This window comes from Sinohyriopsis cumingii, chromosome 9, assembly GCF_028554795.1.
Source record: "Sinohyriopsis cumingii isolate HCF-2022 chromosome 9, ASM2855479v2, whole genome shotgun sequence".
Lineage (NCBI taxonomy): Eukaryota > Metazoa > Mollusca > Bivalvia > Unionida > Unionidae > Sinohyriopsis > Sinohyriopsis cumingii.
Window position 1 is genome coordinate 4,697,661 of NC_142969.1, and position 229,841 is coordinate 4,927,501.

The following is a 229,841-nucleotide window of genomic DNA, read 5'->3' on the forward strand; positions in this document are numbered from 1 at the left end:
TTTGGACATTTAAGTTGGGTCATAGGGGCACTATTTTCCACCCCATTTTAGATATTTGGATATGTATGTTGGGGCGTAGAGGTCCTACTTCCCACCCGATTTTAGATATTTTAACATTTATGTTGGGGCTTAGGGGCCCTTCTTCCTACCCCATTTTAGATATTTTGAGATTTATGTTGAGGCGTATGGGCCCTACTTCCCACACCATTTTATATATTTTGACAGTTAAGTTGGGTCGTGGGGGCCCTACTTCCCACCCCATTTTAGACCGTATGACATTTATGTTGGAGCGTAGGGGCACTATTTCGCACCCAATTTTAGATATTTGGACATTTATGTTGAGCGTAGGGGCCCTACTTCCCATCCCATTTCAGATATTTTGGGAATTATGTTGTGTTGTATGGATACCCCACCAAAAACGTCAAAATATAAAAAATGGGGTGAAGAGGGCCAGAGGAAACTCAGACTATTATTTTACATACCTTAGCGAGAAACTCCAAACTCCAACCGTTATCCCATCTATCTCTATCTTCCAAACTTGGACACCTTTAATGGATTATAATCCTCTCTGGATCTGCCCTTCAAGAGTTGTGTATATAGCTTCTAAAGTTGTAACAGAACTTGAAATTTTTTTCAGTTGCATTTCGGTAAAAGTGGATCTTTTTATACCTGTTTTATATATCCTTCAAGGGTAAAAGATTATTAGGAACCTTACGATGACAGAATAAACTATCTCAATTTTTATTTCCAAGAACATCAAAACTATATGTAGTTACTTACAGCCACGTTCTCAAAGAAATAAAACCCCTCCTCATTCAGAATAAAATAAAATTTATTTCCGCCACCAGTCTGCAAAGTGACTTCAAATTTTTCACTTTGCAGAAAATATACATGGAGATTGTCAGTCTCTATATGGGTGACTGTCCTCGTAACGTATCGGTCCATTCGTTGCATGTGCCGAAAGTAATGTAAAATTACACTACAGTGAACAAAGCAATCACAATTCAGTCAAAATTTAGAGACCGGTGAAGATGGCGCGCAAAAGATATGGTCTGTTTCAAGATACTATTTTGCTGATCTCAAAAACCATCATAAAATACAAAGAATCATACTCTTTTCAATTTAAGCATAAAGATGTCACTGTATTATCTAGTAGTTGCGCTGGCGTACCGAATAGGGGGCAATGGGCGGCACTTATATAGGGGCGGCAAAAGGGAAAAACGAAAGGAAAAGAAAAGGAAAAATAAAGAGGGGGGTAAAGGAGGGTAATATTTTGCAAATTTGGTGATGCCGTCCTTGATAACTAACAAGGTTATAGCTAAATAAAATAAGCGTCAGAGGGGGGCATCTCGGTCCATCGCCCCGGGCGTCATTTTAGCTCCGTTCCCCTGAGAGTATTTGCCATTATTCACTGCAATTTTATATAAATGGTATATAAACAGACTGTATCGTCTAAGACGTCAAATCAAGAAATGCCAACCTCGTTCTTTGTCTACATAATTGACCTGACCACGGAAAATATTTGTTTCTTTCTAATTCATTAACATTTGTTTTTGTTGCAATGTTTGTTAATTACATTTTTAAGTATGATATTGCTGAGGACGTTGAGCTTAAACTGGGGTCTGTAACACTTTTTCTTTAGATATTATTCTTTGATATATTATCTGGCTGAACTTCAAACGATGTCAGTTATTAAAAAATATAACAGAGAGAAGTGGTCTGTAGTTTATTAATGAGGGTCGTAATGTGTACGACTGGGGGTCATAAGGGACTAAACATTACGTAGCAATTTACATGTGAGGGCAATTTGGTCATACGGGAAATCGTATTTGAAAACTGTCCATAGGTTGACACGAGAAGTTACCATGAGAACGGTTTTTTTTATAGGTCAAACGGGAATTTAACAGAAAATTGTATGTGATAAACTGTACTATCCAACACTCTACTTTGTGATTATTATCCAACATCCATTGTTCTAGCACTATCCAGTACCTATTTTTTGAATACTATCGAAGTCCCATTATTTCAGCACTAAGCAATTCACCTATTTTATTACTATCCAGCACCCAGTTTTTTATATACTGTTCAACACACCAACCTTTTTGCTACCGTTCGCACCCCGTACATATTATCCAACATGTAGTGACAAAAAAAGTCCTACACTTACTATTGAACAAAAAGGTTAGGAGTGCTCACACACATTACCCTTACATACACACAAACATTCTGTCATGCAAATGGGGGCTAGGGTGTAAAGATGGGGGTTGGGGTCGAAATACACATGCAATATCACACACAAGCAATCAAAGGTAGGAGAGTTTGTAGACACACCATGCCCACAAACATACTATCATACCTAACGGGAATTGTGGAGTTTTAGTTTGGTTGTGAGCACAGACACTGACTTAGATATACACAAAAATATAACAAAACATATTTTTGTCAATAATTCTGAGTTATATCTTTCTTGCTTAGATATATTGGTAGTCCAAGTGTACGTTCATCCAGGTCCTAGGTCCGCATGCATCATATCTTCTCCATATATCCCTATCCAAGACATGTTCTCCATATATCTCTATCCAAGGGAGTGATGGAGACAGGAAGAGTTAGAAAAAATTGCCTCTCTTTTTTTATCCTCTACTCCACTACCAATGGCTGGGCGTCTCTCTGGTTGTGGTTGTTGTTGCTGATGCAGCCCTGTATCCCAATCTTATTCAGTGCCTCAGTGTCTGTGTGTGTGTGTGTGTGTGTTGCTCCTTCGTTGCTGTTCTGTTTCCATATCCCAGTCTTGAGTCTGGGAGGCCATACTTCTCTTCCACTTTTGCAATGGTCGTGGAGCCCTCACCACTGGTCTCACGACGCAGTAAGACTGCATTTGTGGCACTCTAAGATGAGTGTCATTGGATGTCTTTGTTATTTGAACAAAACGTCTTCTCTGTTGTTTCCTCTTTATTTGTTACCACTTCAGCTTGTTTCCTACATCTTCATCCTACAGCATTGAGATGAAAATTGTTTAGAGAATTTAAAATAGGTTAAGTTCCTCATGAACAATATCCTGTCTGTCTGAAGTTCCTTGACTTGATCCAAGAGGCGTCCAGCATACTCTAAGTGCGCTAAAGTCCGTCTTTGTTTTCCGATCCTATTTCCGCTCGTTCTGGTTTTCTTTGTCGAGTCGACGATGCGTGGCAAGATTGGTGAACGTACCGCTCTTTATGTGAGAAGCACGAACCTGAAAAATAATATCCCTCACATTTGAGACGTGGAAGTCAAAGAAAATATTACAAATGAAAAGATTGACAGAGAGAATGTGAAAGAGCATGTTCATATTTCTATTTTAGCATCGTTTTTATAGAGTACTCGAGATCTAAACAAGTCACTAAATTTTATAAAGAAAATCCAAGACTGTGTTAATGAAGAAAATGCATACAATATTACCTGCACACAATGGAATATGATCCTTGTACGTTCACATTACTGAATTGAATGCATACTTCTCTTCTCCTAATGTCAGAAGAGGTAATCCATTAAAATCAAATCTTTCCACTATGTGATCTTTGGGAAAGTTGACGGCAACCTAATGGGTTGCTGGGTGATGACATAGGCCTGCATGTCTTTAGGTTTTCGATGAGGAAGTTCATCTTTAGCACACACTATTGGATTCCAAGAATCTGTGTACGAACTGAATGAAGTTTCCGGGTAGTCATTCTTTTGACAGGTACTGTTAAGTCGTTAGTTCTCACTTGATTTTTCCTTGAAAATATCTGTCAAGTAAGTCGACGAAGGAGGAGTCTAGGTACTCTGTTAACATCCATAAAATATCATATGGCTAGGCTGTAAGTCTTTCTTTTTTTTATTTTGTTCAGCCAAGTGAAGAGCAAAAGAGGAGACTAAATGTTGTTGTTGTTGTTGTTAAGACCAGCTTGACAACGTGACAGCATTCGTATATTGTTTACTTGTGGTTTATGACTGCTGTTGTTGTTCTGGATATAAGACAGCTTTTCACCTATTTATTTAGGTTCACTTGCCATTCGGTTTTTGTTTTTCTTTCTTCTTCTTCTAATAATGTGAGAAGCACGAACATGAAAGAAACAAGATGGCCGCTATAGCTTAACCGGCTTGAAGCAGCTGTTCCGTTTTTTATAGCCGTTTTCATGATATTTGTGCTTGTTGCCTGTTTTCATCTACGTTATTGTGTTCATTATGTATTGGCTGTTAAATTCGTATGTGTTTCTTCATCTCCTTGTTTTGGAAATGAGAACAATTAGACTTTTTCTCAGCTGTCTTGTTCCAAGGTTTTTGAACAAACCGCCATCACATGATACTCGCCAGTCAACCTGTTTATGGTACGATGGACCCTCATTAATTGCTTTAAATGATCACTCTTTGGCTCTCCACACTACATTGTACTCTAGACTAAACGAACTGGGACTACATTCATCATTACCTAAATGTAAACAGAAGCGAAAAAAGAAACGTTGTTTCAAAGCTGGCCGGTGTAGAACAGGAAGAAGAATTCCAATTATCTCCCTTATTTCGGCTCAACAATTTAAAAAGAAATCGACCGTTAATTTAGATAACTTAATTCAAATCCCTATTAATTCGTCAACCTTTGTGTAAACTATCCAGGAGATACCTCTGCGTATTGCATTATTCAATGCCCAGTCAGTAGGACCACCGGAAAAGCGCACAGAAATAGTTAATTTTATCAACGACCAGAATATTGACCTCTTTTTCCTGACAGAAACATGGCTAAAAACATCAGGCGATGAGCCCAAGTGTGCGGATCTAACACTCACTGGTTACTCCATCAAGTCGTTCCCCCGTAATTCTCGCGTAGGTGGAATTGCTGTCATCACAAAGAACTCCATGATAAAACGTCTTAACCACACCACAACATTTAATTTCGACCACACATCGTTTGAACTAGTCCAAACCACACTCACACTGGAGCAAAGGTCAGTCCATTTTTTCTGCCTATATCCCCCTCCTCCTAGTAGAAAAAACAAGCTGGCTGAATCTCTCTTTTTGGAGCAGTTTCCGAATGTACTGGACTATAGAAATTCGATAGGTGGCAACCTGGTTATTCTTGGAGATTTCAACTTTCACTCTGACTATCCCGGAAACCCAAATACATCAAAACTCATAGATTCCATTAATGTTTTCAGCCGGAAACAGTTAACCAACCCACCCATAAACACGGTCACATTTTAGACTGGATTCTTTATAGACCTGATGATAACATTCTACTGTCCTTCCTGGTATCCCATGACCTTGCATCAGATCACCTCTGCATTATATGCCATATTGACGTATCAGGCCCTAATCCTCCACCTTTATCTGCTACTAAGAGAAACCTCAGTAGTATATAGGGATACTAGGGCGACAATGGGAATTAGCATTACAGACCCACCCCCCGGGAACATATAGCGACAATGGAAATTTAACATGGAGAAAAATCGTGGGAACATATAGCGACAAGGGAAATTAACATGGAGAAAAATCGTGGGACTGTTTAGCGACAAGGGAAATTAACATGGAGAAAAATCGTGGGACAATCTGGCGACAATGGGAAATCAATATGGAGCAAAATCGTGGGACTGTTGAGCGTCAAGGGGAATTGAACATGGGAATAGAGTGTGGGTCTGTCTAGGGACTAGGGGAATTTAACATATGGAAATTGAACATGGTGGGTCTGTATAGCGTCAAGGGGAATTGAACATGGTGGGATTGTCTAGGGACAATGATGGTAGAGGGTCAAACACAACAGAGACAGAAACATACATACACTAGTACAAGCGTGAGATTTATATATAAAGCATTACCAAGACCTGAAATCTTGCTGGGGTGTTCAAAAATTTGCATAATTGTAATCATGCTATAAATAGCTATAATCAAGGAAATGCTCAACGACAAAATGGATGTGACTAAAAGTAACGCTAAAATGAAGAAATTGTCCCAGAATTTAAAGGAAAATAAACATATCCCCGAAAATTAAGTTACAATGGTTTAGACTAAAATGGATAAAATTAGTAACTACTTACAATATCAACTTGTGTGACGATCGTGGATAAACACCTATGTATCTATAATCAGCTGAAATTCCTATGAAATCCCACTATCTATTTATACTACAACTTGTGGGTTATTCCTTTGGAAAATCCCACTATCTTTTTATAGCCTCAGCTTGAGTGACGTTCCTGTTTATGAACTCTAGTATATATGTATAGCTACAAAATGTGGAAATCCCCAAGTCCATATTTATAGTCTCAAAATTTCCAGCGTCAGTGACGTCACTGTACTGAACACTAGGGGATAAATGGCAACAATGTTGCAAGTGGCTGACCTGAATACGCGCTACTGTAGGTAGGTAGGTAGAGTGTATCTGATAGTGATAAAGTGAGTTTTATAGGGACAAACAGAGACCAATACACACACACACAACATACGCGCGCAGACACACGCACACACACACACGCAGACACACACACACACACACACAGAAGGAAGAGGAAAAAAGCAAACCCCAAATATACTATCAACACAGAAGGGAGATAATACAAACCCCAAATCTACTATCAACACAGAGGGGAGATAATACAAACCCCAAATAAACTATCCACACAAACATACGCGAACGCATACAAACCCCAAATATACTATCCATACAAACGTACGCGAACGCATACAAACCCCAAATATACTATCGACACAAACGTACGCACACGCATAAAACCCCCAAATATACTATCTACACTCGGGAGGAAGAAGAAAAAAACAACCAAATATACCATCTACACAACGTACGCGAACACACACACACACACACACACACACACGCACACCACAGAGGGAAGAAGAAAACCATTATACACTATCCACACGGAGTGAAGAAAGAACCCTTTATATATACTATCAACAGAGAGTGAAGAAAATAACGCATTATATTCCATCAACACAGAGTGAAGAAGAAAAAGTTTTTTGAAAGCACCTAAGCCCTCACCTGCAATGACCAACTCTGCCAAACACCTACACCCCACCCCCCACTCCCAACACTACAAAACCCATTTAACCCGTTATTTTATGGCATCAGTGTGTGATTTAGGAAACATCAAGACACAAAATGATGGATGAATAGACTGACTATTGTTTACGGACTTGCATGCCTAAAGAGCGTGCGTGAAGGAAAACATCCTTCCATTTCAATTCTAACTAAAACATGATCCAGAAGGATAGAGAGAGGTGAAAGAGCACAATTTCATAAAGTGTGAGTAAAAACAAAACATGCCATCCTTACTATACAATGTCAAGACCAAGAGACACTTACGTTTTCTTTCTGGTCTATTCTCTTTTAGAAGGTAGTATGAAATTTCACATCAGGGCCAACGCATCGGCTCACATTGTCAATTTTTCCATTTCCATTTCTTTACTGGCACAAGTTCTTCATCATCTTCAATTTCTTCTTCTTCTTCTGAATCACTCTTCTCTGTTTCGTCTTGTTTCTGTTTCTTCTCTTTTCTCGTAGGGCACTCTGAATTCCAGTGTCCTTTCTCCTGACAACGATATTAGGTATCTTGACTTTTGTCTCTCTTTCTTAGACGAAGCAGGTATTCTGGAGACAAGTACCCATTTACCTTTGCAGATATAGCAAACTTCATTAGCACACACTTTCGTATGACTCTCATCAAATCAACGACCAAAAGAGTAAGTTTTGTTGCCACTTTTGCCTGTGAATTATGCTTTCGTATGACTTTTAGCAAATATTTGACCAGCAGGTCGATCTGTGCTGACTCTTCCATCTTCATGATCGTTTGAGAGTGGAATAAATACTCTGACGCTAAGACATTCTCCTTATATACAGGGACCTGCTGCATATGAAACCTAGTCAAATGTAATTTTGCAATAAGATGAAACGATTTCATTGAGGAAGTAAAAGGCAATGATGTACCGTATCGCCTCACACAAAACCTGAAGTGTTAGCTCAGATCCGTGTTAGCGATTTCGAAGACGACATAACTGAGCTTTCATCAATGCTCTCCATTTATGCCACAAAACCACGAGTCCTGATTCACGTCAAAAGAAATTTCGTTCGGTCCATAAAAAATAGTATCACATCTGAGAAACGCAAAAACGAACTTCCAGAAAACTGAGAACGACGGCTTACACCTACAACGTGAAATGTATGAGTTCAAGATCTCTTTTCGAAGAAGAAAGCAGACACCAAGCGACAATGGCGATCCGTGTCACACAACACTTTTCAAAATGTATGTGATCAGAGGTTTGTTCTAGCGATCTGCACGGTTAAATTAAATGTTGATGTATTTTGCAATAAGACGGACACAATTTCATTGGGATCGCCCATGGAACCATTGTTCGTGCATTAGTTTAATTTTTTCAAAATATTTTTTTATATAAATCGCCTATAGGATAGACCCAGTAAAGCATGGCCATTCTCGTCACTGTGTGAATAGCTACTCAAGTCAATTCGAAGTGAACGCGGTAAGAAAATAAGTATAGCCAATGAAATGGCTTACAACGGGTGATGCATTGTTTTGTTCTAGGACTGTGTGGCATAATAATCCCTATTTTCTTGCGTTGTTACCATTACAGTGCAGACAAGCCCTCTTTGTGTGTGTTGTACCATTTCTTCTTACCACATCAAAATACTGAGCGTCACAGTATTGGTTCGCGTTTTCAAGCTGACCATTTTTTTATATCTCACTTAAACATTTTAACATAAACACTCACACTCACATCGGTAGAGTCAGAACAGACGTGTTACAGTATTGAGGGGCATGTTATCTTTTTTTTTTTTTTTTTTTTTTCAAACTAATAAATTTGGGGTTTGTATGAAGTAAAGAACCGAAAGTACAGTGAAACTCAAGGATGATGACCCAATCTGTCTGTCTATTGATGCGTGTATTTACTTAAGAAGAAATATGACCTCTAAAACACAAAGAGATACGGCAAGCATGATTAGAATGAACATAACGATGTTTTCCTTCACGCCCGTGTAATTTAGAGTTTCAATCCTCTTTGAAGACAAACTTGGTTTCCTTTTGTAGGGCTTGAAATAATAAAAAAACTGAAAAAATCTTAAGCACTTTGCTATAGATAATTTCATCAACAGACTAAACAACATAAATACCGTTACAACACTAGAAAGCCTTAAATCTTCTATCAAAAAGAAATGCATCAAAAAATTAAAGATTAACGATAACTAACCAATGAAACCGAATTTAACAAAGGCAGTGACATGTGAAGAAATGTCTCTCACTTTGGAAAGGTAGGCGAATGTATTCTGTCATGCACCATCAACTTGAAAATAAATTATAAACAGAGAGAAACCTGAATTCAAAATTCAGTTGTTTTTTTTTCTTCAAAATTGTTTCGTTTCTTTTTTCTTTTTTTGGAACAAATCTAAGCACTAATATAGAGTGGAAAAGGGAAAATGCACTTACAAGCTTTGATATTTCTGAAAAAATGAGGGGATATTCCTAACGTTCATAACCACCTATGGACTTGGACTTGTCTGTGACTTATCCACAAAACAAGATGTACATATTTCTGGTCAAGCTGCAAGTGTGTGCGTGTTTTTGAAAATGGTAAAAATTGGATATACAATTTTCTCGTGACACTTATAAAGTGAAGAATCTGTGCAAGTGTCAAAAGCCAAAGTCATATAAGTTTTGTATTTTGTACGGCTTGTAAAGATTTCCACTTTAGAAAATGTGAAGTATCACGAGTTATTATCACAAACAGAAGTGGAACATAGGGGCTTGCAAGAAAGAAAATAACCCAGACAGTTGGTGTCATCAAGAGTGCTAGAGACGGTACCCGAACTTGCTTGCTTGCTTACTTGAATTAAAGTGATTTTCGCTCTAATTGAGCATATATCTGGTTTAATAACGCACCGCGTGATTTTTAATTACTCCTGGGGAAGGAAAGAGAGCCTCATCTCCCAGGCTTTTATGTACTCACAGACTACTTTTAAATTTAGCCACTCAGGTGTAGGACTAACTAGTCCTTAACAACCTGACTGAAAGGCTTTAAACATGAGTGGGAATAGTCTCACCACACACTCATTTTTCTGTCCGAGCGTGGTAAAGGAGGAAAAAGGTGCTCAAAAAGACAGCCATGGGTGTTAAGTACTCAACAAAACGCTAGCCCGTACTTATTTCAAATCAAGTCCCGTTTTTTGCTAATGGACAGTAAAAAGTACCAATAATGTGTTAACCACTTGTGCAATTAGTTCAAATCTGTCCACGAGTCTGTTAAATTTCCTACTTCCTAACATATCTATCTAATATTATTACTTAGTGTACATAAAAATAGCCATACTGATCTTATTTAAATTATTATGTCTAAGAGACATATACCAGTTTGGTCACTGTTAGGTTTAAAAAGTTAAGTTTGTTGTGGTGTTCCAATGGGTCAAGTTTGTTTCGAGAATAGTTTAGTCAAGGAGGGATACCAAGCCAAATATGGTTCCCTAGTTAATAAAAAGCAATCTTTTGGAGCCCTAAAAAAGGCTGTTTTTTCTGTTAGAAGGTAACACGTCTCTCTTTTGCTTTCACGTTCTTTCCCGCACTCCTAGTCTCATGATTCTTGATATCAGGAAATGCGTAGCCATGATGGGCGGCAATGTAAGCAGCGGCTTCTACCAGTTGACTGAGGGGGTATCCAGTGTAGGGTTGTCTGTAGAATTGGGGAAGAACTCTGACCCTAATCCCCACTGAGAAGGTCTTGGTTTAAAGGTGTCTAGAGATTTGTAGGCAACGTATTGTATGGCTCTAATAAACTACCCTGCTTTGTTGACGTCATACGGGTCCCATTTCGGTGTACTTCTCAACGAGGGTCAGCGTCCCCCTCCTCCTCCTCCTCAACCGCCTCAATTTCCTCTTCTGGTTCTGATACTAATTCTTTAGTTGAGGTAGATAGTTTCAAATCCGCTGCTATGGTGTCTGTCGCTGTTATTGTTGTTGTGGTCGTTCTTTCAGCTGAGATTGCCTGTAGTATCTGAGTGAGAAAAGAACGTTGTTGTTGTTGTAGGGTTTAACGCCATTTTTCAGCACGCGATAGGCTATACATGGCGGCCAGTATTAATGGTGGAGGAAGAACCCGGGAAAAACCCGGAAAGAACCACCGACCCACGAGAAGCTACTGGCAAGCTTTCTCACATACCCACATTAGCCGAATCCGAGACTCGAACCCACGCAAACAAAGGTGAGATGACAGTGATCCGTAACGGAGAGCGCTTTAGACCACTCGGCCACTCGGGGCCCCAGAAAAGAACGTAGTGCCTCCGCTAATTACATTTGAGTTTGCCATACTGTTTGTCTAACATAATTGGCCCTTTGTTTTGCCACCACTCTTTCCGGGGCAGGTTGTTTGTTAGGTATAATCGGTTGTTGACTAGATGTTATTTGTGTTCTCGTGGTGGGTGTAGTGCTAACTGGCTAGGTCTACATTTCTTGCTCCCGCTACTGTTGCGTATATTTATTCCCTCCACACCGAGTTCTGGGCCTAATTCTTTTAATTTCGTTGTACCCGAACTTACATTATCCATATTATCACCAAAAAAACAAAAAAAAAAAAGCACAAACCTAAAAGAAACACTCAATCACTTTTTTACAGAACATTACTATTTTTAAAATTTTGATAAGCGACGGAAACGAAGGACTTAGAGTCGCACTTTCTAACCAAGATAAAGAAATCATGTGCTGATAGACTCACTTCTGTATTTTTTCTTCTAACTGACTAACATATCATAGGCAATGGAATGTTATTTCTTTTCGAGAGTATGGGGTAGCCCTGAAATTTTTTTTTTGGAACTTGAAGCTATGGCGATCGCTTAGGTTATAAGATGGCGGCCTCCTCTGACGACAGGCTTTCTCACAGGATAAGGTCTGCTTCTTCGGAAAAGGGAAAGAAGAACTCTTTGGTGTCGATACAACTGTTGAAAAAGCCTCTGTCAGGTTCATGCTGCTGTTGTTGCTGCTCTCTCTGCTGTTTATGAAGTCTGTACTTCTCCATCCATTCTTCTTTCTCCTTCTTGAATTCCTCCTTGTAGAGCTCTTCTTTCAGGTCTTCAGTGACTTTCAACATTATGATATTGTCTATCTCTTCAGGTCTCGGTATCAGAGTTGTCATGACCCTATGCAAATTCACATAGGCTTCGTTCAACTTGGCTAATCTTGAGCACATCTTCGTAGGAAGATGAGTTAACAATGGATGGGCAGACTGGAGATTGCCCCGTTTTTATGGTCAAAGCGCGGACGTGAAGGAAAACATTACTACACGGTTTTCGAGCCGGAACGTTCAAATAGTGTTATGGGAGGGATAGAGAGAAGTCAAAGAGCATGAATCAAGATTCCTATAGCCAAACAAACCACAAAGGCATTTTTTTCTTCAAAACACAACATTTTTTTTATTCATACTAACAAACAACTCTAACATTTTTTTTAACAATAATCCAACACTATAACATCAAACATTTCTTTCAAATACCAAACATTTTTTTTCAATTCACACTCTACTTTAAACAGGGCTGACAACGTTGTGAATGAAATTGTGATTTCCACTGTTGGAAGTCATTAGGCCATTGATGGACACTACGTTTCCTAGTTAGATACAAAGATAAGCATACTGGTCACAAAACCATCGATCTACTTTCACATCGTTTCTAGAAGAATGACGAGGATCAAAATGAGTCACTAAATGTTCTAAAGAATAGCCCAGGCTGCAATGATGCAGAAAATACACATAGTACTGTCCACACACCAAGGAATATGTGCCTTGTTATTTCACATTATTGAATCGTGTGGTCTGAGCATTTCTTCTCATAAAGTCAATGATATCGTCTTCCAAAGGGGGCAGTCCATAGGAATCAAAATATTCCACACATCCTTCTTGAAGAAAGTAGACGGCTACCAGTGGGTTCCTGGGAGATGACTGTCGTCCGTGTTGATCACATAAGCTTGATGGTTTTGAGGTGTGCAATGAGGGAGTTCATCTTTAGCACAGACGACAGGATTCCAAGAAGCAGTGTACAAACTGTGGTTCAAAAGGTAATAAAGTTCTCAGGTATCCATTTTTTGTTATTTTCTTCTTCACAGGTAATGATAAGTGGTCAATTCGATCCTGACTTTTTGCTTGAAAATGTCTGACAAGTAACCGTTTCTTCGCCTTGTCTCCCAACTCTGATCCAACAGAGCTTCGATGCGATGGATCTCTTGAGTTGTTAATGGAGGACAATAATGTTCACGCAAGCCTTTATACCACTGTTGTAACACGTCTTCTTCCGAGATGAGACTCCAAGCTTCGTCCAGATATTCGTCCAATTTTTCTTCTTGACTCAGCATCAGGCATTTATCGTGTTGAATTTGACTGGGATAATCTTTATGACATCCATAGCAATCTTTCTTGATCAATTCCTTAATTTTTTTCTGTCAAGACTATAGCATAACAGGAAACTAAATGTGATTCTTGTTCTGGCCATCTAGACTTCATCATGATGACTTCTTCGTCTTTGTCTTGGGGTTCTCCTTCCTCAGGATCTTCACATTTCATGTCCAAAGAATCCCTACTATACAAACATTGATAAAAGTATTCCATGACTTCTAATAGTCTAGAATTACTTCTCTTAAACTGTTGGTTTATATCGTATTGTCAAATTCAGCATACAGGATGACGTTCACCGTATTATCTGCGCGTAGATTTTCTGCAAACTGAAATTCCACACGCATCTGGCCGGATTTTATAGGGTGAAAATGTTCCTCCTCGCTGTCTTGACTTACAATTCGTTAGAGAACCGTTTTCGAAAATGGAGTTTCACTGTAACTTTCCCTTTGGAGAATGGAATATTTTGTCCCAGATCTCCTTTTATAGCAATGTCGACAGTGTCTAAATACGACTTACTGACGGGCAAATAGTGAGGATGTACAAATTCACGGTGTACGTGATAGGTGTTTGCACCTTCCTGGTCATTGTTTGTGGCACTATCCACTTTGAAAGGAATGACACGCAGTAACGGAACAGAGGTGTGTCCCACCACGTTGTACTCCACCACATCGGAATACACAAAGATCAAATTAAGTCCTTGGTTCAGTTCTACCGGGTTTCCAAAAGCTCTGTAAAAATCCATATTACTTTTGATCTTGGGGCTCATATTGTTTGCGACCATTTCTGCATGTCCACCCAAAATTTCAAACAAACTACCATTGAACCTGAGGGACAATGTGTCCGTATCTTGAAATTTGATCACGAGACGATGAGCCACTTTATGGTACTCAATCTTCACACTTTTTTTGGCTCTGTTCAGTGCTTTGCCAAAGGCTAAGTTGAACCTGTCCGCAATAGTGTCCACCAAATGTTCACCACTAAAATAATAACCTGAAGGAATTTTCAAGGTGTAGATAATGAAGGCTGGATTGCTGGCTGGTCTTGTGTCCCCTAAAAACCCGATTTTGTTGATTTCTTCCTCCAATTGGGCATTCAGGATTTCCACCTCGAAAGTGTTTTGCTTTTCGGTGATGTTTTTGATTTGTGTTGGGTGAATGATTTCCACTAAAGCCACTTCCCAATGGGCTTCGTGATCTAACTGGATGGTCTGAGGTAATTTGACCGTGTAACAGCACAACGTGTTCTTGGGAAACACCTCCATGGAACTGTCACTGAGTAAAGTTAAGTAAAATTGGTTGTTATTGCTCATAATTCCAGAGTTTTGTGGCTGTCCGAGGTGTTACTGGAAATCAGAGGAGTGTCTCCGCCCAAAATGGGGTTGTTGTTGGAGTGGTGTCTGGCACTGACACTGGACACAAGGTTCCCGTTGTTCCCGTTCGAGGAGAATTTCAGGGAGGGATTAGGAAGCAGGTAACCGATGTAACTGCTCAATACAATGGTCCACAATTGTTTGTCTCCTTGTTGCAAACTCAAATTGGCAATGGCTGCACCGATGACACAATACACCACGAAGGTTTGGCAGAAAAAGACGATTTGCGTTTCAGGCACACGTTTTCCATACCACACCCAGAAGGGTTGTGTTTGTAAATCTTGCAGAGAAGAATTGGGTGAAGGAGTGATCGCAGTAGCTGAATCTGTGTGAAAGGGCATGATGGTCACTTCTTTTTATAGTGCGAAGCGTCGATGCAAGAATGAAAACTGGGTGGATATCCTTTCCAACGTACTTTGACTTCTTTGACACGTCGTTTGCCCACTTTACGGTTTCTGCGTTTGACAATGACTTTGATGTCGTACACGTCGTCCTTTTTGGTGACACGACTTGATTTGAAATAAGTACGGGCTAGCGTTTTGTTGAGTACTTAACACCCATGGCTGCCTTTTTGAGCACCTTTTTCCTCCTTTACCACGCTCGGACAAAAAAATGAGTGTGTGGTGAGACTATTCCCACTCATGTTTAAAGCCTTTCAGTCAGGTTGTTAAGGACTAGTTAGTCCTACACCTGAGTGGCTAAATTTAAAAGTAGTCTGTGAGTACATAAAAGCCTGGGAGATGAGGCTCTCTTTCCTTCCCCAGGAGTAATTAAAAATCACGCGGTGCGTTATTAAACCAGATATATGCTCAATTAGAGCGAAAATCACTTTAATTCAAGTAAGCAAGCAAGCAAGTTCGGGTACCGTCTCTAGCACTCTTGATGACACCAACTGTCTGGGTTATTTTCTTTCTTGCAAGCCCCTATGTTCCACTTCTGTTTGTGATAATAACTCGTGATACTTCACATTTTCTAAAGTGGAAATCTTTACAAGCCGTACAAAATACAAAACTTATATGACTTTGGCTTTTGACACTTGCACAGATTCTTCACTTTATAAGTGTCACGAGAAAATTGTATATCCAATTTTTACCATTTTCAAAAACACGCACACACTTGCAGCTTGACCAGAAATATGTACATCTTGTTTTGTGGATAAGTCACAGACAAGTCCAAGTCCATAGGTGGTTATGAACGTTAGGAATATCCCCTCATTTTTTCAGAAATATCAAAGCTTGTAAGTGCATTTTCCCTTTTCCACTCTATATTAGTGCTTAGATTTGTTCCAAAAAAAGAAAAAAGAAACGAAACAATTTTGAAGAAAAAAAAAAACAACTGAATTTTGAATTCAGGTTTCTCTCTGTTTATAATTTATTTTCAAGTTGATGGTGCATGACAGAATACATTCGCCTACCTTTCCAAAGTGAGAGACATTTCTTCACATGTCACTGCCTTTGTTAAATTCGGTTTCATTGGTTAGTTATCGTTAATCTTTAATTTTTTGATGCATTTCTTTTTGATAGAAGATTTAAGGCTTTCTAGTGTTGTAACGGTATTTATGTTGTTTAGTCTGTTGATGAAATTATCTATAGCAAAGTGCTTAAGATTTTTTCAGTTTTTTTATTATTTCAAGCCCTACAAAAGGAAACCAAGTTTGTCTTCAAAGAGGATTGAAACTCTAAATTACACGGGCGTGAAGGAAAACATCGTTATGTTCATTCTAATCATGCTTGCCGTATCTCTTTGTGTTTTAGAGGTCATATTTCTTCTTAAGTAAATACACGCATCAATAGACAGACAGATTGGGTCATCATCCTTGAGTTTCACTGTACTTTCGGTTCTTTACTTCATACAAACCCCAAATTTATTAGTTTGAAAAAAAAAAAAAAAAAAAAAGATAACATGCCCCTCAATACTGTAACACGTCTGTTCTGACTCTACCGATGTGAGTGTGAGTGTTTATGTTAAAATATTTAAGTGAGATATAAAAAAATGGTCAGCTTGAAAACGCGAACCAATACTGTGACGCTCAGTATTTTGATGTGGTAAGAAGAAATGGTACAACACACACAAAGAGGGCTTGTAAGTTCACATTTCAGTCTGTCTGCACTGTAATGGTAACAACGCAAGAACATAGGGATTATTATGCCACACAGTCCTAGAACAAAACAATGCATCACCCGTTGTAAGCCATTTCATTGGCTATACTTATTTTCTTACCGCGTTCACTTCGAATTGACTTGAGTAGCTATTCACACAGTGACGAGAATGGCCATGCTTTACTGGGTCTATCCTATAGGCGATTTATATAAAAAAAATATTTTAAAAAATTAAACTAATGCACGAACAATGGTTCCATGGGCGATCCCAATGAAATTGTGTCCGTCTTATTGCAAAATACATCAACATTTAATTTAACCGTGCAGATCGCTAGAACAAACCTCTGATCATATACATTTTGAAAAGTGTTGTGTGACACGGATCGCCATTGTCGCTTGGTGTCTGCTTTCTTCTTCGAAAAGAGATCGTTTCGTCTTGACTATAAAAATTTAATTTGACTAAGTTTTACGCACTATTTGAACTCATACATTTCACGTTGTAGGTGTAAGCCGTCGTTCTCAGTTTTCTGGAAGTTCGTTTTTGCGTTTCTCAGATGTGATACTATTTTTTATGGACCGAACGAAATTTCTTTTGACGTGAATCAGGACTCGTGGTTTTGTGGCATAAATGGAGAGCATTGATGAAAGCTCAGTTATGTCGTCTTCGAAATCGCTAACACGGATCTGAGCTAACACTTCAGGTTTTGTGTGAGGCGATACGGTACATCATTGCCTTTTACTTCCTCAATGAAATCGTTTCATCTTATTGCAAAATTACATTTGACTAGGTTTCATATGCAGCAGGTCCCTGTATATAAGGAGAATGTCTTAGCGTCAGAGTATTTATTCCACTCTCAAACGATCAAGAAGATGGAAGAGTCAGCACAGATCGACCTGCTGGTCAAATATTTGCTAAAAGTCATACGAAAGCATAATTCACAGGCAAAAGTGGCAACAAAACTTACTCTTTTGGTCGTTGATTTGATGAGAGTCATACGAAAGTGTGTGCTAATGAAGTTTGCTATATCTGCAAAGGTAAATGGGTACTTGTCTTCAGAATACTTGCTTCGTCTAAGAAAGAGAGACAAAAGTCAAGATACCTAATATCGTTGTCAGGAGAAAGGACACTGGAATTCAGAGTGCCCTACGAGAAAAGAGAAGAAACAGAAACAAGACGAAACAGAGAAGAGGGATTCAGAAGAAGAAGAAGAAATTGAAGATGATGAAGAACTTGTGCCAGTAAAGACATGGAAATAGAAAAATTGACAATGTGAGCCGATGCGTTGGCCCTGATGTGAAATTTCATACTACCTTCTAAAAGAGAATAGACCAGAAAGAAAACGTAAGTGTCTCTTGGTCTTGACATTGTATAATAAGGATGGCGTGTTTTGTTTTTACTCACACTTTATGCAATTGTGCTCTTTCACCTCTCTCTATCCCTCTGGATCATGTTTCAGTTAGAATTGAAATGGAAGGATGTTTTCCTTCACGCACGCTCTTTAGGCATGCAAGTCCGTAAACAATAGCCAGTCTATTCATCCATCATTTTGTGTCTTGATGTTTCCTAAATCACACACTGATGCCATAAAATAACGGGTTAAATGGGTTTTGTAGTGTTGGGAGTGGGGGGTGGGGTGTAGGTGTTTGGCAGAGTTGGTCATTGCAGGTGAGGGCTTAGGTGCTTTCAAAAAACTTTTTCTTCTTCACTCTGTGTTGATGGAATATAATGCGTTATTTTCTTCACTCTCTGTTGATAGTATATATAAAGGGTTCTTTCTTCACTCCGTGTGGATAGTGTATAATGGTTTTCTTCTTCCCTCTGTGGTGCGTGTGTATGCGTGTGTGTGTGTGTGTGTGTGTGTGTGTGTGTGTTCGCGTACGTTGTGTAAATGGTATATTTGGTTGTTTTTTTCTTCTTCCTCCCGAGTGTGGATAGTATATTTGGGGTTTTTATGCGTGTGCGTACGTTTGTGTCGATAGTATATTTGGGGTTTGTATGCGTTCGCGTACGTTTGTATGGATAGTATATTTGGGGTTTGTATGCGTTCGCGTACGTTTGTGTGGATAGTTTATTTGGGGTTTGTATTATCTCCCCTCTGTGTTGATAGTATATTTGGGGTTTGTATTATCTCCCTTCTGTGTTGATAGTATATTTGGGGTTTGTTTTTTTCCTCTTCTTTCTGTGTGTGTGTGTGTGTGTCTGCGTGTGTGTGTGTGCGTGTGTCTGCGCGCGTATGTTGTGTGTGTGTGTATTGGTCTCTGTTTGTCCCTATAAAACTCACTTTATCACTATCAGATACACTCTACCTACCTACCTACAGTAGCGCGTATTCAGGTCAGCCACTTGCAACACTGTTTCCATTATCCCCTAGTGTTCAGTACAGTGACGTCACTGACGCTGGAAATTTTGAGACTATAAATATGGACTTGGGGATTTCCACATTTTGTAGCTATACATATATACTAGAGTTCATAAACAGGAACGTCACTCAAGCTGAGGCTATAAAAAGATAGTGGGATTTTCCAAAGGAATAACCCACAAGTTGTAGTATAAATAGATAGTGGGATTTCATAGGAATTTCAGCTGATTATAGATACATAGGTGTTTATCCACGATCGTCACACAAGTTGATATTGTAAGTAGTTACTAATTTTATCCATTTTAGTCTAAACCATTGTAACTTAATTTTCGGGGATATGTTTATTTTCCTTTAAATTCTGGGACAATTTCTTCATTTTAGCGTTACTTTTAGTCACATCCATTTTGTCGTTGAGCATTTCCTTGATTATAGCTATTTATAGCATGATTACAATTATACAAATTTTTGAACACCCCAGCAAGATTTCAGGTCTTGGTAATGCTTTATATATAAATCTCACGCTTGTACTAGTGTATGTATGTTTCTGTCTCTGTTGTGTTTGACCCTCTACCATCATTGTCCCTAGACAATCCCACCATGTTCAATTCCCCTTGACGCTATACAGACCCACCATGTTCAATTTCCGTATGTTAAATTCCCCTAGTCCCTAGACAGACCCACACTCTATTCCCATGTTCAATTCCCCTTGACGCTCAACAGTCCCACGATTTTGCTCCATATTGATTTCCCATTGTCGCCAGATTGTCCCACGATTTTTCTCCATGTTAATTTCCCTTGTCGCTAAACAGTCCCACGATTTTTCTCCATGTTAATTTCCCTTGTCGCTATATGTTCCCACGATTTTTCTCCATGTTAAATTTCCATTGTCGCTATATGTTCCGGGGGGGGGGGGGGTCTGTAATGCTAATTCCCATTGTCGCCCTAGTATCCCTATATACTACTAACCTCCGTATAATAAATAGAACCAAACTAATGCACGACAGCCAAGCTAACTTAACAACCTGCTTACCTCCTATCGTAGAACAACTCAATAACTGCCTGCGTCCAATGCTTGACAAACATGCACCAGCTACCAAGTGCAGAGTATCAATTCAAAAGTGTTCTCTATGGTATAGCAGTGTTAGGGACCAGCTTCGCACTGCTAAAAGAGACCGCCGTAAAGCTGAGAGGCTTTGGCTTTCCACCAGACTCACTATTCATAAGCAGATATATGAAGCCGCTAAGAAGAATGTCACAAATATATTCCATGCAGCGAAATCAGCCCACTACAGTACTAAGATCATGGAAAGTTCAGCTACAAAGAGCTCTTTGAGATTACTAACAAGTTAATGTCAAGGAACAAATCTACATCACTTCCAACTATCTTCTCTCCAGTCGACCTTCCGGACATGTTTGCAAATGTCTTCCGTGACAAAGTACGAACCATTATAGATAAGCTTGACACCACAATTTCAATTGACTCGTCGTCACCATACAGTTGGGATACAGAATTTGAGCGGCAACCATTAGCAGCACTTGAACCTGTCTCTATAGATTTCGTACGTACAATCGTGATGAAGAGTGTACCAAAGTCATGTTAACTTGATCCAGTTCCAACATCACTGCTGCTTGAGTGCTTAGATCCATTATTACCTTCACTAACTGATGTTATTAATACCTCTCTCTCATCCGGGGAATTCCCGTCGTTTTTCAAAAGTGCCATTGTAAAGCCTCTGCTGAAGAAACCAACACTAGACCATAACGATTTAAAGAACTACAGCCCAGTTTCTAATCTCCCATTCATACAAAAAATCTTAGAAAAGGTTGTTCTATCCCAACTTGTATCTCATCTAAATTCAAACAGTCTTTTTAGCAATGTACAATCTGCATATCGCCCTTGCCACAGTACTGAAACTACTCTTCTAAAAGTAGTTAATGACATTCTCTCTGCGTTGGATAGCGGAAAGATTACAGTCCTCACCCTCCTTGATTTGTCTGCAGTATTTGACACAATAGACCATGATATATTACTTCACCGTCTCCAGCATGTATTTGAAATTCATGATACAGCCTTACTGTGGTTCAAGTCCTACTTGATAAACAGGACACACATTGTATCTGCAAATGGAATACACTCCAGCCCAGTTGATCTATGTTGTGGTGTTCCACAGTGGTCTGTTCTCAAGTGTCATAGATCATCAACCAGTGTCTCACCAACTGTACGCTGATGACACCCAACTATACAAATCTAGCCACCCAACTGAAGTTGATGCTACCATCCAATGTGTAGAGAGGTGCATTTCTGATGTGAAATCATGGATGACATGTAACAAGTTGCAGATGAATGATGATAAAACTGAGACCATTCTGATCACAACACAAAGACTTTCTCATTCACTTCCATTACCTCAAACAATAAATATCAGCAGCACCAACAATAAATTCACACAAACAGTACTAAACCTAGGTGTTACCCTGGACAGTACTCTCACACTGCACCAACATGTCATGAACATATGCAAGGCTGCATATCTTGAGCTGAGACGCATCAGCTCAGTTCGCAAATATCTTTCAGTTGATGCCACTAAAACACTTGTGTGTTCATTAGTACTTTCAAGACTGGACTATTGTAACTCAATTCTGTCTGGTTCATCTCAATATCTGCTCCAGAAACTTCAGAAAGTTCAAAACACAGCTGCTCGGATCATACTTAGAGTACCACGATCAGAGCACACCTCCCCGCTGCTCTGTACCCTACACTGGCTATCCATTCGATCCAGAATGAAACACAAAATGTGTTCTCTGTGCTACGTTTCACTGTCGGACCCTAGTCCAACATACTTATCCGACCTCACCCATGTGTATACACCAGCAAGATACTTACGCTCCTCTTCTGACAATCGTATACTCATTATTCCCACTATGAAAACAAAGTCAAATGGACAGCGTTCTTTTGCATACCAGGGCCCAGCAACGTGGAATCAATTGACCACTGAACTTAGACACAAAGACACAGTGATCACATTCAAGAGGGCTCTCAAAACTCACTTATTTCGACTGCAAGAACAAACTTAAAGACCTAATAATGTTTCCTGCCTTAAATATTCTCAGCATGTTTTTTTAATGTTTTCTAATTTCATGGTGTTTGTTTGTAATCATATCATTATATGTTTTTTATCTTATCGGTGTTGTCTAATATTGTAGGGCGCTCAGAGCTTCTAAAGATTAGGCGCTATACAAAGTCCTCATTATTATTATTATTTTATTATTATTATTATTATTATTATTAATAGTCTAGGATCACTTCTCTCAGAATAATGATTGTCACAACATTGCAAAATTCGGCACATAAGACGACGTTGACTGAAGTCCAATGTATTTGTCAGAATTATTACAAACTGAAGCTCGACACGAAGTTGGCCCGATTTGACAGGATGAACCTATCTTTCATCACTGCGTTGGTTTGCAGTAAAATCAACACCCCAAAAGGTATATTCTCCTGCATACTGGTTGTTCTAAATGTCGTAGGTGCCATTGGTTCCTTTGTTTGCCACTTGGCTTCAAACAGTCAATTAAGGTCGAGAGTAAATTTTCTGGAAAAAGTTAGGTTCAAATGATACGGTACACAATGTCTGGCGTTTTCAGGTGATTTTTGTCTTGGACATGTTGAAATGCTGGAACTTGAAAGGATTTTGATCGATAGCAACGTTGATGCCCGCATTACTGGTGATGCTGATGTGGAAATGTTTTGGTAGCTGACGGTGGAATAAATGGTAGTATTCTGTCCTGGATCGGAGTCCAGGGGCAACGATGAGAGTTTAACATGCACTAGTGGTAGAGAATGCTTTACTGTCATTCTGCTCATAGTTGGATTGATGAACGTTTCACATTTTAGGTAAGCAGTAATAGGGGTACTGTAGGGTCATTGGGAAATTGACAGTGTGGACCACTTTAAAGTCAATGGGAATTTGACGTGGGTGACGTCATGGTACTGGACACGGGGGGGGGGGGGAATGGCAACAATGTTGCAAGTGTCTGACCTCAGTCGGGTGGCTACCAAGTAACAGTGTTGCAAGTGGCTGACATGAATACGCACTACTGTAGGTAGGTCGGTGAAACGAATTTGATAGGGACAAAGGGGTTTGATAGAGACAAACAAAACAGACATATACATTCACATACATACATATACGCACACATAACCAACGTCATGTGTTAGCTTAGAGTGTAAGAGAGGAGATAAAATCTCACAAAATGTAATATCTCTTACACCAGAAAAAATACTATGCGTCACATCAACTGTACCATCCAACACCCCATGATCCATTACACCAGTTATACCACCCATCACCGTAAACACTGTTCATGTTCAAAAAAGGTCCTGTGTTGAAGTGTAAGACAATGAGATGACAGCAAACAAAACATACTCTCACATACCTTATATACCATTCAACACTATCCAAAAAACGTCTTGTGCTAGCTTAAATTGAAAGAGAAGATGAAATCAGAAACATACTCTCACACACCTTATATACGATCCAGCACCCCATACAATTATATCCATTACACCATCTATACCATCCATTACCCCACACACTATTCAAAAAACCTCCTGTGTTAGCTTAGAGTGTAAAAGAAGATGACAGCAAACAAAGCATACTCTCTCATACGTTACATACCATCCAACACTCCATAAAAATACCATCAATCACCTCACACACGCTATACAAAAAATACTATCCATCAAACCACTATACCTTTCAGCATATCATAGTCACTATCCAAAATGTTCGCTTAGAATGTAACAGAAGGAGATGAAATCTCACAAAATCTACTATCTCTTACATTACAAAAAAATACTATCAATCACACCAACTATACCATTCAACACCCCTTAAACACAAAAAAACGTCCTGTGTTAGCTTAGAGTGTAGGACAAGCATGTGAAATCTCACAAAACAGACTATCACTTACATCACACAGTCTGCGTTTGTGAGTATTTGTATAAAGTTTAAAAAGTCAAGACAACAATGTTAGATGAACAGACTGACAAAAAATTTCCCACTTTCAAGACTCAAGCGCGTACGTGAAGGAAACTTTCACACACACACACACACACACACACACGTGTTACTGCATTGGGTGATAGTAGAACGGGCGGTACTTTCTAGTGTTTTGAGCTATGGATAGACAGGGAATTAACGTTACAGTGCAGAGAGAAAGAATGGAAAAGAGGAAACGTTGGACACCATTGTTTGTTTCTGTTACTTTTTGCGATATTATAGGAAAAAGATAATTAAGACAACCATACACTAGATATGACTTGTGTCTTTAATTCTTGGATTTTTTGGGATTTAATTTCCAATATCGTAAGTTCTTTCTCCTCGTTTTTCACTTTGTATTCTAGGGAAATAGATTATTTGTTAAATTTTACAAAGTTTGTTGTATCTCACTCTTTTCTTTTACTTATTAAAGAGTATAGACTCGTATCAACAGAGCTACGATACCTGAAGTGTACAAGCTCAAGTCAACTGCTAATGAACAAATATTGTCATATTCCTGTATGTGTATACTCATGTTTTCCAGTGGAGAATACCTGTGGAGAATATCACTTTCTTTCACCGTCTGACTGTTGTCTTACATCACATGACTTGTCTTACATCACATGCCTTGTCTTACATGACTGTTGTATTATATCACATGACTTTGTCTTACATCACATGACTTGTCTTACATAACATGACTGTTGTATTACATCACATGACTGTTGACTTACATCTCATTACTGTTGTCTTACATCACATGATGTCAAAATAATGTTTTTGATTGGCACACTTTCATTTTTCTAGTTGGTATGACATCATCATATACGACATGTCACTATTATCTGCTATTATTTTGTGCTAGGCCGTGAAATACTGGATTTTCCGAGAGAAATAATTTTGAGAATTCACTGGAGTAAACTACGGTATTTTTTCAATAGACATAATGAGCAGTCGAGCACACAAAATTTAAGCTGTTTAGACGCTTCAAATATCACAATATTCAATATACATATTTCGTTTTATTGATGTGCTGTTTAACTTTGAATTTGGAAGGGGGCTTATTTTACTACTTATATTTCCTGTGCAAATGTACACAAAATACAGCAAAATATAAAGATAAACCAGCATTATATAATCTATTTGCGTTTGAACCTCATTTCCATGTTTACACCAAATTCTTCATTGTAAACCATAAAGGAATACCTTCTGTCCTCGCTGGATGTCTTTATTAGCACGCGACTAATCCAGCCAGATGACAAGCCAGCTATGCCTTGGTAATGCAGACTTCTACACACGCGTCTGATAGTCTCCACTGTAGAAATATCGGAAAATCTCACACACAGTGTGTGTGTGTGTGTGTGTGTGTGTTTGATAAGTGCAAACCTACTTATTGCATTTACGACGGTTTGGTTCTTGGATCTATACTGAAAACGCAATCACCATGCATGCGTACTTACAGTAAAATCAAGTCTTTCCACATATAATGACCTATTTTTCTAGTAACGTACTCACTTAGTAAAAAAAGTGATTTTAAGAAATGAAGAATAACTGTGAAACGCAGAGTGATGAAACTGCAATGTAGATTTCATGCCTGATCAACAGCTTGAGCAGGATCTAAATATACTCGTTCACCTTTCAAATACATATAATTGACAATACGCCAAAACCTTCCTCAGTTACGTACATAACCCTAACATCCGGGTACACTGGATTCTATTATTTTAACCAACGACCAAGAAAACCGGAATGATAACCGTAAAAACGATTTTTCATTTTCTTTTAAGATTTGTTATTTAAATTTTTTTAATTAAAAGAAACATTAAATGAGGAATAATTAAAACGTGGCAGGAAGCTAACGACTAGCGGAAAGACAGACATATTTACAGTGTGTGTGTGTGTGTGTGTGTGTGTGTGTGTGTGTGTGTGTGACTTGGATTTTTAACGTAGCTTTAACAATTTTTCAGTCATATCGCTACGATGTCTGCAGTGTGGCAGTTTATAGTGATGTCTAGCACTGGGGAATCATACTGCAGACATGTAGCATGATGTCCCACCCAGTCACATTATCCTGACACCAGGCCGACCAGACCTAACACTAACCTCTTAATGCTGAGCGCCTAGCGAGGCAGCTGCTAGTACCATTTTTGTAAGTCTTTGGTATCACTCGGCCGGGAATCGAACCCATGACCTGACATATTTACAGAATGTTACATCCATCTGGATGACTGGATGAAAACTAGAATCAAAAGGCTGTGATTTATTCATTCCTCCTTCCCTGATTGTTTGGTTAAGTCATTGCTTGATTGGTCAGGTGATTGATTTAGGATAAAAGCCCCGTGTGTAATAATTGTGTCCTAAATAAAATTAACGAGACAGGCATGGCTGTGATTAAAGTGGGTTTGGTTGAACGTTGGGGTAAATTCTGTGTCATTGTGCGGGAAGGACACACATTTATGCTGTCTGTGTTGTTATCGAATCAGATTTCAGAACACTGGGGAAGGACACAGGTCTCTCCCACCACCACGAGCCCCCCTCCTCCCCCCCCCCCTCGTCAAATTGTCTATCTACCCATCTTTATATTATCACATTATTTAGGATTACTACAGTGTTGGGGGAAAATCTACAAGGCAGATTCAGTGAGGTGACTAAGACGACCGTAGCGCCTTCTTTCATCCCCCTCCTCGAATCCATATGTAATACAATACTTTGCAATCCACACCAGAGAATCCCTCACCCCATTCATTTCTCCCTTGCAAGCTTGGACACCAGCACCTGAATACAACCTTCTCTGGTTCTGCCCCTTCAGAATTACGCATATCGCTTCCATCCGAAGTTGAAAAAGAATTTGAGTCCTTTTCATTTAAATTTCTGTCGAATGTTGATCTTTGTGTTACGTATATTATAAGTCTTTCAAAATATGTGCATGAACCTCAAGGTTACGCAATACATTTATCATTTTATTTCCAAGAATTGCAAAATATGCTTTTTAGTTATACTCACAGTCGCTAAAAACGTGTCATTGTCCACACCCTTGATTTTTCGAAAACAGACTTAATGTTCCGCAGTTTGCAGAAAACAATTTGTGGATGTGGTCAGTCCCTATTTGGGTGTCCTGACGTATCGCCCACCCATTTCGTGAACCGAAAGAAATGTACAGTTGCAATACAGAGAACAAAACAATTCAGGATACAGTCAAAATTTCGAGACACAGGAAGGATGGTGTGCAAAAGATATGGTCTGTTTCAAAATATAATTTGCGGATCTTCCAAACCATCATTAATCACAAAAGGATCTTATTCATTTCAATATAAACATAAAGATATCACCGTAATCTTTAATATTTGCGATTGTCAACTGCAGTTTTTCCGTTATTGTGATATGAGAAGACTAGATCGTCTAAATATCAGATCAAGGATTGCCAACCTCATTATTTGCCTCATCATTGACCTCACTATAGAAGGTATTTAGTTCCTCCTCCTTCATATTAATTTTTGTAGCAATGTTTTGTAATGAAATTTTAAAGTATGATGCTGATGATGAATGTGGATCCTTACATTTCGTTAGATATAGATGTTACAGGTTTTTTTTTTTTTTTTTTTTTTTAATAAAACTTAACATGCTGACTGTTATTAGAAACTAATATAGGTAGCCAGTGGTGGTCTGTGTTTTATCATCGGGCAAACGTTTGTACTTGTGATACCAAGTTGACCTCTTTCAAATTTTAAATTAGTTTATATTTATGGATTAATATTTGCCTACATTTTTTATGTTAGGGTGAGAATAACCATTATTAAAAATCTCGTCTGTGACTGTGACATTGTTTCTTATTTTCGTTCCTATTTTCTTTTTCCTTGGGGGGGGGGGAGGGTATCATACTTATTGTCCAAAACAGCATGTGACCTCTAAGTATTGATTTTAAGGTGACCTTGGGTCAATCTGACTAAAATCTTCGACATAATTTTTTGTAGATTTAAATTTTAACGGGCCTTGGGGTTGGGTTCTTCATCCCAATGGTCAATCCATTAAAGGTAAAAACAAAATAAAAATGCACAAAAAAATATAATATACGATCAGTTGTCTTATCAGAAATCGAAATACGGTTAGTTGTCTTATCAGCAATCGATGCTGTGATGTGATTGTTTTTAGTTGTGATCCCCGACCGCTCCGGTGGCCTAGTGGTTAGAGCGTCCGCCCTGGATGCAGGAGGTCGTGGGTTCGAACCTCGGCCGAGTCGTACCAAAAACTTCTAAAAATGGTACTAACAGCTGCCTCGCTAGGCGCTCAGCATTAAGAGCTAAATGTCAGGACTGGTTGGCCTGGTGTCAGGATAGTGTGACTGGGTGGGACATCATGCTACATGTCTGCGGCTTGATGCCCCAGTGCTAGACATCACATTAAACTGCCACACTGCAGACATCGTAGCGATATGACTGGAAAATTGTTAAAGCTACCTTAAAAATCTAACTCACACAGTTGTGATCCCCAGGTAGATGGAGTGGCGATAAGGTTAAGTTTATTGCATCCAAAATGTTTGTACGCGGTAAAATGACTTTAACTTTGAAGTCAGATGCCCAAAAGAAAACCTCTTTCTTTTATTCGCAATTCAAAACGTTTGTCTCTGACCGACCGGTTTAGCTTGCTTGAGACCAGACCAAGCCATCAAAACAACCATGATTGTAAAAGACCTATCTGGTGCCTAGTCAAAAGTTTGTTGACTATAAACACCAAAAGAGAAAATTATATCGGTGTACTTCTTGTAACAACCAAAGAGAAAGTTATATCAGTTTATTTACTCAAAGCTCTTTCTTTAACGAAATAGTATTTAAGTGAATGAAATGAGGATACAGATAGTACATAATAATAATAATAATAATAATGATAATAATAAATATACTCGTCAATTGAATCGTGATATGTTGCCGTAATCCATCCAATATACTATAATAATTTCAATAAAGAAAATTATTATTATTATTATTATTATTATTATATGTAGAAATCATAAAGTAAAGCTAATTTAGATCATGACAATAATATATACACTTAAGCATTATTTGTCTGTATGTCCGCAACTATATGGCTAGAAAATGTCCTTTCTAACGGTTAGCCAGGGTTCATAAATATGCCCAGCTCTACTATCCTCGTTTTCGTGTTCTCCGTCTGCCTATGTTTTTGTCCTTCCCTTCTGCCTGGGAAAGAAACGTTTCTTTACCTCTAAAGTCGGATAGATTCGACATACTAATTGTTGTGAACGATTTTGATCACATGCCTGATATCATACAACTTGGTAACTATACCTTGTCTTTTGTCAACAAATAGTGTATTAATGTATTAAGGATCTTGTTTTGTCGCATTTGGTCGGTCTGTTCTGTTAAGTATCAATATTGATCAAATGTATTTTATGACATGCAAAATAAAACACATACCGTAAATCAGCACATAGTAGTTATGCTGTAACACGGTAAACGTTGTTTCATCGGCAACATTGGTTCTTCGTCAGATGTTTCATCGGCAACATTGGTTCCTCGTCAGATCATTCCTCGATATTACGAACTCTCTAATATAACGATCAACACAATTTGGACCCTGCTCAAATCTGACCGTAATAACGAACTCTTTGTTAATATGAACACTTCAAATGCACCAATATCGTTCTTTGAACGGGGGACTACTGTAGTAATGGCACCATCTTGTGTATGGCTGGACTAGGAATTGTTTGGATAAATGGAGGAAAAAAACTGCCAAGCCAAAACAAATGCAAGAAGGGAAGAAAACTAGTAAAATGCAGAAATAGAGAACAGTCAATATAAAAAATGAGAGGGAAGAACAAAAAAGTTGGCGAACTTGAAGAGTTACAAATGAATGTATGAGTCCCAGCACTAATGCAAGTGAACGAAAAACATCTAAAATTGTCTTTCGAGTACCACAAGGGTAAACAATTTTCATGTCAAGAAAAATAAATGCAAAAATATGTTTAAACCATTTCATGTACATGTGTGTCACTGAGAGAGAGAGAGAGAGAGAGAGTCATACTTGCCTCAGAAATTTTGACTTCTCGATAGGTGTTGTCACATTGTAAGTTTTCTGTACAATTGCAGTGTCCCTTTTCAGTATTCAGTTTCTTTTAGAAGAAAGAATTATTTTACGTTTTCTGAAGACTTTAAGAGTTTGCAACAGTCATCAAAACTTACTTTGTTTATTGTTATTTTGTCCATTTTATTAATTTAAGAGGTTTGTGGTATTTTTTCACCCATTAATGACATAAGCTAAACAAGCTACAGCTTAGGGTCTTACAGTCTAACGGGGCCTCTCAAAATGTCAGAATTATTTTTTTTATACAGTTTTATTATAATTTATATATAAGTCATAATTTAACCTGTGATTTTTTTGCATATTATATTCACTTTTATTAGCTATGCAATATATTTTGCATAAATTACTTAAATTACGATGTAATAATTAGCAAAAAATTGCCAAGTTCAGTTGATCAACAACCTTATTCTCTTTTACCACTTACCAAATAGGGCCTCTACAGCTTCCCATAGCTTAGGGCCTTACCATGTCTAAACCAGGTCCTGATGTTATGAAATGGGCTTACGGTAAATAGAAAAGGCCGTCCTGATAAAGGTAATGAAATGGGATTACGGTAAGTAAAGGCCGTCCTGATAAAGGTAGTGTGATTACCTTTACTGGTTTGTAGGTACGTTGTGTTAATAATTTACAGGTGTCAACACGATTTGTATTGAGTATGGTTGTAATGCGCACCTGGTTTAGTGTGTCCAGTCTGTGAAATGAATCTTGTTGTATAAAATGAAGCATCCGGAACAAAGAATACTAGACGAATTTAGGATACGTATAGCATGGGAATAACTATCGGCTCAAAAGTGGGAGTACACGAACAAAATGAAAACGGTATGAAAATATCTCTCTCTCTCTCTCTCTCCCTCTCTCTCTCCGGCTGCCACTTTCAACAAAACATTTCCACTCGCATCTAAGGCAGTTTTAAGAATACAGACTAATGGTATTAATGATCCATTCTACTTTATGAGGTTGAAAAGGGCCATTCTACTATATGTGCTTAAAAAGGGCCAAAGGTAGTAGATAAAGTGCTTATGGGTTAGTTGGTGGCGACAACGAAGACGACGACGATGATGATAATAATTGTGTAATGATGATTGCATATGATTCCTTTTTAAGACCTTAGATCAGATTCTCAGAAGAAGGATAGTATAATGACGTGAGGGGTCAAAAATGCCTGGAAATTAATACATTGAATTTTCCTCTTTTTTTCATCGAAAACGGAAGAGGATCTGCTGTTTATTGATTGATATTGATATGTATTGATAATAGTATTGATATTGATATGTATAGATTGATATCGGTATGTATAGATAATAGTATTGATACACCAGCAATATATAGATAATATTATTGCTATGTATGGATAATATTATTGCTATGTTTAGATAACAGTATTGCTATGTATAGATAATGGTATTGATATACCAGCTATGTATACACACCAGCTATGTATAGATAATATTATTGATACACAAGCTATGCATAGATAATAGTATTGATACACCAGCTATGCATAGATAATATTATTGATACACCAGCTATGTATATATGATATTATTGGTACACTAGCTATGTATAGATAATAGTATTACTATGTATAGATAATATTATTGATACACAAGCTATGTATATATAATATTATTGATACACTAGCTATGTATAGATAATAGTATTACTATGTATAGATAATATTATTGATACACAAGCTATGTATATATAATATTATTGATACACTAGCTATGTATAGATAATAGTATTGCTATGTATAGATAATATTATTGATACACCAACTATGTATAGATAATATTATTGATACACCAACTATGTATAGATAATATTATTGATACACCAACTATGTATAGATAATATTATTGATACACCAACTATGTATAGATAATATTATTGATACACAAGCTATGTATAGATAATATTATTGATACACCAGCTATGTATAGATAATAGTATTGATACACCAGCTATGTTAAGATAATATTATTGATACACTAGCTATGTATAGATAATAGTATTGCTATGTATAGATAATGGTATTGCTATGTATAGATAATAGCATTGCTATGTATAGATAATAGTATTGCTATGTATAGATAATAGTATTGATACACCAGCTATGTTAAGATAATATTATTGATACACTAGCTATGTATAGATAATAGTATTGCTATGTATAGATAATGGTATTGCTATGTATAGATAATAGCATTGCTATGTATAGATAATAGTATTGCTATGTATAGATAATAGTATTGATACACCAGCTATGTTAAGATAATATTATTGATACACTAGCTATGTATAGATAATAGTATTGCTATGTATGGATAATATTATTGATACACCAACTATGTATAGATAATATTATTGATACACCAACTATGTATAGATAATATTATTGATACACCAACTATGTATAGATAATATTATTGATACACCAACTATGTATAGATAATATTATTGATACACCAACTATGTATAGATAATATTATTGATACACCAACTATGTATAGATAATATTATTGATACACAAGCTATGTATATATAATATTATTGATACACTAGCTATGTATAGATAATATTATTGATACACCAGCTATGTATAGATAATAGTATTGATACACCAGCTATGTTAAGATAATATTATTGATACACTAGCTATGTATAGATAATGGTATTGCTATGTATAGATAATGGTATTGCTATGTATAGATAATGGCATTGCTATGTATAGATAATGGTATTGCTATGTATAGATAATGGTATTGCTATGTATAGATAATAGTATTGCTATGTATAGATAATAGCATTGCTATGTATAGATAATGGGATTGCTATGTATAGATAATAGCATTGCTATGTATAGATAATAGTATTGCTATGTATAGATAATGGCATTGCTATGTATAGATAATGGTATTGCTATGTATAGATAATGGTATTGCTATGCATAGATAATGGGATTGCTATGTATAGATAATAGCATTGCTATGTATAGATAATGGGATTGCTATGTATAGATAATGGCATTGCTATGTATAGATAATGGTATTGCTATGTATAGATAATGGTATTGCTATGTATAGATAATAGTATTGCTATGTATAGATAATAGCATTGCTATGTATAGATAATGGGATTGCTATGTATAGATAATAGCATTGCTATGTATAGATAATAGTATTGCTATGTATAGATAATGGCATTGCTATGTATAGATAATGGTATTGCTATGTATAGATAATGGTATTGCTATGCATAGATAATGGGATTGCTATGTATAGATAATAGCATTGCTATGTATAGATAATAGTATTGCTATGTATAGATAATGGGATTGCTATGTATAGATAATAGCATTGCTATGTATAGATAATGGGATTGCTATGTATAGATAATGGTATTGCTATGTATAGATAATAGCATTGCTATGTATAGATAATAGTATTGCTATGTATAGATAATGGTATTGCTATGTATAGATAATGGCATTGCTATGTATAGATAATGGTATTGCTATGTATAGATAATAGCATTGCTATGCATAGATAATGGGATTGCTATGTATAGATAATAGCATTGCTATGTATAGATAATAGTATTGCTATGTATAGATAATGGGATTGCTATGTATAGATAATAGCATTGCTATGTATAGATAATGGGATTGCTATGTATAGATAATGGGATTGCTATGTATAGATAATAGTATTGCTATGTATAGATAATGGTATTGCTATGTATAGATAATGGTATTGCTATGCATAGATAATGGGATTGCTATGTATAGATAATAGCATTGCTATGTATAGATAATAGTATTGCTATGTATAGATAATGGGATTGCTATGTATAGATAATGGTATTGCTATGTATAGATAATAGTATTGCTATGTATAGATAATGGCATTGCTATGTATAGATAATGGTATTGCTATGTATAGATAATAGTATTGCTATGTATAGATAATAGTATTGCTATGTATAGATAATGGTATTGCTATGTATAGATAATAGTATTGCTATGTATAGATAATGGTATTGCTATGTATAGATAATAGTATTGCTATGTATAGATAATAGTATTGCTATGTATAGATAATGGTATTGCTATGTATAGATAATGGTATTGCTATGTATAGATAATAGTATTGCTATGTATAGATAATGGTATTGCTATGTATAGATAATAGTATTGCTATGTATAGATAATGGTATTGCTATGTATAGATAATAGTATTGCTATGTATAGATAATAGCATTGCTATGTATAGATAATGGGATTGCTATGTATAGATAATAGCATTGCTATGTATAGATAATAGTAAATATCACAGTTGCTTCATATTATGGCCCATCCGTAGATAGTTCTACCATGCACACACCCCAACAAACAAAGGTCTAATACCAACAAGACACGGGTCAAGCGGTTTCTGAAACTGAAAACAAGTATTCAGCTAAAGAACAGTCGTACAGCGTGCAACGGAAAGGGGGAGGGGCAAATAATCATAAGTGTCATGAAAATTGACACAGGAAATATATACATGCATATAAAATTGCTTTCCTAATTCGTTCGCTTAGATTGTACGAAGTAATCGTGCTGAAATTTTAACTGTTTATTTTTTAAAAAAAATAAATGTAAAGCAAAACATCCCCATGTACACAACCAGCAAAAAGCAAACTTTGAAGCATGAAAACCTAATCTGTTCTTCTACATATGTTTAAAAATGTGCCTACTGAATTCAATTCGTCTTCTTCACTTGGTTTCGGTGCATTTGTCTTCTTCACTTATTTTCTGTGCAGTCATCTTTTGATTTAGTTTCTCTGTAGTCGAGCTGTATTTTTTCCGAAACGTAAATACGGACAGACAAAAACTACATAATATATATAATATTGTTGCGGTTTGACCTTAAGAATTCGATTAAAGAATGCATTTCAAAGAAAGTCAAACAGTAATCTTTGATAATTTCGAGAAATTATATATCACCCGAGGTACTTACCGGTATTTCATTTAGTCCGAGGTTTTTTCTTTACACAAGCTTTCTTTTGTGTAGTTTTAAATTAGTCTTACACCTATGGAAACTCTGCACAATATAGTGGGGGGGGACAGAGATTTGCCTGATAAGTGCATTTACACAATAGTCCATGTACGTAGGTAAACATAACAGGCGTTGTGTTTACATTGTAATATAAGGTATAACTGTCGTTCCTAATGTGTTATATTGTGAAGAGTTATATCTATTCACCCACCCGTCCGCGATATATTTTTTTTAGCGGTGAGGTTGTGTTGGAGATGAATAAACTTTCAATTACACGAACACGGGCAGAGTTAAACATATTTTACGATTTTCGCATTCCAACGAGAAGTTAATGTAAAAGTAGTACCTGACCGATGATATCGGATTGTTTGATTTAACTGATGATGGTACGTCAACGGACTTTTAACTGACGATTCGGTCCGACGCAGACTAGCCACGTATGGTCATCGGTCGAATTTTCTGGAAATTTTCTGTTCATGGATTGGGCATAGTGTCAAATACAGAGTGGAATCTTGGAGTGGAGTCTGGAGTCTGGAGTGAAGATATAGCAGAAGCGTGTGTGAGTGTGTGTGTGTGTGTGTGTGTTTTAACATGCGTCTGTATGCATGTGTGTATGTGTGTGTGGTTTTTAAAATGTACTTTAGATCTAAATCACTGCTGTCGTGTATCAATATGCAGTCTGGAATGCACGTTTTTATCAACGATATGATTAGACTGTCAAGCTATCTAAATAATTTGTTTTGTCTTCCCTAAGACGCATAAACAAGACACGTGTATCACACTTCCAATCGTTACGACTTCATGGTGTTAAACAAAGAAACAGAGTGATATTTAAGAGGAACTTACAGTATCGTGAATTAAATCCCAAATAAGCCCAAAGGTTTAGACTAATTTGCATGAATTCCAATTATCTTGAATGTGTTGATGTACCAATAGTCATAAATGAGAGCATGTATCACAATGCTATAATCCAGAATATCCTTGACTGAATTCACATTAATGCCAAAGTGTTTATGTTGAAAATGTCAATGAGCACTTTGCAATTCCAATGAATAATTCAAATAAACGGTTTCTCTCAAATTATATCTGACCACAGCTAAAAGCTTTGATCAGAGATTCTTAAAGACCGATATTAATAACAGGAATGAACAATTTTGTCGAACAGAGGGTATACTGGGATTCGAATTTGGAACCTGCGGTGTCAAAGGTTAGTATGCTAATCACTACATCCCTTCCTCCTTAACAATCCCCATCCGCATCCCCAGGGTTTTTCACCTACTCGGAGTGCGGCTCAGCTTCTTTTCAGGGATGACAGGATCAAAGGTCAAGGTTAGTGTTGAGTACAGTTCAAAGTCAGTGTTGGTAGCCTGGCCATTTTGGTATCGAAAAGTATGTTTGCGCCATTTCTCATCAAAATCGATGCTATGGCTGCCACAGATTCGGAACAGCTCAGTTCATTGCATCTTCGCTAGCCAAGGTTACGATATGTTAACCCTATCTACATCTTAGCGGATCGAACAGATATTGTTGTGCTTTGTCCTAACGACATCTGTTGGATTTCATAAGCTGCTTTCCTTAGTATGTAAAGCCAACTAACCAATATCGTGTAGCAGCGGTGCATTGCACATCGGCCGAAAATGGATGAGGCAACTGACTTCAAAAGGATACTTTGTATGCTTAACATCGAATGTATGAATACGTACCAGATATAAACCATTACATGTTTGAGTAAGAGGTATTTGTTCAAACACGGACCGACAGTAAAAAATTGCTTATATATGAGTCCATTCAAGTTGTGTGCTCCCCTTGTCTCGATTATGTAGGAACAGTGTTCAAATTTGAACAACTAAATTTTGATTGGATGCGGTGGCTTGCCGCCGCATCCAGTGAAATTTATAGACCCTAAGCACAGAAATATCTGCTCGATACGCCAAGGTGTAGATAGGGATATGATATCGGAAACTTAGCTAGCGAAGATGAGTTCATCGAGGGGGTCAACAATGGCATGTCCATGTCTCTGAGCGGAACATGTATTGCTCAGTTTTCCTCAAGCCAGTAATATTACGAAACCCAGTAGGGAAGATTAACTTTGACAGAGACAGTTCCACATGTTTATATGGGTATCAAATGGGTCGGAAATGATGCTATTTTGGGCAACACTTTTTCAAATTATCTGTACGACTATATACACTTTCTGTTAACCATGGTTAGATACGAGAAGCAATCGGGAAGCCATCCACTTGGAGGTCGGGGTCCCTTTACGTGGTATTACCAGCAGATTTTATAATAAAGAGACATGAGATTTGAGAATTAACTACTCTACTGATTTAGCTCATAAATTATTTAGGTTACTTCGGGATGGGCCAGTTTGCCCCCTACTGGACCTACACGGTGATGACACGGACCAATTACTGGACACACGGGTTCACGGAGTTTTCTGACGGTATCAAGCTTATCAATCAGAACACCTTAGTGCGCCATGGTGACCAAACTACCCACACAGATGGAGCCCGATGGGGCCAGGAGATTACTTCCGGAAGACATGTGTTTGAGATAATTTTTCCTACTCATTTTAGAAAACCGCATGCTTCGGTTGGTATAGCGACAAAAGAGGTTCCACTATATATTCGGAATGCAACTAATTTAATCGGTGGAAGCAAAGGGTCGTGGGGTATTGATCTCCAGACGAGAATAGTGTCCAGCAATGGCAACTCAAAGAAGGGTTTATTTCCCGTATCTAAGGTATGTAGATTAGCTCTACCTAACGAAAAACAAGCTAGATTATTGTATGGGTTTGGTAGATGAAGGTTGTTGTTGTTGTTGTTGTAGGACTTAACACCATTTTTCAGCACACGATAGATGAAGGTAAAGATAATTAACTTAAAACGAAATCCCGAATACAGAACAGGATAAATCAACATAATTTAAAACATGAAGGTTTACGTAAGCGAAAGTAACAAAAAAGCATTAATATAAAGAAATCCTAAATAGAGGGCGGGATAAATAACAAAGTAATTTCATAGCATATGTATGGTTTCCATAGCATAGCTATAACTTTGAATAAATATTATTATGGAGAAAAACAATAAGGTGAAAATGATAGGGTTTTTATTGACGTCACATACACATCTTTATATCCATGAATGGGGTCTGAAGTATGGATATAATTTCCATGTGCGAAAACAAAGTATATAGTTTCATCAGCTAATTCGTCGCTGCAATTCCAACTTGCCTGTAGAAAGACGAAACTCGCAGTGTGAATACATGTTAGCTCGAGGTGAGATGAAAACCAAAACTACGTCAGTGTGACTTACATAGCCAGAATTATTTAGTGCCACACACGCAGGGAAATTTTATAGCTCTTGGTCACCAATAACTTCATCTTGACCACCCCTACTATTTCAGCGAGATAAAAATATGCTACGGATGTATGTAGGCGTAGTAATTTTCAGAAAACCCATATAGTGAGTTCGCCGAATGTTGTTTTCGCCAAAACGGAACCATAATCGATTCTGGTCACCTTTCCTATTTGTACGATGAAAATTGACAGTGAGGTTGCAAATGAAAAAAAAAAAAAATTAATAGTTCGATCCGTTAGCAACTTTTTTGTGAATCCTTGTCTCGTAAATAACTAAGGTGGTCCGAGTGGTTGTTATCGGCATCATTCAGAACATCCTCGTTTCTTACTGATGCAAGTCGAATAACGTCAACCCTCTAAAAAAAAAGGGGGGGGGAGGGCGGGGTATTTATTGTGATAGTCCCCCGAATTTGTATTTTGACTGACGAACATCTGTCTAGATAAGTGAAAATCAGATTCTTCCAAAATGATATGTGTTGAAAATAACACTGGACGACGTTCCAACAATCATTGATATGCCTACAGTACAGTTTTGACTTTTAATGTTGTTCTTGTAGCTTTCATTAGGTTTAAACAGCTTTTAAAAAAATGATTACTTTGCTGTTACTTATAACTAATCATTGCGGAGTTATTGAAATTATGACGTAATAACCACGGGCTTGAGGGCAGTTCAAAAGGACCACTGTTTTACATCCGCAATTTTTTTTAATAGCATGAAAAAGGTTGACCATGCTCTGACTGCATTCGGTTAATATTCCAGGACTGAACTAGAACTTTCGAATGATACCACTTTCGACTTATTTTGGCACCTTCTGATCAAACATCGAATGTGTGCAGATATTGTCACGCCAAAGTTTTCACACTAACCTTTGAATTGTCTTTATAATTCATAACTTCTCAGTCAGTTCTACTGTCGTATAATAGTCCGAATCGATTGCGGTTTCTGTTTCTGGGAAGAAATTTCCGGCAACATTATGTAGGAATTTTCTGCAAATTGTTACGCCGTCATACATCCTCATTTTGTTTTTGCTTCGCAGAAATAACAGAAGCGGTACGAATGCTACTTTTACTTTGACTTCGTTTGCCACTTTTCATTGTCCGTTTTTCTTGCTTAAAAATGTTACTCTTAACGGGCTCGTGAACCGCTGAGAGTTAGAAACCTTCATCTTAGCAACACCACTGAGTGTAAACTTGTATCGCATTGATGCACTGCATCCGTTAGTCTGGTTCCCTGCTTCATATAAACTCTACCTCATGCTCCATTACATCGATAACTAATCGGGAGATAGATATTACCACATGGGCTAGGTTACTTAGAAAATTAAGAGACCACCAATGGATTGAGGGAGTGGGGTATGAGTGGGGGTAGTCTCTAACCTGTAATATTGTTACAGGTTTGAACCCACCCACCCCCAATCCATTTATTATTATTTTATTTTTAACGAGCCCCTGTGAATATTACTAGTTTATAATTGCTACCCAGTTTAGTCCGGGCACTAGCAAGGTGAATGAAAAGTAGGTACTCGAAATGCTCTCCTGTACTTTGAACAGCATATTGTTTTTAAAATATACATGGACAGCAATATAAAAAAAGTGTATTATTTCAATAACATTTTGTCATTGATTTTATTAATTTTTATTATTATTATTATTATTATTATTATTATGTTTGCTGATTTTGTTTATGATACAATCGGTTTTGTGCATTTGATTAAAAAAGACTTGGGTGAATAATGGTGATCAGCTTGTGTTGGAATACTTTGAAGGGCGAACCTGGGCCGAAGACAAACCCAGCTGTTGCGGATTATCATGTTAAGTGTAAAGCTTACGACACGGACTTGTAAAAAATAATGTAAAACATTTGTGCCTTTAAAGAGCAAAATTATCGTGAATGCTAGGCGGAATACTGCATCATATTAAACGCAAAATGAGAATTGCGTATCACATAAGGATCACTTACCGTATCCAACATAGCTTTGTGTTGGGTTTTTATGTTTACAATGGTGACATCATCAAATAGTGTGTTCCAACTTTCGACTGAAATCGGTTGACCCACGAATGTAGCTGATCAACACTGGATTAGATTCATTCATACACGTGAAAAATGGCTGGGTTTTTCAGTTCAAGGGAGAAACTATATGGCTCATAATAGGATGAGTCATCAATATTGTATTGTTTTAATGGAACCCAATGATGTTTAGGACCAGAATATTTCAATATTCGGTATATATTCATTTGATTTGACACACATAATTTTTTGAGCGTAAATGCGGTACTGAGGCTTTAAGTTAATCTCGGAAGAATAATGGCCAAGTCTGTCACCTTTTTATAATAATTTTCTTGCATGGAATCAAAAATATGTTTAGAACAACTACTACTTTATTATTATTATTATTATTATTATTATTATTATTATTACTATTATTATTATTATAGTCCCTTCCTGGCCAGTTCTTCATGTGCGTGGATCTAGACCTAGGTTGTCTCGAATTCTGGTCAGCGGAGGAATCTTTTGGCGAGGCCCTTTCTTCGATCCCACCAGATGTGAGACCCTTGTATCCTTCAGTTTCTGTTTGCCACCCAGGAGCCGCTGTTGGAATGGTCTACAGAGGGAAAGGCAGGTTTAACTAGATTCTGGACATAAAATACTTAACTTGTATCTATAGTTCCGCTTCGAGGAGCGGGCGATATTAAAATTTACTTTGTCCGTCCGATCACACGTCCATCCGTCCACATTTTTGTGGCCTACCCTCTTTTTCAACTAAGGTCTACACTTATTGTAACCAAAGATGTAGGTACGTAATCAAGGAAGGTTTGTCCACACGAAATCTACGTAGTTGTGACCTACATTCTATGGCCTCACAGTCGACCATTTCATTTTCCATGACGGAGGGGATTTAATTGAATAAAAACATTCTGGCCTCAAAATCGCTCGCAATAAAAAATACTCTTGCTGTTTTGTACGAAAGAGCTAATTCTATCCATTATATGTTTGAAGAAAAAATATCTAGAAAATCTCAGACCCTTGTCCGAGTTTCCTCTAGCCTTTCCGGCCTCATTTTAGATAGCATAAATGTTAACGTAGATAAAATGGGATGGAGAAGATCAGAGAAAACTCAGACTATCCATGTCCACGTCCAATCTTACGCTAAAATTAAATGGTCGATCTCTGATTTAATAATGTTTCTTCAAAATCATCTGAGGGCTATAATTCCCAACCTTTCCACCTTTCATTACGAATGTGGCCATGTACCTTGTGATTAATGAGTATCAGACAGCAAAACTGGGTCACTTTGACATACTTTCTAGGTCGATTCAGGTTCTAGGTTGCTTTCATGGGTCCTCCCTGTTTGAGCTGTACCATTTATTTCAGGACATCTGTCGAGACCAGACTTTCATTATACTCTTGCTATATTTACATACGAAGGCGTACACGTGACAGATTAGGTCAGTGTGACCTACATGATCAGTGCTATATCATAATGACATCAATGCAAAAAATTGTTTCATAAACAAACTGGCTGTACTAAATCTGAAAAGGAATCAATTTTGTTTTCCTACTGTTCAGTTGCGAGAAACAGTAGTGGTCTGATAATCCAAACTATGTAGTAATCGGTTCAAGCATAAGACATTTGGAAGGTGTGATCATTATGATTTGTGCCAGTTCATTTCAGTTTTATCAAACAATAGCAGATTTATATAATTTTGTAGAAAAGTATTAATCAGTTTTCCAATGGGGGGTGGGGGGTGGGTGGGCTCTAGAATAGCTGCCAGCAACTAGCGCCCTAGGCGAACTATGCAATACCCCCACCCGCCGATAATTTAAAAAAAAAATTGCCCCCCCCCCCCCTTTAACTTTGCACTCAGGGCAAGAGTCTAGTTAGCCTTTATGGACAGGCCGCCCCCGATATGTTTCCAATCTATAGCTATAGAGCAGTGGTTGTGACTTAGAATAGGTTTGTTATGTAAGCCTTGAAATCCACTGAATGCTAAAAATCACTTGGTTTGCAAATTTCAAATTAATAAGATTCATCTCGGAGACCCTCTCAAGACAGCTTGGTGTCCCAGTCTTGATCGTGACCCATGCGTTACGAACCACGACTCCAGAGACTTTCACAATTCCGAATAAGAATACTCCCAAATATTTGGATGATTTAATATGTTTTAAAGACAATAAATGTATTTTTTGATAAACAAATGTTTTAGATGTCCCAAACAATAAAACCTCAACATTTAGCAAAAGATCGTAGAGATGCAGCTTCCATTATATGGATTGAGCTCCCGAATCACTTCAGCTTCCAACAAATTTTAAATCATTTAGCTCTTTAAATCTATTCTGGAATGGTAAAGACTGTAAATGTAATATCTGTAAATACCCCTACCCCAGCCCGGATGACAACAGCAAATGATTGTGTTTTTTGTCCATTTGTCCATGTCTTATGTGCCATTAAGTGCCATACTATTAGCTCCTTTCTTCTTAAGTAAGGCATAAGTTGCATCACAGCGTTTGTATTCCTAATTGCTTTTTATTCCTAATTGGTGTTTCTGCATTTAAACTTTAAATTTTGATAATCACTTTTTTGCAATGAAATTGTCCTAAATTATGATTTTAATTTATCCAGATACTAAATTCAGTTTTAATCACTACCTTTTAAAAATGCATTGCTTGATCATATTTCAAGTTATGGGTTGTGTGTTTTGTACCATTGTATCTACGTATTATGTGTATCATTGTATCTACGTATTATGTGTACCATTGTATCTATGTATTATTTGTACCATTGTATCTATGCATTATCTGTACCTTTGTATCTATGTATTATTTGTACCATTGTATCTATGTATTATTTGTACCACTGTATCTATGTATTATTTGTATCTATGTATTATTCGGTATTTGAATGTCTTGTAAATCATGCTTATTACAATGGCTTACTTGTTTTATGTAATGTCAGTAAAATGTTCGTCAGACCTTATGTGTGAATTATTTTTAAATCACGCTGACGTAAAATAATCATATATCATCTATGTTGGTTTACGGAATGTAGTTATCAGTGTAATATTTCTGGCTGTTCGCTTGTGGATTTTTCTTAAAGATTTATCCAGTATAATAACACTTAGAACTGACTCTTCAAACTATACAAGCATATTCTAAAATACGTCTGAGAGATTTTACGGGAAGGATACATTACATCATAACAGGTGTAATGTACCTTTTTACCTTCATGTACATTTCTTCAACAGGATGGTCTCTGATCAACATTAGTTTATTCGATCCATCTTTTCTAAACAAGTTCCAATCATGGAATGACATAATTTGTATTTTATTTTCTCTGTAAATGGGGGTGGGTGGGAGTGTAGGCTTGTGGATAGAAGTATATGCCCCATTTTCAAGCACTGTCCTAGGTTATTGTTGCCATTTTCTAGGATTTTAGTGTCATGTGTGGCTGGATATTGTTTGAAGCATCTGCGTGAAGGCGATTTCTGAATCAATTCCACGGTTTACAAATTATTTAAAAATGTCTGCAGTCTCTAATTCCATACTCCCTGCCACCATTACAAATGTATGACAGATATGTATTCCTGATCAAATTTTACGACTTGGAGAAGACGGGTGGCATTCGTTTTGAAATATGTATGCTTTCGTATGGGTATGAATCAATAATTCCAATGCTGTATGTGCTGAGTGGTCTAAGGCACTCGCCTTTACTGATCACATCCTTCTATACGGGTTCGAGCCTCGACTCGGCCAATATGGGTATGCGAGGAAGGTTGTCAGAAGCTCCGTGGGCCAGTAGTTCTTCCCAGGCCAGGGCCGCGTAGGACAACTAGGACAAAATTCCGGGGGCCCATAACGGACAGAAGGCCCACCGCCAACAAAAAGATTAATTGTTTTTGTAATTTGTAAGGGCCGATTGGCTAATTTTTCCTAGGGCCCACAAATCCTGTCCCCAGCCCTGTCCCAAGTTCTTCCTCCACATATATACTGGCCGAGCAGCAGGCAGGGTGAACAGACCACTTGCTTGAAAGTTCACTTATGAAATATAAAACTTCATACGAAAAAAATGAAAAATTCAAGGTCAATAAGGTCAAACCGAAGCCTCTAACTAAAACCAAGAGTTTATCTAATTGGGTTAGTTTATTTTGTTACTTTATCTTTGTCGTCAAAATTTTATGCGTTTTTGTTTACCTTTCGGACACTCATTTTTGGTCGCACCCTCCCTGCTGCTGTTTAGATAAAGAATTTGAATTAAGAATTATTATAATGTCTCTTAATCCCGAACATGAAACAGAAAATGAATTTTTTTTTAAAATTGTAGATGAAGCAAAAGAAAATCGTATAAATGAAATAATACGAGTCCAAAATGATTCTAAATCAGTTAGATAGACCTAATCAACTTATAAAGATGCTGATGAGAAATCTAAAAATAATGAAACATTAATGTCTTTTTTAACCAAAGATTTTATCAAGACCTATACGATATCGCGATCGAGGATTATGTAAATTTATCGTGATAAATCCGTGTGGAGAAGATTGTGCTTTTGAAAAGAAGTTTTTGAACTTAATCATGTCCATATCCCCTGAACACCAAGCCTGATGAATATTTCGCAGAGTATGTGTAGCGACTACATTAAACACAACTAAAATATAGCAGTTATCTCTAATTACTGTAGGTATTTTTGTATATTGCTGAGTAACATAAATCACGTCTGTGTTTTTGTGTCTGCCTCGAGAAAATATCCCAGCTGGATTTGATTGTTTGTTCAGCATCACATCATCGTATACTACGAGATTATTAATAAATCCATCGAGGTCATCCACAGATGGGGCTTCATCAATATCGGTGATAAAATTAATAATATCATTGCTATCCTCGTCCAACAATCTTGCATATTCATTAAAATCTGTAAGCACGTAGTAGCATCGCTGATCATCTACGGATGGTGCCACTAAATGTAACTTATTCCAGGCGCTGTCAAAATTTGGATCACTTTACTCAGGAGGTAATGCCCATAAAAACAACAAATACGGAAATAATCTGCCTAAATATACAAAGGAGATAAATTATAAAATTCGAATCCAAAAAAGAGATGGTCAAAAAACTAAATCTGTCATATAATATCTTTTATCGTAATTATTTTTATATGCTGGATGGGTCGTTCTGGACTGTTCTTCACAATAACGAAAAGCTCGAAGATTGGATGTCTGATCCTTTCACTAATATATTTGAGTATGTGGCAAGAAATCTAAAAATATTATTGTTACAGCATTTATTTTATAATTTTGATGCTTCTATCGTCGGACAGGAAAGTGTACAATTACTATAATAATTATTAATTTTGTGCACTTTCATCAGTCATGAAATACATATGTACGTCCCGGCAAAATGTTATGATAGAACAATTATTTTATCATTATGAGATTTCTATCGTCGATGGTACAAGTGCGCAAATTACTATATAATTGTTAATTCTGCATACTTGTACTAGTCATGAAATATATGTGTATGTTTAAGTAAGATGTTATGATACAGCAATTTATTTGTCATTCTGATGCTCCGGCGTGTTTAAAACCATACGCGTAAAAAAATTCATATCTGAAGAGTCTATTTCAATGTAACGTTGGAAAATTACCACCAGATGAAATTGAAAAATTATTTTAAAAAATCCAAGCAATTAAGATCATTGAAAAATTTAATAACGGCCGTGTGATAGTTAATAAAATGTTTCTATCAGATAAAATCAACCCACGCGAAGAGATCAACACGATAAGAGATTTCCTGACAATGTTGAATCTGCCCGATATAGTTCAGGATATAAATCTCACTGAAAATTCAGTTAGACTCCAGAGAAGACCTTAAAAATTGTATAGAAGTAATGACACACGATAAAGATCAATTAGCAAAATATAACAATCTGTTCAATAACTGGCTAAACATATTTCCTGAGACCAGAATTCAGTCAATGAAATTAACAACCAAGAGCATCATAGAACAAATCAAGATGATTTACAAGGGATTCGGAGCAACTTTAACGTCAGATGATAATAATAATACTGATCAAAGTGATTATACTCTAACATATCCCGTCTGGCCGAAGTCTAGACTTTATTAATGATGAAACATGGAGAAATATGAAAAACGACTGTCAAGGATTTGACGGTGGAAATGATATCACGATATTGGATAAACACTCGGAAATATTAAAATTTCATGTCTGGAGTGTCAACAGATTGTTTAGTGTGTGTGTGTGTGTGATTATGATTTTTAACGTAGCTATAACAATTTTTCAGTCATATCGCTACGATGTCAGCAGTGTGGCAGTTTATAGGGATGTCTAGCACTGGGGCATCATGCCGCAGACACGTAGCATGATGTCCCACCCAGTCACATTATCCTGACACCAGGCCGACCAGTCCTAACACTAACCTCTTAATGCTGAGTGCCAAGCGAGGCAGCTGTTAGTACCATTTTTAGAAGTCTTTGGTACGACTCGGCCGGGGATCGAACCCACGACGTCCCGCTTCCGAAGCGGACGCTCTAACCACTAGGGCACCGGAGCGGTGTAGATGGTTTAGTATGTTCGATGAACAAATATGACATAATACATATACCTATATTATTAAATTATCATGACAGAGCAGTTATTTTATCATTTCTAAGGCTTCTATCGTCAATGTTGAAGTATTCAAATCATGTAATTTTGTATCCTTTCCACAATCATAAATATTGTAATACATTTTTGTGTTATAATACAACGATAGAATATCAAGATGCAACATTTATTTTTATCATTTTGAGATTTCTATCGTCGGTGGGAAATTACAATTATTAATTTTGTATACTTTCCTCAGTCATGAAATGTGTCAGGTATTTTTGTGTATAATGTCCAGGCAAAATGTTATAATATAACAGTTATCTTCAGAAATGAAATTTTCCTTGCTGTGGCTTCTATCGTCAGTGAACAAACAAGATAAAATGATTCATGTTGTTCTTTGTTAAATATTCTCGGCATAGCAAGATAATTCATGTTATTCCTTGTTAAGTACTTTCCGCATAACAAGATAATTCATGTTATTCCTTGTTAAGTACTTTCCGCATAACAAGATAATTCATGTTATTCCTTGTTAAGTACTTTCCGCATAACAAGATAATTCATGTTATTCCTTGTTAGGTACTTTCCGCATAACAAGATAATTCATGTTATTCCTCTTTAAGTACCTTCCACATAACAAGATAAGTCATGTTATTCCTGTTAAGTACTTTCCACATAACAAGATAATTCATGTTATTCCTTGTTAAATATTTTTCGCGTAACAAGATAATTCATGTTATTCCTTGCTAAATATTCTCCGAGTAAATAAACAAGATAAAATGATTCATGTTATTCAAAAACAAACAATGCTGCAACAAGAAACCAGCGATGTGAAGCAACCAGGACCATTCCCGAACTCTCCTTCCCACTAATGACAGCCAACCATTCAACTGTAAGGGACCTTTATGAACCCACAGATTGAGGCCAAACTATCAGAATTCCTTGACCCCATAAAAGCCTGGGGGAGGTGGCACCATTCCCTTCCCCAGGAACAACTAGCAGGCTGCGGTGCAGCCAGAAAAACGTGGCACATGCACAATTGTGCGCACGCCACTATAATTAAACTCGACAACAAATGCTGCAATTATGTGGACCAGTCTGATAGTGAGAAACGTTTTACTATTTGCATCATTTATAATGCAAGGAATAATACAAGGGGAATTCCCTTGGTAATCCCACATAATATTTTCTCAAACCAAGACTGGCACCTAATTCCAGGAGAGGTAACTCTGGAAAATTCAACTGTCTACATATTATTATTATTATTATTATTATTAATTATTATTATTATTGCATTTTCAGGGAAAAATAATTTGGAGCCAATACGAAAGAAACGCTGAATTCTACAAATTGTCTGGACACACATCAGATTACTCTGGAATAAAACCATTTAGTGTAAAGAAGTTTAGTGTAAAGAAGTGTGTGTGTATGTATTTATGTATGTATGTATGTATGCATGCATGCATGTATGTATGTATGTATGTATGTATGTATGTATGTATGCATTATGGTTTAATGGCACATTAACACAATAAAGGTTATACGGTACCGATTAAACGTAAACTTCTTAAAATGTGAATAGAAAGATTTGCAAAGAAGCCAAGACTCTTCCAAATAAATACAAACTTATTAATCACAAAAGTTAGTATAAACATATATATAGTACAGGTCTTAAACTTATTTGTGTTGCCATAAAGAAATGAATGTTTTCACTTGTCTAGTCCGTAGAATCCAAGCATTTAAATTATATATATAAATTCCTATTCCTTGATGCGTATAATCATGCTTTTCCTGTGAAGAATATTCTCTATCATCATCACATGGTTGTTGTCCTACATCAGAACTCTTACCCTAGGTCACGACTGTTACCCTAGGTCACGACTGTTACCCTACATCAAGACTGTTACCCTAGGTCACGACTGTTACCCTACATCACGACTGTGCCATGTCACAACTACTGTCTTACATCACATGTCAAAATAACAGTTTGATTCGCACACTTGCAATTTAACTAGTTTTGTATGACAAAGGATATCTTCGTTTTGTTTTTAGTCGATATAAGGAAACCAAAATTTGTGTCCTCTCTACACATAGAAAATATATTTTCCTTTCTGTGATTTACCTGAATGGGTGCCACTTTGTCTAGTTTTGTAGCCACGAATGTAATAAAAAATATCCTTCCTTATGCATCGTTGTTTGATCGGAAAATTCCATCATCTGGATCTGAATTTTGCATCAGTAACTTGACACCTTATGCAGAATTCTGACCATCATGTACAAGTTTCCTATCCTGCATCGCTGTATACAAAGGATTCTGTGAAGTCTGTTATTTTCACAGCGTTACATTCACAAGAGTGAATTCATGGCTTTAACAGGTTGTGCAAAGTGAAGAGGGCTAGGCCTTTCAGTGTCCACTGTGATGCATTTTGCATACATGTGCCTTGGCAATAATACCACTCACTGTATAGTACAACCCAAGTTGAAATCATGTGAACAATCTGTGTACCACATAATAAAACTATTTAAGTGCAGGCACACAACATCATCTATTCAGCTTGTGTTCACACCATGTTGGCCCAGTGTTGCATTTGATATAGAGTGCAGGCAAGCAATAGTATTGATTCAGCAGGTGTCAATGTGAGATGGATGATCATTGTATGTTGGAGATCTGCTGAGACTAATTATGATGTAATGTGTGATGTGAGATGGATGATCATTGTATGTTGTAGATCTGCTTGTACTAATCATGATGGAATGGGTGATGTGAGATGGATGATCAGTGTATGTTTGAGATCTGCTTGTACTAGTCATGATGGAATGTGTGATGTGAGATGGATGATCAGTGTATGTTTTAGATCTGCTTGGACTAATCATGATGGAATGTGTGATGTGAGATGGATGATCAGTGTATGTTTTAGATCTGCTTGGACTAATCATGATGGAATGTGTGATGTGAGATGGATGATCAGTGTATGTTTGAGATCTGCTTGGACTAATCATGATGGAATGTGTGATTTGAGATGGATGATCAATGTATGTTGGAGATCTGCTTGGACTAGCCAATGAAGGAATTTGTGATGTTGTGAACACAAGTGTCAAAGGACTTTGAAGTGAACTTGCAAACAGATTCTACTTACAAATGTCCTGCTATATGATTACCTTTCATCACCGGGTAAACAAGCCAATGATTGTGGATTGACAGTTATTTACTCAGGCTTGGATGACAGAATGCCTTAATCACACATTTACGAGTCCTTGTTTAGTCTTGGATTTTGTATGACAAATAACACATCAGCACAGGGGCACTGCAAAAATCAGATTTAAGAAAAACTCCCTTCTTTCCTAATCACACATTTCTTAAAAGTGATAATTTAGTTATTCATAGTACTATTGTAATTATAATTCTCTGAGATTCTATTTGATTGTGTTTCTGTACCTCTGTTCTATGTTGACATCTGGGTGGGAAATTAGTTTCATGTCTATAAAGACATGTACATTGTAATAAGTGAAACATTTTGGGGGACAGTATCACTATCCGTATAAGTGAATAATCCAGATAAATGCAATCTGGATAATCAAAATTTTACTATAATTGATACAGTATATATCCTATAGTCTACCCAGGTACAGAAATCTAATCAAGTGCAAGTAAAGGCAGGCACAGAGGTCAATCCAATTCTGCAATGCAAGAAAACCAGGTCAGAGAAACTAGTATAGTTCAGTGATGCAAGAAAGCTAAGTTATAGCTGCCACCTGAACTTGTACCTCACACAAATGTCACAACAGTATAGAAATAACAAGGGAGATAAGTCTAGTTGTCACAGTCATAATGGAATTGTAAAAGTTCAGGACCATCTAATCATCCAAAATCAAAGATCTTCAACCAATTGGAAAAAAAGTCAACAAGTAGCTCTAATGGCCACCAAGAAAAGGTCATATTCTGCTTAAAATAATTAGGTCTGATGGCCGCCGAGATAAGGTCATATTCTGCTTAAAATAAATAGGTCTGACGGCCACCGAGATAAGGTCTGACGGCCAACAAGATAAGGTCCGACAGCCACCGAGATAAGGTTATATGCTACAGACCTTGTGATTCAGCAATCAAATCACAGATGTTATAGTCTGACAAAGTGACATTCAGAATATATCATTATCAATGATAACTTTCTTATAAACAATGCATGGCTTGATAGACTATTATAAATAAACAAAGGCCACCAGACCATGAATTATTATGGTAACAAGGATCATCAGGCCATGAACTTTTATGGTGTCTGTCAGCTCTCGATTGTGTTGCCTGTAGAACTTTATTTCAATTGGATTTGATCTCCCTCTTGCGTTCATGTAGATGTAAATGAAAAAATATAAATATAATATAAGCTTACATAAAGGAACAATTTATTTTCTCTTCTCAAACATGTCTAATCATCAGATAACCTGTCCTATTTTACATAATCTATTGAGTATACATTGAGCTTCTAGATGTAAAAAATATACCATTGTTTTTTCATTCAATAATATATTTTCAAAAAAGCAATATTATTACATTGGGTGATAAACAACATCCTTATGAAATGTGCTAAGAAAAGGGTTATAATAAATTTGTCATTGAAAATTATCATAAATTCCAAGTAAAATTTATTGCAAAAATGTATGTGTCCTCCTCTCTTAAATGTGAGTCATGGCACCTCCACTGGAAGTGTCAGATTGGTAATCCAAAGGTACTGAGTTAAATACCCCGGCCATCTGCCATGTGAATGGCACTTAGCTCTGATTTCCTTGGCATGATATCACCCTTTAATGTGCTTAGTGTGTCCATGTGAATGGCACTTAGCTCTGATTTCCTTGGCATGATATCACCTTTTAATGTGCTTAAATTGCATCCCCATCTTATGAGACAACCACTTTTACAAAACAAAGTTGTCCTTACAAAAGGGTTGGTTTCTTATTATGGCAAAAATTAGCAAAATACATACATCAAAATCTGGCAGGACTGTAAACCATGAATACTGTGTAAATTCCTTTTTATGTATGGGACAACAAAACTTTCTGGTTTTTTAGCTTCCATTGAACTAGACCGACACAGCTAAATACCATTTTATGCGACTCAACCAGCAACGGTGTCTGATGAAATTATGTAACTGCAAACCTTAACTGAGTGAAATTGAGTTTAATGTTCAGATAAGGATATATGATATAGGTCCAAGTGATTCCACATCATTCAATGACATCAAACGACTCCTTAAGCACTAGTCTCAGAAAATAAGCTAGACACCATGGGTAACCAAATCCATAGGATTGAAAAATACAGGTCACAGTGACTAAATTTCACTGAAAGGTGCAGTACTTAACAGGATTCATCTAAGTTCCAACTTGTGTGACTTAGGTGTAATCATGCCTGAGAAAATGACCTGAACACAAACCCTTTTCCAAGATAATCTGAGCTCATTACAAAGGTTACCCAAAATCACTGGACTGTGAAATACAGGTCACAATAACCTATTTTTTCAGTAACAGCTGAAGTATTCTTCAAGATGAAATTACAAAGTCATGCGACTTCAAAGGTGATATTTTTGCTGAAAGGTGTAGCACTCCACATGACGCATATAAATATCAAACCCATGAGACTCAAAGAGAAAGCTTTTGCAAAATGAGTTACACAGTTAACCAAAATGGACCATGCAATATATGTCACAGTGACCTTTTTTCACCATGCACCTTAGTACTCCTTAATATGCAAGCTATGAGACTCGATAGGCAGCAATGCCTGAGAAAATGACCTGAACTCTGATGCCTGATGGATGGATAGACATTAATCCATGAGCAAGGATTGCTTTGCAATCCGACCAAAATGATCAGCAAAGCTATAGGTCTGTTATGTGTCATGATCCTACTGCAACTAAGGAACTCTACCATCTGTTGAGAGTGTAACCCCCATGGTGAGATTGTAACCCACATGATTAGACCACAACTCAGTTCTGCCACATGATCTGACTGTAACTGAGGTATTTGGCTACATGATCGTATTGCAGCTGAGGTACTCAATTAGATTGTAACAGCGTTACTCTGCCACATGTTCTGAACATAAATATAGTACAGATATGTTGATTCTTGTCAAAAATATCGTACAGACATGTTGATTCTTGTCAAAAATATAGTACAGACATGTTGATTCTTGTCATGGATATAGAACAGACATGTTGATTCTTGTCAAAAATATAGTACAGACATGACTTAATTTCTGACTTGGCTTCACACTGTTTTACAGCTGGGTGCATGTTTTACACATTGGCAAAACTATATCTGTTGTATTTTGTGTCAGCAGAAAGAACAAATTAAAATAAGTACATGGTTAAGATGGAGCATTCTAGAGAAGATCAGATGACATACCCCTCCCCCAGGTTTTCCAAATATTTGTGTTATGTAGTGTGAATGAATTCAAAAGAAATGGGTAATGATAAAGGTATGATCTGGCACATTTACAAGCTGTATGGACAGTAGTGATAATAAATAAAGAATATTGCATGGGCGTGTGATAGGAAGTAGGGACTGAACATCCATACTGAATGCTATATCAACCATGTTAGATTTAATGGGCATATATAAAAAGGAAATATGGGTATCAGGACGTTTAAAAAAGGAAATATGGGTATCAGGATGTTTAATAAAGGAAATATGGGTATCAGGATGTTTAATAAAGGAAATATGGGTATCAGGATGTTTAATAAAGGACTAATAAGATGAAAATATAAGTCAAAGCAAATATGAAAAGAAATATGAACAAGTATTTAAAAACACATCTATGATGTTTTTCACATCTTCTGACTAAAATCTAAGTGACTGACAACAAAATTAATAAAAGCAGAGGGAAAAGTTTAATGAGGTATCATAACTGACACATAGTAAAACAGTTTAACAAGGTGTAACAAGCTAGGTTAACTGGTACATAATATTTTATACAGACATTCAACTTGATTATTTTACAGTAATTTAACATGCACAGTCGGAATACTACATGTATAAAACTTCATCCCAACCTACACAGGCTTAAATATCATATGAACATTGGCTGTCAATATGTGTGATAGGTATTATGACAAAGTCATAGTAACAGATACCATATGCTATCAATACATTTACCATTTCATATAGTATCAGTTGCAAACTAATATAATTTGGCAGGAAAGAAATTGCATTCTCCAAAATTGTTATGTGTCTGCCTTCTTTTCACCATGTCACTACATTTTCTCTGTAGACATTATTATGAAAATTTCCTCTTAAGAGACTGACTACATTATTATTCATAGGGTAAATATTTTTTTGGTCAACACTGTGTTCCATACTGACCAAAGATCTCAGACTGAAAATGTCTTTGTCGTAATCAAATTTAACTTTCATAAAACCACCAAAAAAGATGTCCATGAAATAAAGAATATTTTTCTTTAACCCCCCCACCCCCAAACAGACCAAAGGTTTCCATAACTCATTGTGTACTTGTATTGACATGGAAATACAGTTGTTCAACATGAAGCAAATATTTCTTCTTCTAACCAATGCACAAATCTAAACAAAAACTGAAGAACAATGGCTCAATTGCTTTTGATGCCTATACAAACAAAACATCTTAAACAGCTAAAGCTTGTAATAAATTACTGAACACATTTCGTTTTTTTAGAGTTACTCAAATACAAAATAGACTAAACCTTTTGGTAAAACAAATACATTAAAATGCAAAAATTAACCTGCCCTAGTTGCAAGCCAATAATACACATGATGATGGTCACATGATTTCCATGTATACAGTAAATCTGAAGAAAACTCTGAAATCGTGACATACGAAATTAAGAACTTTTAGCCTGAATTAAAATCTATTATTATTTCCATTGTTTTAATGGGTGGTCTTTTCATCAGATATCTTTTGTAAAATCAGCAGTGATTATTGAAAATGTTCTATACATGTTCACAACGAGATGAATACCACTTGTACCCAATTAAAAGTAGAGTCTAAATGCAAATGACATAGACCACCTATAATCAATTATAAGTCGAGTCCAAATGCAAGCAACATTAGACTTTAATCTGCTGTCACACAATGCATTGGTAGATCTGTGCAATTTGCATTTGGATTTTTAAGTGAATATATACTGTACATCTAATAATGTAAAATAATATCCATACATAACGCTGTTCCCTTTCATCACCTTAATATGATTCCTGTTTAATATCATATAATACTGACTAAAGTCTTTTATCAATACTTTAAGTTACAAGGCAGTAATGAACATTTTCAAGCGGAAATTAGTTTATAATATTGGAAACAAGAATTCAACAGAAGTGATTGCAAAACAAAAAAAAAAATAACAAAGAGAGTATCGATCATAAATAGTACAGATAAATTAGCTAATAAAAACTGTCTCTTTTATCTTAGAACATGAAACGGTTACATCATGTATGCAGAGTGGATACAGTGTCTCCCTTAACAAGTCAACATATATGTGATAATCTAATGCTTCAAACGTAGCTATATAATTATAACAATAATAAGCGGTTATATTCAAATACAACTTCTATTTCAATGTACTTAAAATAAATGATTATCAACTGAATTTTGCTTTTCTGCTACATGCATTTCTTGTAAGTAAAGAATGCATCTTTTTGAAAGTCAGAAAAATTGCGTAGTTACTTTTTTTTTGAATTACAAAATACATTTGTAAATAACTTTAATTGTTCTAAAAGCATGTTAGGAATGCGCCATTCCCAATCTGGCACCAAATTATATTTCAAAAAAGCATTATGCTTTCAATTCACCCGCTCGACGTAATTTGAGGGCAGCATACCTCGCTGACCAGTACGTTCTACTGTCCCTTCCATCCAACCCTGATCAATTGGCTGACAGAAAACAATGGTATCGCCCTCTGCGAAACTGACTTCATCCTCATCAGCTGCACTGTAGTCATACAGCGCTTGACAAACCAACTGAAATATACAAGGCAACATTCAATGAGATGCGATCAACAAGCTGACTTTATCAGATAAATGTATGGGGTGATAATGAATAATGAGATGTGGTCAACAAGAGGATTCCACATACAACAAGAAACTGTGATCAGTAAAATGATTCCACATTGAATAATGAGATGTGGTCAACAAGAGGATTCCACATTCAACAAAAAACTGTGATCCGTAAAATGATTCCACATTGAATAATGAGATGTGGTCAACAAGAGGATTCCACATTCAACAAAAAACTGTGATCAGTAAAATGATTCCACATTGAATAATGAAATGTGGTCAACAAGAGGATTCCACATTCAACAAAAAACTGTGATCAGTAAAATGATTCCACATTGAATAATGAGATGTGGTCAACAAGAGGATTCCACATTCAACAAAAAACTGTGATCAGTAAAATGATTCCACATTGAATAATGAGATGTGGTCAATAAGACAATTCCACTGGATATAAAATGTTCTTAGTAGCTTACTGCAAAAATAGGTTGGACTATTTATGCAACATCTTTTGTAACCACAAACAATGAATTCAATATTCCTTAGGTCACCCTGTGTAACTATAAAATACAGTGTCACAGGTCACCCTATCTAACAATAGAATGCAGTGTCATATCTTAGGTATACATTACAGTTTTGGATACTGTAAATGTGACCAAAATGCTTGCAAGCCCCACATACTTCCAGAAAAACCACAATATGGACACTATACTGTATTTATTGTGTAACAGTGGGCAATAATAAATGGTCAAATGCTTTCTAGAAAATGAACAAGAACATTATTATTCTTATTATCTTCATCACTGGATAGTACATAAATAGATTCTATGACATACCCTGTTTTCACATGCTGTTGCATCATGATCAATGTACTACAGTATTGTATCAAAAATCAATATACTGAATGGGTCCTCTGTGTGTTTGACAACATCTTGTACGATATATACTCGCTTATAAGATGAGTCCAACTGCAAACTGCGCAGACCCAGATCTCACAATGTGCTGGCATATCTGGGTCTGTGCAATTTATTAGGAGTAATCAGTAGAACAAACAAATTAGGCTAGAGCAGATCAGGATCTATGTTGTTTGCAGTCTGACTTGACTTACAAGCGAGTATGAATGTAATTAGAAAATATCCCAATTCTTTTATGCATGCATTTGAATAGTAAATTATACAGTCAAGGGGTTTACAAACTTGCTCAATTACTTCTGTGTACATGCCAAACTCTGTTTACCAAATGAAAAACAGAACCGACTGTAAAAGGCATTGACACAAATATGTCATTGCATGACGTGCCAGTGAATCTGAGTCCATAGTGTTCACAGCTATATTACCCCTTTTCTAAAGATATCACTGCAACAGAGTGATAAGAGAAAGCTTCAGTGAACTAGAAACATAGTTATGAATGAGTTCCAAAAGTATGTACCAAATAGTACGGAATGAATCAATCACAATATATACTGTATTTGCCATCCTACAAGTCGGTCCTTTTCTACCAGGAAGTCTGGGCTTCATCTTATACTCTGAATTGACTTGTACATGGATTATGTCAATCAAATTCCTTTATCTCTTATGTAATGAGATTTATTTTAAACTATTTACATGCTTATTAAATTACCATGCATCATATGTTATTGCACCAGAACAGCATGTACTAGCTATTAAATTTGATTACCTATATGTGTATTGGAACAGACCAGTTTGAAAACGAATAACCCTGACAAAGAGATATATATTCCATCACATTTTTCTTTGCGCACCTCAAGATTAAAATAAAATATAACACAATATGAGGGGTGGGGGGAGGGAGGGAAAGGTTTCAGGATGATTGTAATCTCTTTTGTTCAGTAACATGACAATTGTGATCTTACTTATGTACAAAGTCGGTACTATATTTCATCATCAATTAATACCTCTGAATAAACAATATCTTCTAGTCTTAATTATGATATCTATTGTCCCAAGAGGTACATGGCTTTGCAGTGTTATTTACATGCTAATTAAACATACTACAGCTCTGGCCAGGTCAGACCAGCTGGAACCTGTTTGAAGGCCAGATTCTTCAGACCAGATCACATTGTGAATACAGTACCATATAATGCCAGGTGCTTACTCATGTAACTTTCTCAAACTGCGACATTTTTTCTTATTGCTGACTGAAGTATCACAGTAATTCAAAGTAACAACTAGCATGAGTAAAGATCAAACCATATGACAACTACAGGAAGAGTAAATGAACTTACTGATAAAGAGTAATCTTATTTGTTGGCGGTGTACTTGCAAAGAAAATAACCCAGCTCACTTAATCATTCTTGGGATTTAACGTAAATCGAGTCTATATGAATATAAATACTGTGAACATAAAAATATAAATTATATATCTTTGAAACTGAAGGAGTACGATATGTATTTTGATAGTTTTCATTTAATATTTTATTACTGCTTTCTGTCTTTGTCAAAAGCTTCTGCTAGATAGAGGCAGTAAGGTAGAAATTAGCACCAAGAAGGACTGAAATAGCACCAAGAAGGACTGAAATAGCACCAAGAAGGACTGAAATAGCACCAAGAAAGGCTGAAATAGCACAAAGGGCTGAAACAGCACCGAGAAGGACTGAAATAGCACCAAGGGCTGAAAAAGCACCAAGAAGGGCTGAAACAGCACCAAGAAGGGCTGAAATCTGCATATCAGTCATATTTTGATCATCAGGTGCAGTAAGATAAATGCGATGCAATGCCTCTCTCTCAAAACTAAACTGTAAAAAAAAGCATTTTAACATTGGTGATGCAATTTTCCCATTGCCGATAATGTGGAATAGCGTACAGAGATACATTTAATATTCATGAAACTGGAAGTTACTAGTGAAAAAGGCAAAGCCAAGGTATTGATCTGGCCTTACCTTATACTCTGCATCGATTTATCTATGGAATTAATGTGGCAGATGTACAAAATTAGAGAATTCAGTCTACACTCTGCATCATTTTTTTGGCTGGCAAATACAGTAACCAAAACAAGATTTTCAATGAATTCACATTATTTCTGATACAGCTATAAATCCAAATATCCTTAAATGAATTCACAGTAATTCTGTAATAACTTTAAATCCAAATGTCCATCAATATTTTGAGCACTGTAATTCCAACAAATGATTAAACTAACAAATGAATTCCATGCAATATAACTGTTCCAAGACTGGTGATACTCATAAGAATTATAAGTTACTGCATTTGTATGGGAAAATATGAATGCCTTTTCTGGATGGTATACTGCACGACCTTTTTATTTTATGCTCATTTTCTTATTCTACCTAATGCTTAATTATATAAACAAAATACATAAGAAACAACGTAAATGAATGTATGCCATATTTCACACTAAATATACAAGCACAGATTCATCATTGCACAACAACACTATTAATGCGCACATAACTCTGCCCAGATAAATTTGAACTTGTCATGCGCTAGACATAAGTTTCAAAAGAAAATGGCATTTTTGTCTACTTAAATTTGAAATATGGAGTCATATTGTGTGTGAATGCACATTGCAACACGTTTTCCATTTGAAACCTGGAATGAATAGATTTTGGTACTTTTGTTGATTTTAGAAAATTTCGTGATTATGGACTTGATTCATCTGTGCAAATTGTACATGAAATACATCAGATTGAAGCAGCGCGGGAGAAACATGTTTACATCTGTAAGTGTGTTTGTTCTGTCACTGACTATTTTGAATCATAATGTGGGAAAAAAAATGAAGTGTTTCAATTAAAATTATAAAAAAGATGCTATTGAATTTAATCTTTATTTCATTTTGAGAGCAGTAAGGAGGATGTAATTGCACTTGGAATATAGTCGAAATTACAGTACAATTTCTAAATGTGTAATTAAGCTTGAGAACTCAATATATGGCTCATGCAATTCAGATTTGCAGAACTAAGAACGTACATTTTAAGGAAATTCAGAATGTAAAACTAAGTATATTTTTTGCCAGTCTTATTACCAGCTAAAGGAGACAGTTTATGCCTTTATAATATGCATGTTATTTGTGGGTACATGTACCAAGCAATTTTATGAAATCTGGCAGTTATCGCCAAAATCCGAAACACTATCAAAAAAGTTAACATGGAATGTAGCAAAGCAGCTGGTATGTGGCAGTCCAAGAAACATCTGCTTTAGTTCATTCAGAAACAAATTTAATCAACCAAAATGTAAAATGCCTGCTACATGACAGTACATGATTTGTTTACAAAGTAGTTCCTAATACACTATTGGGCACACGTGTCCTGCGCGTGAGTACAATATGAAGGTGTGCAATATCTTAAAATACTGAACGATTTTGACAATGTAAAGTTAACGGAGAAAAAAATGAGCATATAATAATGCCTAATTATAAGTATTAATTTCCTTATATTTAATGCTAAAATGCAACAGAGAAAATGCAATATGAGGATCTGAATGAATCATCTTGGCATTTCAAAGCCAAGTAATGTGTGTGTGTGTGTGTGTGATTTGGATTTACAACAACTTCAATGTAAATCATCTTGGCATTTCAAAGTAAAGTAAACAGTCATGTGATTCAAATAGCTAATCCAGAATTAGGTCAGCTTGGCCTCTCAATAGAACTCATTCATGTAGGTGTCAGATCATGTGATGTACGCTTGTTCTTGTAGCAAAACTTAACCTTGGAACTTTATGAATGAATCAACAAACTTGATACATGGCTCCTCTTTAAAGTGTTAACTATGACCATAGGATATTAGCAATAAAATGTCATTAAATAGATGACCCATACAAAACTATTAATATGAAAATAATACACATAATACAGATAAATATACGTAACACTGTACCTGTCACACTGGCACAAAGGAAACTTCCATTTCTGCTATGATAACATGGCTACTTTTCCCACCATCCAGCAAATGATATGCTTTGGCCCTCTACCCTAAAAACTGTCTTGCTTTTGAATTTAGCATATTGTCACCTCTGTGATACACTGACAATGTGAGTGGAGTACAGTGAATACAAATAATAAATGTTTCAACATTAATTCACAATTTATTTCTTAATCTAAACAATGCCATCAACATGAAAGTAAAGTTTGCACTACTAAGTAATCACTGTATATATGCTCCATTTGATGCTTATGGTAGGGAGAAATCACTTTGGTTAAAAAAGCCTGGTTGATGACTGCAGATAGCAGGTGACCATTAAACACAACATTTATGTAGGAAATTTGCTTGGGGATTGGGGGGATTAGAAAGGCTGTCGTCACCAGGTTATCTTTATGTAAAAGTGACATTAGAACAGGTTTGACCATCTTGCTTAACATCAATGTATAATTTGCTGTATACTATTAAAATTGTTCCTTTGTTGTGCTCGTTTATTTGCCAACCTACATGTCTGCATGCTTGTTAACTGTATATGGGTAGATACTGGCCGACAGCACATTTTGTTAGCATTCACTCTCAGCAGAGTGATCACTGGTAAAAACAAATTGATTTCTTAGGCTCACATCAGTTCAGCTTTTGGAAAGAAGTTCATATCTTCAACTCCAAGTCTTACTGGCTGAAATTCAAAGTTTTTTCTTCATAGAAAAATATATAAAACTGACAATGAAATTTCATAAAATACTTAAAATATAAAGAAGTTGGATATCTGGTCTCCTTTCCAGGACAGCAGGAGTTTTAATGATTTAACAGAAGACTTCGGAAAATTTGGTACAGCTCATACATATGCTTGATAACAAACTTTAGGCTTGATTTGGTTTGGTATGGTACTAAACTGTACATCAACACATGAAAGGTTATACCATGCTGTGGGAATTGAGCAAACTGCCTTGCACAGTGACACACCATAGTGGTTGATCTAGGCTTAAGAAGTATTTTAATATGCTGCTTTTTGCATGCCAACTGTCAAGCCTGGCATGCTAACTGCCAAGACTGACATGCTAATTGGCAATTTTGGCATGCCAACTGCCAAGACTGGCATGCTAACTGTCAAGTCTGGTATGCTAATTGGCAATTTTGGCATGCTGTCAACTCTAGCATGCCAATTGACAATTTTGGCATGCTGACAAGTTTAACCTGCTAACTGCCAAGCCATCATGATTGCAAATTGTAGGAATGTCAATACTGCCTATTTAACTTTGCTAGAACAATCACTAAATTTCACGGTTTCTTTATTATAAAGAATTTAACCCCAACTTGTTTCCACTGCTCACAACTCTTTTTGTAATACAATACATTAGTGACTGTTTAATTTTGTAAATTTTTGACTGCCTCTGAACTATGCTGAAGTAAATAATTGAAACAGGTAAAACACATTGATAACAGTAGTTCAGGCAAATGAACCTATTCTAATCAATCAATATATTGCAAATAAATCATATTTTCTGAACTAGTTATACATACCAAGATTTTATAAATAAATGATACCGCTTCTACTTACTCCTTTTCCTGAACCTCTCGGTGACTGGGGGGGTGGGGGCTGATACTGCTGGGGTGGTGGATGGTGTGGAGGCTGATATGGCTGGGGTGCCGAATGTGATGGCAGAGGAGCTGAAAAAAAGAAATCAGTCCAGATTGTTTAAATGTAGGTTTCAGTTTATACCATATTACACTTTGGATAAAGATAAAATTGTATATTAATAAAGAAAAATATTTTTAAAACTTGAAATAAATTGGAGGGATTAAAATATGAATAACACACAAAAAACTAGCATGCAAATGACCAAGAAAAGCAGGAAGCAAATGCTATCTCATGTCCAATTATAGAAAGCTTTTCATGCAATGAAAGACAATGCAGTGACCTATATTTCCCTGCTAAGTTATAGAAACAAATGTAAGCATGTTAATGAAGACAGAATTGTCAAGCTTAAGGCATATTAATAAAGACAGTATTATATCAAGCTTAAGAAACCTGCATCTAATGTAAAAACATAAAGGTCCAGCCCCCAAAAGATATAGACACTACCCTATTGTGTCATATATAGTGGTCACTCAGTATAAAGCACCACAGTACAACAGAGTTATGGCCCTGGATCAAATTAAAATGGTTTCCATGGTAACTCAGTGCATGGTGATCTTGCTTTTATGACAGTACATTGTTTTTTGCTTCAATGAAGAATGATAGAGAAATTACTGCAAAATGTACACACCGATATACCTGCCTAACAGTAGTACCGTGAGAGATTATGCAGAATGTATGCCAAACTGGGAACAGTGTACACTCCAATGAACCGACAGATTAGGGTCTATGCTGCTTGATTTCTTGTGAACAGCACCAACTCTGGTCTGTAGGCTCAGCAAAGATCCAGATCTGCTGGCTCATTATGCTACACTAGATCTGGATTTAAGCTCTTTACAGTTAGATACATGATCTACCTAAGAAAATTCATTACATAAAGCTGACCTCTGAAATATTGCCAAGGTAAGCATATATACTGGTCAGCTGTGTAATACATCACAACGAGGTATTGTGTTGGCGAAGTCATTTTATTTCTGGATTGGTAAGGACAGGTTATTATTATGATATATTAAAAAGAGGATTATGTATTGTTCCTCCGCTATATAAATTTTTTAGTAACAAAGCTAAAGAATAGGAACAGTTCTGAACTTGACACACTTACCATTTATTTTTACTAAATGTTATAACTGACGTTTAAGAGAGTACGACCAGAGCAGATCAATCTAAGTTATGGTACATTTGTTCACACTTATATAACAGGATATTCAAAGAGTGTGCTGATCAGTGGACTGAACAAAATTAAGTCATCCACGGTTCCTACCTGGTGGTTCTTTTCTTGGATCAGGATTATACTGCCCAACAATGGAACCATAACGGTCATTCACGGGATCATAGTCAGAGATTGAGCCAACTCTACGCGTCTGTGATGTTTCCACTGAAAAAGATGGGTGGGACACACTGATAACCCTACTGGACTTCAGTTACTGGCAGGGAGTTATGTGCAAAACTTTTCCGTTCAGAAACTTTAGATCTGTTGAAATCATTCCCTTTAAGCTAGTGTTTTCTCAAATTGTATTCACACTGTAACTAAATCAAATATCAGATCTGAAAATAATTCTAAACATGAAGTTAAAATGAACATTGATGGAGTTCAAAAGAATGGCGTTGCTTTTTCATTATGCTTGATGATGAATTTCCTGGAGACATGAATTGTCTCCCTTGATTTAAAAAAAAAAACTGAAAAGCCAAACTACATGCTATTATGTTATTTCATTTTTAATCTCAACATGTAAAATATTTACATGTGATATAATGGAATAAATTTAATATTTCTGTGTTTAAATATTTATTTAACCAACAAACGAGTAATGGAGGCTAGATTAGTTCATGAATTTCTTATATAGTTGCCAAATTTTGAAAAACTGTTTGATATTCTGTGTCTGAATAGGATTGTATTACATAAGTATCCATTTCAGACCTAACTCAATTGACACGAGTTTCCACCCATTTCTTCTTGGGGTTTTTAAAACTAATAATTTCAGTCTTTCTCTTATAAAGTTTATTATTATAAACAAGACTGGATTTATAGCAAACAATTGTGGGATTTGTTTTGCTCATTAACTGAGACCCTTTTACAGTTTTTAAGTGTTATACTAACAGTCAGGAGTGATTTTTAAGGCAAAACTCTGCAAGAATTGGACAAACCTGAAAATGTTCAAGTATCAAATTTATTGTTATAGTTGAAATGAAGTACAATCTGAAATCTGTGATCGCCTTTTTTGATTCTGGCAAGAGCAAGTGTCAACAGAGATGACCATCATAATTGGCCTCAAGCATTTAGAAAAGGAATACAAAAAATGGGCGAAATTATTGTAATCCAATCTCATTCTTATTCAAGTTACTCCATATGTTATAGATAAATTGAAATTATATGGTATTCCCTGTCACTGTTAGATTCAGAAAGCAGTGAATATACCAAAGCTGAAGACAGGTTATAATGTGTGCATTGTTAGGATATCAACTTTATTACATGTACTACTGACAAAATAAAAGGAATATAAATTAAATGTTTAATTTAATATAAACTGTCTCAGTTCATACACAACACAAAGTTTGTCAAAAAACTTTAATTCAGTGAAGACATTACCCTACACAGGTGCTCTCTGTTTTGTTTTTAAACTCTTGACTATATAATGAAGGAAGGAAAAACTTGTTTATTTCAGATCCTAAGACCAGAATTCTGTCCTGAACTTTATTAAGAAATGAAATGGAAAATGATATACAAATCAATGATGTATATTAGATTCTGCATGCATAATCTCAAACAAGTTTCCAATTGCATTATACAGATGACGGCTATGCATGGCAAACTACATATTAAAAATGAATGCAACCAAAACCTCTGAACATGCAATACACGGCAACCAAAGCAACTCCTCCGACAGACTCCGAGTCTGATTACATGCACTTATTAATCAAATTACATCAACACTCGTGTTTATAAAATATGAATGCACCGAAAGCAACCCCATCTCCAAAGACAAAGTGAAACCTAAAACAGGTTATAAAATTTGCGAAATAATTAAAACAGTACAAAAATTGAATCATCATCTATGCATGCAAAGGAACATGCCAAGCAAACTTGATTTGCAAATTTGTTCTTTTTGCATAATTATTAACATGCTAAGAGGGTGAACATCAGACGGGTTGACAAAGAACTTCTTCATTTTATCCATTCTAAGAATCCGTTTAATAATTCATGTTGATACATCCATAGCCAAAGACTAATCAATAGGAGTAAACAAAACTGAGTCAAATAAACTGAGTCAAATAAAAGGAGTCAAATAAAATGTCAAACAAAAGGAATCAAATAAAAGATTAAAATAAAAAAGAAAAGCAGAATGCTCCCTCTCTGATGTCAATTTTGCATGCCATAAAACTACAGAACAGTATCAACATGTCATACCATGTATACCTGGTTACAAGTCCAACAGCAAATAACACAGACCCTGATCTGCAATTGCATAATGCATTGGCAGATCACAGTCCAAGATGTTTCTTCTACTGATTACTTTACTCGAACTTCACTTACAAGTGAGAACATAAGGTATTTAAGACAGTGTTATAAGTGAACTCCATATTTCTGATAAATCAGCCTTGCATAGACATTGTGTTATTTACCAAGTTACATAAAAGTATTGTATAATATTATAAGTAGTTGTTTAGATCTTGCCAAGTAGATTTTCTCTTCTATGCCAAGGAGATACTCTGAGCTCAGAAATACCTCTAAATATGTTGTGCCTTACAAATAAAGCAATATTCCATTTGCCATTTGGTGTCCCCTGAATGGGCACATATTTCAATTTTCTTCAAGCTGTTAAATTTTCAGATTATGAATCAAATGCATTGTTAGGCTGACCTGTTCCCTTTGGATGTCAATATAATTTTCAAGGAATGATTTTACATTTATACCATTACTGAGTTCAAAATAAAATAATCTGAAACAATTAGTAGAAGCTAAGTTTTTTTTACCAACCTGCCAGGCAAAGCTTAATTGGTTTCTACCCTGGATTAACCTGCAATGGGACCATTGTGCTGGCCCTAACCTGCCATGATGTGCATGGGACCATTGTGCTGGCCCTAACCTGCCATGATGTGCATGGGACCATTGTGCTGGCCCTAACCTGCCATGATGTGTATGGGACCATTGTGCTGGCCCTAACCTGCCATGATGTGCATGAGACCACTGTGCTAGCCCTAACCTGCCATGATGTGTATGGGACCATTGTGCTGGCCCTAACCTGCCATGATGTACATGGGACCATTGTGCTGGCCCTAACCTGCCATGATGTGTATGGGACCATTGTGCTGGCCCTAACCTGCCATGATGTACATGGGACCATTGTGCTGGCCCTAACCTGCCATGATGTGTATGGGACCATTGTGCTGGCCCTAACCCTTGCACTGATTCACATACACTGAGCAGCTGGAATAAACTCAAACACTTGTATTGGGTCTGAAAGTAACTGTGAGCAATTAACATCTGCCATATTCAGAACTATTTATAGGAAAGATAACTTTCTCATACCGGCTGTCATGGCTACAAGATGTGCCATTTCTTTTACAGAAGGCACCCTTACCTTCTGTAAATATTTACAATATTTGATCTAAATCATTTTGCCAAACAGGTACATGAAAATTGACGAGCAATTTTCTAAACATGGTTACCATTGTAAGAATGGGTAATCCATATTATTGGCTATTTCTCATGTACAGACAACCAGTTGTGCTTGAAGCATGAAACAAGAAAATCACAAACAACAAAAGCTGATAAAACTTACCATTCAATGCAAATTGGCATAAACTATTTTAAACTTTTCATGAAGTTTTTGTAATTTTAAAATGTTATGGTCCATTGATATGCATCAAAGTGACTATATAAAGAGATTATGCATTGCAGTCTCAGTACTATATACCTGTACAAAACTTCTAGTACAATACAGATGCACAAAACTTTCAGCACAATATGGATATACAACACTTACAATGTAATATGGCTGTACAACACTAACAATCAATATGGCTGTACAACACTTTCAGTAAAATAGACTTTTTATCTTTAATGACACAAAACATTTTGACATATTTGGAAAACACTTCTATTATCTCAATTCAGCACAGAAAATTTCACACATATGAAAACATTTTTCACTGCTAGAAATAATAATAATAAATATAATAGTCACTAGCCCATATTAAAATATATCCCTGTAGTTGTCATGGTAATAACTTAATGAGTTTGACGACGGAATGTACATTTGTTGGTTTCATAAATTAATCAGCAAAGACTGCCAACAGATCAACTGAATTATAGGACATTCTCAACCCTGTTATATGTGACAGAATTTGCAGATAAAATGAATATGCAGTCTCTATACAACTATTTAATTTCTCCAGATTTAACGTGGTGATGAAAAACATGGAGGAAATTTACACTGCATACAACAAATCACATTACAAAGATGAATTTTAAGAATAAATAGTCCTGAATTTCACCAACGAAACTTGAGCCTACACTTAAATTTAAGTTTTAAACCCAGTAATCTGATTGGCTGAAATGTTATGCCCAACTTAAAAGTTGACCAATCAAATGTCTTAAGCCTTTGCCTAACTTGTGAACCTTTGTTGGTGAAATTGAGGTCACTGGACATAGAAAACCAGCATCAATAGCGGCAGAAGCAAGCTACCCAGAAAAAGCAAAAAGTGAGAAGTCATTTATTTTGTGGATATCCTTTTTCATGGGCAAGTAAGCAAGGTAGATTAGTTCTGTAATTGAGTTACCTTCTCTAAATAAAGTCTTTATTATTATTATTATTATTATTATTATTATTATTATTATCATCATTATTATTATTATTATTATTATTATCATTATTATTATTATTATCATTATTATTATTACTATGAATAAATGGGATAAATGTTTCCATCCCAATTTAATGACAATCACTATTGCTCAGAAGAGGAAATGATTTTGTGTAGCTGCTTCAATTGTCATGTGACTAAAGATCCAGTATCGTTTAGTGAAAGAAAATGAACTTGAAACAAGAGTATAGTTAATGGTACTTTATACGCCTACCATATATTTTACATTTCTGTATGCAGGTAACAATACTGTATGATCTGACTCGGGAATTTATTAGTCAATGGGTCTCAATAATATGGACATTTGGTTAAAGTATGTAGTCTTTAACAAAACTTACAATGCAGAAATATTTTTTTTATTTATTAGACTTATTATGACCTATGACCTTTGACCATTAGAGTCCAGAATATAAGCATTTCTTCGTCATCGCAGATGCAAGCAATCCACAGGTATGATCAAAGAACTTTGCCTGAACAAAAGTTTTGATGAGCCACATGACCCAGACCTTTGACCTTTTGATCCTTAAATCAATATGCCTCCTCCATGCCTTTAGTACAATCACTGCAGAAGCTTTGGTCGATGCACATGCTCTTGAATTATGCAAAAGGTATTATGCAAAACACACTTTTCTTCTCTCAAGCACATTGTTCCAAGAGTTTTTAATTTTGAGACCAAAATAATTTTCTTTCTTACCCACTGTGTTAGTCACCCATAGTTTGCTAAGGAAACATGGCCAGAACTTGAACTTTGTATTTAAGTTATTTTTCTTCTTTCAATCAGACTGACCTTGACCTTAGCCTTTCTGACCCAAAACTGACAGGTTTCTCCTTACCCAAGTACAAGCCATACACCAAGATTTGTCAAGGTTGGTGATGTAAAATTAATGTTAGTATTGGGAGACAACATCTTCTAGTCAGTGACCTTGATCTTTGACCCAAAAATCAATACACTTCTTCCTCAACCCATTCACAAACCATCCACAAAGTCTGGTAAATGTAGATGGTAGGAGTTATTGTGCCCAAATAAACCTGGTAAATGTATATGGTGGGAGATATTGTGCCCAAATAAAACTGGTAACAGGTGCACATAATGGTCGACTGACAACATCATAACATAGAATGATCATACATTGTATGGTACCTTACTATAACTCCTTGGGAACAAAACTGCCCACTTTACACTGCCCATGTTCCTTAAACATTCTGCCATTGGCCCAAAACATGTCCCAAATTTTCTTATCTAAATCATTTGTAATGGGAACTAGGTACTAGATAACCAATGTTCCCAATTAGCTTGGACTGGGTAGAAGACTGAATATAAATTTCACTGAAAAGTTGAATGGTTTACAGTGTTTATGCAACACAGAGTTAGTTCACTGATAACTGTATCAAAAGTTCTGATTCCATGTTTAATTAATACGTGAAGTTAAGAGTGTAAAGATAGAGTATGACTGTGCAATGAAAATGTTGAAGTTGAAGTGACAGACTCGGCATGCAAGAGCAGTCAACTTTTCCCTGAGTTTTGAGGGTTCTGTTACAAACAATAAGGTAATTGGCAATTATAAAGCATTTGACAGTGTAAGATACACTGGCCTTACAGCTATCTATTTACATGTTAGTCTGGTTTTTTATTTTTAAATTTCTTGCTTCCAGAAACTCTTCTTGTAAAAAAACATCTATGATGACCTACCAAGAAGAGCTAATAGCTAAACCAATGCATATTTTAATTAGGGCTGGGTATTATTAGCTCATTTCCAATAAGATACGTATCAAAATATGCTAGTCCCAATAAACAATGTGTACTATGGAAAGTGATTTACTGTTATTCATGTTTATTTACCAGTATATTGTTATTGTATTTTACATATCTATATTCTTAAGTCAAATTCCAACCAAATTTTTCCATTTATTAAGGATACAAAAACAGTGGTTCCAAAATTAGTTCTCTTGACAGGTGTGAAACTAAGGCTGATACAGTTAATTTTGTGTCCTTCCTGTAACATGCGATTGATAGATTAATAAGGAAAACAGTGGTTCTAAAATCAAGACAAGCATCATATTATCATATCAGTGTGCAATACCAATATATACTGGTTTTATCATTATACTATTATATCAGTGTGCAATACCAATATATACTGGTTTATCGTTATACTAAACCATGCGTACTATCACTTGTGTACATAAATTAATTTTATTTTTCAATTAGATTTTGGATAATTTAATTATTTACATGGAAAATTTAAAAAATAAGAAACATTTCATCCATATCTGTTTGCGTCACAAACACATAAATCTTCATAAGACATATTTTGCTTTAAATTTAACAGTTGAAGTGGGAGAGCCAATCAAAAATCAGTTTTTCAGCCAGATCTGAGAAAACGGAAAACGGTCAAATGACTGTAAATGGGCAAGCCTCAAAATCAGAATGAGATCTTGGAAGATTTACTTTCTTTTCTACTTTCATCATAGTCTTTTCTACTTACATCACAGCCTTTGTCAGTTTCTTTTACCCTTGTTCAGCTGAGCCATTACCTGTTCAGTTGTTTTGATCAATTTCCTGAATGTGACAGTTGGGTAAAGAAACTGGTTAGAAGTCATTTAACAACTACCTCATTATAAACTTTCACTGCATTTACAAATGCAAATGGCACTACATCAAAGCTATGTCGTGATTGGAAGTGTACAGCAAAAAATGCACAGAGAACAATTTTGGTTCTTTCAGTAAAATATTAATACAGCATGAGTAGAAATTACCTAAGTACTTTAGTTGAATTGGTTTCTTATTTTCATTAAAGCTTTTACAATTCAGTATTACATCAGGCATATCCTCAGCCTAGAATTATTATGGGATATACTGATAACATGATTTTTTTTCCAACACTCCTGACATAATGATTTCCAGACAATCCCAATTTTGCAAAGAATTGAAAAATTGGCTGAGCACAAAGACCGTATCAGTCAAAAGACATTTACAACAGAAATTATAGCTTGATGGACTTTCAATAATTGATTAGAACACCTGTATCAGATTCAATGTACAAAAACAAAAAAGTGCCTTGCTCATTTCATTTGGGGCTACTTGGGCACATCTCCTTTTTACTGGACACTGTGTCATGTTCGTACAAATCCCACTTCGGTGCTTCCTTCTTAAAAACATTGAAGGAAGTACCTTCTAAATGTTGCCATTCCTTGGACCAGATCTCAAATCAATTAAAGAAAGCAGTCAACAGATACGAGGCAGAATTTTCAAGAAGAAAAGAATCATCTGCACAGTCAACATTAGCATGAGCATGTATATACAAGTGCAGATAAAAGCAGAACAGAGGATCTAAACATCTAAACTTACGCTGGTCCTCATCTCCTGATGACGAAAACCTCTGAACACGATCTGGATAAAATACCAAATGTTTTATACCATTTTCATAAACCATACTACGTCTGTTAAAAAATGAAGTTTGTCTTCCAAAATTCTTGAAATCTGTTTGCTGTTTGGAAATTTTCTATCTGAACTATTTTCATACGATAAAAATGATTACAGTGCAAATCTTGTTCCGTAGATGTTCACAATTTCATGCAGAGCTCTAGACAAGAATTTAATAACGATGACTCTCGTTTTAAACTAACTGTTTGAAATCTGATGGGGTATTTTTTGTGAACACCGCAACCAAAACCTTATGCTACAAAAATGTTAGTTATGCCTTTCAAGTTCATCAAGTGGCTTTATGGTCAATACTTATTCAGGGTACATTTTGTTATATGGCTGTAGGGGACATTTGATCATATGGCTGTAGGGTACATTTGATTATATGGCTGTAGGGTACATTTGATTATATGGCCATATGGTACATTTTGTTACATGGCCGTAGGGTACATTTGATTATATGGCTGTTGGGTACATTTAATTATATGGCTGTAGGGTACATTTAATTATATGGCTGTAGGGTACATTTGATTATATGGCTGTAGGGTACATTTAATTATATGGCTGTAGGGTACATTTAATTATATGGCTGTAGGGTACATTTAATCATATGGCTGTAGGGTACATTTGATTATATGACTGTAGGGTTCATTTAATAATATGGCTGTCAGGTACATTTAATTATATGGCTGTAAACAAGTGAAAGTTCTCATAACGAACAGGTACCATCATTTCAAATGTGCCTGGCACATCTGGAACTTGAACTAATAGCACAAGTCATGCTGCCATCATGCAAAATGGACTGTCTTTATTGCAGGATTCATAAAAGACAGAATACTTAAAATAAAATTTTCTGCATATGTGTGTGTGATTTTGATTTTTTAAGTAGTTTTAAAAAAGTTTCTGTTTTACTGCTACAATGTCTGCAGTAAGGCAGTTGATAGTCATGTCTAGCACTGGGGCATCATGCCAGAGACATATAACATCATGTTCCACCCAGTCACATTATCCTAACACCAGGTCGACCAGTCCAAACAATAACCTCTTAATGCTGAGCGCCAAGTGAGATGGCTGTTAGTATCATTTTTACATCTTGGGTTTGACTCAGCCACGGTTTGAGCCCATGACCTCCTGCATCTGAGGCAGATGCTCTAACCACTTAGGCCACCAGAGTGGTCTGTTCAGCATAACTTGAACACCTTACAAAATGGAGGGGGGTGGCAAATTATTTGTCAAATACATAAATATATTTCTTACTTATCTAGAGCTTTTCATGTTAAGTTTATTCAGTAATGATAAAATGGCCAACAAGAAAATACATTTAATTGCCAAAACAAAACAACTCTAGACACAGAATTATTGTAAAACTTTAAAAATAAGTTGAAAATATATTATTTCAGAAGTTCATAATTAATATCATTACACAATTGACTTAAATTAGTATGTATAAACTTAATGCTTGTTTAATAAAGTCTTTTATCTACCCTATAATTCTAAATAATAAAATTGTTTTACACTGTAAAATAGTAATGAATTTCCCTGAAAATTCAATTATACTGGAGTATAGTCAGACAATTTTAATATGACTGTTATGTGGTAAGCATTATCTCACTACAGATGACTACTGCTATTAAAGATGATTACATATTTGTACTGCAAACTGGTACATAATTGATGTGAAGCATTAGATTACATATTTGTACTTCAATCTGGTAAATAACTGCACATTAAGCATTACAGTTAATTACCATACATATTTGTACTTCAATCTTGTAAATAACTGCACATAAAGCATTACAGTAAATTACCATAAATATTTGTACTTCAATCTGGTAAATAAGTGCATATTAAGCATTACAGTTGATTACCATAAATATTTGTACAGTACTTCAATCTGGTAAATAACTGCACATTAAGCATTACAACTGATTACCATACATATTTGTACAGTACTTCAATCTGGTAAATAACTGCACATTAAGCATTACAGTTGATTACCATACATATCTGTACTTCAATCTGGTAAATAACTGCACATTAAGCATTACAGTTGATTACCATACATATTTGTACTTCAATCTGGTAAATAAGTGCACATTAAGCATTACAGTTGATTACCATAAATATTTGTACTTCAATCTGGTAAATAAGTGCACATTAAGCATTACAGTTGATTACCATACATATCTGTACTTCAATCTGGTAAATAAGTGCACATTAAGCATTACAGTTGATTACCATACATATTTGTACTTCAGTCAGGTAAATAAGTGCACATTAAGCATTACAGTTGATTACCATAAATATTTGTACGGTACTTCAATCTGGTAAATAACTGCACATTAAGCATTACAGTTGATTACCATACATATTTGTACTTCAATCTGGTAAATAAGTGCACATTAAGCATTACAGTAAATTACCATACATATTTGTACTTCAATCTGTTAAATAACTGCACATTAAGCATTACAGTTGATTACCATAAATATTTGTACTTCAATCTGGTAAATAAGTGCACATTAAGCATTACAGTTGATTACCATACATATTTGTACTTCAATCTGGTAAATAAGTGCACATAAAGCATTACAGTTAATTACCATACATATTTGTACTTCAATCTGGTAAATAACTGCACATTAAGCATTACAGTTGATTACCATAAATATTTGTACTTCAATCTGGTAAATAAGTGCACATTAAGCATTACAGTTGATTACCATAAATATTTGTACTTCAATCTGGTAAATAACTGCACATTAAGCATTACAGTTGATTACTATACATATCTGTACTTCAATCTGGTAAATAACTGCACATTAAGCATTACAGTTGATTACCATACATATTTGTACTTCAATCTGGTAAATAAGTGCACATTAAGCATTACAGTAAATTACCATAAATATTTGTACTTCAATCTGGTAAATAAGTGCACATTAAGCATTACAGTTGATTACCATACATATTTGTACTTCAATCTGGTAAATAACTGCACATAAAGCATTACAGTTGATTACCATACATATTTGTAGTTCAATCTGGTAAATAACTGCACATTAAGCATTACAGTTAATTACCATACATATTTGTACTTCAATCTGGTAAATAACTGCACATTAAGCATTACAGTTGATTACCATACATATTTGTACTTCAATCTGGTAATAACTGCACATTAAGCATTACAGTTGATTACTATACATATCTGTACTTCAATCTGGTAAATAACTGCACATTAAGCATTACAGTTGATTACCATACATATTTGTACTTCAATCTGGTAAATAACTGCACATTAAGCATTACAGTTGATTACCATACATATTTGTACTTCAATCTGGTAAATAACTGCACATTAAGCATTACAGTTGATTACTATACATATCTGTACTTAATCTGGTAAATAAGTGCACATTAAGCATTACAGTTGATTACCATACATAATTGTACTTCAATCTGGTAAATAAGTGCACATTAAGCATTACAGTTGATTACCATACATATTTGTACTTCAATCTGGTAAATAACTGCACATTAAGCATTACAGTTGATTACCATACATAACTGTACTTCAATCTGGTAAATAACTGCACATTAAGCATTACAGTTGATTACCATACATAATTGTACTTCAATCTGGTAAATAACTGCACATTAAGCATTACAGTTGATTACCACACATATCTGTACTTCAATCTGGTAAATAAGTGCACATTAAGCATTACAGTAAATTACAATACATATTTGTACTTCAATCTGGTAAATAACTGCACATTAAGCATTACAGTTGATTACTATACATATCTGTACTTAATCTGGTAAATAAGTGCACATTAAGCATTACAGTTGATTACCATACATAATTGTACTTCAATCTGGTAAATAAGTGCACATTAAGCATTACAGTTGATTACCATACATATTTGTACTTCAATCTGGTAAATAACTGCACATTAAGCATTACAGTTGATTACCATACATAACTGTACTTCAATCTGGTAAATAACTGCACATTAAGCATTACAGTTGATTACCATACATAACTGTACTTCAATCTGGTAAATAACTGCACATTAAGCATTACAGTTGATTACCATACATAATTGTACTTCAATCTGGTAAATAACTGCACATTAAGCATTACAGTTGATTACCACACATATCTGTACTTCAATCTGGTAAATAAGTGCACATTAAGCATTACAGTAAATTACAATACATATTTGTACTTCAATCTGGTAAATAACTGCACATTAAGCATTACAGTTGATTACTATACATATCTGTACTTAATCTGGTAAATAAGTGCACATTAAGCATTACAGTTGATTACCATACATATCTGTACTTCAATCTGGTAAATAAGTGCACATTAAGCATTACAGTTGATTACCATACATATTTGTACTTCAATCTGGTAAATAACTGCACATTAAGCATTACAGTTGATTACCATACATAACTGTACTTCAATCTGGTAAATAACTGCACATTAAGCATTACAGTTGATTACCATACATAACTGTACTTCAATCTGGTAAATAACTGCACATTAAGCATTACAGTTGATTACCATACATAATTGTACTTCAATCTGGTAAATAACTGCACATTAAGCATTACAGTTGATTACCACACATATCTGTACTTCAATCTGGTAAATAAGTGCACATTAAGCATTACAATAAATTACAATACATATTTGTACTTCAATCTGGTAAATAACTGCACATTAAGCATTACAGTAAATTACCATATATATTTGTACTTCAATCTGGTAAATAACTGCACATTAAGCATTACAGTTGATTACCAAAAATATTTGTACTTCAATCTGGTAAATAACTGCACATTAAGCATTACAGTTGATTACCATAAATATTTGTACTTCAATCTGGTAAATAACTGCACATTATGCATTACAGTTGATTACCATACATATTTGTACTTCAATCTGGTAAATAACTGCACATTAAGCATTACAGTTAATTACCATACATATTTGTACTTCAGTCTGGTAAATAACTGCACATTAAGCGTTAACCTTAGGCTCCACTACCATTGCATATCACTAAGCTTTGCAAGTCATAGCCTAAAGACCCCAACCTGCAAACTCGAAAACATCTGCCTATCATCCTGGAAGCTTTTAACCACTACTGATTTTAAAAATGAAGGCATCAAGGATATATAAAATTCTGAAAAAACTTAATCAATTCATTCGGCAATTTATAATCTCTAAGCTGATTACTGCAAGGGGGTCTGTCACACTTTCATTTTGTTTGCATTTCAAATCAAACTGAGTTTCCACTGTTAAAACAAAACCAGCCTGCTCAATGTTCTTTTCAGTGAAGAGGCAAGGTTCCTTGGTCTATACATACACAGAAGGTGAACAAAATCCCCTATAAGATGTATCCAATATTTGCAATATTTACTTTTAATATTCTTAAAATAAACAAAACAAAATAAAACAGGCAAGTGTTAAAAAGGAAGCAACTCCCAAATCTACAGAATTATTCAGAGCATATTGACGATGATGAACTAAATTTTTCCTTTTGTCAGAAAAATAGACTCGCCCATGCAAATATGGCAGTTTTCTCGGTCAAGAATCTCTCATCTGGATTGCAATGCCAAGGAGAGGACAGTAGTAGAGGCGCTGTGGTAGAAATTATAAACTGATGAATGAAATGACCAAGTCTTTTGCATTTTTTTTATCACTGTTGCTTTTAGTTTTTAAAATAATGACATAAATATCATACTTTATTCTTTAAATCCTGAAACTAAATATTTAATGAGTACTTCCAGTATATAGCCAGGATTGTGTGAGTCAACATATACTGTACTAAATACAAACATGTATACATACATTAGACACATTTGCCCTTTGACCCTATCCCAAGTTTAACATGTACTGTACTAAATACAAACATGTATAGATAAATTAGACACATTTGCCCTTTGACCCTATCCCAAGTTTAACATATACTGTACTAAATACAAACATGTATACATACACCAGTCACATTTGCCCTTTGACCCTATCCAAAGTTTAACATATACTGTACTAAATACAAACATGTATACGTACATTAGACACATTTGCCCTTTGACCCTATCCCAAATATCTTCGTGCCCCCTTGCAATGGATAATGACCCTCCCACAGCTGTGCAGGCACCACATGAGCAACATAACTACAAAGTTTCCTGAAACTCCACTCAACTGTTTAGTATGTAACAAATGTCAATCAATGTACACACTACTTACGTAACACTAGATTTCAATAACATTAAAAGTAGTTGAATACACAAAATTCCAAGTATGAAAAGATACATAAACTTGAATGACATGTACAAAGTTTGACGAGAAAAATCCAAACATACTGATCATATTTAATAGTTAAGAGAAAAATGCTATGAAATGAAAATTTGTACAGTAACTCACCCCAACTTATGAGATAGCTATGTTCCAAAGAGTTGTCATGAAACTTGAAATTATTGGTTTCACTGCCTTAAATTGTAATTTAAGAATATGTAAAGTATATACTCATGTATAAGCCAAATAATTTAGGGGAAGAAAAAAAACCTGAAAGAAGGGAATTCAGCTTATTCATTGGACAAGGTCCAAATTTATTTTTATTTTAAGTTCACATTCCTAACCTGAACCAGATGAGCTTTTCTACTGAAACCCCATGTAAATATGACCATCCACGATGAGCCGTTCTATTGAAACCCCCATGTAAATGTGACCATCCACGATGAGCCCTTCTACTGAAACCCCATGTAAATATGACCATCCACGATGAGCCCTTCTACTGAAACCCCATGTAAATATGACCATCCACGATGAGCCGTTCTATTGAAACCCCATGTAAATATGACCATCCACGATGAGCCCTTCTACTGAAACCCTATGTAAATATGACCATCCACGACGAACCCTTCTACTGAAACCCCATGTAAATATGACCATCCACGATGAGCCGTTCTACTGAAACCCCATGTAAATATGACCATCCATGATGAGCAGTTCTAGTGAAACCCCATGTAAATATGACCATCCACGATGAGCCCTTCTACTGAAACCCCATGTAAATATGACCATCCACGATGAGCCCTTCTAGTAAAACCCCATGTAAATATGACCATCCACGATGAGCTGTTCTATTGAAACCCCATGTAAATATGACCATCCACGATGAGCCCTTCTATTGAAACCCCATGTAAATATGACCATCCACGATGAGCCCTTCTACTGAAACCCCATGTAAATATGACCATCCACGATGAGCTGTTCTATTGAAACCCCATGTAAATATGACCATCCATGATGAGCCGTTCTATTGAAACCCCATGTAAATATGACCACCCACGATGAGCCGTTCTATTGAAACCCCATGTAAATATGACCATCCACGATGAGCTGTTCTATTGAAACCCCATGTAAATATGACCATCCATGATAAGCCGTTCTATTGAAACCCCATGTAAATATGACCATCCACGATGAGCCCTTCTACTGAAACCCATGTAAATATGACCATCCACAATGAGCCCTTCTATTGAAACCCCATGTAAATATGACCATCCACGATGAGCCCTTCTATTGAAACCCCATGTAAATATGACCATCCACGATAAGCCCTTCTACTGAAACCCCATGTAAATATGACCATCCACGATGAGCCCTTCTACTGAAACCCCATGTAAATATGACCATCCACGATGAGCCCTTCTATGGAAACCCCATGTAAATATGACCATCCATTCAGAATGAGTAGCAATAAATAAGATTTACCATGTTAGGCCTATTACTATGGCATTTAAACATTTTTGTTCTGAGATGTCACCATGCATAACATCTGAAAAATCCATATATAAAATGTAATGTCAGGAAGTTTACATAGCTGTGAAATAATAGAAGAATAACTCTACTGTGGGTAAACAAACTATAGATTTTCTTCATACATGTACAAGTTTAAGAAAGTGATTAAACCCCATTCATAACATATCCAGTTCTGATCCTTTATTTGTACTTAATCCTAAAATCTTGTCAAGCACAATTTCAAGAATCATCAGCTTCAGAATTTAAACAATACATACTGAATTGGTGTTATGACTGACACTCTGATAAAAATTGCTAATGTGAGAGAGAGGCATTAAGGTCGTAGTATCAAAGTCCTGAGTTTTGTTTCAGTGTGGGTTCTTAGATCAGTAGCATAAAGGCAAGTTAACCAACCTTGCAATCCCTTCAAATTCATAAATGGTGTATTCCAGACATGGGGCATGCAATTAATTTAGAGTGGTTGGGGTTATGGTAACTATCAACATGCCATGTAATATAAAATAAGAATATCAAAAATCATAATTATTTAAAGGATTTATTATATCTCAGGCACATAAAGATCCCGATTAAATGTATGAATTAAAGTTGAAATTTTGTTATTAAATATGTTGTTTCAGCATAATACTTACCTCATAATAACCAGCATTGTGGCAATCCCACTGATTGGAAATGACAAATGTACCACACACTCAATACTGATGCAATAGGATAAAAATGAAAAGTATAATGAAAATTTTTGGGGATATGTTTTCTAGTTAGTAACACTGTAATAGGACCAGTTCGACACGTTAGATTATCTTCTGCTGGGGAAAGTATGTTAATTTCACATAAGACTGCTTAGTCTTGTATCTAATAACTATAGGACATCGAGGGCACTGTAAATGCTTAGTCTTGTATCTAATAGCCATCGAGAATTGAGGACATTGTAAATGCTTAGTCTTGTATCTAATAACTATAGGACATCGAGGACATTGTGAATGCTTAGTCTTGTATCTAATAAATATAGGACATCGAGGACATTGTAAATGCTTAGTCTTGTATCTAATAACTATAGGACATCGAGGACATTCTAAATGCTTAGTCTTGTATCTAATAACTATAGGACATCGAGGACATTGTGAATGCTTAATCTTGTATCTAATAACTATAGGACATCGAGGACATTCTAAATGCTTAGTCTTGTATCTAATAACTATAGGACATCGAGGACATTCTAAATGCTTAATCTTGTATCTAATAACTATAGGACATCGAGGACATTGTAAATGCTTAGTCTTGTATCTAATAACCATCAAGAATTGAGGACATTGTAAATGCTTAGTCTTGTATCTAATAGCCATCGAGAATTGAGGACATTATAAATGCTTAGTCTTGTATCTAATAACTATAGGACATAGAGGACACTGTAAATGCTTAGTCTTGTATCTAATAGCCATCGAGAATTGAGGACATTGTAAATGCTTAGTCTTGTATCTAATAACTATAGGACATCGAGGACATTGTGAATGCTTAGTCTTGTATCTAATAACTATAGGACATCGAGGACATTCTAAATGCTTAGTCTTGTATCTAATAACTATAGGACATCGAGGACATTGTAAATGCTTAGTCTTGTATCTAATAACTATAGGACATCGAGGACATTGTAAATGCTTAGTCTTGTATCTAATAACTATAGGACATCGAGGACATTCTAAATGCTTAGTCTTGTATCTAATAACTATAGGACATCGAGGACATTCTAAATGCTTAATCTTGTATCTAATAACTATAGGACATCGAGGACATTGTAAATGCTTAGTCTTGTATCTAATAACCATCAAGAATTGAGGACATTGTAAATGCTTAGTCTTGTATCTAATAGCCATCGAGAATTGAGGACATTATAAATGCTTAGTCTTGTATCTAATAACTATAGGACATAGAGGACACTGTAAATGCTTAGTCTTGTATCTAATAGCCATCGAGAATTGAGGACATTGTAAATGCTTAGTCTTGTATCTAATAACTATAGGACATCGAGGACATTGTGAATGCTTAGTCTTGTATCTAATAACTATAGGACATCGAGGACATTCTAAATGCTTAGTCTTGTATCTAATAACTATAGGACATCGAGGACATTGTAAATGCTTAGTCTTGTATCTAATAACTATAGGACATCGAGGACATTGTAAATGCTTAGTCTTGTATCTAATAACTATAGGACATCGAGGACATTCTAAATGCTTAATCTTGTATCTAATAACCATCAAGAATCAAGGACATTGTAAATGCTTAGTCTTTTATCTAATAAACCTAGTGCTTCAAGGACATTTTAAGATCCCCAAATATTTGAAAAAGCATTTGCAATACCTTGCTATGATGATTTGATGACACAAGCTAATTAACCAACTGTCTTTGGACAATTACAAAAATAAAAAAGGTGCCAACATCATAGTAACATCTGCGTGTAGGTCAGCCTAACTTCTTGGGGAAACCACCCACCACAGGAAACTTGTTATATTTTTTTATGAAAAATCAATGAATTTATTGTTCAAATTTCGTAGCTATCATATTCAAAAGTAACTTCAATATCTACTAAAATGCACATATTTTGTTGTTTCTGTCTGTTTGGTTCATTCTTTCCTGATCCCTCTGAGACCCACACTCAATGTTAGCAGGGTGAATTGATCCCTCGGAGACCCACACTCAATGTTAGCAGGGTGAATTGATCCCTCTGAGACCCACACTCAATGTTAGCAGGGTGAATTGATCCCTCTGAGACCCACACTCAATGTTAGCAGGGTGAATTGATCCCTCTGAGACCCACACTCAATGTTAGCAAGGTTAATTGATCCCTCTGAGACCCACACTCAATGTTAGCAGGGTGAATTGATCCCTCTGAGACCCACACTCAATGTTAGCATGGTGAATTGATCCCTCTGAGACCCACACTCAATGTTAGCCGGGTGAATTGATCCCTCTGAGACCCACACTCAATGTTAGCAGGGTGAATTGATCATTCTGAGACCCACACTCAATGTTAGCAAGGTTAATTGATCCCTCTGAGACCCACACTCAATGTTAGCAGGGTGAATTGATCCCTCTGAGACCCACACTCAATGTCAGCAAGGTGAATTGATCCCTCTGAGACCCACACTCAATGTTAGCAGGGTGAATTGATCCCTCTGAGACCCACACTCAATGTTAGCAAGTTGAATTGATCCCTCTGAGACCCACACTCAATGTTAGCAAGTTGAATTGATCCCTTTGAGACCCACACTCAATGTTAGCAAGGCGAATTGATCCCTCTGAGACCCACACTCAATGTTAGCAAGGCGAATTGATCCCTTTGAAGCCCATACTCAGTGTTTCCAGGGTAAATTGAATCTTGTTTGATGTTTAACAGCACAACAACATGTTAATAGTTATATCCTGTAAAGCCAGGCTGGATGCAAACCTGCTTGCTGTCAATCTGGCAAATTAACTACCTTTGACCTTTGAGTGTGTTGACAGGTCACCTAAAATGATGTCCCCATCTCTGAGATCAATATTAAAATGATTTTCATTCACAAGTTGCACAACTGCTCAACTAGTTCTTATAAGGGAAATTATGTGTCTCCACTTTGTTTATATATAAAAACCAGGTTAAATCATCTTTCCGGTTAAAGGAGGTGCAAACAGAAGTCGGCGTCAAAAAAAAGCATTCACACAACTTAACACACTACATGGTTTTGACTAAGCCAGGCTCTATCCATGATTTCGGTCACAGATATAACTACTGGCATTTAAAATGCAAGTATTCATCAGAGTATTAGACCTGCCAACCCTGACAAGTCCCTGTCAGTAAGGCAGTTGATTTTTTTCCGCAAGACTGACCAGTTTTCAGTAAGGTGCAACAAAATATCAATAACTGTTATGATAATGCTGGAAAACGTAATTAAAAGTTCGATGGATTGACGATAAACATTATGTTCAACTGAAAAATGTGTAAAGTACATGCTGACTTTATTTACCAAAAGTAAAACTGTACAAACTCAAGTTCCAGACCCTATGCAGCTCAATGGTTTGTTGCTATATCTCAACTTGACATAATTCTTGGAAATTCTTTTCCATTTCACATGACAACGGCAGTCATATGTCCCGCCATGGGACATACACAAATTGGCACACGATGTCCAATAAATGTAATTGTGTCTTTTTAAGCTTTTATTCACAAGAAATCAGAATATTCCTTTTTATTTTTCTGATTTGATTATTAACACTTTTCTAGAAGGTTATTTTCCGTTTCGTCTTTAACATGCATCGCTTTCTGGATGCCATTTTTAAAAATTCTAAAATCAACAGTCTGATCATGCAGAGGCTTCGCCTGAACAAATAGGTGCAGTTTAAAGCAACTGGGGTGCTGCCGTAAAGTTAATCTGGTTCCTTGACTAATTTCACTAATTCTAAGATGAAACCTGGATCCAAATAAAACACAAATGAACCAATTATCTGGATTTTTTTGGCAACGATCGTTTTTCGTAATTTTTGCTAGTATGCCTAAGTCTGTATCTAAAGGGTAATTTTCGCAAGACTTATAGCAAAATTGTAAGAGTTGGCAGGTCTGTTATCTACAGTATATATATATATATATATATATATATATATATATATATATATATATATATATATATATATATATATATATATATATATAAAGATTTAATGCCACATCAGGACAATCCTAAGCAATTTATGGTTTCTCAAACAATGACTAAGGTGAAAATGGCTAAAATTCTTAATATATAAAGTCATTATTTTCCATTAACTAAACTCATAAAAAACTACATGACCTTCTCAGCTGGAAGGTCAGCATGAGATATATCCGGGGAAGGATGGTGAACTAGTCTATTCAAACAAGCCCACAAGGGGTGCTATATCAAGCAGAACCTAAAGTAATTTAGTATCTGAGCTAGTTCAAGCTTCTGAAAATCTCAAAACAATCATTTAAGTTTCTGAATAGGTACTGATATATGTAATAACACACCCTAATCAATCAACTTTTTTACTGGACACAATTATGACAAAGCTAGTGAAAAGTGTAAAGTAACAGTGGATAGTGAAAAGCTGAAGATTACAATGCTGATGTTACCTCTAATACATAGTAAACAAGATGAATAATTTAACTGGAACATCACTCAAACTTTTCCAATAACATTTTTCAGATACTTTGGTGGGATGAATGCAACAGAAATAAGAAAACTGGAAATGCTGAGAACAAAAACTGGTCGAGACTAAAGTTCAAAACTATCCAGAAAGTAATAGAATGAATTCATGGTAAGAAATGTTGTACTGGAAGGCATATTTTCCTCACGTTTAAGCTAATACACATGATCTATTTACAAGAGATCAGTGAACAAGTTGCTATAGTCTAAGTTTAATTTGGTTATACTGACGTGTCATCTAAACAATTAAGGAAAAGACAGAGCATGTTCCAATTAACTCTTAATGCCCCCAAAATGGTGCATAATGCTCAACTAATGTCTGAAATGCTTCAACATGGCGGTGTCAAAGAAGCAAGTATATATATGTAACAGAGATGGCTACTTACTCTTCACTGAGAAGCGTTTGACTGGTGCTCTATCCTCATTATCTGAGGTCAGTAAAGCAGACATAAGGTTAGAGACACAGTCCAACTTTTGAATGAGTCAACTTTTTTTGTTGTTGTGGCATGGACATGATAGATTTTGTCCAAGTATAAAGTAGAATATTAAAAAAGGACTAAACACACAGATATTACAAAAGAAGCAATGAGCGGAGAAGACAGTATTGCATCTATTTAGACAATATCTTTAAAAACATCATTTTAAAACATCCTGTAGTATAATTATGGACTATTAAATCAGAACAAAGTTGCAAAAAAATTTTTATAACTGACAGTTCCAACTCAATTTGGAATAATAATCTCCATGAATTACATCAAATTGGAATAATAATCAACGTGAATTACATCAAATTGGAATAATAATCACCATGAATTACATCAAATTGGAATAATAATCAACATGAATTACATCAAATTGGAATAATAATCACCATGAATTACATCAAATTGGAATAATAATCAACATGAATTACATCAAAAATTGGAATAATAATCAACAAGAATTACATCAAATTGGAATAATAATCACCATGAATTACATCAAATTGGAATAATAATCACCATGAATTACATCAAATTGGAATAATAATCACCATGAATTACATCAAATTGGAATAATAATCACCATGAATTACATCAAATTGGAATAATAATCACCATGAATTACATCAAATTGGAATAATAATCAACATGAATTACATCAAATTGGAATAATAATCAACATGAATTACATCAAAAATTGGAATAATAATCAACAAGAATTACATCAAATTGGAATAATAATCACCATGAATTACATCAAATTGGAATAATAATCACCATGAATTACATCAAATTGGAATAATAATCACCATGAATTACATCAAATTGGAATAATAATCACCATGAATTACATCAAATTGGAATAATAATCACCATGAATTACATCAAATTGGAATAATAATCACCAAGAATTACATCAAATTGGAATAATAATCACCATGAATTACATCAAATTGGAATAATAATCAACATGAATTACATCAAATTGGAATAATAATCACCATGAATTACATCAAATTGGAATAATAATCAACGTGAATTACATCAAATTGGAATAATAATCACCATGAATTACATCAAATTGGAATAATAATCAACATGAATTACATCAAATTGGAATAATAATCACCATGAATTACATCAAATTGGAATAATAATCAACATGAATTACATCAAAAATTGGAATAATAATCAACAAGAATTACATCAAATTGGAATAATAATCACCATGAATTACATCAAATTGGAATAATAATCAACATGAATTACATCAAATTGGAATAATAATCAACATGAATTACATCAAATTGGAATAATAATCACCATGAATTACATCAAATTGGAATAATAATCAACGTGAATTACATCAAATTGGAATAATAATCACCATGAATTACATCAAATTGGAATAATAATCAACATGAATTACATCAAATTGGAATAATAATCACCATGAATTACATCAAATTGGAATAATAATCAACATGAATTACATCAAAAATTGGAATAATAATCAACAAGAATTACATCAAATTGGAATAATAATCACCATGAATTACATCAAATTGGAATAATAATCACCATGAATTACTTCAATCTGGAATAATAATTATGAAGTACTTCAATTTAGAATGATAATTATGATGAATTACATCAAACTGGAATAATTATGTGAATTTCTTCAATTTGGAATAATGATCAATATGAATTACTTCAATTTGGAATAATAATCATGATGAATTACTTAAATTTGAATAATAATGATGATGAATTACTTCAATTTGGAATAATAATCACGATGAATTACTTCAATCTGGAATAATAATTATATTGAATTACTTCAATCTGGAATAATAATCATCACCATGAGTGTCTTAAATTTTTAAAAGACAAAATCATTATGCCTCAATTCATCGCTGTAGACATCCAGTGAGTGCTGCAAAATATATTCTGTTAACTTTCAAAATTCAATGAACACGAAATCAAGATCAGCAAGTTCTACCTCAATAGTACTGTTCAAGAATTAGTTGAGGCCACCGTAACTCTACAAGCCCGAACAGGGTCCACAAAATAATAATAGCTCTGGCCGATATACAAGTACAAAATAATAAACAAGAAAAGACTCAAAATGATAGGTTTCCTGCTCCAAACAAGTTGAAACAATGCTGTAGAAACACAATATAAATGGAAGGGGGGAGGGACACTATATTAAATGAAGAAAATACTGTCAAACTGGCTCCAATGGCAGATCACCTGGATATGGCAGCAACCATACCTATCTACCTGACCTTAGCTCTAAAGACCCCACCACCAGCATAAGTATGAAGCTGCAGAGCTAAGGTAACCTCAAACAAGATTGCCATAGAAACCAGGCATCCCATCTACACAGTCCTTTTGTTGATGCATCACTTTGTAACTGACTCACAAAACTTCATCACATAATTTAAACGCTCATACTGCTCTCAATGCTCAAAACATGAAACCTATGTTTAAGCAGGTCTATGTCGATGGGATGTGATATCTATGTTTAAGCAGGTCTATGTCGATGGGACGTGATACCTATGTTTAAGCAGATCTAGATCGATGGGACAATAAGCAGCCAGTCAAAAATCACTTGATGTTTACCGAAACTCAATCTATGCAAAATTGTATGTGACAAATAGATCTACACTGACAGGCATATTTAATATATATGTTTAATATAAATATAAATCAAACTAACAGGACCCAGAGTAGTAAAAAAAGAGAAAAAAACAGTTCACAGTTTGGAATTGTGGAGATTTATATAAACAAAATTTTCAATATTAACAAGTCACCACATACTGGATACTTATATACAGATTATTCAAACTTAAATCATTCAAAATGACTTCAGGGTTCTCCCCAGCGCAACACAGCGGCTCATTGTAGAGAAATGTTTACTGAGTGCATACTCTAACTGCATTGTCTTATGCTGAGTACATTGACCTTCCATGAATGTCTTATGGTGAGTACTTTTACCTTCCATGAATGTCTTATGGTGAGTACTTTGACATTCCATGAATGTCTTATGGTGAGTACTTTTACCTTCCATGAATGTCTTATGCTGAGTACTTTGACCTTCCATGAATGTCTTATGCTGAGTACTTTGGCTTCCATGAAGTCTTATGTTGAGTACTTTGACCTTCCATGAATGTCTTATGCTGAGTACTTTGACCTTCCATGAATGTCTTATGCTGAGTACTTTGACCTTCCATGAATGTATTATGGTGAGTACTTCGACCTTCCATGAATGTCTTATGCTGAGTACTTTGACCTTCCATGAAGTCTTATGTTGAGTACTTTGACCTTCCATGAATGTATTATGCTGAGTACTTTTACCTTCCATGACATGGCAGTATGATGCATGGTAAATCTCCAAATCTACTTGACAGATTATTTCTAAATATTGCAAATTAATTAATATTAATTAATTAATATATCACAATAAAACTTTCCATTTCTGACTAACTTCAATGATTCAATTAAGTCAGATTGCCCAGGTTTTCAACTGCTCAGGAGCAGTTACATTTCCAAAATTTGATGCACAAATTTTTCTCCCACATTTGTATAATTTGATCACATTTCAATAAATGATTTATTCATTATATCAGAGTAAAATGGAGAGTTTAACAAACTGTGATTAAGGTTATTATTTATTTTTACTATGTTCAAAATCTGTACAAGTTAAATCACTACCATCTTAACAAGAAATAAAAAATGTTAAAAATACCAAACTTTGGAGCAAAATGAAAATATCTGTATCTAAGAATTTTTCAAAATTAATAGGATATTTTCTTTATGTTAATACTCGATGTATTTCATCATGTGGTACAAAAAAGTGACATTTTAAATTATTTGAATAAAATATCGATCAATAATGTTGATTTATTTTGTGTCTAAATTCTGTGACTTCATTAGGACCAATATATTTATATTAATAAATATTTCTACTTTATAAGTTCATTCAAGAGGAACATCTAACATCTGGACTACTAACTCTTTTCAATGCATGTTATAACGTCTCTGGGGAGAACCCTGTTCAAAAAGGAAAAACAAGAAAATGATCCCAAAAATACATGTGACTAAAATATAACCATTATGAATTTAAATGTCTTGTTAAAATTAATGCAATGGGAGAAGAAGTAAGAAGGATTAGTAAGTATCTTATAGTCTTTTGGTACGAGAAAATCCCAAATCCCTTTACAAACCAATCTGTACTTACTTTGTTCCCTATAGTTCCGTGGATCCTGAGAGTCTAGAGGAAGGAATATTATCTAAGAACTGGTACATTTTATGACCTCCAATAGATGTGTACAGTATGAATAGCATTCTTACAAATATTTCTTCAATATTTCTAGAAAGAATTATTACACATGTCCACATCATTGGTATACACATTGTTAGCTTGATCAAAATCTTGTAAGAACATATTTTTCTCTGAAACTAAGGCATACACCTCTTTGACTGGATTAACATGAATGTTATTAATTCACTCCAATTTTTAAGGTACCTACGATTTATCCCTGTCATGAAAAAAGTGATATCAAAAGTTGCGAACTGTGCTACACTACCACTGCTTATCCCCCTTTGGAAGGTGTGGTATTCCAAACCAAGATGTTAACACTCCTAACCAGTCTTTCTCTCCAATGATACAAAAACATGGAATCAGTCTAGCTTCAGCCAATGTGAAGAAGTCAATTTGATTACTGCTTTTATTTTTGTGCATCACCAAAATAAGCACTGCATCCTGAATTGTCCCTGCTACAAGGCTTTATGCTTAACATGCAACAATCAAGAAGCAAGGCGCTTTAAATCTAAGCATTAAACAATTTATTGTCTGTCAGCCTTAGAGAGCATTTATTACTGAATACAGGTGCCCCAAATCTCCTTCCTGCACAAGATTGCAAGCACAATTAAGCATAATACATATAAAATGGGAATAATAAATTAAGAAATGACTCATGAATCGCATGAATATGATGGAACTGTAAATAGAACAACATACCATTAAAATTTCAAACTTTGTGCACTGCTATAAAAATGTGCAAAACAAACTAAAATTCTACCATGCCTTTTCAATCCCACAGTCAACATGCATCAAGTGATTTACTTTTGACAAAATAAATGTAACAAAACGATGTGTAACTCCATATAATAAACCATAACAAATATTTTCAATAGAAAAGATAATCTACTATTCTAAGTAAATTTCATTTTAAGAACATTTTAAATTATAACAAAGCATGCACTTAACACATCCTGGTGGTTACTCCTACTTTATCAAAAATGGACGAAAAATGTGAATCACAAATTTATTTAAGATGTAAAGCAAGTTTTTCTTTTCTTTCTTTACATTTTCCTTCACATAACAGAAAGAGTATTTCTGATACTAGGGACAATAGTTATTTCTTCTATTAACTTGAACTTTCTAGCATTATCAGGCAACACCGGTAAGACATTAAGAAAAAACACTGTTCAAACATATTCATGACATTTCTCATGCAACTATTGTCAAGTCTCGTTAAACCAAGTAAGACTGATCAACTATTTTAGTTAAATAAAACATTACCTGTCTTATAATTTCAGCTGATACTGTAACTCACAATATGAAAATCGAGTGTTTTTTCAAATTATTCCTGAACAAAAATCCTCCGATGAATTACAATGCATTCATACACAAATATCTAGTAGAAAACGTAACATTGTTTTGTAAAACATCTGCCTTTTGTGACTGCGAAAAATGTGGAAAAATACAATACAGTATCTTACCTCGTCCTGATTTTGAGTCATACACCATATTGGCTGAGCTACGACTGGAGTAAGGAGTCCCTCCACCAGTGTTAGGTGCTTGTTCGGGATCGTAGTCTGCAATTCTACCAGGATCCCGCCTAACTTTTACCTGTCCAGCTGTTTCAAGGAGAGTTACGAAATATTTATTACTTCTGTGAATGGCATATTGTGCACATTAATAACCTTTTTAGTACTTCTTAAAAAAATGAATGCACCTACAGAAAATCATGCGGGTTTAAAATTATGGCATGCAAAAGTGGGTTCTTTAGTCATGACTAATGATTGTCCTGAAATTAAAATGAAACTCAAGTGAACAAATGTGGCAGTTACTATGTATAATGAAATAAACATTATCAACTGAATAACTTATTCAAACCACTGAAAACCTGAAAGCATGTTATGATCTACAAAATTTAAGTAAATTAATCTGTGCAGGTGAAAATTTACACAATTAAAGCAAATGATCAAACCAATTTAATACAAACTGAATCTTTGCTTGGATAAACCAAAACTAGAGCTAGCTGTAAAAGGTGACGCTAACAAGTACCAGATGGACTGAATACTGACCCATCTTTACTTGGTTTTATAGACCCAATAATAAAAAAATTTCAAACTAATACTCGGCTTTTTCAAACTTACAATATTGCCTGAAACAATGAAAGTTTTCTGATTACAATATGTATCCAGTGGACAAAAAAGGTAATAAAATTATAATGTTCAATGGTGAATTTTCAGATGAGAACATGTTTTCATGAATAATTTATCTGCTGTCATTAGTAACTCTTCATGGTACTATGATTTGTACATGACCATCATAAAACTAGTGACAATGCACAACTAAATTAGCTCCCATTTGTAAATAGTTTGGTTTATACTGTACAACTAATTTTGTTCATTTTAAAAAAAAAAATTTGTAAAGATTTGAGCTGAGTTTGGAATAATTTCTTATCAGCCTTAAACATATTTCGCAGCTTTTTCAAAGTGAATTAGGTTAAAGTTTGATGGAAGTTCAATTATTAGTCTCTCCTGCAAATATATTACATAATTTAATCTAACATAATTGACTGGATGTTCGATATGGATGCTTCCATACTGCATGCTGAGACCGAAACTATGTGTATTTACATTAATCTCTATATCAACATAATTCGTTGTTATGATTTAGTTATATCTTATTTAATACGATTTCATTATTTCAATTTAATTGTTTGACAGTTTTAAATATTTTTATTTTTCATTACATGATATTGTAATGAAAATGTATTCACTATAGATGATACTTTTTCAGAAAATAGTTTGACCTTGACCATCTGTTTTATAAACACTAGGTGTTTATCTAAATCCTGACCTTGTTTCAAAATTTCTAGCAGCCAGTAAGCAAGTTCTATCTTTATTTTAAAAGGATTGGTTGTTGTCGAGGTCATGATGGGACTTTTTGTTTAAGATGTAAAGAATTGTTTTTATTTTTGATTTCTTAGAATAAAATGATTGGTTTTCATCAGGGTCACACTGGGTGTACGTGGCTTTTAACAAGTATTTAGCTTCTATAAACTTCCAGAAGATGATCACATGACCCATTGTCTACGTTTTACAAGACCAAATAACCTCTGTTTTGGAGAATTATTCTCAATAGAAGCTGGGCTCTTAAACTGGAAGCTGTATGTTGTGCTGTTTGGAGTTATTTCAAGTTACATGGATTCAAAAGGATTAATTCTTTTAATTTTCTGGAAAATATGTGTGCTCATGTAATATTGTGGAACAAGACGTTCTTTATAAAAATTTATTCAGCTATCAGAAACTGGAGTGATAATTCTTGTTTCTACAAGGAACTGTAGACTTCAACACGACAGATTGCAGCATACATCATCGCCTTCCGTCCTGGATTCTTAGTCGGGATTCGAACTTGAAATCAGTAGAACATTTTGTTATTAGGACTATCAAAATTTTATTTGTGGATTATTCTTGGGATTATTTTTGGATTTGATTCCATAAAACCGTAAGTTCATATTTTTTCATTTTTACAGAATTTTTCCAGGGAAATAAATTATTGTATTTTTTCAAAGCTTGTTGTTTTCACTCTTTCTTGTGTTACTGTTTATTCAAGCCTAAACACGTGACATAAGAACCATTTAAAAAATTTATAAAGCCCTATTAGTTTTGAAGTTCTAGTCATAGTCTACTTGAATATCCACAAGTGCAATACATGGGGTATGTAACAAATACAAAACCTCATTCATGCTTTCTCTGAGTCAGGAAAAGAACTCATTCTGCTGATTCAGAACAAAACATATGTACAGAACACGTGATGTCATAAGGCCAGTGATTTTTAGTCTAACCTTATATGTTCTGCACTACATTTTTAGTCTAACCTTGTCCTGCACTACATTTGTGGAATTACCTTTTAAAATGGAGAATAATTATTAAATATCATTTTAAAAAAGCTTTTTATCCAAGGATAGCATATTATCTTTAGAAGTCAATTTGCATGCATGTTGACTCCTCCCCTTTAACAAATACATCAATTTCTCTATGACCCTTTTATAAACCAGGGTTTCTTTTATAATCCAAGATGTCATTAGCCTTGACAGCTGCCAGGCAATCTGGACTATTACAATATTACAATATTTATATTATATGTCATTAGTTGAATAATATATAAGTTGTATATCATATAGGTCATTTGTTGTAAATTATATAGGTCATTAGTTGTATATTACATAGGTCATTTGTTGTATATTATATAGGTCATTAGTTGTATATTATATAGGTAATTTGTAATATATTTTAGGTCATTTGTTGTAAATTATATAGGTCATTTGTTGTATATTATATAGGGGTATACTATATAGGTCAATAGTTGAATAATATATAGGTCATTAGTTGTATATTATATAGGTGAATTGTAATATATTATAGGTCATTAGTTGTATATTATATATTAGGTCATTAGTTGTATATTACATAGGTCATTAGTTGTATATTACATAGGTCATTAGTTGAATAATATATAGGTCATTTGTAATATATTATAGGTCATAAGTTGTATATTATATAGATCATTTGTAATATATTATATAGGTCATTAGTTGTATATCATATAGGTGATTTGTAATATATTATATAGGTCATAAGTTGCATAATATATAGGTCATTAGTTGTATATTATATATGTAATTTGTAATATATTTTAGGTCATTAGTTGTATATTATATAGGTCATTAATTGTATATTACATAGGTCATTTGTTGTATATTATATAGGTCATTAGTTGAATAATATATAGGTCGTTTGTAATATATTATAGGTCATAAGTTGTATATTATATAGATCATTTGTAATATATTCTTATAAATTTCAAAGTTTCTAATATATTTACTAATCTGGCAAGAAATAACAGCATACTCAGTCATCAGTAACTTAATTGGTGGACCAAACTGACACGATATTGGGAAACAATTATCCTGAGAACTGAACATTACATGCCCTGACCCATGTGTATTACTTGTTTATATAGGCATTAACAGTCCTGAGAACTGCACATTACATGCCCTGACCCATGTGTATTACTTGTCTATATAGGCACTAACAGAGTCCTGTGAACTGTACATTACATGCCATGACCCATGTGTATTACTTGTCTATATAGGCATTAACAGTCCTGTGAACTGTACATTACATGCCATGACCCATGTGTATTATTTGTCTATATAGGCACTAACAGAGTCCCGTGAACTGTACATTATATGCCATGACCCATGTGTATTACTTGTCTATATAAGCACTAACAGAGTCCTGTGAACTGAACATGCCGTGACCCAAGTGTGATACTTGTCTATATAGGCACTAACATAGTCCTGTGAACTGAACATTACATGCCCTGACCCATGTGTAATACTTGTCTATAAAGACATTAACAGAGTCCTGTGAACTGTACATTATATGCCATGACCCATATGTATTACCTGTCTATGTAGGCACTAATAGAGTCCTGTGAACTGAACATGCCGTGACCCAAGTGTGATACTTGTCTATATAGGCACTAACATAGTCCTGTGAACTGAACATTACATGCCCTGACCCATGTGTAATACTTGTCTATAAAGACATTAACAGAGTCCTGTGAACTGTACATTATATGCCATGACCCATATGTATTACCTGTCTATGTAGGCACTAATAGAGTCCTGTGAACTGTACATGCCCTGACCCATACTTGTCTATGAAGGCACTAATAAAGTCCTATGAACTGAACATTACATGACCTGACCCATGTCTAAGACTCGTCTATGTAGGAATTAATAGAGTCCTGTGAACTGAAATTTACATGCCCTGACCTGTGTGTGTGTGTCATTTAGATTTTTGACGTAGCTTTAACAATTTTCCAGTCATATTGCTACGATGTCTGCATTGTGGTAGTTTAAAGTGATGCCTAGCACTGGGGCATCATGCCGCAGACATGTAGCATGATGTCCCACCCAATCACATTATCCTGACACCAGGCCGACCAGTCCTAACACTTACCACTTAATGCTGAGCGCCTAGCGAGGCAGCTGTTAGTACCATTTTTGTAAGTCTTTTGTATGACTCAGCCAGGGTTCGAACCCATGACCTCCCGCATCCAGGGCGGATGCTATAACCACTAGGCCACCTGAGCGGTCTGACCCATATGTAACACTCTTCTAAGTAGGCACCAACAGAGTCCTGTGAACTGAACATTACAATCCCTGACCCATGTGTAATACTCCTCTATGTAGGCACTAACAGAGTCCTGTGAAGCAAAGTGTAATGAATTACAGTAATAATAAGTCAGCTTTTGATGATAACAATCTTTATTCAATTAACAAGCTCATAACCTCTCTCAGTGGTAATATTGTTCCAGCCAGGCAGATACAAAAGAGCACAGTGATCTGCCCCAACAATGCGTGCACTGACACTGTCTGACCTACAATTTTGTGCCTACCCATATATCATCTGTTATCATTTTGTGCCCCAAGATTGATGACCATCTTTTCAGTCCAGTACAGTATGAGTATGGATTGGCATGTTATCTCTGCATGGTTTTACTCGCAATTTGCCTATGGACTGGCGTGTTATCTCTGTATGGTTTTACTCGCAATTTGCCTATGGACTGGTGCGTTATCTCTGTATGGTTTTACTCACAATATGCCAATGGACTGGCATGTTATCTCTGTATGGTTTTACTCGCAATATGCCAATGGACTGGCGTGTTATCTCTGTATGGTTTTACTTGCAATTTGCCTATGGACTGGCGTGTTATCTCTGTATGGTTTTACTCACAATATGCCTATGAATTGGCGTGTTATCTCTGTATGGTTTTACTCACAATATGCCTATGAATTGGCGTGTTATCTCTGTATGGTTTTACTAACAATATGCCTATGAATTGGCGTGTTATCTCTGTATGGTTTTACTCACAATATGCCTATGAACTGGCATGTTATCTCTGTATGGTTTTACTCACAATATGCCTATGAATTGGCATGTTATCTCTGTATGGTTTTACTCACAATATGCCTATGAATTGGCATGTTATCTCTGTATGGTTTTACTCACAATATGCCTATGAATTGGCATGTTATCTCTGTATGGTTTTACTCACAATATGCCTATGAATTGGCGTGTTATCTCTGTATGGTTTTACTCACAATATGCCTATGAATTGGCATGTTATCTCTGTATGGTTTTACTCACAATATGCCTATTGACTGGCATGTTATCTCTGTATGGTTTTACTCACAATATGCCTATGAACTGGCATGTTATCTCTGTATGGTTTTACTCACAATATGCCCATGAACTGGCATGTTATCTCTGTATGGTTTTACTTACAATATGCCTATTGACTGGTGTGTTATCTCTGTATGGTTTTACTCACAATATGCCTATGGACTGGCATGTTATCTCTGTACGGTGTTACTTACAATGTGACAATGGATTGGCATGTTATCTTTACAGTGTTATTCACAATATGCTTATCGGTTGGCATGTTATCTCTGTATAGTGTTATTCATAGTATGCAGTCCTGAACCAGCTTTTAGTATGTGCCAGTATGATGTAATAAATTTCCTACTAGCCAAGAGTCAACAAAGAAATGTTTACAGATGCAAAAATGACACACACACAAATACATACATATATAAAAATAAGTTAGGTGAGACATGCAAATAAATAAGTGGCATGATTGGGTCAGAACTTTTTCAAACCTAGTGGTAATAAACAAGATCAGCAAACAATGGGTTTCATGCATATTAAAAATAGTAGGTCTCTAGTCAGAACGTGTGCATTTAATTAGGTTTTATCAGCAATCACTTCTATCATGGGATTAGTCAGTTCTTAATGGCGGAAGAAGGGTGGGTGAAGTTGAAGCCAATCCCCACCCACATATATATATATATATATATATATATATATATATATATATATATATATATATATATATATATATATATATATATATATATATGAGTATACTTTTCAGTGAAGAAAATATTAATTCAAATGTCTGATAACTCATGCCTACACTGACTTGTATGCCAGTATGTAATACTGGCCAACACAGGTATCTTTTATTTGCCAGTAGATAATTCAGGCCAATATAGTTGTTGTTTAGATGCCAGTTGACAACTCAGGCCAACATAGCTGTTTACATGCCAGGCAACAACTCAGGCCAATGTAGTTGTTGCTTAGATGCCAGTTGACAACTCAGGCCAACATAGCTGTTTACATGCCAGGCAACAACTCAGGCCAATGTAGTTGTTGTTTAGATACAAATAGACAACTCAGACCAACAAAGTAGTTTAGATGCCCTTAAACAACCCAGGCCAATATAGTTGTTTTTATGCCAGTAGACAACTCAGGCCAACATAATTGTTTTTGATGCCAGTAGACAACCCAGGCCAATATAACTGTTGCTTTGATGCCAGTAGACAACCAAGGCCTACACAGATGTTACTGAGATACCAGTAAATAAAATAGACATATATAGGTGTCATTAAGATGCCAGCAGACAACTCAGTGTTACTGAGTTGACAGTTGATAAGCCAGGCTTATATAGGTGTTGGTTAGATGCCAGTGGACAACCCAGGACTACAGAGGTGTCGCTGAGATGCCAGTAGATAAGTCAGGCCTATATAGGTGTCGCCAAGATGACAGTTGATAAATGTGGTTTATATAGGTGTCGTTTAGATGCCAGTAGACAAACCCAGGACTACAGAGGTGTCACTGCGATGCCAGTAGATAAGTCAGGCCTATATAGGTGCACATGTGATGCTTGTACACATAGCACTCCACCTTAATAAAGTTTACAGCTTTTTAAAAATTCCTTTCACCTGTGGACCATCATAATTGCCAAATAATTTCTTCCTGATTTGATATTTCTATTGGTAGTCTTGACCTTATAATGTCTTCCTGATTTGATATTTCTATTGGAAGTCTTGACCATATAATGTCTTCCTGATTTGATATTTATATTGGAAGTCTTGACCATATAATGTCTTCCTGATTTGATATTTCTATTGGAAGTCTTGACCATATGTCTTCCTGATTTGACATTTCTATTGGAAGTCTTGACCATATAATGTCTTCCTGATTTGATATTTCTATTGGAAGTCTTGACCATATAATGTCTTCCTGATTTGATATTTCTATTGGAAGTCTTGACCATATAATGTCTTCCTGATTTGATATTTCTATTGGTAGTCTTGACCATATAATTTCTTCCTGATTTGATATTTCTATTGGTAGTCTTGACCATATAATGTCTTCCTGATTTGATATTTCTATTGGAAGTCTTGACCATATGATGTCTTCCTGATTTGATATTTCTATTGGAAGTCTTGACCATATGATGTCTTCCTCATTTGATATTTCTATTGGAAGTCTTGACCATATAATGTCTTCCTCATTTGATATTTCTACTGGAAGTCTTGACCATATAATGTCTTCCTCATTTAATATTTCTATTGGAAGTCTTGACCATATAATGTCTTCCTCATTTGATATTTCTATTGGAAGTCTTGACCATATAATGTCTTCCTCATTTGACATTTCTATTGGAAGTCTTGACCATATAAAGTCTTCCTCATTTGACATTTCTATTGGAAGTCTTGACCATATAATGTCTTCCTCATTTGACATTTCTATCGGAAGTCTTGACCATATAATGTCTTCCTCATTTGACATTTCTATCGGAAGTCTTGACCATATAATGTCTTCCTCATTTGACATTTCTATTGGAAGTCTTGACCATATAATGTCTTCCTCATTTGACATTTCTATTGGAAGTCTTGACCATATAATGTCTTCCTGATTTGATATTTCTATTGGAAGTCTTGACCATATAATGTCTTTCTGATTTGACATTTCTATTGGTAGTCTTGACCATATAATGTCTTCCTGATTTGACATTTCTATTGGTAGTCTTGACCATATAATGTCTTCCTGATTTGATATTTCTATTGGAAGTCTTGACCATATAATTTCTTCCTCATTTGATATTTCTATTGGAAGTCTTGACCATATAATGTCTTCCTCATTTGATATTTCTATTGGAAGTCTTGACCATATAATTTCTTCCTGGTTTGACATTTCTATTGGAAGTCTTGACCATATAATGTCTTCCTGATTTGATATTTCTATTGGAAGTCTTGACCATATAATGTCTTCCTGATTTGATATTTCTATTGGAAGTCTTGACCATATAATGTCTTCCTCATTTGATATTTATATTGGAAATCTTGACCATATAATTTCTTCCTGATTTGATATTACTATTGGTAACCATGGCAACTTATGTTTTCTTCCTGATTTGGTATTTTTATTGGTGACCTTGACCATGTAATTCCTTCTGATTTGGTATTTCTCTTGGTAACTTTTACCATGTATGGTTCTTCCTGAAACTGATATTTCTATTGTTAATCTTGACCATGTATTTTTCTTCCTGGTTTGATACTGGTAACCTTGACCAGCACTAAATGTTAGTATGTAGCAAGGTGTTAGTATAAGAATGGTTAGTTTTGTACAGAAAGAGTGATATAAATATTCTATATAGCTGAAATGCTAATGAAAAGGTGAATGATTATCGATACAGCTGAAATATAGATGAAAAGTCCGCCTGATCATTGTGACTGCATAAAATACTCTACATGTGTACAACAGGTAAAACATTTCAGGTATGAAATCACAAGGTATAATTTTTTAATAAATAAGACAGAGAATCGGATTGCAATTTTGATGAAACTGTCCCTACTTCTGTGCTAGTAAGCAAATTATCTTGACATAGTTATTTTTACAAAATTCCCTCACATTCGTTAATTCTAAAATAATGTTCTTATACTTACGATCTTTTATACTTGGATATCTTGTATACTTACAATCTTGTATACTTGGATATCTTGTATACTTACAATCTTGTATACTTGGATATCTTGTATACTTACAATCTTGTATACTTGGATATCTTGTATACTTGGATATCTTGTATACTTACAATCTTGTATACTGGATATCTTGTATACTTACAATCTTGTATACTTGGATATCTTGTATACTTACAATCTTGTATACTTGGATATCTTGTATACTTACAATCTTGTATACTTGGATATCTTGTATACTTACAATCTTGTATACTTGGATATCTTGTATACTTACAATCTTGTATACTTGGATATCTTGTATACTTACAATCTTGTATACTTGGATATCTTGTATACTTGGATATCTTGTATACTGGATATCTTGTATACTTTTGGAGATATAGGGAATATCATCGTTGAAATTTAAATCTGGTTTCCCTATTTTTCTTATTTATAACTGAATTGTTACCTGCAAGCTCTCCAATTCAGTGTTTATACACACAGCTCGCTGTTGTTGTTGTGGGGTTTAATGCCATTTTTCAGCACATGATAGGCTATGCATGGCGGCCAGTATTAATGGTGGAGGAAGAACCTGGGAAAACCCCAGGAAGAACCACCTACTGAAAGTCAAAGCTAATCCACATTTGCCAGATATATTCCATCTGTGTCTGTAGAGTTGAGTGTAATTTACACTTGGTGAGTGTAGTCCAATCAGTGCTAGTATATAATACTAGAAAAAGTAATTATACAACATTTACAACACACAAGTATAACATAATCAAGTCACTGTGAGTACTGTAAGTAGGATGAACAGTTTACAACCATACCTGCCTTTACATAATGATGCAGATTTTTCACACCTACACATTTTTCTATAAACTTTAAGTTGACTGAATAGTGTACACCCTGATACGGTGGAGATTATCTAATGGGAGATCTGGGTATATGCTGTTTGATTGTACTGATAGAAATGAGAATGAAACTTTTACAGCTTTTCTCTCCATATTAAGTTTTACAACCTTTCTCTGCATTTCAAGCATTTTTAGTTTATCCATGGTCTCCAAAACAACATTCATCCAATTTTAGATTGTTTGATAGATTATATCACTACTGACTAATCTTCATTATAACTAATTTCACCCAGTATCCATCCCCCACCCCTATCACTCTACTCTGCAACATATTATACAGTGACTTATAAATTCTAAAAAAATTACTGTTTTCAATTTTTTTAAAAAGAAGATGCATCAATTCTGTATGTTATTACTAAGAAATTGCTGTTAAAGCAATAAGTTCATAAAACATGCTGTACTGTTTTATGTCATATTTAATCTACAATCATACCTTGTTTATTTATCTCTATTAATCCAGTTATTATTTCATGCCAAGGAACAACATTTTCAAACAGTTAAATTAAAATGAACTTCATTAATTTAAATCAAATTCCAAAGTTACATTTTTGAAGCAGATGATTTACGGTGCATTAACAGTACTAGCTTATGCCACGAATTCATTTTTTTGTCATCCTTTTATTGCGACTGTGAACAGAAATGCATATTTTGGCCTTAATTTAAATTACTATATCTATTCATATAAGTCAGGTAAAACTGCCAACAACCATGATCTTTATCTGCTATCACATAACGTGCTGGAAAATCAACATCTATGTTGTTGGTTCAACTGATTACTTTAACAATCTGCAATGACTCAGATCTATTGGTGCATTTTGCAACAGCGTATCTGGGTCAATGCAGGCTACAGTTGAATCCGACTTATGCACATGTATATACAGCGGTGTTTATGACTGGGACTAGAATGATATTCACACTTATAATGAAGAACATTTAATTGGGGCCTTGAATATTGATAGTTTGAGACAAAGAAGACATCCATACAAATTTTTTCTCTTGAAATAAAAGTGAATTCATAGCATATTTGTGCAGTCACAAGGATTGGTAGATTTGAGACTCAGTCACAAGGATGAGTAGATTACATAACAAGATTATAAAATTAAAAGACCCTGTCTGCAGTATAGAATTAGCTGCTGGAAAACAAAAGAACATACTTCCTGATGCCACATCTGACGGGCGACGTTCCATAGGAGCCATTGTTACTTGAGATTTGAATTCTGGGAATGATATTACACAAGTCATAACAGGCAAACTAAAAAAACACTCAGAATATTTATCATGCATGGAAGCCATTTACAACAGATTCTTCAGAATGTCTAAATATTATATTGTTTGTGAATATAAACATGATCAATTTTGTTTTAAAAAATGGGATTTTCATTTTGGCTACTTATATTTTAGCAACATGGCTCTAAATAAATTATAATATTTAAGATGGTAAATTCTGATATTTACTTTTGCAGCCTCAATAGCAGACCACTCAATCACTAAAATATACCAAAGTCCCAAAAACTGCCTCTATACTGTGTAAAATTTTTTATAAAAATTACGATTTCCTGATAACACTCGGCTTGTGATACACTGCTTGGCTGTTCCTTACAAGTTGAAAATGGGATTTTCACCTGCCTGCTAAGAAACCCACATCACTGCTAAGAGTTACCCCATATCCGATTATGACAGCATATACCAAGAAATATCCAGTCTGATCGAAAACTGTCTAAGCTCTTGTGAAGCTTTCCATCTCGTTGCTATGGATACCACACCATTGCCAGGCAAGCAAGATAAAATCTGTATCACTCTTAACAAGATTGTTCAAAACTGGCACTGCTCTCTTGGAGAATAAGTTGAAAACAGATTTTCCGTAAAGGTGCTATGGAAGCCACAGAATTGCACAAAAGACCATTATGAATGCAAATTTGATAAATCATGCCCTAAGAAAAACTATCAAGTTTAAGAAACATTTGTTAAACCATTCTAGTGAGCAGATATTAAGTTTTCAACAGAGTTGCTATGGGAACCATCCTGTAAAACATTTTGATAGTGCATGTCCTACAAAAAATTCCAACCTGTAGTTTATTCCACACAGCATTGTGAATGATATCCTCGTCTGTACCTCAGTGAATTTTCAGGACAGCGTCTTGAAATATACATAAAATTACTAGATATGTTTCGTACACAAACTATTTCAATAGCATTTGTATCAACAAACAGTGTAAACTTGCCACTCATTACATGCTGAAACAGGGTGATTTGTTTATGTCAAATTCTTCTATGCTATCATATCATGTGGAAAAGTCAATTTTGTTTATTAAGGGGTGATCAGCTTTCCTATTTGACCCTGATGTAGTTGCCTCCCTTTGATTTCTTTGCATTATTAAAAACTGACTCTTCCAGAGCTCAAGACAAACATGGCAGATTACATGATTACAGACCAGTCTTTTTCAGCATGTATGAATGATGTTTAAATCAATAATGCACTAAACAGATTCAGTAATTTTAGAGATGATGTGAAAATTCAATGAGAAACAGCTGAGGTATCATTCGCAGTTCCGTGTGGAAGGAACTATAGTTTAAGCAAAATTGGTTCATTCCTTGTAAAGAAGTCAAGAATAGTATTCCATCTGGTTGCTATGGAAGCCACACCATTGGTAGCACAACCGTGGTAGCCATAACTGTAACGTAACATGCCATAAAGATAAATATTCCGGCGTATCTGATAAAATTGTCTCAGCCCATCTAGAGAAGCTGAAATTGGTATCCATATCATTGCAACAGAAAACACACCACTACTAGAGATTCAATCCTGAACAAAATTATGGCAGAGCAGATCCCATGAAACACACCTACCATTTCAATCCAAACTGGTCCAGCAGATTTTTTGGGAAGGAGGGGATTTTTTTTAATAGATAAAAGTTGAAAACAGCAAATGCGAATGGACAGACTGATGGATGAATGCATTTTTGGATGCAGTATCATGCCATAAGATACATGGCTTTTGGCTACATGGACTAAAAGTTTACCTCAAAACAACTCTGGTATGTTAATTTTTTTATGATATAGATGACAGTTTCCTAGTTTCATTACAAATGGCTTCCATTGTAGTTCATCCAATTACCTTGAATAATGAAAGATAAAAACTCTCACTCAATTTAAGTTATTTTCCATGCATGTTACATTCCCTGGCTAGATCTTTTTTTTATGACATTTCTTCTACTGTAAATCTGATCCTTTTAAAAATCAACTAGCTAAATTGCTGAAATGAAAAAGACACTGAAGATTACAAATAAGCATTACAAAATTAAATGGACATTTTAAAATTTACAGCAGTGAAAATCGGATCAAAATCTGACAAGCAGCTTTAAACCCATGAGAAGTTAAATCAGAAGAGACAACCCATCACAGTGTATTACCTTTTCCTGTTTGATGAGATCACAGATGAGAAAAACTAATGTACAATAATTTCACTTTTCTTTAACATTATTGATGATCCTTTCTTTATCTTTCATTCTGAGAAACCCCAAACAACTAAACTGAAATTCATATAAACATAAACACAAATTTAAATGAGAATACAAATTACTTATATTATAATATACTTATATTATAATAATCAAGTTGGTGTTTGAACAGTCTCCATTTGATTTTCTGTCAAAATTAACCAGAAAAATCTCCACTTTCAACATATTCAGTTCATTGAAATACAAGTAATGTCCTCTAGATATAATGTTCAATTAGGAAATTTAAATTTTATTTATGCCATTAAATTTCAAACATAACTGCTAAAAAATTATCCAGACAGCTATCTCATCTTCCACAACTTCACATTTATTTTTTCATTTACCTATAACATGAATATTATTGCATTACCAGAGTTATCTCCCTTGACATTCTTCACCCTTAAATTTCTCAAAAACTAATTCTGTTAGACTTTTCAGTCATTTATGTTAAGATGTCCTCTTCATTTCAATTATATTTCTAAACTTCAGTGTCATTTTATAGGTTCAAAAATAAAGAAAAATAAACAAAAGCTCTGAATAAAGACAAGTTCACAAGAAAATCAACAGATCCGCACATACATAAGATGCCATCAATAACTGTATTGATCAGTTTATTTTTATTATTATTTCATAATTGTTAACAGTGAAGTCACTAATGTGGTAGACTATGGTATAAATAATTTTGCAAAAGGCATACTGATTGTATTTTGTCTCAATGAATTCCTACACTGAAACTCAATAAAAAGTTATTTTGTCTGGTTTTTTTTTTAATTCTTCAGGTTTCTGTAACATATTTTACACATGCCCTGCATAAAAAAATATAGTGAATTTGTCATATTTCTTGGGGTAGCAGTTTCATGGATGACTCAGCATACAATGATCATTTTGTGGAAATGAACAATAATCATTTTGTGGAAACGAACAATGATCATTTTGTGGAAACAAACAATAATCATTTTGTAGAAACGAATGGACCATTTATCCAAAACACGAATTTTAAATACTGCAAAAACTGTCAGTTGGAGCAAAACCATGTAAATATATCAATTCACAGTAATAATACAAATATTTCCTTGCAATGGCATCTTATGTACAGGGAGAGAAAACAACTTGAAATACAACCTGGTATAAAGGCATTATTGTTTCTGCTGCCTGCTGGGAAGACTAGAAATTGGGAATGATATAAGATATACCTTTATAAACATTGCTGACATTTTGTAATTACACATTATCTGGATAAAATCTTAAACTAGAAATGCCAAAGAGAAATTTACACACATTCATGCAGTATACATATGCATTCTAGTAAAACTTGGCAATGCACTCTATGAACATTTCCTCCAATAGTGTGTATGCAAAATAATGTACCCTGAATTCATCTATTTTCCAGTATATCAACTGGTGTGGCTTTAGGAAAATTGACATTTTTGTCTGTACTTAAACTCATTGATTTTGAAAGATATCTATTTGTGGGCATCAATTTTATAGGAAGATTCTACAATGGGATGGTAAATTCTACGATTGGATGTTAAAATTGTTATTTGTAACAACCACAAAATACATGAAAGCCACACAAAAAATAGTGAATTCACAGCACATTATGTCACTGGAGAAAATCTGAACACCTACACAAGAAAAAAAAAAAAACAAGAACCCCCCCCACTTTCGTGCAAATTCATGCAATATCCATCCTCACTGAACCTACTTACCAATACGTGTATTATTACTGCCTATTTACCAATACATGTTTTATTACTGCCTATTTACCAATACATGTTTTATTACTGCCTATTTACCAATACATGTTTTATTACTGCCTATTCACCAATACATGTTTTATTACTGCCTATTTAGCAATACATGTTTTATTACTGCCTATTCACCAATACATGTTTTATTACTGCCTATTTACCAATACATGTTTTATTACTGCCCATTTACCAATACATGTTTTATTACTGCCTATTTCTACTACACAAAATAATGTTTTCATGTCTAAGTCACACAGATTGATGGGCTTCAAATTTAATGCATTGAACATGTTATCTGAAGCAATAAGATCAATGTGTCTTGCCCACAGAAACACCACAGCAGCTGACCTGGGCTGATCCCATTCTGGGAATTGAACACATAACTGTCTGGTCACAAATCCAGTATCTTAACCACTCAATCAACATGCTTCCAAGTCTAACAATATAGAAGCTGCCTACAGTTTCTCATGTATCACACTGCCCCAAGTAGGAAAAGCAACTGGGAGATCAGAATCTGAATTTTAGACTTATGCAGGTAACTGATATTTGTTTTGGAGTACAACTTTAGCAAAGGGAAATAACCCCTGTAACCCAGTACATGCCTTCTGGGGATGAAAGGACAAATGCACATACCAAAGTTATTTTTGCCCTGGGACAGTCCTTACACTTGGAAACCAAGCCAAACAGCTCAAACTTTCAGTTGGGGGTTAAAATGAGGAAGCACACATATAATCCTTTTGCAAACACAGAGTTCTAGCCAAATTGAAATGCAATTTTTGGCAACAATATGTGATGTTTTAAGTGCATTCCTAAGGTCAAGGCTATGAGGAAATTATGATTAATTTCGTTCAAGTAAATGCTGTACAGCAAGTGAAGACGTCCGACTCTAACTGTCCCAACACAAGCTCTTGTTCCAAAAAAGGAATGCATTATCCCACTCTGGTATTAAATATATATCATCACAATATTTAGGTCACAGTGTCTCTGACATAAAGAAATGTGTTCATGGAACAAAAATGCCCAATGACAGTGACCTAAATGAAAAATTAAATCCTACACATACATAAAAGGAGAACACTATATGCCCCCACTACTTGATAAATCCCGGTGCCTATTATATTTTATTTATACCTGTAACTTGCTCAGCAGGTCTTCTCATCTCCTGGCTCTCACGGCGCTCACGGACCTGATGATATTCAACATTACTAATAGTCTGCATTGTCTGTTTTGCCCGCAGGGTCACAGGGTCATCCGTTACCAGATGGTACTTCCCCTTCTCCTTCTCAAAGTCTTCATGATACTTAATCTGGGAAACAGAAGATGTTCAACAATAAACCACCATACAAATGAGAAACAGGTGTTCAATGATAAACAACCATACAACTAGGAAACAGGTTCTATGATATAAAAAAAAACTGTCATTTTTGAACATTGTGTTTCTTTAACAGTCAAACCTCCCTTAATGGACCATTATCAAGCAACCAACTCTTTTAGCCACATTCTCAAGGTCTGTTGCACCATATTCTTGTAAAAACAAACGTCTATTTTGGGACCAATAGACCTATTCCCCTACGATGTCATGCATGTAATAAAGCACTACATACAAACCGCACTGTGGTTTTGAAAGGAGTATTTCTTCCCTCTGTGATTTCAACTGATTAAATAACTGATGACAGAGATTGTTCTTAATGTAAATTTTGAACTGAAGATCTAAATGTCTGATTTGTTTTTCTTTACTACTCAGTATAATTTGCAATGAAATTCCACTTAACAGTAGCTTGTTGTTCGTGCCGAGAAACTCATAAAAAAGGAAATAATCTTGTAAATTCTGAAGCCCCATGCCAAGAGTCAATATTTTGCCATATGCAATGGTATCTTCATAGTAAATCTGCCATATACTTAAGTAGTATTAATCAACTTGTGTAGTTTTAACATGATGTTCCTAAACAGTCAATTTTATATTAATAGCCAACCAACTTAGTACAAACAACAAGTATGGTCTGTCACAACACTGTCCAGTGGTATTTCTCATCATCAATGACACCAGTTTCGAGTTATATTTTTGATGGTCAGTAACAGCAGTTTACAGTTGTAAAACTTGTAAAAGCTTCCAGAGATAAATGTAATGAATATGCTAAATATTACTTTTGTTTATTCAGTACACAGAAAAAAAATGGACAAAGTTAAATATAAGTCTTTTATGGCATTCATTCCAAACTTCATAAAACTTTAGCAACAAAAATTCAAACATTTAAAACATTATTACAAAAATGTAAATAAAAATCCAGTAATGTTTACTATCTTCCCTTCACTGGCTTTCAAGCATTCAGACATTTATAAGAAGCTACAAAATATATATTGAATATGTAATCATTTTCTGTGATACCGAGTTTTCATTGAAAATTTTTAAAAGTTATAAATACTCTAAATAACTCTAAATGGTATGGGACATTATGAGACTAGTGGACATTGGTAACTCTACATGGAATGGGACATTATGAGACTGGACAGTGATAACTCTAATTGGGATAGGACATGATGAGACTAGTGGACATTGGTAACTCTAGATGAGATGGGGCATGATGGGGTGTGTGTGTGAGATTAGGACTTTTAACATAGCTTTTTAAAAAATTCAGTCATATCGCTACGATGTCTGCAATGTGGCAGTTTATAGTGATGTCTAGCACTGGGGCATCATGTCGCAGACATGTAGCATGATGTCCACCTCAGTCACATTATCCTGACACCAGGCCAACCAGTCCTAACACTAACCTCTTAATGCTGAGCACCAAGTGAGGCAGCTGTTATACCATTTTTTTAAAGTTTTTGGTATGACCAAGGTAAACGCTCTAAACACTGGGCCACTGGAGTGGTCGGGGGCATGATGGGACTAGTGGACACTGGTAACACTAAATAGGATGGGACATGATGAGACTAGTGGACACTGGTAACTCTTGATGGGATGGGACATTATGAGACTAGTGGACATTGGTAACTCTAGACGGAATGGGGCATGATGAGACTAGTGGACATTGGTAACTCTAGATGGAATGGGGCATGATGGGACAAGTGGACATTGGTAACTCTAGATGGGATGGGACATTATAAGACTAGTGGACATTGGTAACTCTAGGTGGGATGGGACATTATAAGACTAGTGGACATTGTAACTCAAGATGGGATGGGACATGATGAGACTAGTGGACACAGGTAACTATAGATGGAATGTGACAAAATGGAATGACATAAGTAACACTAAGTAGGAAGTGGCATTATCGAATAAGATGGACTAACATGAAACACTAGATGGGATGAAATACAATGAGACAAGATGACAAGGGGAATGGACATGGTAACACTAGGCAGGAAATGGCATTATGGGACAAGATGAATGGACATGGCAACACTAGGCAGGAAATGGCATTATGGGACATGATAGACTAACATGAAACTAGATGAGATGCAATATGATGAGACAAGATGAATGGACATGGTAACACTTGATGTCCTCTTCATAGAAATGGCAGTGGCATAAAAAGATGTATTATGTGCTAATTGTTTTGTTTCTTAACAATCACATGGCTTCAGGTCTTTTTTTAATGCACAAGTGCATACACATGAAAAATCTCTGACCATCAGAAAGATTCCCCATTTCAGACTCTAAAATGAAAATGAGAAAAACTGGAAAAATCCCCCTGATGTTAATCAAGAATATATATATATATATATATATATATATATATGAACAAATGAGAAAAAAAATCTTCCTGAAGGCTGTTCTAGACGTATCACAACATGTATGCAAGCAGCAGCACCAGGCATACAAAGATAACATTGAAAATATCTATGGAATATTTTTTAAATAACAATGATATAGCATAGCACATGATTTGCAAATTATGACATTTTTTATATTAGTATATGTTATGGATTCATGCCAATGACAAATTTTTGATGATAGAATCTGTTACTGAAATAAATGAAAATATGTTAATTAATATGACACTGTAATACAGATGAAATTGTCTAAAGGTAAGGCTTATCTGTTTACAAAACCACCGCCTTAAGATTACCATAGTTGTACAGTGCAATGTTCAAGTATGAAAGGTAATGTCATCTTCTCTCCCTCCCCCCCACCCAATTCTGCACAGACACATGATGTGAAAATGGTTTTAAAAAATTTCACTGTTGCATTTGTTTCTAGTTAAAAAGCTTACCAATGTATCAAACACTGAATTGTCCCAAGGCAATCAGAATATTGTGTCTTTCCCAGAAGCAAATGCCAGTCATTGATCTGGCAGGAATCTGAACCAGCACTTGTCTGGTCATGTGACTAGCTTATTTGAGCACTGGGCCACCATGGCTCCTTCACAGTGCTTGAATTTGTAAAAATAAAAATTGTTATAAATAGTCCACCTGACCTTTCTTTTCCTCATTCTGGGTTTATAAAGTTTTCAATGTTTTTTCCCCCGTCAATCCTCCATAACATTAATTTTAGAAAACCTCTAATGGCCATCATGTATAGCCTATTAAATGGCATTAAACCTACAAACAAAAATTTAATAAATCCTCTCCAGATCTGGTACTGTACAGAATTATTTTTGCATCTTTGACTTTGTATCATATTTGCAACCTATCAGAATTCCATAACAAAAAAATGTCATTTTATATTTTTGTATTTGTTCTTGGTTTTAATGGCTCTTTTAGCACGTTATAATTATTACGCTGATGCAATGGGAGCCAAGTGCCTTCCTAAGGACACACCACAGCTGGTTACCTGGTCTAGCCCATGCTGATATCAATCCTGTGACCCATAGATTATAGTGTGTGTGCTTCAGAAACTAAAGTTCTTCATGTCTTCAAATGTATAGATGGCAAGTGGACCATGTCTGCAACCTGATGAGAATAGTCATGTCTACTTCAAACTCCCTGTCATATTCAAACTCCTCCCTGTCTTATTCAAACTCTCTGTCATATTCAAACTCTGTCATATTCAAACTCCCTGTCATATTCAAACTCCCTGTCAGATTAAAACTCCCTTGCCATATTCAAACTCCATCATATTCAAACTCCCTGTCATATTCAAACTCCCTGTCAGATTCAAACTCCCTGTCTTATTCAAACTCCCTGTCAGATTCAAACTCCATGTCATATTGAAACTCCCTGTCATATTCACCTGTCATCACACAGTCTAGGTTTGTTAGTCATGCATAAATAAATTCATTTCACAACATACATTTTAAAACAAGCTCAAGCAAACTTGAGGTGAATCTAACTCCACCGTCATTAACTCAGTAACTCATTTTGAAGCTCTACATTTCTAACTGAAATTATTCTTGAAAAAAACAAAAGTTTTGTCAAATGGATCTTCTTTACAAAAGTTCACAATTCTGCTGTAGCATTTTGCAAGTCATCTCTTGTATGTATTAAAAACTTGAAAACCTAAACTTGACACCGGTTATCTAGATAATACACTTGCTATTTGTGTTATTATTTTGTATTATTTATTATTTTGTATTATTATTTGAAATTGATTTTTCAAACTTTAAGATGATGGACTTTATTGGGCATAAACTAGAATGAGTGACAGTACCCTGTATTTAAAAAAAACTGGAGGAAAAAAGTTACAACTCGTTCCAAAATGAATGAGACAATGCCCAATAAAGGCACATTTAGGTCTATGAAAGAATGTTCATATCAAACCGCATCCAAATATATTAAATGGTTACTGAGCTACAATTAAATTTACTTATACTGCATCAAGTACGCAAGTTTCATTTTTAGATGTAAATGTAATAAAAAATATTGATAACACTATCTCTACAAATATTCATATCAAAGAAACTAATATCCACCAATATGTAGAATATTCTTCATGTCATCCCATGTCATGTAAAAATGGCATACCATATAGCCAGGCCAAAAGATACTGACGCATTATTTCAGATGATTGTCAATTACAAAATTCTTTGAATAAATTACGAACTTATTTCCAAAATAGAAATTATCCTACATACATAATTGATTCTGCACTGAACAAAGCCCTTAATCTTACTCAACATGAGGCTTTAAACACAGCAGAATGTAAAATAGAGAGAGATGTAATTCCTTTCACAATACAATATAATCCTTCATTACCTAATATAGGTCATATAATTAATAAATATTATAGTCTCCTAAATTTATCCAATAAAACTAGCGTCAAATCACTTTACAAAATTAAACCAGTTCTCGCTTATAGAAGACCCAAGAATTTGCAAGATTTTTTAATCAGAACTAAACAGACAGAAAATAAAAAAAATACACTTTTCATCATCTAAATGTAACAGACACCTGTGCTCTCAATGTGCAAACATAAGAGAAAGTACTTCTTTCAGTAGTGCTAATACAAAAGAGGTATTTTCTCTATGCGATAACACTAACTGCATATCAACTGATGTGATTTATTTAATAACCTGTAAAAAATGTAGCATGCAATATGTTGGACAAACACTACAACAAGTCTCTAAGAGAATGAATAATCATCACTTTCATATAAAAAATTATAGAGATCTTCAGTTTTCCTCTAATGTTTCAACACACTTTAACACCAATAATCACTCTCTACTTGATTTTTCTTTCATGCCAATAGATATTGTGCATGGTGACATGAATAGACTCATAAAAGAAACTTATTGGATTCATAAGTTAGATACTCTGTATCCTAATGGACTTAATGCTAATGCACTATATAAAATTGTATAATTTACATTGATATATTGTATATCCTTTATAACAATATAATTATATGTATGACTGTTTGTCTCTAATTTATTTTATTATTTTAATTAAATTACAGACACGTGTATGATGATAAAGGTAATTGCTATGGTTGATATTATCCCTAATTAAATTACAGACAGGTGTTTGAATGGAAAAGGTAATTACTACGGTTGCTAGTATCCCTAATTAAATTACAGACACATGTATGACAGAAAAGGTAATTGCTATGGTTGCTATTATCCCTAATTAAATTACAGACGTGTATGAATGGAAAAGGTAATTACTATGGTTGCTAGTATCCCTAATTAAATTACAGATGTGTATGAATGGAAAAGATAATTATCATGATTGCTAGCATCCCTAATTAAATTACAGACACAAGTCTGAATGGAAAAGATAATTACCACAATTGCTAGCATCCCAAATTAAATTACAGACATGTGTTTGAATGGAAAAGGTAATTACTACGGTTGCTAGCTTCCCTAATAAAATTTCAGACAAGTATATGAATGGAAAGGGTAATTACTATGATTGCTAACATCCCTAATTAAATTAGAGACATGTGTATGAATGGAAAAGATAATTACCACAATTGCTAGCATCCCTAAATAACAGACACGTGTTTGAATGGAAAAGATAATTACCACAATTGCTAGCATCCCTAATTAAATTACAGAAATGTGTTTTAATGGAAAAGGTAATTACTATGGTTGCTAGCATCCCTAATTAAATTACAGACAGTGTATGAATGGAAAAGGTAATTACCACAATTGCTAGCATCCCTAATTAAACTACAGACACGTGTTTGAATGGAAAAGGTAATTACTATGGTTGCTAGCATCCCTAATTAAATTACTGTTCATTGCATTCTTACCATGATTTGTTAGATTCCTATGCTACAAACCATTCATGGATACAAAACAAGACTGCATGCCAAAACTGGAATGACTGATATTGAAAATGGGGACTGAAGCTGCATGATGACAATGAATGTTGCCACAAAATATCAAAGTTAACACTAAGCAAAAGACCATTAGATTGGACTTTCCACTGACTGAAAGTTGTAAAAACGATTCTCCAAGCTGGCAATTAAGACCGCATTAATAAAAACAGAATATGTCAGGACCTGACTGATTAAAAAAATTAAAGCAAAGTGCAATGTTAAGTCAGGCAAATTTTTTTTTCCTTTCAAAAATAAATTAACAAGTCATGTAAATAATCGTTCTGTGAGAGATAAGAAAACTTGTTACCTTAACCAAAGTATAATTCTTACAACTATTACAAGTAACTTGTGGCAGGTCAGCAGAATAATATTGGCTGGAGATACTTATACCTTTGCTATCAAAAACATGGATTTATGTACAACTACAGTCGCTTGTCTATTTGGGTCGGAACACTTGAAACATGATGTCCAAGTGGGAATGAGATTTATCAGCTAGCAGGCAGTGGTAAAAACATCAATTTAATGATGTTTCAACTGTGAAATTTGATCAAGCACTTGTTGGGGATATGTTCCTATTTTAGTAACACTGATTATAACAGTGCTTTCTCCAGGCTGCACACATGCACCTTTTTTATATATAGAAAAGCCTAATTTGAAATGGCTCAGCAACAAATCACAAAAATCAAGTGAGATATAACCTAGCTTGTGCTCTGTGTCCCGACTATTGGGCAAGTCCGTTAAAGGACCCGACTATTGGGCAAGTCCGTTAAAGGATCAGGACACCCGACTTTATTATTCATGCCAAGCATGCAGGGTTCCCAATGATCAAGATGACCTTGTGCTTCAATAAAGCTTGAAACAAGCGAATCACACCGAATGAAAGACCATCCTACTTTTATTCCTAAATACTTCTTAAAAGATTAATGTTCTGATAAAAATGCAAGTGCTATGCATTCAAACGACATACTGAAATAATGAACCGTAAAACAAAGTGTAATAATGAACTGGAATAATTATAATAATGAATTGTAATAATGAAGATTACAATGGGGGCATTGCCCCAACATTTAACACAATAACCAGGAATGGCAGTCTGGATAAACATGCATACTTAATGCACACACAGCTGAATAATCACACACCAACAGTGATCCTAAATAAAAACATACAATTCAAAATGACCAAAATAATTTTTTTAAAAAATAAATGTAGAAATATAAAATATGCAAAGGTACTCTGTTACTTTGCTTATTGTCTGCTGACATTACTATGATGAATAAGAACATATAAAAATTATTTATCAGTAATTCAGTATCAAGAAAAAGTTCTTGTTGAAAGTTACTGCAGTTATTTTAAGGAATTTAATTCTTACAACTGTGGTTATGTAATAAAGGAAGCAGTAAGTTCCTTCCAGATAAGGAAATGAGAGGCAGAGCATCCTGAATATCATAAGGCCCCAACCTGGGGCTTTTTTCCATGGAAAAGGAGAGAAAACAATGCTTTACATAATGTCAGAGCAATCAGACTAATTTAAGGTTCAAATAAGAACTAAAGCTACCTCATTAATGTGTGTAGCTGGTTATTATGTGGTCCTTTTATAAAGCTACAATTAAGTTTCATCCAAATCTAGCGATGAATAAACCCTTTACTGAATTCCCAAGGTCAGGAAGTCAGACCCCAGATAATCTCTTTGGTATGTACAGATTTTAATCTATTGATGAATAAACCCTCTACTGAATTCCCAAGGTCAGGAAGTCAGACCACAGATAATCTCTTTGGTATGTACAGATTTTAATCTATTGATGAATAAACCCTCTACTGAATTCCCAAGGTCAGGAAGTCAGACCACAGATAATCTCTTTGGTATGTACAGATTTTAATCTATTGATGAATAAACCCTCTACTGAATTCCCAAGGTCAGGAAGTCAGACCACAGATAATCTCTTTGGTATGTACAGATTTTAATCTATTGATGAATAAACCCTCTACTGAATTCCCAAGGTCAGGAAGTCAGACCACAGATAATCTCTTTGGTATGTACAGATTTTAATATGTTGATGAATAAACCCTCTACTGAATTCCCATGGTCAGGAAGTCAGACCCCAGATAATCTCTTTGGTATGTACAGATTTTAATCTATTGATGAATAAACCCTTTACTGAATTCCCAAGGTCAGGAAGTCAGACCCCAGATAATCTCTTTAATATGTACAGATTTTAATCTGTTGATGAATAAACCCTAGATCTACATGATACAAGGGTGAAAACAATGTTTCATCCCAATTTTATCATCAGCAAAAGTGTGCCATCTTCATCAGCCAATCAGACCCCAGATCACCACGTTATTATGCATGGTCTTTGCTAGTTACTATTCTTAGAACTTGTTCTTGTAAACCTGCATTGGCAGCTTAATCCAACTCTAATCATTATTAAGGCCTCTAGTGGGTCCACAATATCAAAGCCATCTGTGCAACACTGTACTGCCATATTATAAAAAATAAATAAACATAAAATATGCTTTGCCTAAATCTTAAAAGTCCATCAAAAGCCTTTTAAAAGTCCATCAAAAGCCTTGCTGTTAGTATAAATTTTTTGCACTTCTAAACAACATCCACAACTTTGTTAGTATAATATCTTCAGAAACAAAATGCTTAATGCACAGACTGCAGGATATGCCATGCTGAGAGGACAAGCAGTCACTACCAGACTGGTATTCTTTGTATTCTGTAGATTTCTTTGCATATCCAGCGTGTCTGCAATTTGAACACACTGGCCCTTAGATTTCTCAAAGTCACTGTGATAGAGAACCTGTTGAGAGAGAAAGAAGTGGCAAAGCAGAGCTGATCTACATGGAGAAAAAATTAAGTCAAACTTAGAGACACAAAGAAACAAGGTTAATATCTTCATTACAAGGCAATCCATATTGTCAATAATGACCATACTGCCTGAAATACAATTATGTCATCAATAATTCTTATCATAGGTTTCTCAATTTTAGAAAATAAGAACAATCCATTAATGATTCATTTAGCATGTTTCTATTATGACTTATTATTTTGTATAGCATGTTTCCGTTTGGACTTATTTTGTATAACATTCTTCTATTAGGACTTGTTCTTATTTATACATACTTTTATTAGGACTTGTTTGTACTTTTTTAAATACATGTTTCTATTAGGACTTGTTATTATTTTTATAGCAGGTTTCTTTTGGGATTTTTTTTATATAACATTTTTCTATTAGGACTTGTTGCTATTTTTTATATTTTTCTATTAGGACTTGATGCTATTTTTTTCATGTTTCTATTAGGATTTGTTCTTATTTATACATACTTTTATTAGGACTTGTTCCTACCTTTTTTTTTACATGTTTCTATTAGGACTTGTTATTACTTTATATAATGTTTAACTTTCTGAAGACTACAACAACTGTTAACTATGATGCATTGTATGAGAACCAAGTGTTGTTGTCACTATTGTTGGTGTTAATGTTGTAAATCTTGAGATTCTGTTTTACTACAGTAAAGGACTTGCATCAAATTTGAAAGGGTTTGAACCTAAACCTGCTGCATTGAGACCTAATCCAGTGTTTATTTTAGAATGTGTGATTGCCAACAAAATGTATCTATCAATCAAAAGAATGCTCACACAGTCAATCTCTTTTTGTATGCCTTCATTGTATCCCTCCTATACTGATACTCCTAGACCAAGACTGTGATTACACTTTAGACCACTCTGCCTCACAGCTCTACAAAATCTGAGGATATTTTTGTACATTTACTTGGATGCACACAATTTGAGCCTATTTAAAAATAGTTTAAAATGTTAACTTGTGTTTAAAATGAAGGCTGATATACGATTTTTATATTATCATCCCTAATTATATAATTGCAGTTCCTACTGATCCACTTCATCGGTTATCATTCTATTACTGTAAAAATACAATAAATGCAAACAGCTACACATTTTAGTTGCATAATTTATCACCATATGTAACTGCAAATAGCTTGATTGAAACAAAAATTCTGGAGACTTGCTCTACAGAGGAATTATACAAATAGATACCAATAACGGAATTGCTGAAGCAGGAAACTTCATCATGGCAATCTCCCTTTGTGATATGCAGTTATCTTCCATGATAAATGCAATGTAGTTTCTTGTTGTACAACCATCAATGTCAGTCAATGAGATCAACTGTACAACCATCAATGTCAGTCAATGAGATCAACTGTACAACCATCAATGTCAGTCAATGAGATCAACTTGAAAACTTCACATTGAGGCCAAGGCCAATTATTCTCTAAGATTCTTCAAGGCAAGAAAAGTCTGCTTTAGCATTCCAAGAAAAGTAAGGGATGACTCAGAACCACACAACCCCCACGCTGTGTTATAGTTATCTGTAATGTTCCTCGGAACCACACAACCCCCACGCTGTGTTATAGTTATCTGTAATGTTCCTCGGAACCACACAACCCCCACGCTGTGTTATAGTTATCTGTAACGTTCCTCAGAACCACAACAACCCCCACGCTGTGTTATAGTTATCTGTAATGTTCCTCGGAACCACAACAACCCCCATGCTGTGTTATAGTTATCTGTAATGTTCCTCGTAACCACAACAACCCCCACGCTGTGTTATAGTTATCTGTAATGTTCCTCAGAACCACACAACCCCCACGCTATGTTATAGTTATCTGTAATGTTCCTCGGAACCACAACAACCCCCATGCTGTGTTATAGTTATATGTAATGTTCCTCGTAACCACAACAACCCCTACGCTGTGTTATAGTTATCTGTAATGTTCCTCAGAACCACACAACCCCCATGCTATGTTATAGTTATCTGTAATGTTCCTCGGAACCACAACAACCCCCACACTGTGTTATAGTTATCTGTAATGTTCCTCGGAACCTGGTGTCTCACTTGCATCTGTGGCTTGATGTATCTCTGCTGTATGTATCACTTATAAAACAGATAGGGTCTATTCAACAATACAATGGTGGGACTCATTCCAAGTATCTAAACAATACTGCCCCAACATTGACCAATATTTGCAAAGTTATATATAGCATTGACATGCTCAACCTTCATTTACTTCACTATGTCCCCTTCCTTTCAAAAGTAACATCTCCCTTTTTCCCCCCTTCTTCCCTCCCTTATGTTCAGTTCTAGAACAGAACCTAATCTATAAAACAAAACTTCAACAAACTTAAAAATTGTTGATGCCGTCATTCCCAAAAATGACGCCCATGTCTCATAATGCTAAGGTTAAATTCCTTTACTAACTTGCCATATATTAGACAGAGGTATTGCCTTGTAATGGTGACAGAGTGAAAGAGCTACAAAGTTTAGGAAAAGAAATTCCTTATAAGCAAAGCAAATAATTAAAAAAACACAATTCTAGTGATGAATTCTACTGTGAACAAATAAAGAGCATCTCAACACTTGCAGCAATTCAGTGACAAAAAAAACTTTGCTTACTACACTAACATGTGTTATATTCATTTGCTAAAACATTTTGTCAGACATTTTCAATGTACTTGAGTCTTTTTTTCTAATTCCAGGTGAATATCAGGTACCTGCAATAGAGTAATTAACAACTCTAACTTTGAATCAAAAGATGAAAAGAAAAAAATTTATACAAATCATTTCATTGAACTTTAAGACGCTACCATACAGTATATTTACTTTGATAGTCAAACGTTAATTGCATGCATTCACAGGTTTTAAATATCTTTTTTTCTTAATCAGATAATCACTTTACAAAATGTACTTGTAAATTCATACGTAACCACATGCAAGTAAAAATACCAATTTCATGTCCTTCATAAGTGGTTGCAAACAGAATGCAAAACTAATTACATAAGCCAAGTACTTTGTGTAAACACTATACACGCTCCTTCCCATTATAAAAATAGAGTAATTACAAGTTCCTTGTGTAAACACTATGCAAGCTCCTTCCCATTATGAAAATATAGTAATTACAAGTTATTTGTGTAAACCCTATGCAAGCTCCTTCATATTATAAAAATATAGTAATTACAAGTTCCTTGTGTAAACACTATGCAAGCTCCTTCATATTATAAAAATACAGTAATTACAAGTTATTTGTGTAAACACTATGCAAGCTCCTTCCCATTATACAAATATAGTAATTACAAGTTCCTTGTGTAAACACTATGCAAGCTCCTTCCCATTATACAAATATAGTAATTACAAGTTCCTTGTGTAAACACTATGCAAGCTCCTTCCCATTATAAAAATACAGTAATTACAAGTTCCTTGTGTAAACACTATGCAAGCTCCTTCCCATTATAAAAATATAGTAATTACAAGTTCCTTGTGTAAACACTATGCAAACTCCTTCATATTATAAAAATATAGTAATTACAAGCTATTTGTGTAAACACCATGCAAGCTCCTTCCCATTATACAAATATAGTAATTACAAGTTCCTTGTGTAAACACTATGCAAGCTCCTTCCCATTATACAAATATAGTAATTACAAGTTCCTTGTGTAAACACTATGCAAGCTCCTTCCCATTATAAAAATATAGTAATTACAAGTTCCTTGTGTAAACACTATGCAAGCTCCTTCCCATTATAAAAATATAGTAATTACAAGTTCCTTGTGTAAACACTATGCAAGCTCCTTCATATTATAAAAATATAGTAATTACAAGTTATTTGTGTAAACCCTATGCAAGCTCCTTCATATTATAAAAATATAGTAATTACAAGTTACTTGTGTAAACACTATGCAAGCTCCTTCCCATTATAAAAATATAGTAATTACAAGTTATTTGTGTAAACCCTATGCAAGATCCTTCATATTATAAAAATATAGTAATTACAAGTTATTTGTGTAAACCCTATGCAAGCTCCTTCATATTATAAAAATATAGTAATTACAAGTTATTTGTGTAAACCCTATGCAAGCTCCTTCATATTATAAAAATATAGTAATTACAAGTTATTTGTGTAAACGCTATGCAAGCTCCTTCCCATTATAAAATATAGGAATTACAAGTGGTTGTAACAAAATGCAAAACTGTACCTAATTACACAAGCCCAGACGTAACTTCTTTCCCATTATGAAAACAGTAAATGTAAAGAAATATGATATATGATTATCAACATTATTATTATGTGTAAAAAAATATGAAAGCAAAGACAAGGTATTATTCTGAGTTCAAATTATAACAATATACACATCCATGACTTATTTCTACCTGAACTTGACAGATCAAAACATGATGTGGTTATTGGTTCCATGAATAAGTAACAATAAAGGTTGATGCATCTAAATGGGAAGTGTTCACATTCAGGATAAATATGTGCAAAAGACACAATTACAATTCATCTACACCATTATCTATCACAGATTGATCCTGTCAACAACACCATTATCTAGCACAGAATGATCCTGTCAACAACACCATTACCTAGCACAGAATGATCCTGTCAACAACACTATTATCTAGCACAGAATGATCCTGTCAACAACACCATTATCTATCACAGAATGATTGTCAACAACACCATTATCTATCACAGAATGATCCTGTCAACAACACCATTATCTAGCACAGAATGATCCTGTCAACAACACCATTACCTAGCACAGAATGATCCTGTCAACAACACCATTATCTAGCACAGAATGATCCTGTCAACAACACCATTATCTAGCACAGAAAGAGTGTCAACAACACCATTATCTATCACAGAATGATCCTGTCACAGATGTTAAAAACGTTAAAATTAAAATAAAAAACGTAAAAAAACACATTTTCTTCTCAATAAACAAAAAAAAAAAAAAAACGTTTCAGTAGTTTTTAGGCAACACAAAAATCAATATTTTACTTATTTACACGCTACATACCAGTTTTAAAGTTTCAGTGATACAAATATGAAAAAATGTCAAAAGTTTTAAACCGTAGTCCAGATAACATTGAAATTTGTTTCACTCAATGTCGTTATCACCATCTGACTGATCTGACCACTCTATGGTTTCCTCCATATAATTTATATTGTCCAGCTTTTCCTTTAGGCGAAGATTTGCACGCACAAACACTACATCTCGCACTCTCTTGCACTGCATATGGTTTCACTTTTTCGTGTGAATGAAGTCATATAAAAAACGCAAAAAAAATAAAAAACGTAAAAGAACGCATTTTTTTTAGGTAAAATAAAAAACAAAAAAATGTTTTTATCATCTATGGATCCTGTCAACAACACCATTATCTATCACAGAATGATCTTATCAACAACACCATTATCTAGCACAGAACGATCCTGTCAACAACACCATTATCTATCAGATTGATCCTGTCAACAACACCATTATCTAGCACAGAATGATCCTGTCAACAACACCATTATCTAGCACAGAATGATCCTGTCAACAACACCATTATCTAGCACAGAATGATCATGTCAACAACACCATTATCTAGCACAGAATGATCCTGTCAACAACACCATTATCTATCACAGAATGATCCTGTCAACATCACCATTATCTATCACAGAATGATCCTGTCAACAACACCATTATCTAGCACAGAATGATCCTGTCAACAACACCATTATCTATCACAGAATGACCCTGTCAACAACACATTATCTAGCACAGAATGATCCTGTCAACAACACCATTATCTAACACTGAATGATCCTGTCAACAACACATAATCAATATTCTGTAAATGGTCTGGAAGAAATGTGTACAATTACCCCTAATGTTTCTGGCTGTTGTCTGTTACAACCTAAAATGAATGTTTCCAAGAGAATGGGAGAGCATGTGATGACATGTCACACACATTGCACATATCCTAAATATTATTGCCTAAGGGATAACAGCAATAATAACAAACAGCATCATTTCCATTATTTTTATTATTGTACAGCATAGCAGTGGCATTATACCATTTAAATACAGTTTGTTCAGTCATTCTTTCTCCCTTTTAGGAAGTTTTCATTTATTTCAATTTCTGGGTAAAAGGCATGTGAAATGAATAGAAGTGGGTACAAAGCTATTCAAAGCATGTTATAGAGACCTGCAGTTTATGCTGAATATAGCACACGCACGCACACACACACACATACACACATAAAATAAAACAAGAATCCCTGACACCGGCCAAAACTAATTCCAGGTAATTAAGATCCTAAGTGTTAGAAATATCTGTGATAGTTCTGAGGAATAATAATGTTTTCAAATTAGCTGTCATGACAGCTGTATTGGATGTTGGACCAGCACCAATTTCACTGAGGTCCAATCAAACATCATCAGAAGCCTCTCACTGGAAACCTGATCTGAATATCATGTGACCATTTCTTCTACAACATGTAGTTCTATGCTTTTTGTGGCTACTCACAATCACCTTTGCATACTGATAAGTCGATTGCTTTATTTGTTTAGTTTCATTTTTCTTCATTGATTAAATCAATATAATACACACTTATGATTTAAACATGAAAGATGGTTTTAATGATAAAAGTAGAGCACTACAAACACAAGTGTTAATGTACCGAATGTTGGTCTTAGTGACCACTATCCTACTTTTTTTGACAAAAAAGGTTAAATGCAAGATAAATAAGAAAAATACACACAAAACGATCACTTACAGATCATTCAAAATATTTAATGAAGAACAATTTCTCAATGACCTATATAAAGTTCCATAGAATATGATGCAAAATTTGGATGACATAGATGAAGCCCTGAGGGTGTGGACTGACTTATTCATGGATGTAGTCTCTAAGCATGCACCACTGAAAGAAAAGACTGAAATTCAACCTAACTGGCTTACTAATGAAACCCTAGATGCTATGAAAACACAAGACCAATTTAAGGCTATGGGAAACCATGCACAATATAAAGTATGGAGAAATAAAATAACAAGTATGATTTAAAAAGCTAAAAAAACAACTTATTATCAATCATTGCTTGAAAACAAAAAGATCAACACAAACTCCATTTGTAAAGTCTTCAATGAACTCACTGGAGGAACACACAAAGGTCAGACAAATAAAATTCACTCACTTCTGGTAAATGACACCATAGTCACTGATGACACTGACACTGCAAATGTTTTCAATGATTTTTTCACCAACATTACCACAAAATTAAAAGAACCAGTGACAGAAAACAACTTTAATGAACTGAAAAAGTTCTGCAGCAGCAAAATCTCTAAGGAGGTATGTTTCTCTATCCCACCAGTATCAAAAACTTTGTTAAAAAATGTCTCAGTGAACTTGATACCAAGAAAGCTACAGGACTTGATAAGATTGGTCCACGACTCGTTAAATCTTCTGCCCCTGCTATTGTAGATAGCATAACATTCATAATTAATTTAAGTATTGCAACCTCATCTGTCCCCAAAATATGGAAAACTGCAAAAGTAACTCCTATTCACAAATCTGGTTCTAAGGATGATGCTGATAACTACCAACCAATCTCAACACTACCAAACTTGTCAAAATTGATTTAAAAACATGTCCATGACTCATTCATGTCATATTTAACCAAACACTTGCTGTTCCAACCAAATCAATCAGGCTTTAGACAGAAACATTCCTGTGAGACTGCCTTGATCTCCCTAACTGATAAATGGCTTCAAGCACTTGACCAAGGTAGAATAATAGGATCTGTATTTGTAGATTTCAGGAAAGCTTTTGACATGGTGGATAATGAAATCCTTTTGAAGAAACTGAAAATCTACCAGTGTGATGAAAGAACAATTAGATGGTTTACTTCTTACTTAAGTGAGAGAACACATGTTTACATAAATAATGTTCTGTCTGAACCTGGAACAGTTAGATATGGAGAACCACAAGGCTCAATTCTAGGTCCATTACTATTCATTTTATTTATTAACGACCTACCACTTTTACTAAGAGACTCAATATCATCTACAGATCTCTATGCAGATGACACAACATTGCCAGACATCCAAAACACAAAGCATGAACTCGAAATTTCTAAGATAAGACATTTTCTCCCTGAAAGGCACAGAAAACTATTTTATAACAGTTACATACAACCCTATTTAGACTACTGTAATACAGTATGGGTTAATTCAAATGATAAAAACATAGCAAAACTGGCACATCTTCAAAAAAGAGCATTTGGGCTAATATCAAACCAGAAAGAAAGCAAGGAAAATTTAGCTGTTAGTTTAAAAATATTACCTATTAAAGAACGAATCTGTTTGAGAAAAGCCAAATTAATGTACAGATATCCCATAATAGTGCTCCTGAATATTTACAATCACTATTCCAGTATAGGCTACCTGGTAATACTCTCCACCTGTGATCCGTATCTACCAAACAGTATAAAATTCCCAAACCAAATAAGGAGTTATTTTAAAAAAAGTTTCCAGTACTCTGGAACTCTGCTCTGGAACAGTATTCCAGTTGAGATTAGAAATGCCCACTCTATATCCTTCTTCCAAACCCAATATATCCAGTGGCTTCAGAGATGCAGCTACAATAATTAAATTCCTTTGTGTGCGGGCCTCAAGGTAGATTAGTTCTTAGCTAATTCTGTTACCCTCTTTAAATAAGGTCATTATTATTATTATTATTATTATTATGGTTAGCCACACCATTCATATGAAAGCTTAACCATTCACATAAAAGCACATGGAAATTAATATGGAATAGAAACTAAAAATGATGAACCAACAAGAGGTAACTTAAATGTTTTAATATATTTTACTGCTGATCTAAGTCATTATTCTGCTTTAGTAACTACTACTGATATTAAACCATAAACTCTCTCTCTCTAGTACACCCCCCCCCCCCCAGGCAGTTTAACTTTTACCATCATTCATAAGTCCAGATACATCATGGGATGACACAAACGAATATCTTCTACACTCGTCATTTCACAGATTTTAGCCCACATCATGCCATGATGGTCCAGAGGTAGAGATAGAGCTTTTTGTATTTAATTAATAATTTTTAGAACATTATAGTATGTTAAAGAAACAACAACAAAATATTAAATACATCACAGTACTGTATGTGTACCATGTAAACGAGAAATTTAAGGAAAAATGTCAACATGGTTTGCAACTTTGTATCACTGATAAACAATGTAGATAAATCCCAAGGAAAGTGCACACATATCTTTACAACGAACCATATTCTTGTAGTTACTTGGTGTAATTTCCATTTCAAGGTTTTAACCCAGCCCTAATTCCTTTTCTCTCCCACTCCACATTTCTGCGCAGTTTGTCCGTTATGCATGAGAGTGGAGGCAGGAACAGAAAGCAGAAGGATTGTGATGCAAATGAGTACCATATTAATTTTATTTTATACTGGGCAAGATATTAATTTAGCCCATTCTCAACACAATTTAATTTAAAGGAATAGAAATGAAAGCAAATTCAAAGTTGTGATTGTTTTCACTCCCGACAATTGGTTGCATTTTTTATCAGTATTACGGTTTTCCAAATACATCATGCATATCTGGCTACATGTTGAATGTTTGTTTCACGATTTTTCACTGCATTTTATTAGCTACATCATACAGAGGAAATGGGAGCTAAGTGACTTTCCCAAGGACACAAGGGGACTGCTGACCCTGGTTGGTCTTGGCAGGTTTTAAAACTTCAACCTAATACTGTATGACATTGTGTGGGTCCTTGATGAAGACTGGATTGACTACCAGTCATTAAATCACCAACAACTTGAAATGGTTGTACCGTAGCTGTCAATCTGACATTAATATTGTCTCCATTATTTTATATTTTACTAGAATAAAGCATACCATTACCCATATTCAACAAAAATCAATTTTTGGCCAAATTGTTTTACATGTTGCTTATTTACATACACCTATGTACCACTCTCCCGTTATAATGCGGTAGTCGGGTCCATAAATGCCAACTGCATTATGTACTGAGCAGTGGTATGGCCAAAATGAATAAATATATTGAGCATACTTGTGTATTTGGGGGGGGGGGTAAACAAAATGCCAGTCAAATGCATAGTAATACTGTAAGTTTATATAAATTATGTCTGATACTAATATTTTAGAAAGTAAATAAAAACATATTATATATTATTTCTTTCAACCCATATTGTCGTAGATATGATTCAAAATGCAGCCTGACATTAAAATCGTCATTCCATTTTAATTAGATCACAATCACACATGTACCATTTCTACACCCAGTTTGCAATTATATAAATGAACATATATACCTGTAACAAGTGCACTGAGAAATGTCAAGTCTATTTTTTTTGTATCAATACAATTTCTCATTTTCAGTTCAAAACATCAGTTGTATGTGATGATTAGAGACTGAGTGACATCACATTATATGCAGCATGCCTTTATCAATTCCAGAACATGGAATAACAGAAAAAAAAGAAAAACTTGCATACATGTATGTAATCCCTTTAAAATCATATGATGTACATATCAAACACATTTGTTCATAAAAAGTACTAATTGTAATAGAATAAACAATATTCACTTGCATGATTTCTTTCCTATTGGAAGTATTTCATGATTTTAGGATTTTTTAGACTAGATTGTTTTTGTTTATTTAAGCAAAGTTTATATTTCTCAGCTGCATAAATTTTGAGGGCTCAATATCCTGGGTTTCTATCCATATCAGTCAATACATTTTCGGAAACAGCATTAAGTGATTCTGGCAGGTCCTCCTGGTCACTGTCAATAGTAGATCATGCTCCCTGCTGATTAGGATCTAACTTTTTATCTTTTGGTGAACTCGATGATGTCAGCATCAGTCTTACATTTAACAATTGGTCAGTCCTAAAAAAATTTGATTCAGTGCTGAACATTGCCAAATGAGTGTGTGTGTGTGTGTGTGATTTGGATTTTTAATGTAGCTTTAACAATTTTCCAGTCATATTGCTACGATGTCTGCAGTATGACAGTTTATATGTTATGTCTAGCACTGAGTCATCATGCTGCAGACATGTAGCATCATATCCCACCCAGTCACATTATCCTGACACCAGAAAGACCAGTCCTAACACTAACCTCTTAATGCTAAGTGTCAAGTGAGGTAGACCTTGTATTTTAAGAATTATGCCCGTTTTTTGCCTTTGTGTTTTGCTTTGGGATTTTTTAAAGCGTGTTTGCTATTTGTTTCTTATCTGTTCACAATGTTTGGAGGGGCTGGTCTTCCGAGGGATTCTGGCAAGTTTTTTGGAGGGGCTGGTCTTCCTGGGGATTCTGGCAAGTTTACTGCTTGTAGTATTTTTCTCCCTGGCCTTTGCTCTGCACTATACAGCCATCATTGTGCCGATGTGCTTTTAGCACCCCCACCCCACCCCTACAAGTATATAGAACAATGCTAGCCATGTGGGCATCTACTGCATGGCAAAGAATGAATCCCCAGAAGGATTTTTTGTTCTATATTTAAATCTCAAGTGGTTCAAGAAATTGCACTTACACCTCATCATCCAACAGCTTTTATTTTAAAATAACAGTCTGTGTTCCAGATAATCGAGGTGTTATCACATGAATCTTCCAAGTAATGGAAATCAAGTCTGCTATATCTATCAATCTTCCTGTCACCAAGACTTAAGTCAATAAAACTGTTGAACTAAAGTCACTGGTGTAACATTAATAATAGTGGTCTTTGAACCTATGTGACATAAATTACAGTGATCTCTGTACCTGAAAAGTCAAAGCAAAAATGTTCTGCTTACTAGATCCACTTTCTTGGTGCTGTACATACTCATAGTAACAATTTTTTATTTAGAACACCAACAAGATTCAGTGATTTAATTATAAAAATGACCATATCAATGAAGATGCATCCACAATATCTAGGTTCCTGTTGACATACCAACACCTATGTTTTTCCTGATTTTCTTTTGTTGATGTTGCTGCTGTTGTTAAATCAGGTATAAAAGACTATGCAGAGAGCTAAAACCTCAACAATAGATGTCACAATGGTTACTTACATTGCTCTGAATTTTTGTGTTTTCCTGGACTCTCTTCATGTCAGGTGTGTCTGCAATAGCTGTGTGCTTTGTCTGTGGATAGTGTCTGAAACGGAAAGGAAAAATGTACACGAAGTTGACAGACAAATATCATGCCTAAGTGTTTTCTTTATGTTGCAAATACCCGCAATCCCTCCACCCACCCCTAATCAGGATTTAAAGATTTTCATGTCATCGACTTGTCCTTCTGAAACACCATACCATATAGGTATGATCACTCTCCATTGATGTTCTAAGCCATATTTTAGGGGTGGGTATCATGCCGTGACATTGATGGTATGCAATAATTTAGACCCACCCTCCCAGCAGCTTGTACCCACCAACCAATTTTAAAAACGGAAAGCATCAAGGATTTACTCGATTCATAACTCAGTGGCCAAGTGGTTAGAGCATCTGAATCAGATGCAGGAGCTTGTGGGTTCGAATCCCTGCCGAGTCATATCACAGAATTATAAAAATGGTACCAACAGCTGCCTCGCTAGGAGCTCAGCATTAAGACGTTTGTGTTATGACTGGTTTGCTTGGTGTCAGAATAATGTGACTGGGTGGGACATCATGCTACATGTCTGCACCATGATGCCCTAGTAGTAGACATCATTATAAACTGCCAGACTGAAGCCATTTTAGCAATATGACATGACTGAAAAATTGTTAAAGCTACCCTGAAAATCCAAATCACACATACACACACACACACACACTCAACTGTCACCAAGCAGTCCCAAACATTGTTTGAAATGTAATGAAAGTTTTCTATGTAAACAGGGAGCCTGCTTACTAACATTTTCCAGTTGCTGGAAGAGTCCATTTGCAGTGAAGAGGTGGATGCAAGCCCAACACATTCACATAAAATAAACACTTTGTCATCAGAATCCAATGTATATAATGTGTCACGTAGCCTGGCTGCGATTACATAAGTCAAGAACAAAGGAATTGGTTAGAAGCCATGTGTATATGTTAGACCCCACGGCTATAGTGGTCCTGTTCGGAATTGTTATGAGAGCCCAGCTTGTTGGGTGTCAAAAATCACATGTGGATGTTGAAAGCTTTGTTCAAGAACAATGGACCCTTACTGGCATCGTAAATCTCACCACACTGACAGAGGGCTGGAGCATTGTCTGCTAAGTTGAATAGAACAGGGTAGAATCGATATCCAATCGAAATTGAGAGAGGGTGTGGTCACCATTTCAACCCGAATTTAACTGAATATGGTAGACTAGAAACCCCCAGTCATTGTGAAACATTGTGCTGAGAAGTTGTAGCAATAACTCCAGGAAGCCACTCGTGAATTGGTGGGAAAACTTAGGAAATTCTAAGGAAAGACAAAGCTTCGTAAAGGTCAGCAAGTTATTTGCTCATTTGTTGCAGAATATTACAGCATTGTAATTGTAATTATGTGCAGTATGTATACTTCATTACTAGAATCATTAGTACACAGAATTACCTTTGTAGTGTTTAATTTACATGCATATTTGAGAAATGAGCTATGATTATGTAAAGAATTATGTAGATTGCTAGCTCGTAGTTAAAATCAATATTGTAATCCACTATTTGGTTAATTCGTAGTAAACTAGTGCATTTATTCATGTGATATTCTAGATTTTGCAACTGTTGAATTGAATTGTAACTTTGGAAAAAGGTTGCAGTGTGTAAAATTAGTTAATATGGATATCTGAATATTTGTGTACACTTGTGGAAGCGTAATGTACAGAGATGCATCTGATTACTGTGCTATTATTGTTCAGTATACTGAGACTAAGAATATATATATATATATATATATATATATATATATATATATATATATATATATATATATATATATATATATATATATACGGATTTGATGCAGTTAGTGATGCCTGTATGATTAAGTACTTGATACCATGCTTTTATTATGACGTTGTCTACCATACAAGAGCATATGGGTATTTCGATGCGCACGAATGCGTGACCGAAAAATGTAATAGCCTTTATCTGATGATTGATTGTTGGGTTAGTGTGAGATGAGATGGCTAAGGAAATATGCTAACGTCCTTGTGTTTTCACAGGAAACTTTTAGGGGACAGACTTCCGGTGTGGTTAGTCCCGAGTCTCTAAGAGTGAGACAGAATAGAAACTAGTGGAGAAGTCAGCTGTGAATCGAAGGCTAGTCGGAAAGCAGAGCCAAGGAGGAGGAGGAAAAGGAGTCGAGGAGGAGAAATTGGAAAAGAGCAGTCAAGGAGAAGGAGTTAGGAGGGAAGTCGGAAGGAGATCACCTGGTCAAGAGGGAGAAGAGTGATTGGGAAATTATTTGAATACTGAATTGTTTTTCTTTTGAATTTCACCTTTGTGTTCTCAATAATTTAACTGTCAGCACTGCTGACTGGGGGCTCAGAGCTTTACCTCTCTATATCACTAATTTCACTTCCTACAACATCGAGCCTGGGTGGGACTTCCATAGTAATTTAAATAATATATTGGGAGCGCCCTACCCCACCCCAACCCTACCAAAGCCCACACAATATCTAATTATAATATGTCCCAAAAAATGTCCTTCAAATGTGCTCGATGTTGCCTTGGCAAAGCTTAATAAAGGTATATTAAACAGAATTTTAATATGATTTTGCAGAAACCAATTTAATTCTTTAGGTTATAGCATCCTTGAGTTTTAATTTTTTTAAACTTGTAATAGATAGGGTTCTTCCTTACTCTAACTGCAAGCCATCCACAAAGTTTGGTTGCTGTAGATGTTGAAGAACTATCATTATTGAATAGAAGAAAAAAATTCTTCTCTTAGTCACAGTGAAATTGAACAATAACCAGTTTTGAACCCCAAATCATTACAGTTCATTCTTACCCAAAATGCAATGTTTCACACTGCTGGCCCCCTTAAGCTGACAAAGTGGGCTAGTGTGATCTCAATGGACCAACCTTACAATGAAATGAGATTATTTATGTGGATTATTTTTTACCTATTATCAGCATGAAGACCTACAAAAATTTGATTATCCTCTCTGATGCCTCTGACCCAACACTAACTGCAGAAGAATTTCACCTTTCAAGCAATTTCTGAAGTGTAGGTGTTTTGGCAGCTAGAACCTCCATCAGAATCAGCTGACGGGGCAATTTTGCTAACATTATCAAGTGAGGTAACGTGCTTGCTTTATCATATTCCATACCTAGGTTAGTCTAAGACCACCTTTCTTACAGGTAAGCATTCTAAATGCTACAGAACTACAAGTCATTTATTTTAGCTGCTTTCTTATTATCACCATGGAATTTAACAAAATCAAAATTTCCAAACTATTTTTTCTCCCTTTGCAAAAAGTATCACCGAATGCATTCCTAAATATCTAAAAACAAAGGCTAGTTTAGTGGAATTTTTCGATTACATTTGCTACAAGTTTTTCAGTACATGTAAATTCTCTTCTTAGTTTGGCAATTTCTAAAGCAGCCTTGATTTCATCAATAAACAGCTTGTTATCCTTGTACACAAGTCACTACATTTTTCACCAGTTTCTCCTAGAGTTCTGTTTTTCAGTAGTGCAATCTGTCACTTTTGGCCTTTTTTGTTACACTCAAGAACACTTTCCAAAAGCAACAGGTAAAACTGCTATATCCAAGTTCTAATTTTGTAATACAATGTTTAATTTTGTAATACAAGGTTTAATTGAGTAAATGCTGGTACAACATTCATTAGCATGTGCATGGTGGAAATAAATCTAATATCAGATAAGTGTTCTTTGTAGTGCTGTTCTACCTGCTGTTATGACTACTGTCTTAAATTAAGTAAAAGATCTTGCAAAAATCTACAAGCTTGGTCAAATTCAACAAATAATTTATTTCCCTAGAAAGCAATGAGAAAATTCAAAAAGAACTAACAACATTATGAATTAACCCTTTAATTTCTAAGTAACTTTGCAGGCATAGAACCCTAAACACTATGTAACTCTGCAGGCATTGAACCCTAAACACTAAGTAACTCTGCAGGCATAGAACCCTAAACACTAAGTAACTTTGCAGCCATTGAACCCTAAACACTAAGTAACTTTGCAGGCATAGAACCCTAAACACTAAGTAACTTTGCAGGCATAGAACCCTAAAGAATAAGTAACTTTGCAGGCATAGAACCCTAAACACTAAGTAACTCTGCAGGTATTGTACCCTAAACACTAAGTAACTTTGAAGTTGTAAAGCAAACTGACTTGTGGATTTTCCAATAACATAACTTTGCCAACTTTAAAGATATCTGACTGGATTAGGTAACAAAATAAAGGATAAAAGTCACACTGTATGACTAATTCAATAAAATTTGCATATCTATTATAACTGTTAAAATACAGGAGCAAAAAGGTAACAACAGATAAAATGCACATACATGAACAATATTTTCAAAAACTTCATTTAAATAAAAGAATTGAAAGTATTCCAGAGCTTTTCTGAAGCCATCTAATACTCTGTTGGGTTCAACTCTCCCAGAAAAGTGAAATAAATCCCATTGGTTCTAAACAAACACATGGAGTTCACACAAACACATGGAGTTCACACTTCCTCAGGTACAAAACCTTCAAAGTCCTCTTCATCGTCATCACTGTCACCCACAAGCCTCTCCAGATGTTTTCTCTCATTTTCAATCAACTTTATTAGGTCACAACAGATAAATATTTTGATAATTCATAATCTGACACTTCATTCTCATCTTGCTTCAAACTCTGCCATTTGAATAGAAATTGACCATTTGGAAACATGCTCAAAAAGTGCCTTTTTCTGGAGATTTCAAGTTGTATTCAAGCTTAACGCATGAAATAATCCAAATATCTACATAACAAGAAGGAAGTTATTAGAGGTATCCCAAAGTTTATGCAGTGGGGAACTATGACTGTAAAGAAGAACACTGCCCCAGACTGGTAAAGCAGTCCATACAGTTGACAGACTTAACTTCCCCTAGACAGGAAAACCCGATGAAAGGGTTATATCCCAGATAGTCCTAAAAGTTCTATCACAAATCCAAAATGTAAGACGTTCCAATTGAATTCCAGTGGTATTCCAAATAATTCCAATATTGAACTTGTTAATGTGCCCTTGTCATGACTGTGCTAACATACCAATGGCTTGGATTATGATGATGTGCTTATAGTCTTTTGATGTATGACAGCAATATAATTTTATAAAATGTTATTGTCTGAATACAGTGGAATTCCAAATTAATGTTCCAGCCCAGGAATATTACTGAGCACTTTGTAATTCCAGCAAATATATGAATAAATAAATCCTCCCAAACTAAAAGCTGAACACTTCAGCAAGACTGATTCTCCTTTAGATGTTAATGAGTAATTTTTCAGTTAAACAATATTATATAAAAGATTCAAAATTGCCAACCAGTTTAGGAATTCCCCAGTGGAAATCTGATGTCCTAGACTCAGACTCAAATAAACTTGTTTACCCCCTTGATAGCGATCTCAATATTTAATCCACCCTCATAGAGAAATATTAGCTATGTCTTACGTTGTTATCACTGGTTAGATACACCATGACCTTGACTTTGGACAAATACAAATGTATATAACATTACTCATTAAGAAAAGCCAACAAATATTACAAATTAAACATACATAACACTGTGGATCTTTTGAAATAGTAAAACATGTCGACATCTCCTGGAAAGCCTTTCCAATGTATGATACCAGTATAGCGTCACCTGCTCCTGATGTGCACAATACCACACGATTGGCAGAACTGTACATTTATTGCAAAAGGGTTTACTTTTTAGATTTACAAGAGACTGTTTATCCAACCAACCATAAAAGAAACTCCATCAGTTCCAAATCTTAAAATTATTTAACATTTATACCCCTTGATTCCATATAGGCTTTCAATTAATCAGACATGACTTGTTCACCTACATGAAAAATATTTTCTGAACAAAAGTTTATTTGTCTATGAAACATACAATGGCCTCCTATATTTCCTCAGGAATCTAACAAGACATATATTTTGCATTTTTACTGTGTTCCAAATTCATAAAGCCTCACAGACCTTAAAAGACAGTGATAACTTTTTTTAAATCTGTAGTTCATGGTCGGTTTTCCTTCCTTGGCTAACCAGGATACAAAACACAACACCTATCACTGCTTTAGTCTTCTGAAAAACTGCATTATTGGCCACAATGGCAAAATTACTATGCAACAAACTGTCTCTAATGGCCTGCTTAGCAAGGTGTGGTAAAGTTGATGTACTACTCGGGAAAATTCTGTTATCCACCTTTTCATATCTACCCCTCAGTAAAGCGGACAACTTTTTCAAATGCAAACAGCATTATGTTAAAGTAGTGACATGTCGCTAGAAGCATGTGACATGGGAAAATCACATACACTATCAAACATTAAAAGTTTTCTTAAATAAAAAATAAAAGAGGGCTAGAATTTATATCAATACATTATCTGAATTTGCTTCACACTTTCAACGAGTTTACAGAATTTAGTAGGATACCTAGATTGGTTCCCCGTCTCAAGAATAACGTAAAGGCAAAGCTAAAGTGGGACACTGTACCAGTCCAGTTCTTTACTAAAAATCATAAGATACATCAAGTAAGTGAATTACAGACGATGCAAAGTTTCATTACTGCATATAATGGATTAGGAGAATGGGGAAATGTGATAGGCTGTGCATATGTTCTATTGGAAAAGACTGCAAAATGAAATTTATTAATTTTCATTAAAACAATCATTGAGAAATAAGGGTACTGAATAAATGGTTCGTGTAGCCATATTAAACTAAAAGTCGAACAATGTTCCGAGTCCAGTTCATTTTTGCACCACTAATGATGTCTAGCACTGGAGCATCATGCCCCACCCAGTCACATTATCCTGACACCAGGCTAACCAGTCCTAACACTATAGCACTAACCTCTTAATTCTGTTCTGAGCACCAAGCGAGGCAGTTACTAGTACCATTGTTATAAGTCTCTGGTATGACTGGGCTCGGCTTCAGACCCAAGACATCCTGCATCTGAGGTGGATGCTCTAACCACTGAGGTGGATGCTCTAACCACTGAGGCCACTGGAGCAAGCCATTCTCAAAATTAGGTGTCTGCAGATTATGGAGAATCTGAGTTATTGTTGAGATTAATTTTCTTCTTTCTGTTACACTGACCTTAAACATGTTGATCTTTTGACCCCAAAAATGCTAGAGTTCTTCCTAACACCAAATGAAAGCCATCCTCAATATCTGGTAACTGTAGATGATGAACATAAACCCAATTGGTAAGACATTCAATCGGATAGCAGGCTGGACAGCATCGTAACATAACATGCACGCCTTATGGCAGGCATTTACAAAACTGAAACATGCACTCCCACAGTATGATCTATTCACACTAGAAAACTCTGTTACTCACGCATTGCAGTATGGCATTTTATCATAGCCCTTGTAGTTCTTCATATTCAGGGCCATGCTGCACACCTGACACTTGAAGCAAGCCTTGTGCCATACCTGCAAAAAAATTAAAACATTTGTACACAATACATGTCTTATGTTTGAGTTTATCTAATTATGCAGTTTGGCAACAACATATATATTATAAACATATAAATACTGTATGTCATGACTGATGTAAAATAATTTTTAACCAAATCTGTCAATGACAAAGTTGATACTCTGGAAACTCTTGGGACCTACTTGTATTGTACGCATTTGTACATGTTATCATATGGACTTCCTCGTTTCTCTAATGGACCATCCATACTGCAGCAATAATTAAGCCAAGAAAATGCCCTAACTAAAGCAACATGAAAACTGCATGGCATACAACACCAACATCAAGGAGATTACCATGACCACTGCATGGCAAACAACACCAACATCAAGGAGATTACCATGACCACTGCATGGCAAACAACACAAACATCAAGAATACCATGACCACTGCATGGCAAACAACACAAACATCAAGGAGATTACCATGACCACTGCATGGCAAACAACACAAACATCAAGGAGATTACCATGACCACTGCATGGCAAACAACACAAACATCAAGATTACCATGACCACTGCATGGCATACAACACAAAGATCAAGGAGATTACCATGACCACTGCATGGCAAACAACACCAACATCAAGGAGATTACCATGACCACTGTACGGCAAACAACACAAACATACAGGAGATTACCCTGACCACTGCATGGCAAACAACACAAACATCAAGGAGATTACCATGAATAATGTATGGCATACAACACAAACATCAAGATTATCATGAATACCACATGGCATACAACACAAACATCAAAATTACCATGACTATTGCATGAAATGAATCACATACATCAAGGAGATTACCATGACTACTGCATGGCATAAATCACATACATCAAGGAGATTACCATGACTACTGCATGGCATAAATCACATACATCAAGGAGATTACCATGACTACTGCATGGCATACAACACCAACATCAAGGAGATTACCATGAACACTGCATGGCATGCAACACAAACATCAACGAGATTACCATGACTACTGCATGGCATACAACACAAACATCCAAGCTGCCATATCTGTTTAAGCATCTATATCATTTATACAAACTTGAAATGGCTTCATGCTAGTATGTTTTCTGTTATGTTTGGTTAAATTCTATGGAGTGGTTTGGGGAAAAAATGTTGTGCAAAGGTTTATTTATTTTAAGTAATGATGGATATATCTGACTGCATTTCAGCATTGTTTGTATCAACTTGAAAGGTCTTTGTGATTGGTTGCATTCATGTTTGGATGAATTTGGATGCATGGTTGTGGAGATGTGACTAAATATTATTTAGTTAAATAAAATTCTACTCTTTGTAATGTTGGTCGTATTTTGATGCCCAAGCAGCATCACTGATATATACCTGAATAGTGTTCTCACGCCAGGATGCTTTCTAATCAAATTCTATTCCATAGTTTTTTTTCTATTTTTAAAGGTTTTTCTGTGTTTATTAATGGTGGCCATATCTGATGTCAGACTGGCATTATTCTTTCAAGCTTGAAAGACCTTTATGCCAGGATGCATTTTGTTGAGACTCGTCACGCAGTTATTGAGAAAAGTTCAAAACAGCAATTGCTGATGGATGTCAGATGAAAGATGAACATCAGCATAAGGCCATATACTATATGCTGAATTGGCGTTCCTGCCAGATGGGCAAGAAAACACAGTGTCACTAATAACAGCAATAAAAAAAAGCACATATACAATTTCCGATGCTTTAAAATGAATATATTACTTCTGGGGAAAAAGTATGGAAAGGGTAACTAAAACAAAACATAAGCTGAGAATTGTACTCAGTAACTTGCATCTTCTGGCATGTAACAATACTGTAAGCTCTTAGACTGAAATGGATGGCACTTAACACTACTACAGGGTCTCATACTGTGAAACAGATGGCATGTAACACTACTGTAGTTTCTCAAACAGTGAAACAGATGGCATGTAACACAACTATAGTTTCTCAAACAGTGAAACAGATGGCATGTAACACTACTGTAGTTTCTCAAACAGTGAAACAGATGGCATGTAACACAACTGTAGTTTCTCAAACAGTGAAACAGATGGCATGTAACACAACTATAGTTTCTCAAACAGTGAAACAGGTGGCATGTAACACAACTATAGTTTCCCAAACAGTGAAACAGATGGCATGTAACACAACTATAGTTTCTCAAACAGTGAAACAGATGGCATGTAACACAACTATAGTTTCTCAAACAGTGAAACAGATGGCATGTAACAACTGTAGTTTCTCAAACAGTGAAACAGATGGCATGTAACACAACTGTAGTTTAGGTCCTCATACGGTGAAACAGATGGCATGTAATACTACTGCAGGGTCTCATACTGTGAAGCAGATGGCATGTAACACTACTGTAGGTTCTCATACAGTGAAACAGATGGCATGTAACACTACGGCAGGGCCTCATACTGTGAAACAGATGGCATGTAACACAACTGTAGACTATCATACTGTGAAACATGGCATGTAACACAACTGTTGGCTCTCATACTGTGAAACAGATAGCATGTAACACAACTGTAGGCAGTAGCTTCTCATCGGTTGGTGGTTCTTCCAGAGGTTTTCCCAGGATCTTCCTCCACAATATATACTGGCCGCCATGTATAGCCTATCATGTGCTGAAAAATGGCTTTAAACCCCACTACAACAACAACAACTGTAGGCTCTCATACTGTGAAACAGTTGATCTTATGTGATAGATGCTCTTTCAAGAGTTTATCAGAGATTACAAGACCCATATAATGGATAGGTGCCGACACCTGCATAATCAGATATTACAAGACTCATATAGTGAATAGGTGCTGACACCTGCATAATCTGCAGGAGGTACTGATTTGTCAGAAAGATTGCATTCCAGGGTAATTGTGCATGCAGTTTAAAGAAGAATTATGCACATCAGAAAACAACAAAGATTCCTGAGTTAGTCAAAATACAATAAATCTGCCCAGTTACACAGAGCACAGAGTTAGTCAAAATACTATAAATCATGCCCTGCCACACAAAACAGAGGAGCTAGTTATGTATATGATACAGAGCCTTAAGTACCATTTTGAAATCAGTCCTGTGTTGTATTTTTTCCCCTCAAAAATCCACTAGAAATGTGTCCCTGCTAAACAGTTGCTTCCCCTCTCCACCCCAATCCAAACCCCAAGTATGATGCATTTGAAGGTTAAACAGGGACCACAACATTTTAAAAAAGGTAAAACAGCAAATATCAAAGATGACCAATCTACCATACAACTAGTCCACTAATTGTACTGCATCACTTTGTGTGCGAAAATCCAGATCCTTTCCTCTGACGATTTTTCACCCATTTACATCCGCAATATGAATGAATCTCACTCACTATTAAACCCATCCACGAGCTTGATGATCTAAGCCCATATTTTAAAGTTCAATTTAAATCTAATCGGCGACTAACCCTTCAATGTGAATGGGTACTGAATACTTTATAGGGGGTTTAACACTCCAAGAATTTCACTACAACCAACCAAAAAAAACATTCACATATGGATTATAAAATGCTTGCATTTGGTTTGTTTCCATAGAAACTTTACCAGTTATCATGGATGCTGTGAAATGTCAGCAAGACAGAAAGCAGGGGATGTAAACAGTAATGACATAACCTATTTTGGCACTCCCTACTAATGTGTCTGACTCCTGAAATTAGAAACTGCCAGTTTACAAACCAATACAAGTGTGTCAGTTGGTATTTAAGGAAAGTGGAGGAGGACCTGATTCACTTCCTGAGAAGTGTACATGATCCTATGCCATAACACTGTTCACATGATCCTATGCCATAACACTGTTCACATGATCCTTTGCCATAACACTGTTCACATGATCCTTTGCCATAACACTGTTCACATGATCCTTTGCCATAACACTGTTCACATGATCCTTTGCCATAACACTATTCACATTAACCATCAGAAAACCGTATATACTTGCTTATAAGTTGAGTCAAACTTCAAGCAACAAAGATCCTGATCTACTGTAGCATAATGTGCCTGCCGAAAAGGGTCTATGTTGTTGTTTTACTGATTACTCCTAACAAACTGCACATACCCAGACCGGCCAATGCATCATGCGATGGCAGATCTGAGTCTGTGCAGCTTCCTGTAGGACTTGTCCAATAAGCACATATAGAAGGTATACCATTTTATTTGTAGGCCACCTTACAATAGATATATTATACACATACACTGTGGAAACACCTACATGTGATAATCATTTGGAGAGCTACAGTTGATAGAACTATCAGACTTATAATCTAGGGGTTGCATGTACCTCCCATAACTGATATGATACCTAGCCAGAGTTCGGTATGGTATCAGTTTACTCAAGTTTCCTCTGACCTATGTCATCCCATGTTGGATATTTGGAGATTTATGTTGGGGTGTACACAACAATACACCACTGCTAGTGTTGCTATAGGAAAAAAATCAAAAAATGGGGTGACAAGGGTCAGGAGAAACTCAGACTAAACTGATACCTTACCCAATCATGTGATAAAAGTGCCATTCAAACAGTGGTTCTGAACTATTAATAGCGGCGACCCAGATTAGGTTTCTGGTGTTAGCCATGCCACCTATCAGGTGCTAAATAAAACACTTGCTAGGATATTTCAAATTATTAAGGTTGATCATGGTGACCCACTCAAAACGGCAATGTGGCCTATTTTGGGTTGCAACCCACGGGTTAAGAACCAATGCATTAAACCAACCAGCATCATCAGGACTTGAATTTAACATTTTGAACTACTTGTACATCGTTAGAGTGGAGAAAATATCAACTTGTACAATCCTATTCTTTTAATGACATTACTGTTAAACCAGATAAAAAATTTAATAATACATTTTAAGCCAGGAGATATGAAGTCATAAGAACTATACTATCGTTCAATCATTTCATTTTAAGTTTTATCATCATCTTATATAAAAAAATACAACACCAGATGAATAGTTTTTTTGTTGCTGGTAAATGAAGTCTGATTTTTAACAGGCACAAAAATGGGTATGCAATTCCTGCCCAATCTACTTTAAATAAGATGAAGAAATAAATTAAAATTTTAAAATTTCGTACTCCATGAAATGAACTTCTTAAGCAAATCTGAAGCAATACAGTATGTAGGCATCACAAATACCAGCAATGAAATGTACCTTCACATTTATAAAGTATATGCACTGAGACAAATCACAGTTTAGGATTATTACGATTTAGCTTACATGTATCATTTTGTCAACAAAATGTGGAAGAATTAGCTTTCAGAGGTTTTAATTAAACCTATTTTTGAATACGCTTGCATGGTTTGGGCACCCATTCCACAGGTAGCATAGAATGAACTTGATACGATCCAAGCAACCAGGTTTGTAACATCAAATTCAAACTACAGGAAGTATGACCTAAATATTAAGTTGCCTTAGAAACACTTAAACCAATATAGATTGGAAAATAGATTAATAGCTTTTTACAAAGGTTAAACAAAATTACAAAAATCCCCTGCTATCATTTGACCCCAAAATAGGAGCAATCAGCATGAATATCCATCTACAAGATACCAACTGCTTGAACAGACTGTAATAAATTGTTTTTTTCCCCCAGGAACCATCAAAGATTGGAAGTTTTTACCATAACTATTAATCACAAACAGTGAGTCTTTGCAAACCCAAATTCATACCTTTGCAAATTTAGCACAATTGCTTCCTTATAGCACTTTTTGGTGAAGTTGCGTATTGAATTAATGTCTGATGTAGCATCAACCTAATTTAAGTCGCACAAGTCCCATATTCATATTTCTGAACCATGAGAGTCAAAATCACAAAATTAAGTCCCATATTCGTATATCTGAACCATGAGAGTCAAATTCACAAAATTAAGTCCCATGTTTGTCTTTCTGAACCACGAGTCAAAATCACACAAGTCCCATGTTTGTATTTCTGAACAATGAGAGTTCAAATTACGAAGTTCCATGTTTGTATTTCTGAACCATGAGTCAAAATCACACAAGGCCCATGTTTGTATTTCTGAACCATGAGAGACAAAATCACACAAGGCCCATGTTTGTATATCTGAACCATGAGAGTCAAAATCACAAGGTCCAAGTTTGTATTTTTAAACCATCCAAGTCACAATCACACAGGTCTGTTTGTATTTTTAAACTATGCAAGTCAAAATCACACAAGTCCAAGTTTATATTTTTCAAACAAATCACACAAGTCCAAGTTTATGTTTTTCAAACAAATCACACAAGTCCAAGTTTATATTTTTCAAACAAATCAAACAACTCCATGGCTGTATTTTTCAAACAAATCACACAACTCCATGGTTGTAATTTTGAACCAAAAGAGGTTCTTCAACATAACTCACCATACGGAACACAAACATGTCAGGAACAGTGATTGTATTTTTTGAGGAAAGCCAGAATAATGTGACGTGTATGATATTGGCCATCTCATGAACAATACAAGCAGAGCACATTATCAAACAAAAAACACATATCGTTGTAACAAACTTTACCAAAGATAATGTAGCAGATATATTTCCATATTGTGAATAAACAGGATGAGCAAGGAAGAGATAATATGCTTCCCTGTGAGAAAAAAAATTGTTGTACCCTAATACACATTATAGACTACAAGCCAGATAACTCACAGTAAGGTAACTGATTCCAAAGCAACCTTAATTTCAACATCGCCACATTATTTTTTGGAAATGTAGTACTTCAGGGAGTTCTGTTTAATGACTTCCTGTATCTCACTGGAAAATTTGCACCTGCAAAGAGATGCAACAGACTGAAGCATCGGCTCGCACATTTTATAAATAACTCACATTCTGTGAGTATGCAAGCATTAAATTCCAGCCCTGCATCATGTAATGGGATCAATGACAATATCTGGCCTATTAAAAGGGACAGCCCTGCATCGCGTAATGGGATCAATGACAATATCTGGCCTATTAAAAGGGACAGCCCTGCATCGCGTAATGGAGGTTATGACAATATCTGGTCAAATAAAAGGGACAGTCCTGCATCGTGTAATGGGATCAATGACAATATCTGGCCTATTAAAAGGGACAGCCCTGCATCGCGTAATGGAGGTAACGACAATATCTGGCCTATTAAAAGGGACAGCCATGCATCGTGTAATGGAGGTAATGACAATATCTGGCCTATTAAAAGGGACAGCCCTGCATCATGTAATGGAGGTAATGACAATATCTGGCCTATTAAAAGGGACAGCCCTGCATTGTGTAATGGAGGTTATGACAATATCTGGCCGATTAAAAGGGACAGCCCTGCATCATGTAATGGAGGTAATGACAATATCTGGCCTATTAAAAGGGACAGCCCTGCATCGTGTAATGGAGGTAAGGACAATATCTGGCCTATTAAAAGGGACAGCCCTGCATCATGTAATGGAGGTAATGACAATATCTGGCCTATTAAATGGGACAGCCTGCATCGTGTAAATGAGGTAATGACAATATCTGGCCTATTAAAAGGGACAGCCTGCATCGTGTAAATGAGGTAATGACAATATCTGGCCTATTAAAAGGGACAGCCCTGCATCGTGTAATGGAGGTAATGACAGTATCTGGCCTATTAAAAGGGGCAGCCCTGCATCGTGTAATGTAGGTAATGACAATATCTGGCCGATTAAAAGGGACAGCCCTGCATTGTGTAATGGAGGTAATGACAATATCTGGCCGATTAAAAGGGACAGCCCTGCATAATGTAATGGAGGTAATGACAATATCTGGCCGATTAAAAGGGACAGCCCTGCATCGTGTAATGGAGGTAATGACAATATCTGGCCTATTAAAAGGGACAGCCCTGCATCGTGTAATGGAGGTAATGACAATATCTGGCCTATTAAAAGGGGCAGCCCTGCATCATGTAATGAAGGTAACGACAATATCTGGCCTATTAAAAGGGACAGCCCTGCATCGTGTAATGGAGGTAACGACAATATCTGGTCTATTAAAAGGGACAGCCCTGCATCGTGTAATGGAGGTAAGGACAATATCTGGCCTATTAAAAGGGACAGCTCTGCATCATGCAATGGAGGTAATGACAATATCTGGCCTAATTAAAGGGGCAAACTTACATCATGTAATGGGATCAATGAAAAATTCTGGCCAAATTAAAGGAACAGTGTTATAATGAGGTACTTTATTGTAAGGGACCACTGTACTTGTCCATATGAAATGCCTAATTTGCATACAAACTGTCCAATACACAAATTAAATCCTAATCCTATGTCACTTATAAGTGTTCTATACTGTAAGTAAGAGAATAGTCACTTGGAAGCCCTATATAAGCAATAAATATAAGTGACCTATAAGTCACTAACATGTGTTTTTAATAAGCTGAGTCAATTTTAGTTTCAATTTTTATTTTTAGGATGGTGGTCACATCTAATGGCAATCTGATTAAAATCAGATCTCTGCTGTCCTACATGAAGATCTGACAGTGACCTATTAGAGGTCAAGTTCTGGTAACCTATATTATTACTATAATCGCTAATTTTATCAACATATCAGATGAAGTCTTCTATCTTTGCATCTGGAGACTCAGAAGTGTGGATAAAGAGCTTGAATGTATACCTAGTGATCTGACTCACTTTCATATTTTTGAAAGCTGCATTTACATTGGCTTAATTCAAAGGTCAGCGGAACATGACCCTTAAGTGGCAGTCGTCAGATCTTCGCCTAGGTTAGAGGAGGTCTGATTTTAATCAGATGAATCTAATGGAGGATCAGCATCCTTCATGCCAGGATGTCTTCTATCAAATTTGGTCTAATAATGTTGAGCAGTTTGGGAGAAGAAGTTGTTTACCTGTTTTCATCTTTTTGTGACCATATCAGACCAAACTTCATGCCAGGATGCCTTCCATCAAATTTGACCAAACTTCATGCCAGGATGCCTTCCATCAAATTTGAAACAAACTTCATGCCAGGATGCCTTCCATCAAATTTGAAACAAACTTCATGCCAGGATGCCTTCCATCAAATTTGAAACAAACTTCATGCCACAATGCCTTCCGTCAAATTTGACCAAACTTCATGCCACGATGCCTTACATCAAATTTAACCAAACTTCATGCCACGATGCCTTCCATCAAATTTGACCAAACTTCATGCCAGGATGCCTGCCATCAAATCTGACCAAACATCAAGTCAGGATGCCTTTATTAAATTTAACCAAATTTCCTGCCACAATGCCTTCCATTAAATTTGGTCAAATTCTGTTAAGTGGTTTTAAGAAGCTGCTGAACTTGTTTAATACCTTTAGTAATGATATCCATATCTGATGGTCAATTAGCACCATCTAAATATATTTTTAAAGATCTTCATGCAAGAGTCTGAATTTGGTAAAATGTTATTGCAGGTTTCTCAAAAGATGCTGGTGAGCTAAAACCTTCAACACAAAACTTTACCATGGAATCTTAAAGTTTTCACTATCAGAAAGGATAGATACATCGCATTAGTTGCTAATGCAGATGAGACCAAACTTTTTCCCTGAACTTCTGTATGTAAGTCCTACAGAGTTCTGCTGACTGCTTTGTCATAATGGGGAGTGGAGACAGACAGGCCAGAAGAATTGGCTGATTAATTAAAAGAGGATGCCAGACTCCAATGCTTGAAGATTAGTCATTTACACTAAACTGCTTTGGCAATGCTGTCTAAATTTTTCTGTAGTGAATCAAGAAAAGATTCCACACATATATTATTACTAGGATGGCTCAGAATATCAAAATAATCCAACTAATTGTAAGAAAATTTCAGAGAAAAAAAATCATCTGATTTTTCCTTAAAAAATGTAGGAGTGTTTTACCCTAATTGATGTTATGATTCAAGAAATAAAGTTCACAACAGTATACTGATAAATGGGCCTAGTTGAAAAGACATTTATTTTTTCAAGCTCTATAAATGTCTGGCTCTTTTGAACAACACCATCAGGTTCTTCTGGACAACACCAAGATATATATACATACATATTAGTGGCATGCAGCCATTACAGCTGCACCATTACATTCTGATGTACAATACATGTAGTAAATGGACTAAATAGCCTCATAATGAAGTGATCCTCAGTATGGAATGTAAAAAGTTGCAGGATGAAACAGCTTCACTGTAAAGTGGCTCCCTAGTATGGTAGGTGTGCAGGTACATGTAAAGGACATAATAGCCTCATGATAAAGTAGTTAAGTACATAAAGTATGTAGATAGAGAACAAAATAGCCTCACAATGAAGTAAACCTGCATAACAACAATAAGAAACCCTGACAATGACATAAAGACATCAAATAAACCAAATTAAAAGACAGACACAATCACAAATATCAATAAAGGCAAACCAACAACCACCCACCACCCAACCCTAGGCTTTACATAGGGTTAATGAGATCCACGCTGCAGTTTCTGGTTTCATTTTGGTTTTGAATCATGCCCATTAAATTCCCAGGGGATGATTAGGTTTGGGCATCATTCAAACTGTCAGACTGTAACACTTGGACTGCACAACATTCACAACACCCATATGGTCAACAATATCAGCACTGTTTTATATGTATCAGATGTCCATTGATAGTATGAATTGCTACAATATATATCTATACTCACAATGATATCACCAATGTTTTATATGTATCAAATGTCCTTTGATAGTATGAATTGCTACAATATATATCTGTACCCCTGTGAAATGGAGTTCTTGAAATTATGAACAGTTCATGAACTTTATGAACTATTCTTGAACTGAACATGAAACGTTCTTCAAATCAATTTTTGGCTGTTCATGAACTACAGTTCATAAACAGTTCATGAATAACTTTAAGAACAAATGAAGTACAATTCAAGAACAATAATACATCACAAGAGTTCAAGAACTGTTCTTGAATGAGTTCATGAACATGTTAAGAACAGTTAATGTACTAAAATGAATTTAAATAGTTCATAACAGCTCATGAATAGTTCTTGACAGAATTCTAGACCATGTTAAGAACATTTAATATACAAAAATGAATTTAAATAGTTCATAAAAAATTCATGAATAGTTCTTGACAGAATTCTGGACCATGTCAAGAACAGTTAAAGAACTAAAAGAATGGCAATTAAATTAAATTAAATAGCTGAAAAGTTTAAGATAATATCTTGAAACAAATCAGGAAAAGTTTAAGCACACAAAAGTTGCAGCTGAAATAACTGAAAAGTTCATAAACATTTATGTTCATTTGATTTTGAATACAGCACCATTCAATGAAAGAGACTACTTTTGTCATAAACGTAACCTTTTAAACCGCAAGCTCACTCCATGTTTTAAATATTACTTAAAATGAAATGTTCTAGGCAATTATAAAACCAGAGGATGTCTGAAAAGATGACAACAATAACAAGAATCTAATATGAAATTCTGTACGGCCTTATAGTTAGCAAAATAATGAAATCAGAAAGAAATATTATATCCATGCAACTTGTGCTTTATGATTCTCACATACATGTAAAGTAACCCCTAGCACATGATACTGTATTATAATTACTATATAAAATCATTCGCAACATCGAGGTCAATCGTACGGGTCATATGTTACATCGCAGAAATAGCCGAGATAAATCCGAATAACGGTTGCTGATGCGGTTGGTCAATTCGAAATCGAAATATTCCGCCAACAGATATCGTTGTCGTTTGCTAAATATGAAATGAAATGGATTCACTGATAGAAGGTCGAAAATACTTTTTGTTGTTTTGGTATTACAATGAAAGGAATTGGTCAATACAAAGCGTCACTACAATACTGAAGCCATGATGAGTACAGAAGAGGAGATTTAGTAATGGCTAAATTTCAAGGGAAACCTTACCATGCAGCCATCCTAGGAATTGAAGGTAAACTATTTTAAACCATTTCTTGTAAAATAGACCTCACCAGAGACTCTTTTACTTAGGGCCTGTGGTTTTGGTTAGTAACATAACAAGATTTACTGTCAAAATGAAAATGTCATAATCCTAAGTAAGTAATAATTTATTTTTTAAACATATTTTGCGCGGGGTATTATCCAGTCATATGACCGCAGTAATCCTGAAATGGTCTCTTGAGCATTAAGGGTTCCAACTGGACTGGAACCCTTACACCAATCCCTGCCCCACCCCCCTTCAGAAATTATGTTTAAAAAAAAACAGGACAGTAAAGTTGTCTGAACAGCAAAATTTTTTCCTGCCAAGAAAATATCATTATTAAAGAAGTGAAAATTTGTTTCTATGTTTGTTTTATGTTAGTTCAATCATTAACGGCATAACTGTGTTAAAGTATCTACTTTAGGTGTATTTATAAAAGGTTCAAAAGTTTTTATCTGGAATGTGATTCACTGTGACAGAAATGAACAATTCTGGAATTATTCACGAACTCTTTTAGAACACTTGTTCATGAAATATTAATAAAATGCACCTGAACATTTCATGAGCAGTTCATGAACATCAAATGGCCGAATTTTCAAGAACTTAATTTCAAGAACTGTTCTAGAACATTAGTTCTTGAACAGTTCATGAACAATCCATGTTAAAATGTTCACTAACTGTTCAAGAACTTATGTTCTAGAACATTCAGGTTCTGACGTTCTTGAAAATTCAGCCATTTAATGTTCAAGAACTGCTCATGAAATGTTCATGTGCATTTTATGAATGGTTCATGAAAAGTATTCTAGAACAATTCATGGATAATTCAAGAACTGTTCATGAAATTTTCACAGGGGTACTCACAACATCATCACCACTGTTTTATATGTATCAAATGTCCACTGAGTACATTTATTTTTATTGTAATTAGATTCTTGAGTTGAGAGCGAAATGAGACAGAAAATATACACTTACTTTGTATGTTTGTCCCTTTAGGTTGCCGAGTAGCGCGTGTTCCATAGAACTTGTTCGGGTACGATCTGTTTACTTTTCATACACGGTCAGTACCATAAAATGATAATTATTTATTTTATACACATCTTTTGTACACTGAAATTATTCATTATTTTTTTGTATACGAAAAATTACACCAAATATGATAGTCACCTAAAATGTATAGTGATTATTGGTCCTGTAATATGATAGCTTTTTGGAATGTAAAGAAAAAGGTCTACAAGTGAAAGTAACTGCACTAGTGTTATTATGCATATTTAACTTGTATTTGTTAGGTTTTTCCTCAATCATTATATGTTATGTATAACTGTGTTTTGGACTTGTCCAAAATCAAGTTCATTGTGTACCTGACCTGTAACTTTTATTTTGTAAACAAAAAATACATAGATAATATTTCTCTACGTGGGTTAAATATTAGGATCATTATCAATGGAGGTAAATGTTTGTTGAGATCTGGGTCTATGACATTGGAATGCACCATGATAAACCTGGTCTACCTGATGTTTCCCATGTTCTTTCTTCTTTGTTATAATTTTAGTAATAGACCTTGTCTTGTTGACAACACAGAATATTCTAAAAGTGAAATTTTGAATTGTCCGGGTTCAAATTTTGTGTCTTAGCATTTTATATAATGTTGTTTACTTCAGAAATTAATTGAACTTGCATTTAACATCAGAGGCAGACTCATTCTTATTGTATTGTTCAGTATTTAATTTAGGTGGAACTATTTATTCAAATTATTATTCACTGGAAATACAAAGTGCTGATCTATAGTATTCTTGGACTGGAACATAAATCTGGAATTATAGTGAATTTAGACAAGAACATTTTGAATTATATTATTGTGATACATCGAGACACTGTTAGCACATCACAATTCAGGCCACTGGCACATTACGATGTTCAAGACAACAGGAGGCACATCAGTGCATTCAATATTGGATATTATTTGGAATACCACTGGAATTCAGTAGGAACTTTAGGATTTTTGATAAATATTTTAGGACTATTTGAGATTTAATTTGCATTACAGTGAGTTCTTTTTTAATTTTCACTTTTTATTCTAAGGAAAAAAATTATCTGTTGAATGTTACAAAACTTGTAAGATTTTGCTCTTTCCTGTTACTTGGTTTAGGATCTCAGCATGACACCACATACAGTACACCATACTAGGATTGCAACATGACACCATATGCAGTACACAATACTACCAGTACAGGATCCTTGCGTGACACCTCATGCAACACAACATGTACAACAGGATTTCAATATGACACCATATGCAACATGGAATCTCTGCATGACATCACCTACTGCATACCAATCTAGCACTAAAGAATTATTTTACATGACACTATAGTACACTACTCCAACAGTACATTATCCTTTTATGTGGTACTGCACCAAGTTAATGGTACAGGATTATTTTATTGATACCATACATACAACACCATAATAACTGTATAGTATCATTTTACATGACACACTATCACAATTGCAGTACAGGATCCATGTATATGACACACTATATGTGAAGAGGCAAATTTCTGGCGATCTATGAAGTACACATTAACTTGGGCCAGAGAACAATTAATTAGATTTATGGGGACAGGCACGTATCAAATCGCCCTACGGCCATTATTGGTAATGTCTTTTTGAGGGGAGACTTTTATTCTTAATTTAGCATTCGTTTATTGAGCCAGTAGTAGAAGACAAAAGCTAACTTCGATTCCATAGTGTAAATATCAGAACTGAAAGATCACAGAACACTGTTACTCAAACTACAAGGTCAAGTTTGACATTAAGGGTGGTCAACCTCTAGATAACAAGAACCAAATTAAGCGGACACCTTGAAAGAAGGTACAATCCGCCAACCCATAAACCTCTTGCAAGAAGAGGGGACTTTGTGTAAGGTTTCTACAAAGTGGACTGTGGGTCACTTACACTATCATATTAGCAGTACAGGATCCATGTATATGACACACTATCACAATAGCAGTACAGGATCCATGTATATGACACGCTATCATATTAGCAGTACAGGATCCATGTATATGACACACTATCATATTAGCAGAACAGGATCCATGTATATGACAAACTATCACATTAGCAGTACAGGATCCATGTATATGACAAACTATCACATTAGCAGTAGAGGATCCATGTATATGACACACTGTCGTATTAGCAGTACAGGATCCTTGTATATGACACATTATCATATTAGCAGTACAGAATCCATGTATATGACAAACTATCACATTAGCAGTACAGGATCCATGTATATGACACACTATTGTATCAGCAGTACAGGATCCTTGTACATGTATATGACACACTATCGTATTAGCAGTATAGGATCCATGTATATGACACACTATTGTATTAGCAGTACAGGATCCTTGCATATGACACACTATTGTATCAGCAGTACAGGATCCTTGTACATGTATATGACACACTATCGTATTAGCAGTATAGGATCCATGTATATGACACACTATTGTATTAGCAGCACAGGATCCATGTATATGACACTATCGTATTAGCAGTATAGGATCCATGTATATGACACACTATTGTATTAGCAGTATAGGATCCATGTATATGACACATTATCATATTAGCAGCACAGGATCCATGTATATGACACTATTGTATTAGCAGTATAGGAACCATGTATGTGACACACTACTGTATTAGCAGTATAGGATCCATGTATATGACACACTATTGTATTAGCAGCACAGGATCCATGTATATGACACACTATTGTATTAGCAGCACAGGATCCATGTATATGACACTATTGTATTAGCAGTATAGGATCCATGTATATGACACACTATTGTATTAGCAGTACAAGATCCTTGTATATGATACTACATCATACCAATACACATTAATTCCTTTTACGATACACCATGCACGACACCATTTTAGCAGTAAAGGATATTGTTATGTGTTACCACATGCACCATACATACTGGCTGTACAGGATTGTTGTGTGATATCACATGCACCACACCATACTGGCTATACAGGATTCTGTTGTGCGATATCACATACACCACACCATACTGGCTGTACAGGATTCTGTTGTGTGATACTACATGCACCATACATACTGGCTGTACAGGATTCTGTTGTGCGATATCACATGCACCACACCATACTGGCTGTACAGGATTCTGTTGTGTGATATCACATGCACCACACCATACTGGCTGTACAGGATTGTTGTGTGATATCACATGCACCACACCATCCTGGCTGTACGGGATTCTGTTGCGTGATACTACATGCACCACACCATTTTAGCAGTACATGATACTGTCATGTGATATCACATGCACCACACCATCCTGGCTGTACAGGATTCTGTTGTGTGATATCACATGCACCACACCATACTGGCTGTAAAGGATTGTTGTGTGATATCACATGCACCACACCATCCTGGCTGTACAGGATTCTGTTGTGTGATACTACACGCACCACACCATTTTAGCAGTACATGATACTGTCATGTGATACCACTTGCACCACAGCATACTGGCTGTACAGGATTCTGTTGTGTGATACCACATGCACCACACCATACTGGCTGTACAGGATTCTGTTGTGTGATACTACATGCACCACACCATACTGGCTGTACAGGATTCTGTTGTGTGATATCACATGCACCACACCATCCTGGCTGTACAGGATTCTGTTGTGTGATACTACATGCACCACACCATTTTAGCAGTACACGATACTGTCATGTGATACCACTTGCACCACACCATACTGGCTGTACAGGATTCTGTTGTGTGATACCACATGCACCACACCATACTGGCTGTACAGGATTCTGTTGTGTGATACTACATGCACCACACCATACTGGCTGTACAGGATTCTGTTGTGTGATACTACATGCACCACACCATACTGGCTGTACAGGATTCTGTTGTGTGACACTACATGCACCACACCATACTGGCTGTACAGGATTCTGTTGTGTGATACTACATGCACCACACTATACTGGCTGTACAGGATTCTGTTGTGTGATACTACATGCACCACACCATACTGGCTGTACAGGATTCTGTTGTGTGATACCACAGGCACTACATCATACCGGCAATATAGGATACGGTTATGTGATACCTCACGCACCACTTTAGCAGTACCGGATACTGTTAGGTGATACCAAACGATAACAGCAGTACAGGATATGGTTGTGTGATACATGTACCACATTTATGATACCACGTGTACCTCATCATACAAGCAGTAAGGGATCATTTAGTACACCACCTGAACCATACCATGCTGATACAGTGGCCAAAAAAAATGTGTCCGGTCGTCCGAATGTCCCTATTTTTTGGTGCTGACCCTAGCAATTTTTTCCCCAGGGTTAAAAAAAAATTCAGAATTTTAAACAAATAATACTAGAAAATTGATCTGTGCATGTAATTGAGCCAGTTTTGCTCAGTACTGGTAACACTTAGAACAATATTTATACTAAATATAAGTTTTATATAAAAAAAACTAACTCAAAAACCTAATTTTAAAACTAGTGCTGCAGGAAACACATGGGGGGGGGTCTAAAGATCTTTATATAGGACACCATACACATAACTACATACAAACAGTACAGAATACTTTTATGGTGCAACGGGAGCTTTGTTTCAAATAATTGTTTCCTTACAAAAAAATTTAATTCCCCTAATGTATTCATTTAATGATACGGAATAAGAGGACAGACAGCTGCCATCTTTGTTCGTCTATGGGAATATCCAAAATCACATAATAACTTGTTACAATTTTCTGAAACTAATGTTCAATAATTTATTATGTGTCAAATTTTACTGCATGCATATGCCATGACTTGGACCGAACATCTATAAAAAATTTAAATTTAAGTTTCTGCTGTTATTAGTCAAGTATATTTATTGGTTACTGTCAAATTCTAAACTCAAACTAGTAACTGTTGCCCCTAATAAATGTTCCCAAAGCATTAATTATCTAACTTTTGTACTGATAATCAATTTTAACATGTATATCAACTGATTAACTATTTAACTGGTTAATTGTACCAACCATTTTAAAGTAAGTACTCGCCTATCAATAGTGACATTTAAGAATAGTAAATGCCAAATATAACACAGCAAATGTCTTACTTTTTTTTCATTAAATCCCTAATTATCTGAATTAGGCCAGTTAATCTTGAGAATTTTAATGCCATGATAATTACATGCATTGTATGTATTTTACCACAACTAAAATATTCAATTCATTTAGAATTAATGTGACAATTGAAACAAAGTCCCATTTGTCTCCCAATCACATGACACTGTTATGCAGGACTTAAAGATTATTCACAAGTCCTTTAATGTCAACCAGCATGCACTGCTGAAAGGCTGTTTTAGTTGCCTAAAAATTTCTTTGATCGAAACTGTATACAAATTCTCCAGCACTACTGCTTACAGTAAATAGGAGGAAGCATTTTCAGTTAATAAAGCTACAAAATTTACCAGCATTACAGCTAACAGTAAATCTCATGAGGAACTGGCCCAGTTAATAAAGCTAACAGGGTCCAGATAGAATACCAATTACAGTACAGCTTTCCTAAACACAGGGTCCAGATAGAACACCAATTACAGTAAAGCTTTCCTACACACAGGGTCCAGATAGAATACCAATTACAGTAAAGCTTTCCTACACACAGGGTCTGGATTGAATACCAATTACAGTACAGCTTTCCTACACTGGATATTGTTGGACTAGACCAGATTCTGATCAGTTCTATACTGGTAGCCATAACGTTGAGTTAGGTTAATGTTTAAACTACCCAATTTAGAATTAATATTTGGTTTTAAAAATGGATCGTTTGCAGAGAAATCCAGTTTAGAGATGCTATATTTTACTCCATTGAAGACTTTCCCATTTCCAAGCTAGATGGGGTTGGAATTCATCATTATGGTGTGTCTTGGGCGATAAATTAAAAAAAAAACAGTGAAACTTCCCAAGATGGGAAAGACTTGGAAACAAATAGTTTATAAAAGTTTTTAGTTCATGGAAGTTCCTGATTGTATCTAAGAATGAAAAGTTTTCAGGTTTGTCCAATTAGTGCCAAGTACATGTGTATGTACAGCATCAAGAAATGTGACTAAGAAATTCTTGACTAGAAAAATGATTTGTTTTCAGGCATATTTTGCTTGAATGCAGTTAAAGTCCAGAAAGGTATCACTGCAACATGACCAGGCTCACATTTCTACAACTTAGAAAATTGGCAGAAATGTAATATATTATTATTTCAAGTCACTGTTTACATCAACACTGCCTTGGTGTCTATTCTGTTAGGACCATAACAAAATCCATTCACTACGTCAGTGCTACTGTAAAAGTAACTACCTGAATTTTCCATCAAACACAGGACAAAACACAAACTGCATTAAGATCCCATCGGATGATCAGGTTCCTTCACAAGTAAATGGAACTGTCTAATTTCTTGTTATATCAATTAACTAATAAATGCATGTCATTTATATTTAGTGACCTGTATCTCAGTAGTGAAGATATGTAATCTTCAACAACTTTATCCCACACCAGGACTAATCTACCTTGTATCTCATTTTAAACTAGATGACAAGTGTGCAAAGGTCGTTAGAAATGTTCCCTTAATTTTGAGTGATGAAGCAAATATAGAAAGATCAATAGTAATGGACCATTCATTTTGAGCAGAGTAGCAAGTGTAGAAAGGTCAAAAGCAATGGTCCAATAATTTTGTGCAGAGTAGAAAGTGCAGAAAAGTCAACAGTAATGGTCAGTTAAGTGTAAAGATCATATTATGGTCCATTAGCTCATTCGGCCCTGAAGGTTTTTGGTCATTTTAGCCTGAAATGCAAGTAGGAAAGGTATTTTGGGGGCTATTTCTGAATACATCGTAAAACATCAGCTTTCAACAGATTTTCCATGAGACTAATGCCTATTTGTATTAGAAACATCATTTTCCATTAGTTATTTTGCTTGCGCATGAGCAGAAGGGTAAAAGTTGGAGTTCTTCCCTTTTTTTTGCTTACTGATCCCATCAATTTCGTATGGAGACCACTCTTTATTCCAAATGCCCACCTTATCCTAGATTTTGCAAAGGTTCACCTGTCTTTATGCAGTTCATACCGGTCTGCCTTAGATCTGAGGCCAAAAGGTCTAAAATCCAGACACAATATCGCATTCCAACCACTAGAAAATTTTGGGTGGAAAAAAAACGGGTCCAAAAAATTAGGTTTTTCCCTCTGTATTTTGTACTGCAAATAGAACTTCCAGATTATTTGGTATCATTGTAGAGCTGTATCTGTCTGCTTTTTTGTAATACCACCCATGTTGGTGTATCTTAAATGACCTCGATGCTGCAGAGCTCAGAAATAGGGTACAGCCTCATCATGCCTACAGGCAGGATTGGGGCCGAATGAGTTAAATTTAGGCAAATAGCAAGCGTAGTGGTCATTAGCTACAGTGTATTAACTCTAACCCTAACCCTGTGTTTTCAAAGGTTATCAGCAATGGTCCATTCATTTTGTTTGGAGTTAGTAGGTGTTCCAAGGTCATTAGCTAGGGTCCCTTCATTTCCAGTGAAGAAGTAGGTGTATAAAGATTATTAGCAATGGTCCCTTCATTTTGAGCAATGTTGTAACTGTCACCTAAGAATTATGTTTATTTTACCTTTTTTAACTATCTGACAATTTGTAAACATAGTGAATTTTACTTTGTTAGGGTGTTTACTGACAGTTACATGTATAAACAAATTGATGACAATTTTATCTAACGACATTTTGGAATGCTCTAGGATCTGGGACCAGTTACACAGAGCATGTGCCAGTCAAAACTGTCCAGCAAATGTAAAGACTCAAGGAAGCTGTGTGTGTGTGTGTGTTCTGTTATTACTCTTTCCTGATTTTTGTTACACCTTTAATCAATAAAATTATATCTAAACTGCTGTGCAAAGAAATTCCTTTATTGTCAAATATATATAAATTTACGGTTCTCTTACGAAAATTTTAATTAATATTTCTTAACTAGTGTTTTCTGTACATCTGAAAAATATAAAATGTGTACAAAATATTGTAAGCAATATTACAGTAAATATGTCCATTAAATGAAAATATTTTACTTTGCTCCATCAAATGAATTTCCAAGCATCCATCTTATACCAAACAGTCTTTCTTGTTACATGTACACAGCATCCATCTTACAGCACACAGTCTTTCTTGTTACATGTACACAGCATCCATCTTACAGCATACAGCCTTTCTTATTACATATACATAGCATCCATCTTACAGCACACAGCCTTTCTTGTTACATGTACACAGCATCCATCTTACAGCACAGACTTTCTTGTTACATGTACACAGCATCCCTCTTACAGCACAGTCTTTCTTGTTACATGTAAAAAGCATCCATCTTGCAGCAAACTTTTCTTTTTTACAACACGTACTGACTTCTTGCCAAAAATAAACGTTAATATGTGAAGTTACAAATGGAAACATTACAGTACATCCTTGAAGAAGAAAAAAAGACAAGGTATTTTGGGTGTACAGCTACATGAATAAGCATTATGTTGACTGTGTTCAAGATGTGGCAACTCCCTGTATACCACTTGTAAACAGAGTTGAGATGCAGTCTGTCAGATCTACAGTAGATAAGACTCTCATCACAGCATGCTCTGTACTTTGAGCTTGCCAGCACAGCATCATATAAGATAAGCTCTCTAAGAAATATCTAAACATGTACAACCAACTCCAAACAACAATGTACATATGCAAAACAAAATACATGTGTAGTGACCCCTTGCTATAAACCCCATGTGTAGACACACACACACACATACACACTGGTACATCTTAGATGTAGGACACACAGTACTAATGGTGTGAAAAAATGGGAACCAGCCTGGAAATGGGTGAACATAAAATAGAGTATATATGGGTTAGGCTGACCAGGATTGGTTAATAATGTAAGTTATGTTGCACGAAAAAGAACCTTTTAAGAGCTTATCCTAGCTGTAAGTGAAAAACAAAAATAGAGACATTGTTTTATTGATGGAAATTCAGTTGTTAAACAGTCTTGAGTTTGGAACACTCATTACTAAAATTAGCACCTGACTCTTTGGTGCAGAATTGAAAGCACATGTTTCAAACACATGCAGGTCCAGAAAATGCCACGGCTCATATCCTTTCCTCTACACAGAAGCTGACATCCAGGTTTCATCTATACTGATAAATATAGGTTTGATCATGAGCACTCAAAAATTTTAAGTTATTGAATTTTTAATATCATGGTGTTTGCATAGGTTTACTATGGGAACTGAATTAGTGAGTCCTGTAGACATGTTCACATATCTAGTTAAAATGTCTTACCAATAATGTGTTTTTTTACACTGTAAAGTACATGTATCTCTAATATGTACACTTTGCAAAAGAGTTTCTTGCTATCAAGAATTAACTACTGAACAATATATTTTCACGCCAAGGAATAAATGTACAAGTAGTCTGTGCACTTAGTATAGTACCAGTAAATGTACATGTAGTCTTTTCACTTAGTACAGTACTAGTAAATGTACAAGTACTGTACTTACCCGGTTATTAGTAAATAAACAAGATCCACAAGAATGATGCATTTATACATTTGGAGTAACATTTATTAGCTGAAACATCAAGTCAAGTACTGAAAGGCCATTAGAATTAGTCTAACAGTGATAAAGCAGGACTAGTTGTTAATCAAGCATTGTAAGCCATACTGCATAACATTTACTAGACACCTTATTACACAGTGTTCACTAGACACCCTATCGCAGTGTTCACTAGACACCATATTGCAGTGTTCACTAGACACTGAATTGTAGTGTTCACTGGACACTGTATTGCATTATTCATGAGACACCCTTTGAAAATGAACCCCCCAAAAATAGCAACTACTTGTAGTTTCTAACAAGACAGTAACTTCGTCACTAAAATCTATCTACAGTTCTGAAATCAACTGGCTTTTTCCATCAAGTATGCATACAGTGATCTCTCTTTTAGAAGTTTCTCCATCTTCGCTAGCCAATGGTCATCCTCCCCATCTTTGTTAGCCAATGGTCATCCTCCCCATCTTTGCTACCCAATGGTCATCAATCCACCTTATCAACCTTTAGCAAATGTCGCTAGTCAAAACAGCCTCTTGAGCAATGCACTCTTTCAAATGAAAATTCTGATGATTGTAGCAAGCTAAATCAACTAACCAATGAATGTGATTTGTTAGCTCTCCAATGGTGTGAACAAAATGATAAAAATACATAATTCTGCAGTCAAATGATGCATCTTCTACTCAGGGAATGACTTGTTTTATGACAGTATCTAAGAGAAAAAAAATTTGTGCATAGTTTAATGGGACTGTATTTGGAAAATTGTATGAGCATTTCCTCCTTAAAAGGACGGCTGATCTAACTCAACAACCCAACATTTTCAAAGTTGAAGAAGTAACATTTTCTGAGGTTCTAGACAATCTCTAGTGTTATTTTAATATATGTCATGAAAGTGTTAATTTTCATGCTTTAATCACTTTATCTACCTCCCACCATTGATTCATTCAGGTCCTGAGACATCTACCGTAAGTTGCCATTGATAAATACCTTGTATGCACTTGTACTATTTACTGATGGAATGTATACTGTGTCTGAATTATGACAGCCAATCAAAAACACTAAATCAATAGTTAGCTGCATTTCAAACTCAGCTGTTACACTGTGTTTACTCAACTAAAGTAGCGATGCATGGATTACCCATTAATTTCAATCAAGGAAGTCAACGACATGAAATTTGTGAAGGCACTCTTCTTATATTATTGTCAGTTTCCTTTACAAACTGATTCAAATGACAGTAATGACTTCTACAAGTGCTTAATCCGTTATAAAATGAATAAAGGTGTGACAAAATTAATCAACAATCAAGGTGTGATAAAATTAATCAACAATAAAGGTGTGATAAAATTAATCAACAATCAAGGTGTGATAAAATTAATCAACAATCAAGGTGTGATTATGGCCAAAATATATGCTAATTATCAAGCCATCAATGTTTATTTTTTAATGACAAATTGTATAAGCTTAACTTTAGTACCTGGATAAAATGAGTGTGTATAATTATTTGATAAGGAAGGTACAGTATCAAGGAAGACTGAAAGAAAGAATATTCACTTGAAGGTGGAGGAATAAAACTATGTTGCCACTGCCTGCTTTATCTATTTCTCCAAGGAGACATTAGCCAGACTGGAAGCAAAGTTGTCAACTAGGACACCATGATCACATCAGTTTGGGCAATTACTGACTTGGTGGGGACGAAGTGGCAGGAATGTACATGCATTGTTATATATATATATATATATATATATATATATATATATATATATATATATATATATATATATATATATATATATATATATATATATATAAACTATGATATTAAACTATTCTTATGCATCAGTCACTGTTTTAATAATCTTTTATGAGTGGAATTAAAGTGATGAAAATAAAAATGGCAAGAACAAATTTTATAGCCTTATTTTTATTTTATTTTTTAATGTACCAAAATGGCATAATCCAGATAAAGTTTAGCGCAATCCGCAATTTGGTGAAAAAAGGGGTAATGATTAGACCAAAAGCTTAATGGTTGGCATGTATGTGTCAGGCACGTATCCAAATCAACATCCTTAATTAATTATCGTCATCATTTATAATGCAGAGGTATAAAACTGCTTTGGATACATTTGGATGCGAGCCTAAAAATATGACGACTGGTGTGAACTGAAACTGTACTAACAACTACATGCACTAGTCCGAAGAAAACGTCCTCAAAAAAAATCTTTTATTCCAAAAGAACATGTACAGGTCCAAAAGAACATGTACTAGTGCAAAAGAAAATATGTCCAAAATAAATTCCTAGCCCAAAAGAAATGGAGTGGATGAAAAGAAAATTTTGATCAACCCTGAAGATGTATTTGTGAATTTACCAAGTATATCATTAGATGTTTATAATTTTGCAAAGAAGAATCACACATGTACATGTACCCTGTATACATAAAATGCAGGCTTTGTAGTTGTCATTTAATGAAAACACCTCCACAACTAATGTACATGTATCTATATCTTTTGGTGGCCTTGTCGCTTACTAAATCTGATCTACAGTGGCAGCATGAGGTTTTGAGGTACCTGGAGGCAATGTTTTTTATGCCCCTAATTTGCTACAGAGAACAGTTTTAAGCCAGCCACCATCTCCCCTCCCCTGCTACTAAGTTTCGTGAAACCCAATTACACTAAGGTGAAGGTGAAATACACGGAAAATTTTATCATCAAAAATAAGCTTCCAAACAAATGTGCCCCACACCCACCAACTCCCTCTTATGTTGCCACTGCATACAGTATAGTTTTGACACACATGTCCAGTTACTAAATCTGACCTACATTTTACATTCCTTTGATATAGGACACCAAATGTCTCTGTACAAGGACAAGAAAAAATATGGGTTGTATCCCCAAGCTAAAGTAGCCTCTGTATGTTTTTAAGTAATTTCATGGATTGCATGTCTGTGTTAACTGACCTACATGTCCCACTGAACTGTGCAAATGGGATTGGAGTACCTTTTGTACATGTATACACTAGGCCTTTTTAAATTGTATCATCAGCTCTTTTAAAACATTATTGGCTACAGGTGTTCATTATGCAGAGGATAAGGAGCTTCTAAAGGACACACCAAGACAGCCAAACTGAGCTGGCATGGGTGAGTATCCAACCCATAACCCCATGGTATACATGTCAAATGCTCCACTAATGAAGTGTAACCATGGCACAATAGAAATACATGTAAATACAAGAGAATTTCCAAAAATTAATTAATGGTAAACGATAGTGAAAACATGCAAACTCAAATCGTAGAGAAGATTTCCTGTTAAACTTCAGGTGTTAGTATGACTCCTACTGGGATTGGACTATATTGCCAAAATGAACGAAAGTCTCTTAATGTTTTCTTCCTACAATCTTTAATTGAAGTACAGAAAGTTAAATTAACTTATTTAAGCTTACCTCATAGTGGAACGAAGAACCTATTATTTTACCATGATAGGCAACCAGCAAATATTTACACATATGCAAGCACAGAACTATTCAGGTGAAATGAAAATATCTCATCTTTTCTATCCAGGCCCAAGTACAATATCAATTCAAGATTTGCTTCAATGAAATGAAAATTTAATTATTAAACTTCTACAAGGATATGTATCTAAGAGTGAAATACAGACTCAGGTCTGTTATCCCATTGTGTCAGCAGAACTTTGGAGTCAGACCAGTTCAAGTCATGGTGGCTAAGTGGTGAAGGTGTTGGACTCCTGACCAAAAGGATATGGGTTTGATTCTCACCATTGGATGAGCCACAATTTGTCTTGTGTCAAGGCAATTTACCCTGCAGTCATGACACAAACTTTAAAATGTTAATGTTGAGCTGAAATGAATAATACAATTTCCTTTCTGAATACTCGTTGAATGTATTTATATAGGATTCCTTAATGTTAACAAATCCAGTCTTTTTCATGATCAGCTTTTTTATTTATTGAAACACCAACCTGAATTAAAAGCTGAATTAAAAACACGGTGTACTCAATCATCAAAATCTAAATAATAAAATACAATTGTTTTTCAAACAATTCTGTGTTGATCTTCAAACAGTATGACCATAAACATGCCATTTATGTTGAAGATGGATAATAGGAAATTAAGGGCAGAAACTCAATTATGTGTTCAATTAAATGCAGGGATGAACCAAGTAATTATTCACAATCAAACTCACATGGACATGTGGCCAAAATCTAATTAATTTAAATATGTTGAATGCAACCTCCAGGAATTTGTCATATATGCCTCACATGTACAATGGTACTGACTTAATAATTAACCATACAATTTCACTTTGTGACTTTCTGTTAAGCCGTAAGAAACTCTATTCCAGCTTTGTAAGTAACTGTTTTAATGGAAACTTGTACAAGGTTACTGACCTCCATATATATTTAATATGTACACCATGTAGATAAGATGAACAGTGTAATACACCCTTCTAGGAAAATGTTTAAGTATTCATAATGACCCCTGGTCATTAAGTTGAGAATAAGGCTTAAGAGCAGCAGTTATTATTGGAAACTGCATCTTAGATGTCCAACAGTGAACACATGAGAAGCAGTTATACTGGCAACTGCATCATAGATGTCCAACAGTGAACACATGAGAAGCAGTTATACTGGCAACTGCATCATAGATGTCCAACAGTGAACACATGAGAAGCAGTTATACTGGCAACTGCATGAGAGATGTCCAACAATAAATACATGAGAAGCAGTTATACTGGCAACTGCATCATAGATGTCCAACAGTGAACACATGAGAAGCAGTTATACTGGCAACTGCATGAGAGATGTCCAACAATAAATACATGAGAAGCAGTTATACTGGCAACTGCATCATAGATGTCCAACAGTGAACACATGAGAAGCAGTTATACTGGCAACTGCATCTTAGATGGCCAACAGTGAATACATGAGAAGCAGTTATACTGGCAACTGCATCATAGATGTCCAACAGTGAACACATGAGAAGCAGTTATACTGGCAACTGCATCATAGATGGCCAACAGTGAATACATGAGAAGCAGTTATACTGGCAACTGCATCTTAGATGGCCAACAGTGAACACATGAGAAGCAGTTATACTGGCAACTGCATCATAGATGGCCAACAGTGAATACATGAGAAGCAGTTATACTGGCAACTGCATCATATATGGCCAACAGTGAACACATGAGAAACAGTTATACTGGCAATGGCATCATAGATGTCCAACATTGAACACATGAGAAGCAGTTATACTGGCAATGGCATCATAGATTGCCAACAGTGAACACATGAGAAGCAGTTATACTGGCAACTGCATCATAGATGTCCAACAGTGAACACATGAGAAGCAGTTACACTGGCAACTGCATCATAAATGTCCAACAGTGAACACATGAGAAGCAGTTATACTGGCAATGGCATCATAGATTGCCAACAGTGAACACATGAGAAGCAGTTATACTGGTAACTGCATCATAGATGTCCAACAGTGAACACATGAGAAGCAGTTATACTGGCAACGGCATCATAGATTTCCAACAGTGAACACATGAGAAGCAGTTATACTGGCAACTGCATCTTAGATGTCCAACAGTGAACACATGAGAAGCAGTTATACTGGCAACTGCATGATAGATGTCCAACAACGAACACATTCTGAAGAAAAAAAACCTGACAAATATTGCTGCTTTCTGTTGTGTGATTGAAATGCAAGAGCTATACAGACTAATGCTTCCAACTCCAAAAATGAAGGATCTCCAAAAATGAAGGATCTCCAAAAATGAAGTATCTACAAAAATGAACGATCTACAAAAACGTATAGATTATTACTATATGTCATAATGAAGGACCGTTCTTCAAGATTAAAGGAGCAACATTTTCATTGGTTAATCAAGCACATATCTTGTTTAACATCAAACTTTATTTGTGGCATTTTTCCATGTCAAAAAAACAGTCAATTCAGTTTTCTATTTTATGTAACAAATGAACAATCAGTCCAAGAACAGTCAATCTGGTTTTCTATTACAGGTAACAATAGGTTTTCCACACCACCACCCTGAAAATAATTCTGGAGGTGTACCTGATCCAGTTTTCTAGATCATGCAACAATCAACAACCAATCCCAGAACAGCCAATCTGGATTTCTATTTTACGTATCATGTAACAATAAACAATCAGTCCAAGAACAGCCAATCTGGATTTCTATTTTACGTATCATGTAACAATAAACAATCAGTCCAAGAGCAGCCAATTCGGTTTCTATTTCACAATACAATGAACAATCATTCAAAGAACAGCCAATCCAGTTTTCTATATCATGTAACAACCAGCAATAAGCTGATAAACTGAAGTAATGCCAATGAATTTATTTTGAACAGTGTACCTTTTTCATGAGTGCTTTTTGATGTTGATTTCTACACCTGATGGGGTTAAATAATAATAATAATAATAATAAATAATCATTATCATTCTATAATTATTACAGACAGTAACATTTCAAGCATACACTCATGAATTCGATAAAAAAAATGTAAGAAACAGAAATTAACAAAATATAAGCAATAAGAATGCCATCAACAGTTACTGTACAGTAAAACCAAATCTCTAATTAATGCAAAGATTATCTTTTACAATCCTTTCATGACCTTCAAGCCACCAATATACCACTGCAAGCACTAAATTCTGTAGGGATGAACAATGTATTCCACTGTCCCACACATTTTAAAGAGAGAAACTTGGGTGTGTCCACACAGGTGTTTGTTCGGTATCTGACATTAGTACTCCAAGTCTACCAATTATTTTTTGTTTTAACAAATTAACATTTTCCTTCATTCAGATTGTGAATTTCTAGCCAATTTTTCTAGAGACTTATATGATTTTGTTCATTTGTACAAGGCATGCACTGACCCCACCAATCACCCACCACCACCACCACCACCAGCTAAAAACAATTTTTGTTTGTACTGCAAAAAACCTGCCAAAAACTGTCTTGGCAGTTGGCAGGTATGGAATGGATGAATGTACAATGAAAATCTGTTTTCAGTGGCCTTATGCAAGTTACTTCAGTACACTGTTTCTTTGTTCTTCCTCTTTTTCATATGCGAGTTGGAGAACCTTATGACAGCCTGATTCTAATTACATTGCAGTAGTTGTTGTTTGTTGTATTTATTGTTTTTGGTTTGTTTTTGTTTTTTTGCTGATGGGTCTAACTGGATCCTTGACAAAAGAATTTTATTAATGATCTTATTATGAATGGTTCATAGGTATGGTGGTGGGCCTTCTGTAAACAGTATAATGTTATTTTTAGCAAGGCCTGGTATCAGGGAACCAGATTATAGGTGTGGCCATGGGCCTTTTGTAAACAGGATAATGTTATTTTGTAGCAAGGGCTGGTATCAGGGAACCAGATTATAGGTTTTGCCATGAGCCTTTTGCAAACAGGATAATGTTATCTGTACCAAGGCCTGGTACCAGGGAACCAGATTATAGGTGTGACCATGGGCCTTCTGTAAATAGTATAATGTTATCTGTACTAAGGCCAGGTATCAGGGAACCAATATATAGGTGTGGCCATGGGCCTTTTGTACACAGTATAATGTTATCTGTACCAAAGCCTGGTATCAGGGTACTAGATTATAGGTGTGGCTATGGGCTTTCTGTAAATAGTATAATGTTATCTATACAAAGGCCAGGTGTCAGGGAACCAGATAGCTGCCTCAGCTTTGTTTGAGAGCAAATCATTCATTTTCTTGATAAAAAGGCTGGAATTCTCACTCCTACCCCACCCCTTAGAAAGTTGTCTTTTTCAAAATGGGAGAGGAAAGAAGTTCAATAATCCCTGAATACATCAGAATACACGCTGAGGATTACAGTATGGCACTGTACTAACGCTCAACAAAAATAGAAACATAGCTTTATTGTAACAGTAAAATTCTATAACCCCTCCAATTTAAATGGCATTCTACCAACTAGTCCATGTTCATGTTGGCGATATGCAGCTGACATCTGCAATTCATTAGAAAATAAATACAAATTAGAGAGTCAAATTTTAGACATACATGCAAATTCCATAGCTGTAAAATGACTACACAACTTACAAATACAAGACCAAGTGTATTGAATTAACTTCTCAAAGTACTATAATTGTGGGGGTGGGGGGAACATTAATGGTATGCAGAATTGACTACAAATGCCCTTGACAGAATAAATGTCCATCAACAGTATACATATTTTTGAAGCAATGCTTGATTTACATTTTCATTCTTTGTCGACTTCACATGACTATACTTGTTAAAAATTGTTGTATAATATGTTATCTTTTCAGACTGCCTGAATGACAACTAATAGAAATGGTGATGTAAGCAATTTGTTGTATTGTATGTTATCTTTTCAAGTGAGTGTCTGTGTTTTGGATTTTTAACAGAGCTTTAATAATTTTTCAGTCATATCACTACGATGTCTGCATTGTGGCAGTTTATAGTGTTGTCTAGCACAGGGGCATCATGCTGCAGACATGTAGCATGATCTCCCACCCAGTCATATTATCCTGACACCAGGCCCACCAGTCCTAACACTAACCTCTTAATGCTGATTGCCTTGGGAGGCAGCTTAAGTACTATTTTTAGAAGTCTTTAGTATAACTTGGAGGGGGTTCAAATCTGCACCAGCTCTAACCACTAGGCCTCTGGTATGATCTCAAGACAGCCTGAAGGACAGTAAATAGAAATGGTGATGATGTAAGCAACTTACTGTATTATGTTACCTTTACAAGACTGTCTGAATGACTATGATTGCTGAACCAATTCAATTTGTCCTACTTTAAAGTTGCCTTGTTTTTCTTTTTATTTGATGAACACATTAAGAAACTAAATGAATATTTGAATAGCAATATTCTACTTAAATATTCACATAAAGTATTCAGATCTGAATATTAAGTTACTTGTTTCAGCTGCTGTGCTATATGTAGAACACCAAAATAAACAGTACATAGTTTTTTATACAATATATTTGTGTGTGTGTGTGTGTGTGATTTGGATTTAAACATAGCTTTAACAATTTTTCAGTCATATCACTACGATGTCTGCAGTGACAGTTTATAGTGATGTTTAGCACTGGGACATCATGCCGCAAACATGTAGCATGATATCCCACGCAGTCACATTATCTTGACACCAGGCTGACCAGTCCTAACACTAACCTCTTAATGCTGAGCGCCAAGCAAGGCAGGTGTTTGTACCATTTTTGTAAGTCTCTGGTATGACTCGGTCAGGGATCGAACCCACAACCTCCCACGTCCAAGGTGGACACTCTAACCACTAGGCAAATGGAGCAGTATATACCATATATTTGCTACTGTATATACTCACTTATAAGTCAAATCCAAATTTAAACAGTGACATAATAATGGCTGATCTATGTTGTTTATTCTACTGATTACTCCTAGAAGCCTATATCCCAGTGCATTATCATGGTCCGTGCAGTTTGCATTTAGAATTGACCTATAAGTAAGAATATATGGTACCTTTCAGAGGGTTCCCCATTTTGTGAATTTGGTGGTTGTTATGTGTGGAAATAACAGAATCTCTTCGGCAATCAATGAACAGAAGTACTGATGAAAATTATACCTACAAAAAATTTTTTTAATCATTTTACAAGCCAGGGAACAATGTATATACCAATCAGGGTTTGCACTATATCAATCAGGGTCTACACTGTTCACACAATGTTACATGCAAGTAATGTATGTACCAATCAGTGTTGTTATGTACAAGCAAGCAAGTAATATGTATACTGGAAAGTGTCAAATTTTTAACAAGAATTGAACCTTAAAGCATTAAAATTTTATCATATTTAAGCCAGAAAAGTCTGCGAAGGGCACTTCGACATGTCTTCCCCCCCCCCCCATGTTGGTGTTAAACTTGAAAGGCCAGCATCTATGACTCATTGAGATTTGAGGTATGCTGTCCTGAGAAAGTAAACATTTGAGCTACCAATCATAACTGCTTGATAGAAACCCATGTCAAATAGTCATTTTCAAAGGGAAGATGATATGCAACATAGTCCAGAGATTCAAGGCTATCCAAAATCTGACGAAAGAAATGATTATCTTGGGAAAAAATTTGGTCAGAGTAAATTAAGGCATACACTTTGGAAGTAGTGTGAATTCAAAGTGATGACCTTGGTTTTTGAAATTCTTTAGTCTCAAAATTCCTGAGTAGAGAACTTTGGCTCTAAGGAAGCTTATAAAAAAATAGTTGTTTCCTCATCAAACAAGAAAAGGGGTCCAGGTGGCTGTCTTGTAAGAAAAGACAGGTTTTAGTGCCTGGATGCACAATTTCTGAAAGAGAACAGCATTAAGGTACACAATTTTAATTTTTCATGTAATTTTCTATTTTTCATTGTTTGCTTTATGCAAATGTGTTTGATATGACTAGGATCCATATTATGTATTGTTTATTCAATTTCATGGAAATCTGTTGATGCTAGAGTTGTTATGCAAGGTGTCTCTTTAAGTTCACAGTTACTAGTTCATTGATAGAATTGATGGATTGCATGTGATCCAAATTTTCATGTGTAGGATTTCATAGGGTTATATGAAATAATTTTCTTTGTCCGTTAAGACGATACTGATTATCGTGAGTTAACAATAATTGCATATTTATATCTGATTTTGTAATATTTAAATAATCTTGTAGGTTAGGGATTGCCGTGAACTAGAATTTTGTGAATTTTATGCAATAGTAATCGAGCATGTCGTAGCGTAGACAAAGACATATGGTAGTGTTAGATACATCGCTCATGTGTTAATTTATGGTCAGCTGCTGTGAAATGAGAGTGATAATCTATCGAACTAGGTTAGAATTTATGCAATGTTTGGATAGCTAGTTATGCTTCCAAGGTATGTAAGTGAGGGAATTTTGTGTACATATAGGAAGTGATAGGTATAGAGATTATGGACTAATTCTGTCATTTAAGGAAACAACTTTCTGGGAGAGAGGGGACAGTCCAAAGACAAAGTCCAGAAAGAGATGACATGTTCAGAATAGGAAGACTAGAAAGAATAGGAAGATGTGATACATGGGTCAAGTGAGGAAGGTGATGCAATCAGTCGTGGACAATGCGCTGTTTTCACCACTCATTATTATGATGAAATAAATCCAAATTAGACACTGCTATTAAATTCTGTTGACATAACTTAATTGTTGATTAAATTATTTTTCTTCTCCAAGGGGGCTCATATTGCATTTTTTCTTCCCAAGGTTCTTGCTCAGTTCTCTGTTGATGTTCAATCTATCCCCTCACACCGGGACATAAAATCAAGGGGGGTCATCCCCTAGATAACACCAGCCAAATCTTATTAACCACCCCTCTTACTAAGAGGGTGACATTACATATACTAATCAGTGTCTATATACAAGCAACAAGCAATGTATACATGTACCAATCAGTGTAAACATACAAGCAAACAATGTGTATATCAATCAGTGTCTCCATAAAAGCAAGCAAGCAATGCATGTACCAATACCAATCAGTGCCTGCATACAAGCAATGGATGTACCAATCATTCTCTACTTGCAAACCAGCAAGCAATATGTATACCAATCAGTGTCTACATACAAACAAGCAAACAATGTATATACCAATCAGGGTTTGCACTACATCAGTCAGGGTCTACACTATTCACACAATATTACAATCAAGCAATGTGAATATCAGTCAGTGTATATGTACAAGCAAGCAAGCAATGCATGTACCAATCAGTGTCTACATATAAATAAGCAAACAATATGTATACCAATCAGTGTCTACATACAAGCAAACAATGTGTATACCAATCAGTGTCTACATACAAGCAAGCAATGTGTATACCAATACCAATGAGTGTCTACATACAAGCAAACAATGTGTATACCAATACCAATCAGTGACTACATACAAGCAAGCAAGCAATGCATGTACCAATACCAATGAGTGTCTACATACAAGCAAACAATGTGTATACCAATCAGTGTCTACATACAAGCAAACAATGTGTATACCAATCAGTGACTACATACAAGCAAGCAAGCAATGTGTATACCAATCAGTGACTTAGTAACATACAAGCAAGCAAGCAATGCATGTACCAATACCAATCAGTGTCTACATACAAGCCAACAATGTGTATACCAATCAGTGTCTACATACAAGCAAACAATGTGTATACCAATCAGTGTCTACATACAAGCAAACAATGTGTATACCAATCAGTGTCTACATACAAGCAAACAATGTGTATACCAATCAGTGTCTACATACAAGCAAACAATGTGTATACCAATCAGTGTCTACATACAAGCAAACAATATGTATACCAATCAGTGTCTACAAACAAGCAAACAATGTGTATACCAAACAGTGTCTACATACAAGCAAACAATGTGTATACCAATCAGTGTCTACATACAAGCAAGCAAGCAATGTGTATACCAATCAGTGACTTAGTAACATACAAGCAAACAAGCAATGTATGTACCAATACCAATCAGTGTCTACATACAAGCAAGCAATGTGTATACCAATCAGTGACTTAGTAACATACAAGCAAACAAGCAATGTGTGTACCAATACCAATCAGTATCTACATACAAGCAAGCAAACAATGTGTATACCAATAAGTGACTTAGTAACATACAAACAAACAAGCAATGTATGTACCAATACCAATCAGTATCTACATACAAGCAAGCAAACAATGTGTATACCAATCAGTGACTTATTAACATATAAGCAAACAAGCAATGTATGTACCAATATCAGTCAAAGACTATATACAAGCAAGCAAACAATGTGTATACCAATCAGTGACTACATACAAGCAAACAAGCAATGTATGTACCAATATCAATCAAAGACTACATACAAGCAAGCAAACAATGTGTATACCAATCAGTGACTACATACAAGCAAACAAGCAATGTATGTACCAATATCAATCAAAGACTACATACAAGCAAGCAAAGTATACACCAATCAGGGTTTACACTGTTCATTTTGCTTATATTTCAAGCTAATATATACCTATAGCATAACCTACAAATTCATGGGTAATATGACTGTTTTGCACACATGTAACCATTTACCTGGAAATAAAAACACCAAGGTCTATGTTGTTTTCAAACGGCAAGTAGATACAGACCGCCTACTATTTTTGTAGAGGGACACCTGGGATGCTAATAACCAGGATATGTTTCACACTTCTCAACATGATTCTTTTAATAACTAAAATAACATACCTAGCTGGAGGTGAAAACCCAACCCCATCAGAAACTAAAATGCTAAGTTCCTTACTTTTGTACTATGGAAACTAGAAACTGCTTGGCCACCAAGTACTCTGAAAAGCTAGCTATTTTGAGATTACAAACAGATACAACTGACTCTCCATTCCTTATATGTGATCTGATACCAGCATAGTATGGCATCCAATATTCATGTATTGCAACATAAAGTTGATAAACAGGTACAGCATTCTATTTTGGAGAGTTATCAAGGCAGATATATCTCCAGGGTCTGATTTTTAACACAATAACCCCTAGCGACAACAGGGCAGGAGGTAGTAGCCTACTGCCAAGCTCTGTAGCGTCATGGTCATGCATGATACACTAAAGTGGGTGGTATTATAGAAAGGTAGACAGATATAGCTCTACAATGATACCATATAATCTGGAACATCTAGTTGCACTACAAAATACAGAAGAAAAACAGCTCATATTTTGGACCCGACTTTTTTCTACCCAAAATTCGCCAGTGGTCGGAATCCGATTTTGTGTCTGGATTTTAGACTTTTTGGTCTCAGATCTAAGGCAAACCGGTATGAACTGCAAACAGACAGATGAGCCTTTGCAAAAAGTAGGATAAGATGGGCATTTTGGAATAAAGAGTGGTCTCCATACAAAAATAATGGCTCCATTTAGCAAAAAAAATAAAAATAAAAATAAAAATTGACAAAAAAATCCAACTTTTACCCTTCTGCTTATGCGCGAGTCAAATAGCCAATGAAAACCGATGTTTCTAACACAAGCTCCAGGGGTTAATGTGTTAAAAAAAAGTACATTTAGTAATTAACTTTTTTATCCAGATGTTTTAGATGCAAGATACCTACTCATGAAATTAATAATAATAATAATAATAATAATAATAATAATAATGTCTCACAAGGCTGTAATAGCTATATCACATGATTAATCAAATAAATCTTCTTGACCCAACCTGTAAATTCCAAAGGAAAAATAACTTTTAATTATGCTACATCAATGTTCCTCATCAAAGTTAGCATACAAAAGCAATATTTGGGATAATAAGCAAAATAAAAAGTGTATTAAAAGAATCAAAACTACACTTTACCTCAACATTTTAAGGGTGTTTAATATTGACACATCATTCAAATGATGGCCCAAGTTACCTGCAAGTCTAATCGTTATTCCATAAGATAATCTTTACTATTCCCTCAAAGCCAATTAATTTTCAAGCAAAGACCAAAGAAAATGAACAATTTACACATTATACTTGAAATTAATTGGTCAAGAAAGAACCCAGGATGCACACATGATATGCACTAATTGGTATAGACAAAGCACAATGGAACAGTATATGGGTAATTACTGCCAGTGGAATCCCCCCAGAACTGATAGCTAATAACTTATGGTACATGTGCACATGTACAAGCTTCCTCTACTGCTCCAAGGCCCATTATGCCAGACAGAACTACAGGCTGTTTCTGAAAATTGTTTCAGACAAAATGCTCCAGCACAATCAGAACAACCTTGATCTTCATGAAGTCTTTGCACTTGGAGTACAAGATGCACCTGTTGGTTTATGCACAAACCAATGCTTTATTTTCCCCTGCTGTATTGCAAATAATGACCTCTATCTATGGACAAAGTACCCCAGTGCTCCATCAAACACACACACAATGGGCTGGAGGCAAGTGGCTGTTTAAGAATCACTTGCCCTATGTAAATATGACGGGCCCAGACAGGGAGACAGGGTATGACAAGCAGTTCTTGGAGGAGAAATATTGAGCTCAAACAAATACCTTTCCAAATATTTGTTTAATGTATTAAGTGACATTAATATGGCTACTGAATTCAACAATTTTTATAAAGAGGCTGAATTCATGGATGATAACAAGGCAACTGAATTCATTGATACTAATAGATGACCGAATTCATCGATGTTAATGAGGCAACTGAATTCACTGATGCTAATAGATAACCAAATTCATCGATGATAATGAGGCAACTGAATTAACTGATACAAATAGATGACCGAATTCACTGATGTTAAGGAGGCAACTGAATTCACTGATGCTAATAGATAACCAAATTCATCGATGATAATGAGGCAACTGAATTAACTGATACAAAGAGATGAATGAATTCACTGATGTTAAGGAGGCAACTGAATTCATTGATACTAAGAGATGACTGAATTCATTGATGTTAGGGAGGCAACTGAATAAACTGATACTAAGAGATGACCAAATTCATCGATGTTAATGAGGAAACTGTATTCACTGATACTAATAGATGACCGAATTCATAGATGTTAATGATGCAACTGAATTCATCATTTTTTCTCCGCCTCCTTTGTGAATGTATCCACCACCACCCTTGCTAAGTCAGATTGAAAACACTGCAAAGAAAGTCATCTAAACCTAATTACAAGTCAATCTTGGAGTCTTGATGAATTATTTATTTTTAAGGTGGAGGAGATTCGGACTATAAACCAAACAAATGTTGGTCTTATTTTCCCTGTTTATCTTCAAATGAAGACCAAAAATGTTTGTTTAGTACTAAGGCAGTCTATAGGTAAACAAAAACAGCAACTCTCCATCACTTCTTTGGTTAAATGTGTTTGACTAAAACAATTCTAAAGCCGAGTGATCTCAAGCGCTCACCGTTACGGATCATTGCCATCTCACCTCTGTCTGAGTGGGTTTGAGTCTCAGGTTCGGCCAACGTAGGCATGCGAGAAAGCTTGCCAGTAGCTTCTCGTTGGTCGGTGGTTCTTTCTGGGGTTTTCCTGGAGTCTTCCTGCACCAAGCTTCTCGTGGGTCGGTGGTTCTTTCTGGGGTTTTCCCAGAGTTCTTCCTCCACCATTAATACTGGCCGCCATGTATAGCCTATCTTGTGCTGAAAAATGGCATTAAACCAAATAACAACAACAACTTCCTGCACCATTTATAGTGGCTGCCATGTACTGTATAGACTATCTTGTGCTGAAAAATGGTGTTAAACCTTACAACAACAACAACAATAACAATCAATGTGGCTAATTTATTAAATTTGGATACATTAATACTATTGGGATATTTAGTTTCCTTGACATTATGAATACTTTGTGAGTGGTTGTTTCAATTTGAGATGATTCAGTGGGTTTGAAATTTTTCCGTTACTAATTTAATGTTGGGAAGCTTGCATTTCGCCTTGCTTGCTTCTTTTATAAAATGTTTCCAAACTCACTAGATAAAGAATAAAATATCTGAAAACTGATTTGAAAAATAAAATATTTGATACAATGGTGTTCCTGTTTGATAGTTTACACTTATTCTTTTCAACTGTAAAGAGAGGAAGTGTAAGACAATGTGTACAGCTATCTTATTTTGGACCAATGCAAATGTTTGAAAAATTCTAGAAAAGAGAGGGATGGTGCATCTAACACAGACAAGTGTTTTCTCATTGCAGAAAGGGTGACCTAAACAATGGAAACATCTCCAACACAGTATGATACCTTTTTGGAATTATCTGCCTAAGTTCAGTGAAAGAAAGTTCTCAACTGAGTTAATGCTTGAAAAAAAGAAATCGGGGATTGTTTACGCAAAGAATAATTCCTCTTAGTTGAACGGCCTGCAATGAATGTTATGGTATTGTATGGCCTGTAATGAATGCTATGGTATTGTGTGGCATGCAATGAATGCTATGGTATTGTGTGGCCTGCAATGAATGTTATGGTGTTGTGTGGCCTGCAATGAATGCTGTGGTATTATGATGAATGCTATGGTATTGTGTGGCATGCAATGAATGCTATGGTATTGTGTGGCCTGCAATGAATGCTATGGTATTGTGTGGCCTGCAGTGAATGTTATGGTGTTGTGTGGCCTGTAATGAATGCTATGGTATTGTGTGGCCTGTAATGAATGCTATGGTGTTGTGTGGCCTGCAATGAATGCTATGGTATTGTGTGGCCTGCAATTAATGCTGTGGTGTTGTGTGGCCTATAATGAATGCTATGGTATTGTGTGGCCTGCAATGAATGATATGGTATTGTGTGGCCTGTAATGAATGCTATGGTATTATGTGGCCTGCAGTGAATGCTATGGTATTGTGTGGCCTGCAATGAATGATATGGTATTGTGTGGCTTGTAATGAATGCTATGTTATTGTGTGGCCTGCAATGAATGTTATGGTGTTGTGTGGCCTGTAATGAATGCTGTGGTGCTGTGTGGCCTGTAATGAATGCTGTGGTGTTGTGTGGCCTATAATGAATGCTATGGTAGTGTGACCTGTAATGAATGCTATGGTGTTGTGTGGCCTGTAATAAATGCTATGGTATTGTGTGGCCTGCAATGAATGCTATGGTATTATGTGGCCTGCAATGAATGCTATGGTACTGTGTGGCCTGTAATTAATGCTATGATGTTGTAATGAATGCTGTGGTGTTGTGTGGCCTGTAATGAATGCTAAGATGTTGTGTGACCTGTAATGAATGATATCGCGTTGTGTGGCTTGTAATGAATGATTTTGTGTTGTGTGGCCTGTAATGTCATTTTATAATCAAAGTAAACGTATATGCAATGGTGGATAAAACAGTATTCCTAAGATGATGAAATAATGGCTTAAATGTTGTACCAAGCTCTGACTGCTAAATCTTATATAGTGACTACAACCATTTCTCTTGATTTATTTCACAGGCAAGTCAAAAGAGAAGATCCACTTGTCAAAGTCTGGATTCAAAATGTGAGACAAAAGAAAGAGCATAACAATGGGCAGGACAAGAAAGGAAAGGGTGGAAACAGGCACTGTCACTTCCATCAGCTCTGTGGTCTTTGATAAATTATTTCCTACAAGTTCCATAGCACCTTACAGCTATGCCACATTACAGAATAACTGTACTGCATGTGGTAAGATGGCCTGAGGGTCTGAACCATGCAGCTGCCACATCACAGAATAACTGTACTGTGTGTGGTAAGATCGCCTGAGGGTCTGAACCATGCAGCTGCCACACAACAGCTAGTTAATCATATTCCAAATTCTGTGCAGCTTTATTATATAGTAGGAGAGAAACTAAACCTTAGACTGCAAAGTTTACTTTTTCTCTTGTGCCCAAACGTTACTGCATAGAAATATGGTTCTCCAAGATGCCAAAATCAACAGAGGTACATGTATGCATACTTTTCATTTTGATGCACACATTATCCAACAGCTGAGTCCTTGGTACATAAGATTGTTTTTGGTCTGCAAAATGATCTTTTATTTGATCCATTTCTAGAAAATGAGTATCAATCATGTATTATATAAGTTATTAAAGAAAGATAAAGTAATTTTAAAACGATCAGGTTAAGTTGCAAAGATTAGATCTTAGTAGACAAGATTATGACATTTGTTATCTCATTAACCCCTGGCACCTCGTTTACATGCCAGGAGGTAGTAGCCTACTTCCAAGCTCTGTAGTGTCAAGGTCATGTATGATGCACTAAAGCGGGTGGTATTACAGTAAGGTAGCTGCACTACAAAATACAGAGGGAAAAACAAAACAAATTTAACCAATTTATTTCCACCAAACATTCGCTAGCTGTCGGAATCTGATTTTGTTTCCGGATTTTAATCCTTCTTGCCTCAGATCTAAGGCAGACTAGTCTGAACAGCACACAGACAGGCAAACCTTTGCAAAAAGTAGGATGAGATGAGCATTTGGAATTAAAAGTGGTCTGGATACGAAAATGATGGGTCCGTTAAGCAACAAAAAAAAAACAACTCAAACTTTTACCCTTTTGCTCATGCGCAAGCAAAATAGCCAGTGAAAAAAAGACTTTCTTAACACAGCTGGGCATTAGGTCAGCCAGAAATATCTTGGAAGTTGATGTATTAGGATGTATTGAGAAATAACCTCCCAAACCGTGTTTCCCACTTGCATTTCAGGCAAAAATGACAAAATCCTCCAGGGGTTAATGAGTTAATCTACCTAATGGTCAATTTGATCAAAGTACTAATTATACATGTGTGTGATTTGACTTTGATAAAGATTACTCGGCACAGTTTTAATCCATCATATTATAAATCATTACACAATGTTTGCAGCACATTCATTTTAATGTCTACCATATTTGGAAAAACAGTGCCAAGATTTTAAGGCTTGTTTTGTTTGCCAGAGGAAAATTAACTCCCATGTTCACTGTCACAAATCATCATAAAATTGCTGTTTTTCAGTGCCAGGAGTTTTTTTTTACTGATTATGATATGTGTATTTTTTCGATGGCAATTGACATGGCAGGAGATTAGCATAATTATTACGAGAATATCCAAGAGAAATTAGGAGAAGCATAAAGGAAAAAAAAGCCAAAGAAACAGAGATACCAATATTATCAACCATGAAACAGGACATTCGCAAGTTCCGAAAAACAAAACAACGGAATATGATGAACTTTATGCAGATGGTGTCACTACTCTAGAGGAAAACTCAAGGAACACCAGTACTTAAGGATTTCGATCCTAAACCTGCTGTGAAGAAATAGGTTTAAGTTTGTTAAAAAGTGAATGTAATATGCTTGGTTGTTTAAAGATAGGATGAAAAGAAAGTAAATGGAATATGGCCATGTGTTCCTTCTTCCTGTGTCTTGGAAAATGTATTAATTTGAAACAGAATAAAGGTAATTAAATAAAATATAGAAAAGAATATGCAATCTCTTCCTGGATTCCATTCAGGTGCACAAAAAATTCAAGAATGGCAAGGTAAAGGCACTGAGAATGGTTAGAGTTGCAATGTCACAATCATGATTATTAACTGTCCTAATTTTTCATTCCTCATTTATCAGCCATCCAAATTTTTCATTTGGTTATTAATATAATGCTAAATAGTTCACACTGAATGAGCATTATCAATCTGATGACATATATAACAGCAACACAATAACACATATAATATTCGGAATTAACATGGAAAAAGTATTCCTATTGTCACTCCAAGTTTCAGGGCTGGAATCAAAAAGTTTTCCAAAGAAGGACTCTTGGACAGCAATTTTCAAAATTCGCAAGAGAACCATGAAACGGGTAAACAAGCAGCCAGAGATCTGGATAAAAATTTAATAAACCTGGTCTAAAATTGATATTTTACTTTTGAAATTAAACATTTTAAAAATTTGATAGGGTATTTTGCCGAAACTTCATAACAAAAATAGGTGCAACAGGACAGTTTCAACTACTGAGATACTAACGATGCCGTTTTACAAAAATGTTGCATGATTATTTAGTCACCAAGTCAAGTTAAGGGAGCATTTGATCAAAAGGTGCTATATGAGTGAGTGTTCTCATAGTGATAATATCAATCATTTCAAATGTGCAATGAACATATGGAACTTGACAGACAGCACAGATTATATTGATCAAACATGCCATCATACAATGGAAAGAGCTTACAGATGAAACAATACATTGGCAACCCTAGATATCCCTGGCATATTACTAAACACCTGAATTTACAGATGTGACACCTCAAATGCTGAAGGCCAATATCCCAGACTTCCACAAATTCCATATGCATGCCCAGACAAGCATGATATAACATCCATGTAATCAGCAAGGTGTAATAAAATGCCCTTATATTTAGCAAGGTGTTATAAAAGAATTATCACTCATCAATGGCTATTCACACAGTTAATTTCCATACAATTTAGAAACAAGTAGTGGCCTTTCAAACCAGGATTTTTTGTTGTTCCATCTGCACCCAAAATTTAAATAGTTTGCCCCCAAGGTGATTTATCCCCAACCTCATAAAAGAATCAAAAGTGAACATGCAAATTCTATACAACCCCTTAAACGTATCTTCTTATAAAGAATTTTAAATGCAAATGACAGGAATCTTTTAACCGGCTGGAATAAAACAATGATCTGAAGAATTTTGGCAAAGTTTACCATGCCTCAGCAACACTAAATGTCTTTGTTGAAGATGGTGTACTTCTTGGTACGAGTGATTTATAGATTATATTCGATCACGAAGCATGCAAGTAAAATATCATCAAAACTTTTTTCCCTTGAATTATCTTCAAGTTCTCATGTCTTTTCCCTTGAATTATCTTCAAGTTCTCATGTCTGCTGATGCATGCATAGGTGATAACTTGACACTACTGAAAATTGTTTTTTGATCACCCATTCCATCTTTCCCTTTTGCAAGGGCTAGCAGTCCCTGGATAAAAGAGAAAAGAAGATCCCTAGCAAACCTGTATCAGCCCTAGGCATGTGTATTCAATAAATTTTCTTTCAGCACTGTTTATTTCCCCTTACTTGTCCATCCAAAAATACTTTTACTCCTCCCATTGTACATGCAATATGATCTGTCCATTACAAATTTTATTGCAACATATAGTAATGGCCTTCTCAGGCTGATGTTTATCTATATAATTTAGAAGTTTCCTTTTGATTGTCTGTTCAAAGTCTGTTTTAACTGGACCCAATCAATGCCAGAGGTATTTTGTGTTGCATATGCAAAAAAAGTTAGGCATAGCCAGGGACGAAATAATGCATCTCTTGCATCAATATGATTCGCAATACACAACCAACGATGCAATACATTAATGACAGACTCAGGAACTTGATGGTCCATTCATCTTTTGAAGGTCTCTCACTGATATGGATGTGCTGTTTTATACGTGTTGATGTATTGGCTGTATTTTGAGCATACAGATTACGGATGAAGAAAAAGAAATGCTTCCAGAATGATGACCTGTTTTGTGTCAACGACTTTTATTCTGTCTTTTAGGCTATTTCAGGCTGCTCCATTTGAACAGAGGCAAGACTTGTCTTGGTCATCAGGCCATTTGTTACGCACACCATGAATGCCTTTAAAACACCTTATTACTAGTTTGATGTATTCACTTAAATTCGAATGCATTACTTTGTTATCATCAAAACAGAAATGCAATTTCCTTGTGCAAGTAAAATCTTAACACACTTGAGTGTGGATGACTAACAACCAAATCCTTCACATGACTCTTCATACAGGTGCAAAGAACTGCAACAGCTACTGTTGCTCATTTTTGCCCGTGAAAAAGGAAATTATTGACAACACAACTCCCATTCTAAAAATTAAAAACGTGACTATAACTTACCAATTCTGTTATTTTATTTTTTTATCCTGCTGGCACATTCTGTTGCCGAATACATATATCAGCATAAATGAAGACATTCTAAACGTGTTCCCATGTACGATTTAAGTACTTTACAGATCCAGTAACTATCAAGCAATGTTTTCTGTTGCTTTCTAATTAGATCGAGTTTGGATGCCAATACTTCTGGTGTGTCACACTGTGAATAAGCTAGTTATTTCAGATTGTTTTACTGTGGACTTGAACAAGCAATAACCACTAATCAAAACTGAATGTAGTTCATTTCACTGCATGACATACTGTGTGGTCCTCACACTCGATCCAAGTTGAACCAATGTGAAGAGAACAGAAAAACTTCATGTAGTGGTTATTAAATGATCAGTAAAGTGTGTAAATCATTATACATTAGGAGCAAACCTGGAATGTCTTTTTAGGTTGATATACATTATCAATGGTTGAGCATACATTAGGAGAAAACCTGGAATGTCTTCTTTAAATTGATATACATTATCAATGGTTGAGCATCATCATGAAATAAACTAATCGGGGGGGGGGGGGGGGGGGCAGATGTCAAATCATATGAGTTGGTCACCTTTTGTTTGTTATTGTCTAGAAGGTGAGTGGATATTGCCAATAGTTTTCTCAGATGAATTTTCAATTTAATGAATAAAAACGCAAACAACTAATAAGCATTCTCGACTGCTAAGGATTGAAGTAAATTGTATGTATCACCCTGTCACACCTATTATTGATATAGAAAAAGTTTGATATATTGTTTACTGGTAATCAAACTGGTAATCATTTCACCCCTAGCTGTAACATGTAAGTAAATGTTGTGGAAACCTTTAAAACTTTTCCCAACACACTAAGTGTGTGTAACCAAGCAAAGGTCTCAACCTTTTGCAACCTTTAAACTTTTCCCAACATACTAAGTGCATGTAACCAAGCAAAGGTATCGCTCAGTTTCATATCTACACTAGAAATACTAGAGTTAACATTTCTTTTCTATGTTCTGCACCTTTATGATACAATACAATACAAAGGAACCACAATAACAAAACTGCAGAGAGTCATACATCAACCTATTGTGAAAGCAAAGTTGTAATACAATTCATTATTTCTGTATGCAGTCAACTGCAACAGAACTTCAAAAATCTCAACAGATAGGGGCCCAAAATTTCTATGTCTGTCTTTAGTATCATTTTTATTTCTTAATTTCTGGTGAAGATATGGCTTTTGATGGAACCATGAGAAACATTTGAGTTACTAAAGTTTTCAATATGTTATATCATTACTCTAACAAAAGAATACAATCAAGTCTTTCTTTCCTCTCTTCCTCACCCTACCATTTAAAGTGTAAATAATAAAAGGCTCTTTATGGCAGGGAGAGGCTGACATTGGGATTATGTACCTGATAAAGCAGCATTAGACCTTTAATTGAATGGAGTTCAAAAACTGGCTTTAAAACTTGACATCCACTGATGGTGTTGATTACTGACACAGTTCTGAAATAACTGAAGTCAAATGTTGTAGTCAGTACAAAACACGCAATATTGGTGTACTGACTCCACTAAAACCCACAACCCTTGGAATGTGTCACATGACCCACCAACTACTTCGGCTTCCCTACTAATAAGGAAGTAAATTCCTTTATTTGTTCAATTTAAAGCAACCAGTCATATTATAACTTCATGTATATCCTTTACATTAAGAAGTAGCTGTAGCATGAAATACTTATAAAAATTAATTTTCAGGAAATTAAACTTTAGTCAGAGCTTATGTGCTCATCAGACACATTTCCCCTGCACCTTTATCAATCACCTCTTAGAACCCTGAAGGTACCATCGACATGTGACAAGTCAAATCCATTTTGGTACTGATAACCCAAGGCTAATCGGACTGTAATCAGTTTTCATGCTTATCCATGATCCATTTGACATTTATACACTGGCTACTCAATGTGTTTGTTTACTTGGTATCTGTCAAGTACATCAACATGGTCAAAGGCTATCTAAGTTCGAGAGCAGGACAGTACAAGTAAGCTGATTGGAGGAATGAGTTCCAGGTAGGCAGTCAAAGAACCTACTTCCTGTGAACAGCATTTTGTGCAAGAACAAGAAACTACTTTGAGTGGTATAGTTGCTGATGAAGGAACAAGTTGTTGTAGAAAGTACAAAATGTTGTCACACATTCTCAGTTTGGAAGAAAAAAGTCAAAGCAATCTGACGATATGAAAAGAGAATTTGAATTCAGAAAGATTAAAATAAACATTATCCGTTATACAGCAGTGGAAAAATGGAATGAATGGAGAACGATACTTACAGACAGGTGGTTGTTACCGGATTTCCCTGATAATGTTTCATCAATGGTTTTTGTATTATGTTTTTCGATTATTCATAATTATTTTAAATAAAATCAATGTAATGTTATCATTTTGTTCCCATATCATGCATGTAACCTGTAAAGTAAATATTAAATATTTAAAAATTAATTATGTGTTTCTTACTTCATATCCATATGGTATCCATAGTACTCAATTTCCTAAAGCAGAAGGAGTGACTCAAAAAATGAGGGGTACCACTCTAATCACAATGTTGTGCAGCAGAACTAGTTAACAGAGTTAGTATCTAGTTATTTAAGTTACCCATCCATCAAGATAGTACAAGGTTTATCCACTTGTACAAATTACTACTGTGTCCTCTTGCACTTTTACTTATATATACATTTTTATGAATGAATCTAAACCAATCATGACACCAACACACCATACCATCACTTGTAAAGGTGAGGCATCATGTTTTATTAACAAACAGGAAGTATGCCAAACATAACCTGCTGCCTATATACATCTGACATGTACAAATTAAGTAAGATGATGAGTGACTGGGTCAATTAAACAAATAAATCGACCAGAACAATTCCCTCTGAACTTACATTAGTAACGAAACTGGTCAGGGACCAGGGTGACTAGACCACTCCAGCAGATGGGAGGGAAAGTTTCCACATTCATTCAGTCATCATCTTTCTTGTTTAAATTCTATTGGAAGTGAAGGTGACCCAGTCCAATAGATCCCAAAACCAAGTTTAAATTCTATTAAAAGTGAAGGCGACCCAGTCCAATAGATCCCAAAACCAAGTTTAAATTCTATTGGAAGTGAAGGCGACCCAGTCCAATAGATCCCAAAACCAAGTTTAAATTATATTAAAAGTGAAGGCGACCCAGTCCAATAGATCCCAAAACCATGTTAAAATTCTATTGGAAGTGAAGGTGACCCAGTCCAATAGATCCCAAAACCAGTGACAGCCTGATGACTCTATACAAGAGTACATCAGCACTCAAGTCCAGCTCTTCTACACATACAGATGTGAGCTCATGAACAAAAAGTACTGTTTATCGGGAGGATCTAACTTTTTGGATATAACAACTACATACTCTACGGCCAGTAGGGATGAACATCTCTCTTCAAATGGGAGTCCATTTGACATGTATAAATTAGATCATCATACCCACAAAAGTATTCATGAAATGTTGAGTATATACTAAAAGATGAACACATGGGATAAGCATCTCACATTTTATATGATGTGCTTTGCTAATCAACACCAGCTATGATGACAGTGGTGGTAGAAAAAGGTACCATCCCGGAGCCCTGGACAATTAAAAAGTTAATGCAGGGTAACCATTTTCTTCCAATGTGAAAGTGCCATCTGGTCATCAGAGAATATTTCAAATCCACTATCATGTTAGATATTAGAATGGAACACACACAGTATGGGATTAACAACAATAAGACACACACATACACAGTATGGGATTAACAACAATAAGACACAGACATACACAGTATGGGATTAACAACAAGACACACACATACATAGTATGGGATTAACAACAATAAGACACACACATACATAGTATGGGATTAACAACAATAAGACCCACATATATGTTTCTGATCCATCTAGACAGCTGATGGGCAATAAGACAATGAAGTACAGTAAATCAGCAATAAGACATCTAGTGCAGTAAATCAGCTGTCAAGTCTGAATAAGTCTGATGGGTGGTTACAAATCAATACCATTACAGGTTTAGTGGCCCGGTTTATCAATCTACAAACACATCAAAAAAGGATACTGTTTCATTATCTTTTATTTATCGATCTCATATAGGTTAAATAAATGTGTAAACACATGTGACACTTATTTTCTTCAAAGCTAGTAGCCCAGGGACAACAAATAATTTTCATTATTTTTCTACCCCCTGTGATAACTATATCAAATATGCAACACATTTTTTTTATATGTTGCTACGTCAAAAACATATGGAAACATTATCCATTATCAAGCATGAACCTATGATGCAATTAATATGTATGTTTTATTTTAAATAAAGTTGAAACAACTTTAATGAATCAAAAAATCAATAACTATTTTGTAATTCATCAGCGGTAATTTTCTACCTGAGATTATAAATATAACTATTAACAGATCTTAAGATTGTATTACTACAGGGGTAATGCATACATGCCAAATCTCCCGGATTATCCAGTAGTCGTTTGATTCTGGCTTCAATATTTTGATCTACCAATTTGGCAACAAACACTCCAGGAGTTCATAAATCTGCTGAACATAGGTTTTTTATAGCTAAAACAACATCTACCAAGCATAGGTATTTCCAGCTAAAACAACAATCAACAGACTGTTTACAACTATTGTCAACTGTCAATCAAGTTGTTACTGACCTAACAAGCTATCAAATGGCTGTGTGACAAAAGCCAATGCATTTATTGTACACATGTAAGTTGTTTTACTCATCAATATTTCAATATTGAGTAATTTGTCATGTATAGCAGATTGCTGACAACCTGACTTGCATAAAACAGTTCTTGAACTATTTGGAAATATAATAATTTTGGTACCATGTTGAAAAATATGCTAATAGATTTGGAAGAAAGTAAACCATCGAAAAAATGTTTGCAAGTTAAACAGTGCTTGGATAGATGAATGGAAATGTGTGAAGCAAAGTGAAAATAACATAAGAAAATTAATAAAGCGGAGTAACTATTATTCATTGTATTTAATATATGTAGTTTTGGTACAATGTGTAGTTTCATACTTAAATTTATGACACAAATGGCTGTTATGCTAATCTCCCTGATTTGGTCCCAATCTCTTGTAGTATGAACACTGATCTCCCAGAAAACTTAGCATATGTGATAATACAGTGAAAGTGTAACATTTTGCCCAAGTCCAGAGCAAGTTGGTAGAGGTCCTGGAGCAATATAAAAAGCACTTCCCCACACCCTACAAATGCCATTTCATAGCATGCTTGCCCACCCAATCCAATGTGAGGCAGGGATTGAGGGCCTGGAACAGTTTTTTTTTTTTAACTCCGCCTTTAACCAGGCTTTGAGTACCAATTCTACATATTATGACTTGAAGAAAAAAACATTCAAAGAATGCAGACCAGATATATGGCAGCCAAGCAAATAATCTTTCTCAACTGAACTACACAGTGGCTATATTTGAAACTTCACTGACTACTGAAAAAAAATTACTCATGAAAGAACACTGACTTTGGGTGAGATGGTTAACTCATTAACCCCTGGAGGTTTTTGTAGTTTTCGCCTGAAATGCGAGTAGGAAACACATTTTGGAGGCTATTTCTGCATATCTGCTAATACATTGACTTCCAAGAGATTTTCCATTAGCCTAATGTCTAGTTGGGTTAAAAAGTTGGATTTTTTTTTTTTAAATTTGCTTAACGGACCCATCATTTCCAAATGCCCACCGTATCCTACTTTTTGCAAAAGTTCACCCGTCTGTGTGCAGTACAGACTGGTCTGAGGCCAAAAGGTCTAAAATCCTGATACAAAATCAGATTCTGACCATGAGCGAATTTTGGATAAAAAACAGGTAAAAAAAATTAGGTTTTTCCCTCTGTATTTCTGTAATGCAACTAAAACGTCCAAATTATTTGGTATCATTGTAGAGCTACATCTGTCTATTCTTTCTATAATACCACCCACTTTAGTGTATCATACATGACCTTGATGCTATAGAGCTCAGCAGTAGGCTACTGCCTCCTGCTACATAAACGCGGTGCCAGGGGTTAATGAGTTAAGTCTACCACCTTTCATTAAAGTACATGTCTGTTGAGTATGAAACCATAAAAATTATCCATGGTAAATTGTTTCATATGACTATGCATTCATCTTAAAGGAATATAGATGTTTAAATATTATTCTAATATAGGTCAACTCCATTCTGTGTAACATCAATAATTATTATCTGATCTGCAGGCAATTATACACAAAACAATTCCATTACCTGTCTAGCACCTGTCCCACTAACACGGTACAATACCATAATGTATAAATTTTCACAGCACTAAAAGAAAAACTCGTAATTTGCTTACTGTCATTTTACTGAATCATTCAAATTACATTTAACATCAACCCTTTTTGTCGAATTCCGATGTGAAAACAGTCGAACATATGTCTTGTAAATTATTATGTTGAATTTAAACAAACTATAGTAACCATTTTCCCTTTACTGGCGCCTCAATAATCGTAACACCCCGCCCATTGCATCTTGTGCAAAGTAACCATTTTCAAGTAATCATCTGAAGCCAGGCGCGCGAGCGGGATATAATTGCAAAATTTATTTAAGTTTTCATTTGGAGAAAAATGCAAGACAATTTGCACGTCGTGAATATGGACCTGAGGTACTGAAGATTACCAAAAATGTGCAGGTTACTCGACTACTGGGGGGCCCTAAAAAATTCAACTCACCTTGTCCAAGCACTTTAATTCCTCTGTTGGATACACAGTCTTGCCGCACTTTCCACACTCCTTCATTTTTATATCATATAAAAGTATATCTGTATTTAAGTTGCGTGAAAGTAGCTCCCACTTGTAGCCTTGTCTCGAAAAAAGTACACTATGTTCAAGGAGGTTTGCGTTACTACTGACGGAAGTTCATTCTGCCATGAGAAAGAATGTGCCGTGTGCAAAAACCACCGATATTTAAACTCCGCTTCTGCGCATACGACTGTTAGAAAATTGTCACAAATAAGCAATAAATGCAACATTTTTCAAGTAAATCATTTAAAATTTTGAAGACAATTTTATAGTTCTTTTAGGATTTTTCGTTTTTTATGTAGCACAATAATTTTCACCCAATTACTTATCATAGAAATCATGCTGTGATACGATCCACTTAATTGTGGGGGCCATATCGAAACAGTCAACATGCATTTTCAACAAATCACCTTAATTTTTAAATATTGTCATCAATAATGAAATAAAGAAATATGCATATATGAATATTTAATAAAATTTTAATAGAAATATTGCACTATTTTGAATATTTTAGAATCAGTTTACTTTCTGACATTTCTGATATAAAACACGTTAAGTACAGATATTTACCCTGCCGCGATAACCCATCGGCGCCCAAGCCAATAGCAGGTGTCCATATAAGGCAATTGTAGTACGTTTACGGTAACGGATTAAAATTAACCGCTGATGACTGATGTTTTGTGTATTGACGTGTGTGTTGTTTTTATAAACAGCGCTAACACATGAATCACACGAAAATAAATTGGGCTGAGTTAATAAAACAACTCGAACACAACCAGTAAAGAATATAGTGTTTCAACTAATTGTGGGATCGGTGGGGGAAGATAGGGGAAGAAAGAGAACTTGTTACACATACATTTCGGGGTTTAAATAAAGCTCAGAACGGATTATTTCTTTCAATAATAATGAAGGGCGACACACTGAAAGTATTTAGAAATGTAGAAAAAGGAACATGGAAACGTAGAAACTCGGCAACAGGAAGTATCATATTTTAATGTCTTCCAGTAAATAAATAAATAAATAAATAAAGTCAACAGAGGAGGAAATTCATAGAAAGCTGAATGTGTTAAATGCGCAGTTCAAGAACTTGCATCTAAAGAGCTAAACATAAATGTACAAGTCTCCGGTAGTGGTTGTTATTGCTGTTGTTGTTTTGAGTTTAAAGACATTTCTCAGCACAAGATAGGCTGAGTATAAATGGTGAAGGAAGAACTCATGGAAAGCCCGGTAAGAACCAACGGGACGCTACTGGCAGCTTCTTCACATGCCCACACTGGCAGAGCCGGAGCCTCGAAGAAACGAAGACAGATGTGAGATGGCACCACTCGGTCAACCGGTAGTAGTAAGATGGTTGATGATTCCTTCTCATTCGTCATTCCTTCTCATTCGTCTGCAGCAGAATGGGATAGTTTATAACAACGATTTGACCCTATGAAAATTTAGTCAGTAAAAAGTGACTAGTATCACCATCAAACCAGCTTACAACTCCTTCAGCTGTTTTATTACAACTCCTTCAGTTGTTATAAGTACGACTTATTTCTGCTACTTCGGCTATCGTACATTTAATTTGGCACATAATTCGAGACTCTACAATGTGACTACTGTAGACGAGAGAGAAATAGAAGAGATGGAAAAACGTAACAATGATGTCATCATTATGCTTAGCAAAATAACGGTGGTTGTGGATATAAGGGTGGTTGTGGATATAAGGGTTATTGTGGATACACAACATCTTTTTAAGCATCAAACATCATTAGTGATGAAAACTTCAAAGATATGAATAATGTGTTAATGAAATACACACACACACACACACACACACACACACACACACATATATATATATATATATATATATATATATATATATATATATATATATATATATATATATATATCGTCTGACAATAAGTGGGGAAAAGAAAACGTTTGAACAATGTTTAATGTACAGTATGGACGATGTTGGTACAGAATACAACTATGGTAATGGAGATTAAAGAGAGACGGGTAAAAGTCTATTTAAAAATTTACGTCCTTGATCTCTTTGTGCATGAAAGAGACCAAATTCTAAAAACTGAAATTCTGTGTGAAAGTTGTTATTATTACTAGAGAGTGAGTTATTATTGTTACTCATGAGTGAGTTGTAATTATTAATCCAGAGTGAGTTACTTTTATTACTCCAGCGTGAGTTGCTATTATCATTACAGAGTGAGTTGTTGTTGTTACTCCATGACGAGTTATTGTTATTTCAAAGTGAATTACTATTATTATTCAAGAGTGAGTTAATACTCCAACGTGAGTTGCTATTATTACTCCAGAGTAAGTTGTTAGTATTACTCCAGAGTGAGTTATTATTACTCAGAGTTACTATTATTACTACAACGTGAGTTGCAATTATTTCTCCAGCGTGAGTTGCTATAATTTCTCCAGAGCGAGTTACTATTATTACTCCAGAGTGAATTGTTATTATTGCTCCAGATTGAGTTATTGTTATTATCCCAGAGTGCAACTCAGTACCCGATGAAGCTTCGGTTATTTTTTTGTTTGTTTGTTTTTTATTTAACGTAGTTATTCCAAATACATTTTATAAATTATTTAAAGCACAGAATAATAAAGAAAGCAACCCATACCGTAGTATTATAGTATGCCAGTTTTGCGCCCTCTTACCCAAATTTGGGCCATGACACACGGCACAGCCTCTATCCCCAATGACTTGGCAAGCGAGCTGCATACTACGTGAAATCCATGGTTCTTTGCGCAAAAAGGCAAAAGGGAGAAAAAAACAGGGCAGATTATCACTACCCAAACAATGTACAAGTCATGGATGATTAAAACGTATACACGTTTTGAGACGGTGTACGGTATATTCGGTATCATGATGCATCAGTGATAGGCTGCCAGTACTTTATCGATTGATACTTCCCGGGCTATATAATCCAGCCACGCCATTACTGTTATGTTTATTTAATTTATATTTGTTAGTTTTTCTCAATGATTGTGTTTATTTTATTTTGGACTTGACCTTGTCCAGAATCAAGTTTATGTTGTTTCTGGCTGCAGACAATGATGTTATTTTTTTTATTATTTTGCAAGCAAATAATACACAAATAATATTTCCCTAGGAGTGTGGCGTAAATATGAAGATCGTTATTAATAGAAGCAGACATATTTATTTGGTTAACTACATACAAATACCTAGCCTACCTGAACTTATTTTAAGAGCATAGACTCGTAATACGTTATCTGCTATAATAACTAGATAGCATGACGTTAAGATGTTAGATTTCAGTTCATCAAAATCGTGTACATCACCAAAAACAATTCGACCAACTGTTATATTATTGTAATAGTGCAGAAGTTTGTAGAATAATATGTCTGTAGTATAATTTCAAAGTGCATTCTTTCGCGCTCAGCACATTCAGATTGACATATGACCTGCCCATAAACTTAGTAGATAGCGACAGTCAACATCTCCTGCTTGTGGCATGAATTGGATTTTAATTAGGACTCGATCGGTTAACAGCTAGTAACAGACGAGAGTACATTGTTAACGCGAGGTCATGGCGGTAAAATGTCCAGAGTTCATATGAACCACGAAACATTTTTGGAAATTGTAGTCTGTTTGAAACAGGTGTCGTAAAATGATATTTTCCAGAAAGGTTATTAATAAAGGCGAACTGGAGAGGATTTCTTTAACTTCGATGGGAGTGATACAGGTTTTTTTTTAACGGGAAAAGTAGTAATCCTTATTGGCTAAGGTAAACGAAGGGGGGAGGGGGCTGACGGTATTCAGGGTTTGAAAACAGTTCCCTCGTGAAATCAATCAGTTCAAGTTTCTGAGGTAAGCCAATATTTGGCTCTGAGAATTAGTACAAAAAAGTACCTTCTCGTTAAATCATCCTAAGGACGATTGTCGGAAAGTTGAAGATACGGAAAGAGAGAGATTCAGCTGCATAGTAAAGCACTAAGTTAGTCTCCATTGAATACTGTGTATACTCATTGATGTATGTCTGTATTTCTTGTGTAATTCATACTTAAATTTTTCCTTTAATTCAGAGATAATAGTGCATGCTTTATGATTTCTTTGTTGTAAGACTGTTATACAATATTTCGCTATATGAATGAGTTCGAATGCACTTGTTTTGTATGTAATAGGAGTCATGTAATGTAAGATTTGATGTATTTCTTCTGACACAAATTGTGAGGAGTAAATTGTCTGTCTTAAATGATTCGTATGATAAAGATGTAATGCTTTTGTACTGGGTAAACTGATAAAAGATTTTTTCCTATGTCTAGAAATGCATGTCAGTGAATCACTAATTAGCACAAGTAACGTAGTCAGAACAAGGGTGTAGTCGATTAATTTGTGTGTAATTAAGTTGTGAATTCTCTTCAACCAAGAATCGAGTAGTGTGTGCCGACTGACCTAGTTTAGCTGGTTAATTTATAGCTACAATGAGTTGTGATGAGTTATCTAAATATGTCTCATTATGTCACGTCCTTGGTAGGAATGCAAGGGAGCAAAGCAGAATAACGATTGTTTGGATTGTGCATCAGTATTAGGTTACGAATGGCCATAACAGCTACTTCTGTTGAATTTCGATACTCGATATCTTCCGAATAAGAGTGGAAATATTTGTTGATCCCAGGAGAAGGAAAAACAGACAGGTATTTTGATTGAGTTCTATGCATTATTTTGAAGGAAAACAAAATAGGTCCATACGGTTGCATAATCGGAAAAGAGCACAGTCTGCAGCCAAGAGGTGACGACCCGAAGAGGTTAGAGAGAGTGGGAAAAGGAAAGAATTATGGCAACGCCGACCGATCACCAGCAGAAAAGGAAAGAATTATGGCAACGCCGACCGATCTCCAGCAAAGATTTGGAAGAGACTGGAAACACCAGGTGATGCTGAAATGCCGGCAATATGAGTTCGATCTTTTACTCGATTATATAACGAAATTTGTTCTATCAGTATATCAGAATGGCTATTTGAGTTTCGCATAATTTTGTAACTCTGTTTCTGAAATTGAATCATTCACATCTCATGTTCCATTTCATTTTGTTTATGTAATTGATTAAATGTTTACACTTTACATACGGGGGCTCGTAATATTCTGTTCTATATCTCTGCTCAGACCTCTGTTGTTCCATCAGTCAGCTTCATATTTTGTTTTATTATTTACTCGATTCGGGCGATAACACCGTGGGCGATCATCTCCAAGATAAAAATAACCAAAACACCATAACGAGTTGGAGATCCCCATTTCCACCACCTTCCTAATAATTATCACCAGTTATTTACTCTTCTTTGCTGGTCAACAATTTTTGGTATGCTGTAAACGAACTTTTACCGCACGTGGCGGTTCAAGCAAAAAATCGAATTCTCCATGCACATATTGTCTTATTGCAGCATTAGCTGTATCAAGCTAGTTGATTTCCTCGTTTTCAGTGATCTCGATTAGATTCATTGAAACAGCGTGTTTCAATTTCTCAATAATATACTGAATGTCAGCATCATACCATTGCAGTTTAGCATTTTGATCTTGGAAAATCAGGAACTCGTCTGGATGAACGAAAACAACAACATGTTTAGTAAATTCCGTCAAATCCGCTTTGGTGGCAAATCTGCTCAGATCCGCATCGGCACCGTGTCCTCCGGCCGAGTAACGTCGGTAAAACTTTAGTGTGTAACCAATAAGTGTTTGCGGGTTTGGTGAACGCTCAAGTGCACGCAATGCTTCAACAACAAGACATACGTTAAGTTACTTATTAAGTAACCTTTATAAGGTCTCACTGGACAGTTTATCTGGTGAATTTTCATCGGACAATGACCAATTACAGAAAAATGAGAATAATTTTACACTGAAGATACAAATAAAAACAAACTAATGATTTTTGTAGAAAGCATACATGTGAGATTTTGACTGCAGCAATCAGGTTAATTCCTGGTGCAAGTGGTGGTTTTTATACTGAACCAACACTGGCACCAACCCCTAAATTTTACATTCATTTTTGACAAGAAATAGCTATGTCTAATATTTGTCTGTGACAAGGCAGCTAAAAGAATCAGTATGTGCTTTATGCATGAATAAAGTTCACTAGTACTATAACAAATTAGCATACTTTTCATCACATCTCAACCATCTAGATTTTCAGATATTTACCTCTGTAGCAGACACACATAAATACGTAAGCCAAGTCGACAGCTCATTTGCAGCCCAAGTTACGCATTTGATCTCCAATGCAAATCTAAATGTGACAGGCAGTAACCAATAAGCCAACCTATTTCCAAGCCTAACTCAAAGTAAATCTAAACCACATTATAGATTTAGCTTATGTGTGAATTTATAAATGCTAGGCTTGTGATAATTAGGTTCATGCCTTCTACCTTAAAAATTAGGGGGGTGTCAAAATACGAAACTATCCAGTGAGACCTAAGTTTGTTGAAATCTTTGACACAAGAGTACATCACCATATGAAATTTCAGTTTGTATTTCTTGTTCTCTTTCCTCACAAAAATATAATACCTATCCTCGTAGAATTAAAACGATGTCAAATACATACAAACCATTTTAATCTCTATATTGCATATGGTTTGAGATTATCAATGTTAAATAAATTCGGAATATCTTGAGACAAGTATTCTTGAACAGCAGATATATAATTTTCACCTCAGGATTTAAAACTAATGTCACTAGTACATCTAACATAGTTATTTATTTTACGTGGAAATCAGGTATTAATGGCATACCGTGGAAATCAATCACTTTTTGTCTTTATCGTTAATATTGATATTTGATCCGTCTCTGATACCTCTTTGTAAGTGAGTGTAACACTGAGTGAGTGTAACATCTGTGTAACATCTGATACCTCTTTGTGAGTGTAATATCTATGTAACATTGTATGAAGAATAATCACAAAAGGCAACACGTTTCTCAGACAGAGACTCGTGCAGCCATACATTTTTTTTTTGAGTTAAGCATCGTTTTTTATATTTGATTAATGAAAATATATTAATATTTATGTTTATTATAGCGACAAACTGTATCAGATACACAAACTGTATCAGATACAAAAACTGTATCAGATACACTAGATGCCTGTTTAGATATCTGATTCTTGAATTATTACAAGTCTGCGTTGTTGTCAGTTATTAACAGGGCATGTTTGTGTACTTCATACAATACAAAGTGACTACGAAATGAAGCTTCTCTCGATTAGTCCCATCAATTACTGACTTGATTGTCGTGTCGTCAATACACAGTGACTACCAGCATAAAACTTCATTGAATAATTTATTATCAGTTACCGACTTGAGTTTCGTGTCGTCAATAAAGTGACTACCAGCATAAATTTATCTTGATTAATTTATTATCAATTACCGACTTGATTGTCGTGTCGTCAATACACATTGACTACCAGCATAAATTTATCTTCATTAATTTATTATCAATTACCAATTGATTGTCGTGTCGTCATTACACAGTGACTACCAACATACATTTTTCTTCATTAATTTATTATAATGTCGTCAAAACAAAGTAACTACCAACTTAAGCTTTCCTTGATTAATCCCATTTATCAATTACCGACATCATGTTATCAATACACAGTAACTACCAACTTAAGCTTTCCTTGATTAATCCCATTTATCAATTACCGACATCATGTCATCAATACACAGTAACTACCAACTTAAAATTATATTAATTAATTTAGTTATCAAGTACCGACATCATGTCATCAATACACAGTAACTACCAACTTAAAATTATATTAATCAATTTAGTTATCAAGTACCGACATGATTATCATGTCAAAACCGTTGTAACTACGTCACCGTTATTTGAAAAAACAAACAAACTTTGCTTCTACGAAAGTTCCCTTGAAAATCTACAACACACCCCAGTAAAGTCTCATCAAGTCCACTGCAAATAAATTTGTAAATTTTGGATAGTACAAATATGCGAATGATAAATCCTGTAGCTGTTTTTGCGAATCTTAAACCAGCAACTGTTTACACGTGTTCCACCTGATGTAATAACCATGGTAAATTCTAACCAGTTAATAGTTTTAAATGTTATGTTATAGTTGTGTCTATCTCTTTCGTACAACTCTATCTCTTTCACCAAATGAGTCTTAATTTCCCTGCTCTTTCAGTACCAGAAATCAATACCACTGCCTTTCGTCTGTGTCGAATACGAAGTATGCTAACTGGGGTATTTTCTCATCGTTTTTTCAAATTTTAAATTTAACATCTGCGTTGTAACCATTTCAAAGGTTTTTGCCACCGCATACTCGCATCAACCGGAAATAGGTCATAGGATATTCCAAATATCATTATATCAATTTGTCCTTGATTTGTTTATTTACAAAATTGTCAAATAAACATCCTAACGAGGCAGGTAAAACTAACAGGTTCCTAGTTCTTGCTTATAGATAAGTCTTTGTCAGACAATCAATAAATACGTCGCCTATTAAAATTCACTGAAGGGTGACTAGAACTTGCTCACAAAGTCTTTTCGTCTAACAATCAAAACAGGTCGCCTCGAATGCGGAAGGTCGTGGGTTCGATCCCCGGTCGAGTCATACCAAAGACTTACAAAAATTGTACTAACTGCTGCCTCGCTTGGCGTTCAGCATTAAGAGGTTAGTGTTAGGACTGGTCGGCCTGGTATCAGGAGAATGTGACTGGGTGGGACATCATGCTACATGTCTGCGGCATGATGCCCCAGTGCTAGACATTACTATAAACTGCCACACTGCAGACATCGTAGCGATATGACTACAAAATTGTTAAAGCTACGTTAAAAATCCAAATCACACACACACACACACACACACACACACACACACACACTTATATAATATCACAAGCAATAGGGTTGGGGTGTTTATGTTTAAAGACAACAATATGAAGGGGACAAGAGAAATGATCAAGAAAAAATATTGAACAATACGTATAACAAAGCGAGTGAAAACAAATCTGTCGATCTAGTACGGGACATTGTGGTGGGGTACAGACACTTGAGAGAAATGTATGAATCTTAATTAATAAAACACAAGAGTAAGAGACCATCACAATCCGAGAATTCCAACCCTTCTCTGAAGACAACGACGGCCACGACAGACACCAGTCACTACTACCATTACAGTAGCATTAGAAGAACTTGGACACGAGGAAGGGATTTAAGAAAGTTAAAACCGATGTTGTCAATTCCATAAAAAATATTTTTCTTCGAAATACAAAGCCCCTTTTCAGGGTCATACAAACCTCTTTGAAAGAAAAAAATACCATTCACCGTTACCAAACAAAAAAAAAAATCCCAAAAAACAAATTCCTTCGCAGAAATGTATGTGAGTGTGTATGGAGAGAGATATCGTTGTAAGCGTGTATGGAGAGAGATATCGTTGTAAGTGTGTATGGAGAGATGTATCGTTGTAAGTGTGTATGGAGAGAGATATCGTTGCTGCTTAGCTCTTTATTTAATGTTAATGTAGGAAAATAAATGATTTCATGCACTACATGCAGGCGAATATTCGTGAGTGGGGCACCGAGTGGCCAAGTGGTCTAAGGCGATGGCCTTAATAGATTACTTACATATCACCTTTGTTCCTTTGGGTTCGACTTTCGGGCTCGGCCAATGTGGGTTCGTGAAAAAAGCATGCAAATAGTTTCCTGTTGGTCGGTATTTTTTCTCTGGGTTTTCCCGGGTTCTTCCTCTGTCTTATATACTGACCGCCGTGTAATGCCTATCATGTATTGAAAAAGGTGTTAAACCCACAACAACAACAACAACAACTTTCCTGAGTCCAGTGTGTTATGCACAATATCGCATTAAATAATTTCAGCAACAGGAAAACGATTGAGAATTATGTTTGTACCAATAACAAAAAGTTACACGTTTTGTACGGGAAAGAAACGATGTCGTATATGTCGTAAACTCGTCGAATTGGATTGTCAGTGTTTTAACCCAGATATACGATAACCCACCCGAGGAATTACTGAACAGGAAAAACCACAAAATGAAACGAGACCATCGTGTAGACATTTGAATATTCAAATGTTGCGTGGCCCATCACTCTTGCCAATCCTGTATTCAGGAACCTTTATTTCATCAATGTCGGAACTGGTCTCGATCCCTTGATGGAAGCGTCCGCAACTCCCAACGCATATAAAAGTCAAAACGGTACAGACAGATCGAACATGAGAACAAACTAGTCGTTATAACACCTCCTCAATCGTTTAAAATCTCCCGCCTTTGATATTGAGACAAGGTTTTGCGATGGTTACATTACTTGTGCCAAACGCAAGGCGAGTTGATACAACATTCTGGAAATGGCAGAGAAAATAAATTTGGATCTCATTCTGTGGATCGTTGGGATTTCAAACAACATTAATGATCGTTAGAAGCAGGGTCGTCCTGAAACCAGGTGGAAATGGAGCTTTAGTAGGTGTGATTACATGCCCGTATCTAGGATGGGATCCTACTGACGTAGCAATAAAAGCTAAATCTAACCCTAAATCCATATTATGCAACAAAGACGAGGGGGCAGTGAGTTCACACTCTACATTATCCTCTCCAAAATAGACCTGTTAAGGAAAACGCGTTACTGCATCTAGAATGCTCACGTACCCACGAAAACCTTGATCTCTATTCCCCTCTACTCCTTTGTTTTTAATGATCGCAGTCAAACCCGAATTAAAGCAGGTGTTTCCGAGTCTGATGGAAAAAAAAATGGAAAACCCATCCCAAAAGGGACTTCTATTGTTTCTTCGCCGAAATCTTCTGCTGTTACTTTAGCTGCAGTCTCCATCAAGGTGGTATTCCCTAAGAAGATTATGACAGGACATGCCTGATTCAAAGTTTACTGGATTCATCCAAACAAGAATTGCGGCCGTTGACATCATCTCGTAGTACCTAAAGTCACGACAATAAGTAGAAATCAATTCCTGTATAAAAGAAGAAGAGATGTACAAAATTCCCTTCAGTTTTTCTGCACAAAATGTCTTCATGTTAAAGTTCACGCTATCGAGGACATTCAGCGACGTATTCCAGGAAAGGAAGACATGATATCTCATCTGGTTTAACTAGTGATAGGGATGACTTGTCAGTACTTCCCAAAGACAATGCCCTTTTGCGGAAACAGATCCTTCAAAAAGCATTTAAAGAAACAGTGATTAGGATGGCATAATCATGTTCCTCCACAAATGGTGGAAAGAAAATTTTCAGTAAACAAAAGTGGTCATTTAACGTGAAGAATGTATTCCCATGCTGATATATTCGTTGTTAAAATCTTTTCTTCCCATGCCGATAGGTCCGTTGTTTAAGCCTCCTCTTGACATGCCGTTAGATCTGTTGTCAAAAACTCTTCTTCCCATGCCGATAGGTCCGGTGTTAAAAATCCACTTACCATGCCGATAGGTCCATTGTAAAAAGTCTGTCCTTCCTTGATATTAGGTCCGTTGTTAAAAGGTACTCTTTCCATGCCGATAGGTCCGTTGTTAAAAGGTACTCTTTCCATGCCGATAGGTCCGTTGTTAAAAGGTACTCTTTCCATGCCGATAGGTCCGTTGTTAAAAGGTACTCTTTCCATGCCGATAGGTCCGTGGTTAAAAGCCCCTCTTTCCTTGCTGATAGGTCCATTGTTAAAAGCTCCTCATCGCATGCCGATATGTCTGTTTTTAAACGCGCCTCTTCCCATGCCAATATGTCCGATGTTAAATGTTTGCTCTCTTTCTGGGATCGATTGCTGGACCGCTTTTAGGATGAGTCTTGAGTTGAACATTAAATGTAAACACCTTTCTGGAACGGCGTCACATTTGCTCGCCTAGATCTTATGGAAGGATGAAATTACCTTTAGTTTCTATAAAAAAAGTGGATGGAACTCATCCGTTGGTAAGAACAAAATAGAATCATTTGTGGAAGCATATAAAACAATCGTACTTATTTCTGTTAGTATTATTTATTTGTTTCTTTGTTTGTTGAAAAGAGTCAATGATGTATATCTACATGGTACAGAGGTCTGGACCAAATTCACACGCAGGAATTATTTTAGTATTTCTTATTTAGTGCGTTTGAAAAAATAAAGAGTCACTCATCTGCATCGAATGAAACGGCCCATCAAACAATGTAGGTATAGGGCCGCTTGAACTCAACTACATCAGTTTTAATTAGGATGTCTAACAACTTGAGTTTTCGCCTCATTACAAAATTTACATGCACATAATAAGGTCAAGTTTTGCTTTGGCTTAAAAGACTCTCCTTTGTGACAGTTGGATTCATTGGCTTAAAAGACACTCCTTTGTGACAGTTGGATTCATTGGCTTAAAAGACACTCCTTTGTGACAGTTGGATTCATTGGCTTAAAAGACACTCCTTTGTGACAGTTGGATTCATTGGCTTAAAAGACACTCCTTTGTGACAGTTGGATTCATGGGCATGAAAAACACTCTTTGAGTGACAATTGGATTCATTGGCTTGAAAGACACTCCTTTTCTGACAGTTGAACTCAACTGACTTAAAAGACACTTCATTTGTGACATTTGGAGGCATCGGCTTCAAAGACACTCCTTTTTGTGACAGTTGGTTGCATTCGCTTGAGAGACACTACTTTTGTGACAGTCATACTCAATTGGCTTGAAAAATACTCCTTTTGTAACAGCTGGAGGCATCGGCTTGAAAGACACTCCATTTGTGACAGCTGGAAATACTGGCATGAAAGACCCTCCTTTAGTGACAGTCAGACTCAAAAGGATCGAAATATATTCCTTTTGTGACATTTCCTTCGGCTTAAAAGACACTCCTTTGTGACAGTTGGATTAATCGGCTTCAAAGACACCCCTTTTGTGACAGTCGGATCCATCCGCGTGAGAGACACTACTTTTGTGTCAGTCGTACTCAAATGGCCTGAAAGATACTCCTTTTGTGACAGTTAGAGGCATCGACAAGAAAGACACCTCATTTGTGACAGTCAGAGGCATCGACAAGAAAGACACCTCATTTGTGACAGAGGCATCAGCTTGAAAGACACCTCATTTGTGACAGTTAGAGGTATCGACAAGAAAGACAACTCATTTGTGAAAGACACTTCTTTTGTGGAAAATGGATTCATCGGCTTGAAAGACATTCCTCTTGTGACAGTTGGATTCATCGGCTTCAAAGACACCTCATTTGTGACAGTTAGAGGCATCGACAAGAAAGACCATCCTTTTGTGACATTTGGATGCACTGGCTTGAAAGACACTCCCTTTCTGACAATTGGATTCATCGGTTTCAAAGACACCCCTTTTATGACAGTTGGATTCATCAGCTTAAAAGGCACTCCTTTTGTGACAGTCGGATCCATCCGCTTGAGAGACACTACATTTGTGAGAGTTGGATGCATCGGCTTGAAAGACACTACTTTTGTGACAATTAGACTCTGTTGGTTTGAAAGATACTCCTTTCATGGCAGTTGTGGCATCAGCTTGAAAGACACTTCATTTGTGACAGCTGGAAATACCGGCACGAAAGACCCTCCTTTTGTGGCAGTTGGATGCATCCGCTTGAAAGAAACTTCTGTTATTACATTTAAATTCATTTGCTTGAAAGACACTCATTTTGTGACAGCTAGATTCATACAGCGGCAGTAGAAGCGAAGAAGAACTTATTCTGGAATGATCAAATCATACAATATTGTAGTTGCTCTCATAACTATTTTTACAATTACAAAACTTATTTACATTTGAACTAATGATTTTTAAAAAATGCTCCACTCGGATAAAGGTTTTGTTAAAATAATAAAATATTTATTTAGTAATCATTTAGTTTTCTTAGTTTGAGATCAAAACACGATTTCAATTAAAAATGTATCCGAAAAAACATTTAAAATCTTATTTCCGGTATGTATTAATTTATGGTAAATGAAAATAGATTGAAAAGTGTAATAGATTAGAAAATAAAAACATACATGTACCTATCCAACGAGGACCTATTAAATGCCTTACTTAATTATTTTCATTAGGATCCCTAATTAATTCTCGATAATGGGGACCGGGATAGAATATAAGACTTACAATAATACATTTTACTATATAAAAAGTCCAAAGCACAACAAAAACAGCAACAACAAAAATTAAAGCATACCAAAACAACAACAACATAATACTGTAGATGAGCGTCATTGGTTTAAAAAAAAAAAAAAAAATTAAAAAAAAAAAAATACATAAATCAGTCTGTCTAGTTCCAGCTCTAGTAAATAAAGTACATCAATATTGAGAGTTGTAACGTCTTAAAAGTAACGTAGGCTTGTACTCTAGAAATAGAATGTGTGTGTGTTTATATATATATATATATATATATATATATATATATATATATATATATATATATATATATATATATATATATATATATCCTTGGCATCCTTGGCGTGAACTTGGACTATAGCTTCACCACACAAATTGCGTCCATACTGATGATAAGGTATCTAACAGATGTTTGTGGGTTATGTATTTGACCATTGCCTTTAATCAAAGCATTCTGGGTAAAACGTCCATCTTTTGTATGAACAATTAACGCTTCAAATCGCATTATTTTTTATTATAATTTGCGGCTTTATTTTATGTTGACGTGCAGCAATTCTTTTCACACAATTCGAATGATGTTGACTCACTGTACTCTGTACTAATACCTAAATAGAAGTCATCGGTTTAGTAACACTATGACTATATCCATTGTTCACACAGATATGTAGGGCCAGTTGTTAGATGCGGCCTTCAATGCGTATTGCTTTTTGTAAGCCCCACCCACTGTTCACCGACTTCGAACTCCACTGACCTGAAACCTTACACCTGTTTCCTTTGAACAATATAATAAAAATACATGTCGTTAGGTCATCATAACTTTGCATCAAATGGAGCAGGAATAGACGTGCCTCTAGGCTTTAAACACAAAAGTGATCATGAAGCTTAGTGGTCACATGGTTTTGATGAAAGAGACTGAGATTGATTTCGACACCCCTACATCAAGTTACGATTAGTTTAATTAACTTGACCTTTAAAAACACTACATAAAACAATTTTTTAAAAAAATCAAGGAAAGGATTATCGTACTTATTGCACAAAGAACCAGAATGTTTTGACCTAATTCTAGACTTAGGAAAAAGGACAGAAAACATTAAAAAAATAAAATAAAATGGAATACCAGTAAAATTATGCATGGAAAAACTAAAGCAATATATCAAAAGGAATGGTGTTGCGAAATAATGTACCAGAGTAACACTACTAATATTAATAATACACGCAAAGAGTTACAAAACGTTTACTAGGGGAAATATTGCAAAAATTGCTTACGTCCAACAACCACATGCCTGACTGTAGTTTTGATGCATTTGTAATGGGAAGGTTAGATGTTTGCTCCATTAAGGTCGATTGAGATTCCAGTTGTAGTATCCCCTATTCCGTCGTTCCTTGCGTGTGTTTTCTATATGTCCATTCCAGGTTAGATTCAATTGATAGCATCTCGAGTGATTCGACTGAGGGGGCAGGGGCCAGTTTTTATGCCCAAATTGAATGCCGCAATCACAAGCACTTTTCCTACATGATAATTGTGTGAAACAGTATACGTGTACTAAACAGGCTGATGCAGTTGAAAATAGTTTTAATCCAAGCCGTTTTTGATATATTCTAATTGCCCCGAACTCACGTGTTTACTGCCATGGGAGGCTATCTCTTCTTCCTAGCTGAACATTGGATTTTCACTATCTACATACTGCAGAATAACTTAGTACTAATATTAGTACCCTTACTCGTACCTCGTCGACAGGGTACTAACATGAGCATATACGTGTTAATGGAGCAAGCCAGGTGTGAATCACACCCGGCGCTCTTTTAGCCTAATAATAACACTTTAAACACATTCCTTGCATATAATCCAATAAATAGAGTAGTCCTCTTATTTAATACTGGAAGTATCGAAAATCATTGTAGAAATAGTTGTAAAATCTCGTTTACTTTTTTCAGCCAATATTTTCGTTTAGATCGTCCGCCATGTTATTTCAAATAATGATTACTTCCGTTCTCAGCCTCGTCTGTTTGTGTGCCATATTAGGACATTGACGCCATATTTGGAAATGTAAACAAATCGTAGTAAAAATTTGGCGCCGTTTGGGTCAGAAAATCTGCGCATTAAAAGTAAATACGGTTTATCGGCAACTTTGAAATTCAACCAAGAAGCGATTATTCGCACTTGATTGATAATAATATAGCGTAAAATATCCAAAATATGTTCTGGCAAGCCTTACGTAGAAAAGGGGTCACGGCGAGAGTCTCGCGTTGTCTGTCATGGTGGACAGGATAAGGTTAGAGTAACCATACCAATTTATTTTATCGTGTAAGGGCTTAATAAAGTCAAAATAAGCCAAACTTCTTTCACAACATGATTATACTTATGTAGTTGATTTCTACACTGTTTGTTTTTCTGACTTTAGTGATGATTTTTTTTTGCTCCATTACATGATATGGGATCAGTTCGTAGCCTCAACCACAACAAATCAAGTTGAGGCTACGACATCGTAGCTACAGAATAACTATGAAAGGTGTACATGCCTGACATCAGTTTCAAGAACAACACAAGCCTGAAACGCATAGTTCACAAATATATCCATATCTTTAATTAGTAAACAATAGGAGCTGAAAAAGTCATACCATAGCCTTAAGTTAAGAAATTTGTCAGGGGCCAATTTACGAAACTGGCCCTTGCCACCTGAATGCCTAGTCGACTTGTAGAGGTTAGCAGCTTCCCCAACACCGTGAGCGGCACATAACTTGAATGCCTAGTCGAGTTGTAGAGGTTAGCAGCTTCGCCAACACCGTGAGCGGCACATAACTTGAATGCCTAGTCGAGTTGTAGAGGTTAGCAGTTTCCCCAACATCGTGAGTGGCATATGACTTGCATGTCAGAAGATAGATAACATTTTTATTTCGACATCTTAACCTCTGTCTGAGAGTAAAGCTTAACCTCTGTCTGAGAGTAAAGCTAACTCTTGTCTTCGAACTTCTGAACGATTTGATCTTAGGCATACCATTTCAAATAAGGCAATGTTTTTCTGTGCAGAAGTAAGTGCCTGAATGTGTATTGTTGTTTTGTTTAAGATACCTTGGCACATACAAAATGGTCATTCAGATGTGTAGGTCTACGGTCCGCAACCATGGAAACTTCTTGATATATGCCCAAAAGACCATTGTCGGTTTTCTTGGTTTTGTATTTCAGGAGGGATCTTCTATCGATGAGTCTAGTTTAGTTAATAGTTCCTCACTGTAGCTCCTTCTGTATCGTCTCCTTCTGTATCGTTTCCTTCTGTATCGTCTCCTTCTGTATCGTCTCCTTCTATGATGCCCCATGAACTCTCCGAGTTTAATTTCAGAGACAGCCGGAGAAGAGCGTTTGACCGAAACGCACGTGCCATTTTAAATAGCGAGGTGTTCTTGTTGTTGTTACTATTGTTTTGGGGTTTAACTAAATTTTCTCAGCGCAAGATATCATGTGTATGGGGGTTAGTATAACTGGTAGAGGAAGAATCAGGGAAAACTTTGGGAAGAACCACCGACCCACGGGAAGCCATTGACAGCTTTCTTACATTTTCGCATTGCCGGAGTCAGAGACTCGAATCCCCGTGGACAGAGGTGTGACATCTTCGTTAGCCAAGGTTACGATGTGTTTAACTCCATCTACATGTTGGCGGATCGATTAGATATTTCGGTACTTCGGGTGTGTGAATTTCACTGGATATGGCGACAAGCCACCGTATCCAATCAAAATCAACCTGTTCAAATACTGTTCCAACAAGATTGAAACAAAGGAAGCACACATATGGAATGGATTCATAAATAAGCAAGTTTCCACTGCTTGTCCGTGTTTGAACAAATGCATTCTTTTTCTCAAATGCATCTGTAATGGCTTCTCTCTGGTACGTAGTAATACTTCCAGTGTTAAACTTACAAAACATCCTTCTGAAGTCAATTGCCTCCATCATTTTCGGCAGATGTATAAGGCACCGCTGTTAAGCGCTTTGGTTAGTTGGTCTAACATACGAAGGGAGGCAACTAATGTCCGTTTATAGCTTTGCTAGGTTTTAGTGATTATTCGTTGATTACGGGGAGTTGGTGTTTCGGAAGATCTTTATCAGACAAGGTAAGTAGCTGAAGTCAGACGTCATGGTGTACACTGTTCACGAGACTTTATTGTAGTATGACTTAGTCTCGTAACACGGAGTCTCTCTAATTTCTTAACATAAGGAACTCTCGGAATAATCTAATGTACGAATGTTGAGTAATTGGAGATAGGAATACTTCTTGATATTAGGTGATTCGGTCTATTCTGTTGTGCATGGTGTAAAGTATGAACCTTTTGCTTGGAAAGACTTACTGATGAGTCATGCAAATGTAAAACAAGAAAAGCCATGCAAGCGTGAAATTAGAGTTACGTAATGTGTGGAGAAGTACTGTAATGTTTGAGCGTTTAAGAACCCTTCAGTTGACAGCATTCTGGGTATAAACATCCACATCCCCGTACTCAAATCCTGTCAGAGTGAATGCTGTTATGTAAATTTAATCTGTATTGTGTGACTGACTTTATCTATAACTGAGGGAAATAATTTGGGCTTACCTGGCCAATGTAGGTTTTGGTAAACAACATATTACGTAGCTAATTTTTGTGTATGAGTGTCGATTATATATTAAGATTATTATTATTTGAAGGTAAACATATTTAAATGGATTTGATCTCAGGACAACAGTTTGTACTCTCTGAAACTCCTGCTTCACATGGTGTTTGTCATGTTGTTTCTTTTAAATACTAAAGTTATTGAAATAAACCTGATCTTATTTACAACTTGGAATGTTCTGGAAATTAACTTCATCATGGCCCTCATATTATATCTTGTGTTTTTACATAAGGGTGAAGTAAACAGAAATTCTTAACATCCACAAGTGGAATCAGTCTTTTAGTTGTCTTCAGATTTAATATAAGAGGATTTATTTAGTTAAATTATTCGCTGGAATTGCAGAGAGCTCAATAATACTTTCGGACTAAATCACTATTTTGGTATTATTTTGAATTCAGTTATAGAGATTTTAGATTATATCACTGTGCAGTGTCAAGACTGTTATCACATCAACACTATTCAAGACTATTGGTACAGCAAGATTGTAATTCGTTTGGATTACCACTGGAATTCGTTCGGAATGCTCTATAATTTTGGACCTGTGATAGAACTTGTAGGACTATTTGGGTTTTATTCACAACAGAGTATGTTCTTTAAAAATGTTCACTTTTTATTATAGGGAAATAAATTATTTGTCGAATTTTACTTAAATTGTTGTTTTCGTACTTTTTTGTTACTTAGTTTAAGACCACAGAGCCGTAAAAATGTTTTGGTATTTTCATGATTTTAGCAGTATCACTAAGAAATGTCTCTAAGTAAATTTCGCAGCTATAAAGGTTGTCGCAGTGACCTATTTTGTAGTTGATGTGCATGCATGTAGTTGCTTGTGTGCCCTTCTGCAATTATATTCTGATTCAGGTACATTTTTATTACGTTACATGAACACATGGACATTTTGCTTGTAGTAGATTAATGATATATCAATGATATACCATTTCAGTTATTTTGAGTTAAACAACTATGATACTCTCGTTTCAGTTATACGTAAGATGTGTTCTCGTTACATATAAATATGAATTCCATTCAAGAGTTTGTATTGGATACATTTTAATGCCTGCCAGCACGCTGTCGTGTCAAACAACTACGATACGTTACATGCTATGTATGTAATTATCTCATTATTCTAGATTATGTTCTTGCAGTGTGTGTGTGTTTGTGTGTGTGTGTGTGTGTGTGATTTGGACTTTTAGCGTAGCTTTAACAAATTTCAGTCATATCGTTACGATGTCTGCAGTGTGGTAATTTATAGTGATTTCTAGCAGGGGGGCATCATGCCACAGACATGTAGCATGATGTCCCACCCAATCATATAATCCGGATACCAGGCCGACCAGTCCTAACATTAACCTCTTAATTCTGAGCGCCTAACGAGGCAGCTGTTAGTACAGTTTTTTTTAATAAGTCTTTGGTATGACTCGGCCGGGGTTCGAAACCGCGACCTCCCGCATCCGAGTCGGACGCTGTAACCACTAGGCCACCTTGCAGTTTGTTATGCCACACCTGTTGAGTTGTCGATATCATGCTGAGTACGAGTTTATGTAATGGGATACGTCAAATTTTAATTACTTTATGCATTTCTTCATACACACGACCATATCTTGGCACACATATGTGCTGTATGTAGTATTTGTACGTATAGTTTGAATTATAACTTCCCTGAATGTCTTCGGTACGAGTCTTTAGATAACATCGGTATAAAAACTCATTATATCTATACTAGCCAGGGTTACAATCCAGAGAAGGGTTACATTTACGGCCTGGAACATGCAAAAATTAAACGAAGCGCTCTCCGCTTTACACCCCCACCCCCCGAGGATTAAATGGGCTAATGTGACGTTCGATAACTTTGATTAAGTTGTTCTTACATCAAAAATGTACACGGTATTTTCATCATTTCATTTTCAATTGATAGCCATATCGATTTAAAAATTAAATACAAAGATCCACACACTTGTCTCTACCGTGGAATTTGTTGCAGTGGAAGATTCTGTTATATTAAATGGCACGTGCAGCAACGTCCTTGCCTCGTTTGGGATATGGTGACGGTCATGTGTTAATTGGCTACGATTATGATTAATAATCACGGAAAGTACCTCGTTGATATCGCCACAATCTAAATAGGGTGCCATTAATTAAAGATAATCTTTTTTTCTGCGGAGGGGTTAAAAGGAAAAGAATACACTGGCAAAGCAGAGATATCTCGATGACTGTACCAAGGTCAAGCTTAATTTTAAGTTAATGTTACTTTACTTGACTTGAATTTAAAACGATTTTAAATTGCATTTGGCGAAGCTCATTAAATTTATCAAAGTACTGATTACTTACACATGTAATTGATTGTCGTATATTTCATGATTAATTTACGAAAGCGAGAAACACAACTATTTGTTCCGGATTTTTATTCTCTTATGATATTTCTGTTACATCTCATTCCTTCTATGAGTATGTTCGAGATTTAATTATACATCCTGTACCTGCGCATTTCCACTTCCTCTTTCAACTTTCCAAAATGTCTAAGAGAGGTGAATTTTTTATGTTACTTGAATTATCAACGAACATCTCCATATTCTTAGAGTATACTCTTCAAACATGAAACGCATACTTTACAAAAATAATATATCAATTAAATTATTGTAGGATCGCGGTTGACATTTGTTACGTAGAGTAAGAAATGCTGGTTGAAGTAACCATGGGTTGATACTGAAATGTGGTCGTTGACTATGTCAAAAATAGTATATCTCTTGTGACGCTTACAAATAACACTGATGGTGAATACAGCTTTAATGTATTTGATCTGAAAACTAGAAAGTTGAAGTTGGCCGTATCTTGCGTACGGTGTAGATTACAAGGGCACGAAGTTTATAAACAAATCCAAAAGAGGATATTGGTAACTTATGAAATCGCACGTGAAATTTTAAAAGGACAAATTTATGGCTCGTTTCTTTGTTTTGTTTTATTAAATTGTCTCGAGGTGATTGCGCATTGGAAGTAAGGCGTAGCTGGTATTCAGCACCATGCATCTAATAGGGTTCGGAAAATATAAAATAAAAAACTAAGGGCTTTTAAACATCCTTTTGTAAGTTCTATTATAATATGGATTAACACTGAGGAAGTTTGTTGGAGTTGTAGCCCTACATGTAAGACCTTGATGCTAATATTTATGTTCTGGGCGTCTAGGTCTTACTGCCTAAATCACTTCTGTGTAGCGTGTTCTGATGTCAACTAACTATAACGAAAGTTAAATTTTCAGGAATATGTCACAACTAGCAGCTAGTACCTATGCTTTTCTACAAAGTAAAGTCGTAATGTTTTAGTCTGACTTTACTTGCTCTGATGTCTTTTCTATAATCAGTTCAATAGTCCTACAGTGTAAGATACATCACCCGATATTTTTGTTCTGGAGAGTGATGGATCTTACTGCCTAAATAATGGCACAGTGTAGCATGTTTTGGTGTTGTCTAATAGTATAATGAAAGTAAAATTTTCAGAAATATCACACACAACTGGCAACCAGTAACAACGCTTTCCTACAAAGTAAAGTTACGTTTATGTCAGACTTTACTTACCCTGATGTCTTTTCTCTAATAAATTCAAATTCTTACAAAAGAAATGGACCTATTTTCAAGTTTCATTGGCCTACATTTCAGTTGGCTGGAAAGTGATGAAAGTCAGGAATGCCGAAATCGGGTTGAAATATTATTCTTTAACAAAATGAATAAAAAATATATTTTGCCTATTGGATCTGTAAAGCAACATTTCGTTTAGTTCAAGAAACATCAGCCACATGAACCTATTTAAACGTACTTCGGCATACCATGACTACCGTCCCATTGCAACACATTCAAATGTATGTCATGGAACATGAAAAGGCGTCGATTTGCTAGTGTCGTATTTTCACTCCGCCAGGATAAAGACAGCACAGTAAGTATATTAATTACACATATTAGTGGAAGTGTTTTGATATATGTTGCCAAATGTATGAGATATTTCTGAAACTTTGACTACTCGTTCTGATATCAACGACATTGGAACATGCTATACAAGGCTGTTATTTGGATAGTAAGACGTGGCACTAAAACAAAACCAACATGTGCTATGTCTTACATTGTAGGACTAATCAATTCAAATTCTCACAAAAGATGGACCTGTTTTCAAGTTTGCTTGGCCTACATTTTAGTCAGCTGAATTGCGATGGAAGCCGGGAATGGTGAAATTGGGTTAAGTTGAAATATACTTCTTAATTAAAAGAATAAAAATATATTCATTTTGAAGAAAGTGTTATGATAGCTTTTTTTTTGTTCAAGATTCTTATCATCCTTTTAACTGATTTAGTTATCCCTGGCTTCCATCACATTCCAGCCAACTGAAATGTATACCAACGTAACTTGAAAACATGTCCATTTTCTTGTTTGGGAATTTTAATTTAGTAGGAAAATGACCATCAGAGTAAAGTCTGACTAAAACATAACTAAAATGTGTAGAAAGCACGGATATGGGCTGCCAAGTGTGTGAGATATTCCTGAAAACTTTTCGTTCCAATGACAAAAAATATCAAAACATGCTATACAGTGCTGTTATTTGGGCAGTAAGATCTAGATGCCTAAAACAAAAATATCAGCATCGAGGTCTTACATGTAGGAATACTGGAGTTGGCTTTTTGTTAACTTTATAACCATCTGCAAAACGCTAGACTTGGTGGAAGCCCACATATACTTTTGATCATGATCAAGCTGTTAAATTTTTTTTTTGCTTTAGTTTTGTTGATTTTTCTGAAATTATACACTACAGAATTTAATTAGCGATTGGCGAGTTGTCCAAATGCTGTATTCATTGAGTAATATGTTTGATTATCCAGAAATTTGAACAAGATTCAGGAATTTGGTCTTGGACTAAGTGTGAAGCATTGAAAAATTGTGTCATGCATTGATTTGGAGGTTCCATTGTTATTTTTCATTGATGAAAAGTAATGATGTGATAAAGCCACTTTTTAATGGAGATGTACAGGGTCCAAGCTACGGGTGATTTATCCAGAATAGTTTGCACAGTCCATCATTTTGACTAGTCCTACAATGCAAGACATCTACCCAGATATTTATTGGTCAGTTTCTTACTGCCTAAATAAAAGGCGTTTGTGTAGTGTTGTCCTGTTCATCTGACTGGAACAAGAGGTAAAATTTTCAGGAACATCTTGCACAATTGGAAGCGCAAATTGGCAGTTTTCCACAAATTAGTCTAATGCTTCAGGCTGACTATACTTGCTCTATCTTTTCCCTGATGGATTCAAATTCTAACTTAAGCAAATGGAAGCATTTTCAACAGGTGAGATTCATTTAAGTTGGATGAAATGTATTAACCAAGGAATGCAAAAGTCTAAGTTAAGGTATGTCTCTTCAATGGATTGAGAAAAAATACTAATATTAAAGAATGTGATTAGATTCGTTTCGTTAAAGATACTTGTCATGCCTTTAACTAATTTCAGCATTCCAAACAACATATCAGGGTTGATAGCTTGCATTGTAGGAATATCATTTTTACCTAAAATGTTCCTTTTTCCTCACATTGATTTAACAAGCTTTTGGTACAGGATGAAGTGAAGCATTGTCATCTCTCTTTTAAAGGGGAATGTGGAAAGTTTGACGATTGTAACGGTCAGAATTACAGAATCTATCTACAGAATTTTGGTTGAAAATTCATTTGTTGAAAAAATGAGTCACAAATTAATCATTTGTTGCTCAGTCAGAAGCCAGTTGCAACTTGGTTTTTCTTCATCATTGATCTGGATTCACAAACATTTTTATCATTGAAGAAAAGTAAGATTACTTAAGCTTTGGAAATAATTGCCAGTTTGTGATTCTAACATAATTTTGTTGTACATCTTATGAAGCAAAATAATAATGATTGTAATAGCTGTATAAAGTTTTAAGAATATTTAATGAGTATTTAATCATCCATTGGTCCATAGTGCAGTCTTACTTTGAATTGAGATAACCCTACAGAAAGACGGTCCCTCTTAATCAGCTTTAATAACAATTTAGGAAAATTAAACTGGCCCCACAGGACAGGGTTGTCTGTATTAACTGGACTTTTCCAAAACCCATGGCTAAATTAACACTTCATTACAAAGTTTTAAGTGGCTGTTTCGAACATTATGAATTATTTGGCTGTACTGCACTACTTTTTGTCAAAGATTCCCTATTCATTTCTCCTAAATGATGTTGTCCATCATAGACCCCAATATTAATGCACCACCATAAAATATTTAGATTATCATGGCATTTATTTTATAAAAAGGATCTTGGATTAGCCAATTTTATAACTGTCCACCCAGCCGCTCTATGAATATTGTCCTTCCATGTGAGAGCTTGTGTAAGGTAAATTCCAAAGAATGTAAAGTCCCCATAGGTTGGATGGAGATGAATCGATTTGGAAGGATGCATTGTTTTAACTTAAGTTTTACTCTCTCACCCCCACCCACTTGCAATGATATATTGATTTCTTGATTGTTCTGAATTTTTGGGCAAACTTCTGAAACATTGTTTTACATGTATTTCAGGACGTGGTGGTACGTCGGGAGGAAAGTTCCGCATCTCACTTGCACTGCCCGTTGGAGCTATTATGAACTGTGCGGACAACACAGGTACAGAGTTCAGCATTTATTCTTGTCTATTTGCTTGTGGCTTGTAAAGATGTTGGTGACTTGTAGAATATTGTTTGTATCTAGCCCATTGAAATAAGACCTAAAAAAAGACCATGACATCAATTATTGATGCCATCTGGTTCATCCAATATCAACAAGAAATGAAAACATTCATTATAGCAAGTCTTGTAAAAAAAATTGACAGATATTGAAGATGTAGTCTTTTGTGTTTGAATGGGATTGCTAAGCATATTGGGGACTAAGGAGACTTATAATTTTTAGCTCTACTGGTTGTATACCTAAAAAGGTTATGGGATAGCCTGTTGTCCATTCTCTATCCGTTAACGCTACTTCTAAACTACTTGGAAGATTGCCATGAAACTTTCGCTATGTATTCATCCCAGGTTTTAGTTAGGCCTGAATGAAAATATTTGGGTATTTATTATGGTTGTCATTAAAATCTTGTCACGACTCCTGAGTGGAAGGTCATATCAACATGGGGTTTTCACTTAAAGAACTTACATGATGTCTGATTTGTCCTAAATGAAAATTGGTGTTTGTAATGAAACTTTACACCATAGCTTCTGGCATCCAACAGTTTAAGTTTGTATGCTTCACTACCAGTGTGGTTTGGCTATGTAGTGTTACCACCAATGTAGTTTGTAGAGTTACCATTACCCATCTGTCCCAACAAGTTTATAAATTTGGTCTTTTCATTGGTCAGTTGCAGGGTTGTTGCTGGCTTTAAAAAAGTTGTTGCCCAAAACATCGCCATACTCAATATTTTGTTGCCAATTTTTAAAAAAATAGCCATTTTTGTAATACAGTACTAATCGTTTATCTCGACATCCTCGGGACCAAGGTTTACACAGGGCAAGAAAAGATGCACAAAAGATTTTATTGAATGAAAAAGAGATAGACGAATTTATTTACATCTGAAAATAACTGAATTTGGCCTAGGATAAAAGAAAATGCATTTTGTCTTGCACATTTGGGGTAAAATACAGGGAGTAAGCTCTGATACACAAATTTAATAAGTAATTGACTTCAAAAACTAATTGACTCTGAGGTTTAGTAAATTGCAACAGTAAATCGACCTTTCTCTCACCACTTCAAGTTTAAGTGCACTGAAGTATTACTTGTTTGATGGAGTTATTCCAGATCAATTAAATTGAAGTTTTTAGAAACCAGTCTTCATCCTTGCTGGACTGCCTCCTACTTAGTAACCAAGTCGTGTAATATTGGTCCCTTTGGAATCGGCCCCACCACTATTCAATTAATACCTAATAACATCCATACATTTTCCCCGTCTTACATCCATCCATCTTGACCCAATACAACTTGGATGCTGATATGTTACAGTACCGACAAATGAAAAATTCTTTAGGAAATGAATGTACACCTCTCTCTTGATAACTTGCACACAACGGGGTCCACAAACATAGACCTCTCTATAAGCAAGGGCGTGAGTTACCAAGGGACCTCCAAAACTTAAAAAAATTCCACATAGACATCAAGAAAACTGCTTGGGGGTGGGTGGGAGGGAACTGGGCTGTTTAATGACTGAATCCTCGTTTTACAAATCACATCGATAATAATTGTTAATACTGCACTTTTTCTAATGAAGTTTGTTATTCTCTATAAATAACATTTATTTTCAAAATTTCCAACACATGAAAGATCCTTCCAACTAGCTTCAACAACCATCACGTGTTCGCGAAAACATTGTGAAGTACATCAGTGCTTTTTGTTTTGTTGATTAGTCTGGTTCCCGGAGTGGTATTAAATAGTATACTGCCAAAATGGAGTCAGAGTGGCAAGAACTAGACTTACTGTTGATAAACCACCAAACAAGATTCCTTTTTTTTTTTTTTTTAAATTAGCGACATTTATTTCATGAGACAATTGTCTTAATTGAAATTAAATTTTTGTATTGTTCAGTTAGTACAGTATTGATGTCATGATTTCATTGGAAATAACAGTGAAACTTCTTATCATCCTTGAGGATATCTCTAAGTGCCAGTTCAGGAATTCTCTGAAACTTGGGGGCCCCGAGACGCCGAGTGGTCTAAAGCGCTCTCTGTTGGATCACTGCCATCTCACCTCTGTCTGCATGGGTTCGAGTCTCGGATTCGGCTAATGTGGATATGTGAGAAAGCTTGCCAGTAGCTTCTCGTGGGTCGGTGGTTCTTTCCGGGGTTTTCTGGGTTCTTCCTCCACTGTTAATACTGGCCGCCATGTATAGCCTATCGTGTGCTGAAAAATGGCGTTAAACCATACAACAACAACTCTGAAACTCGCTTGCCCACAGTGGTCCATATCTGTGAAACCAAGCTCTTTATTCGTTTCACTTGGTTGCCTTGCTGTCTTTGATCACAGTTATGAATGAGTTGGTTAATTTAAGGTAGTTTGTTACATACACAATAACATTTAGAAGTGTTCGATTGATCAACTGAGGTGAGTTCACCCGACATACGACAAGGGCCGCTAGATTTCAAGTATGTAGGATTTGCATGACATTTAACTCTTCTTTTATTTCACTTCCTTTATTTGATTCAAAAGACATAAATAACCTGATAATACGAAATATGCAGGCTTTTAATTCAGTGCAACAATACAATAAATACTTCCACAAGTCAGTTGTCAAAACACGGCACTTAGTTAGGTTCTCAGAGAAACGCTTGTGGACATAGCGGTAGATTGACACATTTTACGTTTAAATACACATTGCATTTATGATCATTGCACTTGAGAGGAACTGCAAGATAGAATTAAAATTAAAACACAAATTTCACTTCATAAAAATGATTTAATTGGCATTTAAATATTAATGTACTGCCTACGTAAGTGACATTTTCAATGATCAAACCTTCCATGAATATCTACTAAGAATGTCGTTTGGAAAGAAAATGTAACCAATCTTATGACTTGTTATTAAAAGTTGATAATTTCAATAATAATTTCAAAATGTTGATTAAGTTTTCCAGGTCCTTTCTCCTGATTTTGACATAAAACAAGTGATATATCAATGTTTCAGTCACCAATTTTAATCGCAATTTTTTTCAATAGGGCTAAATATTGGGGGTATTTTGTGGTTTTGAAAAATGGGATCCACGCTTGACCCCCCCCCCGCAACAATATAAGAGGGTTTGCAAGTTATCAGGGCACGAGTTATTGAGGAAGTGGTGTAATCATAAAAGTTATATCTTTAATTTGTCATTAACATTATATTAGGTGTAAAATTGCCTCCTCTGGCAGTAAGGTGTAAAATTCCCTCTTCTTGTAGTAAGGTCTTAGATTTCCTGTTCTGGCAGTAAGGTGCCTTTTACGAAACATCAAAATGTTGTAATTACTATTTTTAAAAGAAAAAGATTTGACCGTGTCATGACTATTAAATAAGCCAATAGTTACATGCAAGAGTTAATTTTATTTTTTCAGGTGGCAAGAACATTTATGTTATTGCTGTCAATGGTATTAAGGGTCGTCTGAATCGACTGCCAGCAGCTGCTGTTGGAGACATGATTGTAGCAACTGTTAAGAAGGGAAAGCCCGAGTTGAGGAAGAAAGGTACTTAAGAGTCTTTGCTCACCTCTACAAAATACATGAGAGTAAGGTACTACCCTTAGTGTCCATGTTCACTCTTCTTAAACATGTACAGACTTGATGAATCTTAACCATTCTTTGTTCCTAGGTACTAGATAACAGTTTGGAATAAGTTTCACAGCACCTTTCCCTTGGGGTGGGTGCCATGTGGACTTCTGTGTAAAAACACGTACAGTGTGCGTTCTCGATTAAGGGTTCTATATTTAGTGCATGATCATCTAGGATACGAGAACCCTCTACGTACAGTTATACCTGGGATAACTAGTTGGTGTGAGGGTACACATGCTGAGAGTACCACCCTTTTAACCAATGTCACTGACTGATATATCAAGCTTAACTCCATGTTCCCAGTACTTTCACAGGTCTTAATTTTTTTTAACCCTTTAGGTTGCTATGTTGGAAGTACAAACAGATATTCGGAATGTATATTGCAAAGAAAATACAATAGGTTTATTGTACTGGGGCATTGCAAAAAGATTAAGAAAGAAAGAAATGGCAAATAAATAAGACATTTGTGGTTTGTTTGCACAGAAGTAATGCAAATGTACAGATGGATTCAGTAGAAAGTAGTTTAAGAGTTCCAGATATTGTCAAAGCATCACATTGGTTTCTCAGAAAGAAGAATTTTGTTTCTTTAATAAATGTATACCATTGCCTCTGTTAATTTGTAGGACAAAAATCTTGCATGCCTCTCCATTGTTTTTCTGGATCTGTACAGTGCACAGATAGCATATTAGTAAAGTAGATGCAAGGAACCAGTCTACTCTGATGGCCACCGTCATCATGGTCATCATCATTCCTCTTTGTTCCCGTAACTGTCATGATCTTGATCTTTATCTGTTTTGCCTCCCTCCAGGGACATATGGATGGTCTTAAGTTCAATGTCCAGGTTTTTTTGGCCAAAAAGTTGTGGATGGTCGTCCTCTTTTGTTTTTGTCTTGTGTGTTCCAATCCAGGGCATAGTCTCTCCATACTAACCAGCAAACTATACATTTCTCGGAAGTCCTAACCTGCTAAACATATATTTATGTGGAGTCTTATTCTGACCACCGTTAGAGCGTCCGCCTCAGATGTGGGAGGTCGTGGGTTCTATCCCCAGCCGAGTCATACCAAAGACTTACAAAAATGGTACTAAGAGCTGCCTCGCTTGGTGCTCAGCATTAAGAGGTTAGTGTTAGGACTGGTCGGCCTGGTGTCTGGATAATGTGGCTGTGTGGGACATCATGCTACGTGTCTGCGGCATGATGCCTCAGTGCTAGACATCACTTTAAACTGCCACACTGCAGACATCGTAGCAGTGGATGGTACCACATCTTTTCATATGCCACGGAAGATAGAGACTTCTAAAATTTGAAAAGGTTTAAACTCTCGCCACCTTGTCACTGGCATTTGTATCAGATTGGATTTTTTCTAATATCGTTTTATTGCATCATTGCTGCAAAACAAGAGGTTGTTTTTTACTAACTGTTCTTTACATGGAGTAACAGAAGATGCACCTATTTACATGTCTTCACTTTTCTGAACAACTGATTTCTAAAGTACATTGATTAGTTGTTGTGATAAGCAGACATGTAGATTGAAGTGATTAGTAGACATGTACACCTGCTGCTAATAGATTGAAGTATTTTGAATACTGTGACATAGGATGGTGACATTGAATTTGGAATGGTTACTTTGGTGTAGAATAATGACACTGGACAACAAATTTTTACAAAAGTCATGTTACTGAAATAAAATTAGTCAATTCTTATCAATTTTTATGTGCTGAACACGAATATGACAGTCAAATTGCAAAATTGGCTCTAGTTTTTTTGTAATCTGCAAGAAATTAATGTTTACATAACGAAATGCATTCCAATAGTAAAAGGTCAACTGTAATAGCCTACCTATAAAAAATCAAGTCATTGACTACATCTTAGATTTCTTCGCCTGTCTCTTGTACAGCTGTTCGGGAGCATCTCTGAGGAGTGTCCAGCAGTAGTCAGCCAGCATTGTAGTGGACCATTTTCCCTGGTATCTTTGTTCCATTGTTGCGATATCTTGATGAAAACGTTCGCCGTGTTCATCACTAACAATACCACAGTTGCTAGGAAAGAAATCCAAATGGGAATGAAGGAAGTGAATCTTTAGAGACATATTGCAGCCAAGTTTCTTATACTTCATCAACATGTCTTCTACTAGTTCCTTATAGTTTTCTGCCCTAACATTTCCGAGGAAGTTTGTAGAAACTAGGCGAAAAGCATTCCATGCTTGTTTCGCGTCACCTTCCAGCAAGTTGTTGAACCGGTCATCTTTGAAAAGCTCTCGAATCTGAGGACCCACAAAAACTCCCTCTTTAATCTTTGCTTCGCTGAGTCGAGGGAATTTTTCATGCAGGTATCGGAATGCTGGCAAAGTCCGGTCAATGGCTTTCACGAAGTTCTTCATCAAACCTAGTTTGATGTGAAGGGGTGGTAGCAAGATTTTCTGAGCCTCAACCAGAGCTGGGTGTTGGATATTCTTCTCTCCAATGGCTACATTCTGCCTGTGAGTCCATTCCTTCCTCATGTAGTGCGTTTCCCTTGCTCGGCTATCCCACTCGCATAAGAAACACATGTATTTTGTATATCCTTGCTGCAGTCCCATTAAAAGGGCAACTACCTTCAAATCACCACAGAGGTGCCAGCTGTACTTGTTATACTCAATGGAATTCAGTAGCTGCCTTAAGTTATCGTATGTCTCTTTCATGTGGACAGCATACGCTACTGGAATAGATGGAAGAATGTTTCCATTGTGCAAAAGCACAGCCTTGAGACTCAGTTTCGAAGAGTCCACAAATAGTCTCCATTCTTGTGGGTCATGAGTGATTTTTAAAGCATTCATGAGGCCCTCAATATCGGAACAGAATATCAGATTACTTTCCTTTCTGAAGAAAGGCTCCAATTGCTGGTGGCGCTTTCGATATGCAGTAATTGTGACATCTTCTTCTAGAAGATTCCATTGTTGGAGTCTTGATCCTAGCAATTCTGCCTTGTTCTTTGATAAGTCCAAATCACGAATCAGGTCATTTAGTTCTTCCTGTGTTATTCTGTGTGGGGTTGATGATGCACCACAGTGAAAATCTGGATCACTGCATGCTGATGGACCAGGAGAAGAACAGGTCGACTCACCTTTGTCTTCGTCAGATGAATCAAGAGAATATTCTGCTGGAGGTTCTGGAATAGGAAGTCCCTCACCATGTGGAACTGGTCTCAATGCAGACGGAATGTTTGGGTAGACTATTCTCGACTTCTTTTGCTTCGTTATTCCGCCGGAAAGAGGAGGAACCAAGCAGAAGTAACAGTCATTTAGGTGGTTGCTTGGCTCTCTCCACACCATTGGGACTGCAAACGGCATTGATGACCTTTTGCAATTCAACCACTGTGAAAGCTGTGTTGTACATGTAGCACAGCATATATGCGGAGCCCAAGGCTTGTCTTGGTCACCAACCTTGCATCCGAAGTAAAGATGATATGCCTTCTTCACTTGAGAATTGATACTTTTCTTCTGGTTGGCAAATGTCACTTCCCCACAAATATAGCAAAAATTGTCCGCGGTATTAACACACTTTTGAGGCATTACTGTTCTTTATTGTACGTAAATGGATAAAATAATAAGTTTTATGTAACAGTAGCTTGAACTGTCTCGCACAACGTCTAAAATATTTTAAATGCTGAACCTATCTGATTGGGCTTTATATAGTACACTGCTTACGTCAGCTTCAGCAGCCGCCTGGCATTAGTATAATAGGCCTACACATGTATAGTACACTGCTGACGTCAACTTACTTCAGCAGCCGCATGGCATTAGTATTGCATTGCATCAGAAAATGATGCAATCAACTGTGGATGATGTGAGCATGATGGTATTATGCAATGTTACATCATTATTCCGGATGTTGCTGCAGTCCTACTGGAGAAATTTACACAGTGAAACATAGAAAATGAGGTATATGAATATCTTCAAAACAAGAGCCAATACAAATTTTTCACGGTTATATTCGTGTTCGGCACACCAAAATACTACAGATTAGGGCCTTTTCAAGTCAGTAATGATTTCACTGTTGACCAGTGTGATTCATCCTTTGATAGATTTAGATCCATGGAAGAGGGGAAACCAAGTTTAATAAATAATAGAGAATGAGTTTCAGGTAAGGATACTTTGGTGAATGCTTCAAATGTAGCATATTCCTGTAATTATATATGTCTTTTTTTAATCTTATATGTGTTGTCTAATGTTGTAATGTGCTTAGAGCTTCTAAAGATTAGGCGCTATACAAAGTCCTCATTATTATTATTATTATTATTATTCCAGTAATGCCAGCTGTAGTGGTGAGGCAACGAAAACCGATACGGAGGAAAGATGGCACTTTCATATACTTTGAAGATAATGCAGGGGTCATTGTCAACATTAAAGGTGAAATGAAAGGTATGTGATAAATCCAGAGTTGTTAGAACCTTGGCTATTAGGACAAGTTGTGTGAAGGTACCTGAAATGCCAGTACATGTAATTTAAACCAGTTTTACCATTATGGCAAGTTGTAAGTACCTGAACTGCAAGTAATACAAACCAGTTTTTGCTCTCCTGATCATAAGATAAAACCAGGTTGATGGTATGGTTCTAGACCTATTTGTGAAGATTTGTTTCTACCATTGTAAAACCACTATTTTATTTTGAAACATTGGTTTTTCAAGGACATAAATGAGATCTTGCATCTGATTGACTGAATTTTCGTCAGCAATCTAGAAGTCATATTTTTTAAATCCAGTATTGTTCAGGGTTAGGATATGCAGTTATATTGACATAATCTTGGATTGGTTTGATATTTAGGCAATCTTGAATCTTGATAGTTTGTCAACACTTCGGAAGTCATAATTCTGATCTAATTCAATCAAACATGGAATGTTTCTTGTGCCTCTGTGATCTTATTATGAGTGCCACTGTGATCTTGGACGAGTTGGATAAGGAGCTAGATCCATGCATATTAATGAGGTGTCTGAGATTGTTACCACGATCAAGAAATCAAAAGAATTTATGTAATCTAGGTTGTTTAAATTATACAAATGTTGGAAGTGTTGTAAAGTACCTTTTCATTGCAAATTTGTGTACTTTGACAGCATGTAAAACATTCAGAATTTATTAGTTTTACAATTTTACATGTAAAAAGTCGCATTTCCATGGACCCGTGGATTGAAAATTGGGTGCAAATCTGAATGTCTTGGCTGATTTTGAATTTGTTGCAGAAAAGGATTTTGGCTTGCACAGTCTTGTGTTATTTTATGAAATAAAAGATCTTTCCAACATTTTCAGTTTGTATACTTTCTTGTTTTCATCCCAACTGACATATCTCTGTTATTTTAAAGGTGTAACTAAAGTCTTAGCCATTATTTCTGCAATGTACTGCTAACTTTTAAATGAAAATGAAAGAGACAAGGGTAAAATATATTTTGCATTTTTAATAATGGAAGCCATGTGAATAAATTCCAGGTTTGCAGTTTACGTTGACCCTTGTTTTGCATGATGGATAATTGACTCTGCTGTCTGTTCATCAACCTGATCACCACACCTAAGAACTGACCAATCCATTGTCAGCAAAGATTCCTAATAAGAAATAAATATCTGCTAACATCATGACACTTGGACAACTGATCTTAGTTTAGTTTAATATATAATAAATAAATAAATCCAATTTTGAATTTTATAACATGGTTGCAAGTTCTGACATACTTCACAATGTCATAGACACAAGCTTCACAAATCAGAATGAACATGTTAGTCAAGTAGTACAGCATAAAGGTATGATAGGGTAAATTAGACAAAAAAGAGAAGATAATCATAGCACTTTATAGCTTTATAATCAGATTAACACATTTTTTTAAAAATTACATTATAGCTGCTTAAAAATTGAGAATGTTCTTTACATTGTCACTGATGAGTGTCTAAAAATTTATGTTCCTTTAGAATTCTAGCAATTATTGAAGATTCCACTTGACAACATTCATAGCTGTAATAATTGTATTATTTTTTCTAGGTTCTGCCATTACTGGACCTGTTGCAAAAGAGTGTGCAGATTTGTGGCCCCGTATTGCTTCTAATGCTAGCTCTATCTCGTGAAGTAACAAAGACTGAAAGGAAATAAAAAAATTTGCACAAATATTGTCATTGTTTTATTAGCTTGCCTGTACAAAGTAGATTAATTCCATACCACTGATTTCAGTTGTTTGCGATTTTCTTCAGTGAGGTTAACAGTGTACAAGAAGTTTTATTTCATTGCCACTGCTGCCAGTTACAGTGATTTTATCGCCATTAAACATGGTTTGGGTAGTCCTTGATCAACGCCATATAATTTAGGAAAAGTAGGTCATTGTACTTTTTGTCCCATCATTTCATTCAAAATCAATTAGGGATGTTAAGTTAGGCCCTGCCTGTCCAGTTTTTGTTTCTGCACAACTCCCATTGTTATTGCATTTGAACCATGTTCGGTGTGCAGCATTATTTTGATTTGGCCATTGTCCTCGCTCAGCAGAGTTATATCCCCTGATTGTCAGAGGTGCTCTTATCTTTTTTTTTTTTATAGAGTAATTCCCCTGATTATTATTAGGTTTCAGTGAAATTATAATGAAATTTTTTTGCAGAGTTTATCCATGTTTGGTTGTATAGCGTAATTTTAGTCCCTGATTCTTTGGGTAGGGTGTGGCATCAATTTATTTAACAAACAATAAATCTTATAAATGGATGACCACTATGCCTGTGATGATGGTTTGATACCAATAAGAACTTAATTGAGTTTTATTGTATTCTGTGTCATCATTTAGCCGCCTTTTGTTTCTGAAGCTTCCTTCCCTTGTTACCATTGGATTTTAGCCAATTTTGATACGCAGTTAAGAGTTGAATGTCAGCATTGTTTGATGTTGCAATCATTGGTTGTCAGACCAAGTCACTTATTTCATTTCCACAAACAAAATCCCTTGATTTATTGGGGACAGTTACGTTTTTGGGAGGTTATTAAAGTTTCCGAGCCCATCTGCCATGATGTCAAGTGAGAATATGGCTTCATCCTGCATCTTTTGCGTGTTGTGTCGTTTGTTGTGCATCTTTGGACAAATTCAATTTTAAGCTTATTTTCCAAAGCCACTTTGTCCAGTTTTGATTAAATTTGGCAGATAGCATCCTAGCATGGTTTATATTTTGTCCTTTGATGATCTGCTATCAAATATTGCCACCATTACGAACAACCTTTTAATGATTTTCCATACCAAACACTGCTATGCACGTAGGTGGCCAAGTTGTCTAAGGCGATTGTTTTTACATACATCCCACCTCGGAGTGGGTTCAGGTCCCATTCTCAGCCAACATGCGTATGTGAGTTGGCTTGCCAGTCTCTTTCAGGGCTTCTGGTACTTTATGGGTGGGTGGGTCCTGTTTTCTTCCTCCACCAGATATACTGGCCATCATGAATAGCCTATCACGTGCTGAAAATGGCATTGAGTCCACAACAACAATTATGTATGTATTTGTTGTTTAATAGTACCTCGGCAGAAAAATGACTGGTGGCAATTAAGACTGGAGTTATAAATATTTAACAAAATATAAAATAAACTTTTAAATGATTTCTCAAAAACCGCTCAATGGAATTTTACAAAAATCATCCTGGCATAGTGCTTTAAAATTTATACAAAAATGATTTTCTGATCTGCCATTACTAAAACCAGAAGAACCTTTTGTGTGATTTCTTAGAAAATCAGCTGAACAGAATTTAATTGAAAGCATCCAGGCGTGGTAGGTTTTCAAGTTGATACGCGTGAAGCTGATCCAACATGGTCTTAACAGACCTGTCAACTCTTACGATTTTGCCACAAGTCTTACGAAAATTACCCTTAAAGTATGGACTTGCGGCATACAAGCAGAAATTACAGAAAAATGATCATTGCCAAAAATTCAGGAATTTTTTTTCATCTGTGTTTTATTTGGATCCAGGTTTCATATTAGAAGTAGTGAAATTGGTAGGGAACCATACTAACTTTACAGCAGCACATCGGATGCTTTAAACTGCATATTTGTTCATGCGAAGCATCTACATTAGCAAACTGTTGATCATAATTTTTTTTTTAAATGGCATCCAGCAAACGATCCATGTTTAAGACAAAAGGGGAAACAAGCCTCTTGAAAAGTGTTAATTAACACAGAAAAATAAAAAGGAATATTCAGATTCTTGTGAATATAAGCTGGAAGGGACACAATTATGTTTATTGGACATCACATGCCAATTTGAGTATGACTCGTGGCAGGAAATATGATTGTTGGCGTCATGTGAAATGGTAAAAAGAATTTCCAAGAATTGCATCAAGTTGAGAGATAGCAACAAGCCATTGAGCTCCATAGGGTTTGAAACTAAAATGTGTGCAACTGTACTAGTGGTAAATAAAGTCTATGCCTACTTGACAAACTTTTAAGTTGAACATAATATTTATCATCACTGCACGTTCCGAATACCGAACTTTTAATTACATTTTCCAGCTTTACAATAACAGTTTATGGTATCTTGTTACACATTACTGAAAACTGGTCAAACTTACGGAAACAAATCAACTGCCTTACTGAGACGGACTCGTCGGGGTTGGCAGGTCTGCCTTAAGATGAAAAGGACTTGAGCAGCACCACAAATACAAGAGATGTTGACTTGACTGAAAGGGTCTGAAATTTATATAAATGATACAATTTAGACATAAAATAATGGCAACTGTTAAAAAAATGGAAAATCCTTTCAATGACCAGAAATCGACCTTCCCCCCCCCCCCAGTTTTACCAAACTGGACTGAAAGCTTTCTAGCATGAAAGGCTTATAAGTTTGCCATCATAGCTGCTGTTACTAAAAACAGATAAAAAAACTTTAATAACTTTTTTTCAACAATCAATTATTAGTATTTAACTAAATTGGAAAGAAGGTGCAATAGCTTAAACACCTTTCACAAGACAAATGATACTGTTGCGACATCCAAGCATTAAGTTTATCTCAAAAACATTTTAACAGAAGCAGCTATATATATAATTTTATTTGGCATTATATTGTCTTCATTTCGTTGGTGTTTAATAAACCTAATAAATGCACTGTCGTAGAATATTGGCATTATGGTTGGAGTTCAGTATAATTACTTTAGCTTGTATTTCCAAAACCACTGCTATAGATGAATTGTGAATCTAAAACCATTCCTCTTCATGCTTGATTAAACATTTGACCTTGGTTTGACGGTCACGTTTTTTCAACAGTGCTTTGATCGTGCACTTGGTATGCAGTCCCTTTCCTTATTGTTATTCAACTACATTTTATAAGCAGTTTGATAATAGTGAGAACAGGACTGAGTTGACTCACCAGCAGTTCCAGAGTTATAGCCCCTGATTGACAGATACTCCCACTTTCATATAAACCATTTGCTTGGCGTTCAGTCCAGTCTGGTAAACAGTTTTAAATCGACAGTACCTTTACTGAGTCGGATGAAAGTTCAGCCCAGTCTGTTAGTTTTATATTGATAATACATTGACTGAGTTTGTAGAACTTGAGATTGGTGGCGCTCCAATCTTGAAGTGTATGAAAATGTGGGCATGTAGGTGCATAATTATTTAAATTAAGCGTTCTTGTTCCAAAATTTAATAATAGAATACTTTAACTAACGTCCATTCGAAATTTATTGATCGTTACAGACTTTTACAATGGTACCCAGGTACTAAACCTTGTCCGGCCTATCATAATAAATAAACGGTGTAGTACTGATCCGTTTTCAACACGTGCTGCTTTCTTTGTGACATAACCGTGCAATATTCAATCCGGTTTGAACTGGATAATGCCTTTAGGTTGACCTTGTACGAAAATGACCATGTAATTTAACATCGATTTTGCCGTATGCACTTATCGGGTCATGTAAATAATGACCTTCCAAAGGACTCTGGATATGCGAAAGTCCCGTTGAAGTGAATAATCGCCATTCGAAGGTATGTGTAATAGAATTTTGTAAAAGTTACATTTCATTACTGACATAGTTGATCCTGGCCACCTATTTGACCTCTACGACTTTTACTGTATCATTCCACTTGGCTCAGTATAATTGGGCCTATGGTTGCAAAACACGTCCTCTTGTTTTTGCAGTCTGGTTTCCTTGTTGGATTTAAAACAAATTCAGTAGGATGCCTGTTATTAATGAGATATGGCAGATATTGATTGTCAGTGTTGTTTAGGTACACGTTAGACCAATCAGGTGGCCTAAATGGTTAGAGCGTCCGCTTCAGATGCAGGAGATCGAGGGTTTGAAATGAGTTATACCTCGTACCAAAAATTTATAACAATGGTAAAAGCAGCTCTCTAGCTTAGCGCTCAGTCTGAGAAGTTAGTATTAGAACTGGTCAGCCTGGTGACTTCGTGGGACATGATTCCTCTATGTTAGGCATTACTTTAAACTGCCACATTGCAGACATCGTAACGATATGACTGGACAATTTTTAAGGCTACGTTACAAATACAAACCACACGCACGGGTACACGTTCACACTCAGGGCTATTCCATTTAAACATACCACTACCCCACGGACGGCAAAATAAAAAACTTCATGCATGGTCATCCATAAACAATAATCACTTCTGTGCCATGTCATATCAAAAGAAAAAAATGCTTCTATTGGTGGTGCCTATTTTATTTTAATAATATGTTTCTATAATGCCACCGTTGTGTTTGTTTTCTCTTCTGTCTTTACTTCACGAACTATATATATATAGAGAGAGAGAGTATGGTAATGTTTTTGTTTTGTAATGTTTGTTTGAACATATAAACATGTAAAAAGTTCAAATGGGTTGGCTGAGTATCCAATGATACTGTGTGTAAAAGGTGTGATATGAGAAATGTGTCATCTTTATATAAGACAATTAAAGCTGCATGTTCGCAGTGTGTTGGGGAACATTTTCCATGTTTACAGAAAATAAAGGTAATTCAGGCATCTTGTGGTTTTTAAAATTTCTTTAATCCCTTCATATAAAATACATATTACCTTGTCTAACTTGAAAATAATTTTTAAAACTTACATGTATGGCCCTGCTATCAAATTCCATATATAATTTCTGGGTACTATTATTTAGGAGCTGTTAATCATGTTGATCTTAAACTATGTAAATATTGTGCTTTTAATCCAAAATAATCTGTCAAGGCAATGTTTCGTCCTTAAACTTGAAAACCATAAATACCCGGTTGAACAAAAATGAACAGCTCATTTTATTATTACTATTCACAAAATGTTTTTTATTTATCATATTATCTTTAATTATAAATATTGATTAGATCCATTATATTTTATTTCTGACTATTAAGTTTAATACTTCTATTCAAGTTACAAATAATAAAAATTAATCAACATATAATTCACTTCTATTAAAGTAATTTGTATGCACGGTAATGAATTTCCAAAATTTGCTTCTATGCATGGGCATGGGTGTCCAAATTCACTGCTATGACTGGTAGTGGTTGAAAAAAAAAATCACTTCTATGGGTGGTCACCCATTTTTAATGTGCCTCCCCCCGCCCCCAGGAGTATGTTTAAATGGAATAGCCCTCAGTATCATCTTTTAGCAGAGTTATGTCCCCTAATTGTCGGACTCTCTACTTCATGTCAATAACTTCCCTAATTTCTACTGGATATGAACCAAATTTAGTATGAATTTTACTGTTGAAAACGGATTAGTTTTATTTTTCAAAGTTGAATCCGAACTAATACC

General features: G+C 35.5%; 3 protein-coding genes and 1 long non-coding RNA gene across 13 annotated transcripts; 2 read left to right on the forward strand and 2 right to left on the reverse strand.

Annotated features, from left to right (window-relative positions):
- The first annotated feature begins 24,903 nt into the window (after positions 1–24,903).
- On the forward strand, positions 24,904–52,009 carry LOC149791199 (protein gustavus-like). 4 transcript variants are annotated; one of them, XM_089969662.1, is made up of 5 exons: positions 24,913–25,197; positions 30,999–31,186; positions 37,754–38,148; positions 41,201–41,381; positions 48,662–52,009. In XM_089969662.1, the coding sequence occupies exons 2-5, from the start codon at positions 31,135–31,137 to the stop codon at positions 48,697–48,699; spliced, it is 666 nt and encodes a 221-aa protein (XP_089825788.1). In that variant the 5' UTR covers positions 24,913–25,197; positions 30,999–31,134; the 3' UTR covers positions 48,700–52,009. The 4 variants fall into 4 exon arrangements, with proteins under 4 accessions (XP_089825789.1, XP_089825788.1, XP_089825786.1 ...); XM_089969661.1 differs by lacking the exon at positions 24,913–25,197 and adding an exon at positions 27,490–27,734; XM_089969663.1 differs by lacking the exon at positions 30,999–31,186 and having other exon boundaries at positions 24,904–25,197.
- Positions 52,010–54,215: 2,206 nt separating this feature from the next.
- On the reverse strand, positions 54,216–189,350 carry LOC149791200 (LIM and SH3 domain protein F42H10.3-like). 7 transcript variants are annotated; one of them, XM_089969652.1, is made up of 13 exons: positions 189,051–189,350; positions 137,135–137,229; positions 129,718–129,802; positions 117,459–117,563; positions 108,183–108,357; positions 102,958–103,020; positions 91,495–91,632; positions 89,948–89,980; positions 85,609–85,650; positions 72,113–72,154; positions 64,160–64,273; positions 62,821–62,930; positions 54,216–56,335 (listed from the first exon to the last, which is right to left on the reverse strand). In XM_089969652.1, the coding sequence occupies exons 1-13, from the start codon at positions 189,114–189,116 to the stop codon at positions 56,159–56,161; spliced, it is 1,245 nt and encodes a 414-aa protein (XP_089825778.1). In that variant the 5' UTR covers positions 189,117–189,350; the 3' UTR covers positions 54,216–56,158. The 7 variants fall into 7 exon arrangements, with proteins under 7 accessions (XP_089825778.1, XP_089825779.1, XP_089825781.1 ...); XM_089969653.1 differs by lacking the exon at positions 189,051–189,350 and adding an exon at positions 188,587–188,640; XM_089969655.1 differs by lacking the exon at positions 189,051–189,350 and adding an exon at positions 158,807–158,833.
- A 9,237-nt stretch (positions 189,351–198,587) lies between these two features.
- On the reverse strand, positions 198,588–204,902 carry LOC149791201 (uncharacterized). Its single transcript, XR_016423160.1, has 2 exons — positions 204,458–204,902; positions 198,588–202,775 (listed from the first exon to the last, which is right to left on the reverse strand). It is a non-coding gene; the product is annotated as an uncharacterized LOC149791201 (long non-coding RNA).
- A 5,380-nt stretch (positions 204,903–210,282) lies between these two features.
- LOC149791202 (large ribosomal subunit protein uL14) lies at positions 210,283–224,240 on the forward strand. The gene is made up of 5 exons (XM_089969674.1): positions 210,283–210,350; positions 214,382–214,465; positions 217,904–218,032; positions 222,401–222,514; positions 224,118–224,240. The coding sequence occupies exons 1-5, from the start codon at positions 210,338–210,340 to the stop codon at positions 224,198–224,200; spliced, it is 423 nt and encodes a 140-aa protein (XP_089825800.1). The 5' UTR covers positions 210,283–210,337; the 3' UTR covers positions 224,201–224,240.
- Positions 224,241–229,841: the final 5,601 nt, after the last annotated feature.

Coding starts and splice junctions, on each gene's coding strand:
- LOC149791199 (XM_089969660.1), top strand. CDS start 27,491: ATGGTGTGCAAAAGATATGGTCTGTTTCAAAATATAATTTGCGGATCT. Junction 38,149..41,200: donor GTTTATTTCCCGTATCTAAG/GTATGTAGATTA, acceptor TTATTATTATAG/TCCCTTCCTGGCCAGTTCTT. Junction 41,382..48,661: donor AATGGTCTACAGAGGGAAAG/GCAGGTTTAACT, acceptor TTGCATTTTCAG/GGAAAAATAATTTGGAGCCA.
- LOC149791200 (XM_089969652.1), bottom strand. CDS start 189,116: ATGAAGGAGTGTGGAAAGTGCGGCAAGACTGTGTATCCAACAGAGGAA. Junction 62,931..64,159: donor TCCAAGAAAAGAACCACCAG/GTAGGAACCGTG, acceptor TCTTTTTTTCAG/CTCCTCTGCCATCACATTCG. Junction 56,336..62,820: donor CGAGAGGTTCAGGAAAAGGA/GTAAGTAGAAGC, acceptor TGTATATTTCAG/TTGGTTTGTCAAGCGCTGTA.
- LOC149791202 (XM_089969674.1), top strand. Junction 218,033..222,400: donor GCCCGAGTTGAGGAAGAAAG/GTACTTAAGAGT, acceptor TTATTATTCCAG/TAATGCCAGCTGTAGTGGTG. Junction 222,515..224,117: donor CATTAAAGGTGAAATGAAAG/GTATGTGATAAA, acceptor TATTTTTTCTAG/GTTCTGCCATTACTGGACCT.